The sequence below is a fragment of the Nycticebus coucang genome, chromosome 18 (assembly GCF_027406575.1).
Source record: "Nycticebus coucang isolate mNycCou1 chromosome 18, mNycCou1.pri, whole genome shotgun sequence".
NCBI classification, from domain to species: domain Eukaryota; kingdom Metazoa; phylum Chordata; class Mammalia; order Primates; family Lorisidae; genus Nycticebus; species Nycticebus coucang.
Genome location: NC_069797.1, coordinates 22,947,276 through 23,198,473, shown reverse-complemented (window position 1 = coordinate 23,198,473; position 251,198 = coordinate 22,947,276). Strand labels below are relative to the sequence as shown.

The window sequence follows — 251,198 nt, the reverse complement described above, 5'->3', positions numbered from 1 at the left end:
GGTGTGGCTTCAGAATATTCGGTAGTAAGCCATATTGCTAGCAAAAGAGGGATGCTGTTTTATGGCTCAGTCAACTGCTGTTCTGGTGTAGCTCCCTTCCAGCCAACTGTCCTCTCTCTGCTGCCGTGCCCCAGAGTCTGCACCGACCAGCTGCAGCCCAGCACTGTCTACACCCCTCGAGCAATCACCCAAGAGTCTGGACCCCTGGGGGACAGGCCTCCAGACCTTGGAGCGAGAGCAGAGGGGAGTGCCAGGAGCGCTGGGAGCCTGGGGTTGCGGGCAGAGAACACACACAGCTTTACACAGTTTTATGCCTGGCCATATTGTCCCCAAAAGACGGCTGTCGCACTGTGCCTCAGGGAACTGCCACTCCGGTGCAGTCCCCTCTCCGCAGACTGGGACTGGCCTCCAGACCTCAGTGTGAGTAAAGGGGAGTGCTGGGAGCTCAGAATTCCAGGTTTGAGACTATATACAGTTTATACAGTTTTAGGCCTGGCAAGAGGATGCTGTGGCACCCTAGTAGGGGAGATAGGTCCAGTTTTTAGAGGGTCTCTCCCGTGGAGTGTAGTAGGAGGACCTTTGAACTCTTCCCAATTGTTTGTGGGGCACTCAGAGCCATTCTCATGGGAGAGGGGACTCCCGTCTGCTTGGTGATGGATTTTGTACCTTTTGTTTGTATCCTTGTGGTTGCAGCTCACCTCAGCAGGGTTGACGTACGTTCTTCAACCTTCTCTCTTAGTGCAGCTCAAATCCACCAGGTTACTTGCTGAATTTTTGTCCTTTAATTCTCCTACTGGACGGGAGCCTCTGTGGAAAGCTGGCTTCAGTCAGCCATCTTGTCTCATCCCCCCCTATTTTTTCTTTTAAAGGTCTTTCAGCTGCTTTGGAGAGCAATTTGATAATATCTAGTAAAATTGAAATTGTGGACTCCTTAGGACACAGCAACTCCAGTCCAGGATATATACCTTAGAACAGCAGTTCTCAAACCTTTGATACCAGATCTCCATTACACTCTTAAAAATGACTGAGAGAGTATAGCATGGTGGCTCTTGCCTGTAGTCCCAGCTACTTGGAAGACTGAAGAGGGAGGATTGTTTGAGCTCAGGAGTTCAAGTCCTGCCTGAGCTACATAGTAAGATCCTGTCTCTTAAAACATAAAATTATAAGGGTGCAAGTTAAATCTACTAAGTGTAGAATATAAACATCTTAACACAATAACTAAGAAAATGCGATGAAGGTTATGTTAACCAATTTGATGGAAGTATTTCAAATTGTATCTAAAACCAGCACATTGTACCCCATAATTGCATTGATGTACACAGCTATGATTTAATAAAAAAAAATTTACTGAAAAAAACATAAAATTAATGGAGTTGAAACACATTCTTAGTAAAGTATCTCAAGAATGGGGAAAAAAACACCTCCTGGGTGAGGGGCTCTTGTACAAATGGAACTTTACCTTGGAAGTGAAAACAATGTAACCTAAATATTGTACCCTCATATTAATTTGAATAAAGTTTTAAAAAATGGAAAAAAGTATCCAATGTACTCAATACTAATATGAAGCCAATATATATACAACTACATGCCCACACAAAAGAAAAACGTAAGTATAGTCTAGGGAGGGAGCATGGAGAGTGATTAGCTGGATCTCGCCTCATGTGCACAATGTAAGGGTGTTCAGCACGCCCTTGGGTGAAGGGCTCAATTACAACTTGAACTTTACCTTAGAAATGAAAACAATGTAACCTAAACATTTGTACCATCCTATTAATCTGAAATTTTTTAATTTAAATTAAAAAATGATTGAGGACACCAAAGATATTTTATTTGTTTATGCAGGTAATCTATTGATATTTACTTTATTAGAAATTAAAACTGAGAAAGTTTTAATATATTTAATTCATTTAAAATAATAATAAACACATTACATGTTCATAAAAAGAGCACTTACTAAAATAACTATTTCTCCAAAACAAAATAACTATATTTCTCTAAAAAAAAAAAAAAAAGAAATAGTTAGAAGAGTGTCACTGTGTGTGCTACATTTTTTTCTAATCTCCTTCACATCGGGTTTAAATAGAAAACATTCAGATCCTAGTACCTACTTCTGCAATGAATCAGTTGCAATTATCATATGTTGTGTAGCCCCTGGAAAGATCCACATTCATGGGAGAGTGATCTTGAAAAAGGGCAAATGACATCTTAGTATTACTATGAAAATAGTTTTGGTCTCATGACCCAGAGCACGCACTTTGAGAACTACTACCTTAGAGAAACTCAATCACGTGTATAAAGATGTTTTTTGTTGGCTTGGCACCTCTGGCACAGTGTTTAGGGCATCAGCCACACACACACAGAGGCTGGTGTGTTCGAACCCAGCCCGGGCCAGCTAAAGAACAATGACAACTGCAACAAAAAATAGCCAGATGTTGTGGCAGTCGCCTGTAGTCCCAGCTACTTGGGAGGCTGAGGCAAGAGAATCACTTAAGTCCAAGAGTTTGCAGTTGCTGTGAGTTGTGACACCACCGCACCCTGGGGGGTGGAGGGGAGGTTGGGGACCTGAATACATTTTTGCCCATCCAAGTTGAATATCCCGTATCTGAAATGTGTGGGATCAGAAGTGGTTCAAATTTCATATTTTTTCGAATTCTAGAATATTTGTATATACCTAATGAGATATCTTGGAGATAAGACTCAAATCTAAACAAAAAAATTCACTCAGGTTTAATATACATCTTATACATACAGCCAGAAGGTAATTTGGGGGCAATATTTAAAATAGTTAAATGGGCTCAGCGCCTGTGGCTCAAGCGGCTAAGGCACCAGCCACATACACCTGAGCTGGTGGGTTTGAATCCAGCCCAGCCCGCCAAACAACAATGACGGCTGCAACCAAAAAATAGCCAGGCGTTGTGGTGGGCGCCTGTAGTCCCAGCTACTTGGGAAGCTGAGGCAAGAGAATCGCTTAAGCCCAGGAGTTTGAGGTTGCTGTGAGCTGTAACACCACAGTACTCTACCCAGGGCGACACCTTGAGGCTCTGTCTCAAAAAAAAAAAAAAAAAGCATGTAAAATAGTTAAATGATTTTGTGCATGAAACAAAGCACCGACCACAATTTGACTATGACTCATCACATGAGATCAGGTATGAAATTTTCCACCCATGGCATTGTGTCTGTGTCCACACTCAAAAGTTTTAGATTTTCAAGCATGTCGAATTTCAGATTTTTTGGAATAAGATGAGCAAGCTGTATTTTGTTTGTGAGGATTCTGTCATTCATATAGAAAATTGAGCCATTTACTTAAAGACCTTTCCAGAAATTAGATAACCAATCTAGACCTCTTCATTGTCCTTGCAATATACGTGTATATTGGAGAACTTTCTTAAAGTAAGTTAGGTAAAATTGTTCACATTTCTCAGGCCAGTGACTAAGACAAGTTAATAAAGTATCTTCTCCATGTAAAGATATCTTACTTTCTTTCTTCTTTTCTTGATTTTGCTTGGTGTTTGATTTACAAGGTGAGAGGGTTTTTGTTTTTAACTGCATGCAGAAAACAATAGTAGTTCATGGTAACTGCTCCATAAATGTTCACTGCTGAGGAGGAAAAAACATTCATAACCTTTTTTTCAATATCTGTTTTTGGTCACTTTTGTATCCTCAATACCTAGCACATCATAGGAGCTCAATACACATTTCAGGAGGAAGAGCGGGAGAGAAGGAAAGAAAGCAGAAGGGAAGAAGGAAAGTTAATTATCCTCAGAAAAAAAGGTAGAAAGCTATAATCTTTAGAGTGGCTTCTATCTCCGTGATTCTAGAACATCAGTAACTATGACAAAGAAACCAGGTGAATCAAGATTATTTCAAGTGAAGGCAAACTAAAATTACTGCACTAACAACGAAGGGATTCAAGTCTCCTTACCAAAGGGAGGCTCCTTTTATCATTATCCACACAGCCCTGCCCTGGATTACTGAAGGGGTCCTCATTTTTCAAATATTCATTCTTTAATTTACAGTTATCAGTGGCGAAGCTTGTTTCCGCAAATGACAATATCCATCCATCAGCTTTCATATATGAAATTAGTCTCCTTGCAAACATCTCTCACCATTTAATATTCATGTCTATCCCCACCAATCTAGTTAACATCATTGTCCTCCAGGAGATACAAACATCCTATAGTAAAACACAAATACCATACAATAAAAATTTATTACATAGTAAAACTGCAAATCTTCTAACAGAAGAAGGATTTCTCAAGGCAAAGGGGGAAATGCTGCATCAAAGCAAACCCATTGACAAATGAGAACATGGCAGAGATAAACTGGTCACCAATGTAAGAAAAAATTGATACAAAAATTATTCATGGTAGATGCTTCATCTTTTGGTTATCTAGGGCTACAAAACAATTGCTCCGAAATTTACTGGCTTAAAACAGAAACAATCATTTTATTATTTCTCACCATTTCTGTTATCAGGAATTCAAAAGGAGCTGGACAGACCTGAGGTCTCTCATACATTTGCAGTCAAATAGTGGCTTCCCTTCTTCAAATCCATATATTCTATCCCAGTTTAACCCCTATTAGGTGTCTGTGGCCCTTAGGATAAAGCCAAAAATTCTGTACAAGGCTTTCTAGACTCCCTGGGGTATGGAGTCAAGGGGTATGGGATATGGAGCTTTCCAAGCTCAGCTCATGCTACCTCCTTCCCTCTCACAGTCTACCTTCAGTTTCTCAAACATGCTGTCAGACCTCCTATACATATTTCCCACTGCCTACAGTGCTGTCCCTCTACAGTCCATGACAGTAGACATCCACTATTAATACTTCTGTCTGTTGTGAGACTGTGAAATATATTTTCTCTTAGTCTCTTAGTCTCATTTCCTGACACACCACTCCTAAAACCTTTGGAATCTCTGGAGTGATGAGAGTCTTTTGTATGAGACGACCGGTGGTTGCGGGCCGCTAGATGGTTTTGTAATGGGGGTGGTCACCAGAAAGACAAAGATACAGTTATTTGATTGGAACTTTCTGCCTTATCCTACAACTTCCAAATACAGGAAGAGGGGCTGAAGGTTAAGTTGATCAACAATGGTTAATGATCCATAAACCATGCCAATGTAATTGTAACAAATCACGCCAATGTAACAAAACTTATATAAAAACCCAGAAGGACTGAGTTCTGGAGCTTCTGGATAGCTGCACACAGAAGATTCCGGAAAGGTGGCATGGGAAGAGGACATGGAAGCTCCACACGTCCTACATACCTTATCCTATGCATCTCTTCCGCCTGGTTATTCATCTATGTTGTTTGTATTAATAATATTCCTTTTTTTTTCTTTTTTGCACAAAGGGTGTGGGGAAGACAGCATCTCATTCTACTACCCAGGCTAGAGTGCAGTAGCATGAGCCTAGTTTACTGCCACCTCAAACTCCTGGTCTCAAGTGATCCTTCTACCTCAGCCTCCTGAGTAGCTGGGACTACAGGTGTGTGCCACCACACCCAGCTAATTTTTCTTTTTTTTCTGTTTTATAGAAATGGAGTCCCCACCCTTGCTCAGGTGGATCTCAAACTCCTGGACTCAAGCAATCCCCCTGTCTTCACCTCCCAAAGTACTGGGATTACAAGTGTGAGTCACTACACCTAGTGTATTCTTTATAATAAATGGGTAAATTTAAGTAAAGTGTTTCCCTCGGTTTTGTGAACCATTCTACCAAATCTCAGAAGGGGATCTTGGGACCCCCAATTTATATCCAGTCAGAAGCACAGGTCAAAACCTGTGCAATTGCCATCTGAAATAGGAGGTAGTCTTGTGCGACTGTGGGATCTGACACTATCTTTGGGTAGATAGTGTTAGAATTAATTGAATTAGAGGATACTCACTGCCTTGTATTTTTTGTTTGTTTGTTTGAATTTCATTTAGATTTGCTCTGATCTTTGTTATTTCTTATCTTTTGCTAGTTTTGGGTTTAGTTTTTGTTTTTCTAGTGCCTTGAGATAGAACATTCAGTTGTTAATTTGTGATCTTTTTGATGTAGGCCTTTCTTTAGTGCTATGAACTTTTCTTGTCTCCCACAGACATTGGTAGCTTGTATCACCACTGTCATGCAATTAAAGTTTTTTTGTTAATTTCCATCCTGATTTCATCATTGACCCAAAGATCATTCAGCAGAAGATTGTTTAATTTTCACATATTTGTGTAGTTTTGAGAGTTCTCCCCGGAATTGATTTCTAGTTTTAGTCCATCATGGTCTGAGAAAATATATGGTATGATTCTGATTTTGTTTTAATTTGAGAAGACTTGATATGTGGCCTAAAATATGGTCTTCCCTGGAAAATGATCTGTCTGATGATGGAAAGGGTATATATTCTGTAGCTTTTTGTGTAGAATGTTCCGTAAATGTCTACTAGGACCATTATTCTAGAGTCCCATCTAAGTCCGATCTTTCTTTGTTGATTTTCTGCTTCAATGATTTGTCTAGTTCTGTCAGTGAAATGTTGCGGTCCCCCACTATTATTATTTATTAGGTCCAGTAGTATTTGTTTTTTGAATTTGGGAGTGCCAGTGTTAGGTATATACATATTTAGGATTGTCATATCTTCTTATTTAATTGATCCCTTTATCATTATATAATGACTATCTTTGTCTTTTTTTTACTATTATTGATTTAAAATTTGTTTTATCTGATATAAACTGCTTCTGCTTGCTTTTGGTTACCATTTGTGTGGAATACTCTTTTCCACCCCTCTTCCTTCAATATATGAGACTCTTTACAATTTAAATGGGTTTCTTGAAGACAGTAGATATTTGGGTTGTGTACTTTATTCAGCCTGTCAATCCATATCTTTTAAGTGGGGCATATACACCATTTACATTCAGTGTTAATACTGATACCAGAGGCTGAGTGCAGTGGGTCACACTTGTAATCCTAGCACTCTGGGAGGCTGAGGTGGGTGGGTTGCTTGAGCTCAGGGACAAGAGTGAGACCCCATCTCTATTAAAAATAGAAAAACTGCCAAAAGATCACTTGAGCCAAAGAGTTTGAAATTGAGCTATGATGCCACCGCATCCTGCCCAGGGTGACAGAGTGGTACTGTCTCAAAAAAGAAAAACAAACAAACAAAAAATTGATACATGAGATGCTGTTCCAGTCATCATGTTGATTATTACCTAGTTGCTTTCTATTCTCCCTGGTGTTACTGTTTTATAAGAGCTGTGAGGTTTTTATTTTCAAATGTTTTTACACTGGGAAGTACCAACTGTTCTTTTCAGCATTTTTGAGCATTTCTTATCGGGTAGGTCTTGTGGTGACAAAATCCCTCAGCATGTGCCTGTCTGGGAAAGATTTTATTCTTCCTTTATTTATGAAACTTAGTTTTGCAGATACAATATTCTTGGCTAACAGTTATTCTACTTAAGATTACTAAAGATGGGGTCCCACTTGCTTCTGCCTTGTAAGTAGATGAGAAGTCTACTGTTAGACTATGTGCCTTGGTGATGTTCTTTTTGCAATGAATCTTCCAGGAGTTTGGTGTATCTGGATGCCGAAATCTCTAGCAAGATTAGGCAAATTTTCCTTCATTATTCCTTTAAATAGGTTTTCCATGCTGTTTTCTTTTTCTTCTTCTTCTGTGATGCCTATGATTCTTATGTTTGGGTGTTTTAAATAGTCCCATATTTCTCTGAGGCTTTCTTCACGTTTCTTGATTCTTTTTCCTTTATTTTTAACTACTGGTTAATTCAAAAGCCTTATCTTCAAGTTCTGAAATTGTTTCTTCTCCTTGGTCTAGTCTGTTAAAGCTTTCCATTATATTTTGAAATTCCCTAAATGTCTCTTTTGCTTCCAGAAATTCTGTTGTTTTTTTTAAGTGTACTTTTTGTGAATTTTTATTCATGTCTTCAGTTATATTTTGGTTTCTTTGCTAGCTTTTAATTTTTTCATTGATCCCATTGAGCTTATTTGTGATCCATATCTGGAATTCTATATCTGACATTTCAAAAATTTCCTTTTGGTTGGAGTCCATTGCTATAGAGCTAGTGTCATCCTTTGGAGGTGTTCACAGGGCCAGCTTTTACTTTTTTATTTATTTATTTATTTTTTATTAAATCATAGCTGTGTACATTAATGTGATCATGGGACAGGGCCAGCTTTTTCATATTGCCAGAGTTCTTATGCTGGTTCGTTCTCATCTGAAAACTCTTCCCTCAGCTCAAAACAGACAGCCTTGCAGTTCACCTGTTCTCCTCTGCCAGTAACTCTGCTGCTTAGTGTAGAGAGGGAGAGGTATGCTGCCTTCTGGCTCATGAGATAGGTACCCACTGTGGTGTTGCTGGAAATTTGGGTTGGTTGGACCTTATGCCCATGGGAAGGTGTTCTGGTGCCAACAGTAGTGGACTAAGTTAGGTAATTCCTAGTTTCCAGGCTCTTGGATGGTATGCTTGAGTCCTAGGGAGACTAGACTGAGACCAAGCTGGCAAACTTGCTCTCAAACCTTCCTGGGTTCAATACTGGCTGAGACAGTGAGAGATGGGATTCTCTCCTACTCCAGAAGAATGCTCAGGCAAGAGAAAGGTGGATGCATACAGGTCAGCCTATGACAGGAGGGATAGGCCCCTCTTGACGAGATTAGCAAAGCTGCTATGGGACACACAAGCTATTCATACCTCCCTCTCCTGGCAATGACAAGGGTCTCTATCCTTTGGGGGTACAAAGAAGCCCAGATTCCCAGTTCTCATGCAGCCTAGCTGCAGCAGAGGTCAGCTGTATACAGGGCTACCAGACTGGCTGTGGGTTGTGGCTGAAATGCTCCAGTGGGGCAGGTGTGGTTGCATCAGGGACTTGCCTCCAGGGAGGGTAGTAACTTTTGTGTTTGGGGCACCCAAAAGTGCTTGCTGCTGCATCTTTTTAAAGGGAAAGGAATGAGTCTTAAGGAAGCCTGTTATGGAACTCTGTCAGAGGAAGACGCCACTTTCAAGTCCCCTAGCTTAATCATCCTTTGTGGGACCCTTGCTGGTCCCAAAAAATTTACAATATTAAAACAGTTTATCAAAGAGCAAAGAGAAAAAAAGATCAGTGAACAGAAACAACCAAAACACATAATGAAATACATACATAAACTTCATTTATATATATATGTAAATATATATATTTTTCGAGACAGTTTCACTATGTTGCCCTTGGTAGAATGCTGTGCATCACAGCTCACAGCAACCTCAAATTCTTGCGCTTAAGTGATTCTCTTGACCCAGTTTCCCAAGTAGCTGGGACTACAGGCACCCGCCATAATGCCTGGCTTTTTTTTTTTTTTTTTTTTGCAGTTGTGATTTTTGTTTAGCTGGCCCAGGCCAGGTTCAAGCCCACCAGCCATGGTGTATGTGGCTGGCTCCATAAATACTGTGCTACAGGCACTAAGCCAACTTTGTTTATATTAAAGGTAGAATTTAGTTTTGTCTTTATTGGGGAGGGATGGGAGGTTGTACCATTTCTAGAGATACTGCAATACCAGGTTAATGGGTGATGTGGATGGAGCAAGCGCCTATTCCATCTCCCTGCTCCCAAAATCCATTAAAGATATTGTCCTTGGATAGAGGACATATCAGATATTAAATTGATAAGAACGGATACTACACTTGATCTTAGCCAAAAGCCCAAGAGGCAATAAGGCAGCATCTTAAATCAGAGGGGAAAAGAAGGATGATTCATTAAATGGCACCCACATTTAGAAGGTTAATTGCTTTTCAACAAAAGTGCCAAATCAATTCAATAGAAAAGGAAAATCTACAAAAGATTCAGGAATAGCTGGCAATCCTTAGGGACAAAAAAAAAAAAAAACAGCTTTGACTCCTATCTCACACTACACATAAAACTTAATTTGAGATGGATGAGAGAACTATATTTAGCAGCTAAATGCTTTAGAAGAAAACAAGTGAATATCTTCAAGATCTTGGGCAGGCAAAGGACCCAAAAAAGCACTTAATAATAGAAAGAATAAAATAGTAATGAAAATTTAAAACTTCTGCTCACCGAAAGGCATTATAAGAAAATGAATAAACCTGTTATAAACATTTTCTCTCATAAAAAAAATTTTTATAAAAACCTACAAATAGAGGGCGGTGCCTGTGGCTCAAGGAGTAGGGCGCCGGTCCCATATGCCGGAGGTGGCAGGTTCAAACCCAGCCCCGGCCAAAAACCACAAAAAAAAAAAAAAATAAATAAAAAAAACCTACAAATAGAATTGAAGGGTCTAGAATAGATGTGTGTTTAACTTTATAAAGAACTACTGTACAATTTTTCAGAATGGTTTTCAAGCCATGAACTGGAAGAAAATACATCTATTTGATAAAGACTTGTATTCTGAATATATAAAGAATTTCTATTACAATACAATTTTAAAACAGACTTGAACAGACACTTCATAAAAGAAAATATAAAAATGGCCAATAAAGGGCGGCGCCTATGGCTCAGCGGGTAGGGCGCCGGCCCCATATGCCGAGGGTGGTGGGTTCAAACCCGGCCCTGGCCAAACTGCAACAACAACAAAAAAATAGCCAGGTGTTGTGGGCGCCTGTAGTCCCAGCTACTCGGAAGGCTGAGACAAGAGAATCGCCTAAGCCCAGGAGTTGGAGGTTGCTGTGAGCTGTGTGATGCCATGGCACTCTACCAAGGGTGACAAAGTGAGACTCTGTCTCTACAAAAAAAAAAAAAAAAAATGGCCAATAAATATATGAAAAAGTCCTCAATTACAACCACAATTAGATATGATTTCTCACCCCCTAAAAAGCATAAAAGTGGGGGGGGAGGGAAGTTGGCAAGAATATGGAGCAACCAGCACTCTCCTACATTACTTGTGGGAGTGTAAAGTCGTACCAATCACTCTGAAAAACTGTTCAGTAGTTCCTTGTAAAGTTAAACATACATCTACCCTAGACTCTCCACTCTTACTTCTAGGTTTTTACCAAAAAAAAGAAAAAGAAAAACTTATGAGAGAAAATGTTCATAATAGATTTATTCATAATAGAAAAGAACTGGATAAAACCCAAGGCCCATCGAGAAAGTTAAATAAATTGTGCTATATCCACACAACAAAACACAACTCCAATGAGCAATAACAAGGAATGAACTATACACGCAACAACATGGATGAATTTATTTCCTAAGGAGCCATCACAAAAGAATACAAAAGCAAACACTACATGTACTCACTATTAAGTTGGAACAAACAGACCAGCTCACATATGCATCGAAGAAAGTCAACAATCAGTGCCAATGAGGAGAAGGCGGAAGGAGAGTACCGGCAAAAACCTACCTGATGGGCGCCGTGAACACTACCCGGGGGATGGGAATACCTATAGCAAGGACTCAAGCATTACAAAACGACTCGTAACCTAAAACATTTCTACTCCCTTAATATTTTGAAATAATAATAATAATAAAAGAGGGCATAATGAATAAGACTCCAAATGTAGGCAGGGGTTAAAGAAAATAAAGAAAGAAAAGAAAAAGATTAAAAAGGCAGAGGGGGGAAATGTGGAATTATTTGAAGAGGTGGTCCACCCGGAACCTGACAGGGCCGAAGCCGGTCCCCGCCCGGGCGAGTCTGGGATCCCCGGAGGACTCAGCGTCTCCAGAGTAACCTCGGTAACGTGGCGCCGGCTCCAGCAGGTGCCCCAACCTGAGCCGGGCGCAGGACACTCCAGCACTCAGACTGACCCCGCAGAGTCCGGCTCCCCTAGATCCGACAGGTACCCCTGGCCGAGTCGGCGCAGGGGAGACACCTGGCCCCCCTGAGGTGGGAGGTGGCCTGGAACGCGCGCACGGGTTGGTCGGTACGACTGGGGTCGACCAGGGCCGGGCGGGGCTGGGGGGCCGGGAGCGGCCGCTCCTGCGCCGCCGCGGGAGTGGAGAGGGTGGCGCGGCGTCCAAGGAGCAGGGGTCGCGCGGTGGCTGCCGTGGAGGGGGCCTCGATCCAGCGGGACGCTGGGGGTGGCCTGGAGATGAGACCCCGCTGCGTTCGCAGAGTTGGGAGCCCCGGCTCCTGCGTCCCCCAAGGAAGCAGAGAAGGCAGCAGACCTTCGGAGGCAGACGCTGGACCCCTGTTGCCCCAGGGTGGAGAGAGGCTGGGCCCTCGGGAGTACGCAGGCCGGGGGTGGGGATGCCTGGGCCATCTGTGCCCTTGGCTTGCTTCTAGGTCTAGGCACGCCCGGCCCTCAACCTGCCCCCTGCGGCGTCCCCTACGCTTGTCTCAGTTTCCTTTTGTGGGTACTGCAAATTGCAAGACCCCCGGCCCAGAATCAACTGTCAGGCGTAAATCGACCTGTTTCTTGCCCAACGCTGTGCCAGACGCTTCGTACATACAACCAAGATGTGGTTTCTACGTTCCAGCAGTGACTGAGAGAGCCCCCACTGCGGTGACTAGATGAAACCATAGGAATGAACCATATGGTCCAGACACGTTGTACTAGTGGTTCTAAGATATACTTACTGTTAGAGTTCAGAGATGGAAGGGATTTAGGAAGGCTGATCTCTAGTTTGGAACGTTCTGCATATCCTTTTATACGCAGCTTCAAAAGTCATTTCTTTTGGAAAGCCTTCCCAGATTGCCACCTCCCTGCCTCCTATTAAGCTTTTCTTCTGCACTTATTTAGAGTAATAGGGGCTTATTACCTTCATATGTGTGTGAATCTTCCTCTAGACTTGGACACTATCTTCCTTTAGTGTCACCTAATGTATGCACATGAATGTGAACTAGAAATGATTAAAGCAGTTAAAAGGTACTAATTTAACTGGGCATGAAATGGTGGAAAGGATTTGTGTAAGTTGAAAAATGATGGTCCCTGGGCCAGCTTTCAGTTTTGATTGTAGACAAATTTCTTTTCTTTTCTTTTCTTTTTGATACAGAGTCTTGCTTTGTTTCCCAGGCTGGAATGCAGTGGCTTCATTATAGCTCACAGCAACCTCAAACTCTTGGGCTCACACAACCTTCCTGCCTCAGCCTCCTGAGTAGCTGAGACTAAAGATGTGGGCCACCACACCTGGCTAATTTTTCTATATTTTTGTAGAGACACAGTCTTGTTCTTGCCAGGTTGGCCTTGAACTCCTGCCCTCAAGTGATCCTTCTGCCTTGGCCTCCCAAAATGATAGGATTACAGACATGAACCACAGTACCCAGCCTATAGACATATTTTCTTGGCAGATGATTTTTTTTTTATTGGAATTAGTGGCCTACGTTTTAAAATCAAGACATTCTCTCATACATATTCACACAAAATCTAGTTTTTCAGCATCTCTTGAAAAATCAAAAGGTGTGGCCATCCAGGACTTGCATACTTGCATAGTTCATTTAGCAGGTGTAAAGCTGAGTAGAGCTGAATAGAAGCCCTCTCCTTAAGATTCTAGAATTTCCCTGCTAATCTCCATGGTCTCTGTGACACTGAAGCAAAGTGTCAGTTGTCATTTATCATCTAGTTTGCTTCACTTATTCTGATTAACTGTGATGCCTCTTGTAGCTATTTGAGTTTTCAATTCCAGATATAGGTGAAGGAGAGTTGGAAGGACATTGCAAGCAGGAGAATCATGGGCAAAAGTAAAGAATGGGAAGAAGCATAGTATTTGAAAAGGTTAGGAGGATACTAGAGTTTAGATTTGCTCTTAGGTAAACAGAAGATAAAGTAGGGCTAACATGGGTTCAATTGTGTCCCCCCTAAAAATATGTTAAGTCCCCAGTACCTCAGAATGTGATCATATTTGGAAATAGGATCTGTGATTATATCCTGCAGATATAATTAGTTAAGGTGAGGACATATTGGAGTAGAATTGTTGCAGGAAGATGAGGCCCAATGGAGAGAAAGAGCACCCAAACACTGTATTTAAGAGGAAAAAGGCTTTTATTTCAGCCGGCGGAGCTTACGGCATAGAAGAATATGAAATGGCTGTGCTTCCCGACTGGTTCAGTCTTTCCCTTTTTACCTCCAGTGAAAAAGTTCCAACCCACAGGTACCTTTCTCATTGGTCATTTTGAATCAAGCGGGAGATGCTGTTCCAGCCCCTACAGAACTACAGGATTTGACAGAAGTGGAAATTTCCAGGTCCCAGGAAGTTAAGTTTACAAATTCCTAAAAGCTGAGTCACCATGGAGAGGACCCTACAGGTGTATCCTTGTGGTCTCTTTCAGAAGACCTCTGTTCTTCTAGACCTCCCTTCCCGGGTATTCTCTCTCAGAATAGGCCCTTGATTCAATATGAGTAGTATCAGGCCAGGTGCAGTGGCTAATTTGTAGTCTTAGCATTTTGGGCAATCAAGGTGGAAAGATTGTTTGAGACCAGGTATTCAAGACCAGGCTGGCAACATGGCAAGGCCCCATCTCTACAAAAAAAAAAGTAAAATATATTAGCTGGGCATAGTGACCTGCATCTGTAGTCCCAGCTACACAGAAGGCTGAGGTGAGAGGATCACCTGAACCCAGGCATTCAAGGTTGCAATGAGCTATTATGATGCCACTGCACTCCAGCCTGGGTTACAGAACAAAACCCTGTCTCAAAAAAAAGAGAGAGAGAGAGAAAGAAAGAAAGAAAAGAAAAGAAAAACAATATGACTGGTTTCACTGTAAGAAATGGCCATGTGAAGAGACAGACACAGGGGAAATGCTATGTAAAGATACAGATTGGAGTAATGTGTCTCCAAAGCAAGGAAGGCCAAGGATTGTCAGCTGTCACCTGAAGCTAGCAGAGAGAACGGAACAGACTATTCTGCAAAGCCTGTAGAAGGAAGCAATCCAGCTTACACTATGAGAACAGTGAAAGAAAGAGTTTCTGATGTTTTAAGCTACCCGATTTGCAGTCCTTTGTTACAGCAGCCCTAGGAAACTAATATAGCTCCATAAATCAAAGAAAATCTAACATTTCCTTTGGTAGGTGATAGAAAATTTCTTGTAGACCATAGGTATCAGTGACAGCAGGATTTTAGAAAATTATTTCATTTGGTAGTGTTATCAGCATCAATTGGAGCAAAAAAAATGTTCTGGATTAAGATGGAGTTGGCCAGCGCTAAGGAGTAGTTTTCAGACTTAGGTAGTGGGTTAGACAGAGGGGATAGGGAAGAGTCAAGGATGATTACCCCAATACTTCTCAAATTTTAGCATCTGTAAAGGTTCCCTGAAGAGCTTGTTGAACACAGATTGCTGAGCCCCACCCCCAGATAAACTGACTCTGTAGGTCTGGGCTGAGAATTTGCTTTATTTATTTATTTTAATTGAGACAGAGTCTCACATGTTGCCCTAAGTGCAGTGGCATCATAGCTCACAGCAACCTCAAACTCTTGGGCTCAAGCAATCCTCTCGCCTCAGCCTCCCAAGTAGCTGGGTCTATAGGTGCCCACCCCAATGCCAGGCTATTTTTATAGAGATAGGGTCACACTGTGGCTCAGGATGGTCTCAAACTCCTGAGTTCAGGCAATCCACCTACCTTGGCCTCCCAGAGTGCTTGGATTACAGCGTGAGCCACCATGCCTGGTGGGAATTTGCATTTTTACCAAGTTGCTAGGTGATGTTGATGTTGCTGGTGTATGGATCACATTTTAAAGAGCACTAAACTACTGTCTTCTGTCTTACAAATCTCTAGCATACACTCCCCGTGAGGGCAGGGCCTAGAACAGTGCATGGACATTGTAGGTGTCTTAGTCTGTTTGGGCTGCTATAACAAAAGTACCATAAACTGGGTGGCTTAGAAACAACAGAAACTTAAATATCACAGTTGTTTAGGCTGAGAAATCCAAGATTGAGGTGCCAGCAGATTCAGTGTCTGGTAAGGGCTACCTCATTCCTAGACAGCAATCTTTTCACTGTGTCCTCACATGGCAGAAGGGGCTCTCAGGATCTCTTTCATTTGGGCACTAATCCCATTCATGAGGGGCTTTGCCCTCAGAACCCAATCACCTCTCAAAGGCTCCACCCCCTAATAACATCACATTTGAGATTAGGCTTCGGCATATGAATTTTCAAGGGATACAGTCTATGGCAGTAAGCTCATGATAAAAATTTATTAAGTGAAAACTGCTTATTTGGGTGGAAATGGATAGTAGATAGAGGAATAAGCTCAGAAGTATTCATTTTTATCCATTTGATTCATACTGTCAGTAAGACACTAGAGATAAATTGTGAATACAAAGTAAAATGTGGGTGAGGAACAGGAGTTTTAGATTTATGAGTCATTCTGTACAAACCTGATAACTAAAGCTAGAGGTGATGGTCACTGAGCTATTAAATGTAAAAAGAGAACCAGGAGCTGAGCCTTAGTAGCACTGATGTTTAATAGAAGGAGAAAGCTGAAAGGGTAACAACAGTAAGGGAAGAAGTAGAGTGGTCTCATGCATTGTAGAAGCCAAGGAAGAAAATAATTTCAGGGTTTAAGTCAAAGGAAAGAGGGGAGAGAGTTAACTACTGTTTATTTATTCAATTTTTTTAACTAAGCACTCACTATGTTCCAAGAACTGTTCCAACACTGGACAAAATGCATGGCTTTATATATATTGTCCTACTGAAAGTATACAATAACGCTTTGGAATAAGTGATATTATTTCTATTTTATGAAATGATGATGATTGAGGGTGATTAAGAAGCCAGGATTCTAACTTGGTTCTGGCTGTTTCCATACTCTTGTTCTGTTCAGGACTCCAAGATGTCTCCTCATTCATAATCTCCAATGTCGTGCTTTTGCTCCCCACATTACCTCCATGCTAATGATTCCAAAATCTATGTCTTCTTTCTAGATTTTCCTCCTGGGTTTCTGACTTGTTGATCCCTCAGTTTCCTGGACATTTCCTGCTGGATGCCCCACAGGTACCTCAAATATAACATGTCTGAATGGAATTCATCACTTCCTCTCCCTCACCCCCACTCTTCTCCAAGTACCCAACTCAGTCAGCTCAAGTAAGAGACTTGGATGCCATCCTTAATGCCTCCTTCTTTTCCTCAAGCCTCTTATCAAGGATAGCACCAGTCCTGCCTGATTTTGCTTCTTCTCTCTCTTCTTTTAAGAGACAGGGTCTTGCCCTGTCAGGTAGGCTGGAGTACAGCGGTGTGAATATAGGTCATTTCACCCACTAACTGTTGGGCTCAAATGATCCTCCTGCCTCAGCCTACTAGGTAGCAAGGACCACAGGCATGTACCACCTTGCCTAGCTAATTTTTTTATTTTTTATAGAGACAGGGTCTTTCTATGTTGCCCAGACTGGTCTTAAACTCCTGGGCTAAAGTGATCCTCCCACCACAACCTACCAAAGTGCTAGGATTACTGGCATGAACCACCATGCCTGGCCTGGTTTGCTTCTTTAATATACTGGCTCAATCTATACTGATATTTCTCTGTGTCCCCACTGGCTCATTTAGGCCTTCACTATCTCCAGCAAGATTACTGCTATACTTTCCTAACTGACACGTCAACCTTCAGCTGACCCTCCAGTCTGTTTAACAAAAAGCAGTCAGAACAGTCTTTTAAAAAGATAAATCCAATTGTGTCATTCTGCTTTAACCCTTTCGTTGGCTGCCCTTTGCATTTGTGATAAAGTCTTAACCTCTTGGCCTGGTTTACAAGGCCCTCTGTGACTTGACCATTATTGCAGCAGCTTCATCTTTTATAGTCTTGTACTCTGGGCCTCAGTCATGTAGTGCAGCCATAAATACATTAGAGGTTCTCTCACCTCCTAGCCTTTGTATATGCTACTGTCTCAATCTGAAAAGCCCTTCCTTTTTCTTTTAGCCTAGTCATTTCAATTTGCCTTTCTGGCCTCATCTTAGAAGCTACCTCCTTTAAGAAATTTCTACACCCATCCCATCCCTTCGAGGTCATGCTGTTCCTGTAAGGTTCCACAGAACCCTATGCTTACCCTTACTGAGCACTTAACCCACTTAATTGACCTTGTCTGTAATTGCCACTCCAAGCTCTTCAAGGACAAGGACTCTGTCTTCATTATTGTATTCTAACAACTTAGTATACTCCCTGGCCTTAGTAGGGCTCAATTAAAGAATAAATAAATATTAGAGAATGGGAGAAAGGAAATAAAATGAGAATGAAGAATAATTGCAAAGATAGGGTAATGTGAGGTGATTTTTATTTACCACCTGGTCTCACACATTTTTAAATTGAGAGGCAAGATTATCTACTGAGAACAAGTATATGTGAGAAGTCGTAGAGATTCGAAAAGAAAAGAGAAGCTATGAGTATCTACTATTGACTCTCTCAATAACTACCCATGTTGTATTGGGGTATGTTCTACTGGTAGTTATGAGCAGGAAGTTCTATTTCAGGAATTCAAGATGCTGAAAGACATGGCTGTGAAAGATCACAAAAGCATGCCGGGCAGCGGGCCTCTACTTAGTGGGATCTCTACCAGGAAGAGATGCTGGATAAGGAGGAAGAGCTGGTCTCCCTGGGTGAGAGCTGTCTGCTAACTTAGAACCCATATGCTCTGAGTTTGGGCTGAAAAATAAAAAACTAGAGAATTTTTTTTAAAACTTGGTTGAAGGCCAGGCATGATAGCACTCTGGGAGGCTGAGGCGGGTGGATTGCCTGAACTCAGGATTTGGAGACCAGTTTGAGTAAAAGTAAGACCTCATCTCTACTAAAAACAGAAAAATTAGCTGAGCATTGTGGCAGGTGCCTAAAGTCCCAGCTACTTGGGAGGCTGAGGCAAGAGGATCACCTGAGCCTAGGAGTTTGAGGTTGCTGTGAGCTACAGTAATATCATGGCACTTTACCCAGGGCACAGAGTGAGACTCTATCTCAAAAAAAAAAAAAAAAAGAACTTAGTTGACTTAGAGATTCCCAGTTGCTTTGACACTCAGAGACTAGATGATTTTGTTCTTTGTTGAAGGACATCTAGACCAATTTGTGGAGCTGGAAATTGACAGCTCTTTGATCCTCCCTGGCCCTGCACTGTCTTTATATTCCTATGTATCAGAAACCAAGAGATGACCCAAAAAAGCTCACCTTCAAACCTGCTCTTCCTCCTTTGTCCGTTTTCATTAATAGCACCATATCCCACCCACTGCCTAAGTCAGAAAACTGAGCCATTCTTTTTCTTTTTTTTCCCCAAAGTCTCACTCTGTTGCCCTGGCTAGAATGCTGTGGCATTATCATAACTTATAGGAACCTGAAACTCTTGGGCTCAAGAGATCCTCTTGCCTCAGCCTCCCAAGTAGCTGGCACCCACCACAACACCTGGCTAGTTTTTCTATTTTTTAGTAGAGATAAGGTCTCACTCTTGCTCAAGGTGGTCTAGAACTCCTGAGCTCAAGCAATACACCCACCTTGGCCTCCCAGCGTGCTAGAATTACAGGTATGAGCCACCTTGCCTGGCCAACTGAATCATTCTTCACTCCTTTCTTCCCCCACTTGGAGTTACCATGTTCTGTTGACTGTAGGTGCTCCCATAGCAGACAGGCCTAACCTCATTCGTAGTACTAATTACACTATCTTGTTATTAACCATTTATACATATATCTCCCCTCCATTAAACTGTAACTTCCCAGAGGTCTGGGAATCTAAAATAAATCTTATATTTTTTTTTTTTTTTTGAGACAGAGTCTCACTTTGTTGCCCTTGGTAGAGTGCCATGGCATCATAGCTCTCAACAACCTCAAACTCTTGGGCTCAAGCAATTCTCTTGCCTCAGCCTCCAGAGCAGCTGGGCCTACCGGTACAGCTACACCACAACACCCAGATATTTTCAGAGGCGTGTCTCGCTCTGGCTCAGGCTGGTCTCGAACCTGTGAGCTCAGGCAATTCACCTGCCTTGCCCTCCCAAAGTGTTAGGATTACAGACATGAGCCACCGTGCCTGGTCTCTTATATTCATTTTTGTATTCCCAATGTCTGACAGGTGCTCACTTAATATTAGGTGAACAAAATCAATGAATGACATGAAACACTTGAAGCCCTTTTCCCAGAAACTCTGGGTTCACCTGGGTTAGATTATAGAGAAGATTCACCTCTGATTAAGCCAGTGTTTCAGATGCTATACCCTTTTGCCCTGGATGTCCTCTGAGGGGAGGATTTCCATAAATTACTCCCTATTCCTTTCAACTATGGAATTAGAGGAAAAATTTGAGCAATGTGGCTTACTGTGTGTATATGGAACTAAGTTTGCCAAAATTGTGTATGTGACAAAGGTCAATCCTAATAATTTTCAGACAGACGAATCTTTCTAGCACAATTTCTCTTTTTTGTGTGTGTGTGGTTTTTGGCAGGGGCTGGGTTTGACCCACCACCTCCGGTGTAAGAGACTGGCACCCTACTCCTTGAGCCACAGGCGCCGCCCTCTAGCACAATTTCTAAACAATTTTTTATTTCCCTTTTCTAGCACATTTACTACTCTTCTTGTATCATCTTCTCTTTGTTTTAGATCTAAATTGAAATGATACTTTATATCTGCATCAGTCAGGATCTAGTCAGGAAACAAAACCTATACTAGTAATTTAAACAAGGGACATTTAATATAAATAATTTTTAACCAATAAAAGGTAGTTAACTACTAAAAGAGTTAAAGGAATAGATAGATAATGCTGAAAGCAACCTTACTTCTATGACCAAGGGAGAATAAGCAAGGAAAGAACCAAGGGCTTAAAAGAGGACTTTTCTACCCTAAAGCTGAGATTCAGGCCTTTTTGGAAAGGATGTAGCTACCAGAGAAATGGATTGTCTGCTTGTGGTGAAGAAACTTGCCAGAGGACATAGGCCAGAACTGTCTGCAGGTGTGGCCCGCTCAACAGGAGAGAAATTCACTGCAGGGTGCCGCAGGCCCGAGGTAGTCTACAGAAAAGTGATGAGTGGTGGAAAAACTCACCGGGCCAGAGCTGGACCACAGGAAGCCATCAGGCCTTCCTTATATTGATCTTGTGGCTCCACCAAGAAACCAAAGAGCTCACCAGTACCAGGAGGAGAAGCCCTGTGTTTATTAGGCCGCATAGTGTTCCTCCAGTGCCCTCTATTGACAAAGTGACAAAGCTAGAGAGAAATATTTACAGGGTCCTGTTCCATTATCCCATGTAAGGCAAAGACGCAAAGAGTACATATAATATTATATGATTCTAATTTTATATTAGAAAAAAATATTAATATATACCCAGAAATAGGACTGGAAGAATAAACATGTTTATTAATGTCTTTGGGTGGTAGATGATAAGATTATTGGTGATTATTATTTTCTCTGTGTTTTACTCTATTTTTTATTTTTCCCATAATAAGCATGTAGAATGTGATCAACAAAAGATGTTACAGAAAAATTGTTAGATACCTCCTCTAAAATTATGATGAAAAGGTTATGAAAACAGTAAGGATTTGGAGTCTTTTTAAATTACACATTCTACTTTAGTTAGTATCTGCTGATTCTATCACAAAAGATAAGTAAATTAGCTCAGTTTATACTTATTCTCACTCCCTCTTCTTATAGCCCAATTTTTGTAATATAGTTAATTTTACATTGTCATGGTTTAAAGAATTTGCTTTTTGTTCTACAACCATAACTTCCAATTGTTTAACCATAACTCTACGTTTAAATTGATTCAATGTTTACCATCTATATTGTGAACTATATAATTGATCTTTCTCCCTATCTCCTGACATACAACTCCTAAAATCCTTGAAATCTCCAAAGTGCTATCCTTTTGTATGCTAATGAGTTAACTGGTAGCTGGGCACTCCTAGGTAGCTTCAGGATGGGAGTTGGTTACCCTTCAAATCTGAGGGTTGGGACATTCAGCCCCACCTCCCAACTTCTAGAGAAGGGGAAAGGGCTGAATGTTAAATTAATCACCTATGATCAATGGTTTAATTGATAATGAAGCCTCCAGATGATGGTTTGAAGAGCTTCTAGATAGCTGAACACATGAAGGTTCCTGGAGAGTGGCATACAGAGAGAGGGCATGGAAGCTCCACACCCCTTGGCACATTCCTTGCCCTATGTATCTCTTCATCTCTTTCCTCTTCATCCAATCAGTAAATGCCTTCTGTGAGCCACTCTGGCAAATTAATTGAACCTCATAGGGGGTTCAGGGGAACCCCAATTTATAGCTGGTTCATCAGAAACACAGGCAAAGTAACGTGGAGCTTGCTATTAGCATCAGAAGTGGCGGTGGAGGGGGCAGTCTTGGGGACTGAGCCTTCATTCTCTGGAATCTGACATCATCTTCAGGTAGATAGTGTTGAAATTGAACTGGAAGACATCTAGCTGGTGTTCACTGCAGAACTGATTGTTTACTGTGTGGGAAAAAACCCACACATTTGATCACAGAAGTCTTGTGTATTGATTGGGATGTGAGGGAACTTTTTTCCTCAGACCATCCATTCTTTTACAATGTCCCCTCAATTCCTGGGTGTTCATTTTAATTCACTTCTTCATTGGCTATCATTACAGTACTTCTTTTCAAAAAGGACTCATGAGGCTGGGCACCAGCCACATGCTTCAGGACTGGTGGGTTCGAACCTGGCCCAGGCCTGCTAAACAACGTAGCCAGGCACTGTGGCAGGTGCCTGTACGCCCAGCTACTGGGGAGGCTGAGGCAAGAGAATTGCTTGAGCCCAAAAGTTTGAGGTTACTGTGAGCTATGACATCATGGCACTCTACCAAGGGTGACAAAGTGATACTCTGTCTTAAAAAAAAAGGGACTCATGAATGTCACACTCCCTGGGTTTCTACATACGGAAAACGTTTGCCAATTGATTTTAATGTGAGGAAATACTTTGCTAGGTTAAAAATAAAAATAATAATAATCAGCTCACACTTTGTTTCTCCTCGGAACTTATAGGCATTACTACATTCTGATACAGAGATTTAATTGTGGGGAAGAGTAAAGTCAACCTAAAATTCTCTCTTACACATTACTTCCTTTTCTGCCTAGATGCCCATTTATCCATTTATTACTGAAATTTAGTTACTTCACCAAGATATGTCTTAGTTTGACTGTTCTATGTCAACTTTTTATGAGCTACAGTGTACCCTTCCAATAGATTAAAAATCTTTATTTCAGGAACATTTTCTTCTGCATATAGTTTTTTTTTCTCCTGCTTGTTTCTTTCTCTCTCTCTCTCCCCACCCCCCCCACCCCTGCCTCCCTCCTGCCCAGACTAGAGTAGCACCATCATAGCTCCCTGTAACTTCAAACACTTGAGCCAAGTAATCTTCTAGCCTCAGTCTCCTCAGTGTCTAGGACTATAGGTGTGTCACCATGCCCAGCTGATTTTTCTATTTTTTGTAGAAACTGGGTCTCACTATGCTGCTCAGGTTGGTCTTGAACTCCTAACCTCAACCAATCCTCCCACCTCAGCTTCCCAAAGTGCTAGGATTACATGAGTGAGCCACCATGCCTAACTTCTTATCGCTTCTTTAGTAACACTGTACGTATTTGATTATCTTTCTATAGCTACTGGTTTTCTCTACAATCACATTTATATCCATTTCATTTTGTATGATTTGTCCAGGCCTCATAGTGACCTTGTAGTGATTATTTTTGTTATTTGTTATGTGAGTTTCAGCTATTTAATGGTTTCCATTTTCTCTTCCACTTCTTTCCTCAGCTCTGCCAAATTAATGTCTCACTTCATTTTACTGTTTTATAATCTATGATTATACCTCTTTCGTAAGCTTTTATTTAAGGAGTGATGTTGTCTATAATTTCTTAGGGATAATGGGAAACTCTCTGCTGAATGTTTCCTATTCCTATGTTTCTAATCTGTTACTCGTATTTTCTTCTTTCCTTAAAAAATTTTTTTTCAAACATACATCCCACAGATTTATCTTAATGACTACTACCTAATAATGAATGAAACAGGCCCTCTATTAAAAAGTTCTATGGGAAGAGGCAGAGGAAATTGAGCCGGGGCATTTTAAAGCCTTCATACACACTTGCTACCACAGATACTCTCTCATCAAATCTAGGGTGTATTTCCCTTCATCTTCTTGTTTCCAAGAGATACCAAAAACCCTTTGGATCACAAACTATTTGTAATAAAATTTGACAGCCTTTAGCATCTTTTAAATAATGATCTGTTTCTGAATTTTAAACAACATATATTAAACCAAAAACAAAAAAAAAAAACACTTTAAGGGAAAATTATGACAAAGATAATTTTTCCAGCACTTGATCTGAATGTTATTTAAATGAAATCCAGCCTGGATAAGGATAGTTGAGCTAGGGACACATTACTTAACGATGATTTTCTGAAGTGAGATGATTTTCCAAAGTTCAGAAGTGTGTTTTTATGCTGGCATGGTCAGGGATTGGGCTTAAAGGGCAAAGATTAATAATAGAATTAGTAATAAAAGCAGATGACCATAATTGCTAAGTCATAGAAAAAGCCCAAGTGCCCATCGATCCACGAATGGATTAATAAATTGTGGTATATGTACACCATGGAATATTATGCAGCCTTAAAAAAAGATGGAGACTTTACCTCTTTCATGTTTACATGGATGGAGCTGGAACATATTCTTCTTAGTAAAGTGTCTCAAGAATGGAAGAAAAAGTACCCAATGTACTCACCCTTATTATGAAACTAATGTAGGACCTTCACTTGAAAGCTATAACCCAGTTACAACCTAAGAATAGGGAGAAGGGGGAAAGGGAGGGGAGGGAGGGGGGAGGTAGGTGGAGGGAGGGGGATTAATGGGATTACACCTGCGGTGCATCTTACAAGGGAATATGTGAATCCCAGTAAAAGTGGAATGTAAAGGTCTTAGCAAAATAACTAAGAAAATGCCACGAAAGCTATGTTAACTAGTGTGATGAAAATGTGTCAAACGGTCTATGAACCAAGTGTATGGTGCCCCATGATCATACTAATGTACACAGCTATGATTTAATAAAAAAAAAATAAATAATTAAAAAAAGAAACAAAAAAATAAAATAAAATAAAAGCAGATGACACTTATATAATGCTTTCTATATGCTAAGCATTGTTCTAAAGCTTTTACATATATTTATGCATATTTAGTTATAACTACAGTTCTAAGAATTGTGTACTATTATTATCTTTACTTTATAGATGAAGAAACTGAGACACTGAGAACCCCACTGACTTGCATGAGGTCACACAGTCCTTAAACAGTGGAGCCAGCATTCAAATCCAGGCAGTTTACCCTGTAGTGCATGCTCTTAATCACCATGCTGTGTGGCCACCGATTCATTGTGAGAAAATTAATGACTAGAGAGTTCCTATTAGGAGGATCAAAGTGAGATGATTTTCTGAAGTTCAGAAGTGTGTTTTTATGCCGGCATGGTCAGGGATTTATAATACAGATACCTAAAAGCATTTATCTCATCTGTCTTCTAATTGCAGGAGATAATATAAAGTTACCATATAAAAAGAAGTACTTCCACTGGAATACCAGAAAGAAAAGATCTGAGAAAAGAATTGATTTCTATCAAAATGAAAACCAAACATTTTCATTCTGAGGCATAGTTGCAGACTTGCTTAACTGTCATCACACTACATATACTGGAAGGAATAGATGCCAGTCATTAATTTTATTGCCTCTCAACTCCAGATTGCTTATGTTACTGGAGCTGGACCCTATAAACATTTGTCCATTGCCAGTTGGCACAAGATTTAGATTTTGTCAATAGAGGGTACAGGAGGGACAATACATGGCCATAGGAAGACAAAAGAAAAGAATTTATCTTCCTGGTACCACTATGTTATTCTATTTTTATTTTGGGTTTTCTATTTATTGCCTGCTAACAGATCAACTTGTGGATAGCCTGGTGGCATTTACCATAATGGGCTGCTTCCTGTGAACTACTTCTGGCCCAGTTACAACATCCAGCAAGTTCTTTCCCCATCCAATAGGCCAGTTCCTGTGGATCAGCTCCAGACTGCTCACCTCCTCCACCCATCAGGCCATTCCTATACACCACCTTCAGCCTGCATCCCATCAAGATCTTCTCCACCAACAGGGTAGTGGTCACACAGGTTCCTGTGGTTGCCACAGTCTTTCTAATAAGGTATGAATCTCAGCTCCAGAGGGGAAGTGTTCTCTTCTTCTTTTTGGGGTGGGGGGCAGGGGTGGGGAAGTGTTCTCTTCTAACGTCTTTGTTCTGCCATTTTATAGTGAAGAGGTGATATCTATATTTTAGGAGTTATTGAATGATCCACTTACCATTTCAGATTCTGAGACCAGGAACAAACTGAAGATACGGAAATCAAAGATGGAAATTTCTGAAGAAAACGATTCAGTGAGAACTGCAGCAAGAAGATTCCAAAGACAGATCTCCCAGGAATGTGAGTTAGTTGAAACCAGTGATCCTGAGGACAAGTTACTAAGGCACTGGGAAGTTCCTTAGAGTGTGCAGTGAGACAGACATCTCCCTTCCAAACGGAAAGCTATCAGTGAAATTAATCTCATCACCAAGAAAGCTACTGCAGAAAAGAAAGGGCATGGATGTAATGAAGGAGAAAAAAATACTTCCTGCAGGAGAAAGATCTTGTAGATATGAGGTCTGTGGGCAAAGCTTCAAACAGAAGTCAGGATTAAATGATCATCAGAAAGTTCATAATGTAAATAAGACCTATGAATTTAAGGAATGTGGGAAAACCTTCAGTCAGAGCTCAAACTTGATCATGCATCGGATAATTCATACAGGAAAGAAACCATATGTATGTGATGAATGTGGGAAAAACTTCAATCAAAGTTCAAATCTTATTATATATCACAGAATTCATACAGGAAGGAAACCTTACATATGTCATGAATGTGGAAAAGACTTCAATCAAAGTTCCAATCTCCTTAAACATAAGAGAATTCACAGCAGTGAGAATCCCTATGAATGTAAAGAGTGTGGAAAGGCCTTTAAGGGAAGCTCAAACCTTGTGCAACACCAGAGAATCCACAGTGGAGGGAAGCCATATGTATGCAACGAATGTGGGAAGGCCTTCAATCAAAGCTCAGATCTTATTATACATTACAGAATTCACACTGGAGATAAACCCTATGAATGTTATGACTGTGGACAAACATTCAGTCAAAGTTCACACCTTGCCACACATCAGATAATTCATACTGGAGAGAAACCCTTCAAGTGTAATGAATGTAAAAAAGCCTTTAGGCAGCATTCTCGCCTTACTGAACACCAGAGACTCCACAGTGGAGAGAAACCCTATGAATGTAATGAATGTGGGAAATCCTTCAGCGGGCACACTGCTTTTCTTAAACATCAGAGACTACATACTGGAAAGAATCATGAATGTCAAAAAGGTTGCACTTCTGACTTGGACCTTGTCAAACAACAGAAAATTCACAGGGAAGAAAAACCTTATGTATGTATTGAGTGTGGAAAAACTTTCCGGGGAAGTTCAGATCTAATTCAGCATTGGATAATTCATACTGGAGAGAAACCCTATGAATGTAATCAATGTGGGAAAGCCTTCAGCCAGAGATCACACCTTGTTACAAACCAGAAAATTCATACTGGAGAGAAACCCTATCATTGCAATGAATGTGGGAAAGCCTTCAGGCAGCATTCCCTCCTTATTCAACATCAGAGAATCCATAGTGGAGAGAAGCCCTGTGAATGTAAGGAATGTGGAAAAGCTTTCATTTGGTGCACAGCTTTTCTCAAACATCAGAGACTTCATATTGGAGACAAACTTGAAGAATGTGAAAAAAACTTCAGCAAGAATGAGGAGCTTAGGGAACAGCCAAGAATTCACCAGGAAGAAAAAACTTATAAGTATAATCAGTGTGGTAGAACTTACCAAAGCAGATCAGACCTCGTCAGACATCAGGCAATTCATACAGTAGAGAAACCATATGAATGTAAAGAATGTGGGAAAACTTTCCATCAGACCTCAGACCTTATGAGACATTATAGAAATCGTAGTGGAGAAAAACCATATATGTGCAATAAATGTGGGAAATCTTTTAGGAGCAGCTCAGACCTTATTAAACACCACCGTGTTCATACTGGAGAGAAACCCTATGAATGCCCTGGCTGTGGAAAGGCCTTCAGTCAGAACTCACACCTTATTAGTCATCAGAGAATTCACACTAGAGAGAAGCCCTTTGAATGCAGCAACTGTGAGAAAAACCTTCAGTGGACGCACAGCTTTTCTTAAACACCAAAAACTTCACACTGAAAAGGAATTTGAGGAATGTAAGAAAGTCTTCAAGAAGACTTATTCTAATAGATTTCAGAAACCTAATGAATATAGTAAAAGTAGGAAAAGCCTGACTGAAACCACATTTCATTGCACTACAGAGAATTTTTATTGCTGGAAAAACCATTTGAAGGTAAGAAAACAGAAAAATCCTACTGAATTAAGAAAAAAAACATAAGTGTAATGAAGTGGAAAAGGTAGAGCTGATACTGGAGTATGGTCTCAAGGACATAATTACTTGAGAATGTTTTCAATCATTATTAAAAATATAAGAAATCACTTTGGCAGCAACCTCAAAACCAAAGTCTTCATGGAAGGAGCCATTTCAAATATTGACTTCCTGATCCAGGAAGTAATAAGTATAAATCTGCTTTAAATACTTAAGGGTTATGAAATCTTTCTCTGGGATGAATTCTTCCCCTTAAATTGATATTTTATATGTGTCCCTTTTCTTCTTTATAAAAATATGAAGGGACTTGAAGAGAAACTTCTCTGAAGAAGACAGGCGCACAGCCTACAGACATATGAAAAAATGCTCATCATCCTTAATCATCAGAGAAATGCAAATCAAAACTACTTTGCGATATCATCTAACTCCAGTAAGATTAGCCCATATCACAAAATCCCAAGACCAGAGATGTTGGCGTGGATGTGGAGAAAAGGGAACACTTCTACACTGCTGGTGGGAATGCAAATTAATACACTCCTTTTGGAAAGATGTTTGGAGAACACTTAGAGATCTAAAAATATATGCCATTCAATGCTATAATTCGTCTACTAGGTATATATCCAGAAGACCAAAAATCACATTATAACAAAGATATTTGTACCAGAATGTTTATTGCAGCCCAATTCATAATTGCTAAGTCATGGAAAAAGCCCAAGTGCCCACTGATCCACAAATGGATTAATAAATTGTGGTATAGGTACACCATGGAATATTATGCAGCCTTAAAGAAAGATGGAGACCTTACCTCTTTCATGTTTACATGGATGGAGCTGGAACATATTCTTCTTAGTAAAGTATCTCAAGAATGGAAGAAAAAGTATCCAATGTACTCAGCCCCACTATGAAACTAATTTATGCTTTCGTATGAAAGCTATAACCCAGTTATAACCTAAGAATATGGGGAAGAGGAAGGGGGCGGAGAGGGAGGGAGGAGGATGGGTGAAGGGAGGGTGATTGGTGGGATTACACCTGTGGTGCATCTTACAAGGGTACATGTAAAACTTAGTAAAAGTAGAATATAAATGTCTTAACACAATAACTAAGAAAATGCCAGGAAGGCTATGTTAACCAGTGTAATGAAAATATGTCAAATGGTCTATAAAACCAGTGTATGGTGCCCCATGATCGCATTAATGTACACAGCTATGATTTAATAATAAAAATAATTTAAAAATGCTTATGCAAATTACAGTGACCCATATTGAAAAGAAACCAAAGAAGATAATAAAAATGACTTGATTACAGGATAGCCGAAAGCAAGGATACAAGAGCCAAGTGAGGTGTTCCCCAGAGAAACAGTAGTGAGCACAAGTAGTATCAGGTAATGAAAGAGGAAGAGACAGGAGAACAGGGGGTGTTGAGGGCAAAATTAGACTGAGTGTCACAGCAAGCATTTAGGTGGCATGGGTCAGGAATTAGAAGAATTCTAATTCTAAAAGAGAATGGTTTTACCTTGAACCAGGACAGCCCAGTTGAAAATTGGAGAGTCTGAATAGAACTCTAGGGAGAGGCTAGTCAGAATTTAATCTGGTAATTGATACTGGTAAATAAGCCCTACCAAACCTATCTGTACAATCAGATATAGTACTTTGAACTAATGGCAGGTTATATATTAATTTACATGAGTAATCAGATAAGAAAGTTACCAGATGGGACAATGTAAGATAAGCAGAATTTCAACCTTATATCTTTCTTCATTGAGAGTATTTGTGAGATGCAGGACAGGTTAAGTGGTTCTCAAGCAGGTCCCCCACCCACCCAGGGGACATTTGGCAATATCTGGAAACATTTTGGTTTTCAATTGGGAGAAGACTACTGGCCCTTAATAGCCAAGCATGTTGCTAAGTATATTACCTTTCACAGCCCTCGACAACAAATAATTATCTGGCCTAGGTGTCAGTAGTGCCACAGTTGAGAAATCCTGCTGATGGATACTTAGAATGCCAATCCCCTGGCCCATGTAAGCAAACATTTCTGTGTAATGTGGACAGTGACAATACATCCCAGGGGGAATCCAGAGTATGACAGAACCTGATGACCTGCTTCAAGAGAGGCAGTCTGTTGTGGTGGAAGGAGCAAAGACTTTAGAAACAACATGAGTTTCAGTCCATGTGTATAAATGCCATATGTATTAGACCTGGAGCAAACTACCCTCTCTGATTCTTATTTTCCTCATTAATAAAATGGGGATAAAATAATTTACCTCATGGGGTAATGATGAGGTTTAAATGAGAAAACTAAAATCTACTGTTGACACATCAAAGGGCATCTGGAGCTTACTGTTTTTAAGCAAAAGATGAAGTATTTACAAGCAAAATATAAGAGTATAACATAGAGTGATGTCTTGTAGCTGCCATAAAGAATAGAACCTAGTTCAAAGCACTGGGAGCGAGGAGGGGCTCTGGCATCCTGAACAGTAGTGGGAAGTCTTAAAGTGGAAAAGCCCATTCATACTATTCCTAACAGCTGGCTGCTTGTAGGGATCTGGTAAAAGGGCTCCAGAAGCCCGCTCACCTCCATCACTTGCCTCAAAGGTTTAGCTCTTTAGTAATCTCATATACACTCACAATATTTTTAAGTGAGAAGATCTTTACATATATTTGGGGAGCAAAAGGAATGAATAATAATTATCATCAGTAATACAGTGGCTCAAAAATAAAAGACACTTAACGTTTTTTTAGTTATCTCAGATTTTAACTAATCAAAACCTTTGGCTAGCTAGAAAATTTTAGCATTCTAATTTTATAAAAGAAATTGGGGATTTATAACAAAAAGCCTATCTGTGTAAAATTCCTTTACCTGTGTTTACAGTGACAGTTGATGTTTATAAGGATAAGCAGGATACTTAAAGTAAAGGTAATTTAATGCAGTGGTTTCCAACTTTTTAAACACCAGGGCCTTCTTTATATTCCCTATGTCTTGTGTTTTTTTTTTTTAATTACATTCATCAAACTGCATTTATTAGGAAACATAATCAGCTCCTTTTATTATTATTTTTTTTTTTTTTGCTGTTCAAACGCATGTATTGGCATGACATAACCAGACTTAGGTACTAAGGCAAAGCAAATAACATTCTCATTAGTTTTCTTATCCCTTTTGTGGGAAATTAAATAATCTGCCTTGAGCTTTTTGAAATATTAACTATTACTTGAAGATGTCAGATTGAAAACTAACCATTTCATCCCTGATGGAGCTTAAATCAAATGGTGGGTATTATACTTTTGAAAGCAGAAGGAAATTTTTGTTACAGTGTGGAAATATTTTCAACTGTGAATGTTGAAATGAGAGTTAATAAATACTTTTTGACTGCTTAATATGTGCCAGGGGCCATAGTTACACAGGGCTAAAGAAAGACAATCATTGTTCTTAGAGGAATTTACAGTCCAGTGGGGGATGAAGGAAGCCCCCACTGAAACAGTTAATATTCAGATAAGCAGACAATTCATGAACTGAAAGCTTTTTTTTTTTTTGAACTGAAAGCTTTTATGGGTAGAAGTTAACATACAGTGTCCAATTTGGAAACACAAATTCTGCAGAGTTGGATCTACCTATTAGGGAATAATCTACTTTGAGACTTGAGAAAAGAGCCTAAAGGATAAAATCTGCCCTTCATGAGCCATCAGTAGCTAAGAAACAAATTCCTAGAGGGCCAAAACTGAGAGAAAATCAGTCTGATAATCTGTTTGAGGAACAGGGGTGATTGGAATCTGAGTTAGGAGAGCTTTCTTCATCTAAACATTTTATGGGAAAGAAAACTGTTACTACTAACTTTAGGGGAGAGACAGGGTGTGAGTACGGTAGAGGAGGTGAATGTCATCCAATAATCTGCCAATTTAGTCCACTTTTCTTGATTTTTTTGATGCCCATAGATGAGGCCACCATCATTCCTTGCTTGTACTATCACCACAGCCTCCTAACCTGCCTTTCTGCTTCCAGCCCTTCCCTTATGGGGCAGCTTTAATGATCATCAGAATAAATCTGACAGTACCACCCTCTCAGTAAACTTTCACAGTGATCTCCTAAGAACTTCAGCCTGAAGTCAAAAGTCCTCAATGTGACAGATGTATTCTGATCTGGCCCCGTTTATCCACCTATTCCACAAATATTTATTTAGCTTTTAATATGTGTCAGATACTGAGTGGTACAAAGTAGAGCCTGAACCCAAAGCAGCCAGTCTTAGCGCCACAGTCGTGAGTCTCCCATTTGCGCCACGTTCAGGCCTCACCTGTCAGATTGCCTTTCCTGATAGTAGCCTCGTGCTCCCACGGGCCACAGCCATCATAGTGCAGGAACTGTAACGTACTTGTCACTCGCCTCACTAGACTGACCTCTTCCTGGATGGGAATTGGTCTTCCTCGTCTTGGCCAGCTCAGCGACTCCGGAGAGGCTTAGACCGCAGCTCACACGGGCCCAAGTGTTCCCTCCGCCGGTCTAGGAAGATAGGAGGACTCGACTCGGTGGCTATTCCCGGGAAGTGGGAAGCGGCCTAGACCTGGGCAGGACATCCTCGCGCGCTCTTTCCCAAGGGCACGTCGGTGACTAGGTGGGGTAGGGACACAATGGGCGCGACAGCTGAGGTAGCCCTGAGTCAGGGGAAGACTGAGGGCAGCGGGGAGGGTAGCCCCCGCAGCCGTGCAAACCGAGGTCAGCGCTTAGGACCGCCTATCTGACCGGCCGCTAAGTGCCTAGTCCGGCCTGGCCTAGTCCCCGTGCCTTGCACCGTCCTAGCCCTGAAGCTTTGAAGGTCTGATAAGAGGAAACCTGGAAAATAGAACATAAAGGAGGAAATGTAACAGGCCATGCACAAGGGTAGAATTTCCCTGACATTTCTGTTATCCAGCACGGCCCCTTAAGATACAATTGTACAGAGGAGCGAGGCCGGGCCAGACATGGCTAAGTAACCAGCTAGCGCCAGTCCTGCCTCCACCTGCTCAAGGACTTCGATTCCCAGAGACCAGCCTGACCGAAATGCAGCCGTATCAGAGGCGCACTCGCTCGTAACAGGCTTCACGCGTCAGGCGGAGTCAGCGAGCGGAAGCCGGAGACGCGGAGGCCTCTGGGAGATGAGTCTGAAGCTACTGGTAGAAGAGGCTGAGGCTGAGGTCTGCGCAGGCGCAAGCCGGTGGGGCTGGGGCTGGAAGCTGTCGCAGTACGCTGCGGTACCCCATGGAAGCCCGCGGTCCAATGAGGTGAAACTTGCGGGCAGCTGCTCCGCGGTGCAGCTCCGAGCCTGTTCTGCTTTTGCCGGTCGCGGCAGGCAGCGGAATCCCGCGGTGAGGAACGTTGGAGGGAGCGCTGCGGGTTTGTGTGCAGAGGGGTTCGGGTCCGCGCGGTGCGTGCTCTCCACTGCCTCGTTACGTCACGTGCGTCACCTCCTGTGCAGGGCCCGCGGCCTCGGTACCCCTCAGCTGTTTTCTTGAGACACTAGCGGGAAGAATGAGGCGTGTTGGTGGGGAGTTGTAACTAGCCTGGACGACAGTCCCCTCCCCCTGGCTTTTAGTTTCAGGTGGGCACCTGCCCGGCGTCGGGGTAGGAGTTCATCAGGGGACTGGCGCCGCCGGGGCATCACCCAGAGAGACACGGGCTCTGCGTTTGTCTTGGCGCCTCCTTTGTCCTGGGCCAGCGGTCCATGTTCGCGCTCCTCTGATGGCCCCTGGGTGTGTCCCACCACCCAGTAGCCCCATAACGAGGCCCTGCTACAGATCCTGGGCGTTTGAGTAAGATCCGGCCCCTCAGAAGGAGTTTGCATTTTTCTTTTGCTGCTACAAAATCTGAAAAAGTTTGGAAGTACTATCTGAGAGGAAGCTGACACACACACACACACACACACACACAGCGCCACCTCGTTCTGAAATCTGTTCAGCTCTGGGCTTTTAATTTGGAAAGGAGTTTCATTTCCAGACTTGTTTCTTCCCCAATTGTCCTGTCTTCTTGTGGGCCCCAGAACTTTTTTCTGTAAAAGCCTGTTAGCTCCCAAAACTCCAGCGCCGCCCCCCCCCCGCCCAGATTCCAAGAAACGGCGGAAGCAGGGAAAGTCCCCAAGTTCCCAACACCCCCCCCGCCCCCCAGTTCCCGGTGAACAATAGTGAAAATTTACTCAAGCTTGTAACCCCTCCCTGAGCTAACCGCAATACTCCCCTTCTGTACTGGCTTGCTTGCCACATGGCACTAAAAAAGGTATAAAAAACAGCCTGCCCTCCACTTCGGCCGCCTGCCTTTGAAAGCAGCAGTCCCCTGCGCAGGTGTAATAAATCACCATCTAAGGTACAACATTTTCCTGCTGTTTTTTTCCTGTTATGGTATTTATCTACTTGTGTTATAGAAAACCACTTTACTGCCCTATCTTGACCAGATTACAAGTATCTCAAAAGCTGTAACTCGGTGGAACAGAGTTCTCCACTAAGAGGGAGGGGTAAAGGAGAAGGAGGGAGTAAAGGGTATAGTATGGGGTTTGACTCTATGTGGATGTTGAATTTGTTTTTTATGAATAAAAAAAAGAATGATGTCTTCTTATTTATGTTACAGGGTGCCAGTGAAAGACTACAGCTGATACTGGCCTTTTGCAGAGCTAGTCCAGACTGAAATGGCTATATCACTAACAGCAGCTAAAACTCTGGCCCTTCAGGATACACAGGAACAAAAGAAGGTTATGATAATGGAGCCAAAAAAAGAGGAGCAGTCTTGCGAGTATGAGAACAGGCAACCTGGGAACCACTCTACCAATCAAGAGATCTTTCGTCAACGCTTCAGGCAACTCTGTTATCAAGAGACTCCTGGTCCCAGGGAGGCCCTGAGCCGACTAAGGATTCTCTGTTCTGAGTGGCTGAGGCCAGAGACACATACCAAGGAGCAGATCCTGGAGTTACTGGTCCTGGAACAATTCCTGACCATACTACCTGCGGAGCTCCAGTCCTGGGTGCGGGAACATCACCCTAAGAGTGGAGAGGAGGCTGTGACAGTGCTGGAGGATTTAGAAAAAGGATTTGAACCAGAACTGCAGGTGGGAAGGGGGATTTGATCTGTTCTGGGAGCCAGATCAGTGACCCTCAGGCTGGACAGAAGGGCAGCAATAGGGGGAGTTGACGAGTTCAAACCACTCTTGGGCCAGGTAGAGCAGTTAGTATGTGTTTCTGTCTCTATCTTTTCTTCCCTCAAGCCCTGAATGAAAAAGACGCTCTAGTTCCTCTTCCTTCACCTGCGCTGACTCTGAGGAGGCTCTCTAAAGTCTCCTTGGAAGCTTTGATCCCACATAAATCGAGTGGTGCCTGATCACCTCCAGGTCCCAGGCCCTGCACATGGACCTACACAGGAAGAGCCATGGGAGAAGAAGGCATCTCTGGTAGCAGCCCAGGACACACTGAGCATCCAGCTCCAGCCTACGGAGATGCAGCTCAAGTGTGAATCTCAGGAGACCCAGCCTTTCCCAGAGAGTGGTGAGGAGCAGGATCCTGTGGGGGAGGGGGAAGAAGAAGAGGGAATATAGGAGCCACAGAACTTAGTATCTGTAAAGGGCAATTAGTAGCTGCTAAAGTGTTTTTTTAATCATCATTATGGCCTTACTATTCTTCTCTCTCGTAGGCGTCCTCAAACTTTTTAAACAGGGGGCCAGTTCACTGTCCCTCAGACCATTGGGGGGCTGGACTATAGTTTAAAAAAAAAAACTCTGAACAAATTCGTATGCACACTGCACATATCTTCTTTTGAAGTAAAAAACCAAAACGGAAACAAATACAATCACACCGCCTCATGTGGCCCGCGAGCCGCAGTTTGAGGACCCCTGGGTTAGAGGATTTGCCTGTCTTATTACCTATAAAATTAGGTATAAAATAAGATAGCTCTGATGAGGGCAGGACGCCGTGGCTCATGCCTATAATCCCAGCACTTGGGAGGCCAATGAGGGTGGATTGCCTGATCTCACGGGCTGGAGACCAGCCTGAGCAAGAATTAGACCTCATCTCTAAAACAATCCAGGTGTTGTGGCAGACACATGTAGTCCTAGCTACTTGGGAGGCTGAGGCAAGAGAATCACTTAAGCCCAAGAATTTGAAGTTGCTTTAAGCTATAACACCACAGCACTCTACCGAGGGTAACAAAGTGAGACTCTGTCTCAATTAAAAAAAAAAAAAAAAGATAGCTCTGATGATTAAACTAAAGCTTGTATATATTAAACTTATATAATACCTGTTTCATTATCTCCACTGTTCTTGACTTCTTCTGGTCCCTAATAGCTCTGTTCTCAGCTACAGGCCAGCATTGAGATCCTTTTCTATTTCCCCATGCCTCCCAAACCACTTAAAATCCATAGTCTGTCATCACCTTCATTTACCACCTACTCCCGCATCTGAACAGCCTTATTTGAAACTCTCTTATGTCTTCATTTAGCTTCTACCCTTCAGATTTACTACTTCTCTAGGCTTGGCGCCCATAGCACAATGATTAGGGTGCCAGCCACATACACCGAGGCTTGTGGGTTTGAACCCGGCCCAGGCCAGCTAAATAACAATGACAGCTGCAACAAAAAATAGCCAGGCATTGTGGTGGGCACCTGTCCCAGCTACTTGGGAGGCTGAGGCAAGAGAATCTGTTGAGCCCATGAGATGGAGGTTGCTGTGAGCTGTAACGCTAAGGCACTCTACAGAGGGCAACATAATAAGACTCAAAAAAAAAAAAAGTTCCTTTTCAGCCTGGAACGTACCCACAAAAATCCTCTTCTCTTTCCCAGTGGCAAACTCTAGACTTAACAGACAGTAGACCTAGAGCTGTAGGACTTTGAACTATCCTTGCTGACCTCTGTAACATTATGAACTATAGTGAACATAATGTATGTAAGTTTTTTTTTTTTTTTGAGACAGAGTCTCACTATGTCACCCTCGGTAGAGTACCATAGTGTCACAGCTCACAGCAACCTCAAATTCTTGGGCTTAAGTGATTCTTTTGCCTCACCCTCCCAAGTAGCTGGGACTTCAGGCACCCGCCACAACACCCAGTTATTTTTTGTTGTAATTGTCATTGTTGGTTAGCAGGCCCAGGCCAGGTTTGAACCCACCAGCCACGGTGTATGTGGCTGGCGCCCTAACCCCAGAGCTTCGTGCGCCGAGCCAGTGTACTTAAGTTTCTAATCAGGAAGAGTCTATTTAATATTTGGTTTTACACCTCAACCACACCACCACTAAACAAAAGCATGTGAAAAATAGAATTCTTTTTTTTTTGGAGACAGAGCCTCAAGCTGTCACCCTGGGTAGAGTGCTGTGGCATCATAGCTCACAGCAACCTCCAACTCCTAGGCTTAAGCAATTGTCTTGCCTGACCCAACCTGTTGCGTGAACCGAGACGCGAACGAGCAGCAGCTTTGCTGTAGGTGTAAACTCGCTCCTGTAATTATTAAGTCAAGAAACAGACTATACACCGTGGGATGGCATATAGCAAAGTTCTTTATTCCAAGGTTAAGTTTTATGCTCTTCCAGTCACGTACACACCTAATCCATTATCTATTAGCTGAATTTTAACTTGAAAGGAAATATTTATCATATCAATGTAACCACTAGTGTAGTAAATCCCTTCCTCTAAACAGTGACTAGTTTTCCAAGCAGGGCACAAAGACGAAAACAGCTATAGGGAAACAGAGTTAATAGAAGAATATCTTCAAGCATTCACTCAGTTTACTCAGTATGAAGTAATGACTGTGACCTTCCTTCAGGGCAGACCACCTGTAGACCTCTGACAATATGTTGTTAACATCTGTCAACCCTCTGGCCCGTATCTCTGAGGAAGGGTGGCATGCCCTTGGATCTCAGGCTTCACGGGGTGTACTGCTTCAGAGAAAAGGCCTGAGGAATTTTTACAATTCCAAAAAAACCTAACTCTGTGAGTAACCCAGGGGGGTCCAAGTGTCTTAAGCCTCTGGAAGAAAAGCATGTCATTTTAAACTCACACTGAATTTACTTTGTGTGCTTGATGTAGGATAAGTTTATTTCTAAATATTATCCTACACAACCCCCCAAGTAGCTGGGACTACAGGCACCTGCCACAACACCTGACTATTTTTTGGCTGTAGTTGTTGTTTGGCAGGCCTGGGCTGGATTCAAACCTGCCAGTTCTGGTGTATGTGGCTGGCACCCTAGCCGCTTGAGCTACAGGTGCCTAGCCAAAAAATAGAATTGTTGGCAGCAAAATGGAGGAAATGAGAAATGGAGAATCATCATAGAGTTTGTCCCAAAAGTATGTTTTTACTGCTGAGCTCTACTTTTCTCACCTTTTCCCCAGACTTTTTCTTGTCTCCTTTACTTCCATTTAGTAAGCCTCTATTCATTAATCAATTTGATACTTTACTTCTAAAAAGAAGCTAGCTATTATGTGATTTTTTTTTTTTTTTTTTTTTTTTTCTGTAGAGACAGAGTCTCACTGTACCGCCCTCGGGTAGAGTGCCGTGGCGTCACACGGCTCACAGCAACCTCTAACTCTTGGGCTTACGCGATTCTCCTGCCTCAGCCTCCTGAGCAGCTGGGACTACAGGCGCCCGCCACAACACCCGGCTATTTTTTTGTTGCAGTTTGGCGGGGGCTGGGTTTGAACCCGCCACGCTCAGCATATGGGGCCGGCGCCCTACTCACTGAGCCACAGGCGCCGCCCGTGATTTTTTTTTTTTTTCTGAGACAGATTCTCACTATGTCACCCTCAGTAGAGTGCTGTGGTGTCACAGCTCATAGCAATCTCAAACTCTTGGGCTTAAGCTATTCTTTTGCCTCAGCCTCCCAGGTAGCTGGGACTACAGGCTCCTGCCACAATACCTGGCTTGTTTTTTTTTTTGGTAGTTGTCATTATTGTTTGGCAGGTCCGGGCCGGGTTCGAACCCACCAGCCCAGGTGTATGTGGCCAGCACTCGAGCCGCTGAGCCACAGGCACCAAGCCAGTATTTCAGATTTCTTTAACCACACCATTTAACCTGAAAAAAAATATTTTTTAAAGATCTTGAGTTTGCTTAGAACAGTTGCTTTTTGTTCTTCTTAGCCTGTAGAGATTGATGCAGACAAATAAAACATACATGTCCTCTAGACATTTAAAAACAAAAAGGCAAAGTACTCTATTCTTTTCTTTCTTTTTTAAGGAGCAGATCAAAGGGAAGACAGAGCCCCGAGCAGATAAAAGGCTGGGAGCTGGCATGCCTCCCTTTTATAAATAGAGGAGGTAGCTGTGTGAGGCTTTTCAGTAACTATCCATTTGTGTAGTGGGGGGATGAAGGGAAAAGGTAAAGGATACAGAACCAGGAGGAACAGTCTTGCTGCCTTTGGAACATCACTTTTCCCTAACCCTAATGATTCTTCTTATTTTTCCCTTCAAGACATTGGTTGAAGGGAAAAATAAGTCCCCAAGTAAGACTTTTTCTCTTATTTTTCAAGTGTGAGTCCTAAAAATACCATTTTAAAACTACTTTTATTTTTTCAATAATTCTTATTTAGTGTTTCATTCTGGAAAAACTAGAAAAAAACATAAGCAGGGAAAAAGAAAAAAGAAGAAACTCTCTCTTCCGTACATTCCCATCACCAAGAGATACCAATTGGTAATATCTAAGTAAATATCTTCTAGTTTTTATCATGTATGGTGGATATTTTCTAAGCTTTTATTTTCATTTCAGAAATACAAATTCTAATCTAAGTGTCATTTCTCTGTATGTCCAGAACCGGAATGTTTACATTTTCCATCATTTGTTATAGAAGATGGTCCAGAGCCCAAGGGCAAGGGATCATTGCCACAACTGCCCATTACTGAGGTGAAATCACAGGTGTCCTCAGAAAAGCTCACCACCAACACATCTACATCCAAAGCTACCTCTCAAGTTGAGAGTACCTTAGACCAGCAGCAGAGGAATCTCAAAGCAGAGAGACTGAAGCAGTCCGCTGTGCAGGAGCAAAGTTTCAGGCGGATGCTTGTCACTCATAAGAAAACTCCCACGGGGAAGAAAGACCATGAATGCAGTGAATGTGGTAAAGTCTTCATTTATAACTCACACCTTGTAATTCACCAGAGAATTCATTCTGGAGAGAAACCCTATAAGTGTAGTGATTGTGGGAAAACTTTCAATCAGCGCTCAAACCTCATTAAGCATCGGAGAATTCATACAGGAGAAAAACCCTACGAATGTAATGAATGTGGGAAGGCCTTCAGGTGGGGTACTCATCTTGTTGAACATCAGAGGATTCATTCAGGAGAAAAACCTTACGAGTGTAATGAGTGTGGGAAGGCCTTCAGTCAGAGCTCATATCTAAGTCAGCATCTGAGAATTCACAGTGGAGAGAAACCTTTTATATGTAAAGGATGTGGGAAGGCTTACAGATGGAGTTCAGAGCTTATTAGACATCAGAGGGCTCATGCCATGAAAGCGCCTTCCCAGTATATTGAAGGCGAGAACGTCTCCAGACAGACTTGTATGTTTGTCTAATCTTTAGGACTCGATCCCATAAAAGTTAGCAGCACCTTAAGATTTTTCCTGCATCTTTCTTGATTTAGGAAAAAACTATTTACATACTCCCACCTGCAGATCATGTCCTTTAGCTGACTATCAATTAAGATGCCTTTGGCTGCAAATAAAAGCCAAATTGTACTGTTCTCCTTTTCAGCATGACCTTGGGTAAGATTTTGAGCTGCCCACCAATAAGATAGGTATAATGCCCTTGCCATTAGAGTTCTGAGCCTGGCATAAAGTAGGTGTTCAGTCAGTGATAGTCATATTTCTATTTGAATGGGTCTCTGGTTCTAGCCCTTTCTTGGACCCATATTGGTCTACTTTCTCTAACAGGGTCATCTCTGCAGGTGTCCAGGCAGAAGATGAAATCACACCAGTAATTTGAACAGGGTTTAATATAAAGTTTAATACAAAGAAATATTAACTAGTAAAAAGAGTTTTCTTTGGTGAAGGACATAAAGAGATCTCTGAAGAATATAGGAATACCAGAATAGGGAATAGCTACTGCCTCTGAAAAGCTAAGGGAAAATTCTCAAGGAAGAAGCAGACTGAGAAGAGGGTCCCCCAATCCCAACCAGTATTGAAGCTCAGACCTCATTGGACAGGATGTGATTGTTCCAGTGGTGTACCAGAGTCAATCTGTATGGGCTTCCAAAAGCTAGTTTTGTACATCTCTTCCCTAGTCTTCATTGAAATAAGCTGTGGTGGAAGCATTCAAATCGTGGAAGTTGGCAAATGCAACAAATCAGATTTTTCTGTTTTCAAACTAGTTATTAAATACTTCCCAGCGCAACACTGGCTGTAGCTGACAGCATAGTAAAGTTCATTATGTTGCTGCAGGCCAGGGCTGATGAACAGGAAGCCACTATTTAAGGGTGAGTGTCACTGGGCTTCCCACATATCACTGGCAGCTGCACTATCAGAATAAGACAGAAAACGCCAGAACTAGGAAGAAGCCCCTTGTCTTTGTCCTTCCAGTGCCCTTTACTAGCAAAGGGAATTGTTACAGATCCAGCTACAGTATCAAAGGAGAACAAAGAATGGTGAATTTGGAGCTAGGAGGCAGTAAATTGATAACTGATGAACGTTTTAAGTTCATTTTTACCTCTAGACCACTGTCTTGTTTTCCACCCCCTGCCTGCATGCTTTCCTCGTAGATCAGCACTGTGCTGAACTGTATTAAAGGGCTGCGGTATTAGGAAGGTTGTGAACCACTGTCCTAGATAGTTACGTAAGTTAAGTTACCGCCTTTATCTGGATCGCTACTTAATAAAGTTACCTCCTCAGAGAAGACTCTGACTTGGACATATTAGTCTATTTCTCTCTCACATAAATGTTCAGAGGTGGTCACCTATCACAGGGGCCAAATTCAGATCCAGCTCAAGGCCTGTTTTTATATGGCCCACAAGTTAAGAATAGTTTTTATATTACTAAAGCAATGTAAATATATATATTGGGCGGTGCCTGTGACTCAAAGGAGTAGGGCGCCAGCCCCATATGCCGGAGGTGGTGGGTTCAAACCCAGCCCTGGCCAAAAACTGCAAAAAAAAATTTTTTTAAATATATATATAAAAGAATATGTGACAAAAGCCCAAAATATTTATAATGTTCTTTACAGGAAAAGTTTGCCAAGCCCCTGTCTAGGAGGCAGCTCAGCTTCGTTTCACCAGGTATTTTAGGAACCTGTGTGCCTTGCATCTTACTCTTCCCTGCCCTAGGCTAGGATTTTTTTGTATGCTTGAAACTGGATTACTATATGCATGTTCTAACTCACAGGTAAATTGAAGTAAAAGTTACAAGGACAAGTGATTTCCCTTCCAGTAAGTGTCATCAGAGGAGGCCCAGTCCTTTGGTGAGACCTCAACTACATGGCCACATCTGTCTTCCAGGAAGCTAGGAAAGACCTCTAGCATTTGCCCAATTAGATTACTGTGGAGGACAGAACAAATTTGGGAAGATGGGCAGCGCCTGTCGCTCAGTGAGTAGGGCACCGACCCCATATACCGAGGGTGGTAGGTTCCAGCCCAGCCCAGCCCCAGCCAAACTGCAACAAAAAATAGCCAGGCGTTGTGGCGGGCGCCTGTGGTCCCAGCTACTCAGGAGGCTCAGGCAAGAGGATCACCTAAGCCCAAGAGCTGGAGGTTTCTGTGAGCTATGACGCCATGGCACTCTACTGAGGGTGACAAACTGAGACTCTGTCTCAAAAAAAAATAATAATTAAAAAATTAGGGAAGATGAGTCTTTCATCCCATGAATCATCTCCTCACTTCTGCAACGCAGTGTTTCTGATTGACGAGAGAAGAATAATTCTAGTCTCGGGTGGCGCCTGTGGCTCAAAGGAGTAGGGTGCCAGCCCCATATGCCGGAGGTGGTGGGTTCAAACCCAGCCCCGGCCAAAAAAAAAGAATTCTAGTCCCAGAAATGGCAAAGCAGGATTCTAGGAAACAGGATGAAGAAAAGGGGTCAAAGGTATGGATTAGAGCTCTGCCTTTGTGGCATTCACCCCAGAAATAGCCATTATTCTGCTGTGTTCTTTCAGCATTCGAAGGAGAGCTGAAATCAGAAAAATACTGTAGGCAAAATACTGCCATGTCCCTTTTTACATCCCTTTTGTCTTTGTTAGTGCAGAAGAAGCTATTCCAGCATGTTCTGTGTGCCTATTTTGATTATGTTATAGAAACTAGTTTCTTATTTTTGAAGGAGTCCTAGCAGTTAAAGGTGCTGGATTTGCATAAAAATCCATTTCTGTATGTACAAGTGTTTATTCACATGTATTTTGGAATTCACTCAGCAGGGTTTCCACAGCTCTTCACTTCAAAAGAACTTGACCTCTTAACAAAAATGTGATCTTCTATCCACAGCAGGAGGAACTGAATGTTCCTGGTCTTAGGAAGCTGAAGGACAACCTAGGGATGCCAATGTGAACACCCTAAATAGAGATTTCACAACAAATACTCTGTAGTAGATACTGGTGATCTGGTCTGGAGGAAGTGGTTACCAGGTGCGTTGAGGGCAGAGCCATTGGGGTTGTTGAGAAATACGGATCGTCTGTCCAAAAGGTACAGAGCTGCTTCTCTGTTCACCTACACTTCTGGGGGATACCCTCATCAAAGGGAAATGCAAAGTACACATGTAACTGAGGCATTTTTATACCCATGAGAAAAATACTGTTTGTGCAAATTTAAGTCAATTCCTAGATTCCTCTTCAGAGATCCTGAGCAGAGTCTTTTAATATAATGAAACCAAAGTCATGGAATAAGTGCAGTTAGAATAATTTAATTTACAAGATCTTGTAGTTTTAGGTGAACACTCTTCTTTTTTTTTTTGTAGAGATAGAGTCTCACTTTATAACTCTCGGTAGAGTGCCATGGCATCACAGTTCACAGCAACTGTCAACTCCTGGGCTTAAGTGATTCTCTTGCCTCAGCCTCCTGAGTAGCTGGGACTATAGGCACCCACCACAACACCCAGCTATTTTTGTTGTTGTTGTTGCAGTTTGGCCAGGACTGGGTTTGAACCTGCCACCAACGGTATATGGGGCTAGCGCCTTATCCATTGAACCACAGGCACTGCCCAGCATGTAGATTTTTGAGACAGCCAGAACAAACCTCAAATATAGTACTAGCAATAATGACCTTGTGTATGAGTTTGCTAGGGTTGCTGAAATAAAGTGCCACAGGTTGCTTGGCTTAAACAACAGAAATTTTTCATAATTCTGGAGGCTAAAAGTCCAAGATCAAAGTGTCAGCATAGTTGGTTTCTTCCAAGACTTCTCTCTTTGGCTTGTATGTGGTCATTTCCCTGTATCTTCATCTGGTCTTTTATCTGTGCATGTCTTAATTTGTGTTTCTTAATAAGGATACTAATCATTGAATTAGGGTCTATCCTAATAACATTGTTTTAACTTAATTACCTCTTTACAAACCCTACCTCTAAATAAAGTCACTTTCTCAGGTATTGGGGTGTTAGGACTTTAACATGCATTTTGTGGTATAAACACATTTCAACTCATAGCACTTTGGTTAAGCCATTTAATCTCTCTTGAGTTGCAGCTTTCTGCCCTGTAAAAAGGAGAAATAATAGTACCTCTCCTTAAGTAGTTACAGAGATTAAATGCAGTAACACCAGCCTCAGTGGCAGGAATAAGTCTGAACTTAATGTTAGCTTATATCATGGGATTCTGCAGCAGTGTTCCAAATGTGAATATTTCAGATTCTAAAAACCACCTAGGGGATAAAGTAGAGAAGGAAAAAAGTATTTGATAAGCACCTCCTATGTACCCAGTCCTTGATACTCCTGTTCATATGAAGGCAGATGGTCTCTTCCATCCGCCTTCATATGGAGAAGTCTGAAGTCCTAATTGTAGTGGGTGCTGCAGTGCAATGCCAGGATCAACCAGCTGCTAGGAGTGCTGCCTGCTGACACCTGTCTCTTCCCAAGAATTGCCCTAGACTTCCAGGGAGCTGCCTCTGTGTAGCTTAGGTTCCCTCCCAGGATTAGCCCACATCTAACTCATGGGAAGGAGCAGATGAATGGGCTGAAAGGCCTGATGCCATCTCTGAAAGTTCTTGTGTTGGTGGAGGCTTCTGTTGGAGCTGCAGCACTACTTAACCATCTGTGGCCTCTTTCCTTTCACAGGTGCTCCTAAGAGAATTCTCCAGTAAATTTTAATGTACACACTCCATTTCAAAATGTTTTCCCAGGGATCAACCTGGGAACCTCAACTCTACCAAGGGAGACAAAGTGAGACTCTCAAAAAAAAAAAAAAAAAACAATAGCTATAGGGAGCATCAAATAAGCAGAATAAAGAGATGTGAATTGGGGGGAAAGTGAAAATTAAGTCACTAATTCGTGAAGAAAGCTACAAATCCCTACCTGCTCTCTTGTCTGTCGTGCATCAGTGTACTCATAGATGTATATGTCTATGGCAAACTCCAAGTACCGTTATATACCAGACATTACAAATCATGATGAAAGAGACAGTACTTTGCCTGAAGAAGTTTACGGTTGAATGAGGGGTGGGAGGTGGGGGAATTACCACATACTGGGGTATATGTCCTGACAAGAGGCTGCTGTGAGAGCCTATCTGAGAAGAGGTATAGAATCTAAGCTCAATGCTTAAAGATAAGGGGATCGGCAAAGAAGAATGGATATGGAGGGGACATAGGGGGCGAGCTTCCAGGCAGAAGGTACAACACATGCAAAAGCCAGGGAAAACGAGGGCACAATTTTGTAGTGTACTGGTACACAGTGAGAGGAGGACAGAGGTGTTAGGTGAGGCTGGAGAGATGAACTGAGGTTTAGCAGATGGTGTGGCCTCGTATAAGGGGCTTAAGGGCGCTGGGGAGCCATTAATAGGGAGTGACATCAGTTACTCAGTTGTGGACCTCAGATCACTTAGCTACAGTGTGGAAAATTAAAAACATGCATATGATGAGGCTGTTGTAATAACTCACCAGTAAACTGAGGGAGTGGCCTTGAGGATGTGTTACAGGAGAGGAGACAAATTTGAAAGATATGAATGGTGGCAAGATCAGGACTTTGGGAGCAGAAATGACTTTGCCTGGCAGAAACCAGCCCACCCTCCCTCTGGACTCCAGTTCTATTTATGCTCTGAGCCAAATAGTGCAAATGGCTCATGTTTCCCTCCCATGAGCTTTAGGTTCTGTCCAGGAGCCCCATTCTGCAGGCCTTCCCCAGGCATCTGCCTCTGTGCACACCTGATGGAGAATGGAGGGACCCTCAGCAGCTGGCTGGACTCTTGCATCCTGGAAAGGGAGAGGTGTCAGAGTGGCTGCCCAATAGAGAGAGTGGCCCATAAGCCATGGGGTGAGGGAAGAGGGATACACAGCAGAGAGCACATGGAAGGGGCTGGTTTTGGCCTGTGGCAGAGGGTTGGGCTTAGGGTTAAGGGAGATCATGTGCTTTGAAGCCTTATTTTTTCATTTTTCCAGGAACCTGAAAATTACAGTGTTTCAGTCACACTAACAGCCTTAAGTAGACTTTTTGTTACAATGTTACAAATGAAGAAAGAGACCAACAGAGCCAAGCACAGTGGCTCACACCTGTAATCCCAGCACTCTGGGAGTCTAGGTGGGTGGATTGCTTGAGCTCAGGAGTTCAAGACCAGACAAAGCAAGAGGGAAACCCCATCTCTAAACAGCCGGGCGTTGTAGTGGGTCCCTGTACTCCCGGCTACTCCAGAGGCTAAGGCAAGAGAATTGCTTGAACCCGGGAGCTTGAGGTTGCTGTGAGCTATGAGGCTACAACACTCTATCTAGGGCAGTGGTTCTCAATCTTCCTAATGATGCAGCCCTTTAATACAGTTGAGAACTGCTGACCTAGGGTGAAAGTAAGACTGTCTCAAAAAAAAGAATTCTTGGAGTTCAGCCAAGTCTGTGAATAGTTTATGACCTGAAGAACCAGAGTGAGAAACCTTGTAACAAACAGGACATCGGTAGAATACTAAGAAGGGTATTGCTTCAGTAATGAGTCCAAATCTGCTCTATACTAAAGGCTGCTTTTAAAATAAAACCTCAAACCGTTTCCAAGTAACTTAACTGCATCCTAGCACAAAGCTCAAAAATATTTCAAAGGATTAAGAAGAAAACAAAACAACTAAAATTTACAGTATCTAACATCCAATCAAAAATTAAAGGGATGCAAAGAAACAATAATATGACTTTTTTTTTTTTATTGTTGGGGATTCATTGAGGGTACAATAAGCCAGGTTACATTGATTGCAATTGTTAGGCAAAGTCCCTCTTGCAATCATGTCTTACCCCCATAAAGTGTGACACACACCAAGGCCCCACCCCCCTCCCATATGACTTTTTTTTTGAGACAGGGTCTCACTTTGTCACCCTAGGTAAAGTGCCATAGTGTCACAGCCCACAGCAACCTCCAACTCTTGGGCTTAAGCAATTCTCTTGCCTCAGCCTCCCAAGTAGCTGGGACTACAGGTGCCCACCACAACTCCCAGCTATTTTTTAGAGACGAGGTCTTGCTCTGGCTCAGGCTGGTCTCAAACTCGTCAGCTCAGGCAATCTACCAGCTTTGGCCTCCCAAAGTCCTAGGATTACAGGCATGAGCCACCATGCCCTGCCAAAAATATGACTTTTAATGAGACCAAAATCAATAGAAACAGATCAAGAACTAACACAGAATTAGTAGACAAGGATATATTAAAAATAGCTATATTTAGCTAGGCATGGTGGCTCATGCCTGTAATCCTAGCATTTTGGAGGCTGAGGCAGGAGGATCACCTGAGCTCAGGAGATCAAGACCAGCCTGAGTAAGAGCAAGACCTGTCTCTAAAAATAGGCAGGCATTATAGTGGGCATCTGTTGTCCTTGTTTCTCAGGAGGCTGAGGCAGAAGGATCTCTTTGTTTTTTTTTGAGACAGAGCCTCTGTCACCCTGGGTAGAGTGCCGTGACTTCACAGCTCATGGCAACCTCCAACTCCTGGGCTCAAGCGATTCTCCTGCCTCAGCCTCCCACATAGCTGGGACTACAGGCGCCTGCTACAATGCCGGGCTATTTTTTGGTTGCAGCCGTAATTGTTGTTTGGCGGGCCCGGGCTGGATTCGAACCCGCCAGCTCAGGTATATGTGGCTGGCGTCTTAGCTGCTTGAGCCACAGGCGCCGAGTTAGAAGGATTTCTTGAACCCAAGAGTTTAAGGTTGCTGTGAGCTAGGCTGATGCCATGGTCCTTTACCTGGGCAACAGAGTGAGACTTTGTGAGAAAGCATCCTTAACTTGGAGTAAATCAGAGAAGTTTGAGGTTGCTGTGAGCTAAGATGTCATAGCACTCTACCAAGGGTGACAAAGTGAGACTCTCGAAAAAAATAAAAATTAGGCTGGGCAAGGGACTTGAAGAGAAACTTCTCTGAAGAAGACAGGCGCACAGCCTATAGACACGAAAAAATGCTCATCATCTTTATAATTATCAGAGAAATGCAAATCAAAACTACTTTGAGATATCATCTAACTCCAGTAAGATTAGCCCATATCACAAAATCCCAAAACCAGAGATATTGGTGTGGATGTGGAGAAAAGGGAACACTTCTACACTGCTGGTGGGAATGCAAACTAATAAGTTCCTTTTGGAAAGATGTTTGGAGAACACTTAGAGATCTAAAAATAGACCTGCCATTGGATCCTACAATTCCTCTACTAGGTATATATGCAGAAGACCAAAAATCACATTATAACCAAGATATTTGTACCAGATTGTTTATTGCAGCCCAATTCATAATTGCTAAATCATGGAAGAAGCCCAAGTGCCCAGTGACCCACGAATGGATTAATAAATTGTTATGTACACCATGGAATATTATGCAGCCTTAAAGAAAGATGGAGACTTTACCTCTTTCATGTTTACATGGATGGAGCTGGAACATATTCTTCTTAGCAAAGTATCTCAAGAATGGAAGAAAAAGTATCCAATGTACTCAGCCCTACTATGAAACTAATTTATAGCTTTCATATGAAAGCTATAACCCAATCATAACCTAAGAATGTGGGGAAAGGGAGGGGGGAGGATCGGTGGAGGGAGGGGATTGGTGGGACCACACCTACGGTGCATCTTTTTTATTTATTTATTTATTTATTTATTTATTAGAGACAGAGTCTCACTTTATCACCCTTGGTAGAGTGCTATGACATCACAGCTCACAGCAACCTCCAACTCCTGGGTTTAGGCGATTCTCTTGCCTCAGCCTCCCCAGTAGCTGGGACTACAGGCGCCTGCCACAACGCCCGGCTATTTTGTTATTGTTGTTGCAGTTTGGCCGGGGCTGGGTTTGAACCCACCACCATCGGTATATAAGGCCGGCGCCCTGCTCACTGAGCCACAGGCGCCGCCCGACCTACGGTGCTTCTTACAAGGGTACATGTGAAACTTACTAAAAGTAGAATATAAATTTCTTAACACAATAACTAAGAAAATGCCAGGAAGGCTATGTTAACCAGTGTGATGAAAATATTTCAAATGGTATATAAAATCAGTGTATGGTGCCCCATGATTGCATTAATGTACGCAGCTATGATTTAAGAAAAAAAAATGAAAAAATAAAATAAAATAAAAATCATGTAAATAAAAAATTAGTTATTTTACTCCATATATTCAAGAAGGTAAAGGAAAACATGAGCATCAAAGAAGAGACATAGAAGATATTAAAAAGACCCAAATTGTGTTCTAAAGAGGAAAAATGCAAATGTCTGAAATAAAATATAATGGATAGAAACTATCCAAAATAAAGCACAGAGATTTTTTAAAAACTTGAAGTATTTTTAACAACAGCATCAGTGAGTCTTGGGACAACAGCATCAGCCTAATACATGTGTAATTAAGAGTCCCAGGGGTTAAAAAGAAGGAAAGCAGAAAAAGCTTGAGGCCTGAAAATTTTCTATAAGTCCACAGATCCAAGGAGCTTGATAAACACCAAGCAGGAGAAAGATGAAGAAAAATATACCAAGGCATTAGCACAAGTAAATTACTTAAAGCTAGTAGTAAATACATAGGTGACATCATTGGCCCAGGTGTGGAATTTTATTTTAGAAACAAGGGCAAAATTTTATAAGAAGCAGAATGAAATGCTGGCTTCTCAAGAAACCTATACACTGTAAGCACTTCACAATGGAATGCCCTTTTGTAAAGAAGTCTTCTACAGTGGACTTTAAACATGGTATATTCAGGGGTGGCGCCTGTGGCTCAGTGAGTAGGGCGCCGGCCCCATATGCCGAGGGTGGCGGGTTCAAACCCAGCCCCGGCCAAACTGCAACAAAAAAATAGCCGGGCGTTGTGGCGGGTGCCTGTAGCCCCGGCTGCTCAGGAGGCTGAGGCAGGAGAATCGCGTAAGCCCAAGAGTTAGAGGTTGCTGTGAGCCGTGTGACGCCACGGCACTCTACCCGAGGGCGGTACAGTGAGACTCTGTCTCTACAAAAAAAAAAACATGGTATATTCAGAAATTTCATTAAGTCCACTGGTTAGACTTGACAAACTGTTGTATCAACTCAAAAGGGCTACTTAGCATCCTTAAGACATATGAAATAATTTACATTTAAGATAAAAGACATCAGAAAATAAAAATTAGTACAAGGCAGTGATTAAGATGTACTTTTTTAGACTGGCATGGTGGCTCATGCCTGTAATTCTTGCACTCCAGGAGGCCAAGGCAGGATGATCTCTTGAACTCAGAAGTTCCAGGCCAAGCTGACCAAGAGCAAGACCCTGTCTCTACCAAAAGTAGAAAAATCACTTGAGCATTATGGTAGGCACCGGTTGTCCCAGCTACACAGGAAGGAGGCAGGAGGATCACTTGAACCCAGGAGGTTGAGGTTGCTGTGAGCTAAGCCGATGCCATCCATGGCACTCTACCCAGGCAACAGAGTGAGACTTTGTGAGAAAGCATCCTTAACTTGGAGTAAATCAGAGAAGGAAGATGGATAAAGGAGAAAAAGAAACTGCCTCTATCAGGCTCCTAATATGTACCAGGCCCTGGACTGTCAGATACATCATTATATATTATATTCTCACAACCAAGATAGATGAGAATAACCAAGATAGATACAATCCATGTTGAATCCTTAGGGGATTTCTGGGCATGCCCAGGGTCTTTTTTTTTTTTTCCAGTTTTGGCCAGGGCTGGGCTTGAACCCACCACCTCCAGCATATGGGGCCAGTGCCCCACTCCTTTGAGCCACAGGCACTGCCCCCAGGGTCTTTTTTTTTTTTTTTGAGACAGAGTCTCATTTTTTGTTGCCCTCCATAGAGTGCCATGGCTGCATACCTCACAGCAACCCCAAACGCTTGGGCTTAAGCAATTCTCTTGCCTCGGCCTTCTGAGTAGCTGAGACTACAGGTGCCTGCCACAGTGCCCAGATATTTTTAGAGGTGGAGGGTCTCGCTTTGGTTCATGCTGGTGTCGAACCTGTGAGCTCAGGCAATCCACCCGCCTCAGCCTCCCAGAGTGCACTATGGTGCGTGAGCCACTATGCCCAGCCCCATGCCCAGGGTTTTTTAAACCAGTGGCACTGGTTTAGTCCTCTGTCCTAAAAATAAAGGACTACTTTTTCCTTAATTCACTTGCATTTCCTGCATTGCTGCTGTTTCTTTGCCTGACTGGATCTTATTTCTAACCTACACATGAGTTCACATGACATGGAAAGAAAAATGCACAAGCTTTTCAGAGATAGATGAGCAAGTACTCTGAGCAAAACTTCTGAATAAGAAAAAGAGGGAAATAGGAAAGGACTTAAAATGACTGTGCCTGTATACAAAGGACAGAATATCCAGCTATAACAGGAGTCTGGCTTCCAACATAGGTTTATCTTGCAGTAGAATTTAATCTTTTACAACAAGCCATTTCAAAACTAATTTTCAAAACTATCCTGAGCCTATTGATACATTTGAAAAAAAAATAGAAGCCTGTGATAATGAAACTTATTCATAACTCCAGTAATTACTTACATTTAAGATAGCTCATGCTGCCGGGCGCGGTGGCTCACGCCTGTAATCCCAGCACTGTGGGAGGCTGAGGAGGGAGAATCGCTTGAGCTCAGGAGTTCGAGACTCGCCTGAGCGACAGTGAGACCCCGACTCGTGAAAAAAATGGAAAAACCCAGCCGGGCGCCGCGGCAAGCGCCTGTAATCCCAGCGGCTTCCGGAGGCTGAGGCAGCGGGGTGGCCGCAGCCTGAGTCTGAGGTTGTGGTGAGCTACCACGCCCACTGCACTCTGCTCAGGGGCATAGGGTGGGACCCTGTCTCAACAACAAAAAAAAAAAGATAGCTCATGCTAAGAAAAAACTATCCAAGATGAAAATAATGTGTGAAAAACATAAATGAGATCAAAACATAAACAACACCATTATGAAATTAAGAGTTTTGAGGATGATACAAAGGTCTGATGTGTTCTTTTTCCTTTTATTCTTTTTTGGGGAGTTGAGAAGCTGAACACTGCAAGAACAAGCAGCATGTTTAAGCCAAACTGTGGTTACCCTGTTTTTGAGTAAATGGTCTATGGATCAGCTCCCTCAACTAAAGAAAAGGTTTTGATTCACCTGTTCAACAATTTACTTGCCCATGTATCACCACAGATCAGGTGGGCAACATAGACATTTAATGCCATCACCATTATTTTAGGGGATGAAGGATTTGCATAGAAAAATAAAGGACAGAAAAAGCATGATGCTACTTTCATTTAATTACATTCCAAATGTCCAGTTCATCTTTTATTGCCTCTTTTGTTCATTTATTAATTTTTGAGTGGCAACCCTGAGGTAAACACTTTTACAAGAGTTAGCCCTGTCCTCAAGGAGCAAAACAAAATTACTGACCTCAGTGAAAAAGGAAAGATCAGAGCAAAGTATCAGGTGAAAATGAAAGTGTCCTGCAGTCAGTAAACCCCCAGGTCACTGGGCACTGTGGATCCTCTGATGTTGAAGTCAGTGAGAGCTCTGATAAGGATTTTCTTCACATTGGCATCCAAAGAGTCTCTCCAGTGTGAATTTTCCAATGAGCTCCAAGATGGGAACTCTGAAATGTAAGGTCTTCCTACACTCTATATTAGTAAAGTTTCTCACCAGTGTGAACTCTGATGCAGAGGAATCTCCAGCTACCACGTGAGGCCATCTCCACCTACAGCCATGAAGATCTTCTGGGTCTTTCCCTTGTCTATATTCCTGGGATTCCCCCAATTCAGAGTCGATGGAATAGAGTGTGATTATAGTGCCTACTGTGAATCAAGTTTCCCCACCCACATTCCAGCTTAAAGAATGCCAGACATAAGGGCATAAAAGGGCATAAAAGCATTCTGCTGACCAAGGGCATAAAAGCATTCTGCTCCTTTCTTTTATTTTTATTTATTTATTTATTTTGAGACCAACTCTTATTTTGTCGCCCTCAGTAGAGTGCCATGGCGTCACAGCTCACAGCAACCTCCAGCTCTTGGGCTTAAGCGATTTTCCTGCCTCAGCCTCCCAAGTAGCTGGGACTACAGGCACCCACCACAACGCCTGGCTATTTTTTGGTTGCAGTTGGCATTGTTGTTTAGCAGGCCCAGGCCAGGCTCGAACCCTCTACCTTCAGTGTATGTGGCCGGTACCCTACTCACTGAGCTACAGGCACCAAGCCAATTCTGCTCCTTTCTTGATGATTCTCTAGATAATTGCCCAGGAGCTGTCTCAGACCTCTGCCCACTCCCAACACAAATCCACCTTCTCTTTTATCCAAGGCCTCAAAATGATCAAATCCACCTTCTCTTTTATCCAAGGCCTCAAAATGATCAACTCCTTTGCCGCTCCCCCAAATATTCATAACCTCCGCATCTTCTTAGTCTCTCCAACAGTCTCAGAGGACAGTGCTTTCTTTCTAAAGCCAACCCGCCTTTCGTACCTTGAGTCTATTCGTTCCCATTGCAAATAAGTTAAATTATAATTAGTTATTAAATAATTATTCTAACAGGCCTGGCTGGATGCTCAAAAGAGGGTGGGCCGTGGTAAGGACTCCATAAATATCCGTGGAATGGCTGAATGATTCCCATTCTGGGATGGGAAACGTCCTCACAAACTGCAGATCCCATCAGACTGGGCAAATTCCCTGAAATTGCATGCACATTTTTCTGGCCAGAAATGTACTGATCCCTAAATATGATTCTTGATTTAACAGCATAAAGAAACTGCCTTACACCAGGAGTCAGAAGAACACTTACAAAAGCTCAATCGCTGACAATCATTATCAGTAGTGGCAGCCCTGAAATCTCAGCAATAAGGTGATTAAAAAGAAAAAACTGGACCATCCAGATGATCCAGAATCTTACATTGTTAATCATGAAGAAAAATATGTATACACACATACAATAGGTATCTTGTTATTGAAAGATAAAAGGGTGGCACCTGTGGCTTAAGGAGTAGGGCACTGGTGGCGGGTTCAAACCCAGGCCTGGCCAAAAACTGCAACAACAATAACAACAAAAAAAAGATAAAGGATCTCACCAAGCAAAGCAGAAAATCAAGGACACAAAGTGGTGTATGAAAAACCAGCACAGCATATTGGGGTACTTGAGGGTGAAACAGAGTAAAGATGAAACTAGTATACAAAGTCACCTTAAAATTATGAAATATAATAGTTTGAATAAACATTAGAAAGGCATATTAGTAAAATAGTAAAGAAATGCTTTATTTACCTGAAGTCTTAGTATACCATTAAATTTAATTAGGGAAGAAAATGTACATGGGCTTCAAAAATTCTGAAGGATATTTCTGTGTATTTAGGTAGGACTTCAAGATTGTGAGGCCTGTTTTGTTTTTAAATGGGTCTAAAATTAAGATAAATTGTGTCTTTCCTTGGCAGTATCTTATTATCACAAAATTATGACTACCAGTCTCAATCATGGTCAGATAAGAAAGTGAAATATTCCTGAGATAACCGGGTGAGAGGTGGAGGGGGGCAGGGAATGAGGTTATAGGATTTGTGTAGTGTACATAAGGAGAGGCAGTTTCATTCACCAGAATTCCTCTTGGAAAAGCACTATACATGTAGGAATATTCTTCTGGGAATGAGGTGTGAGAGATCCCTCTTACTGTGTTCAGGTACCACAGGTCACTAAATGCCTTCTAATGTTCAAATGGGTGATTTTTTTTTTTTTTTGAGACAGTTTTACTATGTCACCCTCGGTAGAGTGCTGTGGCGTCTCAGCTCACAGCAACCTCCAACTCCTGGGCTTAAGCGATTCTTTTGCCTCAGCTTCCCGAGCAGCTGGGACTACAGGAGCCCGCCACAACGCCCAGCTATTTTTTGGTTGCAGTTGTCATTGTTCAGCAGGCCTGGGCTGGGCTCGAACCTGACAGCTTCGGTATATGTGGCTGGCATCCTACTCACTGAGCTATGGGGTGTTAAGCCCAAATGGGTGAATTAATTAAAGGATCTTTTCTTTTGCTGAACAGTGGCAGGGTTAAGGTAATGTAGCTGGAAACAGGAGACGGAAGGTTTTGATATCTGGCAGGAGAAAAGGAGCTGAGGTGGCTGAGCCCTTAGAGGGGAGGATAAAAACCTTCACAGACTGATCAAGGAACTTTTGAGGAAAAAAAGAAACCCTTTCCGTATCTTTTTTTTTTTTTGTGGTTTTTGGCCGGGGCTGGGTTTGAACCCGCCACCTCCAGCATATGGAACCCGCGCCCTACTCCTTGAGCCACAGGCGCTGCCCCCCTTTCTGTATCTTACATAGCATGTTCAACGAAGTCCATACTGCTCACGGATATGTTTGTATAAACAGATTCTTTGGGGGAAGCTTAAAGAGGTGCCCAGCACTCTATCAGTGCTAGCAAGAAGTAAATGTAGAAATAAAGTACACAAGCACAGGGATCAGACAAAAAGGTGACATCCAGGTTTCTCGTGAGAAGGAGATGGTCTGAGCACAATTTGATTGGAGCTTGAGCAATGAAAAAAAAAAGAAGGAATGAGGGAACACACTGTACTTGTAATTACCCTAAGGATTAGAAGAGGTAAGTCAACTTTCTCTGCTAAGAGTCTGGCTGTTAGACACAGAGATACCTGGAAAGATGTGAAAACTGTGCAATGAACTATTGAGGGTACAGAATAAACCCACTTTGTGGATTTTGACCAGGATGAGTTATGCTTCCAAGGACATTATTTAAATTCAATATATTCAAATCTATGTAGTAATAATAGAAAATGTGCAAAGGATTTCAAATAAGGCAGTAATCAATCTGCCTATCCACGGCACAGCAGCCCTTAATAGCATAAACCAGGGTTGGAGTCGTGGCTCTAGCACTTACTAGCTGTGATCATGGGTAAATTACTTATCATCTTCCCTCTACCCCTCCCTGACTTTTAAACTCAGGTAGGAATACCCACATCATTGACAGCTGTACAATTCTGTAAATTAAAAATCATTCAACCAAACACTTAAAACAGGCGAATTTGATAGGTAAGTTATATCTCAATAAAGCCTTTTTTTTGAGAGTCTCAAACTGTCACCCTGGGTAGAATGCTGTGGCATCATAGCTCACAGCAACCTCCAACTCAGGCTCAAGGGATCCCCAGTTTCTGTATTTTTAGTAAAGACAGGGTCTCGCTTTTGCTCAGGCTGGTCTCAAATTCCTGAGCTCAAGTCAATAAAGCTTTTTTAAAGAATACCCATATCACACAGATGCTGTGAATATAAAAATGTCAACTGTCCAGCACTGTGCCTGGCACATAGTAAACACTCAATAAATATTAGTAATTAGTATAACAGAGATTAAAGAATAGAATAAAAGTATGTAAATTTAATTATTGGGCTGGTTGAAACTTCAAGATCATTTAGCTGAACTCCCCTTTTACAGATGAGAATTTCAGAGATCAGCAGACGAAGTACCTCATTCAAGGTTTAGCTTTAAGACCAGACTCTAGACCTGCTGGATCCCCCTTAATGCAATTCCTGCTACCACTTAGTCTCAGAAACATGGGCATATGAAAAAAGAGTGTGTTTCCTTAAAGAAGAAATAACATATAGGAGAATGCAGGAAACCTATGTAGAAATGTTGAAGAAAGAATTTCAAGGCCAAGGAGCAAACCAAGAGGCTGTCACATCTTGGCCTATCAGCCAGGACCTACAACAGTGGGACACCAAGTCGTGACACCGTAAGTGCTTTCGCAACCCCAGGCCTTTGTCTAGTTAGGTAACCAGCTCAGCTGTCTGGCAAGTACCTGACAGAGATGAAGCCACAGAGTTCTCTCTGCTACTTCCTGACATAAGATCTGTCAGAAGTGGCAGGAACTGGGGACAAAACTGAATCCAGAATCTTGACAACAGTGAAAGCAACCCTCAAGTGGGGACAGTGACTAAAAGCTACTTCTGCCCATGCTAAGTAGTCTGGTCCCTATTGTTTATCCACTGGCATTGCCTAATTGGACCCTCTGAGTTCTAAGATCTTTGCCTACAATCCTCTTAGTTGCCTATCAGTTAGTTCCTCCTCCATGGAAACCTCTTCAGATGAATGAGGATGCCTAGCAGATGTGAAATGACCCAAGCTTCCTGATTCTTTATTAATGCTGCCATAAGAGAACTTGCTAATATGGCAGGAAGATTTGGAGGGTAATAAAAGCTTACTAAAGTATCCCAGTGCTAAACAGTAGACAGGAGATAAAGTGTATCTTCCGAGTCACAACTGTCTTAATATTTTAAGGGATAACATTCAATGAGTCAGCTCTGTTATTCTTAAGAAGTGGTGGAATCCCCTACTTTTCCTGAAGAGTAACAATTTAGGATAGATGGCTGGTACAGCCCCCTAAAGTTATATGATACACCTGGAAGGAGAAGGAAACGAAAGAAAAAGGGAGAGAATTAAGGCCTGTAACAGCTTTTATAATTTAACTCAGTACACTGAAACTTCTCAATGAATAATTCATAAAAGTGCCTCATTCTTTCCCACCAACTGTTTAAATCAAAATCAGTGCAAGGACAGAGGACGTTCTGTCCATTCATTTCATCTGAGAATTTGGAGTGTAGGTTATGAAGAAATGGATAAGTTGAACTTTAGCCTTTCCACAAAAAATGTTCTGTTTTGCAAATCATTCCATACAATGAACGCTTTGATGTCGAAGGAGGTGACAGCTACGACTAAAGGTCTTCTGACATTCCTGGCACTCATAAGGCTTCTCTCCAGTGTGAATTCTCTGATGTATGATAAGCTGGGAATGCTGGCTAAATGTTTTCTCACATTCATTACATTCATAAGGTTTCTCTCCAATATGAATTTTCTGGTGGAGAAGCAGCTCAGAATTATCCCAAAAGGTTCTTGCACACTCGTTACATTGATGGGGCTTCTCTCCAGTATGAATTCTCTGGTGGACAATAAGGTGAGAGGTCCGCCTGAAAGCCTTTCCACACTCAAAGCACTCGTAAGGTTTTTCTCCAGTGTGAATTCTCTCATGCCTAAGTAGTTCAGAGTTCCCCCTGAAGGCCTTCCCACATTCCTTACATACATAGGGCTTCTCACCAGTATGAATTCTAATATGACGAATAATCTCTGAGTTCTGCCCAAAAGTTTTTCCACATTCGTTACATTCATAGGGTTTGTCCCCTGTGTGAATTCTTTGATGCCGGATAAGCTCAGAACTCTGACCAAAGCCTTTCCCACATTCGTTACACAGATATGGTTTTTCTCCAGTATGAATTTTTTGGTGTCTAATAAGGCCCGAGCTATGCTTGAAGGCTTTACCACATTCATTGCATTCATGATATCTTTCTTCAGTATGAATTCTCTGATGCTGAATAAGCTGTGAGCTAACCCTAAAGGTCTTCCCACATTCATTACATTCATAAGGTTTCTCTCCAGTATGGATTCTCTGGTGGAGAATAAGGGCTGAATTCTGGCTGAAGGCTTTACCACATTCTTCACACTTATAGGGTCTCTCTCCAGTGTGAATTCTGTGATGGTGGATAAGATGTGAACTCTGAATGAAGGCCTTCCCACATTCACTACAAGCAAAGGGTTTCTCTCCAGCATGAATTCTAAGGTGCCTTCGAAGGCTTGAATTAGTTCCAAAAGTCTTTCCACATTCTTTGCATTCAAAAGGTTTTTCTCCACTGTGTACTCTCATATGCTGGATGAGATGTGAGTTCTGATTAAAGGCTTTTCCACATTCTTTACATGTATGAGGCTTTTCTCCCACAGAACATCTCTGTGTTTTGTTAAGTTCTAAATTCTCTATGAAGTTTTGGCCAGAGGTAGGAAATTTACTAACTCCCTCTGCTATTGTATCTCCCTGATGTGTAACCAGATTTGGGCTGGAACTGCAGCCTCTCTCACTCTCATTATTCTCCTGATCTTTCTCACTTGAAGGTGATTTCTTAAAAATAATCAACCCTGATGCAAAGTCTCTCTCCTGAGGAGACATCTGCTCTATAATCTCTTCTGTGTACTCTCTTGAATGTTCCTCTGATATATCTTCTTCATATGCCGCTCTAAACTCCTGACTTTGGTAAAACACTTTTGGCAGTTTTTCTAATATTGAATCATGTGACTCAGATTCTTCAGAAATTTCTTCCTTGGGAATCACCTCCTTGTTTTCAGACCCCATCTCACAATCTGAAATGAGAAAAGGTAAGCATGTGAAGTGACTATGTCATATTTAAATGAAGCTAACACTATAGGAGCTCGGACTTTTGACTTAGTTCTGATAGCTCAAATCAGTCTTGGTATCTGGTGAAATGACAGGAAGCTGCTGAAGAGAACAGGCTAAATATGTAGATTCCGACTGAAAAGAGTGGGGGAAATGATCAGGAGAAGAGATTTAAAGAGAGAAATAGGAAATGAATGGTAAAAAGGTTGCTGATAAAAAGTTCTATAATATTAACAGTTGGGTTAAAACCTAAAGTTAGGGCCAGGAGTGGTGGCTCACGCCTGTAGTCCCAGTGCTGTGGAAGGCCAAGGTGGGTGGACTGCCTGAGCTCAGAGGTTTGAGACCAGTATGAACAGCAGTGAGCCAGAGTAAGACCCCATCTCTACTAACATCAAAAACAGCCAGACGTTGTGGTGGGCGTCTATAATCCCAGCTACTGGGGAGGCAGTGGGAAAGAGCATCACCAGAGGAAGAAGAAAGTGAACAAAAAAGAAAGAATACTTCAAACAAAGAAGAATGAACAAGCAAGCTGAAATTAAAAAAATTTTAAAAAAACCCCTAAAGTTAGCAAAGAAAAAACAGTAGCCACTTGTGAACTGTATCTACCATTTATGGAATGATTATCTCCCCTACTGATTTAAAATGTCACCTATACTGGCTCAGTGCATGTAGCTCAGCAGCTAGGGGGCCAGCCACATACACCAGAGTTGGTGGGTTTGAATCCAGCCTGGGCCTGCCAAACAACGACAACTACAACAAAAAAACAGCCTGGCATTGTTGTGGGTGCCTGTAGTCCCAGCTACTTGGGAGGCTGAGGCAAGAGAATCGCTTAAGCCCAAGAGTTTGAGGTTGTTGTGAGCTGTGACATCACAGTACTCTACCAAGGGTGACAAAGTGAAACTGTCTCAAAAAAAAAAAATAAATAATAAAATTTATTTAGACTGTACCATGTCTGGACTGTATTCAGTTCTGCTGATCTATTTCTTCTCTAACATCAAACTGTTCAACCAGCTGTAGCCTTATTTAAATTTTCAGATGTTAGAAAAAGTTATCTCTGTCTTCTTTTACAGCTATTTCCTGTCTGTTCTCATATTTTTGCAAATAAATTTTAGTATAATTTTGTAGTCCAAACTTGAAGTTGTTTTTTATGTCCATCGTGTCTCTGTATCTCTTTTCACTTCATGAGTTGGTCTTGTATTTTATAACTAGTTATTACTTTTCTATATAGCCATGCTGTTGATTTCTATGCATTTTGTAATTGGCTGTTTTATAGAATTTTCATAATGCTTCCTTAAAACTTAAAAACTATTACAAAAATTTTTTAAAGACAGAGTCCCTCTATGTTGCCCAGGTTGGACTTGAGCTCCATCTCAGCCTCCCTAGCAGCTAAGACTACTAAAGCCCATCATCACACTTAGCTTTGTTAATACTTAGATCTTAAAGACTACACTTTTTTTAAACTTCTAAAAGGCTAGGACAAAGATTTTTCTTTTCTTAATAGAGATAAGATCTTGCTGTGTCAACCAAACTGGAGTGCAGTGGCTTGCTCATATTAATAACTTACTATAACCTTGAACGCTTAGGCTCAAGTGACCCTTCTGCCTCAGCCTCCCCAGTAACTATACAGGCAAGTATTGCCATGCCCAGCTAACTTTAATTTTCTGTAGAAACAGGGTCCCACTATGCTTCTCAGGCTTGTCTCAAACTCCTGGCCTCAAGCAATCTTCTCACCTCAGCCTCCCAAAGTGCTATGGTTACAGACATGAACATGCCAGGCCATGCCTTGGCCAAGAATTTTAGTTGCTTACTCCAGTATCTATTCTTCCTCATTTTCTCACAACAGAGTAATAAATCTACTTAATGTGGCGATGAGTCTAACTAAAGAAATACATTCTCCAGCTTTTCTTGTAGCTAGCATGGACCATGTGACAAATTCTGGCCAAAGAGATGGTGAGACATAAAGGGAAGCACATGAGACTACTGGTAATAATAGATGAGGTGATATATTTCTCCTCTCTCTTCTTCCATGCGGTTCCTAGGACAGGATTGGATAGCTGGAGTACTATCTTGGACCACGAGTATACTGGCATACCCTCGGACTGGAGCTCAGAGCCAGAAGGAACCTGGGTCCCTAAGGAATCCATAGCACTGTCATACCAGTCCTAGAAGGCCTGCCTCTCAACTTCAGTTATCTAAAAGAGAAATAAGCTTTTGACTTCCTTAAGCCATCATGGGGTTTTTTTGTTTTTTTTTTAATTACATGAGGGGAAACATATTCCCAACTAATACAACTGCCCTGGAGATTTAGGCATCCCCATCGTAGACATGGGGTACAAATGCTGAGAGGATGAGCCTAACATCTATTAGGTGATAAGCATCCTGGCACTAATTTCACAGTGGCCCTTTGCCCAGGGCAATGTACCACAGTAGATCTCAGGAAGATAACCCTCCCATCAGTGAAAGTGTTAATTGTGGGAGATGATCCTCAAGGGGGGATAGACAGATACGGAATTTCATCTTTTAGGCAACGTAGTCATGGGATGGTTTTTAAACCAAGGAGTGACATGGTCCCTGGTCAGATTAGTATTTTAGGTAGATGTACCCTAGGGGCCATTTGAACTAGAAGGCAGTGGGTCTGAACACAGGGAGATCATTTCGGAGGCTAATGGAGTCATCAAGGCCCATGGCAATGCACTCTAACTAGGGCAACAGTGGCAGTGGGGCTGCAGAGGAGATAGACTGGAGAAATACTTAAGAGGTGACATTCTGCAAGATTTGGTATATGACTGGATACAGATAGAAGAAAGAGGAAGGAGTCAAAGCTAGTGCCCAGATCTCACTTAACTTGAGAGATGGTAATAAGATGGAGGGTGGCACCACCAGGATTGGGAGTACTAGAGGAGCTAGGTTAGGAGGGAAGGTGATAAATGAGTTCTGTTTTGAACAAGTTGAGCTTCAAAATATCCACAAAGAGGTATCAAGAAAGCAATACATTGCTCTAAAGCTTAACGTAGTCAAGACTAGAGATGCAGACTTGCCAGTACTCAGCTTGAGTACAGTGTGAGAACTGTCAGGAGACTGATGACAGAAACTTAGGAGTCAAAGCTAACAGTCCCAAATACTCCAGGTATTTTCCATGTTACTCTCTAGATCTTTCCACTCTTCTCACCCTGCTCTCTGCTCCAGAAGGCTAAAGTGTATGGCACTCATCAATAGGCCCTCAGGCTCCCAGCTGTGTTTCACCAATGGGAGCTGGAGCAAAACACTGGAAGCAGGGAGAAAAGAGCAGTCAGGATATTTGTTCTCCTAGTTCAATTGTTCCTCAATTGAAGGTTATTACTCCTGTCAAGGAGTCTATCCTATTCCATCATCTCACCATCTAGGTTCCAGTAACCTCTACTTCCTGTTGTCTCTTCAGGCCCAGGGCTGATGACTATTACAGCCACAGGCTCCTCAGTACCCTGCCCACACCTTCATCATTTACAAATAACCTCTTTGTGAATAAACCTTCTTCAACTTAGCCTAATTTGAGAGAGCTGTTTCCTATTCAGACCCTGACAATAAATGAATAAATGGAGAAAGAGAAGTCTGCAAAGAAGAGAAAGAATGGTTAGTGAAGGAGAAGAACCAGAACTGTGTCATAGAAGTCACCGGAACAGGGCAGTGCCCGTGGCTCAGTGAGTAGGCTGCCAGCCCCATACACCGAGGGTGGTGGATACGAATCTGGCCCCGGCCAAACTGCAACAAAAAATAGCCAGGCGTTGTGGCGGGCGCCTGTAGTCCCAGCTACTCAGGAGGCTGAGGCAAGAGAATTGCCTAAGCCCAAGAGCTGGAGGTTGCTGTGACCTATGACACCACTGCATTCTACCAAGGGCGACAAAATGAGACTCTGTCTCTAAAAAAAAAAAAGAAGTCACCAGAACAATGGCAGAGGGAATTAAAAAATATGAAATGAAGGCGGGGCATGGTGGCTCATGCTTATAATCCTAGCACTCTGGGAGGCCAAGGCGGGTGGATTGCCTGAGCTCACAGGTTGGAGACCAGCTTGAGTAAGTGCAAAACCCCATCTCTAAAAAACAGTTGGGTGTTGTTGCAGGTGCCTATAGCCCCAGCTACTTGGGAGGCTGAGACAAAAGAATCACTTGAGCCCAAGAGTTTGAGTTTGCTGTGAGCTATGATGCCACTCTACTGGATGCAACAAAATAAGACTTTGTCTCAAAAGTATCAAATGAACTGAAGTGGGAGGATCGCTTGAGACCAAACCTAAGCAAGAACAAGAGGCTGTCTCTACACAAAACAGAAATAATCAGCCAGACATGGTAGTGCACATCTGTAGTCCCAGCTACTCGGGAAGCTGAGGCAGGAGAATTGCTTGAACCTAGGAGTTGGAGGTTGCTGTGAGCTATGATCAAGCCACTGTGCTCTAGCCAGGCAACAGAGTGAGAAGGTGTCTAAAAACAAACAAATGAACGAAAAAGTATCAAATGCAGCTGAGAGATCCTGCACAGTAATAATGGGGAAATGTCCGCGGGACAATTGGTTGATCACAGATGATCTGTGATAATATATTCCATGGAATGGCAGCAGAAGCCAGGTGGCAGTGACTGAATAATGGATGTGCCCCCTTTTTCACAAAAAAATGTAGATGAAAGGAGAAGACCAAGATGGACAGTAATAGGAGAGTACTCCATGGGATTTTCTCTGATAGGAGAGATTTAAACATGTTTTTATTTTTTTTTATTTTTTGTAGAGACAGAGTCTCACTGTCCCGCCCTCGGGTAGAGTGCCTTGGCGTCACACGGCTCACAGCAACCTCCAACTCTTGGGCCCACGCGATTCTCCTGCCTCAGCCTCCTGAGCAGCTGGGACTACAGGCGCCCGCCACAACACCCGGCTATTTTTTTATTGCAGTTTGGCCAGGGCTGGGTTTGAACCCGCCACCCTCGGCATATGGGGCCAGCGCCCTACTCATTGAGCCACAGGCGCCGCCTAAACATGTTTTTATTAGAAGGAATGGTGTCAGTAAGGGACAGGGGTAAAGAGGGAAGAAAAGATGAGATTACTGAAGAAATGAAGCAAAAGAGATTAGGGTCACATGGTGAAGAGGAAGTGACTTTGGGGGTGACTATACTGCCAGTCTCCAGTCATCCTGCAGGATGTTGGGCACTACAACATCCTACCCTGGAGCTTCTCTATGAGTGCTGCCCTGGTAATGCCCCCTTCCCTGACACCCAGAAGGAACCTCATCTCCTACTGGACCCCTGAAGTCCTGGAAGGCCTCTGTGCTAGCCCTCAAAATGATCTGGAATCTTCTTTAACATCCTCCACCTTGGCATCTTCTCTAATTTTCCCAATAAGTAAAGAGGGTACCACATGCTGGATTTCTCCTTTTTGTGAAATCTTTGAAAATTATAGATAATATATAGCTATATAATAGATATATAGGGATCCTTTGTAAAGAATTTAGCTATCTTCTTCATCTACAGTACCATTTGAGTTCGGGAGCCTGGTCTTAAATACATTTCTCTCCAATATCCAGCCAAGAACAATTTCCACAAGCTGGTTCTTCAGGCCTCATCTACTTCCAACCCTGTCTGGCCTTTGTATTCATCTTCATGTCTCCTATTGTTGCTTCTTTTCTACCATCTAGTTCTTTTCTTTATCCTTTTCTTCTTTTTTTTTTTTTTTTTTTTAGAGACAGAGTCTCATTTTGTTGCCCTCGGTAGACTGCCGTGGCATCACAGCTCACAGCAATCTCAAACTCTTGGGCTTAAGCAATTCTCTTGCCTCAGCCTCCCAAGTGGCGGGGTCTACAGGTGCCCGCCACAACGCCCGGCTATTTTTTTGCTGCAGTTGTCATTGTTGTTTTAGCCGGCCAGGGCCAGGTTCAAATCTGCTACCTTCAGTGTATGTGGCTGGCACCCTGCCAGCTGAGCTGTGGGCGCCACCATCCATCTAGTTCTTTTCAAATTCACCATTTGTAGAACCTATGCCTGTATCACACCAAATGAAAAACAATTTGCTCACACAGTAAAACAAGATACAATAGAAGTTAGCTATGTATCTATCCCCCACTTCAACACCTGGTTTAAAACTCAAATTCAGAAAGTTTTCCCCAAATGTATCTGACCATTCTTTTATTTTGCATTCTACCAATGATACAATTATTGTCATTTGTTAAATACTGCTTTATAGATATCTTCTGAAATACAAATCAAAGCCAATCTGCCAATCTCCATTTAGTTGTTTTGTTTTCATTCTTTCTTTTTCTTTTTTTTTTTTTTGAGACAGAGAGTCTCACTATATCACCCTCAGTAGAGTACGGTGGCATCATAGCTCACAGCAACCTCAAACTCTTGGACTTAAGTGATTCTCTTGCCTCAGCCTCCCAAGTAGCTGGGACACAGGTGCCTGCCACAACACCTGGCTATTTTTTTTTTTTTGTAGTTGTCATTGTTGTTTGGCAATCCTGGGCTGGGCTGGTTTCAAACCCCCCAGCCCTGGTGTATGTGGCAGGCGCCCTAGCTGCTGAGCTAAGGTGCTGAGCCTTTTTTTTTTTTTTTTTTCTTTTTTACGAGTCTCACTGTTGCCCAGGCTAGAACATTTGGGCATCAGCCTAGCTCATAGCAATCTCAAACTCTTGGGTTCAAGAAATCCTCCTACCTCAGCCTCCCAAACAGCTGGGACGACAGGTACCCACCACAATGCCCAACTAATTTTTTTCCTATTTTAGTAGAGACATGTCTCATTCTCACTTAAGCTGATCTAGAACTCCTAATCTCAAGTTATCCTCCTGCCCCAGCCTCCCAGAGTGCTAGGATTACAAGCATGAGCCACCACACACAGCCTAATTGATTTTTCCATATACACACCCATATTAGGTCTCATCCTTATATGAAAATATGCTGCAGTTGTCAAATTGCAAATTCAAATTCCAAAACACAATTTTCTATCTTCCTGTATTTCACTTCTTTATTTTTCTAAATCTGAAATTAGATGTTTCTGGAGAGAGGTGAGATGGAGGTGCTCCTGAAGGAAAGGAGGTTAACCATTCTTGGTCTTCAGTTTGGCAGATGACAGGCAGACCTCTATTTGTCTTCATAGCTCAGGAAGGATCTGCAATTCTGTAGACCTGGATTTTTTTTTTGCAATGCACCTTGGGAGAGCAGGTTAAGAAGGCCTCATTCAGGATCAGGCATGCTGGCTGACACCTGCAAATTCAGGCACTCTGGGAGGCCGAGTGGATTGCTTGAGCTCATGAGTTTGAGACCAGCCTGAGCAAAAGCGAGACTCCTGTCTCTACTAAAAGAATAGAAAATAGAAGTTAGGTATGTATCTATTCCCCACTTCCACACCTGGTTTAAAACTCAAATTCAGAAAGTCTTCCCTAAATGTAGCTGGGTGCCATGGTGCACACCTGTAATCCCAGCTACTCAGGAGACTGAGACAAGGAGATCACTTGAGCCCAAGAGTTGAGGTTGCTGTGAGCTGTGAGGACACCACAGCACTCTTCCCAAGGCAAGTGAGTGAGGCTCTGTCTCAAAAACAAAAAAAAAAGGCATCGTCCAAAATAACTTGATATGTAAACCACATGGCTGTTAATTAACAATGAGAAATGAAACTGCTAACGGACCACTGCCTAGATGGAAATCTACATGCTAAGCCAAATAAAACCCTGAAAATTCTTCAGTAAGCCTACAAGCATAGCAGGAAGATATAGTTAGATCAATGGTCTTGGAACCAGACTAGCTATATAAGAGTCAAATTAAAGAAATTTGTCAACCCCTCTTGGGGCAGGACACAATTACAAGAGGGACTTTATCTAACAAACGCAAGCAGTGTAACCTGGTTCTTTGTACCCTCAATGAATCCCCAACAAGTAAAAAAAAGAAAGAAAAAAAGAAAAAAGAGAAATCTGTTAAAATACTACTCTCTAGGTCCCACCTCAGACTTCTCAGAAGCAGAATCTCTTGGTCTCTTGGAGGAAGGGGATCTGTATTTAGGAAGTGCCCGAAGTGAATCTAACGCCCAATCTATTTGAAAACAGCTGTTACAAATTCTTTTTTTTTTGAGACAGAGCCTTAAGCTGTCGCCCTGGGTAGAGTGCTGTGGCATCACAGCTCACAGCAACCTCAAACTCCTGGACTCAAGCGATTCTCCTGCCTCCACCTCCCAAGTAGCTGGGACTACAGGCACCTGCCACAACACCCGGCTATTTTTTGGTTGCAGCCGTCATTGTTGTTTGGCGGGCCCAGGGTGGCTTCGAACCCGCCAGCTCAGATGTTTGTGGCTGGCGCCGAGCCTGTTACAAATTCTTAATGACTGGAGTGATTCCACATTAAGAGTGGAATCCACACTAAGAGTGGAATCACTCTAAGGTCTCCCATGCCAGGCAGATCAACATGGGTCAAGCAGCAGGATTACAGACATACTGGTGGTTCTTGCTCTGCCTTCTGTTTTCCCTAACCTCCATCTAGATTGCCCATCCCCTCCCCATAACTTCTGATACAATACTTTAGATACCCTTTTCTGAATTAAAATCTCTTTTGTTATGTTATTAGACTGACTAGTTACAGTGACTAGACCTGATTCTGCCCAAATTGCCTAAATCCAATTTTACAACAATTTCTTATGATACCAATATCACTTAATTCTTGGATATCATCTGCCAACAATCACATTGTGTTTGTATTAAAAAATTATCAAATAATCTATCAGCTGACTGACAGCCTGATTAGGCCTTTTGAAAATTTTGTTGAGAGTAAAGATTGGGACTTACATTAAAAAGGTTCAAGAAACTTACACTTACTTCTTTTTTTTTTTGCAGTTCTTGGCTGGGGCTGGGCTTGAACCCACCACCTCCGGCATATGGGGCCGGCGCCCTACTCCTTTGAGCCATAGGCACCACCCAAGAAATTCTCAACAAATTGTCCCCTTGTATGACACTCTAGAGGCTCCCCTTCTCACACCCGAGTGATGCACTATAGTAAAGTTAAGTAAAATAAGTAAAAATTAAGAAGGGATGGATGACAACTATGTCTTTCTTTATAAGGGAGGAAAAGAGTAATTGCGAAAGAGGAGATGAGAAAAGAGAAACTTGTAGGCCATTAGCCCATTCTCAAGCTGATCAGTCACAGGCAAGGCTACAAACTGAAGTCAAGGAGCTAGAAATTGACTTCTAATTTATAGGCCAACAAATGTTATAGAAAGCATGTGTGTACCCACTTGACATACTTCTGTTTGAAGACTACTGCACTGTGAGTAGAAATACAACGCAGGCAGACATTCCAGAGGACTCATGAGGGAATGCCCCACCCTCTGCAGCAGTCTATGGTGGTGAGGGGGGCTCAGAATGTTTGTCAGAATAGACAGAAAACTAGTTTGGGGACATCTGAGTAAAAATCAGCAGTTTAGCAGAGACTGTATATCAGCAGAGTTAGAGGGGATTAAAAATTACCCTAGGTGGCACCCATAGCTCATTGAGTGGGGTGCTAGCCACATACACGGAGGCTGGTGGGTTCAAACCAAACTTGGGCCAGCTAAAACAATGACAACTGCAACAAAAGAAAATAGCCAGGCATTGTGGTGGGCATCTGTAGTCCCAGCTACTTAGGAGGCTGAGGCAAGAGAATTGCTTGAACCCAAGATTTTGAGGTTGCTGTGAGCTGTGACGCCATAGCAGTCCACCAAGGGTGACATAGTAAGACTCTGTCTTAAAAAAAATTATCCTAGAGTGAGACAATCTAGCCTAAGACTGTAACTGTTCCTTTCCCTTCCCTAAGGCAACTTTGTTACCTACTTACCTTTCACCATCAACAAAAATTAATTCTCACTAGATAAAAAAACTTGAGGCGGTACCTGTGGCTTAGTGGGTAGGGAACTGGCCCCATATACCTAGGGTGGCAGGTTCAAACCCGGCCCTGGCCAAATTGCAACAAAAAAAATAGACGGGAGTTGTGGCAGGCACCTGTAGTCCCAGCTACTTGGGAGGCTGAGGCAAGAGAATCGCCTAAGCCCAGGAGTTTGAGGTTGCTATGAGCTGTGACGCCATGGCACTCTACCGAGGGCGACAAAATGAGACTGTCTCTACCAAAAAAAAAAAAAAAAGATTTAAACTTAAGACATGAAACTATAAAAATACTAGAAGAAAGTGCAGGGAAAACACTTGAAGAAATCGGCCTGGGAGACTATTTTATGAGGAGGACCCTCCACGTAATTGAAGCAACACCAAAAATACATTACTGGAATCTGATCAAACTAAAAAGCTTTTGCACAGCCAAGACACAGTATAGTAAAGCAAACAGACAACCTTCAGAATGGGAGAAGATTTTTGCAGGTTATGCTTCAGACAAAGGTATGATAACTAGAATCCACAGAGAGCTCAAACTAATCAATAAGAAAAGAACAAATAACCCCATTTCTCTGTGGGCAAGAGACTTGAACAGAAACTTCTCTGATGAAGACAGGCGCATGGCCTACAAACACATGAAAAAATGCTCATCATCCTTAATCATCAGAGAAACGCAAATCAAAACAACTTTGAGATATCATCTAACTCCAGTAAGATTAGCCCACATCACAAAATCCCAAAACTACAGATGTTGGCATGGATGCGGAGAGAAGAGAACACTTCTATACTGCTGGTGGGAATGCAAGCTAATACGACCTTTTTGGAAAGTAGTTTGGAGAATACTCAAGGAACTAAAAGTAGATCTACTGGCTTGGTGCCTGTAGCTCAGCAGTTAGGGACCAGCCACATACACCAGGGCCGGCAGGTTCGAACCTGGCCCAGCCCAGACCTGCCAAACAACAAAGACATCTACAACAACAACAACAACAAAAATATCTGGGGGTTGTAGCGGGCACCTGTAGTCCCAGCTACTAAGGAGGCTGAATCAAAAGACTCGCTTAAGCCCAAGAATTGGAGGTTGCTGTGAGCTGTGACGGCATGGCACTCTACCGAGGGTGACAAAGTGAGACTGTGTCAAAAAAAAAAAAAAAAAAGTAGACCTACCGTTCTATCCTGCAATTCCTCTAGGAGGTATATACCTAGTTGATCAAAAATTATTTTACAACAATGACATTTGCACCAGAATTTTTATTGCAGCCCAATTCATAATTGCCAAGACATCAAAACAGCCCAAGTGCCCATTGACCCATGAATGGATTAACAAATTGTGGTATATGTACACCAGGAAATACTATGCAGCCATAAAAAAAGAAAGAGACTTCACGTCTTTTATGTTTACCTGGATGGAGGTGGAACATATTCTTCTTAGTCAAGTATCTCAAGAATGGGGAAAAAAAGTATCCAATGTACTCAATACTACTATGAAATCAATATATAAACACCTGCACATTCATATGAATGGTGAAACATAACTATAGTCCAGAAAGTAGAAGGGAAAGGAGAGAGAGAGGCAGGGAGAGGAGGGAGGGTATTTTGGGGGACCTCACCTAATGGACATGATGCAATGGTACATTTCAAAACTATTAAGAAAAGAGTATAATTGTGATGAATGTGTTACTTAGTTCAATGTAAGCATTTCACATTGTATATCAAATCAGTACACTGAACTCCATAAATGCATCAACCTACAAAAATATGATTTAATAAACACACATGGAAAAAGACTTGTTCTATGATTTAGTGCCTCCACCTTTATCATAAAGGTCATCTAAAGTTATGATGACCTTAGATGACCTTTATCATAATCAAAAGCCCACCACAGGATTGAGCCATGAGACTATTAACTCTTTTTTATTCTGTAAACACATGCCCTAAAATCTTTAATAAAAAAAAAAGTCCTGAGATTTCGAATGGGGGCAGCACCTGTCTGCTTTGCTACAGACTGGTCTCAGCAGATTTTTTTCACAGAAACTGTGCGTGTGAATTTCTTGCACTGTTTCTCCTTTCTTCTCTGGACCAGGTGGTCAGGAAAGTCCCCACTAGGAAATTCCAAGTCTGAGGTGTTACTACTCCCTCCTGGGTTGCAACACTGCATTACAGAATTCCAGGCAGAATACAAACCAAGCAAAGCCTCAGAGGCCAGGAAGTACAGGAGGAATATGAAAAGAAACAGAACAGGCTGGGTGCGGTGGCTCACGCCTGTAATCCAAGCACTCTGGGAGGCCAAGGCAGGTGGACTGCTTGAGCTTAGGAGTTCTAGACCAGCCTGAGCAAGAGTGAGACCCTAGTATCTAAAAATAGTCCCAGCAACTCGGGAGGCTAAGGCAAGAGATCACCTGAGCCCAAGAGTTTGAGGTTGCTGTCAGCTATTACACCAGGGTACTCTATCAAGGGCAACAAAGTGAGACTGTGTCTCAAAAAAAAAAATGCAGAAACAGAACACTGTGACTTCAATTTAGCATGTGCAAGGTTGGTACAGATATGGAAGGAAAGAAGAACAAGCATGCACTGACATTTTGATGTGGAGAGTAACAATGAACATTTACTATGATGAACATTTACTACATGCTAAGCAATTAATAGACACTACCTTGTTTAGCCCTCACAACCTCCTTATGAGACAAGCATGCTGGAGACCAACAATGTGAGAAGGAGCCAATCATCACATTCTCCTGAATTTTTTTCCAGTGATGCTTTTGGCAGCCTGGGAATCCAGGGAGTTATGAATGGTGGAAAACTGAGGTAGTAAGGGACTCAGAATGTAAGTCAGGACATGGTGAAGATGACTGAGAAGGAGAAGGGAGGATTGGGATGCTAACAGATGGAGGTTACCGAGAGAGTGAAGAACATGGTGAACACCTGGCACCAACGGAAGAAATCCTGGAAATTGGGGTGAGATTTTATTTTGAAATGTCAAAAATTTTAACACATCAAAAATAACATTCTTTGAAACTATTACAATTTATGAGAAGAAATAGAAACATTTTGAATGTCAACTTAAAGCTTCCAAAATTATTTTAAGGGGTATTTAAGCAAAACATCTGTAGTGGCCTCACTCTCTTTGCCAGATATCTAACTTTATCAAGAGGACATCCCAATTGAGTTAACCTAATCAAATAACTACTATCCTCCTTGAAAGTGACTGAGAAACACCAGGGATTTAGAAATCCCTGGTTCAGAAATAGACATATACCTTCATCTGGGTCAATATGTTGAGGGAGTCTGTTAGGAGCTTCTGGGAATAGTTTCCTGCCATCCCTGAGAGAACCATAGGAAGAGATTTCTACATATGGTTGCCTGGACTTGCTGCTGCCATCTCATTACCAGCCTGTGGATGAAGGCGGGTAAAGCTATGAAAATCAACAGCAAATGGAGCCAGGGCCACTTAATTAATTCAGTCCTGAAATGGCTATACCTCTTGACTTGATTATGAAAGCATATACTTGCATTTTTTTTTTTTTTGCAGGTTTTGGCCAGGGCTGGGTTTGAACCCTCCAGCTCCAGCATCTGGGGCTGGTGCTCTACTCCTTTTAGCCACAGGTGTCACCCATACTTGCATATTTTTAAGTCAGCCTGAGTTGGATTCTTTTACTTACAGATAAAAGCATCTTTTTTATTTTTTTTTAAGATGGGGTCCTGCTATATCTAGGTTGGTCTCAAACTCCTGGCCTCTAGTGATCCTCCCTCCTCAGCCTCCATGTAGTCCCAGAGTAGCTGGGAATACAGACTCCAGCCATGGTACCACCACACCTGGCTAGATAAAAGCATCTTAACTGATGATATGATTTTCCCTACCTTCTGAAAGTCCAAATCCTACAAAATTCCCAATGTCGGATGTATAAGAACCACCCCCTCCCACTAAATCTTCACTAGCATCTGCAGGAAAGGGGGTCCTCTCTAGGGCCTCTGAACCCGCATTTCATCAGCCTTTTCTCACTCTTTCTTTGTACTATAGTTGTCATGTAACTTCCTGTTTACTGCTCCCCAGGACCCACAGAATAAAAAGGACTTCACATGGTGCCTATGTACTCATGATGAGGCCTATTTTCCTTCCCAGCTCTTTATTAACTTTTAGAAGCTGCAGTCACACTCGGTGTCCTACAATTCAAACACTTCTTATTCTTTAAAGTTTCTTTGCCTTTGAGAGCAAGTTATTCCCACTTCCTGGAATACTATTGCCCACCTGGTGCATATAACAAATACCTCCAAGACTCAGCTCAAACATGGATAGTCCCCTCCATTTTCTTCTCTGACCTCCGGGCCCTAAGACAAATTGATACCCTTTCATCTTGTAGAAGTTACCCCCACTGTGTTGTTAGTTCATTTTCATGTCTGTTTTCTTCTATAGACCACGAACAAGGATGATGTTCTATTCATCTCGGTATTCCCAATGCCTCGCACATTTTGAATACCTGGTAAAAGTTAACTGAATTTTTGTAACTGTCTTATCTACACAATGACTCTTTGGTAGTTTTGAGAGCTAAACTGAATATTTCACTCACCTTTGTATTTAAGGAGCTTTGGACAGTGTCTGACATGTAACTGGTGTCAATAACTATTTGTAAATATAAGTTCCTTCTCCCAACCTAGATAACATTTAAGGCAATTATCCACCTCTTCTCTGTCCTCCCTCCGGTACTCATAATCAAGACGGTTCTGTTAACACTGTGGCTAAAATCTGTCTTCTTTCTAACTAACCCCCACAGACTATTCTGTCTGCCAGCACACGGTATAATCTGCCACTGGGGCCATCAGCTTTTGGCACTGCCCGCCATTTCGTTTTAGCGGTTAATCTGGGGGCTGGAATGTCTGAGAAATACACAACTCCCATCGGTCCCCACGTTTGGACTATAGAGCTTGTCCCTGCTTCTCCCACAACCACGGGTGACATACACTGAACCAGAGCTGGGACGGTCCCAGGCAGTGACCAGGCCCCACACTCTGTGCGGAGGTCGGACATGCAGGCCAGGGGTGGGGAGTGGGTATAAAGTCCAAGGTCAGCGAACCCGGGTCGTGAGCGGGCCTAAACGTAGGGTTTCCGCTCGGCTCGCGGACTAGGGAGTTGGGAGACCAGCGCCCTCCTCCCCCTCGCCATGACTGAAGGACGTCTCACCGCAGGCCGCTACCGCCCCACGCTCACTCCCGTTCGGGCTCCGGCGCCCCTGGGCCGCTCACACAGAACCAGCCAGCTGTTATCTCGGCGTCACAGGCGACAGGCATCGGCCACTTCCGGTACCTGGGCCGCACTCCAGCCAATCAGCGAGCGCCGCGCGCCGCGGCAGCAACAGGTGATCGGCGCGCCAACGCCTCCCGGACTTTTCCAGCTTTCCTTTTCGCCGGTTCTCAACCTGAGCCAACTCCCACCAAGCCGCCGCCTGCCTAGGTGGCTTCCAGGAACGGCCCTAGGTACTGGGCGACGGCCACTTCGGATCACTGATGAGCCGAGTCCTCCCAATTTCCTAGAACGGCTCCGGGGAGGAACTTCCGCCCCGTGACCGGCCGCTCTGTGCGCTGGTGTCGCTTTCCAGTCATTTCTCTGGAGAAGTTGGAAGTCTGTTTCACGTTCCTACGAAGATGGCCTGCACGTCCCCTTTAACGCTTACTATCTACATATCTCTTATTCTCTAGCTCCGTGAGTCTGATAAACACTGGTTCCTAGATACTAGGAACCGGCAGGTCAGCGGCGGTGGCGAAGGGAGAAATGCTTTGAGTTCAGAGATGGCTGGGGAGGAGTGATGTTGGGCTGAAATCTGAAGGTTGAGCGGGAATTATCCAGCAGAAGAGTACAGAGAAAGGCGGTGCAGGCAATGTGAACAGCATTCTGCGTTAGCCTTATATTCCCTGAGCAACGTTGGGCCATTCTCGCCTTAGAACCTTTGTACTCCTTACTTATCTAACTTTGCACAACAAACTTCTTGTTTTTAAGTCTCAGTTCAGAGATCATTACGTTGAAGAAGTCTTCCAGCTTATCTAATGTTGCCTCAAATTACACCATCCCTCCCAAATATGCGTTACGAGGAAGGACTACCATTGTCTCTGTTTGGGGCTGGCGTTCACCCTTGCACCAATTACAGGGAAAGGAAAGGTATGATTAGCAAAGCCTGGATCACATAATCCTGTGAAAATAGGGAAAGGAGTGACGACCTCAGAAAGGGATATTGTGTTTATATCCAGTACACAATCTAGCAAAAAGTAAAACTTCCTTGAATTCATCACTGAGATTAGGCCCTACCAGGGATCTTCAAACTACGGCCCGCCGGCCACATGAGGCAGTGTGATTGCATTTGTTCTCATTTTTTTTACATCAAAATAAGATATGTGCAGTGTGCATAGGAATTTGTTCATAGTTTTTTTTTAAAACTATAGTCCCGCCCTCCAACAGTCTGAGGGACAGTGAACTGGCCCCGTTTAAAAAGTTTGAGGACCCCTGTGACTAGACTCTAAGGTCCGTCACCTTTGCCATTCACACACCAATATCCTTAACTCTGTCCTACCAACTGCATGGGAAATTTGTTAAGCCTGAATCAGTCAGAATGCCTATTTTCCTTGCCCAGGCTAACAGTGAGAGGGAAAAACCATACATTTTGGAGAAGAGCCCAGATTTTTATGGCCTCTGCTTTCCAGAGATCTTTGACTTGTGCCCAGAAATAATTTCCTGTTTTCCTAGTCAGCTTCTTTACCATTTTCCACATTGGCCATTTCAAGCTTCTGCACTCTGACAAATCTTTCTCCAAGCCATAATCCAGGAGGTGTCAATTTCCACCACAATAGTTACCAGTTACATTTATCACAAGGAAAGGTATCCAGACTACAAAAGTATGCTGTGTCAGAGCCAAGGGTGGAAGACATTTATCTACCTGTGTTAAAGGGCATCTGACTCAATAGCATAAATCAGTGATTCTGAACATTGGCTGCATATTGGAATTACCTGGGAATTTTGAAACTACTGTTATATCTGCTACTATTCACATAGATTCTGTTGAAATTGATCTTAGATATGATCTGGGCATGGGTTTGGTTTGGTTTGATTTGGTTTTTAACTTTCCAGGTAATTCTAACAGACAGTAAAGGTTAAAAACTGATTGCATAGGCTCGGCGCCTGTGGCTCAAGCGGCTAAGGTGCCAGCTACATATACCTGAGGATTTGAATCCAACCTGGGCCTGCCAAACAACAATGACAACTACAACCAAAAAATAGCCGGGCGTTGTGGCGGGTGCCTGTAGTCCCAGCTACTTGGGAGGTGGAGGCAAGAGAATCGCTTGAGCCCAGGAGTTTGAGGTTGCTGTGAGCTGTGATGCTACAACACTCTACCCAGGGCGACAGCTTAAGGCTCTGTCTCAAAAAAAAAAAAAAACAACTGATCACATAGGTAAGTGGTTCTCAAATGTGTTCTATAAATCAGCATCATTGCATCATGTGGGAACTTGTTAGAAATGAAATTTCTTGGTTCAGGGCCCATAGCTCAGTGGTTAGGGCACTGGCCACATACACCGGGGTTGGCAGGTTTGAACCCGGCCCAGGCCTGCAAAAGAACAATGATAACTACAACAACAACAACAAAAAAAATAGCCGGGCATTGTGGCAGGCAGCTGTAGTCCCAGCTACTTGAGAGGCTGAGGCAAGAGAATTGCTTAAGCCCAAGAGTTGGAGGTTGCTGTGAGCTGTGACATCACAGCACTCTATCGAGGGCAACAAAATAAGACTCTGTCTCTAAAAAAAAAAAAAAGAGAAGAAAAGAACTAGATGGTAGAAAAGAAGCAACAATAGGAGACATGAAGATGAAAAGAAAGGCCAGACAGGGTTGGAAGTAGATGGGGCCTGAAGAACCACGGCACTCTACCAAGGGCTACATAATGAGACTCTATCTAAAAAAAAAAGAAAGAAAGAAAGAAAAAATTCTTAGCCTGGCCAATGGTCCACATCTATGGTCCTAGCACTCTGGGAGGCCGAGGCAGGAAGATCTCTTGAACCTAGGAGTATGAGGTTGCTATGAGCTAAGCTCATGCTATGGCACGCTAGCCTTGGGGCAACAGAAGAGTGATACTCTGTCTCAAAAGAGAAGAGTGAAGAGAGAAAGCAAAGGAAGGAAAGAAAAGAAATAAGTGAAAATTCTTGGCTGGGTATGGTGGCTCACGCCTGTAATCCTAGCACTCTGGGAGGCTGAGGTGGATGGATTGCTTGAGCTCAGGAGTTCAAGGAGAGCCTGAAACTGTATCAACTAGAAATAGAAAAATTAGCTGTACATAGTGGTGTGTGCTTATAGTCCTAGTTACTTGGGAGGCTGAAGCAGAAGGATGGCTTGAGCCCTGGAGTCTGAGGTTGCAGTAAGCCATGATAACAGCACTGCCCTCTATCTGTGCTGAAAGAGCAAGACTCTCAAAAATTAAAAAGAAATGGGTTGGGCACAGTGGCTCACGCCTATAATCCTAGCACCTCTGGGAGTCCGAGGCAGGTGGATTGCCTGAGCTCACAGGTTCAAGACCAGCCTCAGCCAGAGAGAGACGCTCCCCCATCTGTAAAAATTGCTGGGCATTGTGGTGGGCCCCTGTAGTTTCAGCTATAGGGAGGCTGAAGCAAGATAATCACTTGAGCCCAAGTGTTTGAGGTTGCCCTGAGCTATGAGGCCATGGCACTCTACTGAGGGAGACAAAGTGAGACTCAGTCTCCAAAAATTGAAAAGAAAAGTCTCAGGCACCATTCACAGATCCCCTAAGTCAGAAACTCTGGAGTTGGAACTCAACAGTCTGTGTTTTAACAAACCCTTTAGGGCTCTGATGCACACTAAAGTTTGGGAATCATTCACCCCAGCATTGACTGTGTTTCATTTGATCATATGTTGATTATAAATGAAAAGGATAAATCATTTCCTCTTGACTACTCCCTGCCCACCATCTGCTTGATTACACTAAGCACCTTAGCTGCCATCTGGAGCAATGGGAAGCTACTGAGGGAAGGAGACCAGGTAATATGGTCCATAAATACTATACCCATTTTCTGTGTGTGCGATGATGTGTATGGACAGAGGCTCATGCTTCAAGGTCTACAGACAGACTCAAGAGTGTCCATAGAATCAAGCTTATAAAACCATGAACAGTTGTATTCCTCTTGGGGAAAAAATGATAGGTAAGAATTGTGACCACCCTCCTATATTCACACAGGGAATACATGGAAAATAAAAGGCATATTGCTCTTACTCTCATCTATCTGGGAAGATGTGAGAGGGAGGGCTACAAGCACTGGCTGCACTCCCTTCTTATACTTCAGACCACATCATCTCTCAAATTAGTTTACAACTCTGATTTTGGCCTAGTATTCAAAAACCATATTTTCAGTTATCTGTGGGGGACCATATTCCAAGTATTACTGAACTGTGTCTGCAAACTGTGTCCTCTCCAACTTTAATAAACATTTTAAGTGTAAGATACTGTTAGGATTCTGTAAGAAATAACCAGAAGATCTACACCCACCTTGCTAAAACTGAATCAAGGCTCAATTAGGCCCTCAGTGTTCTCCCTTTCACCTCCAGCCATGAAGGTGTAAGGAAATAGAGCAAAAGGGCAACTTCCCACTCTTTAGTTATCAACTATATGAATGGTCCCTGACTTATGATGGTTAGACTTGGGAGTTTGGGTTTTATGATGGTGTGAAAGTGATATGCATTCATTAGAATACATATTTTGAATTTTGATCTTTTTCTGGGCTGGTGATAGGCAGAACAATACAACTTCAAGATCCCAAGTGATCACAAGAGTAAACAATTGATACTGTACAGCAGGGGTTTCAAACCTTTTTTTTAATTTTTCTCTGCTACACATCAGAATAAGAGTTGTCTTGGGCCACACATCAAATACGCAAACATTAATGAAATTTGATTAGCAAAAAAAAGGTCCATGCATATTGCTTGTGATATCTGACACTACAGATAAGCAAAAAAAGTCCCCACAAAATCAGCATGCAGCCCACGGGCGTAAGTTGGACACCCCTGCTCTAAAATGTACTATGTTGCCAGATGATTTTGCACAACTATAGACTAATGTAAGTGTTCTGATCACGTTTAAAGTAGGCTAGTCTAAGCTATGAGGTTCAGTAGGTGAGGTGTATAAAATACACTTAGGCTTGGTGCCCGTAGTACAATGGTTACGGCACCAGCCACATATACTGAAGCTGGTGGGTTAGAACCTGGCCTGGGCCAACTAAACAACAGTGACAACTGCAACAAAAAATAGCTGGGCCTTGTGGTGGATGCCTATAGTCCCAGCTACTTGGGAGGCTGAGGCAAGAGAATCACTTAAGCCCAAGAGTTTGAGGTTGCTGTGAGCTGTGACGCCATGCACTCTACCCAAGGCAACAGCTTGAGGCTCTGTCTCAAAAAAAAAAAAAAAATACACTTCGACTTGTGATGTTTTCAATTTATCATGAGTTTATCAGATCATGGTTCCATTGTGACTAAAAGATCATCTGACCAAGGAGGCCAGAGCAACCAATTCTGAACCTGACTCAGCAAGGTCATGTTATTACTGTGCTTGAATGGTAGATCCTTCTTGGCCAATTCTTTTTTTTTTATAAGTGTGTACATTTTTTTTTTTTTTCAGATTAGCATGAGGGTACAAACGATTAGGTTACAATGCTTGCAATAGTTAGGTAAGGTCCCTGTTACAATTGTGTCCCCACACCCAGGAGGTATGCCATATACCCTTACATTGTGCCCATTAGGTGGGAGCACACCAATCCCCCTCCCTCTTCCCCTCTCCTCCCTCCTTCATTCCCCCCCATCTTGAATTAAATTGGGTTTTTCTTTTGTGTGGGCATGTATTAGTTAGTTTAGGCAAATCTTCTAAGCCTAAGAAGTGCCCATGGGATCCTGTAAGGTCCCATGTCTCTCTTAAGTGAAACTGCCTGCTTCTTTCACATGAGATAAAATGTAACAGCATCTGAAACCTTAGCACCTCACAATAACTATTTCATGGTTTGGTGACAAAGAGGAAAAGGCTGCCCTAGAAGAGGAGTCAGTGCTGGGCTTCCAGAACATGAACTGGACGTGGTGGTAGGTATGCCGTCCTAGAACTGGGCAACAGAGGAGGGTACGAAGGAACAAGTAATCAGAAGACAAAGCAGAAGAAAGCTGGCTCCTCACCAGGGGTCTGGAGTCTTCACAAGGCCAGCAAAATATTTAGCACAATTGCTAGTACTTGCAAGACACCCCTGAACCAGATGTAGTCATGCTCTTGCCCACTTCTCCAATCCCTGAATGTGTCTTACGGCCCCACCCTGCACAACAGGCAGCTGCTACTAGTTAGTGTGAATTCACACATGACATCCTGGGGCCAAGGCAGTCCTACATAAATATTTCTGAGGCTCTATTTTGAGAAAATAACTTGGGAGAAAAATGAAGTCCCATTGTCTCCCACATTCAGGGACACATAAGCTCCCAGTGTGATTAGAGAAGCTTAAGGCTGCTCAGAATGACTCATATTCTATTTTACTGTTGTTATTAAGACAAGTCTTACTTTCTCGCCCTTGATAGAGTGACATGGTGTCATAGCTCACCTCAAACTCTTAGGCACAAGCAATCCTCTTGCCTCAGCCTCCGAAGTAGCTGGGATCACAGGTGCTGGCCACAATACCTGGCTATTGTATTCTATTTTTTAAAATTTAGTTGCCAAATAAAAGTTGTATATATTTGTTGTGTGCAACATGATATTTTGAAATATATATACTTGTACATTGTGGAATGGCTCAGTTGAGCTAATCATCGTATGCATTGCCTCACATGCTTACCACTTAAAATCTACTCTCTCAGAGATTTTCAAGAATACAATACATCGGGCAGCGCCTGTGGCTCAAAGGGCTAGGGCTCTGGTCCCATATGCCAGAGGTGGTGGGTTCAAACCCAGCCCTGGCCAAAAACCACAAAAAAAAAAAAAAAGAATACAATACATTGTTAACTATAATTGCCATGTGATGCAGTAGCTCTCTTGAATTTGTTCCTCCTGTCCACTGAAATTTTGTACCCTTTGACCAACATGTCCCCAGCCTATCACCCCCCACCCCATCCCAGCCCCTGGTAAACACAATTCTACTCTCTCCTTCTGTCACTTCTATTTCTTTTAGGTTCCATATAAAGGAGAGATTACCCAGTAGTTGTCTTTCTGTGACATAATGTCACATGCCTTTCACTTAACAATGTCTTTCATGCCAGGTGCTGTGGCTCACACCTGTAATCTCAGGAAGGCCCGAGGCCAGCGGATTGCTTGAGCTCAAGAGTTTGAGACCAGCCTAAGCAAAAGCAAGAACCCCATCTCTAGAAGATAGCTGGGCATGGCTTGGAGCCTGTAGCACAAGCAGCTAAGGTGCCAGCCACATACACCAGAGCCGGTGGGTTCGAAGCTAGCCCCCCAAACAACAATGACAACTACAACCAAAAATTAGCCAGGTGTTGTGGCAAGTGCCTGTAGTCCCAGCTACTTAAGAGGCTGCAGCAAGAGAATCACTTAAGCCCAAGAGTTGGAGGTTGCTGTGACGCCACGCCATTCTACCCAGGGTGAAAGCTTAGGACAGAGTCTCAAGCTACTCGGGAGGCTGAGGCAAGAGGATTGCTCAAGCCCAGGAGTTTGAGGTTGCTGTGAGCTATGATGCTAGGGCACTCTACCAAGGGTGACAAAGTGAAACTGTCTCCAAATAAATAAATAAATAGATAAATAAATAAGTAAATGTGTGGATCTAACTTTTTTCATGGTGTTATTTTCCCAGCTCAAGACGTGACTCATCCACAAAAAAACTTCAAAAAACTTTTTTTCAGCTGGGCGTGGTAGCTCACGCCTGTAGTCCCAGCGCTGTGGGAGGCTGAGGCGGGTGGATTGCCTGAGCTCAAGTTTAAGACCCGTATGAGCATCAGTGAGCCAGAGTAAGACCCCGTCTCTACTAACAACATCAAAAACAGCCAGCACCCCAGGAGAAGGAAGAAAATCGACAAAAAAGGAGTACTTCAAACAAAGAAGAATGAACAAGCACACTGAAATTAAAAAAATAATAATAAAAAAACAAAAACAAAAAAAAACTTTTTTTTCAGTCTTCCAGCAAGATTCCTTCTCAATGATGCATCCTTTCCCCTCAGGCTAACATAATCCATTTACCATCTCCCACACTCTGTTTGCTCACTATCCATTCTGTGTTTTCCCTTATGCCACACACTTGCCCATAATGCTGCCCTTGTCCCCCTTGCCACTGCAAACCATAACTATGATGATACCTTAGGGTCTCTCTCAAACCAAAAGGTACCTTTGTTTCTTTATTTTTATTTTAGACAGAGTCTCACTTTGTCGCCTTTGGTAGAGTGGCGTGGCCTCATAGCTCACAGCAACCTTAAACTCTTGGGCTTAAGCAATTCTCTTGCCTCAGCCTCCCAAGTAGCTGGGACTACAAGTACCCGCCACAACGCCTGGCTATTTTTAGTGACAGGGTCTCAGTCTGGCTCAGGCTGGTCTTGAACCTGTGAGCTCAGGCAATGCACCCACCTTGGCCTCCCAGAGTGCTAGGATTACAGGTGTGAGCCACCTCACCCAGTGGACTCAGCATTTTTGAGTTAAGCTGACCTGTAGCTTGTGTTCTCCTGTAAAAATATTTTCCATCTCTCCACCCAGTGCTACGAATCTGCCCTGCCCTCAGAGATTGCATCTGTAGCACAGTGCAGACAAGAGAGGTTCTGCATATATTGACTGATAAACACCTATGTGGAAAGTCTTCTGAGATTACCTTGAATTTTTTTAATTTTAAAAAAAAAATTTTAGATTACCTGGAATTTTAACAGTGGCCTTCCAGAAACAGTACCTTAGCCCAAAAGTGGCAGGAATTTTAGGCATAAGGTAAAAGTAGTAAGAAGAGCAAATGTAGCCGATGACTTTCCAGAGCCCCTTATATCACATTAGATCAATAGTTAACCAGAATTTCACTTTTTCATGGGATTTGGTGGGGAACACTGGCTGACAGTAGAAACCACAATTTCTATATAACATCTGAAGGTCAGTGAAACACAAAGTAACAACCAAATGACTGGTAAATGAGATTGTTTGACCTTGATGACCAGGAATATTAGAAAACTTAAAATAGGGGTATTCAGGTCGGGGATGGTGGCTCATCCCCCGTAACCCTAGCCGTAGCTAAGATGGGAAGATTACTTGAGGTTAGGAGTTTGAGACCAGCCATATCCCATCTCTATAAAAAGTTATCCAGGCACGGTGGTGTGTGAGTATTGTCCCAACTACGCTCGAGGCTGAGGCAGGTAATTGCTTCCCAGGAGTTTGAGGTTGCTGTGGCTATGAGGATGCCAGTGAACGCTAGCCTATGCAATGTTAGCCTACTCTAAATAAACAAGGGTATTCGCAAATGGAATCAAGATGAAGTAAGTATGTGTGCAACCAGTCTAAGGACCTGAAGTTTGCAGACATTTCAAATCCATCTTAATTTCTGTTCCTCTTCTTTCTTGTCTCACCGGACACACTTTTTTATTTTTTCTTTCTGGACACACTTTTTAAACTCCATCTGCTATTTCCTTATTTTTTCATGGAGCCATCCCTGAGTAAGCAATTGTATAAAGTTATACATTACAGATGCTTAAAATTAGACTCTTTCCGCTCCTGGTTATGTATGTGATTTGACCTATTAGTGCTGGACCCAAGGGAGGACACACTGTTCTAGACAATGTCTTTGGTGCCAAAATGTTAGAAGAATCTGGGCCCATTTCCAGCACTAATGGGCAATTGTTGAAAGTCACCAGAGCCCACAAGGGGAAAAATAGCATCACTGGCAGAGATGGACAAACATCTCCAAACTGGGTAAGTAGGTCACATCTTCCATCATTCTAATAACCACTGCTTAATGTTAGGATGATGGGAAGACAGAAGCTGAGGAGACGAGGCAGTGTGGAGAGGGATATAAATGATTGTATTAGGGCTTTTCCAATTCAATGGGGCTTTCGTCTCTTGACAAATTCTAAGTACTAAATGATGCAATGCAGTGGGCATTTCAGCCTCTTCAGAGAACAAAAAAACATTCCACCCCTCTAGTCTCTACTCAGAACAACAGCACACTACATTCAGACATTGTTTCAGCTCTCAGCTTGTGTGACTAGCCCACGTCCCCTAAAATCATCTAACACATGAATTCTTTTTTGTATCTTAAGATGTATAACCTCTACCTTGTTGAGAAGACCCAAAGGGTTTTTCCCAAAGCCAATATCTGCTTCAAAGGGGAAAGTGTTCTGATTTCTCTGGATAAGATCAGCAAAAATGGTATCTAATCAAAACTCCACAACTTCATGTAACATAGATTGAAAAGGAAGGTCCTTTTCTGTTCTTTGATAGCAACATTAAACAAGATAACACAGTCTTAGGGAAAAAATCCCTAGGCTGCTTTCTAGACCAAATATTTCAGAATTTCTGGAGGCAAAACCAGGTGATTCCAATGTGCTACAAGATTGAGAACCTCTGGTTAGACTATTAAGGGCCATCTGGAGCTCACGTGTTCCAAACAAGACATGGACACCTAAGCAAAAGTGGAATTCTGATAGGAAGAAGGAAGGTGAGGCTGGCATACCCTCTAAGGGTGAAGGACCAGCTCTACTGCTTACAACAGGGACTGTTGCTGCAGAGGGGTAGAAATAGCACTGGATTAAGCATCACAAGACCTGGATCTGGTCCTGCCTCTGCCATTTACTATTTCTGGAAGCTTAATCAAGTTGCTTAACTTCTTGTTTCCCTTATCTGAAAATGGAGACGATGAGATGTGCCATATTTCCCCGTCATATGCCTGATGTGTAAACCACCAAGTACATAGCTGTCAAGAAATAAGAACTGCGTTTCCCAAGACATCACATAGTTTAAGACAATTTCCCCAGTAGGAATAAATACGAAGTGGGTGATGCCGTCGTGTGGCTCATGAACCTACAGTGTACTCATTGTGCTCTAAGGCTATGTTCAGTATCCCTATGATTTCACCGCATGCTCCCCTAAATGTGTACTACAAAGTATCACAGCAGTTGTTGAAAAATCATGGAGTTTATTACATCTTACTCCCATTGTATGGAAAGATTTTTACGTGTATTTTTCAGTGCAAATATTAGCACCATTGCTTAATAAACACAAGGATGATACTATAGAATATGAAAACATTTAAAATTATAACAATACTTTTGCCATTTTTGTAATCCTTTTATTTATTTTAAATAAAATTTTAATTTAGGACAGTTAGATTTGCATAAAAATAGCAAAGGTAATACAGAGAATCCCATATACCCCACTGCCAAATTCCCCTATTAACATCTTACATCAATATGATATATTTGTTATAATTAATGAATTGATAAATTGTTATTTACTGAAGTCCTCATTGTGATTTCCTTAGTTTTTTACCTAATATCTTTTTTCTGTTTTAAGATCTTATCCAGGATACCACATTGCATTTATTAGTCATGTCTCTCTGGATCCCTCCTGGCTGTGACATAATAGTACATTTTAAAATGACGGCATGATCCACAACATCACCACCTGAGGGGACTCAGAGCAGAGCAAAACAACTGCCACTTTCTCATGGTACTCACAATAGAGGCAGGAGTTCATCAACATTAGCATGAAAAGTGTGGATTATTTACAATTTCCTCCCCGACCTTTCAAATTGTGACTTTTGAAATTTGGGGTTGATTTGAGGGGATTGGCTTTATTTCATGTTGTGTGCATAAAGTGACTTTTATATCACATGCTCTAAAATTGCTCAATGTCACATAAAATGCATCCAGCAATATCACACAAATGTAAGGTGGGGCCCCTGATGAGTGAAATACAGATTCCAGACCCCCAGGGTCCAGCTCAGGAGACTGATTTAGAAGTCCAAGATGAGGACACAGCTCTTTGTATTAACATTTTAATATCCAGGTGATTCTGATGCATCTGGGAATCACTAAATCTAAAAGTCACTTCAACCCTGAGGAACAATCCTACAAATTTAAATTCAGTATCCAAGTAACATAGGAAGCCCTAAAGGTGAAATTCACCCTGAGGATAATAATATTTCAGTAAATATATGCCAAGACACATAAATATATGGACATCCTTAAATCCACATGCAGTATGTGCTCCCAAATTCCATTTTTACATTGGTTATTTGAAACCTAAAATATATTTGCTTGGAATGTGGTGAGGAATTGGGTAAGTTTTCTTAACAACCCACCAAAATGTGTTTCCAGCCACATGCAAGTAAAAGAGCAAGTCTTTGCAATGAGCAATGTAAAAACAATCTTCTGGTAACACTAGTCACAAAACAGAACAAAGGAGGGTGGTGCCTGTGGCTCAAAAGAGTAGGGCACTGGCTCCATATGCCGGAGGTGGTGGGTTCAAACCCGGCCCAGCCAAAAAACTGCAAAAAAAAAAAAAAAACAGAACAAAGGGGCAGTGCCCATAGCTGAGTGGGTAGGGCGACAGCCACATACACTGAGGCTGGCGGGTTCAAACCTGGCCCCATCCAGCTAAAACAACAATGACAACTGCAACAACAACAAAAAATAGCCGGGCTTTGTGGCGGGCGCCTGTAGTCCCAGGTACTTGGGAGGCTGAGGCAAAAGAACCACTTAAGCCCAAGAGTTGGAGGTTGTTGTGAGCTGTGAAGCCACGGCACTCTACCCAGGACAACATAGTGAGAGTCTGTCTCAAAAAATGAAACAGAACAAAGGGAAAATGAGTAAGAAATACTCTATTTATCTTCAGTGATGAGGTTAATACAATGACAAAAAAAAAAAATAAGAAGGCAGGTAGAGTTATTGAGGGACTTTCTGCATTTTTTCAAGAGTTCCAAAGGTTGTTAGATTGTTTTTATCCTAGGATCCAAAGCTGCCTTTTCTCTTAGGGCTATCTACTTGGCTTACCACAAAATTTAACAATGCAGCTTAGATTTACCCTGATTTTCATCCTAAGTGCACCTTAGAATTACCCGTGGAGCTTAAAAAAACCCTGATATCTATGCCTGTTAGTCTATTACGACAGCACAGAAAAGTACCGCACAGAAATACCACACAGACCAAGGGACCGAACAGAAAATTTATTTTCTCATAGTTCTAGAGGCTGGAAGTCCAAGATCAAGGTGCTGGCAGGCTCGGTTTCTCCTGAATCCTCTCTCTGGCTTGCAGACAGCCACCTCTACACTGCGTCCTCCCGTGGCCTCTTCTCTGTGCATGCACTCCTGATGCTCCTTCCTCTTCTTATAAGGACACCCGTCATAGTAGGTTGGGGACCCTATGGCTTCCTTTAACCTCAATTATCTCTTTAAAGGCCCTATCTCCAAATATAGTCCCACTGGGAGTTAACATAAATGGGGGGAAACAATTCAGTTTATAACACAGTGCCTTACCTCAGATCAATTAAATGGAGAGGGGGGCAAGCACTGGTATTTTGAAAGGAGCTTTCCAGGGTTAAGAATCACCAGTAAGGCATGAGCTTCGGAGCCCACCCTGCACTCGCCTTGGGCTTCTGCCATTTACTAGTTTGACATATGTGGGAAAGTGCCCTGATCTTGAATCACAGTTTCCTCTATTGTGAAATAGGATGATCTTAGTACACAGGCTTCTTATGAGAATTGAGACTGTGCACAAAAAGCACTTAGTACCTGCCAGGGAGTAGGAGGTACCCCTGGATACGGGCAGTTGCCACGGCAGCCTCTGTTGATGAGATTTTCTTGAGATACCAGACAAGAGTTGGAAGAAGAGGGGAGCAAGAAACAGTGTTTATGTTGAAAATATTATCTGAAGTGGAATTAAGTAAACTTAATCTTGAAAGAGAAGGAGATTTGTTAATAAGTTTAGGTGTCTTCTCCCTGCCTGAGGATAAAGAGGCAATTTTCTCCTTGGGCATCAGGTGGCGCCAGGAACCCACAAACAAGAATCCATCTGTGGCCAGGAAAGTGGATTGCGAGAAAGGAAAAGCTGAGTCTGAGGCACCTATCAACCTGACACAGCTGCCACTTTGCATAGATAGGGTGTCTTACATCAGAGGTCTACATTTCCTTTCTTTTCTTTTTTTTTTTTTTTTTTGAGATAGAGTCTCACTATGTCACCCTTGGTAGAGTACCATGGTGTCACAGCTCACAGCAACCTCAAACTCTTGGGTTTAAGTGATTCTCTTGCCTCAGCCTCCCAAGTAACTGGGACTACAGGCACCTGCCACAATGCCCAGCTATTTTTTTTTGTTGTTGCAGTTGTCATTGTTGTTTAGCTGGCCCAGGCCGGGTTCGAACCCGCCTGCCTCGGTGGGTTCGAGCCACTAAGCTACGGGCACCAAGCCAGAGCTCTGCATTTCAATATGGACTAATCTGTCGTCTCTAGATCTTTTCCTAATTATTTTTATATCAAGGTATATGTTTAAACATGCATATTGTATTGTTACAGCAGTATTTAAGTATATAGCCTATAATAAGTAAGCTCACAATTAACATACCAAACCAGACAAGTCATTTCTGCTGGTAAATATGGCAGTGAAGCATGGCCCCTGGTAAAGAGAAAAAAGACAAAGGTGTGAAGACAACTGTGGCAGAGACAGGTAATTGCCTGCCTCAATATCACTCACCCTCTTAGAATTCTGGAGATTTAGCTGGGCATATGGCTGCTTTCAGTACAGATTATAATTCCTGGGCCAAGCATGGAGGCTCACACCTGTAATCCTAGCACCCTGGGAGGCTGAAGTAGGAGGATCACTTGAGCTCAGGAGTGCAAAACCAGCCTGAGCAAGAGCAAAACCCCATCTCTATTAAAAAAAAAAAAATGAGTGTTCCCCTCCCCATCTAATTGCTCTGAGAAAAATTAGCTAGGCATGGTCCTATCATCCTAGCTATTTGGGAGGCTGAAGCAGGAAAATGGCTTGAAACCAAGAGTTTGAGGTTGCAGTGAGCTGTGATGATGTCACGGCACTCTAGCTAGGATCAAGAGCAATACTGTCTCCAAAAAAATGTTGGGGGGAGTATAATTCACCTTCCTTAGCTGGGGGTGGCCATGTGGCTAACCCTTGGCCTGTGGGACATGAATGGAAGTGGCAGCTTGTGGAGAATTTCCTGGTGAGGCAGATGGATCTTCCTCCACTCCCTGCCTGGAACACGGTTGTGATTCCTGGAGTTCCATCTTGCTCCTAAAGGCTGGGGCTGTACCCTAGGAAAGTCAGAGTTGTAAGCTAGAATCAGCCTGGGTCCCAGGTGACTATACAGGCTCCCTAGAAACCCTGAATGTCTACCTCTGGTGTTTTAAGTGAGAAAGCAATAAGTTTAAATTAAGTGTAAGCCATTGTTAGTTTGAGTCTCTGCTACTCTTTGCCAAACATACAACTGGTAATGTATACTAAGACCCTGAGTTTTGTTTTTAAAAGACTATTTTGTAGAAAAAATGTTAGATGGAAAGAGTGAAATAGAGAAGATGGTGACGTGGTGATGGGGAAACAAAGACAACTCCAAACTTTTAAGATTGAGTGACTGCCAGGTACGGCAGCTCATACCTGTCATCTCAGCACTCTGGGAGGCCAAGGCAGGAGGATCACTTATGGCCAGGAGTTTGAGACCAGCCTGAGCAAGAGTGAGACTCCATCTCTACAAGGAAATAGAAAAATTAGCTGTGCATAGTGGCATATGCCTGTAATCCCAACTACTCAGAAGGCTGAGATAGGAGGATCACTTGAACCCAGGAGACCGAGGATACAGTGAGCTATGATGACGCCACTGCACTTTACCCCGGGCAACAGACCAAGAGCAAGACCTGGTCTCAAAAAAAAAAAAAAAAAAAAAGACTGGGGAGCATCATAAGTTGAATAAGAAGGGGGAAATGTTGAGAATACAGCAAAAATAGTGTATATTTAATTCTTCTTTCAGTGTTGTCTGAAAAGGAGAAGGGGACAGTCTTTAGTGGGAGGATGAAGGTGAAGACGGGCATCCTGTGAGCTGCTGGGCATCCAGCACAAGCTGAAATCTGCCTATTCAGCTTTTTCTGGGTTTTGCTGCCTGAGTCCCTGTGTCACCAAGCAGTCACCAAGACCATCTCAGGTTCAATGCTTTACTAGAAAGACTCACCAAATCCAGAAGGCTCTTCCCCCTGGCTAGCTTCCACCCAAGATTTTCTCCCATTTCCCCTTTCCGTCCCTTTCTCTCTGCTCCACTTGTTCCAAGACCTCATTACAGTTTATTACAATTGAGGGCAGTGCCTATGGCTCCAGGAATAGGGTGCTGGCCCCATGTACCAGAGGTGGCAGGTTCAAACCCGGCCCTGGCCAAAAACTACAGTTTGTTACAATGAAAGGACACCAGTTAAATCAGCAAAGGAAAAAGGCAACATGGTGTAGAGTTCAGGAGAGACCAGATACCAGCTTCTGGTTTCCTGTCCAAATTACATCACAGACAGTGCTTAATTCTCTCAGCAATAATGTGTGACAACACTTTCAAAATGTTGTCAACCAAAGAAACTCACCCAAGCCTTGGAGTTCAGAGTTTTTATTGCAGGTTAGTCATGTAAGGGTGGAGCGCCCACCTGAATGACTTTATCTACTCAATCTCCAGACCTCCCAGAAGTCAAACTGATACAGCCTGCCCCAGAGCCCCTAATCATATAAAGACAGGTGCTCATTGCACAGAACATTACTACCATAAACTATCTTTGTCAGGTATACAAAGACACGCTTATCAGGCAGGATATTTGAAGGACTTAGGGGTTATCTCCCAGGAGCCAATCAAACACTAGTCCTGAAGACCCTTGAAATGTGCAGGGTTTGGGCAGCCCAGGCCTGGTAAGGTAACCCTTTACTGACAAGGACCTTTATAATAAAACCCCATTACCCGAGCTAGCTTCTAAAGACCACCACTCCTTGCATGAAGAGTCCAACCAAACCTATTTCTAATAGCCAACAATGTGTCTAACATCAAACGTACTCAATGAATGAGTGAATACTGACACCATTTAAGATGAGAGATCTGTGTCTTAGAGCTGCCCAGTTTTTCTAGCTAAGCCCTGTAACTGAGCCCATTCCTACAGCTCTTCCCCCTCGCTAGCTTCCTCCCAAGACTTTCTCCCATTTCCTCTTTCCGTCCCTTTCTATCTACTCCAATTGTTCCAAGACCCCTAAGACCCAGAAGCCACTTTGTCCCCACCAAGGAAGCCATCCATGTTTGATTACTTCCATCCGGGGCCAGAACTGGGAGACCCAGGAGCATGCTCTTTAAGATGGTGCTCACTCTCCGAGTCATGCCAGATCACAAGTGCCTTTCAACATTTGCAACCTAGACACTTCACTCACCTCACTCCAGTCCCCGCCCTTTGGCCCTTCCAAACCTCAAGTCATGAAAGAGGTTCTGGATGGGTGCCCACAACCTTTAGTTCTGTATGTGTTAAGAGGGAATGGGAAAGTATGAGAAGCAGCCCAGGGGTCCTAGTTCTGGGACAGAGTTGAGAATTAACTCAGGCAAGCAATGATGTGTCTTCACAACATGCACCATCCGAAAGGGTAATTCAGTTCACTTAAAGTGACAGAAAATAACTGAAACGGTCCAATGGTCAGCATCCACTTCTCTTATTTTTACCAGGGCCCTGTACCCTTCAAAGATGGGGGGAGGAGGTGTCTTTTTTTTTGTAGCATCTTAGAATTCTTTTTCCCATTTACAAGCTACATCTTGGTGCAAAGCAAAACAAAACAAAAACACACACAGAGGCCGAGGCGGGTGGATTGCTTTAGCTCATGAGTTTGAGACTATCCTGAGCAAAAGCAAGACTCCGTCCCAACTCAAAAAAAATAAATAAATAAATAGAAAAAACTGAAGCAGGGCGGCGCCTGTGGCTCAAGGAGTAGGGCGCCGGTCCCATATGCCAGAGGTGGTAGGTTCAAACCCAGCCCCGGCCAAAAACCACAAAAAAAAAAAAAGAAAAGAAAAGAAAAAACTGAAGCAAGAGGATCGCTTGAGCCCAAGAGTTGAAGGTTGCTGCGAGCTAAGATGCCACAGCACTCTACCCAGGGCGACAGCTTGAGACTCTGTCTCAAACACACACACACACACACACACACACACACACCAACCAAAAAAACTTACCAGTACCTTCTGTGGAGTTTGTGCTACCTTGTACTTCCATGATTCTGCATAGAAAATGACAATAAGAGATATCAGGATCTCACATCCTTATAGACAAAGATATTTGGGGGGTTTGGTTGTAGCTGTTTTTCAGACAGACTCTCACTTTGTCACCCCTGGTAGAGTACCCCGGTGTTATCGCTAACAGCAACCGCTAACTCCTGGGCTCAAGTGATTCTCTTGCTTCAGCCTCCCGAGTAGCTGGAACTACGGCAACGCCTGGATATTTTTAGAGATGGGGTCTCCCTCTGACTCAGGCTGGCAGACAAAGATATTTGAACTGCTTATGTTATAAAGCAAGGGAAAAGGCTTCCACTAATTTCCAATAAATAAGCCAATCACATATGGACAAATAATGTCTAATTCTTAGAATAGTCAAATGTATAGAGACAGAAAGCAGAAGGGTGGTTACCAGGGGCTAGGGTGGAGGATGGAGAGTTAGTGTTTAATGATTGGTGCAGAGTTTCAGTTTGGAGTGGTGAAAAAGTACTGGAGATAGATGGCAGTGGTCGTTGCACAGCAATGTGAATATACTGAATGCCACAGAATTACACACTAAAAAACGGTTAAGATGGTCAATTTTATAAGATGTATATTTTACCACGATAAAAAGAAACTCAAAAAAGTATGAATGTACAGGGTTCATACACAGCTCAGCTAGCAGCTTTACGTCATGAAATATATCCATAGATACATTTGAGTTCTTCATGTTGACATTATCTCTTTTTTTTGCCATTAGATTCTCAAGTAGAAGTCTGGCTGAAGGTATACTCACTTTCATTACGGTCAGAGGATTCTTCCCTGAAATGAATTCTTTGATGTTGTCATAGAGATTGACCTAGGCCAGACAGCATTTCCACATTTATTATATTCAACCAGTTTACCTCCAGCATGAATTCTCTGGGGTTGAATAAGGTGCAAACTATAATTGAAGGACTTCCAACACTTCTGACATTCACAGAGTTCCTTTCCAGAATTAGTTCTTTGATGTGGAATCAGTTTCAAGCTCTGATTAAAGGTTTTACCACATCCAACAAATCATAGGGGTTTTTTCCTGAGTGGTTTCAGGGATCTTGGTCAAATAAGATAGGCACTCTGAGGAAAAGATTTCCTGAAGTCATTATAGTCAAAGAATAGTTTCTCTTATAACATGAAGTCTCCACACTGATAAGGCTGAATTCTGTGTGTATGTTCCCCACACCACTCACATTAATAGTTTTTTCCTGAGCGGCGCCTGTGGCTCAGTGAGTAGGGCGCTGGCCCAAATATCAAGGGTGGCAGGTTTGAACCCAGCCCCGGCCAAACTGCAACAAAAAAAATAGCCAGGCATTGTGGCAGGCACCTGTAGTCCCAGCTACTCAGGAGGCTGAGGTCAGAGAATTGCCTAAGCCTAAGAGCTGTAGTTTGCTATGAGCTGTGACACCACAGCACTCTACCAAGGGTGACAAAGTGAGACTCTGTCTCTAAAAAAAAAATAGTTTTTTCCTAATGTGAATTCTCTGGTGTTCGGTAAGACCTAAGCTGGAGGTGAAGCCTCTTCTACCCTCAACGCACTCACAAGGTTTTCTCCCAAATGAATTCTCTCATATTGAACAATGGTGAGCTCCTCCAGAAAGTTTTTCCACATTCATTACATTCCTATAAGGTTTCTCCACTGTGAGTTCTCCAACGTTGAACAAAGTGAGATTGCCATTGAAACATTTTTCCCATACTTGTTATGTTTATAGCATTCCTTTCCACTAATGAACTCTAAATTTCCTCTGAAAGTACACTCACACCAAGCACAGGGGTTCATGCCTGTAATCCTAGCACTCTAGAAGGCTGAGGCAGATGGATTGCTTGAGCTCAGGAGTTTGAGATCAGGCTGAGCAAGAGCGAGACCCCATCTCTTAAAAAAAAAAAAAAAGGGCTGGGCATTGTGGCAGGTGCCTGTAGTCCCAGCCACTCAGGAGGCTGAGGCAAGAGAATCTCTTGAGCCCAAGAGTTTGAGGTTGCAGTGAACTGTGATGCTACAGCACTGTACCCAGGGTGACAAAGTGAGACTATCTCAAAAAAATAAACAAATAAAAAAAAAAGAAAACAAAGCAGGCTCACATTTATTACATTTATGTGACTCTTCTCCAATATAAATACTCTAATATAGCTTATGGTGGCTCGGCGCCTATGGCTTAAGCGGCTAAGGCGCCAGCCACATACTCCTGAGCTGGCGGGTTCGAATCCAGCCCAGACCCACCAAACAACAATGACAACTACAACAACAGCAACAAAAAAATAACCAGGTGTTGTGGCAGGTGCCTGTAGTCCCAGCTACTTGGGAGGCTGAGGCAAGAGAATCTCTTAAGCCCAAGAGTTGGAGGTTGCTGTGAGCTGTGACACTACGGCACTCTACTGAGAGCAACATAGTGAGACTTTGTCTCAAAAAAAAAAAAAAGACATAACCCCCAGTGTGGCTGTATTTGAAGTATTAATTGAAAGTAATTAAGGTTAAATGATACCATAGAATTAGTGTCCTTATATGGGGAGACACCAAAGAGCTCTCTCCCCTACCCCCTTCAGATCCCTCCCCGCCCGGGCATAGACACAGAGGAAAGGCCATGTGAGGACATGGGGAGACAGCGGCAGCTGTCTGCAAGCCAGGAATAGAGCCCTTGCCAGGAAGCAAGTCAGCTGGAACCTTCGTGTTGGACTTCTAGCCTCCAAAACTGTGAGAAAATAAATGTATGTTGTTGAAACCACCTAGTCTATGGTATTTCTTTACGGCAGCCGGAACAGACTTGCACATATGGCATAAATTTTATATCTCACAGGTGTCACATTTTCACCTAGATCACACTGGTAAGGGTAAAAAACATTGATACAACTTTGTTGCAGGGGAGATGAGCACTTGTTCATTGGTAGAGCAGTGCAAATTACAGGGAGAGCAAAACTTCCCCAATGCAAATTGTATACATCCTTTGAGCAATTCCACTTCTACAAATGTATTCCACAGACAGACTTTATTATGTGTAAATTTACACAAATGTAAATTTCCATAGGGAAGTGGTTAAATTAATCATGATACATCCATAAAATGGATTAAGAATGATTAAGGCCAGGCGTGGTGGTTCACTTCTGTAATCCTAGCACTCTGGGAGGCAGAGACAGGATAGTCTCTTGAGCTCAGGACATCAAGACTAGCCTAAGCAAGAGTGAGACCCCATCCCTACCAAAAATAAAAAAATTAGCCAGGCATTGCAGCTGGCGCCTGTAGTCCCAGCTACTGGGGAAGGTGAGGCAGGAGGATTGCTTGAGCCCAAGAGTTTGAGGTTGCTGTGAGCTAGGTTGACTCCATGGCACTCTAGCCTGTCACAATACACGATACAGTGAGACTCTGTCTCAAAAATAAATAAATAAATAAATAAATAAAGTGGAGGGGAGAAAGAAAGTGTCCAGAAGCAGTGTCCAGGAGCTCAAACACCCCAGCACACAGGGAGGCACACTACTCTGGAGCCCCAGAACGGCACCCTCCATGCATGGCCAAGGATGCTCTAGGCGTGGAAGAGGAGTCCATCTATTCTACTTGAAAGGTGCATCCTTTCTAGGCCTCCAACTCAATGGTGAACTGGAATAGTGGTGAGAAGCCTCATGTGGGTTGCATTTTCTTATGCTTTCATCAAAAGATTGTGGGCTCTGCAGGATACAACAACAGCACCCAGGGCAAGGCTATGTCACAACATGAGGTATTACCATGGCCTTAAAGTCTATATATTTTTTCAAATCAGGGGAAGAAATACAGTGAACAGTTTCAATCACAATTATCTTCTTGATGTTTATAGATCATATGAGACAAATTCCTGCCCCAGAACCTTTGAACATTCTATAATCTCTTTCTAGAATGTTCTTTCTCTAGAGGCCATTTCACTAAACCTTTGACCTCTTTTATGTTCTCCTCAAAAGTCATCAGAACATCCTAATAGTTCAACATCCTACCTCCAGCCATTCACACATTTTATTTAGTTAGTTTTGAGACAGAGTTTCACTATGTCACCCTCAGTTGAGTGCTGTGGCGTCACATCTCACAGCAACCTCAAACTCTTGGACCTAAGCGATTCTCTTGCCTCAGCCTCCCAAATAGCTGGGACTACAGGCACCTTCCACACAATGCCCAGCTATTTTTTTGTTGCAACTGTCATTGCCATTCAGCTGGCCCGGACTGGGCTCGAACCCACCACCCTTGGTGCATGTGGCTGGCTCCATAACCACTGTGCTAAGGATGCCGAGCTCATACACTTTATTTTTTAATTTAATTTAACTAATTTTTTTTTTTTTTACACTCAGTTTCACTCTGTCACCCCAAGTAGAGTACCATGGCATCATAGCTCACAGCAACCTCAAACTCTTAGGCTCAAACTATCCTTTTGCCTCAGCCGCCTGAGTAGCTGGGACTACAGTGCCCACCACAACACCCAGCTAATTTTTTTTCTATTGTTTTTGGTAGAAACGGGGCCTCACTCTTTACTCAGGCTACTCTCAAACTCCTGAGCTCAAGCAATCTAACAACCTTGACTTCCTAGAGCAGGCATCCTCAAACTTGGACGGCAAAGGAAGACTTGTTTGTGCTTTATCTAATTTAGAGATTTATTTTGATTTAAGGCTGAGAATTCCCTTTGTCACTGAAAATCACTATCTGACTTATGGGAGAGAAGAAAAAAATTAGTGATATTTAAAAAGTGATAATTGGACAACTGGGGGAAGGGACAGGAGAATAAGGGGAAAAAAAAAAAGAAAAGAAAAAGAAAGTGATCGTTAAAATTTCCTTTAGCAGGGCAGCGCCTGTGGCTCAAAGGAGTAGGGCACTGGCCCCATATGCCGGCGGTGGCGGGTTCAAACCTGACCTCAGCCAAAAAAAAACTGCAAAAAAGAGAAAAGATAAATTAAGTGAAAAAAAGCAAGGTGCAAAATAGTATGCCCCATATATATAACTATATGTGTAAAACCATGTATATGAAACCAAAAGGTGAATAATGTAAGTGCCCTGGAAAATTTCCCCTTTGCCTTCTGAAGGTTTGCTGAAAAATTAACAGAGAAAAGGCAGATGATTTGGAGAAAAGGCACACCAATTTATTGAATGTGTATACATAGTAGCCTTCAGAACAAAGACCCAAAGAAATGAGGCAAATTGTTCGTGTTTATGCTTAAATTCAACAGAGTATGGGCAACCATGTAGAAATACGTAGGGTCTAATGCCAACAGACTGAGCAGGGAAACCCTGCAAGGCCTGTCTGTCTAGATTCTTCTTGGCCTATCTTCCTAGCCTTGAGCAATTTTCCTTCCTTCTGGGTGTGTGGCAGGGCCTTCTCTGGAATGGAGGGAGTCTTATGATCTACAGTCAAACAAGGTAGGTTGGGTAATTTCTTTATGGCCAGTTTATACACAGAAATGCAGAGGAAATGCTAGAGTAATATTTTTAGGTTTTATGGTTGGCCTTGGGGGAAAGGAGTTCTGGTTTCTATGACCTGCCTTGGGCAAGAGGGATTCTAGTTTCTGTGGCTAGCCTAGAGGAAGAATGGGACTCAGAAACAGGAGGGCAGGAGAAGGCCAGAGAAAAACTTTTGCTTCTAAGGGGTTCATTTGGGGGTATTGTTTTCTGAGTTCCAACAGTAACCACACATCTATACACACACATGTGTACACATTCTGCATTTATGAAAACTGCTGGTGCTAATGGTGATTGTCTTTGGGAAATAAAACTTAGGGTCCACTGTTGGAGGGAGACTCACTTTTCAACGTGTATATACTTTCTAATCATGTTATTTTTAGGGTAATTATTTTATTCCTCTTATTTCATTTCAAATAGTTCTTTGAAGAGATAATTCTTACCTCTTTATTCTCACACCCATTTTTTATATCTACAAAAAAATCCTTGAGTATGAAAAGATGTAAAAGATAATTAACATCCTCACTAAGATGTAAATTATCTGCTACGGGCATTCTGGATTTCTCTATATTTGTTAGCCTGATTAAATGCAAAAATAGGATCTACTCTTTTCATGTGTCTCAGAAATGTGTGGTAATCCTTTTTTCAAGCGGTATTTATAAGTTTGTTTCAGCTTTTACCCTCATCCATTTTCTGTCCTTTTACTTCTTGAAGTATTTTTAGGCAGTTTGTGTACATTTTAGGGTTGTTTTTTTTTTTTGAAACAGTATAACGTTTTATTACTGACAAACTTTTTCTTAAATAAGTGTGTTTACTTAATTCCTTACTGCACCATTTCCTTGTAGGTCTGCTGAGCTGTGTTGGCCACATCAACACAGCCAGAGAGATCTTTGGCATCAACTTCTCTTAGCTTCATAAGTTGTAGAACTTCTTGTAAAAAAAAATGTAGATTTACAGAAAATATGCATATAAATCATTTGCCAAACCCCATATGTAGTAAATAATGTAGCAAATATTTTACCAAACCATTTCATACAGAAGCTGGGCAGGCCTGTTGCAGCATTGTACAATTTGGTGCTTTAAAATTAAAAAGGTGGTTCACAAAAAGACCTGTCATGTAATATCAATGACTCTAAATTATCTCACTAACATTGCTTCTTGAGTCCCCTTGAATTTATGCTTATCGCTTGCATAAAGGCAGGTTTTTTGTTTTTTTGAGACAGAGTCTCACTTTGTCACCCTTGGTAGAGTGCTGTGGCGTCTTAGTTCACAGCAACCTCATTTGGCTTAAGTGATTCTCTCGCCTCAGCCTTCCCAATAGCTGGGACTGCAGGCGCCTGCCACAACACCTGGCTATTTTCAGCAACAAGGTCTCACTCTGGCTCAGGCTGCTCTTGAACCTGTGAGCTCAGGCAATCCACCTGCCTTGGCCTCCCAAGGGCTGGGATTACAGGCGTGAGCCACTGTGCCAGGCCTAAAAGCAATTATTTGAAAGAAAGTGTTGCAGTGCAATCATGACATAAGTAGCATTCAACATTCCATGTTATCAGGAGTGCACAGAGCACTCATTTTCCCCTTATACACACTCATCTAAAACACAGACTTCATACACGTCCACGTAAAAATCCACAGTCAAACCACATTGTCTGTTCTCACTGCAGGAAGTGACACAGACATCCCCATGCAGCTCTGTCACCAGGAGAAAGCGAGATGTGCTTCCTGGATCTAGGCTGCATCAGCGTCCTCCAGGCATGACTACTCAGAGTTGCTCTTGGACAAAGTCCAGTGTGTCACTTTTTAGTGGCTTCCTTAAGAAATTTTGCAGCCATTTCTGGTGCAGCTTTTGGGAGGGCTCTGGGGTAGGCGGACAACCTTCGTCTTGCGGAAACTGCTCCTCTTGTGAATGGTACTGGCAGCCAGAGAGTAGGAGCGGCCATGCATCATCCTGGTGTTCAGGCCGCTGGCCATGGAGAAGGACTTGAGGTGGCTTCTCAAGGCCATCAGCAGCGGGAGCTTGTCCACCAGGTGCACAGGTGTGCAAGACACTACCGCATGGCAGCACAGGTCTTGCAGGCTCAGCACTTTGCTCGGCCTCCAGAGCCGGTCCATCCCATGCCATAGCAGCACAGTCCTGGCCAGCTCTGTGAAGGACTCTGTGACGTTGAAGTTGCAGAGTGGGCTGACCTCAAAGAAAGTCACACCCAGGCGCTCTGCATAGGCCTGGGCCTGCGCCGTGGGCACCTGTTGCTTGAAGGCCAGATGGAGCTGGTTCCCCACCAGGATCTTAGGGACCCCAGGAACATGCTCATCAATCTCCTTAATCCATTGATTGATGCCATTGAAAGACCAGAGGTTTGTAATGTCGTAGACAAGGATCACACCCAGAGCTGAAGCTTCACCCACCGGCCATCATGCAGGATGGTGGTGGTCTTGTAGTCAATTCCTGCTGGGTTGCTGTACGGGGACTCGGCCGTGCCGTCCTGCAGGCTCTCCAGGATCTTGCCCTTGCCCACGTCGCCGTCGCCCACGAGCAAAAACTTGAGCAAGAAGTCGTAGGCCCTCACCGGGCTGCCTAGGGTGCTCATCGTGTTGGCCTGGCATCCCCGTCCATGCCCGGCCGCGGGCCACACACAGAGACCCATTTTAGGGTTTTTTTAATTTGCTTAACTTGGCCAGGCATGGTGGCTCACACATGTAATCCCAGCATTTGAGAGGCCAAGGATTACTTGTGGCCAGGAGTTTGAGATCAGCCTGGACAACATAGCAAGACCCCATCTCTAGGAAAATAGAAGAAAATGTAGCCAGGTGTGGTGGTGAATACCTGTAGTCCCAGCTACTCAGGAGGCTGAGGTGGGAGGATGACTTGAGCTTAAGAGTTCAAGGTTATAGTAAGCTATGATTTATGCCACAGCACTCCAGCCTAGGAAAAAGAGTAAGACCTTGTTTCAAAAGAGAAAGAAAGAGAGAGAGGGAAGGAGGGAGGGAAGAAAGGAGGGAGAAAAGAAGGAAGGCAGGAAGGCAGGAAGGAAGATATGTGTAGGTTATATGCATATACTACGAATTTTATACAAAGGACTTGAGCAACTACAGAATTTGGCATCTACAGGAGTCCTGAAACCAATTCCCTCCAGATAGTCAGGGAAGACTGTACAATGAACATCTAAGTACTCCTCACTCACATTTAACAACCATCAACTCATAATCAATCTTATTTCATCTACAACCCCAACCTTCATTGGGAGTATTTTCTTCCTTAACTATATTTAGAATTAGAATTGCTCTCTTTCAGGGGGAGGAGGCTTTCTATTTAATAGCTTTTTTGAAATACAATTCACATACCATAAATTTCACCCTTTAAAGTATGCAATCCAATGGTTTTCCAGAAGTGTGAAATCATTACCATAATCTAGTTTTAGAACATTTTAAACTTTTTTTCTTTTTTGAGAAAGGGCCTTGCTCTGTCACCTTGACTAGAGTGCCGTGTCACAGTCATAGCTCCCTGCAACCTCAAACTCCTGGCGGGGCTCAAGCAGTCCTCCTGGCTTAGCCTCCTAAGTAGCTGGGACTACAAGTGTATGCCATCACGCCTGCCTATTTAAGTTAATTAATTAATTTTTCTTTCTTTTGCTCTTTCCTTCAACACGGGGTCTTGCTCTGCTTCCCTTTATACTCATTAGCAATCACTGGATTCTTCCGTCCCCTAACTCCACCCCAACCCTACACAACCACTAATCCACTTTGTGTCTCTAGAGCTTTGACTATCCTGGGTATTTCATGTAAGCAGGATCATACAATATGTTCTAATTTTTACTTTATGTCTCTTTTCAACGGGATTTAGTCCAATGTCACAAGTGCAAAAACAGCTATCTAATCTCTGAACATCCTCATGCTGTTTGTCCTTTTCATGTCTGGAGTCAGCATTCTCACACCAGAATGCTGCTCCTCAGAGTGAAACATGATCTTCATTCAGTCTCTCTGATTATTGTTCTGAACCCACTTTCAGCTGTAGGGCAGTGCTTGCCTGTGATGAGGGTAGACTGCAGCAATCTTTTAACTGAAACAACGCACAGCTCAAGGGTGCACAGTTAGGCTTTCCGAGCCTTTTTCTCCTCCTTTTCCTTCCCTGCCCCTTTGCCAAGCTGTACAGAAAGTAGGAATATGCCCACCCTCTTGAGTTCCTCTTATTGTCTAGTCCTCCATGGAAAATCTTATTATTTTTCAGAACAGAAACAAAAGAAATGCCCTTAAAAGGTGAAGAGCAACAGCACGAGGGGGAGGATGCTTCCCCAGGCAGCCTCCTCCTTTGCCTAGCCTGGCCTGCACCAGAACGGAGGATAAATCCAGTGATCAGTGCCTGGGAAGACACCCAAGGCGGGTGTCTGCAGTTTGCACCCTCTTTGAAAGAATACAGGGCTTGGGAAGTCTCCCTTTCCCGGCAGGCCTCTGTTTGGCCTCTGTTTGGCCTCTCTTTTCTGCGAAAAGAAGTATGGATACAACTCTGCGCCTTAAAATTAGGAAAGGCGTCTACAACAGAAATTATTGTAGGGTTGCCAAAACAGGCAGAAGACTAGCTGCACTCAGCTTCAGAGTTTCAGTACGATTGACTGCAGATAATCACAATCACAGTAACATGTTTCTTTTCCCTCCATTGGGCTGGGAGCCCCCTTTCACTCCACTATTTACCTTATCTCCCCTCTTCTCACCTCAGCATCTCAATCTCTTTCATCCAAAGAAAAATTCACTTCACCTTGTGAAATTATAAAACCTATAAGCCAGTTCTTCTGCCGCTCCTGGTGGTGCCTGTGTGCTCATTTGGTGCAGACCTGGTACCTCTTTTGTGAAGAGGCAGCTGAGGAGACTCGGGCGCTCCCCATGGCAGATGAAAAGCCTAAGGAAGGAGTCAAGACTGAGAACAGTCACATAAATTTAAGGGTGGCGGGACACGGCGGCACCTTTGGCTCAGTGAGTAGGGCGCCGGCCCCATATGCCGAGGGTGGCGGGTTGACACCCAGCCCCCGGCCAAAGTGCAACCAAAAAATAGCCGGGCATTGTGGCGGGCGCCTGTAGTCCCAGCTGCTCGGGAGGCTGAGGCAAGAGAATCACGTAAGCCCAAGAGTTAGAGGTTGCTGTGAGCCGTGTGACGCCACGGCACTCCACCCAAGGGTGGTACAGTGAGACTCTGTCATTACAAAAAAAAAAAAAAAACGTGGCGGGACAGGATGGTTCTGCAGTGCAGTTTAAGTGGCACCACTTAGTAAACTATTGAAAGCCTATTGTGAACGACAGGGTTTGTCAATGAGGCAGATCAGATTCCGATTTGATGGGCAGCCAATCAATGAAACAGACACGCCTGCACAGTTGGAAATGGAGGATGAAGATACAATTGATGTGTTCCAACAGCAGACAGGAGGCGTCTACTAAAGAGGGAACCTGCTACTTTACTCCAGAACTCTGTTATTATAGACCAAGATGACATTCTCAACTAGAAAATTGCAATTTGGTTCCACCACATCCCGACTACTACAGTATGGTTTTTCTATTCTTTTCATTTTCCCCTTCCCTATTCCTTTATTGTACATGAAGTAATTGGTGTATGTACACAAGCATATTGCATATTTTTAAAACTAAATGGCCAATGATATGTTTTGATTGACATCAGGTGGAGATGGGTTGGGGAAAATTATTGGTTCTGTGAAAATACCCCCTTTTCTCCAGTAGTGGCATGCTCATCTGCTCTTATCTTTATGTTCCAGTAAGTTATTTTGCTCTCACTGTTTTAACAAAACGACAACAACATGAAAAACCTTGCATACCTTGTTCAACTGGAGAATTTTAATGTTTTCATTTATCATTGTAAAACTAAGGACTATTTTGTAACTTTTTTGTACGTAGCTGTTACATGTAGGGCCATCTGTCTTTAAGTAGGGGATAAATTACTCTTAAAAAAAAAAATGAATCCCTTTAAGTCAAGCGTCTTGTTGTTTAAAAAAAAAACAAACTGTAAGCCAAATACCTTGGATGCAGACTGAAATGCTTAGAGAATGCAAAGCCCTAGGTTAGTCATTAGCCTTTGTTTTTCAGAAGGACTAGAATTAAGGTGGAGAAATATTAACAAGTGGCCATAAAGTTTAAGTTAAATCTTTACCTATTCTGTGATCTTGCCCTACTAAAAATGGGTTTCAGTTTCTTTCAATTTTCTAAAAGGGACAAAGAGCTTTTCCTTAATATTAGAAGGGTTCTTACCTTGTAACCTCGAGTGGATGAATGTTTGTTACAGGAGTTTTCATCTGTTTGGGGATTTGTTGTAGAAAACTGTCTTTGTTCACATACGTTGTAAACTGTGTTGATCCTAAAATGTTGACTTGACTCATGGACTTTTCATGACTGTGACACCTCTGTTCCAGCTTTAAGTAACTCTAACAATAGTAAAACCTTTGTGGGTTCTCTGAAAATCAGGAACCTGTAAAAGACATTCCTTCTTGTAAAAAACACACACACACAAATTAATAAGTAAATCTGCATTCTCCCTTAAAATGGAAGACACAAATCAAGTAATACACAAGAATATATAGGACAAGAAAAGCTCTCTGGGAAGATCTTACAACTTACCAATGCTTTGGTTAGAGCAGATATGGGGGGCGGGCAGTTGGAGGAAGAAGACCCTAAGTCAGGGAGAGAAAAAGTCTTATTAGCTGACAGTGTTTCAATAGGGAAGACAGAATTTCCTGCTCTGACACATTTTGAAGGAGGAAGAGACTAGGAGCTAACACTCGTAAGTACTTACGAGTGCCCACAGACTGCTCCACACAGCCTCATCAGGGAGGTACCATTATTCCCATTTACCACTGGGGAAACATTGGGACAGAAAGTTTAAGTAAGTTGCCCAAAATCACATAGTTAGTACCTTTGGCCATGACTTTGACCACTACACTACTAATAAAAAAGAGAGGCTAGGCACGGCTCACACCTGTAATCCCAGCATTTGGGAGGTCGAGGCAGGTGGATTGCCTGGGCTCACAAGTTCTAGACCATCCTGAGCTAGAGTGAGACCCCGTCTCTAAAAATAGCCGGGTGCTGTGGCATGTGCCTGTAGTCCCAGCTACTCGGGAGGCTGAGGCAAGAGAAAAGCTTAAGCCCAAGAGTTGGAGGTTGCTATAAGCTATGATGCCACAGCACTCTACTAAGGATAACAAAGTGAGACTCTGTCTCCAAAAAAAAAAAAACAGAGAGAGAGAGTCATCCTTTAAGTCAACAAATATTAGTATTTGAGCAACCACCATAAGTTAGATAATAAGGAAGCTACACAAATAAATATGGGCTTTGCTTTCAAGGAAGGGAGAAGTTTAATGGAGATAATTTAGTAAGGGAAATAAGCACATGAGTAAATAGTAAAGCAGAATAAGATTCAGATTCCAAAGAGAGGTATATATATTTTTTCTGTGGGAGTGCAGAGGAGGGAAGAGAAACCCTCAGCCCACATTCAGTGGGGAAGATGAAGAGGCTTCACCCAGGAGGTAGAATCTTAGCTGGATCTCAAGGAAAGGTGATCTATGACTAGGAGATGCTGAGGGAAGGACAGAAGACATTTTTGGCTCAGGGAAAGACATGACATGTTGGAGAGGTCCAGTTGGCCAATGGGTTCTCATTATACACTAAAGTGGATGTGAAGGCAAGAGGTGGAAGCATGAAGCCAGACCCAGGTCTCCTAGGTTCAGTCCGGGGCCGCCCCCACTACTCTTCACTGCCTTGTCAACAACAGAATTTTCCCATTTATGACATGGACTCCCAATCTTAGTCATACCCTCCCTGAGGCTCAAGACTGCGAGCTCTGAGGCTAAAGGCTGGCTTGGTTTCAAACCACTTCTCAGGCTACCTCCTGTAGCTGGAGATGGATGTCTAGGGCCAGCTGCCAAGAAGCCAAGAGTCACTTTAGGCAAGTCACTGCCTCAGTTTCCTCATGTGATTATACTATTTTGGCATTTATCACACCCATCCTGATATGTAGTATAATCATTTTATGAATTTGTGATAACTTCTCTCATCTACTAGACTGTGATCTCCATTAAGGAAAACCTGGATCTAATTCAAAGGGTGGATAAGTTGTGTGTGAAATGTGACAGTAAAAACAAAACAAAACAAAGTGAATGGAAAGGAAAGGAAAAGGAAAAATAAAAAACACTAAGGCTGAATAAGGTTCCTAACCTCCGGGAGCCCAGGGTCCAGCACAAAATTTATAATTGCATTACTATGTGGAAAATGGGATGATAGGAGATGTCTGAAAAGAAAAGGTACTTAGGTGGTGCCCATAGCTCAGTGGGTAGGATGCCAGCCATATGCACCAGGGCTGGTGGGTGCAAACCCAGCCTGGGCCTGCTAAAACAAAAAAATAGCTGAGTGTTGTGGTGGGTACCTATAGTCCCAGCTACTTGGGAGGCTGAGGCTAGAGAATTGCTTGAGCCCAAGAGTTTGAGGTTGTTGTGAGCTGTGACGCAACAGCACTCTACTGAGGGCAACAAACTGAGACTCTGTCTCAAAAAAAAAAAAGGCTCGGCGCCTATAGCTCAAGCAGCTAGGGCGCCAGCCACATACACCGGAGGTGGCAGGTTCAAATCTAGCCTGGGCCTGCCAAACAACAGTGACGACTACAACCAAAAAATAGCTGGGCGTTGTGGCAGGTGCCTGTAGTCCCATCTGCATGGGAGGCTGAGGCAAGAGAATCGCTTAAGCCCAGGAGTTTGAGGTTGCTGTTTGTGAAGCCACGGCCCTCTACCCGTGCGACAGATAGAGACTCTATCTCAAAAAAAGAAGAAAGGAAGGAAAGGAAGGAAAGGAAGGAAAGGAAGGAAAGGAAGGAAAGGAAGGAAGGAAAGAAAGGAAAGAAAGGAAAGAAAGGAAAGAAAGGAAAGAAAGGAAAGAAAGAAAGAAAGGAAAGAAAGAAAGAAAGAAAGAAAGAAAAGGTACTTAACCAGATCCAGGGAATCTGATCTGGGAACCAGATCAGTTTCCTGAGACTGTGGAAGCTAAGCTGAGATTCCCAGGTGAGTGGGAACAGCCTGTTGAAGGGGGCTGTAAGATGAGGACCTTCTAGGAAGACGAAAGGCACAATGGTAGGAAATGCTGTGATATCTTCGAAGAACCATAAGCCACTTGGTGGGAGGCAGAGAGTACCAGCAAGGAGGCAGGAGAGGAGTGACAGAGCCAGGCCCTACAGGATTTCATATATGTATTGAATATGCCTTTGTGTCATGCAGAATACATAGCACCTAAGCAGTGGGCCCTCTATAAATATTTTTCTAAATAAATACAATGAAGCTGGGCATGGTAGTTCACACCTATAAGTCCAGCAACTCAAGAGGCTGAGTTGGGAGGGTTACTTGAGGCCAGGAGTTCAAGACTGGCCTGAGCAACATAGTGAGACCCTCGTCTCTGAAAAACAAAAAACAAAAAATTATCCGGGTGTGGTGGTCCCGGCTACTCAGGAGGCTGAACCAGGAGGATAGCTTGAGCCCAAGAGTTTGGGGTTGCAGTAAGCTGTGATTGTGCCATTGCACCCCAGCCTGGGTGACAAAGTGAGACCTTTGTCTAAAAAATAAATACATATAGCTGGAGACAGTGGCTCATGCCTTTAATTCTAGCACTCTGGGAAGCCAAGGTGGGAGCATTACTTGAGCTCAGGAGTTCGAGACCAGCCTGAGCAAGAGCAAGACCCCCATCTCTGCTAGAAATAGAAAAAATTAGCTGGGTGTTGTAGTGACTGCCTGTAGTCCCAGCTACTCAGGAGTCTTGAAGGAGGAGGATCGCTTAAACCCAGGAGTATGAGGTTGCTGTGAGCTAGGCTGAGGCTATGGCACTCTAGCCTGGGCAACAGAGTTAGACTGTCACAAATACATAAATAAATAAACAAACAAATTAATTAAAAGAAATACATATATCCACTCTGATGGTTTTAAGTTGTACCAGCTAGGTTAGGTTAGGCTTCCCAGGTGACTTGTTAAATCCAGGCCTAAGACCAGAGATAGTCACACTGGAGGGGTAAGAACTGTGGCCTTTATAACCACCCACAGGGAAAGGTTTGAGATCCGGGAAAAGCCAGACTGAACCCAGAAGCAATAAGATAAGGATTCCGACTGACTGGACTTACCTCCTCCTCTGAGATCGGAGGCCAGATGTTTCTGAGATAGAGGAGCAGGTGGAGGGCTGCCAGCAGGGCAGAAGGCAAACACTGGAAGGCAGCAAACTGCATCTGGGATGACCTTCTCCTCAGACATGAGAAGTAAGAGAGAAGAGTTCAGTAAAAAGTCAGTGGGAGGAGTTTATCCCATGCACAATAATTCTTGAAGTAGGGAGCTTCAAGGTACCTACTCCAAGGCCAGCCCAGTGCCTCACAATGCTGTGAAGATTTTGCATCCACCCTCCCCTTCCAGCCCCAACATGAGAAAGTTGAAATGCTGCTACTCAGTCTTTAAAATAGTAACCCTATGGCTCAGCACCCATACCACCATGGTTACAGTGCCAGCGACATACACCGAGGGTGGGGGTTTGATCCTGGTCAGTGCCAGTTAAACAACAATGATAACTGTAACAAAAAATAGCCAGGCATTGTGGCGGGTGCCTGTAGTCCCAGCTACTTGGGAGGCTGAGGCCAGAGAATCGCTTAAGCCCAAGGGTATGAGGTTGCTGTGAGCTGTGACACTACAGCACTCTACCGAGGACAGGAGATTTGGAAACTCCTTCCCACGGCCCCTGCCATCATCTGCACTGGACACAATAAGTGAGTATGAGGAGCTATCAGTTTCTTAGCTGCTTAATGAAGACAGCCTTACAGCCTTACAGTCTTACACTCCCCAGAAATTCACCTGTTCCTTATCTGAGAAGTGCTGTTCACCCAGGGCACCCAGTTCCCTGGGGCACAATGCTAGCATTAGAGTGAGCTAAGCTGGCAAGTAATAAATAGCCTTAGGGCTCTTTAGCCACTATGGAGTACCCCAGGGAGCCTGACCACCAAGAAGCACAGGGAGCCTCCAAGTGAGAAGGACTCTGCACCTTGGTAAGTTAAATACTCAGTCTCCTTGGTTACTCCCCACCCCCAAACCCTGCTCTTTTGTGAAATTGCAGGGTGAAGCCCAAGGTCTGAGGCACTTCCCACTGAAACCCACAATGTCCCATTTACCTTAGTCCTCTCAGCCTACACAAGAACAAGTGTGGCCTCAGGACACAGCAGTGCCCAGAGATGTTCTCCATTAAGTAATGTTCTTCCAAGGTCTGCTTCAAGTATCAATCCCACAGTGGGTCCCCACACACACAAGGCACTTTTCTCCTAGCAATCACAAGCACCCCAGGCATGCTTTCTAACAATAACTATTCACAGACAGCTCCAGACTCCCTTCCAGCAGTCCACCACTCTCATTGCAGCCTTCTAGCAGTCAGCCTCTCTTCAGTCAGAACTCCATTCCTAAAGACATAGTGGGCTCTGCGCCTGTGGCTGAAGCTGCTAAGGCACCAGCCACATACACCTGAGCTGGAAGGTTCGAATCCAGCCCGGGCCTGCCGAACAACAATGATGGCTGCAACCAAAAAATAGCTGGGTATTGTGGCGGGCACCTGTGGTCCCAGCTACTTGGGAGGCGGAGGCAGGAAAATCACTTGAACCCAGGAGTTGGAGGTTGCTGTGAGCTGTGATGCCACAGCACTCTACCCAGGGCGATAGCTTGAGGCTCTGTTTCAAAAAACAAACAAACAACAACAAAAAAAACATAGTGACCCCTTTTGTCTCACACTCATTCCAAAATAGGGAATTTTGTTGATAAGTTGTCAATAACTGACTTACAAGTAAGCAGGGGCAGATGCCTCTATCCTAGAGGAAGTGATATCCCAAATTAAGGGACAGGCTCGGTATTTAGACCATCACCAAGGCTCAAATCCTGACTCTGCTTCCTTCCCATGGAAGTTTGGCAAGTGACCTAATCTTTACTGGCCTCAATTTCTTCATGTATAAATGGGTTAATAATAGTAGTAGCTGCCTGCTGTCAGAAGAAGGTGCAATAAAAAAATTAGAGTAGCCACTCTACTGGGCTAGAAAGATTACATTAGGGGCGGTGCCCGTGGCTCAGTGAGTAGGGCACAGGGGTTGTGGTGGGCGCCTGTAGGCCCAGCTACTTGAGAGGCTGAGGCAAGATAATCTCCTAAGCCCAAGAGCTGGAGGTTGCTGTAAGCTATGATGCCACACCACTCTACCGAGGGCAACAAAGTGAGACTCTGTCTCAAAAAAAAAAAAACGAAGAAGAAAAGAAAGATTACATTTGGGTTTTTTTTGTTTGTTTGTTTGTTTTTTAAGACAGTCTCAGTCGCTCTGGGTAGAGTGCTGTGGCATCATAACTCACAGGAACCTCAAACTCCTAGGCTCAAGTGATACTCTTGCCTCAGTTTTCCTATTTTTAGTGGAGACAAGGTCTTGCTCTTGCTCAGACTGGTCCCCAACTTCTGAGCTCAAGGAATCTTCCCACCTTGGCCTCCCAGAGTGCTAGGATTACAGGCATGAGACACCTTGCCTGGCAGAAAGATAACATTTGTTAATATTTTTAAATACTTAAAACAGTGCCCAACACATAATAAGCACAAAACAGTGTTGGGTAAGTAGACGGTTATCAGAGACACCATTGTTTGGTATTACTGGGGGAACCTCCACTTGACCACATTTTGGTCTGGTTTAGCCTTTCCCCTCAGCAGCAAGGCCAAGCTGTATCTTATTGCATATGGACATGACTTAAGAAGTTGGGGGGTGGTGGTGGTTAAACATATTTTAGGGCTTTATTGGTTCACTCATTCAACAACAATCTGAGCACCTGTGATCCCTGAGGATAGGACAGGCAGTAAAATAGACAAAGTACCTCCTGTCAACAAACTTACCTCCTGATGAGGTGGATAGACCAAAAAACCTTTTCTATAAATGACAGAGAGTAAACAGGCTTTGAGAGCCATACAGTCCCTGTGGAAACCGTTCAGTACTGCCCTTCTAGCAGGAAAGCCGACGGACTGATATGTAACTGACGGGAGTGGCTGTATTCCACTAGAACTTCATGGACCCTGAAATTTGAATTTCATATAATTTTCACACGTTGGGGAATATGATTCTTCCTTTGACTCTTCCCCCAACCATTTACAAACGTAAAAACTACTCTTAGCTTTCAGGCAGGAGGCCAGAGCGATCCCTGAGAAGGATAAAAAGTGCTGTGGCGGGCGCCTGTAGTCCCAGCTACTCGGGAGGCTGAGGCAGGAGGATTTCTTGAGCCCAGGAGTTTGTGAAAACGCAGTCTCTGTCCCCCTGGGTGAAGTACTGTGGTGTCATCATAGCTTACACGACACCACGGCCCTTCACCCAGGGGGACAGAGACTGTCTCAAAAAAAAAAAAAAAAAGGTCTAATAGCGTTTACCATTTTGTGCACAATTAGCATTCATTATTTTGTGATTTAAAAATCTAGTGACCGGCCTGCTGGCAGCGTCCCAAATCCTAGCCACACCCCCGCCGGGCTCGCGGCCGGAGGGCGTCGCCCTGGAGTGCAGGAGGCGGCCGCAGGACCGACTCGGAGGCGCGGGGACCCCGGGCTGCCACCTGACGCAGGCAGGATGGCAGCACCTGCCGCCCCTCCGGGCAGAGCGCGCCGCGGCCACTCCCTCCTCCAGCCGGACGTGGCTCCAGAACCCTACGTAGTGTTGGCGTGGAGACTGAGCGATGCCCTTGTCCCAGGGTCCGTTTGGGCATGAGGGCGGCGGTGCCGAGTTGTTTCAGCTGGGACCCGTGGTCCTCAGAGGGTAGGAAGATCAGGTCCTCGCCTGGGACGGGCTTCCTGCCTCTCTACTTGGCCAGAACTGCAGCTCTGCGCTCCCGGCACCCACCGGCCGGTCCCACTTGGATGGTTTAGCCCCTCCTCCTCCCCATCCCCGCCCCTTCCCCGTCCAGGTCCCTCCGGTTCGGTGTCCCGTGAGCCTGTCTGTTTGCAAGCTACCAGAGGTCTTCAGTTCCCAGAAGAGCAGAAGTGTCTCTGGACCTAGGTGAGGAAAGAGCTGACTGTAAACTTAGAGCTGTCCTGGAGGGCCCAGCCTTCGGCTGAATGGCAGCGCCCACGCTAGGCCATCTGGTGCTGACCCACGTGCTGGTGGCTCTCTTCGGCATGGGCTCGTGGGCTGCCCTCAACGGGATCTGGGTGCAGCTGCCTGTGGTGGTGAAAGACCTTCCGGAGGGTGAGTAGGAGGGAGGTGCAGGGAAGGCTCTTCCTCCTTTAGCCACAGTGCCTCTGACATGGCATCCTTCCTTCCCTGCAGGTTGGAGCCTCCCCTCATACCTCTCTGTGTGTGTGGCGCTGGGGAACCTGGGTCTGCTGGTGGTGACCCTATGGAGGCGGCTGGCACCGGACAAGGGCGAGCAGGTCCCCATCCAGGTGGTACAGGCTTTGAATGTGGTGGGCACAGCCCTGCTGGCTCTTCTGTGGCATCACGTGGCACCAGTGGCAGGGCAGCTCCACTCTGTGGCCTTCCTAACGCTGGCCTTGGTGCTGGCACTGGCCTGCTGCACTTCTAATGTCACTTTCCTGCCCTTTCTGAGCCACCTGCCACCTCCTTTCTTACGGTCTTTCTTCCTGGGTCAGGGGCTGAGTGCCCTGCTGCCCTGTCTGCTGGCCCTCGTGCAGGGTGTGGGCCATCTCCAGTGCCCGCCAGCCCCCACCAATGGCACCTCTGGGCCCCCCCTTTATTTCCCTGAGCGTTTTCCTGCCAGCACCTTCTTCTGGGCACTGACTGCCCTTCTGATCACTTCAGCTGCTGCCTTCCATGGTCTCCTGTTGCTGCTGCCATCACTACCATCTGTATCCACAGAGGGTCTGGGGCCTGGACTGCAAGTGGCAGCCCAAGAAACAGAGGAGGAAGAGGAAGAAGAGGCCTTGCCATTGCAGGAGCCACCGAGCCAGACAGCAGGCACCAACGCTGGCCCTGACCTTGAGACTCACTGGCTGCTCTCTGCCCAGGGTGCCTGCCTGCTGGGCCTCCTGGCTGTCATCAGTGCACTGACCAATGGCATCCTGCCTGCGGTGCAGAGCTTTTCCTGCTTGCCCTATGGGCGCCTGGCCTACCACCTAGCTGTGGTGCTGGGCAGTGCTGCCAACCCCCTTGCCTGTTTCCTGGCCTTGGGCGTGCTGTGCAGGTGCACAAGAGTCCCCAAGCCTGTTAGTGGGTGGGATGAAGGAGTGGGGCTGGGTCTTGTAAGCTAGCCCTGAGTCTCTGCTCACCTCCCACAGGTCCCTGGCAGGTCTGGGTGGCCTCTCTCTGCTGGCCATGTTCTTTGGGGCCTACGTGATGGCGCTGGCAATCCTGAGCCCCTGCCCACCCCTGGTGGGCACCTCTGCAGGCATGGTTCTTGTGGTGAGCACAGTGGGGACATGAAACGGGAAGGGTAGATTGCCCTGGAGCAGGGGCATGTGATGCTCAGCCTCCTGCTAATGTCCTTCTCAGGTGCTCTCATGGGTGCTGTGTCTTGGCACATTCTCATACGTGAAGGTAGCTGCCAGCTCCCTGCTGCATGTCAGGGGCCGACCTGCATTGCTGGCAGCTGGTGTGGCCATCCAGGTGGGCTCCCTGCTCGGTGCTAGCGCCATGTTCCTTTCCACCAGCATTTACCACATGTTCCACAGTGGAAAAGATTGTGTAGATCCCTGTACACCCTGAGCCTCTGCAGGTGGGGCCTTCACTCCACCCCATCTGTCTTCACCTTGAGGCTGCCACAGGCCTCCCCACATATGGGCATGCTCAGAGATTCCTGCACACTCCTCAGGACATGCTGCCACTTCAGACCAGGGTGAAGACCAAAGAGCAGGCCTGGGGCCAAGGACAGGTTGTGGCTGTGGGCTTGTCCCCTGGCCTGAGATTGTCATTGGATTTGTACAATAAAGCATTTTTATTTTGAAAATATCTAATGAAACCTTACAAGAGAAGTGGGTTAATTTTTCAGATATATTTTATAATCTGCAGAGAATAGAGGTTCAAATACAGGTGGTAGGCCAGGCATAGTATCTCACACCTGTAATCCTAACACTCTGGGAGGCTGAGATGGGCAGATTGCTTGAGTTCATGAGTTTGAGAACGCCCTGAGCAAGACCAAGACCCCATCTCTACTAAAAATAGAAAAAAAAAATTAGCTGGGCATTATGGCAGGTACCTGTAGTGAGAGAGGATACCCAAGAAGGGTGAGGTCTATAAGAACAGGTCTTCTCAAGGAGACCACAAGGATACACATGCAGGGTCCTCTCCACAGTGACTCAGCTCTTGGGAATTTGTAAACTTAACTTCCTGAAACTTGGAAATGTCCAGGTTCTGTGAAATCCTGTAGTTCTGTAGGGGCAGGAATAGCATCTCCCGCTTGATTCAAACTGGCCAATGAGAAGGGTACCTGTGGGCTGGAACTTTTTGACTGTCAATAAAAAGGGAAAGACCAAGGCAGTCAGGGAGCAAGTCCATTTGGAATTCTTCTTAAAGCCCTTCCTCTTATAAACGTGGTGTTTGGGTGCTCTTTCTCTCCGTTGGGCCTTGTTTTCCTGCAATAGTAGTCCCAGCTACTCGGGAGACTAAGGCAAAAGGATCACTTGAGCCCAGGAGTTTGAGGTTGCTCTGAGCTATGATGATGCCATGGCACTCTACCCAGGGCGACTGAGTGAGACTCTGTTTCAAAACTAACTAGCTAAATGAATAAATAAATAAAATACAGGTTGTAATGCTTTTCTTGTCATGCTTATGGCTTCTCCCTTTTTTAGGTTTTCTTGTCCATAATCTTTACTAGTAAATTGATTCTCTGTCATTGTTACGTGATTTTCCCTTAAAGACACTCTTAACATGCACTCATTTGCACAGATTTCTAAAAATCCTGTCTCCTGATCATCATTCTTTTCCCTCTGCATTCTCCTCACAACCCGAGAGTGCTAAGTATGGGTTGGCGTTCAATAAACACTTGAACATTTTAGGATCCTTTTTCAGAAGATAGCAATGGGGTGACAGAAACATGGATTACTTCAATTTTCTTCCTTCTACCTTTTTGTATTTGTTAAATTTCAAACAAAACAAACTGCAATCTAAAGCCTCCTCTAGTAAGATCAAACTTTCCCCTAAGGTTGACCCACTTCCCTTGCAAAGTCCCTACGCAGAAGTTGCTTAATGAATGCTTCTCTTTCCTTTCTTGGGATCAAGGAAGGCTAACTCTGAAAGGAATCAGGTTATCCCTTCTGGAAAATGAAGATCACAGCTAGTCCTGGAGGAAGAAAAAGTCGCCGCAGGGCCCCTGCCCACCCGGGCATCACCCTCCTCTACGCCCCCAAGTCCAGGCCCCCGAGAAAACACCACCCGCAAGGAAAAGGTGCCGCGCCACTCTCTGCCTTTGAGCGCGCGCCCTCTCGCCCCGCCCCCAGAAGCCTCACGGGCGCGCTCGGTCACGGGGCCACGCACGGCCTCGCTCTCACAGGCTCTGTGAGCGCTCAAGCGAAAGCGGCCTTCGAGGGAACCTGCGCCTTTTCTCCCCCTGGTGGGCAATAGTGGGAGAAGTTTTAATGGGTAGGGGGCGCCAGCTAGTGCAGAGGGTTTAGCTACAGAGGAACTTTGACATCTTTTTGGACCTGACTTCATTTTGCGCCACCTTCCTTCTTTGTCAAGGTTTCATTTTCAGTTCAGAGGAAGGAATAAGGGAAGGCACCAACTTTGAGCTCCGAATATGTACTAGGCTCTTTGCATATATTATAGCTCATTAAATCTTACCAACAGTTGGAGTTGTTATAGGTCCTATTATACAGAGAAAAAGGAAACTGGGCCCCAGAGAAGATGACTTACTCAGAGTAACCCAGCTAACCAGCGAGGAGGCAGGAGCCCCAGTCTGTGTGCTCCTAGAGTTCTGACTCCAGCACTAACCTGCTGGGGTGGGGGCCTGGACTTGGGGAAGGGAGAGCTTTTCCTCTACAGCTGAGAAGTCTCAACGAGAACACCCAGTTTCCCTGGTCATTTGTTAAAAAAAAAAAAAAAGCTGTAATGGGTTGTAGCTCATTTTCCCAGGTATGAAAACACATTCCTTCTCCATGTTGGCAGACAGGAACTGGAGAAGGAACTCTCTCATTTCTTAATAGTGGGAAGTTGAGGGGGGTGCCTGTGGCTCAGTGAGTAGGGCGCCAGCCCTATATACTGTGGGTGGTGTTTTCGAACCCAGCCCTGGCCAAACTGCAACAAAAAATAGCTGGGCGTTCTGGCAGGCACCTGTAGTCCCAGCTACTTGGGAGGCTGAGGCAAGAGAATCACCTAAGCCCAGGAGTTGGAAGTTGCTGTGAGCTGTGACGCCATAGCACTCTAACAACGGTGACAGAGTGAGACTCTGTCTCAAAAAAAAAAAAAAAAAAGAGGGTGAAGGTGAGTGGGTGAAGGAGCTGGAGGAATTGAAGTGGAGATCCTCATTGATGAGGCTATCAGAGACATTGCAGGTTAATGTCAGATCCTACAACTGCAGAATTGTTTAGGGATGAGAGAAGTGGCTTCTACAACTCACATCTGGTGACCAGACTTTTAGATGTAACATACTCTATCCAGATGCTGCCACAGTCTCCTCTTCCCTTTCAAGAAACTCACTGGGTTGTGTTCCCTAAAATTCTTCTGGTACAGGAAGCAGGACCTCAGTGACACCCACGGTCTCCAAGATGATGGTGCAAGCAGCATGTGATTTGTCAGGAGTGGTGGGTCTTCATAAGTAGAAACTATCCATGGTCCTGCAGAACCAAAATGGCATCAGGTCGCTACAGACACTAAATCTTTAAAAGGGAAAAGAACAATTTCAAACGAACCAAATTGGAAGCTATAAATATAGAAAGGCATAAGTGGACTGTTTGGGAAAAAAATACATTGAGATCTCCAAATTTGTTCAAGATACAAAAATTCCAGGTAACAGAACAAAATGTCCAAATGAATAACCAACAAAAGGAAAAGAAACCTCCAAAGAAAGAAATGAAGAAGCAAACTGAATTTCCAAGAAAACCAAAGGTGAATTTGTAGAAATGTCAAAATTGAGTGAGCTAGAAAATTGGCAGATTGGTTGGGGTGTGGTGGCTCACGCCTGTAATCCTAGCACTCTGGGAGACCGAGGCAGGTAGATTGCCAAGGTGGGTAGCTCACAGGTTCAAGACCAGCCTGAGCAAAAGGGAGACCTTGTCTCTAAAAATAGCCAGGCACTGTGGCAGGCGCCTGTTGTCCCAGCTACTTCAGAGGCTGAGGCAAGAGAATCGCTTGAGCCCAAGAGTTTGAAGTTGCTGTGAGCTATGACACCAAGGCACTCTACTAAGGGCGACAAAGTAAGATTCTGTCTTAAAAAAAAAAAAAGAAAAGAAAAGAAAGAAAAACTGGCAGATTGTTTAGGTGACTTTGCATGATTTGTGGGCCTCAGAAGACACCCACAAAATAGCAGCTCTCATTTCTCAGGGCAACTTGGGAGAGACCAGGTGGCTCACAAAATATTTAAGAAAACTTAATTTGAGGAGAAGGCCATTGCTTTCTAGGAGAGCTGATATCTGATGGAATCTGGACTTTAGTTAGGTTGACTAGACTGAAATCCTAACTTTGCCATTTAACTGTATGAATTTGGTCAACTCATCAATTAAACCTCAGTCTTCAGGAGATGGGCAAAGTGGCATGCACTTGTAATCCCAGCTACTCGGGAAGCTCAGGTGAGAGGCTTACTTAAGCCCAGGAGTTCGAGTCCAACCTAGGCAACATAGCAAGACCCTGTCTCTAACAAAAGATAAATAAACACTAGGGGGGAAAACTCAATGTCATCTGAGAAAAATGGAGACAGAAGACCTCCTTTACAAGGTTATTTCAAGGGCTAAATGAAATGGGTGTGGTATGCTGCCAGATGTAGCACAGATAAGAGACTAATGGGCTCTTCTCTGAATAAAATATGAACAAAATTCTTCCACATTTTTAAAGATTGACTTGGAAGACTGAAGAAGTAGATTTTAAAAATGGTAGATAGGGGCGGTGCCTGTGGCTCAGTCGGTAAGGCGCCGGCCCCATATACCGAGGGTGGCGAGTTCAAACCCGGCCCCGGCCAAACTGCAACGAAAAAATAGCCGGGCGTTGTGGTGGGCGCCTGTAGTCCCAGCTACTGGGGAGGCTGAGGCAAGAGAATCGCTTAAGCCCAGGAGTTGGAGGTTGCTGTGAGCTGTGTGAGGCTACGGCACTCTACCGAGGGCCATAAAGCGAGACTCTGTCTCTACAAAAAAAAAAAAAAAAAATGGTAGATAACTTATGCAGCCACTGTCACTGCCACACACAAAAAGGGTAGTTAATAACATATTTATATAAGGCAGGATCTTTAGGGGAAATAATCCAACTGTTTTTATTGAGACTAGGTCTTATTCCGTTGCCTGGACTGGAGTGCAGTGGTGTGATCATAGCCCAGTGCAGCCTTAAACTCCTGGACACAGTGATCCACCTGCCTCAGCCTCCTGAGTAGCTAGGACTATGGGTTTGCATCACCACACCTGGCTAACTTTTCTATTTTTCTGTAAAGACAGGGTTTCGCTATGTTGTTCAATCTGTTCTTAAACTCCTGGCCTCAAGTGATTCTCCCACCTCAGCCTCCCAAAGTGCTGTGATGACAGGTGTGAGCCACTGTGCCTGACCCCAACTGTTTTTTTTGTTTGTTTTTTTCTTTGGCCAGGGCCGGGTTTGAACCTACCACCCTTGGTATATAGAGCCGGCACCCTACTCCTTGAGCCACAGGTGCCACCTAACCCCGACTGTTTTAAACTAGCAAGCAATCTTTCCCATCTCGACTACCACAGCACTCGTATCACTCAACTTGGCTGTGACCTGCAAGGAACTTCGCAGTCTGTCATTTTCTTGCTTACATTTAGTCTACCCAACCAGATTATGAACTGCTCAGGTAACACTGTCACCAAACTGTCCATTACTTTCCAGATCTGGGTCACTGTCAACAGGTCTTCCAAGACCAGGCAGCCAAAACGTGCCAAAATACAAGCAGCCAGCATCAGGGGGTGGGAACCAAGAGTAAATTTAATCGTACACTTCCTTTCCCAGAGCCATGGTTTGGCCACAGTTGGGATATCTATGGTTTGGCTGCTTGCACCTCAAGACTGACCTCAGGAAGCTGTGAAAAAATAGCTCAAAGTTTCAAATGGGTGGAAGTGTTTTCCTGAGAACAAGATGAAAACACAGGGATTCCAGAGTTTGGCAAGCTGAAGGCAGAGCAGGGATACAATCTAATCTGCAGAAGCTTTATGAGATGGCATTGTCACGGGCTTTTTGCTCCAACCCAAAACATTTAAAAAAGCATGCAGCATCCCTCTTGAAAAGTCTTAAGACAAATAAATACTGCCCGTGGGGGAATACTGAATGCACTCTGCCAAGAGGCCAGTAACACAACTGGGATGAAAATAATCAGATAGGTACAGTGAGCTTGCCCAGTGCATTCAGATAGGTACAGTGAGCTTGCCCAGTCATTCACTAGCCCAAGTTGTGGCTTCTTGGGAGAACTTTCAAGCAAGTTAACTTTAACACAGCATCCCCCTGTAATCCTTAAATCCTTCCCTGTTGGCAACCATCAGCCAGTTGCTGGTGGTCCCTCTATCTCACTTCGCACCCCTCCCTGTCTTCTCTTTCCAGGACATGTTAGGTGTGAGGGACAGAGATGGAGACTCCGGGTAGGCTAAAGGAAAAGAATGGGTTATACATTCTGGAGAGAAGAGACATAAAGTTCAAAGTATGGGAAAACAAGATGGAATCTTCCTATATCTTGATCTGGGGGGTGACTATATGGGATCACACATATGTAAAAATTCACTGAGATGTATGCTTAAGATCTGTGCATTCTACTTATACATGTATAACCTATGCCTTTATTAAAACCCCAAAACAAATGAGCCACAAGCTACCTGTTTGCTATCCTTTATTAAAGGGCCCCACACCACTGTGGGACTCTAGCCAAACCAGTCAGGTTCCCCCAAATATAGCAGGAGGCCTGGAAGGGGAGGGGAATGACTTAAAGATCTTGCCACACCTCCCTGGAAACAGAAACCCACCACAGACAGACAGACAGGGGCCAGGGAGAAGAACTAGCCTTACTCTCTTCTCTCCTCTTTCCCCCCTCCCACTTGAAAAGAAAGTCAAACACTGGTAAGTGGCACCCCAGCCCCCCACCCCACCCATAGCAGCGTTTGTGGGCCCCTCTCTGCAAGGGGCACCCGAGGCAGCTTTCCATCCCTCTTTCTTCACTTTGGTTTGCTCCTGGCAACTCCACGCCCTCTTCCTTCCCTCAGCCTCCGGCTCAGTCTCCCTAAGTCTTCTATCACCTACGCGGACCTTCTCTCTCATCTCCTGGGCCTCCCTTCCCCAGCGCTTCTGGGGCAACGTCTTGGGCATCTTCCCTTCTCCCAATGAGGGCCCCAGCAGGCCCTCTGCCCCATGTGAGATTCACACGGCCGCCCCACTCTCCTTGAGGTCAGGGGCTGAGCGCTGCCGTCTCATTCGAGGGGGAGTTGTGTATGGGGGGTAGCGGGGCCCTGGGGGCCGCTGGGCTGGGTAAGGTTGAGGCTGCTGGGGATAATAGTTGTGCTTTTTGGGCTGGAAGTGCTGGGGTTCGGGTTGTGCAGAAGCCCCTCCCCGGGATCGGCCCCCTCCGTCCAGGGAGTTTCTGCGAGGACGGTGGGATCTGCGGGGACTCGGAGGCCTGCGGGCAGGGGCGGCTGGAACAGGAATGACCTCCTCAGGGGGTTGGGGTGCAGCTGGAGCCTCCCCACTCCCCATTCCTGGCCAGGACTCCCGATGCTGGGGGTTGCTCTTGAAGGGGAAGCGCAGCTTGCAGTCGTGAGGGGGCACAAAGCGGGCTGGGGGCCTGCGCAGCCCCCCTCCCCGGCCACCAGAGCCCTGCAGTCCCTGTAGCCGTAGCTGCTCCTGCTTGAGCCAGCGAAGGCGACCCCGACGGAAGGCAGGGTCCTCCTCCATCAGCCGTGACACCCGCTCCCAGCTTGACAGGGGTGGTGACGGGGGTCGGGCTGGGGGCGCACGGTCACTGGGGTCTGCCTCCTCTACCGCTTCTGATCCTTCCGGTGTGGCCCAAAGTACCTCTCCGGCTTCTTCACTCTCATCCTCATGATCCTGGAAGGGAGAAAGGTTGAGAGACAAGGAGAAACATAAGAGAACTGAATCCTGAGGACCTGTGGACTCAAAAGGTTAAGTTAGAAGGACCTGGAGAGAAGGAAGCTAGAAGAGTGGTGGTTCAGGAGCACAGGTGAGAGCCAGACCACGAGTCAATCCCAGGCCTGCCACTTCCTAGCTGTGGCTGGATCTTTGGCTTTTAACCTGTCTGTGCCTCTGTTTCCTCAGCTTTAAGATGATGTCATTAATAATGATGTCTGATGCATAGGGTTGTAAGAAATGAGTTATATTTCAGATGAAGAGAGCAGGGAAAAATAGGAAGGCAGCATGGGGTGGCTGCACTGGGAATAGACAGGAGAGATTTTTAAGTTGTCATTTCAGTGGCCTGCAGAAGGCTGGGGGGCCAAACTCTGTGGCTATCTGGGGGAAAAGTGTTCTTGGCAGCGGGAACAGAAGGTGCAAAGGCCCTAAGACCATAGTTTCCCCAGCAAGGATCAAGGAACAGCAAGGAAGCCAGTGAGGCTAAAGCAGACTGCACAAGGGGTGAGGTCCTGCATTCAGAGGCAAGCCTGCAGGAACCATGAGCTACAGCTGGTAAGTGACTGCCTCCTCTCCCCCAGGAGAAAGCCGGACTAAAGCAGAAACTTCATCTGTTGTTTCATTAAACCCCAGTGACTAGCACAATGCCTGGTCCATAGTAGGCACCCAAATATTTGTTGAGAGAACCATGCAAAACAGGACTAGGTGATAATACTAGCACTCACAAGGCTATATGAAGATTAAACAAGAAAACACACAGAAAACATCAGCTACCACAGAGTAAATGGTCAACTGGAGGGGAGGGGATGGTTACTTAAAGAATACAGACAAGCAGTACTTAAGAATTATATACTTGATACCAGTGGTTCTCAAACTTTATTATACTTTAAAAGTATGTGGGAAGATTATTATAAATGCAGATTTGTCCCCAAAGATGTGGATTTCAGTAGCTCTGGGATAGAACCCAGGAATCAGCATTTTTAATTAGCAGCCTGGTGTTGTGAGGCATGTAATTCATAAACTATACTGAGAAAAATCTATGCTATGCTAAACACAACTTTTTCTTTTCTTTTTTTGAGACAGAGTCTCACTTTGTCACCCTCGGTAGAGTGTCCTAGTGTCACAGCTCACAGCAACTTCAAATTCCTGGGTTCAAGTTATCCTCCAGCCTCAGCTTCCCAAGTAGCTGGGAATACAGGTACCCACCACAATGCCTGGCTATTTTGAACACTTTTTCAAAGAGGGGGAAAGAGGGTCTGAGGTTCCTAAAGGGAAGAGCTGAGAGAGGGGAGGAGGGGAGAGAGCGAGCCAGGCCAGGGGCCCCCACCTGGGCCAGGGGGATGACCCTCTCCATGCGGAGCATGCGGTCCCTCAGGGCCTGCAGCTCTCGGTCCTTGCTGCTGTTCTGCAGCTTCACCTCCTGCAGAATCCCCGTCAGCTTGTCGATGTGGGCCCTGAGGTCCTCCACCTCTGCCCCGCGGGCTCCCTCTTCACTGCCACCGCAGCCACCTCCACCTCCTTCCTCCTCGCCCACCGTGTCCCAGACATCCCGGGCCACAGCCCTCCAGGCATCTCCAGGGCCCTCTGGCTTGCCATAGGTGCGACACAGCTCCCGCATCTTGAGGGCAGCCAGGGCCTCGATCTCGGCCCGCCCATGGCGGAAATCGGCCAGGGCCACTTCGTAGCAGATCTCCTTCACTGCCTGCATCTTCAGGTCAGCCATCGTGGCCCAGTGGGGGTCTTTGCCCTGTAGCCGCCGCCGCTGGGGGATCTGATAGACCCTGCGAGGTGCCCGGCGCTTGCCACTGCTGGGCAGGCCACAGCGCTTGACGATGGTCTGCACTGTGGTGGGGGGCAGCTGCTCCCGCAAAGACGAAATCAACCGCCAGCTCTCCTCACAGGAGCGCTTGTCAGAGTCGTCCCCACTGTCAGAGTCTGCATACTGGGGCCAGAGAAAGAGGGAGAGAGGAGGAGAAGGCTAAGGACATAAGCAGCCCATGAGTCCCAGCCCAGAGTGTCCCCACGACACCAGACATGTCCCCTTCTGAGCGCCTAGGTTAAAGTCTGCTCTATCTCTGTCTGACCGCAGCCTTAGGCAGACTGCTTAACCTCTGCTTCTTAGACAATGAAGCTCAGGACAGTATCTACCCCACAGATGTGTTTTTAGGATTAAGTATTTAGAACAGTGGCTAGAACAGAGAAAGTGATCTAAAGTATTAGCTGCAGCTAATCAAATCTGAAATTCTGTACAAAATGTGAAAGTCCATTTAAAGACCAATTTTAAGTAAACAGCAACATGGGTGGTGCTTGGATGAGGTGGATACAGGATCAGTTGGAGTCTAGGAAGCCCTGGTCACCTGGGAGGAGCTTGTGTTCCCTACAGGCAGCAGTTTTCTCCCCTGGTCACGTTTCTGGCCTGGCTTTCTCCTCCCCGATGCCAGCCCTCCCCTCCCTCACTCTCGATGCCCACCTCCCTCTCTGACTCAGAGGACACACAATGAAAGCAGAGCGGGGCTCCCAGCGTGACCACACACCAGCCTATCCCTGCCACTGCCCACCCCTCACCAGTCGCTGCTGCTCCAGCAGAAGATCAGCCTCCTCCTTTTCTTTCCGATACTGATTCTCCAGATCCTGCAGCCTACAATTGGGCGGGGAGGGAAGGAAGAGCCACCTCAGTGGGGTGTCTGACAACAGGAGGAAGCTGGGGTCCAAGAGCCTAAAAGGCGGGGGGCTAGAGGGCCACAGGGTACACAGGTACCCCTCTCATACCTCTTCTCCATCTCTAGCTTGATGTCGATGCCCTGCTGCTCCAGCAGTTCCTTCTGGGCAAAGTTCCAGTCGACGGGCTCAGAGGGTGGTCCTGGGGGTGGCGGGACCCCTCGTTCCCGTTCTAGCCGCGCCTGCTCCGGGTGATTAAAGCGGAAAACGTGGTTCTTGCCCATCACAATCCTATTCCCTAGAGAAGAAAGGACAGACAAGTAGATATGCTCCCCCATAGCAGCAAACCCATCCCTACAGTGAAGGTGTACAGGCCTCACAGTCCCAGGTGCCCTGACACCCTCTCTGCTATCACCCGAGTCTAAGAGACATCATAGAGCCAACATCCCATGGCCCTAGGAACCACCCCAGCCCAGTGAGACAGAGGGAATCAGGGGAGTTTGGCATCCTCTTCATGCTTCCCTGGGGCAGCAAGAGAAACCAAGACCTAACTCCCTCCTCTCTACTCCCCAGCTCCTTTTTCACAGCCTCGTGCTCTTTCTTATTCATTCCCTGGGATGCACCCAGAAAGCCCTTCCCACGTGCAGCCATGTCCCAGAGCCCTCACTCTGAAACATGTCTTCTACCTGACTTCAGCACCAGCGGCTCCGTCACAAGCTTCCCGTTGACATATGTCTCAGCCCCTTCACAAGGCTCCAGTGTGACCACCACTGACAGGAGGGAGAGAAAAGGGAAGGATGAGATCTGGGTGAAGGCTGGTCATGCACAGATTCCCAGCTTGCATTACCCCCCAAACCACACATGCACCATCAGTCCCACCCCCAGTACCTGTAGGGGTGCCATGGCCCCTCTGGTGGAAGGCAGCACAGGAAAGGAAGAGCAGAAGGAGGGTTAGAGCCCTGACTACAATTTCAGGAGCCTCTGCAATGGCTCTCTACTCACCCACCACCATCCTCCCCAGCAGCAGCTTAGAAAAATTCTCTAGAGGATTTGTTCCTCATATTCAATTGGTTAGAGAGCCTGTCATTTTTGCCTTCCAGATGTCCATTCCTACTTTCCCATTCCTGGCGAGGCCTGGATTCCTGCAGTAGGCTCCTAGCCCACCTCTCTGTCTGATGCATCTTGCAAACTGCCACCTAACTTACCTCAAGCCACAGCATATGACAAGATAAAGTCAACCCAACCCAAAACATCTATGGAGGTGCTCCTCAGTACAAATCACTGAGCCTGCTGCTTGCTGGGGATATGAAGATGCACAAGGACACTCCCTGCCCTTAAGCAGCAGTGCCTGTGTAAATTGTCACCAAGGGACCATCATGTCCCAAAGACCCAGGCTCTGCGTCTCCTTAGCCAGGGATGCTGAATAAGTCATCTAACTCTTAATGATCTTCCACAAAATGCAATAATGAAGTCTTTCTTTCTTTCTTCTTTTTTTTTTTGAGACAAAATGTCACTTTGTTGCCCTGGGTAAAGTGTCGTGGTATCATCATAACTCACGGCAACCTCAAACTCTTGGGCTCAAGTAATCTTGCCTGAGGAAGAGTCCTGAGTAGTTGGGACTTTAGGTGCCTACCACAACACCCAGCTACGTTTTCTATTTTAGCAGAGATGGGGGTCTCATCTTACTCAAGCAATCCACTTGTCTCGGCCTCCTAGAATGCTGGGAATGCAGGTGTGGGCCACTGTGCTTGCCAATGAAGTCTTTCTTTAAAGAGTGGTTAAAAGGCTGAAATAAGTGAACCATAAAATAACAGGCAAACATAAGCTTCTATTTATGTTTTAGAGATGAAGTTTCTACTATCTCCCAGGCTGGAGTATAGCAGGGTCATCATAGCTCATTGGATCCTCAAATTCTTGGGTTTAAGTGATCTTCCCATTTCAGCCACCTGTGTAGCTGGGACTACAAGTGTATGCTACTATGTCCCACTAACTTTTAAACATTTTTTTAGAGATGGGGTCTCACTCTCTTGCCCTGGCTGGCCTTGAGATCCTGGCCTCCAATGATCCTCCCACCTCGGTTCCCAAAGAGCTGGGGTTACCAGTGTGAGCCACTGTGCCCAGCCTAATTCTTATTATTTATACTGAAAGTAATAGAGAAATAAAAAAACCAGAATGATATTGGAAAGGATTGGGAACTGCTAATGCTGTGGAAGAACAAAGAGAGCAAAGAACTCAGTTCTAGAGGACTAGAAATGAGCCAACGTGTGAAGGAAGAGGATGGGCAGAGAGCCAAGGGCATCACCGTGGCTCAAAGGAACAACAGTGGAGAAGGTGGCAGCTGAGGTGGCAGCGGGATAAGATGCGGGTGGCTATAGTGGGCACCAGTCTAGTTCTATCTTTACTTCTGCAATTCCCACTGTGCCCCCAAATTCCTCCATTGATTTTGCAAATATACTATACTCTTACTATTGGCCAGGCACTATTTTATTAGATCTTGGAAATACAGCAGAGATAAAAATCTCTGCTCTCATAGAGCTTACAGAAAATCTAAAGTCATTGGAGTCTACTTCCTTTTTTGTTTAATTCCTACTTTACCCTGCTGACAGGGTCTTGCTCTTCAGAGGCATCATCATAGCTCACAGCAACCTCAAACTCCTGGGCTCAAGTGATCTTCCTGCCTCCGACTCCTAAGTAGCTGGGACTACAGGCATGTGCCACGAGGCCCTGCTAATATTTGTATTTTCTATAGACCATGGATCTCGCTATTCCCTAAGCTGTTTCAAACTTCTGGGCTCAAGCAATCCTCCCACCTCAGCCCCCTAAAGTGCTAGGATTATTGGCACAAGCCACCGTGCTGAGTCCCTTAATTCTATTAGTTTTTAAAAAGCAGATAACCTAGGCAGGTGGATAGCTTGAGCTCAGGAGTTCGAGACCAGCCTGAGCAAGAGCAAGACTCCATCTCTACTAAAAACAGAAAAACTTGGGTGGTGCCTGTGGCTCAAAGGGGTAGGGCACCGGTCCCATATGACAGAGGTGGCGGGTTCAAACCCAGCCCTGGCCAAAAACCAAAACAAATGAAATAACATAAAAATAAAAATAAAAATAAAAATAAATAGAAAAACTAGCTGGGAGTTGTGGAGAGCACCTATAGACCCAGCTACTCGGGAGGCTGAGGCAAGAGGGTCACTTGAGCCCAAGTTTGAGACTGGTGTGAGCTATGACACCACAGTATTCCACCCAGGGTGACAGAGTAAGACTCTGTCTCAAAAAAAAAATAAAGGCAGATACCCTAAAATCCCCTCTAAGGGAAGAAATAGGTATTATGGAGAGAAAATAAGGCCAAGTGAGGAGATATGATGACTATTCCAGACTGGCCCAGGCAGCCTTCTCCTGGACCTAGAGCTTACAGCACAGCCCCCAGAGGCTACCCTACTGTGTTCAAATCCAGTTCCGTGGTTTTCTGAGGTCTTAGGCAAACTACCTAACTCCTGAGAACCTTAGTTCCCTCACCGGCGAGCTGTATGAGAAAACACATAGGTACATAGTAGATGGTCAGTAACTACTAACTATTTTTGTACACCCATACCTCAGTCTGTGCTGCCCCAACCTCTTGGCCTGTCTCTGGTCAAGTCTTTTTTTTTGAGACAGAGTCTCAGTCTGTTGCTCTGGCTAGTGTCATGGCATCATCATAGCTCAGAGCTACCTCAAATTCCTGGACTCAAGTGATCCTCCTGCCTCAGCCTCTCAAGCGGCTAGGATTATAGCACCTGCCATGATGCCTGGCTAATTTTTCTATTTTTATTTATTTATTTTGAGACAAGAGTCTCATTATGTCACCCTCAAGTAGAGTGCCGTGGTGTCACAGCTCACAACAATCTCAAACTCTTGGGTTTAAACGATTCTCTTGCCTCATCCTTCCAAGTAGCTGGGACTACAGGTGCCCGCCACAATGCCCAGCTATTTTTTTTGGTTGCAGTTGTCATTGTTGTTTAGCAGGCACCGGCCAGGCTCGAACCCACCAGCTTCGGTGTATGTGGCTGACACCCTACTCACTGAGCTATGGGCACCAACCCCATTTTTCTATTTTTAGTAGAGATGGGGTCTCACTCTTGCTCAGGCTGGTCTTGCATGCCAGAGTGCTAGATTATAGTTATGAGCCACCGCACCCCACCTCTGGTCAAGTCTTAAATCTGCCATTAAGAACAGAGGCCCAGCTGGACTTAAACCTTACAGCCCCTACCTTTTGGGCATGGAAACATCAGTTGTCTTCACTGTGACTTATTTCACAGTCTTGTGCACAACTACAAGGGAGCTCCTTGCCAAAGGACTGGCTCTGCAGGCCTTGTACAACTTTGAAATCTCCCCCAGCACATGGCCTAAAGTAACCACAAAACAGGAACTCGGCAATAATTCGCTGGGCTGAACTGATTCAACAGTTTTCAGCCTCAAATGCCAGAAACATTTCCTGCCACTGAGTACTCACACCAGACCATAACAACTGCCTTCACCTGCTGGCCCTGAACAAACTAAAACCCAACATGTATGACTTTAATCTGACTGTAAGCCACACCACAGTGTCTTTTCTAATTTATAAAAGTGCTGACCATGCACGCCCACGTCCCTGTCCCCTCCAAGGCATTAGGCCAGGCAACCTTAGTTTTCATGTGCACAAGGCTCAAGGTTTAAGCTGACAGAGCTTATATGCACCACGTCCTGCCTCCCCACTCAGCTCATGTTCACAGAGCTCAGTTTTGCTAGGGCCTATTTGAATCCAAGTCATTCCCCTTTTTAAAAGTGACCAAATCGGCTCGGTGCTTATAGCTCAAGCAGCTAGGGCACCAGCCACATACACCAGAGCTGGCGGGTTCAAATCTAACCTGGGCCCGTCAAACAATGACAACTACAACCAAAAAATAGCTGGGGGTAGTGCCTGTGGCTCAGTGGGTAGGGTGCCGGCCCTATATACTGAGGGTGGAGAGTGTGAGCCCAGCCCCGGCCAAACTGCAACAAAAAAATGGTCAGGTGTTGTGGCGGGCACCTATAGTCCCAACTACTCGGGAGGCTGAGACAAGAGAATTGCCTACGCCCAGGAGTTGGAGGTTGCTGTGAGCTGTGATGCCACAGCACTCTACCGAGGGCAACAAAATAAGACTCTGTCTCTAAAAAAATAAATAAATAAAAAATAAAAAAGATAGGTATTGTGGCAGGTGCCTGTAGTCCCAACTACTTGGGAGGCTGAGGCAAGAGAATCGCTTAAGCCCAAGAGTTTGAGGTTGCTGTGAGCTGTGACATCATTGTACTCTACCCAGGGTGACAGCTTGAGATGCTGTCTCAAAAAAAAAAAAAAAAAAAAAAAAAAAAAAAAAAACAATTGATCAGATCAGGTGACCTTAAAAAAAAATACAGGGCTCGGCGCCTGCAGCTCAGTGAGTAGAACACCAGCCACATACACCAAAGCTGGTGGGTTCAAGCCCAGCCCGGGCCTGCTAAACAACAACAGCAACAAAAAAATAGCCAGGCATTGTGGTGGGTGCCTATGGTCCCAGCTACTCTGGAGGCTAAAGCAAGAGAATTGCCTAAGACTGAAGAGCTGGAGGTTGCTGTGAGCTGTGATGCCAAAGCACTCTACCAAGGGCAACATAGTAAAACTCTATCTCAAAAAAAAAAAAAAAAAAAATATATATATATATATATATATATATAGCTTGAAGTTCTTTTGTTGGTATGTCTATAGGTTACTACCTTCACCTTTAGGGTTTGTGATTCTTCTCTTTCTCTTTTCTTTCCTTTTTTCTTTTTTGAGAAAGAGTCTCACTATTTCGCCCTCAGTAGAGTGCCATGGTGTCATAGCTCACAGCAACCTTGAACTATTGGGCTGAAGTGATTCTCTTCTTCAGCCTCCCAAGTAGCTGGGACTATAGGCACCTGCCACAACACCTGGCTATTTTTTGTTGCAGTTGTCATTGTTGTTTAGCAGGCCCAGGCTGGGTTCAAACCCGCCACCCTTGGTGCATGTGGCCAGAGCTGTAACCACTGTGCTATAGGTACCGAGCCTCTTTTTTTTTTTCTTTTGAGACAGAGTCTTACTCTGTCACCCTGGGTAGAGTGCTATTATGTTGTAGCTCACAGCAACCTTAAACTCTTGGGCTCAAGTGATTCTCTTGCCTCAGCCTACCAAGTAGCTACAACTTCAGGCACCCACCACAATGCCTGGCTAATCTTTCTATTTTTAGTAGAGATGGGGTCTTACTATTGCTCAGGCTGGTCTCAAATTCATGAGCTCAAACCATACACCCATCTCGGCCTCTCAGAGTGCTGAGATTACAGGCGTGAGCCACTGTGCCCAGCCAGGTTTGTGATTCTTAAAAGTTTTTGCTGCTATGGCCATTATGTCAGCTAAACTCTCTGAAAGTTTTAGAACCAAAGGGACACAAAGCTCATGAATTCTCAGAAGTCTTTGCTGATATAAAGGCAGGTTTTCCACAGAGAAAAGTTCAGATATACCACTGATATGAATAAGATTTTCATAAAAAATGACCAGGGTTGGGTGGTGCCTGTGGCTCAAAGGAGTGGGGCGCCAGCCCCATATGCCAGAGGTGGTGGGTTCAAACCCAGCCCAGGCCAAAAACTGCAAAAAAAAAAAAAAAAAGTAAGGTCTACTCTTTACCAAAATCACACTTCTGGCTTGCCACAGTGTTTCTGCCTCAGGACCCTTGCCAGTCCCCAGGCGCGTGTGACAGTCTACACTCTCAGGCTGGATGCAAGAGAGCTGGGCCCTTAGTGTCCTCCAACTCAGATCCATGAGCCTGAAGTCTCTCTGAGGACAAGGACACATCCCCTCTTTACCTGGCTGCATTCCCCAGTGTCTGACCCAGGCCTCTGGCTTCTGTATTCTGTATGTGGGATCACACACCTGTCTGACCACTCTACCACTCTTCCCTGCTCCACCATTACCTTCTCCGTCCGGCTGAGGGATGCTCCGGAACAGACAATGCTGCTCCCGAATGAACTGTCCAGTCAGCTTGATATCCACATCTACCTGGCCGACCCTGGGGAAACAATGGCCAACAGTCTGAGCATATGCCAGACACTTGCCAAGCCACCCCTGCGCCCATCCAACTCACTGAACCAAACAAAATTATTCTGATTTCACAGATGAGGAAGCTGAGGCTCAGGAAGGTAAAGTAACTTGCCCAAGGTCATGCAGCCCCACAATGATGAAGCTGGAATTTCAGCCCAGATCTGGCTGACTCCAAAGCCATGCTCTTAGTCATCATGTTACAGAACAAAGAGGGAAAGTGAACACCCTCAGCCTTGGGCCTCCCACCCATCCTCAGCGCTAATCATCTGAGGGCTCACTCCACACCCAAAGCAAGACAGCCACAAATGACTATGGTAAGAGAAGAAGGGTACCCTCAGCCTTTTACAGAGATACCAAGCCCTGGGCTTCATTTGCACCTGCCATGAAACTACCTGCCTCAGCCACACACTGCTCCTCAACAACAGGGTGTTGGGCCCTCCTCCCTCCCCAGGGAGGGTCCCCCAGGGGATACCACAGCATTAAGGGCCAAGAATGCAGAGGTCTGTTTCCCAACTCTCCGCCTGGGTAAATCAGGAGCCCTCTCTCTCCCCAACAAAATTGCCAGGTAGAGGCAGGATGGACACTGAGCAGGCGGACTTAGCAAGTCATCTCCAGAAGTTGGGGGAGTGAGCAGGGCAACGGAGTCAGCTGTCCAGAGATCTGAGTTATTTCCAGTGACCACCAGGAAAGGGAATCACCAATGTGGCCATCCCTCTGTGGCCACCCCTCAGGCTGCTGGGCACACACTACCTGGTGACACCATCTTTGATGTGGTAGAGCAGACACTCAGACATCAGGGGGTCTTCGTTTAGGTTCACCAGGTGGGGAGTCTAAGGTGGAAGGAAGGTGGTCAGGGGAAGGCTCTTAAGAGCTAGCCAGGGGATAGAAGGAGAGTAAGGGAGGGGAAGCATGCACAGATGCCCTTTCCTCCCTTGCTCTTGGGGAGCTCCTCTCCCCTCACCCCTTCATCATCCCTCTACCCTGAAGACCTGCCTTGGATTTTTGGTTTCCACCCCTCAAACCAATAGCTTTCAGAGCAACTGATCCACGCTCTCCTATACAGGGTCCTACAAAAATTGCGCCCATCCCCTCTCCCAGATCAGCAACCCTCCCCAGGTCCCTGGCTCTTCAGAAATGCCTCAACCCACCAGGTTCCTGACCAGAAGCTTGGGACTGAACCTGAACCCTCTTCTTCCCTGTGTCCCCTCTGTCCCATCATGTCTTCCCTCAAAATACATTTTGAAACTTCTGTTGCATAAAGGAGGGGACTAGAGGAGGGGACTGGCCCACCTTTCATTACACTTCTAATTTCTGACAAGCACAGGTTACTTTATAGTTTAAAGATAAAAAGTGTTTGACCAGGTGCAGTGGGTCACTCTGGAAGGCCAAGGCAGGTTGATTACTTGAACTTAAGAGTTCAAGACCAGCCTGAGGAAGAGCAAGACCCCGTCTCTAATAAAACTTGAAAAACTAATTGGGTGTTGTGGTGAGACCCTGTCCCTAATAAAACTTGAAAAACTAGCTGGGTGGCTGTAGTCCCAGCTACTCAGGAGGCTGAGGCAAGAGGATCTCTTAAGCCCAAAAGTTTGAAGTTGCTATGAGCTATGATGCCACAGCACTCTACCCAGGGAGACAGAGTGAGATTCTGTCTGAGAGAAAGAAAGAAGGGAAGAAAGGAAGGGAAGGAAGGGGAATAAAGGAAGGAAGGGAGGTAGGGAGGGAGGGAGAGAGAGAAAAAAAGAAGAAAGACAAGCAAGCAGGAGAGCGATAAAGAAAATGAAGCAGACCCACCAACTCTTCTCTGGTTGTCACTACCCTAGGCCTGTTTTACCTAGGCCAAGGTCGCTCCAGCAGCTGCCTGGAATTGTCCATGACCAAGACCCCCCTACCAAATCCATCCTGAATACCTGGATAATGACCGTGCCACTCTGTGCTGGAAACCCAGTCCATTCCCCAAAGCACCTTTTCCCAACTTTTTTTCTTTTTTTTTGCAGTTTTTTGAACCCACCACCTCCAGTATATGGGGCCAGTGCCCTACTCCTTGAGCCACAGGCGCCACCCTTTTCCCAGCCTCTATTTCTGTACTCTGGGCAACACACAGGTCTTGTTCCTGCCATCCCCCCTTATGCCACTGACTGCCAGGCCCCCGCTAGGAACTGCTGCCTCCACCTGCACCTGCCCACCCCTCTGCACTATCCTACCTCAGGGCCACCTGACTTCCTACCATCTGCAGGTCTTCCAGTTCCACATACACACTCCCATGTGTGTCATGTCCTCGCCTCTCCAGCTGGCACCCCAGGCTGCCTGACTTGGGGGTGCTTTCTACCCAGGCACCCGGGGCCACGCCACATCAAGGCTCCACCCCACCTGTCCAGGCCCCTTTCTCAGACCTCTCTCCCTGCCTCTGTGTTCCCGTCCCCTGGACCATTGGGCACTCACTCACTCCAAACAGGTCTTGCCTAGAACACCCTCCTTCTCCACTCCTCCCCCACCATCACCTGTCAAAATCATTCACGTCCTCAGGCACATCTGTCTCAAATGTCACTTCCTCCATGAAGCCTCCTACGCCCTCCAACCCAACACAAGATCTCTTGCTTCCACTCTACAAGGATATTCTGTGGGCTTTCTACCTTATCCAGTGAAGTACTGGGCAGGATACAGAGACCGGTCAAACTCTGACACTGCTGTCCGGTCAGGAAGGAAATCAGAGTCAACTTGGGGAGGTGAGACTCAGCATGGAAACACAGTTACAAGCAGGAAACAGATGCCTCCTAGAAGTGTTTCTGATCACCTCATGCCCTCAATTCATGCATTCATTCATTCATTTGTTCCCAGGAAGCTAATTATCAACATATTCCGGGAGGGACTCACATGCAAAAAAAAAAAAACAAATGAAGGGAGTTTGGGGGGTGATAAGAAGGACTTCATAGGAGAGTCTATATGGGCACAAACCTTTGAGAATAAGGAGGGCATGGACATGCACAAGGAAGAACATTCCAGGTGAAAGGAGTCTGAACTGAAGCACGGAGGCAGAAAAGCAAAGGGTGCAGAAGGAAAACACCCAGTAACTGAGGTCCAAGGCTGTGTCCATGGTGGGTGTGATGTGTGGCACCCAACAATTGCTGATGCAACACCTCCTCCCTAGGATTGGAGGGACCTCCTCTCCTGTCCCCCTGTACTGTAGTGTCAAGCCTGCTCTGGGTTTTGCAAACACTGATGGGCTCTGGGGGCAGAAAGTGATCTATCCCTCGGGAGAGGGCATACAATTTGGGGCAGTGCTTTTCAACTTTTGTTCAGCCCTAAAACTCTTTGTTCAAGTAAAACCTTATCTAAGACCCTAGACGTCAAGCAGATAAGCAGGGAACTGCTCAGACCCAGACTAGGGGTGGGGAGCCCAGAATGTAGTTCTGTCCTCTGACCTCAGCCCCTAAGAAGGAAGCTTGGAGCGAGGTTTGAAGATCACTGATCTTAGGTGGCCAGGTGCAGTGGCTCACGCCTGGAATCCTAAGCACTCTAGAAGGCTGAGGCAAGTGGATTGCCTGATCTCAGGAGTTTGAGACCAGACTGAGCAAAAGCAAGACCATATCTCTATTAAAAATAGAAAAATTAGGGCGGCGCCTGTGGCTCAGTGAGCGGGGCGCTGGCCCCATATACTGAGGGTGGCGGGTTCAAACCCAGCCCCGGCCAAACTGCAACCAAAAAAAAAAAAAATAGCCGGGCATTGTGGCGGGTGCCTATAGTCCCAGCTGCTCGGGAGGCTGAGGCAAGAGAATCGCGTAAGCCCAAGAGTTAGAGGTTGCTGTGAGCCGTGTGACGCCACAGCACTCTACCCGAGGGCGGTACAAGTGAGACTCTGTCTCTGCAAAAAAAAAAAAAAAATAGAAAAATTAGCCAGGTGATAGTCCCAGCTACTCAGGAGGCTGAACCAGGAGGATTGCTCAAACCGAAGAGTTTGAGGTTGCTGTGAGCTATGATGCCACAGCACTCTATCCAGAGCAACAGAGACACTGTCTTAAAAAAAAAAAAAGTCCTGGGCGGCACCTGTGGCTCAGTCGGTAAGGCGCCGGCCCCATATACCGAGGGTGGCGGGTTCAAACCCAGCCCCGGCCAAACTGCAACCAAAAAATAGCCGGGCATTGTGGCGGGCGCCTGTAGTCCCAGCTGCTCCGGAGGCTGAGGCAAGAGAATCGCTTAAGCCCAGGAGTTGGAGGTTGCTGTGAGCTGGGTGAGGCCACGGCACTCTACCAAGGGCCATAAAGTGAGACTCTGTCTCTACAAAAAAAAAAAAAAAATCCATAAGTCTAGTAGTGGTGGGGATCCTAGCAAGAGGGCCCTCTCTCCAAGATATACTGTAGTTTTTCCTCTAGGACCCAACCATTCCTGGTGGCCACCTCCACCAAACCCACTTCCCTCATGAGTCTAATAGCTCTTCCATCTGAAATACACATGCCTTTTAAACATAAGAGAATAGGTTAGTACTCACCACCTAGAGAAAAATGCAAACACAAACTACCACAGGACACCTTTTTTCACCAATCATACTGGCAAATACCAAAAACTCTGATTAACCCAGGATGTTGAAAGGGTAAGGGAAAATAGGCCCTCTTGTATGCTGCCCTTGGGAGTATAAATTGGCATGGCTATAATCTTCAGAAGGGGTTGGGCATAATGACTCACGTTCGTAATCCTAGCACTTTGGGAGGCTGAAGCTGGAGTAACACTTGAGCCCAGGAGTTCAAGGCCAGCCTGGGAAATTAGCAAGATCCAATCTCTACAAAAAATTTTCAAAATGAGCCAGGTACCCCCCGGGCAATTGAAGCAACATCAAAAATATACTACTGGGATCTGATCAAACTAAAAAGCTTCTGCACAGTCAAGAACACAGTAAGTAAAGCAAGCAGACAGCCCTCAGAATGGGAGAAGATATTTGCAGGTTATGTCTCCGACAAAGGTTTAATAACCAGAATCCACAGAGAACTCAAACATATTAGCAAGAAAAGAACAAGTGATCCCAACTCAGGCTGGGCAAGGGACTTGAAGAGAAACTTCTCTGAAGAAGATAGGTGCACGGCCTACAGACATATGAAAAAATGCTCATCATTCTTAATCATCAGAGAAATGCAAATCAAAACTACTTTGAGATATCATCTAACTCCAGTAAGATTAGCCCATATCACAAAATCCCAAAACCAGAGATGTTGGCGTAGATGTGGAGAAAAGGGAACACTTCTACACTGCTGGTGGGAATGCAAACTAATACATTCCTTTTAGAAAGATGTTTGGAGAACACTTAGAGATCTAAAAATAGATCTGCCATTCAATCCTGTAATTCCTCTACTAGGTATATACCCAGAAGACCAAAAATCACATTATAACAAAGGTATTTGTACCAGAATGTTTATTGCAGCCCAATTCATAATTGCTAAGCCAAGGAAAAAGCCCAAGTGCCCATCGATCCACGAATGGATTAATAAATTGTGGTATATGTACACCATGGAATATTATGCAGCCTTAAAGAAAGATGGAGACGGGGCGGCGCCTGTGGCTCAGTCAGTAAAGGCGCCGGCCCCATATACCAAGGGTGGCGGGTTCAAACCCGGCCTCGGCTGAACTGCAACCAAAAAATAGCTGGGCGTTGTGGCGGGTGCCTGTAGTCCCAGCTACTCGGGAGGCTAAGGCAAGAGAATCGCTGAAGCCCAGGAGTTGGAGGTTGCTGTGAGCTGTGTGATGCCACGGCACTCTACCGAGGGCTATAAAGTGAGACTCTGTCTCTACAAAAAAAAAAAAAGAAAGATGGAGACTTCACCTCTTTCATAATGTTTACATGGATGGAGCTGGAATATATTCTTCTTAGCAAAGAATGGAAGAAAAAGTATCCAATGTACTCAGCCCTACTATGAAACTAATTCATAGCTTTCATATGAAAGCTATAACCCAATTATAGCCTAAGAACATGGGGAAAGGGGAAAGAGAGGGGACTGGAGGGGCGTGGATGGGTGGAGGGAGGGTAATTGGTGGGACCACACCTATGGTGCATCTTACAAGGGTACATGTGAAACTTACTAAATGTAGAATGTTTTAACACAATAACTTAGAAAATGCCAGATGGCTATGTTAACTAGTGTGATGAAAATATTTCAAATTGTATATAAAACCAGTGCATGGTACCCCATGATTACATTAATATACACCGCTATGATTTAATAAAAATAAATAAATAAATAAAAGCTCTATTCCAAAAAAATTAAAAAATGAGCCAGGCATGGTGATATGTACCTGTAGTCCCAGCTACTCAGGAGGTTCAAGCATGATTGCTTGAACCCAGGAATCGGAGGCTGCAGTGAGCTATGACTATGCTACCACACTCTAGCCTGGGTGTCAGACAAAATTCTACCTCAAACAAACAAACAAACAAAATCTTCAGAGGGTACTTTGGCAGTACAGACCAAAATTGTATTTAATTAATTAATTAATTAATTTTTTGAGACAGAGCCTCAATCTGTCACCCTGGGTAGAGTGCCATGGCATCACAAGTTGCCGTTAGCAACTTCTAACTCCTGGGCTCAAGCGCTTCTCCTGCCTCAGACTCCCAAGTAGCTGGGACTATAAGCACTGGCCAGAACACCTGGCTATTTTTTGGTTGCAGCCATTGTTGTTTGGCAGGCCCGGGCTGGATTCAAACCTGCTAGCTCAGGTGTATGTGGCTGGTGCCTTAGCCACTTGAGCCACAGGCGCCGAGCCTATTTTATTTTTTATTTTTTGGGACAGAGTCTCACACACTCTGTTGTTGCCTGGGCTAAAGTGCCATGGCCTTAGCCTAGCTCACAGTAACCTCAAACTACAGGGCTCCTCAGCCTCCTGAGTAGCTGGGACTATAGCTACCTGCCACAACCCCCAGCTAATTTTTCTGTTTTAGTAAAAACAAGGTCTCACTCTTGCTCAGGCTCATCTCGAATTCCTGAGCTCAGGAGATCCTCCTGCCTCAACCTCCCAGATTGCTAGGATTACAGGTGAGAGCCACTGTACCTAGCCTAGATCAAAATTGTAAATGTCTATCATTTGACCAAAAATCCAAAATCTTCACTTCTAAGGGATCTGTTCTATAGACAACACTATTCATTGTCATGGACTACTATTCAGCCATAAAAAGATGGAGTGTTTTTTTTTTCTTTGAGACAGAATCTCACTTTATCATCCTTGGTAGAGTGCTGTGGCATCCCAGCTCACAGCAACCTCCAACTCCTGGGCTTAAGTGATTCTCTTGCCTCAGCCTCCCAAGTAGCTGGAACTACAGGCACCCATCACAATGCCCGGCTATTTTTTTGTTGCAGTTTGGCCAGGGCCGGGTTTGGAACCCACCACCCTCAGTATATGGGGCCGACGCCCTACCCACTGAGCCACAGGCACCACCCAAAAGATGGAGTTTTTTATGTTTTGTAACAACACGGAAGGATTTGGAGAACATTCTCCTAAGCATCACAAGAATGGAAAAAACAAGCATCAAATGTACTCAATACTGAGTTGAAACTAGTAGATTAACAACTGCAGCCCCAAAAGAAAGAAAAACTCAACTAAATTCAAGAAGAGGGGAGGGCTGGCAGGGGGTTCAGCAAGTTAGACCCAATGGGTACAATGCACATGTGTATGGCACGCTTCCTGGGTGCAGGATACAACTATAACTTGGACTTTACCTTACAAATTCAACAATACAGCCTAATTATATGTATCCTCATATTAATTTGGAATTTTAAAAAAGAGAAAAAAAGACTACCCACTGTCGTATTATTTGTTGTACAATTTAGTACCATCTAAATGTCCATCAGTAGGAAGCTAGTTAAATTATCCTACCTTTACAAAATGGAATATTCTGACACTATTAAAAAAAAGTACAGTAGGGTGGCACCTGTGGCTCAGTGGGTAGGATGCTGGCCCCATACACTGAGGGTGGCAGGTTCAAACCTGGCCCCAGCCAAACTGCAACAAAAACATAGCTGGGTGTGGTGGCGGATGCCTGTAGTCCCGGCTACTCGGGAGGCTGAGGCAAGAGAATCGCTTAAGCAATCTGAAGATTGCTGTGAGTTGTTACGCCACGGCACTGTATCGAGGGTGACAAAGTGAGACTCTGTTTCTAAAAAAAAAAAAAGTACAGTAACCTTTGAAATAAGGTACACAACTACTACTATTAAACAGTGCAAACATGTATAATTATATACAATACAGGCCTGTACATGCAGAGACTTGAACACATTAAGACCTGATAATGGAGGTTGCCTCTTGGCAGGAATGTATAAGGTGTCTGGGCTATATTAATGGCCATACCCATTTAATACTACTTGAATGTTCTCTCTGGTATATATTATGCCTTTATGAGGACAATTAAAAACAAAACAAGAACGCTTTAGTCTAGGGCTTTAGAGGGCAGCATCCCCGTGCACTGTCAAGCCCCCCCCACCCCCCAGGGAAAAAGCATCACAACACCCACCCCATCGGCTTCCCACTTGTTTTTGCCTTTCCTCCATCCCTGCAACTGTGGTGGAAGTGTCCCACGTACAGGCACACAAAGGCAACTGAGCCATATGACAGCCTTCTGTAGCTCCTCTCCCTTCCCAGATGTGGCTGGGTCCCAGAAGGGTCTGGATCCCTCAAGAAGGACCCAAATCCCTGGGTACCCAGCCTAGACCAGGCCCCTCAGCCTGGGCTGCCACCCATAATCATTCACCACAGCTCTCTCACCCTCTGGCTGTGGATTGGGCAAGGCAAGGCAAACCTCTCTCCTCTTTCAGAACAGGGTTCAATGATCCCTGCCTGCTCAGTCTCCCAGATGGCAATGAACTTACAAAATAGAGAGGAGCTTCTTCCTGTAACCCACCACCTCTTCCAGGCAGCCCCTGGGACCCTGTCTGGCCCAGTGCACGGTGTCCCTAACTTAGGGCCTGACCCCCTGCTGTTTCACACCACGGACCAGACAGGCTGGGCTGGTTCCCTGGTGGGACTGGAAGTTCCAGCTCTGCTCAAACTGGCCTCTGCATCATCCCTCATTGCTATGTGCCAGTACAGCTGTGCTGGCTGTCTAACACAACTTCCTTTCTGATTGGTCAATGCCTATGTCGGCTGCTTAAGTATTTTGAATCCCTGCCTCCGCCTGAACCTGAAGCACGTCTGCCCTACTTCCTTCCTCTCAGCAGATTCACTGAGCACCTGCTACTTGGCAGACCTGGGTCAGACACTGACATATCCCACTCAGCAAAACACATGTACGCTCAGAATACTCAGCTACATGTCCCTACTCTTCTATCCCTCCCAAGTCCCATCCATCTTTCAGGCTCCACTTTCCCAACCACCTTCTCTAGGAAACCAGTTGCTATTTATCTCTAGGTCACACTCGCACTTCCAGTGATAAACAACCCCTGTTGCACTTACAATCACTTACGCCTCCTCTTCTCCGTTTACAGTCGTCTTCCCAAGTCAACCCTCTAAGAAGCATATTTCCGTATTTTTTTGACTAAGTAGCATGTGCACAGGGTACAAAACCCAAACAATACAAGAACGTATACAATGCCTAAGTCTCTACCCCAACCAATCTCTATTTTAATTTCCTAGGTCTTCTCCATCTCTCCTGCAGTAATCACTATGATCATCTTTCTAATGAATCCTAACTTATATTCCATGTATAAACTCCATACAAACACGTGCAAATGTATGTCTGCACAGATCTTGATTCTAAGCAGCTCTTGCAATCCCCCTAAGGAGAGGGACCCTGTCATTCTTCTGTGGTCCCCAGAGTCCTTGGCCACAGGCACTTAATAAACCCTGTATTATAACTATTAGAAGGATTGAGGGAGAAGGCAGGGATGGCTGGACAACACAGACAGGAGGTGGTAGAGAAAGGAACAGAGATGACAAAGGGACAAGCCAAAGACCTCAGAGGGTGAGACTAGGGTTAGAACTCATTATCCTGCCACCCCCTGCCTCTCCTCCAAGCATCCAGAGCGCTCCCTAGGCCTCCTCACCAGACCCCTCACTCACCTTCTTTGGAGAGAAGACGCCCACAGTTCCCCCATCCTCCCGGACAGCGACCCCCATCTCAGCCAGCAATGCTTCTCTGTGGGCAAAAACGAGGCAAACATCAAGTGTTAATCACTCTCCACGACCTCCTTTCCTGCAGGGTCCACCCTTCCTCCCCACACTCCCCCTACTTCTTCCAAGGCTCCAGCTGCCCTCCAAGCCCCAGCCCTTTGTACCTTTCCATCCTCAGGGCTTCTGTCTTGCGTAGCTTTTCCTCCCACGTCTCATTCAGCTCAGCTATAATCTTCTCTGTCTCCTAAGGGCACAGGATGGCAAGGATTGGGACAATCTGAGAAATCTGAGACAGGCACCTACTTTGGGAGACCACTCTACTTCTAAAATTCCTTCTATCTCCTCAACCCTGACTATGAAGTAAAGTCCCAGCAGCCCCTGACATCACCCCCGGACCCTAGCAGCTCCAGCTCCCCACCTGCAGCCTCTCCATGGCCTCCTCAGGCCCAATCTGGGGCTCAGCATTAGGGGAAAATGATGGCTCCAACTCCCCGTTATGCGCTACAGGGGACAACGGTGAAGCTGGAGCAGGGGGAGACAATACAGCAGGCAGAGCACCTCCGACACTCCCCTCTTCCACCTTCAGGCCTGAAGGAAAGGGAGAAAAGCACAAGAAGGAAGCTAAGGAAAGATGGAAGTGAGTGGAGACATACAGAAGGCAAGACTTCACAGAGGACCAGTCTGTGAGGACTTCAGAAGACAACTGGTCAACCTCCCACCAAGTCCTCCTACTGCAGCCTTGACAAATGGGCACCCGGTCCCTGCGTGTATCACAGGGATGGACAACTCATTATAAACAAGACAGGCACTTCTTTCCACTGTTAGATGACTTACGCTGGCCAAAAAGGTCTTAGCTGTGTTGAGTTGAAATTGGCCCCGCATCCTGCCCACTGTTCTGTCCTCTGGGATAAGAAATTATACTGCTTTTTCTTCTGTGAGACAACCCTTCAAACGTCAGAAGGCAAATGTCCTACCTACCTTATCCTTCTCTTCCGAAGAATGCCCTCATCCCCCTACCTGCCTCTCAGCACCCTGACTATCCCCAGTGGGATCACCCCAGGGCCCATGCTCAACCCAGTCAACATGGATTATGTGGCCTCTCCCGCAGCCCACTTCAATCAGTGAGACTGAGCTTTACATTTTTTTTTTTTTTTTTTTTTTTTATTAAATCATAAGTGTATACAATGATATGATTATGGGGCATCATACACTCACTTCATAAACCATTTGACACATTTTTATCCCAGTGGTTAACATAGCCTTTCCGGCGTTATCTCAGTTACTGTGCCAAAACATTTATATTCTACATTTACCAAGTTTCGCAAATACCCCTGTAATATGCACCACAGGTGTGATCCCTGAGCTTTACATTTTAAATACCATTCCACTGTCGACTGTCAGGTTTATGGTTCATGGGAACCCTGATGTTTTACAAAAATGTCTGTTAAAGCAGATGCCCCAGCAGCCTCTCCTTGATGATTTATTGTTTGTCCCATAAATGTGGGACATGCTGTTTATTCCTGCACCTGTCATTTGATTAATTCCAAGGAGCTGTCAAGGCCCCTCTGAATCCTGACCCTCCCTGGAGAATTAGTCCCCCTTAGCTCTGTAACATGTGAAGACATAAGTCCCCTCTCCTATCTGTGTCCACATCACTGAGCACATGAAGGGCCCCAGGACTGGGCAAAGGCAAGTGAGGAGGGATGGAGTGGGCCAAGGGGCACCCCTGAGCTACCCCTCCCCTGGAGCCCCACCTCCCAGAGCAGAGGCTGAGAGCCCCTGTGCCATCAGCAGTTCCCGCAGCCGGGCCACCTCCTCCTGCAGCTCTCTGATCAGCCGGGCATTAGGGTCCTCGTTGATGACAGCATTGCAGCGGATCTGCTTGGTGCGGTCGGCATACCTGGGTGGGAAGGGAGGAGCAAGACCGGTGAGGCCCAGGCACAGGGACCATTGGTCTGCTGCCTGTTTCCTTCCCTCCCTCTCAGGTTACAAGATATCATAGCAGGGCTGGGGGTCTTCCCTGTCTCATTTGCAAGGTCCTAAGTAACTACTAGCCTCTGAACTCTGGGCACTTCCCATGCCGCTCTACCCCTGCCATGGCCAGAAGCCCCACCTGAGGGTGCTCAGAGTCTCCTCGTAATTGATGTCAGCAGGGCTCAAGGCTGCAATCATTGCTGTGCGTGAGTTCCCACCTATGAACAGAGAGGAGAGAAAAGCCCTTAGCTGAGCTGGGTCCTAAGAAAAGTCAAAGTGGGTCACAGGGTCAGGGGGCCTCAGGGCCCAGGCAGAGGTCTGAGAAGGTCACATTTGAGGTAGAGTGAAGCTAAGAGTTGTGGAGCTAACCATGAAATCTGGTTGGAGGGAGATGAGGTCAGAGAGACATCAGATATCAGCAGGACAGTCACAGCAGGACAGTCACAGAACAGTGAGGGAGATGAAATGCCTGTGGGTGTGACATCAGGGAGGGGCTGTGGGTAGCCAGGTCAGTGAGGCCCTTGTCTTGGCAGGGAGGGTGTAGCCCTGATCTCAACATCAGGAAATCTTCAAATGATGTTCCCTGGGTCTGAGGGAGAATCAGTAGGACAGTAGAAATTTGGGATTCTAGGGGCGGCAAAGGGATTCATTAGATATATCAGAGGGGAATTCAGTGGGATAACAGAGTCAGCAAAGAGAGAATGAAGGAGACCCTCACCCAAATTCTCCTTGAGCAGCCAGGTGAGCACAGAGTCCCTGTAAGGGATAAAATCCGACTTCCGCTTCTTTGATTGCTGGGGGATGGAAGAGGGTAGGGAGTCAAGGTGGGCCACTTCCCTTCACCCCACTTCCCGAGGCCCTTCTCTTCCCAGCCCCTGGGTCTTACCATATCCGCAAGTGCCGAGATCACCTTCCCTAGGGTAGTCAGGGACTTATTGATGTTAGCGCCTTCCTGAAAGGGATTGGCAATATGGGGGTGGGATCCTCCTCTCCCAACGTAATGTGTTTCCCCTTCCTCCCCTCCCCTCCCTAGTGGGAGTCCCAGGTTACAGTTGATAACCTCCACACACAGCCCCCAGTCCTGCCCCACCCACCCCACACCTCCGAAGCCCCCTCACCTTTAGGCGCATGCCCCGGGCCCCTGAGGAGTCAGCCCGCTCGCTCCCTGCAAGGTCCACCAAACTGATCTTACTGACCTGGGGCCCAAGGAGAGAGGCAGGAGGTTACTGGGATGAGTGGTGGCTGGGGCAGACTAATGAGGGGAGCACCCAGCAGGAACTTGGGAGTTGCCAAGGGCTGGAAAAAGCCAGGAGGGGGCAAGAGGACAGGAGGAAAAAGAATACACAACAGTGAAGAGTTGGTGGCTCATTCATTTGTTCATTTATTCATTTACAAACACTTACAGGTCTCCTTCATGCAAGGACAAGGGACACAGTGGGATATAAGCCCCGCCCTGAGAAATCCAGCAGGAAGGACAAAAAAGCAAAGGAAGGATTGTAACACCCAGATCTAATGGGCAAGCAGAGGGGCTAATGGAAGCCTCAAAGAGACATTCAACCTAGTATGAGGAGGGAAAGAGGCCCAAGACCCTTCACCACATCCCTGTCCCTGTTACCAAGGGAGGGTGGTGGTGGCGATGGAGGGGCATCCCACCTTCTCTGAGTCTAGCCCAGTGAGCTGGTCATGGCAGCGCTGCGTGAAGACAATGGTAAAGACAGCATGGGAACGGCTACTGGTCTCATTCATATTGGTTGCAGCCACAGTCCTGGGGGCAGGGCAAAGGGAGCAGTCACTGGATTCTGCCTCCCACCTTCCTAGCTCTCCTCCTTTCCCCTCCACTCACTCCTTCAGCCAGCCTCACCGAGCCTTATTTCCACAGTCCATAAGGTCAGCAATGTCTGCATAGGAGGTCACAGCCAATTTAGACAGGTCTTGCACATAGGGGCCCAGGATGGGATGTTCCCGGACCCGCAGAGAGCCCCGACTCTTAGGGTTTAAGAGGTCTCGTACCCGCTCACAATAAATCTCCATATAGCTCACCTGAGTGGGAGAAGCAAATAAGGAATAAAGCTAGCAATAACACCAACTATGATAACTCCACTGGACACAATATGGGCAATCACAGCTAATGTATACCTGGCACAGCTAAGGGCTTGCATAGGCTAGCTCAGTGAGTGACCCTCCCAACAGCTCTAGGAGGTGTGTCATTAGCATTTCACAGATTTACATACTCAGGAGCTGAAGGATGGAATCACAGCCCAAAGTTACAGATAGTATCTGGCAAAGCCAGGATTAGATTCTAGGCTGTCTGGCTGGAGAGATTGCCGTCAGCCTTAAAGGCTCTGCTCTCCTGCCTCCCTTGGCTTAGTGACACTGGACTCCTGTCCCAGCTTCCCACCAGACCTGGGCTTACCTCCACAGAATAGGATAGCTGTGCGCTCTGGTTCTCACTAACACGAGAGAAAAGGTCCTCACAAAGCTGGAGGGGGACACAGAGAAGTTCCTGTTCAGGGAATGTTTATAGCACCTAGTTCCAGGTCTATCTCACATGGCCCCATTTAGCCCTTACCACAGCCCTGAGAATAGGGCCATTACCATTTTACAGATGGGAAAACAACCCCAAAGAGATTCCCACTTGCCTAGAATTGTAGGCTAATATTCAGGAAGCCAGCATGCAAACCCAGGTATTGTAACTCCCAAGGAGACTATGGTGCACTACCAGAGAGTTATGGTTAATTCTGTTATCCACAACCAGCCTTTTCTGGTGTTAATACCTTGCCTATAGTACCCAAGCCTATAAGATAACTACACTCCCAAATAATTTATGGAAAAAAAGTAAAACAGTAACATAGTGGTAAAACTGGTCCTCAAACCCAAGGCTCACTGATGCCAAGGCCTTGCCTCTCTCACTGAACCTCACTGTCTCTGGTAGGGCAAAAACCCTCTCCCCAAAGGACTGTGGTTGTCCAGGCTACAGTCAACCCCTATCTCCTCTCACATTCCCTGTCACTAATGGTGTCAGAGAACCAGGTCTCTGACCCATAACCCTTAGAACCCTGTCTTTCCTCCCTTACAGGCAGCTAAAGTTGTCCCTGCCATGGCTGCCTGGCCAGGTCTCAAGCACATACCTGGGGCACAATGCCCTGCTGCCCTGGCTCCTGCCGCCCCATCATAGTGTAGGATTTCCCAGCCCCCGTCTGCCCATAGGCGAAGATGCACACGTTGTAGCCTTCAAAGGCATGGAGCAGCATCTCCTCTCCAATGTCCCGATACACTTGTTGTTGAGACGCAAACTGAGGGTCCTCGACCTAAATCAAAGGGCAGCAGAGAAAAAGAGTAGGAACCCTGGGTTACTCTGTCCTTAGTGTCTACATCCCAGGAGTCTTGCCCATTACTAATGACTGCCTGAAATAACTGTGTGCCCCCTCTCTTGCTGCCCTTCACTGTTAGTCATCCTTGTCGATCCTCTCCAGTCCCCAATGTGTCCCAATCACCCAGGGGCTATAATCCTTCCAATCTAGTCCCAGTCAATCCCTTGGCAGTCCTATTTCACAGCAATGCTCCCTCCCCAGTACCTAAATGCCCTGTCCCTCATTCCCTAGCTCCTTCCCCAGCCAAACAATCTCACCGAAGTGTGTGACCAGTAGGAATAGTCAAAGGTGAAGCTTTTGGGTGCATCTTTGCTCTGCTTGGGATTGATGATGGCTGAGGGGGCAGGAGAGGGCAAAGGAGGGAAAATCAAGGTCAGAACTCCCAGCCTCTTACCACACCCCCCACCAGCCCCTAGAACCAGGCATCCCACTCTCCACCTCTGTCCTAGCTCATCTCTCCCCTTTAATACTCTCCACCCCCTCCAGCCACCAAAGCTAATTTTGGCTTCCTAGGACCCGCCCCCAGTGAGCTGCCTCCCTGGATTGGGCAATGGAGGGCTCTAGGCCAACATTCCCCCTCCCAGGGAGTAGGAACATGGAAAGGGCAGCCTGCCCCTGCCCCAGCCCCCACCCATACAACTAGCACCTGCTCTGTGCCCAGTACAGCCCTCCTCCAGATCGGCCCAGCAGGACTGGCCTGCGTGGTAGGCCTGGCCTTCCCCGCCTGTGCCAGCCAGGCCCTAGAGACTCACTCACAGGTGGTGTTGCCCTGCATGCTGACCACACACTTGGCATCCTGGCTGGTCTCACGGGCATTGAAGGGCCGAACCCTCACTGCCACTTTCACTGAAGCACCAGCCATGGCTCCAGATACTCCTACCCTCCTCAGCTGAAGGACAGAGAAAGAAGGGGTGGTCAGAGCCACTGGGGGGACCCAGACATTGCCTCCCAGCTTCTCCTTGGAACCAGTCTCTCCACCCTTCCCCAGCAGCTACACACTACCTCAAGGACCCCGTTGTTGTTCCTCTGGCCTTCCTCCCAAATATCCCTGTCTTCAGGGACTCCCAAAGTATTCCTGCCTCTCTCCTGTGCCATTATCCCAGCTTGCAGGGCCTGGGCCATCACCCCAGAGTTACCTGGTGTCCTGACCCCAGACCAGGGGGGCTGTATCAGTTCTGGCTGCCACCGGCCCTCGTAGGGAGAGCCCCATCCTACACTTGGGGCCTGGCCACACCAGCTGGGGCTGTGGGGGAAACCCTGGTTGTAGGGGAAGAGTGGTTAAGAGGCACCTGTGGCTCTAGAGATCTTTTTGGGGTTCTGAGGTTAGAGGGCAAAGGGTGAGGGGGAAATGTTAGGAAAGGAGAGCTACCCCTCTGAAGTAGCTGAATGCAAGGGGAATCCAAGGGCAGGAGTAGTGATATTTTTATTCCTCGTCACTCACAAGTGTACTGGCCGTTCAGACAGGAGAGAGAGTGAGGCTGGACAGAGGGCAATTCAAAGAGAGGAACACATGGGCAGAGAGACTGAAGGTGGTGGGAAGGGAGAAAGGAGGATCAGAAAGTCCCAGACACCAAGAAAATGAGAAAAATGAAACAAACGGCAAGATTGAGGTCATGCAATGAAGGAAAGAATGGGAGGAGAGAAGGTAGAAGAGACAGACGACATCAAACACAGGGATAGTAAACAGGCAGGGAGGGGAGCTCTGGGGCCAAAGCACAAACTGAGAGCCCAGAAGACAGATGAGACAAAAGAAAACCCCAAACACAAAACCTGCCCGAAAAGCCCCCCACACGGTCAGCATGGCAGAAGTAGAACCCAGTTCCCACCTAGGGCCCATGCTCTCCACACAGGAAGCAGGAACTACTGATGGGCAAAGTCCAGGGACTAGAGATGCAGCCTAGGACTGGGATCCACAAGACCTGCTTTGTGGGCCCAAACCCCTTGCCCAGCCCCCAGCACTTCCTCTCCAGGATCCAGGACAATGAGCAGGGGAGGGTGGGGTCATCCTGTCTCCATTATACCAACCCCCAGGGCTCCATGGTTGAAAGACCCAGAATACCTGTGTTTTGGAGAGTAGGAAGAGAGAGGGTCTCCTTAAAAGAGAGGAGGAGGAAAAGGAAGCAGGCAGGTCCTAGCCCCAGCCTGGGGCTAGTGCTATGGCGTCCACTGCCCTGGGGAAGGTGCCAGGCTGGAGTCTTGGAATGTGGGTGATCGGGTGCCCACACCCTAGGAGGAGAGGCTGAGCAGCCCACGCCCACAGACAGCAGGGTGGAGGACAATGGAGGATAGGGGATGCTGGGTCCCCCAGTGTGACCCCAAAGGACCCCAAACGTCTATCACGTTGGGCCTCACCTCACCAGCCTTTCTGGGCAGAGTATGGGAGAGGTGAGGGGGCTGGTCTGTCCCAGGGCACGGAGTAGCTGTAATCACAGCAGCTGGCCCAGGAAAAACAACCCTGACCCCGCTCCAGACCCTGACCAAGGGAGGAAGGACACTGGTGGGGACACGCGATGGTGACGGTGTGGCCGCTAATGGGACAGGGAATAGGGTGGCGTGGCTGGGGAACAGCGTAGTAAAGGAACGCAGATGGTGGGGGAGGTACAGAATCCGGCCCATGCAGCAGCAAAGGAGCAGTGAGGTACAGGCTGGGGCGAAGCCAGACGACCGACCCGAAAGGGGGGGTCTTGGGCCACCTGCACCTTTCCGAACGAGTTATCAAAAAGGCCTCCGCCTCTCTGGACGGCCATGCGGACCCCATCCTCCTGTCCAGCGGACCGACGGCCGCCCGGGGCCTGGCACCTCTCGGCTCCTCAGCGGGACAAATAGCACATGATCCTGGCTCTCAAGCCTACACTGCCCCGCCGGGGCAAGCAAACCGGACCCCTGTCCCCGCCCCCCAACCCGGCACATTCCTCCGCGGGCGTCCCCTCCCTCCCCCCTTCACCCAGTTCTTACCTCGTCGCGGCTGGGTCCCCGGGGCAGCTCCGCGGAGTGCAAAGGGACAAACTTTCCGGGAAGCGTTGAGACACTGGTGTGGGGGAGATCGGGGCCAGTTACGGGGCTGCCCCCGCCCCTCGCCGGGTCCCCGGGCGGCGGGCGACCAACTTGCGCCCGGGGGCGGCAGCAGTAGCGGCGCCAGCGGCCGGCGCCCGCCCGGGCAGCGCGAGCTGGGCGGGAACGAGGGGCGGAGGACGGGCGGGCGCGCGCGCGCGGACAGGCGGGCGCGCGCCGGCCAGAGAGGGGCCGGAGCGACCCAGGCTACTCTTGTTAAAGGGGCAATGCTCCCGGATTGTGGGGCCCACCGAGTGGGACGCGGGAACCGAGATAGGGACGCCAAAGGCAGAAGCACGCCGCGAGATGGCAGGGCTGCACGAGCCTGAGGAGCAGAGAAAGGTGAGGGCACACCTTGGAGGGTACCCAAGCCCCGGACCCGCGCACGTCGCCGCCGTCGGAGGCGCGCCCAGAGGGCGGAGCCTCCCGCCGGGCCCCGCCCAGGAGGCGGCTCCGTTCAGGCCCCTCCTCCAGGCGCGACGCCGGCCGGCTAGTCCCGAGGCTCCAGGGGCAGCTTCCTTTCTCCGCGCCAGGCCCATAGGTCTAGAATTCGACGCGCAGCCGCCTCAGGTGCTGGGACCAAGTTCGGTCGACCGTGGCGCAGCCAATGGGACGCTCCGTGCCCGCCTGTCCCTCAAGTTCAGCAGTCTCGGCAGCCTCAGGCCCAAACGACCTCCTCAGGCCCGGGTGTCCTCTCAGGCCCAGGCCACCACTCCCGACTCAGCCTGGCCCCAGACTGCCCCTTCGGGCTCGGGCCAGCAGCTAGAGGGACTCCTCAGGCCTCCAGTTATGCAGGCCACAACCTAGTCCACCTACCCAGGGTCCCTTAGCTCTTTCAGGCCCAAGCCACAGCCTTGGGCCTGGGCTTCCCTCTGGCTGGGCCAGACCACCATCGCCACCACTCCAGGTGCCTCCTCAGCCCCACCTGCCCTCAGCGTGGGCTGCCCCATGGCTTCCCCTAGCTCAGCTGTGGAGGAGCCTGTCTGACTTCCTTAAGCTCCATCCTAGACCTTAGGTCTAGGTCACCCAGTTAGGTCCAACTGCCCGTGGTGTCAATGTCCCTCAGTCCACAACTGCCCCCTGAGCTCTTCTTGAGCCTCTTCTGGCCCCAGGACTTCCACTAACAACCCAATCCTCCCTCTCTGCCACCTCGACCTAATTACTCCTCTCTGCTCACCTAACTGCTTTCTCAGCCCATCTTACAACTAGTTCACATCTAACCGTTTCCAGTTTGCTTTCTCTGTTTTTTTTTTTTTTTTTTTGTAGAGACAGAGTTTCACTTTATCGCCCTCGGTAGAGGGCCGTGGCGTCACACAGCTCACAGCAACCTCTAACTCTTGGGCTTACGTGATTCTCCTGCCTCAGCCTCCCGAGTAGCTGGGACTACAGGCGCCCGCCACAACGCCCGGCTATTTTTTGTTGCAGTTTGGCCGGGGCTGGGTTTGAACCCGCCACCCTCGGTATATGGGGCCAGCGCCCTGCTCACTAAGCCACAGGCGCCGCCCTGCTTTCTCTGTCTTTTGTACAACCTACAAGCACTTTCCTAACTCATCTGGTATTCTTTTTCTGAAAGAGTCTCACTCTGTCGTTTGTGGCGTCACAGCTCACAGAAACCTCAAATTCTTGGGCTCAAGCGATTCTCCTGCCTCAGCCTCCCAAGTAGCTGGGACTACAGGGGCCCGCCATCATGCCCCGCTATTTTTTTTACCCCAGTGGTAAGATAGGATTTTCTTAGTCACAAGGAATGTAAAGGAGTAAAAAGCACCAGAGCTTCTGGCAAAAGGGAAGACCCACGTTGGAAGTCCCTCCTGCCCGGCTATTTTTAGAGATGGAGTCTAGCTCTGGCTCAGGGTGGTCTCTGACCTGAGCTCGAGCAATCTACCCACCTCCGCCTCCCCGGCGTGAGCCACCACACCTAACCATCTGGTATTCTTTTTTTTTTTTTTTGTAGAGACAGAGTCTCACTTTATGGCCCTTGGTCTATAGAGTGCCGTGGCGTCACACAGCTCACAGCAACCTCCAACTCCTGGGCTTAAGCGATTCTCTTGCCTCAGCCTCCCGAGTAGCTGGGACTACAGGCGCCCGCCACAACGCCCGGCTATTTTTTTTTTTTTTTTTTTTGGTTGCAGTTTTGGCCGGGGCCAGGTTTGAACCCGCCACCCTCGGTATATGGGGTCGGCGCCTTACCGACTGAGCCACAGGCGCCACCCTCATCTGTTTTTTTTTTTTTTTTTTTTTTTCTCTCTCTCTCTCTCTCTCTCTCTGCCGCCCTCATCTGGTATTCTTAATTGCCTTTTCCACCCTACCTAGCTGCCTCTCAGGTCATCTTTGGCTGTCCCCAATTCTGGTTTTGTGTAGCTGAACTGCTCACCTTTAGTTTTAGTTTGGGTTATTGTTTTTTTCTTTTTCTTTTCATTTTTTAGTATTTTTTTTTCTTTAGAGACAGGGTCTCATCTCACTCTGTCACCCAGGCTGGAATGCAGTGGTACCATCATAGCTCACAGCAACCTCAAACCCTTGAGGTCAAGCAATCCCTCTGCCTCAGTCTTCTGAGAGCTGGGACTACAGGCGCCCAGCATGTCCAGCACCTTCTTATCTTGTAAACATTCCCAACTGTGCCTTCCTTTCTTTTTGTGTTACCAATTAACCAACCACTCTTCCCACACTCAACTTTCACTAACCACTCATACCTGATTCATTTACCAATGCTCAATTCTGCCACTTCTCTAATTTTCCCCACCTACTCCCCCCTCCAAAGGCCTCTGGTCCCTCCAGTCTCCACCTGTCATCCTTTTTCATTTTATCATACCATAGTGACAATTAAGTTGCTTAACTGCCATCTGTAAATTTCACTTACTCTATACATTTGACTTCAGAAAATTCACTTTCCTGTTTACTTTTTACCACATTCACCTTTTCTGTGCTCACCATCTTCAACCTGGATGTTCACATAACAGTCCAGCACTAGACATAAATTTTAAGCTCTCTTTGCTTTTTCAAGATCCGCACATTCTCTTTCCAGTCTATAAAACTGCTGCTCATCTCATTCCTATAGCCATTGCATGAATGAATGATTCATTTTCCTTTATTCTCCCAGCACCAAAGAGGAGACAGTCTAGCTACCCAGCTCAGTCAAGTCATGCAGGTACAAGAAGATGAAGATAACCTCATACCCTTTGCCAAGTGAGTCTTTCCCACTGGGTGAGGAGAATGGAGAGAAGATTACATACCTGGATCCTTCCCTAAAAGGATTAGGAAATAAGGAATAGGAAGCTCAATGCTTCATCTCAGGGGATTGATGATTCATTAATTTATTCAACAAATAGTTTTTGACTGGGTGTGGTGGCTCACACCTGTAATACTAACACTCTGGGAGGCAAAGGCAGGTGGATTGCTTGAGCTCAGAAGTTCAAGACCAGCCTCAGCAAGAACGAGACCCTATCTCTACTAAAATTAGAAAAAACTGCCTGGGTGCAGTAGCTCACGCCAGTAATCTTAGCATTCTGGGAAGCCAAGGTGGGTGGATGGTTGGGCTCACAAGTTTGAGACCCCCGTCTCTACTAAAAAGTAGAAAGACTGAGGCAAGAGGATCACAGGAGCCCAAGTTGGAGGTTGCTGTGAGCTACGATGCTACCCAGGGCAACAACTTGAGACTGAAAAAAATAAAGTAGAAAAAAACTAGTCCAGCTGAGCAGCACCTGTGGCTCAGTGAGTAGGGAGCAAGTAGGGCACCGGCCCCATATACGGAGGGTGGTGTGTTCAAACCCGGCCCCGGCCAAACTGCAACAAAAAATAGCCGGGCATTGTGGCAGGCGCCTGTAGTCCCAGCTACTGGAAGACTGAGGCAAGAGAGTCGCCTAAGCCCAAGAGCTGGAGGTTGCTGTTAGCTGTGACGGCACAGTACTCTACAGAGGGCGACAGAGTGAAATTCTGTCTCGAAAAAAAGAAAAAAAAAAAAACCTCGCCCAGCATTGTGGTGGGCACTTGTAGTCCCAGCTACGCAGGAGGCTGAAACAAGATCTCTTGAGCCCAAGAGTTTGAGGTTTATGTGAGCTATGACTCCACAGGTGACAGAATGTCTCAAAATAAATAAAATAAAATTTAAGAGAATAGTTTTTGAACACTGTTCCAGGCACTGTATTAGACACTGGTGATTCAATAATTAGTAAGACAAGGATCCTGCTTCTGTTTTTTTTTTTTTAATTTTAATTTTTAATTGTATTTTTTGAGACAGAGTCTTATTTTGTTACTCTCGGTAGAGTGCCATGGCATCATAGCTCACAGCAACCTGGAATAATCAGGCTCACGAGATCCTTTTGCCTCATCCTCCCTAGTAACTGGCTGGACCACAGGCGCCTGCCACAATGCCTGGCTATTTTTAGAGATTAGGTTTGGCTCTAGCTCAGCCTGGTCTCAAACTCCTGAGCTCAGGCAATCCACCTGCCTCGGCCTCCCAGAGTGCTAGGATTACAGGCGTGAGCCACTGTGCCCAGCTTTCATAGGACTTACATCCTGAGTGGGGAGAGGATGCATAATATATAAATAAATAAATATAATTTCAGCTAGAGATGAGCATCATTAAAAAATAAGGAGTATAAAATAATGGAAAAATAAACGTCTCGAGGAACACAAGGTTAAATATTGTGATTGTGGAAGACTATTCTGGGGAGACTGAAAAATAAGGAGAACCTGGGGAGAAGGAATGGTAGGTGAAAAAAGAAAAAAAATCCCCAAGAAGGAAATAAGCTTGGTATGTACTGGGAAGAACAGGAAGCAGGCCAGTGTAACTGAAACTTAGTGTTCAGGGAAAGCAGAGATTAAAGTCAGGGTTAGGTGGAGGCCAGATCATGCAGGACCTCAAGTACCATCAAGAAGATTTTGGATTTTATTCTAAATATAGTAGAAATTAGTGGAATGTTTTAAGCAAATGAATGACATGAGCAGCCTTTTTCTTCAACTTTTTTATTAGGGGGATTTTTTTTTTTTTTTTGAGACAGAGTCTCACTTTGTCACCCTCAGTAGAGTGTCATGGCATCATAGCTCATAGCAACTTCAAATTCCTGGGCTTAAGTGATTCTCTTGCCTCAGCCTCCCTAGTAGCTGGGCTACAGGTGCCTGCCACAACGCCCAGCAATTTTTTTTTTTTTTGTTTAGCAGGCCGGGACCGGGTTCAAACCCACCAGCCTTGGAGCATGTGGCCGGTGCCCTAACCACTGAGCTACAGGCTCCCAGCCTATTATGGGATTTTCAAACAAATAAAGTAGAGAAAATAGTATCATAAACCCAATGTACCAATTTCAGTCAACTTCAAGAATTATCATTATATGTATAATCTTCTCAGCTCTACATCCATCCCATCCACCCCCTACTTCCCAAATCATTTTGAAGTATATCTCAGATCTTATATCTATTTCACATGATCATGTTTTAAAAGATTACTCATACTGCTCTGTGCAGAACAGATTGTTGGGGGGTGATGATGGAAGCAGGGAGAGGAGACCAGTGCAATAGTTTGGGAAGGGGAAAATGAAAGCAATTTGGTGTGTGTGGGGGGTGGAAATGGTGAGGAGTGGTCAAATTCGGACATGCAGTTTTTAAAATGTAGAACAGACAGGATTTGCTGTGTGTTAGATGTGGGAGGTGATGGAAAGTGATACACACCATGTTTTTGGACCTAGCAAGTAGACATTTGGGATGCCTTTCAAAAAGGGAAGAAGGCTGAGGAAATGCTGAGTGGTGCCCATGAGAAACCAAAGTTAGAAATACCGATTTGGGTGTTATCAGCACATTGACAGTATTTAAAGTCATGGGTCTGGGTGAGATCACCTGTGGAGAGGTAGAGAAGATAAAAGGCCCCAGGCCTAAACCCTAGGACACCTTACTTCTTAAGAGATGGGGACAGTAGTCATCCAGTCTGTAGGCTTTGGGAGTGAGGAGCACTATTCTCAAACAGTTCTGCACACTTCTCCCTATTTACAAATATATTATTCTTTCTGAGATAGGCGACAAAACATAGGGGTAAACAGAGGTTTTCTCTCCTGGATCCTTGCATTGACCTAAAGGAACCCTGTCTGTTATATTATGTAAGTAGCCAGGGCCTTCCTTTTCAACAGTTCTGCTTGCTAAATATTACATTCTCTGGTTATAAGGTATAGAAACTTGAGATTGAGCGAGACCTGAGGTTTGAACAATAGCCAGTCTCCACCAATGTCCTTTCAAATCAAAGACCTCACCACTCTCCTTAGCTAAACTGGTTAAGAGAGGACATGGCCTGAGGGAACCTGGGTAGCCGTGTGGTCTCATGGAAAAATGGGAACCTGAATCCTTGGGGTGAGTAGATGCCATAAGAAAAGAGCCAGACCCCAGCATACTTTGTCCTCACCTCAGGTGTTCCAGGGTGGTCAGCCGATCTCTATACCCAGCCTTGCCTTCCCAGAGCCCCAGACCAATGGCCCAGCGTTATGGATCTGTCTTCTGGGAGAGCCTTAGTCAAAGGCCCTGGTAAGTAGTAAAGGAGAAAATGGAAACTAACTGGGAAACTAACTTATTATGCAGCAACACATAACTAATACATAAATAAATAAACACTGCCACTTCTAATTAAGTTTAATGCAATTAACAAATAAATCAAGGGCGGCGCCTGTGGCTCAACGGGTAGGGCGCCGGTCCCATATGCCGGAGGTGGCGGGTTCAAGCCCAGCCCCGGCCAAAAATAAAAAAAAAATAAATAAATAAATAAATAAATCAAGATGGGGCGGCGCCTGTGGCTCAGTGAGTAGGGCGCCAGCCCCATATACCGAGGGTGGTGGGTTCAGGCCCGGCCCCAGCCAAACTGCAACAAAAAAATAGCTGGGTGTTGTGGTGGGTGCCTGTAGTCCCAGCTGCTCAGGAGGCTGAGGCAAGAGAATCGCCTAAGCCCAAGAGCTAGAGGTTGCTGTGAGCCGTGTGACATCATGGCACTCTACTGAGGGCAATAAAGTGAGACTCTGTCTCTACAAAAAAAAAATAAATAAATCAAGATGATGTGGAAGCAAGTGGTGGAGACAGGGGTGATAAAGGGGTGGGAAAATGAGGGTGTACAATTTTTAACTCCCATAAATCTTTATACCAGTAAGCCCTAATCTAGGGATAATTTCCCACTGGCTGTAGGACACTGTAGTTCCAGATGCCACAGGTTGGGAGAAGTCATTAGAGAAAGAATATGGATGGGGATATCCCCTCTGTACTTAGCTCCTGTTTTTGTGCTTCACAGCCCTACATGGAAAGAGGAAAAGTCCATTCCATCCATGCTGGTATGACAGTCTCTCTACCCTTCCATACTTCTCTGTTAAAATTGCATCCTCTGCCATCCTGTCTCCAGCTCTCCTTACTACCTGTTCCCTCTGGTGTTCCCCAACCAGTGCACTGACCAGGCTCTCCTTTCTATGAATCAGTCATTATGTTTTTCTGATCACAGCTGGGTTTCTTTTTTGAGGCAGAGTCTCACTTTATTGCCCCGGGTAGAGTGCCATGGCATCACAGCTCACAGCAACCTCAAACTCTTGGGCTTCTTAAGTGATTCTCTTGCCTCAGCCTCCCAAGTAGCTGGGACCATAGGCACCTGCCACAACGGCTGGTCTCCAAACCTGTGAGCTCAGGCAAGCCACCGGCCTCAGTCTCCCAGAGTACTAGGATTACAGGTGTGAGCCACCGCCCAGCCTTACAGCTATGCTAGGTTTCTTAAGATCCCTGACTTCCCTAGTTCATCCAGGTTCCCCTAAGAGACCCAGTTCTTCTTGCTCCTTTCTCCCATTCTCTGGCACAGAGAATCACTGGTTTCTCCCTGCCTGGCCTACACTCTCCTGAGGGTCTTCCACCACCTGAGATGCTTTGCCGAAGAAAGAGAAAGAGGCCACATTCAGAGGGAATGCAGCAAGGAGCTGGGGGCATCCCTGCCCGGGTGAGGGCTGTCACTTATCACCTAGAAGACTTAAGGAGGCGCCAGAGAACCATCGATGAGTAAGCAGGGACCACATCTGGGTTCTGGAAGTCAAGCGGGGTTTGGGGGCAGGATGGTTTGAATTTGGGGTCCACCCAAATTCTCAGGAAGGGGCTGGGAGCTTTGAGGGAATTGGAGGTTGTTTGGGAAGGAGTGTGGGCAGGGTGTGATTGAAAGAGAATTTCTGTAATATGGAAAGGAGGAAGGAAATGAGGGATGGAGGGTGAGCCACATGAGCTGGAAGAAGTGGAAAGTGAGTCACTGAAGACAGGAAAGCACACCATAGAACTAGAGGACACTGGGGAGCTAGGGATCATCTCTGAGTCCCTGGAATGAAAATACTTCAATCTGGGCAGCGCCTGTGGCTCAGTCGGTAAGGCGCCGGCCCCATATACCGAGGGTGGCGGGTTCAAACCCAGCCCCAGCTGAACTGCAACCAAAAAATAGCCGGGTGTTGTGGCAGGCACCTGTAGTCCCAGCTACTCAGGAGGCTGAGGCAAGAGAATCGCTTAAGCCCAGGAGTTGGAGGTTGCTGTGAGCTGTGTGATGCCATGGCACTCTACCGAGGGCCATAAAGTGAGACTCTGTCTCCACAAAAAAAAAAAAAAAAAGAAAGAAAGAAAATACTTCAATCTGAGAAGAGCAGAAAAATTGGGAGTATAGAGTTGGAGGTCAAATGACAACATCTTTGGGTCTTACCAGGAAGTATTTCAAAACCAAAGAATGGAGAGACAGGAAGCCTGAGCTCCAGACACCTCTCTCTCCTAAGCCTATCTCCCTCCACAGACTTAAGAAGGCCCAGTGGGGCGGCTCTGCGGCTGCATTTGAGCCTCTGGTGCTTGCTGAAGAGGGCTGTGGATTCTCCAGCACCACTGAATACCATGATCTGGAAGGAGAGAGGGCAACCTATCCACAGGAAGAGGGCCATTTGCTCACTCCTGGGAGGGCCCAGGTATGATTGGAGAGGAATGTGGTGGAACAGTGGAGGGCGATATGGATCCCTGGTCTTGCATGGAGACAGTGGTAGCTGAGAGCCAAGTTGGATAGCTGGATTTGGGAGGAGCAAAAAGAAAGTAGGTGATGGCTTGGCACCTGTAGCTCAGTGTTCACAGCACCAGGGCTGGTGGGTCCGACCCTGGTCCCAGTCTGCTAAACAATGAAAACTACCATAAAAAAAAAAAAAAAAAAGGGCGGTGCCTGTGGCTCAGTCGGTAGGGCACCGGCCCCATATACCGAGGGTGACGGGTTCAAACCCGGCCCCGGCCAAACTGCAACCAAAAAATAGCCGGGCGTTGTGGCGGGCGCCTGTAGTCCCAGCTACTTGGGAGGCTGAGGCAAGAGAATTGCTGAAGCCCAGGAGTTGGAGGTTGCTGTGAGCTGTGTGGGGCCACAGCACTCTACCAAGGGCCATGAAGTAAGACTCTGTCTCTACAAAAAAAAAAAAAAAAAAAAATAGCCGAGCCTTGTGGCAGGCACCTGTAGTCCCAGCTACTTAGGAGGCTGAGACAAGAGAATTGCCTAAGCCCAAGAGTTTGACGTTGCTGTGAGCTGTGATGTCACAGCACTCTACCAAGAGCGATATAGTAAGACTGTCTCAATAACTAAGTAAATACATACATACATACATATATACATACATACACACACACACACACACAGTAGGTGAGAACCAAAGACTAGGGCTTTGGAACTAGGAAATCTGGAGAAAGACCTACTGTTGCATTCTTTTTTCCGTTTCTTTTATCTTTCCAGCTGCTTTGGTCTCCCTGGAGTCCCCTGGGCCAGAAGGCTTGCCCCTCCAGAGGGCTGCACTCGCTGGCCTCCTTCAGCACTGTCACAGCCAGTAGGAACCCCCTTTACAATCCCTGGGGGACAGAGCTGGCGTCTGAGGAGTAAGGAGAGAACAGCTGCGCCCAGATGTTGGTTGTCCCTTAGACACCAAAAACTAGTCCCATCAGTAGAATACCCCCCATTGCTGACTTGAAGGCACTTTCTCCTCCTCAGCTCCTGCAACTACCTTTCTCATCCTCCAAACTAGGCACTAACAGCCCCTCCCTGGGCCCCCATCTCAACCACTCCTTTCCCAGGAGCTCACCAAGTTCTGTTTTCTTTAGGCCCGATGCTAACCTTGTGTTTTTCTTTATGTTGTGTAATTAAAAAGCAAGCAAGTAGAGCCTGGAGTTGCCTTTCTAACTGTGAAGCAGGGGTGGAGAGGCTAATGGGGAAAGAGGGCTCTTTTTCACCTGCTGGAGGATCCAGCTACTATGATGCCGGGCTGGGTCCCCCCAAATTCAAGGAGGCTTGTCCGAGACGAAGAGGAGTCCTACTCTCACCCTCTCCCAGTACAGATTTCCCGGCCCATTCTCCCGAACCAGGAGTCAAGTGAATCCGCCAATCTTCCGCCTCCGAGACCCGGAATCTTGCCTCTCGGCGCAGTTGCCCCTTGGGGACTTCCTAGCAGTCTGTCCCTCGGTCTGGTTCGGGGGCCTGGAAGCCGAGTCCCTCCGCCCAGCGCCCCACCCAGAATCCCACGTGCGCTGTCCACAGGTTCGCTTCGCGACCCCCATCCCCTTAATTGGGAGGCCCCGCCCCGTGCGCAGTGACGTCGGACGCTGCTGTCAGCCGGCGGTGGGGGGGGGGGTCGGTGTGGGGTAGAATGGCCGCTGCCGCCGTCACCCGCGGGACCCCGGGAGGTAAGAGCCAGGGCCTTTTGCCCTCCTCTCCGCCCCCGCGCCAGGGGGCGCAGCTCCAGCAAGTCCGGACTTGGAGCGCTGCGCCGCCGGCCGCCGACCCCCGTCCCTCCTCCCTGTTCCCTCCCAGCTCCCGCTTCGGTCCTCCTCCCCCGCGCCAGGGGGCGCCGCTCCGCACAGGGACCCCCGCACCCCGCACCCGCACTTTTCCTCGCCCGCCGCGCGCCCGCGGACTTTGCTCCGCGGCTTTCCATAACATCCCTCTGTGTAGACGGGATCTTCCCACCTCTGAGGTTCTCCGGGGACCACCACCCCTCCGTGAGGGGGTACCCCGAGCTCCAGGCGTCCGAGTCCTGCGCCACCCCCGGGCCTGCAGCCCAGGACCCGCTCCTGCTCCGCACCCTGGCTGGCTGCCTGGCCGGGACTGCGCACCTGAGCCCTGGGGCGGAGTCCTTACCTCAACCCCAGCTTTACTGCACACAGCCGAGCCCGGACGGGCTTCCTCCCCCTCTCCATCTCGGACACCTGGTGGAGCCCGGGCTGAGAGCCTCCTCCAGCTCCCATCTGTTCCCCGCAGGAGGGCGGGGCTCAAGCTGGAGCCAGAGCGGTAGATGGGGTAGGATAGGCCTGGAGGCCAGGGGAGGCAGAGGCGACTGGAGATAGAGGGTTGTCAGCCTCAGGGTGGAGGACGGGTTGTCCTGAAGGTGTGAACCTAGGTCCTGGGTGTCTACCCCAGATTCTACCAGGCCCTCTATCTAAACTGGAAGAGGGAATAGGTTAGGATCAGCTATCAGATATGCCCTTCCCTTTGGAAAAATCAAATAGAGAAGAAACTCAGGGTGTGTCTTCTAAGGCCTAGCTTTCCACCCGGTCTTAGAATCTCCTGCCCTCCCTCCAGCAGCGAGGCTGTCTTGCCAAACAATCCTCCAGGGACGGGATGCCCTGAGTCCCAGCCTCCAGAACCTGACCCAACCATAGCCCCAGCCACAGCAAGAGCCCAAGCTTTAGGGCCTCTGAGGCTCTAGCCCCGTAGCTTTTCCCCTCCCCCACCCCAGCCTGTTTCTTCCTGGTTACTATGTTCTGTCTCCCCACTCCTGTTGGCTCCTGCTGCTGTGTATGGGTTCTTCCTCACTTCTGTTCTCTGGTTCTACTGTCAGGTCATGGTCAAGCCCCTTCCTCTCTTTCCTCATCTTTTCCAGTTATCACAACCCAGGTTTTTACTCCTCCCCTGCCTCATATCTCTTATCCTGAATTAATGTGGGAGCTTCTGCCATAACCTTGTTCTCTCCCTTCCCAGCACAGACTCCCCCTCCCCCCGGCCCCTCAGGCCGGGGGTGAACTTGCCCCCTGGATCCCTCACCATGAATAGCAAGGATACCACCGAGGTTGCTGGTGAGTTCACAAACCAGGTCACCAATTTGGGCATGGCCTTTTGTTCTGCCCTGTGGCCCTCTAAGTTTTGGATTGCCTGCTCTCCTTATCATGGCATTGGTTTTCCCCAGTGCTCTGGATTCCCTTCAGCCCTTTCCTCCCTAGGCTATCTATCACTTGGATGCCAGGAGTAGGGTAGGTAACACATTAAGCCCTTTCTTCTAATTCCCTCTAGAGAACAACCACCACCTGAAGATCTTTCTCCCCAAGAAGCTGCTGGAGTGTCTTCCTCGCTGCCCACTGCTGCCTCCAGAGCGGCTACGGTGGAATACAAATGAGGTTTTCTAGGGATCTGGGGGATTAGGGCCCAGCAAGGCCTCATGGGTTGGAGGTGGTTGGGTGGGGGTCTTTCTGTGTCTCTTAATACTCTTAAGCACAGAGCACTATTCTAGGCTCTTTGGAGATGACAGATGAAGTATAAAATCATAGATCCTGCAGGAGCCTGCTTCTCCTTAGCATACCCTCCTGGGTAAAAACAATGGCTACTATCTATAAAGAATGTCTTATATATTAGGCACTATACTAAGCACTTGCTGTGCCATATCTTATTTAATCCTCTAAGGACACTATAGAACAGATCTTGTTATTGCCCCCATGTTATTGAGGAGGAAACCAATTTACCTCATGCAAACTATTATCTACCTCACTCCAGAGCCCGTGCCTTTAACCACCACTGATACTGGCTCCTTCTAGGGGGCACAGTCCTGGTTTTGGGGGGGGGTTGTTTTTTGTTTTGTTTTAGAGACAGTCTTACTTTGTCGCCCTCAGTAGAGTGCTGTGGTGTCATAGCTCAGAGCAACCTCAAACTCTTGGGCTCAAGTGATCCTCTTATCTCAGCATCCCCAGTAGCTGGGACTATAGGCGCCACCACAATGTCCAGCTATTTTTAGAAACAAGGTGTCACTCTTGCTCAGGCTGGTCTTCAACCTATGAGCTTAGGCAATCCACCTGCCTCAGCCTCCCAGCACGGATTACATGTGTGAACCATTGTGCCCAGCCCAGGACACAGTCCTTGTGTTACTCACCTTCTGTATTCTGCACAATCCGTGCCTTGTATGTAGTTGGTGGTTGATAAGTACTGATTTGATGTTAGAAGAGAACTGTCGCTAAAATGTATGTGTGTATGTTGTTATAAGTGCTTTAGAGCCTTTAGGAAGGACTAGGGTGCCCAACAGAATTTCATGGAGCATCTGGAAAGGGAGTCAGTGTATAGGATAGTGAGGATTTCTAGACATGGAGAGGAGGGCACATAGCACTTCAGGCTTGTAGGTCATTAACATGCAGGAGCTGGGATGGTGCCTGTGGCTCAGTGAGTAGAGCACCGGCCCCATATACCGAGGGTGGTGGGTTCAAACCCAGCCCCGGCCAAACTGCAACAACAACAACAAAAAAAACATGCAGGAGCTTGGGTGGTGTCTGTGGCTCAGTCGGTAGGGCGCCGGCCCCATGTACCGAGGGTGGCAGGTTCAAGCCCGGCCCCGGCCGAACTGCAACCAAAAAATAGCTGGGCATTGTGGTGGGCGCCTGTAGTCCCAGCTACTCGGGAGGCTGAGGCAAGAGAATCGCTTAAGCCCAGAAGTTGGAGGTTGCTGTGAGCTGTGTGAGGCCACGGCACTCTACCAGGGGCCATAAAGTGAGACTCTGTCTCTACAAAAAAAAAAAAACATGCAGGAGCTGACTGCTCAGGGCATGTTTGGGGAGGAATCAGTGGACCCATCTGGTGATAATGGTAGGTACAATATGGGTAAGTAGTGAGAACATGGTTTGATCCCTTGTTGGGGAGAACCTTGGAATCAGGCTAAATAATCTGAAATTCTGCTGGGTGCAGTGGCTCACGCCTGTAATCCTAGCACTCTGGAAGGCCAAGGCGGGTGGATTGCTTGACCTCACAAGTTCAAGACCAGTGTGAGCAAAAGCAAGACCCCTTCTCTACTAAAAATAGAAAAACTGAGGTAAGAGGATCACTTGAGTCAGGAAGGGACACAAAAAGGGATTTGGGAAGAGTGAAATAATGCTCAGTGTGAAGAATGGGTGATGAAAAACATGGACCTGGCCCCAAGATAAAGTCCCAGGTGGGAGAGCAAGAAGAAGAGATGGTTAGACTTTGAAATGCATTCTGGGGTTCTTTTTCTTTTCTTTTTTTTTTTTTTTTTTGAGACAGAATCTCACTGTGTCACCCTTGGTAGAGTGCTGTGGCATCACAGCTCACAGCAACCACCAATTCTTGGGCTTAAGTGATTCTCTTGCCTCAACCTCCCAAGTAGCTGGAACTACAGGTGCCAAGCCCCATTTTGGGGTTATTTTTTTTTTTAGAGACAGAGTCTCACTTTATCACCATTGGTATAATGCCGTGGCATTACAGCTCACAGCAACCTCCAGGTCCTGGGCTTAGGTGATCCTCTTGCCTCAGACTCCCAAGTAGCAGGGACTACAGGCGCCCGCCACAACACCTGGCTATCTCTTTGTTGCAATTTGGCCAGGGCCGGGTTTGAACCCACCACCCTCAGTATATGGGCCCAGCGCCCTACTCACTGAGCCACAGGCACTGCCCCATTCTGGGGTTCTTAAGAGGGCAGTGGGCCTTGCTGGGTCCCACTACCTAGAAGTGTCCTCCACTAGCTGTCATAGCTCAGTGGAGAGCAAGAAACCAAGGGGATGACCAAGAGGACAGGCTAAGACTCTATGAAGAGGACACCTACCTGAGTGCCTTCTCTCCTATAGGAGATTGCATCCTACTTGATCACCTTTGAGAAGCATGATGAGTGGCTATCCTGTGCCCCAAAGACAAGGTAAGAAAGCTCAAGAAGGTGGGGAGTGGCAGGGGTCCCAGGTTCTGGTTACAGAACTTGAGGCCAATCCTTCCCTTTCCAGGCCTCAGAATGGCTCCATCATCCTCTATAACCGCAAGAAAGTGAAATACCGAAAGGATGGTTATCTCTGGAAGAAGCGGAAGGATGGGAAGACTACCCGAGAGGACCACATGAAGCTGAAGGTCCAGGGCATGGAGGTAAGACCGACATTCAGCTCATCTGCCCTAACCTGCCCTCCTCCACCCTTAGCTGGAATCCATCCCTGCCAGGGCTTGGTGACTTTGTCTACCTCAGCCCCCTCCCAGTCACTCTTCCCTTCTCATTCACCATGGATCACTTAATTGATTGGTTAGGCCACTCTCTGCTTCCCATTTCCCTCCATGACCCAACTCTCCAGGCTTGAGGCCCTGCCTGCCCTCCAGGAAACTGATGCCCAGTCCCCTAACTACTCTTGCATTTCCCTAGAGGATCTAAGCAGTATACTCTAAGTACAAGTTTCTTTTCCCAAATCGTTGTTCCTCATCTCAGCTATATACTTGCTCTGCCCTCTGATTTCTAGATAGTCACATGTCTCAAATCTGGTCCTCATTTTAAGGCTCCAGCCCCACTGTTCCCTTCTCTCGTCCCTCATCTCTGGCCGGGATTTGAAGGGGATGGGGAGTAGATGGGGGTGCGTGAAGGGTTGAAGAGGAACTGGTGGAAAGATTGGGATTCCTGCAAAGGGACTGAACAGAGGAAGAGTTGGGGAGCAGACTAGCCCTCCCCCCACCCCAGCCTGTCTCCTGGCAGTGTCTCTATGGCTGCTACGTTCACTCTTCCATCGTCCCCACATTCCATCGGCGCTGCTACTGGCTGCTCCAGGTAAGAACATTAGAGCTCAGGGAGCCAGACTCTTCCTGGCTCTTTGAGGGACATGGGTCTGAAAGGATGCCTAGGTCTGTGGGGAAAGGAGCCTGGGAAGAAGAGAAAGGGGGTAGGGGATGGAAAGAACCAAAAATTGGGGATGAGTTTTGGAGAGTGCCCAGGAAGAAAGTGAAGACTAGGAAGCTGAGCCCCTGGACCTCAGGACCCCATGGCTCTCCGTGTATACCCTTGTGCTTGCAGAACCCTGACATCGTCCTTGTGCACTACCTGAACGTCCCAGCCCTGGAGGATTGTGGAAAGGGCTGCAGCCCCATCTTTTGTTCCATCAGCAGCGACCGTCGAGAGTGGCTGAAGTGGTCCCGGGATGAGCTATTGGGACAGCTGAAGCCCATGTGTAAGGCAGCAGGGCAGATAGAGCTTCAAGAGTAGAGTGGAAACAGGGGCCTCCCAAAGGGACCAGGGTTCTGTACCCAAAACCTGTGTGGTGACCATTTTCCTCCAAGCTGGGAGGGTGCTAGGATTCCTGGTGCATTCTTAGGGGTTAGAATACAGAGAAGGTACTAAAAGCTAGATGTCCAAGCATTCTTGAGGCTGGTGGCCTCTGTTCACTTGGCCAGAACTCCTGAAGATTTCAGGTGCTTGGAAGAACCATTAAGGTACTTTGGGGCCTGTTTTGTGGGGATCCCACAGCACTTTCCCCCAATCTCCTCTAGTTCATGGCATCAAGTGGAGCTGTGGGAATGGGACAGAGGAATTCTCTGTAGAACAGCTGGTGCAGCAAATCTTGGACACTCACCCAACCAAACCTGCACCTCGAACCCATGCCTGTCTCTGCAGTGGGGGCCTTGGTGAGTACCACCTGACCCTAAGGTGCTCTACCCACCTAACACTGCTCTTACACAAGTCAGGGGTACAGCTGTCTTTATGGGATTTGCATGCTGATTTGCAAGTCTTTTGCATGTCCCCAGAAAGATGGGCCAGATGAACAGAGGCCTTCTCATTTGGATGTCTTTTTTGTTTTTTGTTAGTAGAGACAGAGTCTCACTTTATGGCCCTCGGTAGAGTGCCATGGCATCACACAGCTCACAGCAACCTCCAACTCCTGGGCTTAAGCAATTCTCTTGCCTCAGCCTCCTGAGTAGCTGGGACTACAGGCGCCCACCACAATGCCCGGCTATTTTTTTTTTTTTTTTTTTGTAGAGACAGAGTCTCACTATACTGCCCTCGGGTAGAGTGCCGTGGCGTCACACGGCTCACAGCAACCTCTTACTCTTGGGCTTACGGGATTCTCTTGCCTCAGCCTCCCAAGCAGCTGGGACTACAGGCACCCGCCACAACGCCCGGCTATTTTTTTTGTTGCAGTTTGGCCGGGGCTGGGTTTGAACCCGCCACCCTCGGCATATGGGGCCGGTGCCCTACCGACTGAGCCACAGGCGCCGCCCATGCCCGGCTATTTTTTGGTTGCAGTTCAGCTGGGGCTGGGTTTGAACCTGCCACCCTCGGTATATGGGGCCGGCGCCTTACCGACTGAGCCACAGGCGCCGCCCCTGGATGTCTTGTTATTCAGTGGTCCTGGTAGCCTGTGTCCTTTTCTGCCTTCTATCTTTAGTAATTTCCATCCCCCAGCACCACCAGATACACCCACCCTTCGCTTTATTCCTTGTTCACAACTCCCAAGGTTCTGTTATTTTGTCCTTTTTTTATGCCTTTACCTTTTGTTTCAGCTGCTCCCCCAAGCCTCCGTTTTCCCTTATGTTGTTCCTCCTCTAGTCCTTTTCTTTCTGAGGGGAAAGGTGCTGGAGAGTGGCATTGGGAAAGAGAGCATGGATGTTTCTGAGGCCTCCCAGTGGCCATAATCAGTATTACACCTTTGATCTATAGGGAAGTCCCAAGAAATAACTTTATTGTGGCTTTCTGGAATGCAAGGCTGGAGAAGGATGTGTCTTATGCCTTCTCTCCTCCCCATCCCTCCCCACTCCAGGTTCTGGGAGCCTTACGCACAAATGCAGCAGCACGAAACACCGCATCATCTCTCCCAAAGTGGAGCCCCGAGCTTTAACCCTGACCTCTGTCCCCCACACTCATCCCCCTGAGCCTCCTCCACTCATAGCTCCACTTCCTCCAGAGCTCCCCAAGGCACATACCTCTCCATCCTCTTCTTCCTCTTCGTCCTCCTCATCAGGTTTTGCAGAACCCCTAGAAATCAGACCTAGCCCTCCCACCTCTCGAGGGGGTTCATCAAGAGGAGGCACTGCTATCCTCCTCCTCACAGGACTGGAGCAGGCTGCTGGAGGATTGACGCCCACCAGACACTTGGCTCCCCAGGCTGATCCGAGACCTAACATGAGCTTGGCTGTAGTTGTAGGCTCTGAGCCCTCTGCCCCACCTGCTCCTCCCAGTCCTGCCTTTGACCCTGATCGTTTTCTCAACAGCCCCCAGAGGGGCCAAACCTACGGAGGAGGGCAGGGAGTAAGCCCAGACTTCCCTGAGGCAGAGGCTGCCCATACCCCCTGTCCTGCCCTCGAGCCTGCTGCTGCCCTAGAGCCCCAGGCAGCTGCTCGGGGTCCTCCTCCACAATCAGGAGCAGGTGGGCGAAGAGGAAACTGCTTTTTCATCCAAGATGATGACAGTGGGGAGGAACTCAAGGGCCAGGGAACTGCCCCACCCATACCTTCACCCCCTTCCTCACCCCCACCCTCACCTGCCCCTTTGGAGCCATCAGGCAGGGTAGGAAGAGGGGAGGCCTTGTTTGGAGGACCTGGTGGGGCCAGCGAACTGGAGCCCTTCAGTCTTTCATCATTCCCAGACCTTATGGGAGAACTCATCAGTGATGAAGCTCCAAGCATCGTGGCCCCAACCCCCCAGCTCTCTCCTGCTCTTAGCACCATCACAGATTTCTCCCCAGAGTGGTCCTACCCAGAGGTGAGTCTCAGGCTTACCTGCTCCCTTCTCCCTCCCATTTGTTTTCTGATTCCCTAAAAGATTTGTATTAACTCTTATCCATTTCCCTCAATTTTCATGGCTTCTTAGTTCTCTACTTTTATGTAGAGTACAGCTTCTTTCCTGTTTCCATAGTCCTCACTTACTTTCCCTTCAATCTGTTAACAGGGTTAATTGGAGTCCTCTGGGGACCTCATTCCCTTCCTGACTGTTTACAGGGGGAGGAAACTGGGAATTTTCAGCCTGGAAAAGAAAAAATACAGTGGGCATGTGATTGCACACTTTGAGTAGCTGAAAGACTGTCTTAGCAGTGGAGAAGTTCTCCCCCAGAAAGGGAAAGGAGGAACTGCAATGGGGTGAATTAACATCAGAACAGAACTTCCCCGATGACAGCTACGTGTTAGCCTTTAGGGAGGCCCTGAATTATCTATTTCTGGTAGATTCACAAAGAGATGAAGTAACGCCTTGGCAGGAATGTTGAGGTAGAGAGAGAGACCGCCCACTGGTCCTGTGAATTCCTGTACCCCCAGACTCTACCATACCTGCCAGATAATAGATGCTCTTTAGGGATCTGAATAAATAAATGAATGAGTACGTAAATGAACACCCTTCTAATCACATCCTCTCTGACATCTGTCTGCAGGGTGGGGTCAAGGTGCTCATCACTGGTCCTTGGACAGAGGCTGCTGAGCATTACTCCTGTGTCTTTGATCACATCGCAGTACCAGCCTCACTTGTCCAGCCTGGTGTCTTACGCTGCTACTGTCCTGGTATGGGGAATGGGAATGGTAGGGGAAGGGACTGACAAATATACTGTTAGGACAGATCAGGACCTCCAGGCTTCCAGGAAGCACTGGGAGCAAATGGGTTATTCTGAGAGCATAAGGACCTCATTCAGTCCTGAGGTTGAGTGCCAAGCTTCCCCAGCAGGCAGAAGAGCCTGTGTTTAGATGCTGTAAAAATCTAAGTTTTGGTCCAAGAAATCTCACTAGCTAACCAGTGATCTGAGATAAGTCTGATCCTTTCTGGGGTCTTTAGCTTCCCCTTCTGTAAGGTCAGGCATTGACTAAAGGGATCACTAATGTCTCTCTAGGCTCTCTGGCTTAGTTAGAATCAGAGTCTCCAACTCCAATCCAGGGAGTTGGAGATTCTGACCAGTCTTGAGACTGAAGGACACTGGCTTCTAGACCTGTGCTATCCAGTGTACCTATTTAATTAAAATTGATATTGAAAATTCAGTTTCCCAGTCATACTGACAACATTGCAAGTGCTTAGTAGCCACATGTGCAGATGTAGAACATTTCTGTCACTGCAGAAAATTCTATTGGACAGCACTGGTCTAGACTTCATTGCCAAGGCTCATCTCTGCCCTTTTGCCACCAATCCTGCCCTGACCTTGCACTCCACAGTCATCCTTACCAGGGATCCCTGGGGTGGCAGGTTGACAGCTTTGCTATCTATGAGAGTGTTCTCCCTTAGTCTTAACAGCCCCATTCAGCCACATACTGGGATACAGGAGGAAAGGGGATAAGACCAGAGAAGCTGGGGACTGGGAGAAACAGTCTCAGTCCATGATCTGAGATCAGGCCCTGATGGTCTCATCCAGAGCCCTCAGAGCCACAGACATTGAGACACTGGGATACACCTCTCACTGGACACTGTTCATGAGCACATAACTCCCCTTTCACCTACTTAGTAATAGGGTCATGAGTCTGGACTGTGACCTGGAGATCGAGGGGTTTATCCATCATCAAACTGTTTATAAATACAAGTGTCTCTTAACCCTCAGCTTTCAAACTTTGTTGCTGAATAACAAACATCCTTAACTATGAAGCCTAGAATCCAAGACATCTCTGATCTATAATAGATACTCAGTTCTTGAATGAACAGACTCCCTTTCCAGTTAGTTTGAAGGCTACTGAAGCATGGACCTCTTGGCCTACAGCAAAGGAGTGAGGGAGATAGAAATGGCATGATCTTCCATGGCTCTGACACAGGTGGCCAGAGAAGGAGCCAGGGAAAGAAAGCCTTTCTCACTGATCTTGCCCTCCCCAGCCCATGAGGTAGGGCTGGTGTCTTTGCAGGTGGCAGGGCGGGAGGGGCCCCTTTCTGCTTCTGTGCTCTTTGAGTATCGAGCCCGCCGATTCCTGTCTCTGCCTAGTACTCAGCTTGACTGGTTGTCACTGGACGGTGAGTACCTAGCCCTCTGACCCCAAATGTTGGGCCCCACAACCTTTGAGCATGACATGTTCCTACACCCCTCAGGATTCAGGTAGCTACCACTTATCCCCCACTTACCACTCTTTTTTCTGTTCTATTTCTTTGGTCATTTCTGAATGCAGCAGCAAGCTTCCTTTGACTCCTCTTCCCCATAAGTCTTGGCACCATCTTTTTTTTTTTAAAGATGAGGTCTCACTGTGTTGCCTACTCTAGTCTTAAACTTCTGGGCTGAAGTGATCCTCCTGTCTCAGCCTCCTAAGCAGCTGGGATTACAGGCCTGCACCACCATACCCAGCTTCTTGGCTCTGTCATAATCCCAGCCAGTTCTTATCCTGCCCTTTCCATCCCAAAGGTTGGGATGTAGACAAGGAAGGCTAAGAGGCTGAGGCAGGGATAGGATCTAGAGCAATATAGGTGCTATGCATAAATATATATATATATGTAGATACTTATATGTATATTAAAATTTTTTTCTCCTTTTGGCTTTATGTATTCATTATAGGAAATTGGGAAATTACAGAAAGGCACAAAGTATAAAATTAAAGTTTCCTATAATACCACTAATTAGTAATATCTATTGCTAATATTGTGATGTACTTTCTTACACAGACACAGTCACACATACGCTCATATATGTGTGTAGATGTATTTATTTATTTTAAATATCCTTTTTTATTTTTTATTGATTTTTTTGTTGCAGTTGTCATCATTATTGTTTTAATTGGCCCAGGCGGGGTTCAAACCCACCAGCCTTGGTGTACGTGGCCAGCATCCTATCCACTGAGCTACAGGTGCTGCCCAATCTCAAAATTCTTGGGCTTAAGCTATTCTCTAGCCTCAGCCTCCCATGTAGCTGGGACTAAGGCACCCCCCACAACGCCCAGCTATTTTTTTGTTTGTTTTTAGCAGGCCAGGCTGGGTTTGAACACACCATCCCTGGTGCATGTGGCCAGCACCCTGCTGACTGAGCTACAGGCACCCCCCAATATATTTATTTATTTAAATCCGGGATTGTTTTTGTTCCTTTTATTATCTCTCTTGTGGCTTTGAGAACTGTTTCTATCTACACCTGCTGCTTCCTCAAGGTTTACTTTTCTCTCTCTCCTTGGTATCTATTGTCGCCTGTTGGTTTCTCTCAGTTATGCTGTTGTCCCTGTTGAGTTTGTCTCTGTCTCCCTCCATCCCTACTTCTCTCTTTCAGAGGCTCTGGTCCCTATTTTTGTCTCACGTTTAGAGCCAGCCCCCTTCACAAAGTCCGAGCGTGCATGTTAGGTTCTCTGCTTCTCAACTTGAGTCTGCCTACCTTCGGAAGTCGCCAGCTTAGTCCTGTTCTGCCTTTGTTCTGTTCTGTGACTATTCATCACCAGTTTTTCTGTCCCTGCCTAATCTTTGTTTTACCATCTCTTCTGTGGATCTCTTCCATCTGTCTTCTTTCAATTTCTTCTTGAACCAATGTCTTAACTTCCCTCTCTTCCTTCTTATTGCTTGTTTGGTATTTCCTCCTACCCAACCCTCCTTTTTCCTTCCTTTCCTCTCCTTCACCTTTATCTTTTATGCTTTCTCCTCCCTTTGTTTTACCTGGGTTTCTGTTCATCATTCTGTACCCCTTCCCTGCTGTCACCTTTATACCTTCATCCCCTTTTATCCTGGTATCTCAAGAACATCCCCAGCTTTCACCCTGTTTCTTTGTGCCTGTTTTCCTATGGCTCTAACCCCCTCCTACCTACCCTCTTTGTCCTTGTTTGATTTCGGGAGGGGACAGATATAGCTTGGGGGGGATGTGTGTTTGTGCATATGCGTGTGTATATTTGTATGTGGGGTGGGAGGGGGAAGAGGAAGACATGGCTATCTCTGTCACCTTCCCTCCCCCACCATCCTCTTTGTGGACAGCTGCGGGGGGCTGGGAGGAGGGGGCGGTGCTTTTCAAATCACAATCCCTGAGCTCTTTTGGGCAGCGAGGGACCCTGAAGTCCTTTAGCCCCAGCATGGTTGACAAAGGTAGTGTCTGGGGTAAGAACAATTCACCTAGGAAGAGGCTGGGGGGAGAGTGGGTACATGTGTGATTTGAGGCAGCTGGGGGCTGGATGGCTGTTTGGGAATTCCTACCATCTCTGTCTTGAAGGAAACAGTCTTGGTTCTGGATCCTGTTTCTAGGTCTATGGGTAGTATTCACAGCCCTTGTTTAAGGACTGAATATTGGTGGGCTTCATTTGGAAGGTAAGTGGGTTAAAGGGCTAATGTTTAGGGAAGAGAAAGGAATGCGATTCTCTGTCTTCACGCCCATATCTTGGGAAAGGTCCAGTTTTGGTGTTCAGGGCATTGCCTGGACCCTGCACACTTAGCCTCCCATACCCATTCCCCCTCAGACAACCAGTTCCGGATGTCCATACTGGAGCGACTGGAGCAGATGGAGAAGAGGATGGCAGAAATTGCAGCAGCTGGTCGGGCACCTCACCAGGGTCCTGATGCTCCTCCAATTCAGGTACTTCCATGAGAAGGGAGGTGGTCTACAGTGGGAAGCAAGAGGAAGGTCCGCCTAAAAAAAATGACTCTAGTGTATGACTCTCCTTGCTCTCCTGTCCCCAGCCTCTCAGCCAACTCTCCTTCCCCCTGACATCACCCTGCGCCCATCCCCACCCCGTGGCAAGAGTGGCTATTCTGGGCACCCTCTTGGCATGACAGACTTCAGACTATTTCTGGTCTAAAGGAGGGTGGAGGTGAAGGAGAGGGTGGGGGAGGGGTCAGGAGAATTGTTCTTCAGAGATCTATGGGTGCCAAGTCTCTGAAGGAAAGGGGCTGGGGAAAGTCTCAGCCTCAGGCTTGTGAGAGGAGAAGCCCTCTGTGGATATGGCACTGATTTGAGCTGATGGTGAAGGCAAAACATGGGTTAGGATGTGTGAAGTCTGACTGCCAGATGGGCTGAAGGAAGTGGCTGTGGGTGTAGGAGACACTGAGGCTGAACAGTGTCAACGTGGAGAATTAATGGGCCATCAAGGTCCAGGTAGTGGGAACTAGAGCAGAAAGCATGGGGAAGGAAATTTAGAAGGTGAGAGGACAGACAAGGGGTGAGCAATGCCATCCCAAGCCAGGGGACCGATGCTCAGGTCTCTTCATCCTCATCACCACAGGATGAAGGCCAGGGCCCCGGGTTCGAGGCACGGGTGGTGGTCTTGGTAGAGAGCATGATCCCACGTTCCACCTGGAGGGGTCCTGAGCGCCTGGCCCACGGAAGCCCCTTTCGAGGCATGAGCCTCCTGCACCTGGCTGCTGCTCAGGGCTATGCCCGCCTCATCGAGACCCTGAGCCAGTGGCGGTAAGCAGGGGCAGCAGGGAGTGGGCTGGACAGCCATAGGACAGAAGTGCCAGAGAACTGAAGAGAAACCAGAGGACCTGGGGAGCTAAGAGAGAGTTGGAGTCATTATAGAAAGGGATGGTGGGGCGGCATCTGTGGCTCAGTGGGTAGGGAGGCAGCCCCATATACCGAGGGTGGAGGGTTCATACCTGGCCCCGGCCAAACAGCAACAATGACAAAAAAATAGCTGGGCATTGTGGCAGGTGCCTGTAATCCCAACTACTCGGGAGCCTGAGGCAACAGAATCACCTAAGCCCAGGAGTTGGAGGTTGCTGTGAGCTGTGTGACGCCACAGCACTCTGCCACAGCATTCTGCCAAGGATGATAAAATGAGACTTTGTCTCTTTAAAAAAAAAAAAAAAAGAGGCTCTGCGCCTGGGGCTCAAATGGCTAAGGCGCCAGCTACATACACCCGAGCAGGCGGGTTGAAATCTAGCCTGGGCCCACCAAACAACAATGATGGCTGCAATCAAAAACTAGCCGGGTGTTGTGGTGGGCGCCTGTAGTCCCAGCTACTTGGGAGGTGGAGGCAGGAGAATCGCTTGAGCCCAGGAGTTGGAGGTTGCTGTGAACTGTAATGCCACGGCACTCTACCCCAGGGTGACAGCTTGAGGCTCTGTCTCAAAAAAAAAAAAAAAGAAAAAGGGATGGTGGCTTGGCACCCGTAGCTTAGTGAGTAGAGTGCCAGCCACGTACACTGAAGCTGGTGGGTTTGAGCCTGGCCCAGGCCTCCTAAACAATGACAACTGCAACCAAAAAATAGCTGGGCATTGTAGCGAGTGCCAGTAGTCCTAGCTACTTGGGAGGCTGAGGCAAGAGAATGGCTTAAGCCCAAGAGTCTGAGGTTGCTATGAGCTATGACACCACGGCACTCTACCTAGGGTGACATAGTGAGGCTGTCTCAAAAAAAAAAAAAAAAAAAGGCTCAGTGCCTGTAGCTCACATACACCAGAGCTGGCTGGTTTGAATCCAACTACAACCAAAAAATAGTAGAGCATTGTGGCAGACGCCTGTAGTCCCAGCTATTTGGGAGGCTGAGGCAGGAGAATCGCTTAAACCCAGTAGTTGGAGGTTGCTGTGAGCTGTGATGCCACAACACTACCCAGGGTGACAGCTTGAGGCTCTGTCTCAAAAAAGGGGGGGGGATGGGAGCTAGGAGGAGTTAACATCATGATTTGTGACACTTCGACCTTTTGACCTTCTTCAGCTAGTCTCTGCCTCATCTCACTGGCCCTCATGCTTCCAGAGCATTCACTTCTCAGTCCTTTCACTTATTACTTTGCCTGCTTTTTCCTTGACTGGGCTTCCTTGTCCCTCTCCCAAATTCTCCAGGAGTGTGGGGACTGGAAGCTTGGACTTAGAACAAGAGGTTGACCCACTCAACGTGGATCACTTCTCTTGCACCCCTCTGGTGAGAATGCTGGAATCTTGAGTGCATGTGGGGCAATGGGCAACAGAAATGGTGCTTTAAAGGGAAGATCATTTGGATGCTGGGAGTAGGGTGGGCTAGGTGTGAAGACCTGGCCACCTGGGCCTCACCCATACCCTCCTCCCCCATCCTTACCCTCCCCTCAGATGTGGGCTTGCGCCCTGGGACACCTGGAAGCTGCTGTGCTCCTTTTCCGCTGGAACCGACAGGCACTAAGTATTCCAGATTCTCTGGGCCGGCTACCCCTGTCTGTGGCTCATTCCCGGGGTCATGTGCGCCTTGCCCGCTGCCTTGAGGAACTACAGAGACAGGAAGCTTCACTTGAGCCCCCACTTGCCGCCCTATCACCACCCTCCTCCAGCCCAGACACTGGTGAGAGCTGGCCTCACAGAGAGGGATGGGGTTGATGGATAGGCCAGGGCAATGCCAAGAGTGGAGACAGAAAGAGGCAGCAAACTGAGGAATAGATAAGGATGGGGGATGGGGGGTAACAGGAGTAAAAACAGACAGGGAAGCTGAGAACAAGTATGGGAGAGGCAGGACACCACAGGGGTCGCTGCTGGCTCCTGCTTCTCTGACCCTCTTTTCTCACCACACAGGTCTGAGCAGCGTCTCCTCACCCTCAGAGCTGTCGGATGGCACTTTCTCTATCACATCAGCCTATTCTAGTGCCCCGGATGGCAGTCCTCCCCCTGCTCCTCTACCCGCCTCTGAGATTACTATGGAGATGGTCCCAGGCCAGCTCTCCTCTGGTGCCCCAGAGACCCCTCTCCTCTTCATGGACTATGAGGCTACCAATCCCAGTGGGCCCCCAGCCTCCCCTCCTGCCCTCCCACCAGCCCCAGACAATGAGGCTGCTCCGGAGGATGCTGACAGCTCACAGGCTGTGGATGTGATCTCGGTACTGCTCATGTTGAGGGAATTAGAGCTGAGTGCAGAGGTAGGGCAAGGTAGACTATTCCATGAAACGCAGTAAGAGTCTGGCTTCAACTGGGAAGAAGGGGCCATTTACCTTCATCTGGGGACAGACAGGGTAATCCTTTGCTTAGCTCCTTTCAGATTTTGTGACTCAGAAGTCATCAATCAGCAGAGGTTAAATCTGGGGACTGGCTTGGCACTATAGCTCAGTAGTTAGGACACTGGCTACATGCACCGGGGCTGGTAGGTTTGAGCCTGGCTGGGACCTGCTAAACAATGACAATACCAAAAAAATAGTCGGGTTGTGGCCGGTGCCTGCAGTCCCAGCTACTTGGAAGGCTGAGGCAAGAGAATCACTTAAGCCCAAGAGTTGGAGATTGCTGTGAGCTGCGATGCCACAGCACTTTACCAAGGGCAAATAGTGAAACTCTGTCTTAAAAAAAAAAAAAGAAAAAAAAAAAACCTGGGCTTGGCACCCATAGCACAGTGGTTACGGCACCAGCAGCCACATGCACTGAGGCTGGCAGGTTCAAACCCAGCACAGGCCAGCTGAACGACAACTGCAACAATAAATAGCCGGGTGTTGTGGTGATTGCCTGTAGTCTCAGCTATTCAGGGAGCTGAGGCAAGAGAATTGCTTAAGCCCAATAGTTTGAGGTTGCTGTGAGCTGTGATGCCATGGCACACTACCAAGAACGACATAGTGAGACTCTTTCACAAAAAAAACACAAAAACTGGGGAATGGGAGGGGGGTGCCTGTGGCTCAGTGAGTAGGGTGGTGGGTTCAAACCCGGCCCTGGCCAAACTGCAACAAAAAAATAGGGGCAGCGCCTGTGGCTCAGTGGGTAGGGTACGGGCCCCATATACCAAGGGTAGCGGGTTCAAAACTCGGCCCTGGCCAAACTGCAACAAAAAATAAGCGGGCATTGTGGCAGGCACCTGTAGTCCCAGCTACTAGGGAGGCTGAGGCAAGAGACTCACCTAAGCCCAGGAACTGGAGGTTGCTGTGAGCTGTGATGCCACACACTCTACCGAGGGTGACAAAATGAGACTCTGTCTCTAAAAAAAAAAAAAAAAAAAAAAAACAACAAAAACTGGGTAATACCTTAAGTTTCCTGTTGATCTATGAAGGGAAAGAGTTCTTAGGGAACCAGGGTGATGGAGGGCAGCTGGGAGGTATGTGAAACAAGTTGGCAAGATGATAGGGATCTGGCAGTGGGAAGTTTTGCATATGGTAAAAGCAAAGGTCTTGTAGAATGAAAGAGTAAGAGTGAATCTTCAAATGTAGCTTCATAAGTCTGTGCTAGAATCCTGGAACATATCTGCTTTAGAGGCTAATGGAGTAATTGGGTAGCACTAAAAGTACCAAAAACCTACAGAACCCCATAAGGTAGACAGCACTGTGGCCTGTGGGAAGTGCTACACAGGCTTCAGGATGGACTAAAGGCCAGGTTGGAGCCATTCAATAGGGTATCATGTGGTTGGCAAACACTAAGCTGGTTCTTGGAAAGCTGAAGGTGGTGATGGCATGGATGGCAGCCATGAGGTAGACCCAGGTAGGATGGTGGATAGTCAGTCTGAAAGGACGTCAAGTCCTCCATTTACTCAGCTTCTGAATCCCCATTTGGAGTATGTCCTTACATTCTCCACATCTTAGCACAAGAGTATTATGTGCAAGTGGGAGCTCAATAATTATAAATGAGTCTGCAACAGCAACCAAAAAAGAATTAGCAGGGAAAGCAAATCTTGAAGCCTCAGATTCCGGCAGTGAGAGAAGGACCTAGGTAGGAGTGGACTGAGTTACAGCTTTAGCAAGGCAGAAACATCTGGCTGTTGGGGCTTCTACAGCCTCACTCAGCTTCTCCCATCATCCAGGTGGACATGATCTCACTGGCCAAACAGATCATTGAAGCCACACCAGAGCGGATTAAACGAGAGGACTTCGTGGGGCTGCCTGAGGCCAGAGCCTCAATGCAGGAGCGGACCGGGACCGTGGGGCTCAGCGAGACCATGTCCTGGCTGGCCAGCTACTTGGAGAATGTGGACCATTTCCCCAGCTCAGCCCCTCCCAGGTGACCAGCTCAGAACAAAATCTCCAGATGGTTCTTCAAAGACAGGAAGGGAGAAAAGCTGGCTTTCCCACAGCCAAAGCTCCATTCTGGCTGAAGCCAGAGAGCCTTTGAGAAGGGAATTGAATTGGCTGATGAACTCCAAAGCCACTCATTCCAGACTCAGTTGCCGGGTATCTTCCATTACCTAGGGTAATTCCTAGGTGGGAGAAGAGGGAAATCATATGCCCCATGACATCCCTTCTCCCTGTCCCCACAGTGAACTGCCTTTTGAGCGAAGTCGTCTGGCCGTTCCCCCAGCACCTTCCTGGGCAGAGTTTCTCTCTGCATCTACCAGTGGCAAGATGGAAAGTGATTTTGCTCTGCTGACACTATCGGATCATGAGCAGCGGGAACTGTACGAGGCAGCCCGAGTCATCCAGACAGCCTTCCGGAAGTACAAGGTCAGGGGACCAGGGGTCACAGGATGAATAACACAATCTTGGGTCAGGGAAGACTGGTTGCCCAGGTCTTTTAGAGGAAGAGCAGTCATCCAGACAAGTCTTAAATGAGGTAAAGGGTCAGGGAACCCCAGGAAAATTGGAGGGACAGGTCAGTTGTCCACCAGATAGGCCATTGAGACCTCTTTCTCTCCACAGGGCCGGAGGCTGAAGGAGCAACAGGAAGTAGCAGCAGCTGTAATCCAGCGCTGTTACCGGAAGTACAAGCAGGTAAGATCCTACTTCAAAAGCCTACCAGCCAGTCCACACCCACACACACCCATTCTAGCCTAGCACATCTAGAATATTACCAGAGCCCTAACTCCCCTTCTTTTTCCACAAGCTGACCTGGATTGCACTTAAGGTATTAGGCATGAGATCTGGGTGTGATGTTGTCTGTGGTGATTCAGCTTTTCCATGAGTGTGTGGGTTAAGAGAAAGATCTGCATCAGCCTAACTTGTGGTGACCCTTAGGGGTTAGGGTCTCTGTCCCTCCATTTCAGCCTCGGTCTTTCCTCCCCACTTGTGCAGTTTGCACTCTATAAGAAGATGACCCAGGCAGCCATCCTGATTCAGAGCAAGTTCCGAAGCTACTATGAGCAGAAGCGATTTCAGCAGAGCCGCAGAGCAGCTGTGCTTATTCAGCAGCACTACCGCTCCTACCGCCGCAGGCCAGGGCCTCCTCACCGGCCCTCGGGCACTCTGCCTGTCCGCAACAAGTATGCCCCAGCCCACTGTGTCTGTGCCCATTAACCCCCAACCTTTCTCTGAGGGGCTAAGGGCATGGGGTGCCTGAGTATATTGTGAAATCTATCTTATCTTTCTTCCACCAGAGGTTCATTTCTCACCAAGAAGCAGGACCAGGCAGCTCGGAAGATCATGAGATTCCTGCGGCGCTGCCGACACAGGTACTCGTGGCTTCTCTCCCCAAGTCTTCGCCCTGCCACCACCTCTGATCCACCAGTCCCCTCTGACTCCTTTGTCTTTCTGCAGGATGAGAGAATTGAAGCAGAACCAGGAGCTAGAAGGGCTTCCCCAGCCAGGACTGGCCACCTGACCGCTCCACTGCCTTTCTCACCCCCCTGGGGCGCTTCTTGCAGTCTTAACAGGGAAAAGGCTTTCTGGGGTAGGGGGAGCCCTGTTTGGCAGCTTTCCTTTTCACCTTTGTTGGAGCCCTCATAGGCCCCCACTTTCTTCCCCACCCCTGCTCCCACATTTTGCCCCTCTTTCCTCCTGGTCGTTCCCCTCCCCTTTTGGTCCCTGGCTCCAGAGACCCACGTCCCCCACACCTGCATCTTCGGCAATGATCTACAGAGCCCTGCCTGCCCCTTCTCAGCTCCCTCCTGCCTGCACCCGACTCGGGCCCCTTCCTGACTTGCCTTATTTATTTGTTCGACGCGTCTCTGAATGTATCTGCCTCGGTCCCCATCTCTGCCTTCGCTGCGCCGCCCCTCGTGTTTCAGGGCTGACCGTGCCCCTACCCCGACTCCGCATGTTTGCGTCCGTTTCCTCCCTTTCTGGCCCTGTCTTCCCCCAACACCCTGACTCTGGCCACCAAACCCTGGGGCCAAAGGGGAGGGGTTGTACATAGGAACGCGTTGCGGAGTCCCGCCCCTGTCTCCCGAGAGGAGGGGGCCTGTACATACTGTAACATACAGAGTATAGTGAAGAATCTATTTAAGGCGCCGCGGGGAGGGCTGCGCGGCCGGGCTTGCGGTTCCCTGGCGCGACGGGGACCTCCTGCCGGCTCCACGAGCACTTTCTACTTGTGCATGGGCTTGATTTATACGAATTGCCATTAAACATCACTGCACCAGCCAGCCTCGGCCTATGTCTAAGGGGGGCGGGGCGGGGCCCCGGCCAGCGGGAGGTGCCCACGCGCGGCGGACCTCGGATCCACGCCCGGGCCGGGCGGGCGCGTGGTTTTCCGCCTCCGACGTGTTTCCGGCCTTAAAGGCATTTTGCCCTTCCCTTTAAAACGCACCGCCCCCCTCTCAGTCACTCCCAAGATGGCGGACCTACTGGGCTCCATCCTGAGCTCCATGGAGAAGCCACCCAGCCTCGGTGACCAGGAGACTCGGCGCAAGGCCCGAGGTGAGGATCCCAAATTCACAACTGCCTTTCTTCGCCTGGTTTTTAGGACCGCATTCTTCCCACTTTTGACGATGCTGCCTCTTCCACCCTGAGAGACCCCTCACACGCCCCTTAAGAGACCCTCAAGAGTCCCTAAAAGGTCTATCGACCCGCCCGCTGTTCCTAGCGGACGATGATTGGCTACCTGAAGCCAAACTCCAGCCCCCGCCTCTTCTCACTACCTCGCCTTCCGCAGTCCTTGTTTCCAATTAGCCGGCTGACCCGCCTGTTCTCTGCTGGCCTGCTCTGATTGGTCGGATGACTCCCTGGTATATCCCAGTCACGCCCACCTCTTTATTTTGATTGGCCTCAGAGTACGCCAATCCACAGCCTCCTCACCTCTATTTGCTAGTTCAACTTAAAGGTTTACCTCCTTGGGCTGGTTCGACCTTCCCCTGACCCGCCTCACCTTCCCCTACCTCCCATTGGCTACTAGATTCTCTCCGTGTTCCTGCGCCCCACCCGCTTGATTTAACCCGGTGCCTTCTGCTTTCCTCCAACTACGCTTTTCCCATCTGTAGCCTTAAATTCCAGAGCTGCCCGGACCGGTCTTGTTGATTGGAGGGATAAGAATGCCCGTTGGGTCCTATTGGCCATATCCTCCGCTGCCTGTAACCCCTGCCGAGCTCCCGCTTAGGGCGTGGCCTTGTAGGACTTTGGGCCTCCGCAGGATTGTTGGCACTGATCCCTGTGAATGAGACTGGCAGAGCATCTGACTTTGGAGGGGACCCCAGATCCAACCCTTCAGCCCTTGATCTTATGCGAGCTCTCCAACTGCCCGAGGCGGCCCAGGGCAGGCAGGGTATCTTCAAAGTGCTCAAGGACTGCTGAATGTCTAAACCTCATCCCTTATTTACAGAACTGCTAGGGGCCAGGGTTATCCCTCAAATAGCCCACAGTCCGGGCCTGAGACTTGCTGATGAAATGATCACACAGAAGTTTGATGACCAACATGATAAATACTCTGAAAGAAAAATAATTATGCGAGCGTCTACTTGGGTGTCCTAACCTAGTCTGCAGCGAGCCGAGACGTGAAAAATAGATAATTCAACAAATGACAGAGGAAAGCGAAGTATTACAGGCAGAGGAGACATTCTAATCAAAAGCTCTAAGGAAAGAGGGAGCATAATGGGAATGGGGAAATGGAATTATTTAATGCTCAGATGACTGGGCAGGGGATCACCAGTGGCAGTTGACAGTAGGAAGCCGAAGTTCAGAGTTTAGTCACTTGCCTGAGGTCATACATATAGTTAGTAAATGGCAGAATTTCAAATTCAGGTATGCCTTTTAAACCTGTATTCTTAACCATAATCTTATGCCAAGATGCAAAGAAGGGCTTGGCGCCTGTAGCTCAGTGGCTAGGGCGCTAGCCACATACAATAGAGCTGGCTGGTTCAAATCCAGCCCGGGCCTCTACACTCTACTAAGGGCCACAAAGTGACACCCTGTCTCTTAAAAAAAAAAAAGTTGCATTATGTTAGTTCTCAGTTTATGCTGTAGTGGATGTCTGAACCCAGAGGAAGACACGAGTTAACTTTACTCGCAGCAGATCTCAATGTGAGCAAAGGAGCAAAAGCATTCCAGGCAGAAGGAACAACGTGTGCCTAACACAGAGTGATTAAAAAAAAATACGAAGAACTTCAGTGTAACTGGAGGGGATTCAGATCCTGTTGAAGAAGTGGGCCTTGAAGATGTAACGGATTTGGAATGGCAGAAGAGAGAAGAAGCATTTCAGGCTGAGCAGGAGTAGGAAGAGGCATGTGTCCAAATCTCATAGAGGCAGTAAAATCACAAAGTGAGGGAAGACAGATAAGAGTAGAAGACTCCAGGTTAGAAATGCACCCCCTGGGCAGCGCCTGTGGCTCAATGGGGTAGGGCGCTGGCCCCATATGCTGGAGGTGGTGGGTTCAAACCCAGCCCCAGCCAAAAAAAAAGAAATGCACCCCTGCTCCAGAGGCAGAGGAGACCTGGTACAGAGGAGGTAACTGACGAGAAGACCCAAGCATACAGAGTTCCTTTCCAGCTAAACTTGGACACCTATACTCCCAAAGAAGAAGGGTGTCAGATTAGCCATTACAGCTTCATCCTGTCTGTAGAAGTGGGAAGTGAGGGGTGTTACAAAATATAGGAAGTTAAATAATTTCCCCTTTCCTATGTAGACAATGAGATGGTAAACTCTTTGAGGCCAGGGGCTTAGACGGTTCTCATCTTCCCAGATGCCGTATAGTTCCTTGTATGTTGTGGGCATTAAATAAGTGTTAATTGGTTTCTCTAATGGAGTTAGGAAAGAGGGTTAAGGATGACCCTTAACCCTTGTCACTCACTAAACTTTGAACTCTTGAGAAGCCACACCATGTTTTAATCATCTTAGTATTCCAGGATCTAGCACAGTGTCTGGAACACTGGTCTCTCCTTATATAAGGTTTTGCTTTCTGAGGTTTTAGTTACCTGCATTCTGAAAATATTACATTCAATAAGACATTTGAGAGAGAGATCACATTCACATAACTTTTATTACAGTATATTGTTATGATTGTCTAATTTTACTATTGTTGTTAATCTCTTACTGTGCCCAATTTATAAATTAAACTTTATCATAGATGTGTATGTATAGGAAAATACTATCTGAGTTTTTGGTCATCTACTATCAGTCTTAGAACATGTCCCCTGATGATAAGGGGGAACCACTGTATATAATAAACATCAATAAATACTTGGTCAATAAACAGTAATCCTGCCTTCTCAGCCTAACACTTCCCAGTGGACTAAACTTCTTTGCTTGAAGCCTTAAAAACCATCCCTGCCCCCCATACTTCCAGCCCTGGCCTCATGCTGCCATTTCTCACCCCCAGAGCAGGCTGCCCGCCTGAAGAAACTACAGGAGCAAGAGAAACAACAGAAAGTGGAGTTTCGTAAAAGGGTGAGAACAACTGGAGAAATCAAAGGCAGCTTCAGGAAGGACTTCCAATAAGTTAGAATTGGAAGGTTGAGGACTCAGTTTTGCTGGAAATGTCTTGAGAGAGGTGAAGTCTTAAAAGCCAGTGGCATAAAGGCTGGGGAGGGTGTTGGGGAGAGGGACATTTGGTGGAGCCATTGCTCATATATTCCTCCCCCCCACCTAAGATGGAGAAGGAGGTGTCAGATTTCATCCAAGACAGCGGGCAGATCAAGAAAAAATTTCAGCCAATGAACAAGATAGAGAGGAGCATACTGTGAGTGTGTCTGGGCTGGGGGAGGCAGGAAATGGGTGGCTAGGGGGGCATGAAGGGGCAAGTCTGGGGCTCTCAAGAGGTGGGCACTAGGCCCCCTCATGGCTTAACTCAAAATATTCTTTTCCCATCTGCTGCACCTTCCCAGACACGATGTGGTGGAAGTGGCTGGCCTGACATCCTTCTCCTTTGGGGAAGATGATGAATGTCGCTATGTCATGATCTTCAAAAAGGTGAAAGGCCTGAGTTCCTTGCTCTTTTTTTTTTTTTTTTTTGGCCGGGGCTGGGTTTGAACCCACCACCTCCGGCATATGGGACCGGCGCCCTACTCCTTGAGCCACAGGAGCCGCCCAAGTTCCTCGCTCTTCTCCTATCCCCTTTTCAGCCTATCTCCCTACCCCGTGAAGGAGAAAGGAATGAGATTAAACATTTATATGGACCCCGACCCCATCATTCCCTTCTTTTCCAGGAGTTTGCACCCTCAGATGAAGAGCTAGACTCTTACCGTCGAGGAGAGGAATGGGACCCCCAGAAAGCTGAGGAGAAACGGAAACTGAAGGAATTGGCTCAGCGGCAGGAGGAGGAGGTGGCCCAAAAGGGACCTGTGGTGGTGAGCCCTGCCAGTGACTACAAGGACAAGTATAGCCACCTCATTGGCAAGGGGGCAGCCAAGGATGCAGCCCACATGCTTCAGGCCAACAAAACCTATGGCTGTGGTGAGTCTACAATGTGGGCTTGGGAGTAGCTAAGGAGAAGATCATAGGGTGGGGAGAGGGGAAGAGAGACCAAGGCACAAGGCTCCTAAGCCCACCCCACTCTCTCCTCTGTCCCCAGTACCTGTGGCGAACAAGAGGGACACACGCTCCATTGAAGAGGCCATGAATGAGATCCGAGCCAAGAAGCGTCTGCGGCAGAGTGGAGAAGAGTTGCCACCTACCTCCTAGGCACCTCACTCAGCTCCCTTTGACCCCTGGGGCAGGGCAGGGGGCAGGCAGGGACAAGGCTGCTGCTATTAGAACCCATCATGGAGCCCCATCTCTGAACCACTTCTGACCAGCTGCTGCTCAGGCTGGGGGAAGCTGGTGTTTATCACTGTTGGAGCTTAGATATGTATGTGCTGTGTGTGTTGTGCGAGAGTGAGTATGAATGCACAGGTACCGGGTATTTAATCTGTATTATTCTCCATTCTCCTTAGAAATTTCCTTCCCCATGGGGCTGGGGTTACTTTACTTTACATTCAATAAATACTGTTTGACCCAATGCCTTGACTTTTTAATTTTTTTTTCTTTGAGACAGAGTCTCACTCTGTTGCCCAAGCTAGAGTTCTGTGGTGTGTCAGCCTAGCTCACAGCAACTTCAAATTCCTGGGTTCAAGCAATCCTCTTGCCTCAGCCTCCCAAGTAGCTGAGACTACAGGTGCCCACCACAGCACCTGGCTAATTTTTCTATTTTTAGTAGACAGGGTCTCACTTTTGCTCAGGCTGGTCTAGATCTTCTGAGCTCAAGTAGTCTTCCCACCTTGGCCTCCCAAAGTGCTAGAATGTCCATAATGGTTTGGCCTGTCCTGATTTTTTTTTTTTTTTTGAGACAGAGTCTCACTATGTCACCCTCAGTAGAGTGCTGTGGCGTTACAACTCACAGCAACTTCAAATTCTTGAACTTAAGCGATTCTCTTGCCTCAGCCTTCCAAGTAGCTGGGTCTACAGACACCTACCACAATGTCCAGCTTTCTTTTGTTGTAGTTGTCATTGTTGTTTGGCAGGCCCAGGTGGCAGTGACTAAGGTCTTTGGGAAGGAAAGGAAACCTACCAGCTCTGGTTTATGTGGCTGGTGTCCTAGCTGCTGAGCTACAGGTGCCAAGCCCTGTCCTGATTTTTTTATACACAGAAAAGTGGGTCCTGGAACCACTGGCTGAGACAAAAAAGAATGACTTTAGGTTGAACAGTAAAATTTCTATTTGTGTAGGTCAAATATGGCCAATTATTGACACTGCCATAGAGATTTATAAGATATAGTATGTTAGGAGCACAGTCACTGGGCTCGGTGCCCATAGCAGTGGTTGTAGTGCCAGACAAATGCACTGAGGCTGGCGGGTTCGAGCCCCACCCGAGCCAGCTAAACAACAATGACAACTGCAACAACAACAAAAAAATAGCTGGGCATTGTGGTGGGCACCTGTAGTCCCAGCTACTTGGGAGGCTGAGGCAAGAGAATCACTTAAGCCCAAGAGTTTGAAGTTGCTGTGAGCTGTGATGCCAAACACTCTACAGAGGGTGACACAGTGAGACTGTCTCAAAAAAAAAAACAAGCACAGTCACTGGAGCCAAGGGTCCTGGCTTCCTGGCTGTGGATCCTGGCTTGCCAGTTGCTAACGCTGTTACCTTGGAAAAGGTATAGAGCCTTTTGTGCCTCTGTTTCTTCACCGGTAATATGGGGATAATAATGGTAACTATTTGATAGGACTGCTTCAGATTGCACAGGTTAATATATGTCAAATATTTTAGAACAGTTCCAGATCCTTGTAACCTTCCTAGAAGTGGCAGTTGCTCTCATTAACACTCTAATACTCACAACGCACCACCTGGGATCGCAGCCTTCAGTTCAAGGTGTGCTCTGCAGACCATTTACTTCAACCTTGCAGCTGGCTCCCCCCTTATGGTAGTGGCAAGACCCTCGATGCCACACCCTGCTCCTCTTCTGGACTTGGTTCCTTGTTCCCTCAGTTCCTCTTTTTTTTTTCCAATTTTTTTTGTAGAGACAAAGTCTCCCTTTATCGACCTGGGTAGAGTGCCATGGCGTCATACAGCTCACAGCAACCTCCAACTCCTGGGCTTAGGCAATTCTCTTGCCTCAGCCTCCCAAATAGCTTAGACTACAGGCACCCGCCACAAAGCCACCCTTGGTATATGGGGCCAGCGCCCTACCCACTGAGCCACAGGTGCTGCCCTCCATCAGCTCCTCTTTAGCTTCATTTCACATATAGCATCTCTTTCCCCCCTTTCCAAAATGTGAACTTCTCTGTTCCAGATCCACTCAGCTTCCTCTTTGTCCCAGCAGTTCACACGTTTGTTTGCCTCTCCTTCCTATCCCATTTCTCCACCTCCTGTCTTTCCCAGCCCAGAGACCAGTATACCTTCCCTCCCTCCCAGAAAGCACACCACTGTCTTCATTGGCACCAGTGTTTATTTCAGGCAGAAAGGCTCAAAGGCCTGGGTCTGCCCAGTAGGGTCCTGGGGCCTCCAGCTTCTTACTTGGCCTTTGGGTTACGGAACTTGCGTCCAGCAAAGACAGCCTTGTCCCCAAGAGCTTCCTCAATCCTAGAAAGTAAAGTCAGAGTTGCTGCCTTCCAACCCAGTAGTCCCCTGCTCCCCAGTGCCCAGGTCCTCTGTACCCACTGTACCTCATGAGTTGATTGTATTTGGCCAAACGCTCTGAGCGGCATGGGGCGCCAGTCTTGATCTGAGGAGGAAAGAGGGATTTGGAGGATTGGATATGGCTGGAAAGGAGGGGTTGAGCCTGGATTCAAGGGAGCAGCCTATGGTGGCAATCAACTCAGGAGCAACAGGCTGGAGACTCTAGTAAAATGGGCAGACAGTAGAGGAAAGCTATAAGTACCTGTCCTGTGCAGAGCCCCACCACGAGGTCAGCAATGAATGTGTCCTCAGTCTCTCCAGAGCGGTGGCTCACCATCACCCCCCAGCCATTAGACTGAGCCAGTTTGCAGCTGGGTAGAGAGGACATTTGATGAGGCCTTATGGGTCTTTCTCAGTGGGAAAGCCAGGAGCTGGATAGGGCTTCTCCCTTCTGTTTTGGGTAGTGGGCACTTGGCTGGGAAGGCAATGACTAAGGTCTTTGAGAAGGAAGAGAAAAGAGACTTCTGATCTTGAGTTTGGGCTCCTGAGATGCAGCAACATCTGGGAAAGAGCTGGGGGTCGGGGCATGGCAGGACCACAGTGGCAAAGCTCTTGGGATCAGGCCAAGGGTTAATCACTGCCTGGAGGTCAAGAAGGTGTGGGTTGGTCAGGTGCCAAGGGAAAGGTAGACCTGGAGTTGTTTGGCAAGTCTGTAGCTGGACTGGGCAGAGGTGGGACAGAGGGAGGCCTGGTGAGTCCCAGGGTCAGGAAGCACTCACGCCTGGATGGATTCAGTCACTGAGCCAATCTGGTTGACTTTCAGCAGCAGGCAGTTGCAGGCCTTCTTCTCAACAGCCTGAGCAATCCTCTTGGGGTTAGTGACTGTGAGGTCATCCCCCACGATCTGGATGTCCACCCCCGAGAGGAATGAAGTCCAAGTGGCCCAGTCATCCTGGTCAAAGGGGTCCTCAATAGAGACCACTGGTGGGGTTGGGAACAGATACGGGGTGAGAAGTCAGAGGAGCTTCAAGGAGTGACAAGTCAGAAGAGTTGGGGGCAGGGATTATGATGGGGGTAAGGATTGAAGGATCCAAGTTAGTGGCAAAGCATGTCACTGAAACCAGTGTGTTAAAGAACACTGGGACACCTGGAGCCTTACCAGGATAGTTTTTGATGAAGCTCTTGTACAGCTCCCCCAGCTTCTCCCCAGTGATGTGCCGTGCGGGATCATCAGGTGACTTGAAGTCAAGATCATATTTCCCATTGCGATAGAACTCAGATGCTGCCACATCCATGCCAATCACCACCTTGTCTGGGTAGCCAGCGGCCTGGATGGCTGTCTTCAGCAGCTCCAGGGCTGAGAGAGAATCAAGAGAGGACCTGAGACTCCAGTGCCCACTGTCTGCAGCCTCCCTTTCCTGTGGGGAGTGCTTGTAGTCCCAGCTACCTGGGGCTTGCCCCCCAGGGTGCTCAGCACTGACCCTCATTGTTCTCCAGGATGTTGGGTGCAAAACCACCCTCGTCACCCACGTTGGTGGCATCCTTTCCATACTTGGACTTGATGACTCCCTTAAGGTGGTGGTAGACTTCGGCACCAATGCGCATGGCTTCCTTGAAGGAGCTGGCTCCCACAGGCAGAATCATGAACTCCTGCATGGCCAGCTTGTTACCAGCATGGGAGCCCCCATTGATCACATTGAAGGCCTGTGATGGGAGAAGGTGCTCAGACCTGGGCTGGGGCCTGACTGGATGAGGTAGAATCTAGCTTCCCTTTTCTAGCTGAGTAGTCTAGGGCAAGTATATTTTTTCTTTTATTTTATTTTCTTTCTTTCTTTCTTTTTTTTTTTTTGAGACAGTGTCTCACTCAGTAGCCCTGGGTAGAGTGTTATGGCATCATCAGAGCTCACAGCAACCTCAACTCCTGGGCTCAAGCAATCCTGCCTCAGCCTCCCAGGTAGCTGGGACTACAAGCACCAGCCGCAATGCCTACCTAGTTTTTCTACATTTTTTTTTTTTTTTTGAGACAAAGTCTCACTTTGTCTCTCCGGTAGAGTGCTGTGGCATCACAGCTCACAGCAACCTCAAACTCTTGGGCTTAAGCGATTCTCTTGCCTCAGCCTCCTAAGTAGCTGGGACTACAGATGCCCACCAGAATGCCTAGCTATTTTTTGTTGCAGTTAGCTGGCCTGGGCCAGGCTCAAACCCACCAGCCTCAGGGTATGTGGCTGACGCCATAACCACTGTGCTACAGGCAGCAAGCCTTTTTTTTTTTTGAGACAGAGTCTCACTTTCGCCGTGGTGTCATAGCTTAGAGCAACCTCCAACTCTAGGGCTCAAGCTATTCTCTTGCCTCAGCATCTCAAGTAGCTAGGACTACAGGCACCCGCCATAATGCCCGGCTATTTTTAGAGATGGGATCTCGCTCTTGCTCAGGCTGGTCTTGAACCTGTGAGCTCAGACAATCCACCCACCTTAGCCTCCCAAATAACTAGGATTATAGGCATGAGCCACTGCACCCGGCCCTGTTTGTTTGTTTTGAGACACAGTCTCACTTTGTCACCCTGGGTAGAGTGCCTTGGTGTCATAACTCACAGCAATCTCAAACTCTTGGGCTTAAGGGATCCTCTTGCTTCACCCTCCAGAGTAGTTGGGACTACAGGCACCCACCACAATGCCCAGCTATTTTTAGAGATGGGGTCTCTCACTTTTACTCCAGCTGGTCTTGAACTCGTGAGCTCAGGCAGTCCACCCCACTTGGCCTCCCAGAGTGCTAGGATTACAGGCGTGAGCCACCGCACCTGGTCTAGGGAGAGTATTTTTGATCCTCAGAGACTCTTTCCTCATTTCTATAGAATGAGAACAATATTTACTTCACTGTAGCATCTTTTGCTATAGATTAGAGAAATTGGATGTAAAGTTCTTAGTGTGTGCTTGGTGTAGCCAAGCGCCTTTGTTTCTCAAAACAACTCTACTAACTAGGTACTATTATCCGCACCCCCATATTACAGCTGGGGAAATGGAAGCTAAGAGAGGTTAAATAACTTTCCTAAAATCACACAACTAGTAAACAGGCAGAACCAGGATTTGAACCCAGCAGTCTGTCTCTAGGAGTCCATGCTCTTATACAATCTTCCTAGTAAGTAACAACTAATAGTAACATTATTATTGAGACTAAATTCAAAGAGTTTCCATTAAGAGAATACTGGTTTAATAGGGACTTAAGAAGATACAAGGAAATGCCAAGATCCTTGCCATGAAGACGTTCTGGATCTGATTTAGGGGGTGGGGTGCAGTGGCAGAATGAGATTGGAGTTATTGAGTCTAGGATTGGAATGTGAAGGAACCGAGTTAAGTAGCAAGGGAAGGAAGCATAGAGAAGCTTAAGGAAAGGTTTGGATTGTGGGAAAGAGGGAGGGGCTAGACCACAGCAAAAGATATTGGATTTCAGGAAACTGCCTCTTTAGAGCAGGGTCTGAAAGGTGAATTTCCAAGAGACTGCTTAAGCACTCCACGGCTGGGCAAGGCAGCCAGGTAGGGGTGAGATCTGGCAGGGGCAACTGCACTCACAGGCACTGGGAGAATGAGGTCAGGGTTCCCTGCGAGATCTGCGATGTGTCGGTAGAGCGGGACCCCCTTCTCAGCTGCTCCTGCCTTACACACCACCAAGGACACTCCCAGGATGGCATTGGCCCCGAACTTGGCTGGAAGTAGGCAATTAGGAAGAAAGGGTGAGAGCTTCTGCCGCATGATTTGTAGTTACATCTCCTTGAGCATTCCCTCTGGTCACCCTATGAAGAATTCAGAGCTGACAGCCACTGGGCATTAAGATTTTGTTAACAGGGCGGCGCCTGTGGCTCAGTCGGGAAGGCGCCGGCCCCATATACCGAGGGTGGCGGGTTCAAACCCGGCCCCGGCCAAACTGCAACCAAAAAATAGCCGGGCGTTGTGGCGGGTGCCTGTAGTCCCAGCTACTCGGGAGGCTGAGGCAAGAGAATCTCTTAAGCCCAGGAGTTGGAGGTTGCTGTGGCTGTGTGAGGCCACGGCACTCTACAGAGGGCCATAAAGTGAGACTCTGTCTCTACAGAGGGCCATAAAGTGAGACTCTGTCTCTACAAAAAAAAAAAAAAAAAGATTTTGTTAACAGATCTTGACCCAGCCGTCTGAGGAGCACTCCCACCCCAGTGGAATGTGTTAGCTGCCAGCTGTATCCAGAGCCAGGCCCAGGGCTGGCAGACAGCAGACATAGGAAATGCCTGTGGAATGAATAAAATCCAGCTACAGTGTGCCCCAAAATGTGGACACAGAAATAAACCAGCCACCCCTCAGCCCCCATGGTCTCTCTCCACCCCTCCCACACTTTATCACTTCCCCATCTCTAGCCCTTAACTCACACTTATTCTCAGTTCCATCCAGCTCAATCATAAATTTGTCAACTTTTTCTTGATCCACAACACTTAGTTTCTGGAAGGACAGGTTTGAAGAAGACAGAGCAGAGGTCAGATATCTCAGGAATCAGGGCATGTGTTGCAGGAAAGGTAAATGAAAATATTTTGGGGGATTCTCTGGGGTATGGGGAAGAGATAGGGGAGCAGGCTCCTCCACTTGCCTTTTCCAGCAGAGCAGGGCCTAGAGTCTTGTTGATGTGTTCCACAGCCTTTAGGACTCCTAGAGAGGCCATAATCAATAATTAGGACTCTTCCAGTGGATCCCAGCTCCTCAAGAAGCTTTGGATAGCAATCCTCTCCCACTCTGTGCTCATAACTCAAAATGACCAGTTCAGCTTCCTTCTCTGTTGGCCTCTCCTCACCTTTCCCCAGGTAGCGAGATTTGTCTCCATCTCTCAGTTCCAGAGCTTCATAGATACCTGTGGAAGCCCCACTGGGCACAGCTGCTCGGAATCGGCCTGGGTTGGGAATAATGGAAAGATCACAGAGTCCCTCCACACCCCAAATGGCTGAGGTGCCCTTTCTGAGCACAGAGAGACTCCTGCTTTTCCCAGCTCCCAGTTCTGAGCCACATTGGCCTGGGAAGAAGTCTGGGGAAGGGGACCCCAGAGAAAGGAGAGGATGTGGGACAGAATTGGTGGGGAGGACAGATGGGGTTGGGGTCTTCTGAGGCAAACTAATTCAACAGGCCTGCGTTACCCTTAGCTGTGTACAGATCCACCTCCACAGTGGGGTTGCCTCTGGAGTCCAGAATTTCCCGGGCAAGGATTTTCTGCATGGCCATGGCTGTAGGACAAGAGGTGTAAGTGAGTGTGGACAGTTGATCCCTTAAGGAACCAGAAATCCCTTGCCCTTTAAGAGTCTTCCCCACTCCAAGAAGGCAGGTGCTAGAGCTAAAAATACCCCCACAAAAAGGTCACAGACCAAAGAGGCAGACACAGCCTCCTTCCCCCACTCAGAACAGCTCCTATTCCACCCTCCTATCCTAAGAATCCAGGGGCCTCTCCTTTATAACTCCCTGAGCCCCCACCTCCCCAAAGCTGCACTTGTGCTTTCTCCTTCTACTCTTCTGGTCAGGCAGTCTGTTCTCCATGACCTCCTAGCCCTCAAATCCTTTCAAGTTCTCATTTTTTCTGCTCCCAAATCCTCATGGGCCCCCAGTTTGCTACCTGCCCTTCTCTATCCATGCCTGCTGCCTCCCCTCACAGCCTCCTTTCCCAAGATCCTTGGATGCTCCCACACCTTGCCCCATCCTTCTTGCTCCAGCCCACCCAGTTTTCTTCAAGCGCTGCCAGAGCCAGGAGGAAAAAAGTTGAAATCTTCCCTTCCTTCTCCAAGCCAACACCCTGCACCCCCTTTACCACCTCCACCCCAGAGGCCTAGAAGATTCACCAGACCTGAGATGTTTTCTGCTGAGGGCTTGGATGGAGCTCTGAGTCTAGACGGCAGCTGGGACAGTGTCAGCTCACCCCTTCTCAAGCTGGGCATTTATCTCCTAGCCACCCTGTCCCCAGCGAGCCCCGCCTCTCTCTCTCTATCCAACCCCCTCCACACCAGGCTGGCAGCCAAGTGCCCACTACAGCCTAAAGCAGAAGTCTCTGGACCCAGGCACCTGCCCCCTCACCAAAGGTCAATGACTAGCCCCACCCCCCTTTCTTTCTGTCCTCCATAAAGGTCTCCACTTTTAATTCTACCCCTGGGGAGGAGTTTCAGATTGGGGTCTCTTCCTCCTCCCCAGGATTATATTTCCCATTCACAAAGGTTGAAGAGGAAGGAGTGTCCTTTAGGAAAGGCCAGGGGTAACCTGAGCCCTGCAAGGCTGAGGAGGGGACCTGGAAGAGGGGCTGCAGGAGTGACATCCACATGTGCTCAGCTTACAGGGAAGGCTTCTGCCTTTAGAGTGGGGAGAGATGGGAATACTGGCAAGCTCTGAGGTCTAAACTTGAACACACACACACCCCCCACACAGACCCAGAAAGGGTCTCACCTCTCAGGATCCTCATAACGGCCACCCCATCCACCCCATCCAGCCACCAAGGGAGGGGGGTGAGTGAGGGGGCCGGGAGACGAATTTAGACTGGCCCTCTGAGCTGGCGCGGCGCCCGACTGATAGCGCTGGGACAGCACTTGTCTCTCCGCGTGGAGACAGTTGGTCAGGAGCCCCTTTTCCCACTGACTGGACGCTGTGGAGCGCGGCCACAGCCCATCAATGAATGGTGTTGAAACAAGAGTGAAAAAAATGAATGGACAGGAGGAGGGGCGGCCCTTTATAAGCTTCTGAGCGCCAGGGCCCAGTCGGGAGGTCTATCCATTTGCAGAGTTACAGAGAAGAGGGTCTCTACACTCCGCAATTCTCTCCTTCTGGGGGGGAGTGCGGGGTCTGTTCCGAGTCCTGCTGCAGCCCCGGTGGGCTGACCTGATGCGGGGGTCACAGGGAGCCTCGGCTTCTAGCCTGGGACTCAGAGGCCCCTCCCGCCGACGCCGGAGCGGCCCGCACCCGGTGACTCACACCGATGGCTCTGTCCCCAGCTCGCCTCCCCGCCCTACCCGCCCCGTGCGATGTCTCCCAGCCCCCACCCCAGGAGCCCTACTTGGTCCCTACCCCTGTCTTCCATCGCGCTCTTCCCCCTATCTCTGGCCGCTCACTCCCGGGATTTTTCCACCCTGGGGTGGGGAGTGCAGCAGGCCAGAGGTCAGGAGATGGCGCGCGGGGAGCGCCGCCACGTGCCTGAGTGCGGCCCCGCCCGAGTCTGCTAGTGACTCAGCCGCGAGGCTGTCGAGGAACACTGGCTCGGGGGGCGTCGGGGACCACGGGGTTCGGAGAGGACGCCAAGCATCCGCGCCTTGCTCCTAAGGAAGGGACAGAAACGAAGCCCCTTCTCGCCTGGGAGGCGCTGCAAGACCCAGGCGCCCTTGGCTGGAGGGACCGGAAGCAGCCAAGCCCCTCGGCGGTTAGGGATTAGCACCGGGGACTGGTCTTCTGGTCACCTAAACCAGGGGCACGGACCTGCCCCACCCCTTCCCGATGGACCCTGAGCGAACTAATCGCACACAAGTACTTATGCACAATTTTTACTGGAAAAAAAGAAAAAACCCAAAGAGCTCAAAGTAGAAGGGACATTCTCTTTTTGAAAAAGTTGTCAATCTTGGAACTTCAGTATTCTTCCGCCTTGAGAGATAGCCCCGCCCACTTCGCCCCGAGGAAGTCCGCGCTCAGTGACCTCCGCAGAGACCAGCCAAGGGGGCACCGCCGGTGACCCAAACTGCTGGCCTGGGGACAGGCGGGACTGGGACGTGGAGGGACGCCCTGGGCTGGAGCAGATCCAGAATAAACACAATCTCCTGGAGTGGGGATGGGCCTGAAGGAACCCAAGCTGTGCAACGCTGGGCACAGAAGAGCCCTGGTGGGTTCCTTCAGCTCTGAGAAAGACTGCGGTATAATTGTCAGATTTCCCCCTGGCTTTCTTATTTCTTGAATAAGTAAAATTAAAGGTGGGGAGACGGCAGGCGCACTCCCTCGCCCTCCCCTTCTGTCACGCGGGAGACGCGTCTTAGGGTTCGTCTTCCTTTCCAGGGGGGTCCGAGAGGATCAGGCCGGACACGCGCCCGCGCAGCCTACCGCCGGCCCCAACCGCCCCACGCGCTCTCCCTCCCGGCCCCGGCGCACGCGCTGGCGCACGCGCCGCCACGGCTCGCCGGTCCTTCACTCCGGCAGAGGTGGGGGGAAGGAGGAGTCGTTCCGTTTAACTCTGGGTTCCCCAAACTCTCTTTAATATGCAGCTTGCTAATTCTTCCCCTTTCTCTTCCTTCCTCTGGCTCACTCCCTTCCCCTATACCAAAGTCTGGTTTATAGTCAATGGGAACGGGAGCCAGCCCTAACCTTAGCCTCTCTACCGCCACCCCCGCCCCATCATTTACATGGTTTTCCATCGAACTCTGCAAATTTTGCTATAGAGGGAAGAATTTTTTTTTTTTTTTTTTTTTAGGGGGAGGGATTTTTAAAATTGCATTTGCGAAGTTCGGTGTCTGGGCAGGCGGTGGGGAGGGAGGGAATGGGGAGCAGGCCCCGCCCCTACCGCCCTTTGCAAATAAAAATCTGGGGGGGGGGGGAGGAGCAGGAAGTGGCGGTGCGAGGGCTGCTGCACAGCTAGCAGAACCGCGGTCCGGACGGCAGCGCGTGCCCCGAGCTCTCTGCCTCCCCCCGCCCGCCAGTCCGAGGCAGCCTGAGCCCAGCCCACGGCCCCAGCAGCAGCGCCGAGAGCAGCCCCAGTAGCAGCGCCATGGCCGGGTGGAACGCCTACATCGACAACCTCATGGCGGACGGGACCTGTCAGGACGCAGCCATCGTGGGCTACAAGGACTCGCCCTCCGTCTGGGCCGCCGTCCCCGGAAAAACCTTCGTCAACATCACGGTACTGCGAGGCCTGCGCGGTCCGAGGCACTGGTCGGGCTTGGACCCTTTGGGAGGGACTTGGGTGGGGGCGGGCGCGGTCTAGGGAAGGCGGCGAAAGGCCCTGACCAGGTCCTTGCCCTGGAAGCGGCGCGAATGGTGGCTGCACGTGAGCAGGTCCCTTCGTTGCCCCCGAAGTCCTACGCTCCAGGCGGCGGCGCCCGCCGCCCCGCTTCCCGCGATGGGGCGTTACATCCGGGGCACAGGGCGGGGAGGGGCGCGTCGCCCGGTGCGGCGGCCCACTTCCGCCTCCCCCAGGGCGGGGCGGGCACGCGCTGCAGTTTTAAGCATGGATTGTGATTGAGAAGGGTCTTGGGAACCCTCGGGCCACTAGCTCTCTTTCAGGACGTCCGCTCGCGCCCCCTCCAGTATTGTTCCCCCTTATGCGAGAGGGAGCCCCTGGCGCGTGGCTTTGGTCCCCTGCCCGTCCTCTGTGGGCTCCCTGCCCCTCCCAGCTCCGTTAGAGCGGGCGAGGCCGCCACACACACACACCCCACACACACACACACACACGCGGCACGTTGGACTCAACATTCCTGTGAGGCCAATCCGGAAGTCCCCTCACCCTCTCTTCCCGCCATCCGGCGAGGCCTGAAGCAGGGGAACTTTGTGAGAAGTTCTAAGATAGTATAAGTGAAGGAATAAGGGATGACTACCGCTGTTCCCACCACCACCTCCCCTGTCCACACTGCCCGGAAGTGGGGAGGAGGAGCGGAAGTTCAAAAGGGGGAAAAGGGGGTTTCCGGGCGGGAGGGACCGGATGTGGGGGTTTGGGGTGTAAGGGGGAGGGGGAGAAATGTTCCCTGAGGTATCTAGACCCGAGAGCTGGCTTGCAGGGTCTAGTTCCTGTCCCCCTTCAAAAGTTTTCCAACTTTCCCGGAAAGCTTCCAGGGGTCTGCTTCCTCATCTCCGGGTGTAGACACCTGGACTTAAACTCTAGGTTACTTGGAGACCCAGGCGTCCGGGCCCCTAACAACTCCTGCAGAACCTTTGACCAAATAAGGGCAAAGTTGCTTCTCCAGCTTTGCCCGCCCCCTCCCTTCCCCTCTCCGCTTCTGCTTTTCCTGAAGGAGAGTTTTGAGCATCCAAAGACTCCTCACTTTGCTCACTGTCTTTTGGCCCCTTTTATTTTCTGGGTTTACTTTACCTATTAAACTCTTGAGATCTAAGTCTGTAGGGGAATATTTCATCCCTTCCACCTTGGTCCCATTTTCTAGGCTTGAGAATCTTTTCTGCTCTAACTTCCAAAGTTTCTCAAATTTAATTGACGTGTACACAGTATGTAGCATACATCTCTCCCCACCGGGGTTTCTAGCTCCCAGAGTGGAAGGCAAGTGTGTCCTTAGGGAGAACAAGGTGGGGATTTGTACTTAACTTAGGTGCTTGGTTCTTCTTTCAGCCAGCTGAGGTTGGTGTTCTGGTTGGCAAAGACCGGTCAAGTTTTTTTGTGAATGGGCTGACACTTGGGGGCCAGAAATGTTCTGTGATCCGAGACTCGCTGCTGCAGGATGGGGAATTTACCATGGATCTTCGTACCAAGAGCACCGGTGGAGCCCCCACTTTCAACGTCACTGTCACCATGACTGCCAAGAGTGAGTTTCTCTGAGTCTTACCCTTTCTCTAGCTCTGAAAGCCCTAATGTGCATCCTTTTGTTATTTGGGTTCTTTTTCTGTGTGGTTCCCCAGTGTGAAGGCAGTTAGACCAGCATTGTACTCCTAGTTCACTGGGTGCTGGGACATTGGATAGTCCCTCCTGTTCTCAGTTCCTTATGTTGTGATATGAAGTATTGAACTGCATCACTTCTTAAGTTCCTTCCTACCTTGAGCCTTTCCAGATTAGAAACTATTCTTGGAGTTGGTATTGTTAGGGTACTGAGTCAGCATTTAGCTCTCATCTTTTGAGCTTTGTTAACTTGGAGGTGGCCAGCTTATCCACAGCCATTTCTAGCCTGAACACATGAGTCAGCAGTCTATGAGCCTTTGACCCCTAAATTTTAGTCTGTTCCTCTCCAGCCTTAAGCTTGATTTTCCCCTTTTGAAAAGCCTTATTGTTTCAGGGTGACTGACAGCCTGCCTGTGTATGTATGTGTGTGTGGGGGGGGTTGGGAGGGATGAGGTTGGGTTACAGCTCCTAGGGCTGGACAGCTGCTGAACAGCTGGTAGGGGGCGAAATTGTGACACCTGGGTCCTAGCCTCCTTTCTCTTTCCTCCAGCGCTAGTCCTGCTGATGGGCAAAGAAGGTGTCCATGGTGGTTTGATCAACAAGAAATGTTATGAAATGGCCTCCCACCTGCGGCGTTCCCAGTACTGACCTCATCTGTCCCTTTTCCCCACCATTCCCCACCGCTTTTGCACCCCTCTCCTTCCCATACACACATACACCATTTTTATTTTTGGGGCCATTACCCCACACCCCTTATTGCTGCCAAAACCACATGGGCTGGGGGCCAGGACTGGATGCACAGACACCTCCCCCTACCCATACCCCTCCTGCGTGTGGTTGGAAAACTTTTTTGTTTTTTGGGGTTTTTTTTCTGAATAAAAAAGATTCTACTAATAAGGTGCTGTGTGGTTTGAGCTTGGGTGTCAGACTGGGAGACAGGCACTTACAACTTGTCTCCTTTATCCTGGCTTGGGGTTGGGAGCAGGAGGGCTGAGGCACTACAAATACAAAGTACAGGAATCTGAGCTTCTTACTTCAATGTCCAGGATTAAGCACCTGCCTCAGACCTCTGTAGCCAGGTGGCCTAGGTCCTCAAATGTGTTAGTCCAATTGGGATGATGGAATAGAGCCATCCAGACCATAGTTCCAGGCCTGTGGGCAAGGCAGGGCCAATTGAGTCATCATGTGGGTGGGGCTCCCCCTTTCAGTCATAGGAAAGACCTGGCCTGCTAGGGCTGTCCCTTGGCTACAGGTTAGTCCCTCCTGGCACTCCTTGCCCTTTATGGCAAAACGGGTGATTCCCCAAACCATAGGTTTACCTGTGTGAGAATGATCTCACCCACCCTTAGTCCACAAAACCAATTTTATTAATCCGTGAAGTAAAGACCAGTACCTTTGCTCCCTTCAAGCCCCCTGAAAATACTAGGGCTGGGTAAGGGAGAAAGCTGGGATGAAAATGTCCCCTATCCCTCAATTTAGAAGACTGGAGGAAGAGGGTCTGTGCAAAAAGGTCACCAGAAGTGTGTGTATGAGGGAGGTATTAGACTAGGATAGCAGGGGAAAGAGAGGAGGAAGAGGAAGAAGGGGAGGGTGGGGGATCTGTTGAGGGCCCAGGAAAAACAAGGGGGGCTGGGGCTAAGGAACCAAAAGAGGTGGGAAGAGCAGGGCTGGAGCCTAGGAGTGGGGTCCGTTCTGAGGCAGGGTGGTCCCTTGGCTCCCCTTCCTCGTCACCCTCTTCTTGCCCTTGGTTTTCTTCCTCCTGTTCCTCATCCCCAGGACCCCGATGAACAGGTTGCTTGCAGATAGGGCAGGTCTTCCGGGTCTGAGTGAGCCAGGGGTCCACACAGCGGCTGTGATAGGCTACAGAGAGGAATGCGATGAATGAAGCACGTACCTACCTGCCAGTGGCATAGGAGCCTGGACCCAGGCAGTGAGGGCCTCACCATGAGCACAGGGTAGTACCCGCAGCTTGTCCCCATCTTCATACTCATCCAGGCAAATGGCACAGACATCATACTGGTCTCCTGAGGGAGAAAGAAGGTAAATCTAGTTAGTCCATCACTGAGCCACACTGAACCACTGCCCACAAGAACTCAAGTCTGGCAAGCCTGTGGTGGAGCAAAGTCCTATAAAAATTCTTTTCCCAAGTCTACAAAACCCACAGAAGAACTAAGACAGGGAGGCATAATGAGGCCAGGGCAGCCCCTCTTTGGGACTAGGGAGGACAAGCAAAGAGAAGCAGAGGTAAGAAGGGAAGTGGGTTTTTGGGGAGGTGTTGAGGGTGGTGAGATAGGGAGCTGGAGGAGCGGAAGTGGGAGGCAGGGCTTCTGCTACAACCTTATATGGACACTGTAGGCTCCAGGGACAAAAGACCCAACCCCTCTTTACCTGTTCCTTTTTCTGACTAAACTCTCTCCTTCCATTTTTCTACTCTCTCCACCTCCTGTTCCTCCATTTCCCCCAGCTATTTCACTTAATCATCTTTGTTTCTGCCCCCCTGCTATGTTCTACCTCTTCTGTCCTCATATTTGTGGGTACACAGAAATGATGGCATTTTAGGTAGATAACCTTCTCCCTGCCAGCTTTCTTTACCCCTTATCTCCTGGGCTCAAATCCTTCAGAACCTGGCCTTTCCCCAAACCCCTCACCCTTCTGATAGTCATGTGTAGGAATCTGTTTCAGTTGTTCTTTGGTAAGTCGATTCCGCTGGAGCCGTTTCCGGTGCTGGATACAACGAACTATCTGGGGAAAAGGGGAGTGGACAGACCAAGCTTAGGGAGCAAAACTGAACAATCTAGGACAAACCACCCCCATTTCCCAATTACAGATCCAGCCTGGCCTTGTAGGCCCCAGGTCTTCCTGAGCTACTATCCCTTCCCTGAGCTACTCACCATCACTGCTCCCATGGCCAAAACCAGCAGTCCCACTATCCCTGTGAAAGGGATGAGGTAATAGCCCAATGGGAAGCTATTGTCTGGAACCAGAAGCACCTGAGCCCTGGGGAAAAGAAGACTAATCTCAGAGGGGCAAGAATGGCAAAGGCACAAAAAGGATCAAAGTAACTGGCTCTGGGGTGGTACCGGCCCCTTATATCGATGGTGGGGGGTTCAAACCCGGCCCTGGGTGGTGCCTGTGGCTCAGGTGGCTAAGGTGCCAGCCACATGCACCTGAGCTGGCTGGTCTGAATCCAGCCTGGGCCGCCAACAACAGCTGCAACCCAAAAATAGCTGGGCGTCATGGCAGGTGCCTGTAGTCCCAGCTACTTGGGAGGCAGAGGCAAGAGAATTGCTTGAGCCCAGGAGTTTAGAGGTTACTGTGAGCTGTGATGCCACAGGACTCTACCCAGGGCAACAGCTTGAGGCTCTGTGTAAAAAAAAAAAAAAAAAAAACCCAGGTCCCGGCCAAACTGCAACCAAAAAATAGCCGGGCATTGTGGCAGGCGCCTGTGGTCCCAGCTACTTGGGAGGTGGAGGCAGGAGAATAGCTTGAGCCCAGGAGTTGGAGGTTGCTGTGATCTGTGTGACGCCACAGCACTCTACTGAAGTCAATAAAGTGAGACTCTGTCCTTACAGAAAAAAAAAAAAGAAAGAAAGAAAGAAAAAAACTGGCTCTAGACAAGGCCCATGGGGTAGGGAAGGGAGTGGAAAAAAAGTCAACAGTCAGGGAAGGAAGGACTTTAGGCTGAACAGTTGGGGCAGTGAGGCTTGAGCTCCAGGTTGGCATGGAACTGCTGAAGGATCAATGAGGAAGGAGGGACATGTCCTACCCTTTCTCATAGACGAAGAGGGCACGCAGGTACTCAGAGCTCCTCTCCCCAATAAACACAGACGGGATCCAGATCTGCTGCTGGATTTCCTCTGCAGGGATCAGGGTATTATTCCCAAGACTCAACATTCCTCTCCTCAAATGCTTGGGAACCCAGACATTTAGCACTTTTGCCCCATCCCACCCAAAAGATTGGCTTCTTCTCCCTAAGGATTTATCTTTCCCACCATCTCTCCCAGGGGTCCTCAAACTTTTTAAACAGGGGGCCAGTTCACTGTCCCTCACACCGTTGGAGGGCTGGGCTATAGTTTAAAAAAAAAAACTATGAACAAATTCCTATGCACACTGCACATATCTTATTTTGAAGTACAAAAACAAAACGGGAACAAATACAATCACACCGCCTCATGTGGCCCGCAGGCCACAGTTTGAGGACCCCTGGCTAAGCTCTACTGAAAACACAGCTGTTAAGATCCTCCACCCTTACCACTATTCCACACCATGTTCAGAAGTTCATTGGAATTCACATTGTGTACTATAGCTGCACCGTACCCAGCCTTCTGGGCGTTTAGGACCTAGGGAGACAAGGTAGAGAATAAGGAGCTATCAGGAGCTTTGCCTCTTTTCATTCCTGTGGCACCTTTTTTTCACCCTCAGCTTCCCAGCTCCCAACCCTACATTCAGCAACCTTGAGGTCAAAGTTGCAGTCGAATCTTCGAAGCAGTGCAATAAAGACTGACCCATTGACCGGGGCTGGGGGTGGTGGGGCAATGGGGCTGCAGGCATTGTCTGGGTGAGCCTCCACAAGGAACCCCTGGGGAAGAGAAGCACACTGTTAAGATTTCTCTTCCCTAGGCTCTGGTCTTCACAAGGCCCACCAAGCACACTGGCCCCTACATGTTGCACATTTTCTATCCTCATTTCCTTCTCATTTCTAGGGTCTGAGCATTCCACCCAAGTTAAGAAGTCCACATCTCTCAGCCTTCTGAAAATGCAACTACATCAAATATCCCTTTCTCCAAAGCAAGAATCCAATGTAATTCTTCAATTCTAATATGAAGCCAGTACACCATCTAACACACACCTACATGAGAGAAAATCTCAAATTAACTCAAGGTCAAGGTGGGGTCTTGAGGAATGAGGGAGAGGGAAAGAAGGAGGGGCTAAGTGTGCTCCCACTTAATGGGCACAATGTTAGAGTGTATGGTATACCTCTCGGGGGCAGGACACAATTCTAAGAGGGACTTAATAAATGCAAACATTGTAACCTAATTCTCTGTACCCTCAATTAACCTGAAACAATAAAAAGCAAAAAAAAAAAAAATAATAATAAATATCCCTTCTCCAGACTCTCCCATCAACCTCCTCTCTGTCCCAGATGGGCTAACATGTACCCTAAACTTCAAGCTAATTCAATTCTGCCTTCCAGTTCTCACTGACTGTAATTCAATTCTCTACCCATCTTTGTCCCTTTCTCTTAAGTTGTTTCGCCCTCCTCTCTCCAGTACACACTCATACACAGCACACTCCTTTCACTTCAATTTTCCAATTACCCATCTCACAAACAATTCTGCTATAATCCAACTCAGTTCTTGCTAAATGGCAGTCATTGTGATGAAGGACTACAAAGTTGCTCATATAATTTAATCCTTACAATAACCCTAAGATAACTTCTATTATCCCATTTTACAGAAAAACAAATTAAGGCTCAGAGAAAATTAACTTGCTCAAGGTCATATTACCAATAACTGACTCCAGAGACTCTACTGATAAGCAATACTTGGTTCTGCTTTTTATCTTAGTGCACTTTCAGTCTCCTTGATATGCCTGGAGTTCTAGGGGTAAACACACTTTGACTTCTCCCTCCAGATGCTGCATTCCACACTAAACATGCTCGTGAACTTGGTTCCTAACTGGACTCTTTCTACTTCCACCTTCATCCAAGACAAGGCTCCCCAACCCCTGTCCCGGACGGAGGATTCTGCGAAACAAAAAAAAAGGGGAAGGGGAGGAATCACCTGGAGTCCCTCCTGGCTCAGGGTAGCCCCAAATAGAGCTGGGAGGTCCGCAAAGTCCATGCTGGCATTGTGGTCCGAGGTCTGGGGATAAGAAAACACTTTTCCCTTCAGCCTGCAGCTCCTCCCTTCAGCGCCCTCCCCATCCGCCCCTCAGACTCACCGCTCGAATGAGCCCCCGAATGGGGGCCGCTCCCCACAGGACAGTGGCCACAACCACAGGAAGCGGGAAGGCCGCAGGGTGCATGGCAGCGGGAGAGGACAGACTGAGGAGGCCGCGGAGTTCTGCACCCTCCCTATCTTCTTTAGGATCCCAGGGGTCCAACCACCCCCAGGTCCCTCTTCCCAGCTACATGGAGGCGCCAGCGAAGGAATCCCAACTCGGCGAATGAGATATCTAACCCGCTTAGTGGAGCTGGGAGGGAGGCACTAAATGTATCCTTTTCTGGCACAGGGATAAAACAGGGGAAGGGACGGAGACAAACACAGGTGACAGAAAAACTTCTGGAAGGGTGGGAGAGCTCAAGGAGGTGGGACTTCCGGGCAGGTGGGCCGTCTTCCCAACCCCGGGAAAAGGGGTTCCCGTAAAGAAAGGCCGCTTCCAGGAGTGAACGCTCAAAACGGACTTCTGGTCCTAAAAGCTGGTTAAAAGAAAGGTTAGAAATGGAGGGAGTGCCTATGGATTTGGAGGGAGCATCGATGCTCCAGAAGATGACTTAATCATCCCCCCTTAAGTGCCCAGGATCTTGGAGCTGCCCTGTTTACAAACCTCTCCCTCTGCCGCCGCCGTACCTCCAAGTCTCGCGAGAGTGCTCGCCCCCTCCGCCCCAACCCCCGGCAGCTGAAAGCTTGCTGTAGCTATCGCGAGAGATCTAACTCTGGCCAGTCTAAATTATTCGACCTCGCGAGACCTTCAAACCCTCTCTTCTCTCTTTTCCTGCGATTGCAATTAGGTATAAAGTGTGCCAGTAGTCTGGTTTCCTAAATCAGGCACACCTCTTCCCGTAGGCAACCTACAAGCTCCTCCTTTAGCTCCACCTTATTCCCGATCGTCTTTGCGCTGTGCGCCTGCGTCCACAGTAGCTTCCCCTAGTGCCAGCCCTGAGAGCCGGGGGGCGTGCGCGCGCGCCCTCGTCCTGTTGCGCGCGCGGTGTCACCTTGGGGGCGAGCGAGGCCGCGCGCGCACGGGACCCAGAGTTAAGGGCCTTTGAGTGGCGATGGCGGCGACGGCGAGTCCCGGGGCCGGCGGGGTAGACGGGAAACCCCGGACCTCCCCTAAGTCCGTCAAGTTCCTGTTCGGGGGCCTGGCCGGGTAAGCTCAGGCCCCAGGGATGGGAAAAGAGAAGGAAGGGACGGGAGCAAGGAACCGGGCCCGGTTTATCTCTGGATCTGTTGCAGTGACCTGAGCTACTATGGGGTCAGTGTGATCCCCAGTGTATTGTGAGGTCCTTGGTGGGCTGCCAGGAGCTCACTGTAGGGCCAGCCCTACGGGACTGCATGCAGGGTCCGTTGCACAACCCCTGCCAGGCCACCTGAGTTTCCCAGTCCATTGCTTAGCTGTGCTTGGCTGCTTGGGGTTCTAGGCCATTGAAGGGCTCCTGCAGGACTACTTGGAGTCACAGGTCACCTCTGACTGCCGTGGAGCTGCTTGGAGCACTTTCATTGCATGGCCCCTACTGAACTTTTCAGATCCATTGCTCTTGGTACACATACAGATTCTTAAACACATGTTCACCAGCCTCTTGAATCCTCAGTCACGTGACCTTTGTAACTCTTTGCTGGCAGTCTTCAGTGGGTATTGGTAGATCTGGGATACCTTGGCCCTTGACTCCACCCCATCTGCCCCCAGGATGGGAGCTACAGTTTTTGTGCAGCCCCTAGACCTGGTGAAGAACCGGATGCAGCTGAGCGGGGAAGGAGCCAAGACTCGAGAGTACAAAACCAGCTTCCACGCCCTCACCAGCATCCTGAGGGCAGAAGGCCTGAGGGGCATTTACACGGGGTACTGGGGCCTCAGAATGGGAAGTAGGGTGTGGGTTCGAAGCTCCAGACATTGGCTTGACATACTGACCCCTTTGCTTCCCAGGCTATCAGCTGGCCTGCTGCGCCAGGCTACCTACACCACCACTCGCCTTGGCATTTATACCGTGCTGTTTGAGCGCCTAACTGGGGCTGATGGTACACCTCCAGGCTTTCTACTGAAGGCTCTGATTGGTATGACTGCAGGTGCAACGGGTGCTTTTGTGGGAACACCAGCTGAGGTGGCTCTTATCCGCATGACTGCCGATGGCCGGTGAGTTCCAAGTCTGAGCCTAACCCTAGCCCCATCCCCTAGAATCTAAAACAAAGAGACCAGGTTTTTATTCCAGATCTAGAACAGATCATTTGCTTGTTCTGGTTTCCCTCTCTTTGCTCCTGGCTTGGTGGGCTCCCCTGATCTTAGTCTTTCTCCCATCAGGCTTCCAGTAGACCAGCGCCGTGGCTACAGAAATGTGTTTAATGCCCTGATTCGAATCGCCCAGGAAGAGGGGGTCCTCACACTGTGGCGAGTGAGTGAAGTGGCTGGAAACTTGGGGGATGTGGGGTCAGGTCTCAGGAATTTCTGATTCTTCTCTCACTCCCCTGCCTCCAGGGCTGCATCCCTACCATGGCTCGGGCTGTCGTCGTCAATGCTGCCCAGCTGGCCTCCTACTCCCAGTCCAAGCAGTTCTTGCTAGACTCAGGTGAGACCCAGAATTGGGCTCTCAGCTCCTAGCCTGGCTTGAGCCTCTTCTGAGTTGACTCCACCCCTACTTTTCCCCTCCCTCAGGCTATTTCTCTGACAACATCTTGTGCCACTTCTGTGCCAGCATGATCAGCGGCCTGGTCACCACTGCTGCCTCCATGCCTGTGGACATTGTTAAGACTCGGTAAGTGTGCAGTCCTGGGCCTGGAGGGGAAGGGAGTGGGAGGATGCCCTTCTCTCTCACATCCCTACCTCCTCTCCTTTAGGATTCAGAACATGCGAATGATTGATGGGAAGCCAGAATACAAGAATGGGCTGGTGAGGAAGCAAGGCTGGGGACTTGGGGGCAGGAGTGTTAGAGATCCTGGGGAAAGCTGTGAAGGTTGCTGGTTGAGGGAGGACACAGCCCTCCAGGCCAGGTCCTAGCCCCAGCGCCCTGCCTGCCTGTCTGTCTAGGATGTGCTATTGAAGGTTGTCCGCTACGAGGGCTTCTTCAGCCTGTGGAAGGGCTTCACACCCTACTATGCCCGCCTGGGTCCCCACACTGTCCTCACCTTCATCTTCTTGGAGCAGATGAACAAGGTCTACAAGCGTCTCTTCCTCAGCGGCTGAAGTGGCCTGGAGTCAGTGTGCCAGGGCTCCTACTTGCCCACTGCTCCTACAGTCACTGCACCCTGCGGGCCTGGACTCAGCTGCCCTGGGGCCCTCTATTTATTTCTCCTCCACAGTGTGGTTTCCTCCTTTGTGGTAAAGGACTTTGGTCTGTTCTATCCCCTGTTCCAACTTGCCCTGCTTGTCCTGATCCTATGGCCACTCTGTCCCTGGCTGTTCCTCTTGAGGAGCTGGGAACTCCCTGAGAATTTCTGGCCTCCTCTTGGGTGTTAGTTTCAGGACATACAGGACAATAGAAGATCCTCCTTCTCTGTGGGGAAACCAAGGCCGAGCTGAGGGGACAGTAGAGAGAACAGAAGATAACAAGATGGGCAAAAGGTCTAAAGTGGGAAGATGTGGCCCTTCCTCCCCACCACTGAGGGCTTAATAAATTGGATTGATGATACCACCCCCAATGTGGAGAGTTGTGGAGGTTAGGAGGGGAGGAGACTGGACAGAGAAGCTGGTGTCCCTGAAGAACAGGAACTGGAGTTTTTAAAAAAAAATTATTAAAGAAAAAGCACCCACTGATTTTGTGCAAATACTGTGAAAATCCCTCCTGCCACGGCAGGTGGCAGGGCCAGGAAACCCCAAACTCTAGCTCTGTGTGTTGCCTCCTAGTCACTTGCCCAATAATGTGGCAAATGCACAAAGCATTTCATTTAATCCCCAGGAAAAGCCCCTGGGGTCTGGTGACTGCTTTTGCAGCCTAAAGGTAGGTTGGGTGGGGGTGGGGCATAAAGAAATGCTTGAGGGCAGCTCCTGTGGCTCAAAGGGGTAGGGCGCTGTCCCCATATGCCAAAGGTGGCTGGTTCAAACCCAGCCCCGGCCAAAAACTGAAAAAAAGAAAGAAATTCTTGAGAGGGGAAGTCAGAACATTGTGGCTGGAGCCAGGTTCCCAAAGTCTGGAGGCTTCCGGAAAAGGAAGGTGTTGGCCAGAAACCAGATCTGGGTGCCAGTTTGGGGAGAGTGCCTTATCTCTTTCTCTAGATGGGGAGATGTTTGGCTCCCAGGCCTAGCCCTCAGGAAGCCTCAAATCTTTTTTTTTTAATCTTTTTTGGGAGCCTCAAATCTTAAGGCATAGAAGGGTATGGAAGGTCAAACTGAGAGGAGTGCTGGGCACTCAATCTGCAGTCTGAGGGCATTGTGCCAGGCCAGGGGACAGGCAGATGGCAGGTGGGAGCTGGCCCCTTGGGAGATCCGTCTCCATAGAAGAGGTGGAGCTCAGCATCCTGGCACCCTTGTTGCTACCTCTCTTCTTAGACCCGTGCGTACACCGTGTCCTGGACTTTGTCCTTAAGGAGTTCCCAGTCTAAAGGGGAAGATGAGACAGGAGTAATTGGGAAATGGAGTATAATAATAGACCACTCTGAGTACCTGGCCCAACCTAGAGGATACCTACACAGTAATTAGAATGGCTGGGGACATGCAAGGAGATGCAGTTTGGCTAAGGTGAGGGCAAAGCTTGGAGGAGAATTTTAGTGGGGAACAGGCCATCTATGAGATTGTGAAGTGTGTGCCATGAGTGATCTTTTTGTTCATGTGGGTTTTTTGAGAGAGTCTTACTCTGGTGCCCAGGCTAGAGTGCCCTGGCATCAGCCTAGCTAGCTCACAGCAACCTCAAATTCCTGGGTCCAAGTGATCCTCCTGCCTCAGCCTCCCAAGTATCTGGGACTACAGGGGCCTACCATAACATCCGGATTTCTATTTTTAGTAGAGATGGGGTCTTAACTCTTGCTGGTCTAGAATTCCCGAGCCCAAGGGATCCTCCTACCTTAGCCTCCCAGAGTGCTAGGATTACAGGCGTGAGCCACCACACCCAGCCTGTGGTAAGAGGTGGAGCTGAACTGGTAGATGGGTGCCAGTGCACAGAAATCTTCAACTGTTAAACTTGTGAGTTTGTCCTCTCCCTGGGAGGAGTTCACAGTAGGGAGAGATGCAGTTAGATTTTCAGGTTAGGAAGATCCTTCGATGCCACCTGGAGGAGAGGAGTCTCCATGGAGCCCGACCAGCCTAGCTTTGTCTTCTGTTCCCTGGGCCCCTAGCCCTGCCTAGATTGGGCTGGAGATCCAGCAGGAGAGGAAGCCTCACCGGTATGGTTAGGGAATGGCAGACCCAGTGGAACCAGGAGAAGAGTGGGTTCCATTTGCCTGCATCCTAACCTGAGATGATTCAGTTAAACTCTCCAAGGTGGCACAAGGATGATAACACACTGCTGGGCTCACACCCTTCCTTCCCTAGGCAGTGAGGAGAGTGGCACCTCTGAGGCTCCAGGTGCAAGCAGGCACCCACCTTCACTGTTAATGTCACCAAAATTCCAGGGAGACTTAAGGTTTTTTTTTTTTTGCCGGGGCTAGGTTTGAACCTGCCACCTCCGGCATATGGGATGGGTGCCCTACTCCTTGAGCCACAGGCGCCACCCAAGACTTAAGGTTTTGAACTGGCCCTGATGCTTGGGGTGGCCAGGTGGGTGGCCAACCTTAGAGGAGAGAAGTCATCCCAGGCTGGGGAGATTGATTGGGTGAGTAGTAGTGACCAGGGTGGGGTCTTTTTTTTTTTTTTTGGCCGGGGCTGGGTTTGAACCCGCCACCTCTGGCATATGGGACCGACGCCCTACCTGCTGAGCCACAGGCGCCGCCCTCCAGGGTGGGGTCATCTGGAGCCTTGAGAATTCTCATGGCAGATGCCCCAGCAACTCTTTCCCTCTCCAAAGAAAATAAATTTTCCTGTCCAATTTATTTTTTATTATACAAACAATATACAATAATGATGGAAAACTACAAAATGCTGAACAGAGAAAAAGAAAAGAAAACTGCACATATTTATGACACCCAGAGACGATCCAGTGCTCACAACCTGATAAATCACTTTCCAAATTGTCTTCTATGCTCAGATGTACATGGGAGCCGCACTATTCTGCTTATTTGTTTTTCCTAAGAAAAATTATCACCCAAAAGTGATGGTAATAACCATGTGATCTGGCCCTGCCCTGTGCAGCAGAGGGGCTTTTTTCTGTGATTGACCGTCCACCCCCAACTCCTCCATCTCACTATCCTTACCCGTTTGCTGGGTCTGAGGTTGTGTCTTCAGTGTGAGTGGGCCGGGGGTGTCTGATAAAGGAAAAGGAATGAAGACCTCCCTATGGTCCTGTGCTACTTACCTCCCACCCCCACACCCCCAGATAGATCCCTATAGGAAACCCCATCAGAACCTCTTGAGGTGTCCATATCTCCCGTCCTCAGAGGCTGTGGCCAGAGTACCTAATGCCCACCATGCCCAGCAGATCCTGACCACGACCCTGACTCAGAGCTGAGGGCCGCCGTCCTGCTACCAGGGGCCCCACATGACCATTAGAGCGTATCCACAGGAAGAGGCTGGAGCGAAAAGTGGGCAGTGAACCTTGAAGGAAGAGCAGCCAGGCCCGGGGCACCATCACTTGCCTTCCCCTCTGCAACTCCAGATGTGTGGTTTGTGTGGCTGTGGCCAAAGCAGCATCTTGCCCATAGTCCAGGGGCTGTAGTTTCACATGCTGGACCCAGGTCAGCAGCAGGATGAGGACCACAGAGGCAAATAGGAGCCAGAGGAGACCCAAGACATAGAAGCCCAGGGGGAGAAGGCAGCAAAAATCAGGGTTGAGAAAAGGGCTATTTCTGGTGCTATCGAAATTCCCTTGAGCCACCCTATGGTTGACAAGTGCAGGAATGATTTTTATGATGGATTCTAAGGCCGTTGAGAGCGAGGTGGGTTTTGTGGTAGTTAATATGATGGGGCGTTGGGTGGATGGAGTTGTGGTGGGTTCTGGGATAGTCAGGACTGTGATAGGCTCTGAGGTGATCGGAGCTGTGGTGAGCTCTGAGGTTGGCTCTGGGGTAGTCTGGGCTGTGGTGGGCTTGGTGGTGATAGGGGCTATGGTGAGCTCTGGGGTGGTTGGGGCTGTGATGGGCTTGGTGGTGATAGGGGCTATGGTGGGCTCTGGGGTAGTCATGGCTGTGGTGGGCTTGGTGGTGATAGGGGCTATGGTGGGCTCTGGGGTAGTCGGGGCTGTGGTGGGCTTGGTGGTGATAGGGGCTTTGGTGAGCTCTGGGGTGGTTGGGGCTGTGATGGGCTTGGTGGTGATAGGGGCTATGGTGGGCTCTGGGGTAGTCGGGGCTGTGGTGGGCTTGGTGGTGATAGGGGCTATGGTGGGCTCTGGGGTAGTCGGGGCTATGGTGGGCTTGGTGGTGATAGAGGCTATGGTGGGCTCTGGGGTGGTTGGGGCTGTGGTGGGCTCTGATGTGGTTAGGTCTACACTGGGTTCAGTAGTGGGTTTGGGAGTTTGGGAGAATGTGATGGAGTCTGTGGTAGTTGGGAATATGGTGGCATCTGGAATCCATCCGGTTGGGAATGTACTCGGGTGCTCAGAGGATTTTTGTACTGGATGCAAGGAGAACATCTGGCTGTCTATAGAGGCAGTAGACTGTGAGTAGAGCAGGCCCCAGTGAGTTGTAAGGGCTGTGGTGACCGCAGTGCTTGTGGCACGTACCTGATCACCCTCCGTGGCCTCTCCTGCATAGTCATCATAGTCATCCACGGCAGCACCCCCATCACCATGGATTGGGCAATCCTTCGCTGGGAATTTATAGACGGGTACTTTGTTTAAATTGGCACATTGCACGCTGGTCACATTGGAGATCGTGGTGTCCTTATCTTCACCTTCCTTCTGTAAGTAGACTCTGTCGGAATTGTGCCGCAACCAGTGACGAAAATACAGGATCTCACAGCTACAGAACCAAGGGTTGCTGTGGAGAAAACTAAAAGGTAGGAAGAGGTTCCCAAAGAAGCCCTCTGGTATCGTTTGCAGTGAGTTATGTTGGAGGTAGAGGCTCTCCAGGCTATTCAACCCATCCAGGAGCCCAGAGGGCAGGTCAGTAATTTTGTTTTCAGCTAGACTGAGCCTCTTCAGCTGGGGTGTGGGTGTCAGGAGCCCTGGGGGCACAGTCTTTAGCTTATTGCCCCGCAGATAGAGCTGTTCCAGTTGGGTCAGGCCTTTCAGGGCATCTGGAGACAAGGAGGTCAGCTGGTTGAAGGAGATGTCCAGGATACTGAGAGCAGGCAGTGCCTGCCCTAGCGGGGGCAGGCTTTTCAACTCATTGTGGGATATATCCAGGGTCTCCAGCAGTGGCAGCTTCACATCCGTGTGGAGCTTGGTCAGCTCACATCGACTAAGGTACAGTTCAGTGAGACGAAGGAAAGGCACCAGGGATGCCAGGGAGAAGGTGCGCAAGGGGTTCTCACTCAGGCGGAGGATGCTGGTCTCTTTTTGCAGGTCTGGAGGCAGTGCTGTCAGCTGCTGCTTATCACAGTTTACGTCTAGCTGGCTGCCCACTTGGGTGACCTCACATGGGTGTGGGTGTGAGGTGCTTGGCAGCAGGAGCAGCAAGAAGAGGAGAGGCATGGGGACCTGTGGAGAAGGGGGCCTTGAGTGGACACCCCACCAGTCCCCGGTGGCATTCCCTAAACCCCAGCCTCCCTCCGCTTCTGCCACAGCTCGATGCCCCCTGGTCCCCTCTCCCACCCTTGCTGCCAGAGCCCAGACTGCTCCAGGTCCTCAGCTATCATCTCTCCCCCAACCCCACTCCTCCCCCAGCCCCAGCCCCGGCTTACGGACAGGCAGAAAGAGCTCCAGGAGCACAGAGCTGCTTACAGGGTATGACCCTTTCTTCTGTCTTCCAACCCCAGTGAGGGCTTGGCAGGAAGGGGTTGGGGGTGGGAAGGAAATGCTAGCCTGATAGGGACTCCTGTGAGTTGGGGAACAGTCTCCCCCTGGGATACAGGCCCTTATCACCTCCCTCCGCACCTTCCTCTGGGTACTCCACTTTACTCTCGTCTCTACGCTTTCCTTCCACAGCCTCCACCAGCCACCACCCCTTCTATCTTTCAAGAACCTCTCCAGATGCTACCTCTCTTCCTCTTCCAGTTGCATTCTTTCTTTTTGTAGAGAAAGAGTCTCACTTTGTCACCCTTGGTAGGGTGCCGTGTGGTGTCACAGTTCACAGCAGTCTCCCGAGTAGCTGGGACTACAGGTGCCCACCACAACGCCAGGCTATTTTTTGTTGCAGTTTGGCCGGGATGGGGTTGGAACTTGCTACCCTTGGTATGTGGGGCCGTGCCCTACACACTGAGCCACAGGCGCCGCCCTTCCGGTTGCATTCTTAGAGCTGCCTTATTTTAATTTTCTCCCACCACACTTCCCTCTGCCTTCTCCCTTCACGATGGGCTGACTTTGCCTGACTGCTCCGTTACACAGCTCTTGCCACGGTTGCTAGCACCCTCTGTTCCTTTGCATCCACTGGAACTTATCCATGGTGACCCCACTGGATTCCTGCAGCTTGTGTACCCACAGCTGCTCCCCTCTTGGGATTCTCCTCTTGGCCCCAGGTGATATGTGACACTAATTTTCTTGGTCTCCTGTTACATGTCTGGTTGGTGTTTCTCAGTCTCCTTCATGGAGTCCTCTTCGTTTGCCTTTCCTTAGCAATTAATCTGCCCCAGAGTGTGTTCCTCAGCCCTCTTCTTTTCTTATGCTACACAACCACCCAAGTTTGTCTTCATTCACCCCCTTGCTATACCCTTATACCTTCTACCACCTATGCCCCAATGACTATGGCACCTACATCTCTAATCCAGACCTGTCTCCTGAGACTCAAACTCATGTCCAACTGCCTTTTGGACTTCCCTACTGGATGTCCCATAGGCATTAAAACAACATGTTCAAAATTGACCTCACTATCTCTCTCCAAATAGCCCCTCTCCCCATGTTTGTTCAGCCTGGTGAGCGGTACCATCATCTACTCATTGACCGAACCATGCAGTCAATACAAACATAATCTCTGACAGTCACCCCTAACTCTTCCCTGCCTTGATCCCCACATACAGCTCGTCACCAAATTCTGTGCATTTTTCTCTCTATTATCTCTCCAATCTACTGTCCATCCCCATAGCCACTGCTGCTGGTCAAGAGCACCATCTTCTCCCTATTGCTTCCCTGAAATAGCCTCCTTACTGGTGTCCCAACTTTCTGATTTCCATTCTTCTCTCCATTCTTCACTAGTGTGGTCTTTCAGAGCTGCAAATTTGCTCACAGAAATTCTCTGGTGGCTCTTTACAGATCTCAAGAGGAAGTCTGAAGTCCCTAGTATGGGCCTAGTAAGCAGGGCCCTGAAAGATCTGGCCTTTGCCTTCCTGTCCATCATCTTCCCTTCCCTCTTCCCTTCCCTTCCCTTTCCTTCCTTTCCCTTCCCTCTTTCCTTTCCTTTTTTATTTTTTGAGACAGAATCACACTATGTTGGCCTTGGTAGAGTACCATAATGTCACATCTCACAGCAACCTCAAACTCTTGGGCTTAAGCCATTCTCTTGCCTGAGCCTCCCAAGTAGCTGGGACTATAGGTGCCCACCACAATGCCAAGCTATTTTTTTGTTGTAGTTTTCATTGTGGTTTGGCAGGCCTGGGCCGGGTTCAAGCCTGCCAGCCCCAGTGTATGTGGCCAGTGCCCTAGCTGCTGAGCTACAAGCACGAAGCCTTTCCTTCTTTCTTTTTGAGACAGAGTTTTACTTTGTTGCCCTTGGTAGAGTGCTGTGGTGTCATAGCTCACAGCAACCTCCAACTCTTGGGTTCAAGTGATCCTCTTGCCTCAGTTTTTCTATTTGTAGTAGAGACAGGATCTTGCGTTTGCTCAGACTGGTCTCGAACTTGTGAGCTCAGCCAATCCACCTGCCTCGGCCTCCCAGAGTACTGGGATTATAGGCTTTAGCCACCTCGCCCTGCCTCTAGCCTCTTTCTTGATCATTCTCCTTCCTGTGTCTGAATGGTCTCTTCACCCCTTATCCCCTTCTGGCAAGTTCCAGCTCAGAATTTCTTCCCCTGAAAAATCTTTTCTGACTTCCCAAGTCTAGGTATGGTGTCTATTTCAGAAAGTCAGCCACTGTGTCTGTTGGTCCAGTGTCCCTGCTAATAATGAAAATGCATCCTTTATTGTTTCCCAGAAGGGGCATGATGGACCCACCTGAGCCTGGTCCTATTTGCATACAACTGGTGACATTTGAGGAGATGTAGTTAATTCACAGACTTGCCATTTATGTAATTTTTCAGCTGCAATAATAACAATAAAAAAATGAAAAATAATTTTCCAGCTGCAAAATGTATTGGAAAAAGTAGAATAAATAAGGCAGTTAGTATGAGGAAGTAAGGTGGAAGATTACCTAAAGAGAAGACTTGATGGTGAAGACCCCAAGGTTGTTGATTTTTACTGCCTTGGTTATCAATTAGAATTTTTGGTTGTAAGCAACAGAAAGTGTTCTGTCTAATTTAGGTTGTAAAAGAATTCATTAAAATGAATTCTGACATCACAGACTTCTCAGAACCAGACATAGAGCTATGCAGACAGGAGCAGTGCCCAGAGCCAGGCTGCAGAACCTGTCTGGTGAGCAAAACTCTGCTCCTGCTGCAGAACCAGGGCACTGAAGCTTCCACTGCTCCTGCTAGTGAGCTACGAAGCTCAGTGTTACCACAACCTCCTCTGCTGGAGAGGAGGAATTGTGTACCATCCCTGTTCCTTTGTGATACTAACTCCTCATTCAAAGTCTAGGTGAGCCTGATTGGTCATGTGCCTATGACCCAGCTGCAAGGGAGTTGGGAAAAGCAAGTGGCCAGCATTGTCAGCTTCTATAATAGGAAGCATGTTTTGCTTCTCCAATTATTCCTAACTTGAAGGATTTTCCAAACATAGCTTTGGCACTTACTGAAGAGATCCTGTGTTTTACTATTTTCAGTCAATGTCCTGAATTATGTTAATACATATTCAATTTTTGTACTATTGAAGGTTTGGAATTAAACCTACTTGGTCATTATTAATTATTCTTTAAAAAAAAATTTTTTTTTTTTTTTGAGATGGAGTCTCATTTTGTCACCCTCAGTAGAGTGTGTTGCTCACAGCAACCTCAAACTCTTGGGCTCAAGTGATTCTCTTGTCTCAGCCTCCCAAGTAGCTAGGACTACAGGTGCCTGCCACAACACCTGGTTATTTTTAGAGACAGGGATCTCGATTTTGTTCAGGCTGGTCTCAAACTCGTGAGCTCAGGCAGTTCTACCTGCCTCAGCCTCCCGGAGTGCTAGGATTATGGGCGTGAGTCACTGTGCCCGGCCTCTTAATTATTCTTTTAATCTGATTCTGGGTTGATTTGCTCACATTTTATCTATCTATCTATCTATCTATTTATTTGAGACAGAGTCTCACTTTGTCACCCTAGGTAGAGTGCTATGGCCTCATAGCTCACAGAAACCTCAAACTTCTGGACTCAGGTGATCTTCTTGCCTCACCATCTGGAGTAGCTGAGACTACAGGTGCCTGCCAAAATGCCCTGCTATTTTTAGAGACAGGGTCTCACTCTTGCTCAGGCTGGTCTCAAACTCTTGAGCTCAGGGGATCCACCTGTCTCAGTCTCCTGGAGTGCTAGGATTACAGGTGTGAGCTACTGCACCCAGCTGATATGGTCACATTTTATTTAGAGTGTCTGTGTCTAAGTTAGAAAATAGGAGTGGCCTATAGATTTCTTTTGAGGGGCCTTGTAAAATAAGTTGTAGAACTTTATATTCTCTGGAGCAGTTATAGATCACAGGGCTTTTCCATTCTATGCAGTTGGTAGAATTCACCTATAAACCTATCTAGATTTGATGCCATTTGGGAGATAGCTTTCTGAATATCTTTCTAATTCCTAATTATTGATCTGTGGGAATTCCTATTTTTTTAGTCAATTTTGGTAATTTACTATTTCTTTATTTATTTTTAGACAGTCTCACTTTGTCGCCCTCAGTAGAGTACCGTGGCATCATAGCTCAAAGCAACTTCAAACTCTCAGGCTTGGCCAGGCACAGTGGCTCATGCCTATAATCCCAGCACCCTGGGAGGCTGAGGTGGTTAGATTGCCCTGAGCTCACAGGTTCGAGACCAGCCTGAGCAAGAGAGAGACCCATCTCTAAAAACAGCCAGGCATTGTAGTGGGAGCCTGTAGTCCCAGCTACTTGGGAGGCTGAGGCAAGAAAATCACTTGAGCCCAAGAGTTGGAGGTTGCTGTGAGCTATGATGCCATAGTACTCTACTGGGGGTGACAAAGTGAGACTCTGTCTCAAAAAAAAAAAAAAGAAAAAAAATCTTGGGGCTTAAGCAATTCTCTTGTCTCAGCCTCCCAAGTAGCTGGGACAAGGGCACCCACCACAACGGCCCACTATTTTTGAGAGACGGGGTCTCATACTTGCTCAGGCTGGTCTCGAACCTGTGAGCTCAGGTAATCCACCTGCCTTGGCCTCTCAGTGCTAGGATTAAAGGCATGAGACACTGCACGTGGCCTCATTATTTCTTTTTCTTTCTTTTTTTGGTGGGAGGATTTTTTTTTTTTTTAGACAGAGTCTCACTATGTCACCCTAGGTAGAGGGCCATGGTGTTAGAGCTCATAGCAACCTCAAACTCTTGGGCTTAAGCGAGTCTCTTGCCTCAGCTTCCCAAGTAGATGAGACTACAGGCACCCACCACAATGCCCGGCTATTTTTTGGTTGTAGTTGTCATTGTTGTTTGGCAGGCCCGGGCTGGATTCAAACCCACTTGAAGCTCTGGTGTATGTGGCTGTCCTAGCTGCTGAGCTATAGGCACTGACCCTTATTTTATTTATTTATTTTTTGAGATAGAATCTTACTCTGTTGTCTAGGCTAGAGTGCTGCAGCATAATCATAGCTCACTGCAGCATAATCATAGCTCACTGCCACCCCTCCTACTGGGCTTAAGTGATCCTCCTGCTCCAGCGTCCTGAATAGCTGGGAATGTAGGCATGTGCCACTAAGCCCTGCCACTTTTTAAGTTTTTGTAAAGATGGGGTTTCCCTATATTGTTCAGGCTGGTCTTCAAACTCCTGGCCTCAAGAAATCCTCCTGCCTTGGCCTCCCAAAGTCCTGGGATTATAGGCATGAGCTACATGTCTGGCCTCTTTTTCTTTTTAAAGTGTTAAAATTATTTTCACCTATTACACTAGCCAAACTCCAAAAGTTTCATGGGGAGGAGACAAGATGGCTGACTGAAGCCAGCTTTCCACAGAGGCTCCCATCCAATAGGAGAGTTAAAGGACAAAAATTCAGCAAGTAACCTGGTGGATTTGAGCTGCACTAAGAGAGAAGGTTGAAGAACGCACGTCAACCCCGCTGAGGCGAGCTGCGACCACAAGGATACAAACAAAAGCTGAGACTTCAATCCAGAGTATCTGTTTCAGTAGGGTGGAACAGAAACCAGCTGAAAACAAGACAGAACCACTTAGCCCCACCACACCAGACAGGGCCCCAGTTTCTCAGGCCACAACACTGTACAGGCCCTCGACAAAGCCCCAGGGGAAAAAATCAAAGGGAGTAAAACAACCATGGGGCAGAATCAGCGGAAAAACTCTGGTAACATGAATAACCAGAATAGATCAACCCCCCCAAGGAAAGATATGGCAGATGTAAGTGAAGATCCTATTCATAAACAACTGGCTGAGATGTCAGAAATTGAATTCAGAATTTGGATTGCAGACAAGATTAACAAAGTGGAATTAGGAATTCGAGGAGAAATTCAAAAGTTGTCTCAAGAATTTAACGAATTTAAAGACAAAACCACTAAAGACTTAGACACACTGAAGCAAGAATTTGCAGCCCTCAAAGATATGAAAAATACAGTAGAATCCCTCAGCAACAGAATGGAGCAAGCAGAAGAAAGGATTTCTGACATTGAAGATAAAGCCTTTGAACGCTCCTAAACTCTCAAAGAGGAAGAGAAATGGAGAGCAAAAATGGATCATTCTCTCCAAGAGCTCTGGGATAATTCGAAGAAGGTGAATATCCGAATCACTGGAGCTCCAGAAACAGATGAAGTGGCCTCGCTGGGCACAGAGGCCCTTCTGCATGAAATTATGAAAGAGAATTTTCCAGACATGCCTAGAGATTATGAAATTCAGATAGCGGACAGCTTCAGAATCCCAGCACGACTCAACCCCAATAAGACATACCCCAGGCATATCATAATTAACTTCACTAAAGTTAAGATGAAGGAGAAAATCCTCAAAGCTGCCAGGAGAAAGAAAACTATTACCTTCAAAGGGAAGAATATTAGAATGACTGCAGATCTCTCTAATGAAACTTTTCAAGCCAGAAGAGGGTGGTCACCGACTTTTAATCTCCTAGAGCAAAATAACTTTCAACCCCAGATCTTGTATCCAGCTAAAATGAGTTTCATTTATGATGGAGAAATTAAATACTTTAATGACATTCATATGTTGAAGAAATTTGCCATAACCAAACCAGCTCTTCAGGATATTCTCAGACCTATCCTCCATAATGACCAACCCAATCCTATACCACAAAAGTAAACTCATTCATAAACTTCAGATCAAACTCCAATTTCCACGCTGGCAAAAGGATTAAAAATGCCCACTGGACTTTTGAAAAACTCGATACCCAAAACTTCACCAGACTTATCAATATTCTCCATTAATGTGAACGGCTTAAACTGTCCTCCATAGGTTAGCTGACTGGATACAAAAACTCAGGCCAGATATTTGTTGCATACAAGAGTCACATCTTTTTTTTTTTTTTTTTTTTGTAGAGACAGAGTTTCACTGTACCGCCCTCGGGTAGAGTGCCCTGGCCTCACACGGCTCACAGCAACCTCTAACTCTTGGGCTTACGCGATTCTCTTGCCTCAGCCTCCCGAGCAGCTGGGACTACAGGCGCCCGCCACAATGCCCGGCTATTTTTTTGTTGCCGTTTGGCCGGGGCTGGGTTTGAACCCACCACCCTCGGCATATGGGGCCGGCGCCCTACTCACTGAGCTACAGGCGCCGCCCCAAGAGTCACATCTTAACTTAAAAGACAAATACAGACTCAGGGTGAAAGGGTGGTCGTCCATATTTCAGGCAAATGGTAATCAGAAAAAAGCAGGTGTTGCAATTTTATTTGCACATACAATAGGCTTTAAACCAACAAAAGTAAGGAAGGACAAGAATGGTCACTTCATATTTGTTAAGGGTAATAATCAATATGATGAGATCTCAATTATTAATATCTATGCACCCAACCAGAATGCACCTCAATGTATAAGAGAAACTCTAACAGACATGAGCAACTTGATTTCCTCCAGCTCCATAATCGTCGTAGATTTCAACACTCCTTTGGCAGTGTTGGATCGATCCTCCAACAAGAAGCTGAGCAAAGAAATCTTAGATTTAAACCTAACCATCCAACATTTGGATTTAGCAGACATCTACAGAACATTTCATCCCGACAAAACTGGACACACATGCTTCTCATCAGCCCATGGGACTTACTCCAAAATTGATCACATCTTAGGTCACAAGTCTAACCTCAGTAAATTTAAAGGAATAGAAATTATTCCATGCATCTTCTCGGACCACCATGGAATAAAACTTGAGCTGAGTAACAACAGGAATCTGCATACTCATACAAAAACATGGAAGTTAGGGGCGGCGCCTGTGGCTCAAGGGGTAGGGCGCCGGTCCCATATGCCGGAGGTGGCGGGTTCAAACGCAGCCCCGGCCAAAAACCAAAAAAAAAAAACATGGAAGTTAAATAACCTTATGCTGAATGATAGCTGGGTCAGAGATGAGATTAAGAAAGAAATCACCAATTTTTTGGAACAAAACAACAATGAAGACATGAACTATCAGAACCTCTGGGACACCGCAAAGGCAATTCTAAGAGGGAAATTTATAGCACTGCAAGCCTTCCTCAAGAGAACGGAAAGAGAGGAAGTTAACAACTTAATGGGACATCTCAAGCAACTGGAAAAGGAAGAATATTTCAACCCCAAACCCAGTAGAAGAAAAGAAATAACCAAAATTAGAGCAGAATTAAATGAAATTGAAAACAAAAGAATAATACAACAGATCAATAAATCAAAAAGCTGGTTTTTCAAAAAGGTCAATAAAATAGATAAACCTTTGGCCAACCTAATCAGGAAAAAAAAGAGTAAAATCTCTAATCTCATCAATCAGAAAGAACAAAGACGAAATAACAACAGACTCCTCAGAAATCCAAAAAATCCCTAATGAATATTACAAGAAATTGTATTCTCAGAAATATGAAAATCTGAAGGAAATTGAACAATACTTGGAAGCACGTCACCTTCCAAGACTTAGCCAGAATCAAGTGGAAATTTGAACAGGCCCATATCAAGTTTGGAAATAGCATCAACCATACAAAACCTCCCTAAAAAGAAAAGCCCGGGACCAGATGGTTTCACGTCAGAATTCTACCAAACTTTTAAAGAGGAATTAGTACCTATATTACTCAACCTGTTCCAAAAGGTAGAAAAAGAAGGAAGACTACCTAACACGTTCTATGAAGCAAACATCACCCTGATCCCCAAACCAGGAAAAGACCCAACAAGAAAAGAAAATTATAGACCGATATCACTAATGAATATAGATGCAAAAATATTCAACAAGATCCTAACAAACAGAATCCAGCAACACATCAAACAAATTATACATCATGACCAAGTTGGTTTTATCCCAGGGTCTCAAGGCTGGTTCAATATACGTAAATCTATAAATGTAATCCAGCACATAAACAAATTAAAGAACAAAGACCATATGATTCTGTCAATCGATGCAGAAAAAGCTTTTGATAATATCCAGCATCCCTTCATGATCAGAACACTTATAGAAGGGACATTTCTTTTTTTTCTTGTAGAGACAGAGTCTCACTGTACTGCCCTCGGGTAGAGTGCCGTGGCGTCACACAGCTCACAGCAATCTCTAACTCTTGGGCTTACATGATTCTCCTGCCTCAGCCTCCCGAGCAGCTGGGACTACAGGCGCCCGCCACAATGCCTGGCTATTTTTTTGTTGCAGTTTGGCCGGGGCTGGGTTTGAACCCGCCACCCTCAGCATATGGGGCCAGCGCCCTAGTCACTGAGCCACAGGCGCCGCCCAGAAGGGACATTTCTTAAACTGATAGAGACCATCTACAGCAAACCCACAGCCAATATCATATTGAATGGAGTTAAATTGGAATCATTTCCACTCAGATCAGGAACCAGACAAGGCTGCCCATTGTCTCCATTGCTTTTAAACGTTGTAATGGAAGTTTTAGCCACCACAATTAGGGAAGAAAAGGCGATCAAGGGTATCCACATAGGGTCAGAAGAGATCAAACTTTCGCTCTTCGCAGATGATATGATAGTATATCTGGAAAACACTAGGGACTCTACTACATAACTCTTAGAAGTGATCAAGGAATACAGCAGTGTCTCAGGTTACAAAATCAACATTCATAAATTGGTAGCCTTTATATATACCAACAATAGTCAAGTTGAAAAAACAGTTAAGGACTCTATCCCATTCACAGTAGTGCCAAAGAAGATGAAATATTTGGGAATTTATGTAACAAAGGACGTGAAAGTTCTCTATAAAGAGAACTATGAAACTCCAGGAAAAGAAATAGCTGAAAATATTAACAAATGGAAAAACATACCATGCTCATGGCTGGGAAGAATCAACATTGTTTTTTTTTTATTTTTATTTATTTATTTATTTTTGGCCGGGGCTAGGTTTGAACCCGCCACCTCTGGCATATGGGACCAGCGCCCTACTCCTTGAGCCACAGGCACTGCCCAACATTGTTAAAATGTCCATACTACCCAAAGCAATATATAATTTCAATGCAATCCCTATTAAAGCTCCACTGTCATACTTTAAAGATCTTGAAAAAACAATACTTCGTTTTATATGGAATCAGAAAAAATCTTGAATAGCCAAGACATTACTCAGAAATAAAAACAAAGCAGGAGGAATTATGCTACCAGACCTCAGACTATAGTACAAATCGATAGTGATCAAAACAGCATGGTATTGGCACAAAAACAGAGAAGTAGATGTCTGGAACAGAATAGAGAACCAAGAGATGAATCCAGCTACTTACTGTTATTTAATCTTTGACAAGCTAACGAAAAACATTCAGTGGGGAAAAGATTCCCTATTTAACAAATGGTGCTGGGTGAACTGGCTGGTAACCTGCAGAAGACTGAAACTGGACCCACACCTTTCACCATTAACTAAGATAGACTCTCACTGGATCAAAGATTTAAACTTAAGACATGAAACTATAAAAATAGTAGAGGAGAGTGCAGGGAAAACCCTTGAAGAAATCGGTCTGGGCCAGTATTTTATGAGGAGGACCCCCCCAGGCAATTGAAGCAGCTTCAAAAATACACTACTGGGACTTGATCAAACTAAAAAGCTTCTGCACAGCCAAGAACACAGTAAGTAAAGCAAGCAAACAGCCCTCAGAATAGGAGAAGATATTTGCAGGTTATGTCTCCGACAAAGGTTTAATAACCAGAATCCACAGAGAACTCAAACGCATTAGCAAGAATAGAACAAGGGATCCCATCGCAGGCTGGGCAAGGGATTTGAAGAGAAACTTCTCTGAAGAAGACAGGCACGCGGCCTTCAGATATATGAAAATAAGGCCTTCAGACATATGAAAAAAATGAGCATTTTTTTCATCTTTAATCATCAGAGAAATGTAAATCAAAACTATTTTGAGATACCATCTAACTCCAGTGAGACTAGCCTATATCACAAAATCCCAAGACCAGAGATGTTGGCGCGGATGTGGAGAAAAGGGAACACTTTTGCACTGATGGTGGGAATGCAAATTAATACATTCCTTTTGGAAAGAGATATGGAGAACACTTAGAGATCTAAAAATACATCTGCCATTCAATCCTGTAATCCCTCTACTGGGCATATACCCAGAAGACCAAAAATCACATCATAACAAAGATATTTGTACCAGAACGTTTATTGCAGCCCAATTCATAATTGCTAAGTCATGGAAGAAGCCCAAGTGCCCATCGATCCACGAATAGATTAATAAATTGTGGAACATGTACACCATGGAATATTATGCAGCCTTAAAGAAAGATGTAGACTTTACCTCTTTCATGTTTACATGGATGGAGCTGGAACATATTCTTCTTAGTAAAGTATCTCAAGAATGGAAGAAAAAGTACCCAATGTACTCAGCCCTACTATGAAACTAATTTAGGGCTTTCACATGAAAGCTATAACCCAGTTACAACCTAAGAATAGGGGGAAGGGGAAAGGAGGGGAGGGAAGGGGATTGGTGGGATTACACCAGCAGTGCATCTTACAAAGGTATATGTGAAACTTGGTAAACGGTCTGTGAAGCTAGTGAATGATGCCCCATGATTATATCAATGTACACAGCTATGATTTAATAAAAAAAAAAGTTTCATAACACTATATGATGAGGTAGAGAAACAGATACAGTTAGGTACTTACATATGTGCAAAATTACATATGTACAAGGGTATTCATTGCAGATTTTAAAAAAATAAAGTGTTAAAATTTTACTTTATTTATTTATAGATGGGGTCTTAATCTGTCACCCAGGCTGAAGTGTAGTGGCACAATTATAGCTCAATGCAACCTCAAACTCCTGGCCTTAAGCAATTCTTCTGCCTCGACCTCCCAAAGTGTTGGGGTTACTGGAGGGTGCCATGCCTGGCTAATATTTTTTATTGATAGAAACAGTGTACACATTTTTGGAGCACAGTAATGTTCTGATGCCTGTTACAATATGTAATGGCCACATCCGGGTAATTAGAATATCCATCAAGTCAAACCTTTATTGTTTCTTTTTGTTGGAAACATTATAATTCTTTTTTTTTTTTTTTTTTTTCTTGAGACAGAGTTTCACTCAGTGACCCTGGGTAGAGTGCGGTGTAGTCATACCTCACAGCAACCTCAAACTCCTGAGCTAAAGTGATCCTCTTGCCTCAGCCTCCCAGGTAGCTGGGACTACAGGTGTGCACTACCATGCCTGACTAATTTTTCTGTTGTTTTTTTTTTTTTCCGCAGAGACAGGGTCTCACTCTTGCTCAGGCTGGTCTTAACTCCTGAGCTGAAGCATTCCTTTCGCCTGGCCCTCCCAGAGTGCTAGGATTACAGGTGTGAGCCACCATGCCCAGCCTATAATTCTTCTCTTTAAACTATTTTGAAATATACATAAATTATTAACAATAATCTTTCTACTATAGTATTGAACACTAGAACTCATTCCTCCTATCTATCTGTACTTTTGTACCCATAGTAATTTATATTTTTTTCTCTTTCTTCTTCTTCTTTTTTCTTTTTCTTTCTTTCTTTCTTTTTATGAGACTCACTGTTGCCCAGAAGAGTGTTGTGTGGCATCAGCTTAGCTCACAGTAACCTCAAACTCCTAGGTTCAAGTGATCTTCCTAAGTAGTTAGGACTACAGGTGCCTGTCACAAAATCCAGCTGATTTTCCTATTATTACTAGAGATAGGGTCTCACTCTGGCTCAGGCAATCCACCTGCATTGGCCTCCCAGAGAGCTAGGATTACAGGCTTGAGCCACCACGCCCAGTGGTATTTTGTATTTTTTAATAAAATCAACTATTTAAAGTGGATGCTCAAATTTGTCCTTATAAGGTTAAACATTTATACTTTTTTTTTTTTAAGACAGTCTCACTATGTCACCCTCAGTAGAGTGCTGTGACATCATAGCTCACAGCAACCTCAAACTCTTGGGCTTAAGCAATTCTCTTGCCTCAGCCTCCCAAGTAGCTGGGACTACAGGCGCCTGACACAACGCCCGGCTATTTTCTGTTGCAGTTGTCATTGTTGGTTAACTGGCCCAGGCCAGTTCGGGGCCAGGTTTGAACCTGACAACTTCTGTATATGTGGCTGGCACCGTAACCACTGTGCTACAGGCACTGAGCCTAAACATTTATACTTTTATCACTTATTAAAGTCTCCATATCTATAGTTATGACCTCCAATGCTGTTTATTTGCGATCTCTGTCTCCCTCCTTCCCCCCCCCCCTTTTCTCTTGCTGCTCTTGTGTCTTCATCAAACTTGCCAAACATTGGTCTATTTTACTGGACTATTCAAATTGCCAGTTTCTAATTTTTTTTTTTTTTTTGTAGAGACCGAGTCTCACTTTATGGCCCTTGGTAGAGTGCCGTGGCCTCACACAGCTCACAGCAACCTCCAACTCCTGGGCTTAAGCGATTCTCTTGCCTCAGCCTCCCGAGTAGCTGGGACTACAGGCACCCGCCACAACGCCCGGCTATTTTTTTGTTGTTGCAGTTTGGCCTTTGCCGGGTTTGAACCCGCCACCCTCGGTATATGGGGCCGGTGCCTTACTGACTGAGCCACAGGCGCCGCCCTGCCAGTTTCTAATTTTATTAGTCAATTGCTCTGTGGATTTTTTTTTTCTATTTGATGAACAAATACTTTTTTTTTTTTGAGACAGAGTCTCCCTTTGTCACCCTCAGTATAGTGCCATGGCATCATAGCTCACAGCAAACTCAAACTCTTGGGCTCAAGTGATTCTCTTGCCTAGCCTCCAGAGTAGCTGGGACTATAAGTGCTTGCCACAACACCCAGCTGTTTTTAGAGATGGAATCTCACTTTTACTCGGGCTGGTCTTGAACTCTTGCGCTCAGGCAATCTACCCGCCTTGGTGTCCCAGAGTGCTAGGATCACAGGAGTGAGCCACCATGCCTGGCTATGAACAAATACTTTTATCTTTAATAATTCCTTCTACTTTGAGCCATTTTTATGATTTTTTCTACATTCTTTAGTTGTAACTTAGTTCACTTGTTTTCAACTGTTCTTTCTTCTTAAGTAAATCCATTTGAATTATGCTTTTTGTTTGAGTACTGCTTTGTAGCATCCGCATGTTTTATGCTGTGGGATCCAAGGTGAATATTTGCACATTTTTCATACAGCATTCATTACTCCAGAATAAGAGGACTCTAATTTCCATGCCTCTCAAATTACTGCAAACTTTATGTACATTATAAAAGTAAGCACCCTGTCCTCTCACTAAGAGAGTTGAAATGTATTTGAAAGTTCCTTTCACTTGGGCGATGCCTGTGGCTCAGTGGGTAGGGTGGTGGGTTTAAACCTGGCCCTGGCCAAACTGCAACAAAAAAATAGCCAGGCATTGTGGCGGGCACCTGTAGTCCCAGCTACATGGGAGGCTGAGGCAAGAGAATCACCTAAACCCAGGAGTTGGAGGTTGCTGTGAGCTGTGATGCCAAGACACTCTACCAAGGGCAACAAACTGAGACTCTGTCTCTACAAAAAAAAAGAAAGTTCCTTTCACTAGATTCTTCCTGTCATTACCTGAGTTCATTCGGGCCAGGAGTGTGACTTAATCACAGACAACTGTAATAGTGAATGAGGTGACGAGAGGAGGATGTAGAGCTGGACTTCCTTCATTTGAGCAAAGTGCTCAGGAAAAGCTGTAGAGCAGTTCCTGCCACTGAGACCCCCAGAGCTATCTGATTCCTGAGTAGCCCTGTATTGCCAGTGTTCTCTTATATCCAGTTAACTCCTACGTCTCCTCCCAAGAAGTACCTGGGTTTGTTTTTTTTTCTTTGAGACAGAGTCTCACTTTGTTACCCTGGGTAGAGTGCTGTGGCATCATAGCTCACAGCAACCTCAAACTCTTGAGTTCAAATGATCCTATTGCCTCAGCCTCCTGAGTAGTTGGGTCTACAGTAGTTGGGTCTAGTTTCAGAGATGGGGGTCTCACTCTTGCTCAGGCTGGTCCCAAACTCATGAGCTCAACTGGTCCACCTGCCTCGGCCTCCCACAGTGATAGGATTATAGGCATGAGCCACTACTACTGGCTCTGAACTCATTTTTTTTATTCTAAGAGTTTTGTATATTCCTCGGGATTTTTTTGTAGGTAATTATTAATTTGCAAATATGAACAGTTGTATTAATTTCTTCCCATCTAGATACCTTTATTTGTTTTCTTGTTTATTGCACTGGCTGGAATTTTCGGTACTTTGTTGAGTATGTGAGAATGGTGACGGCACACATTCTGGCCTAATTTCTGATCTTATGGGGAGAGTGTTCAGTCTTGCATCATCAATTATAATGTTAGCTGTAGGAGTTTTGTAGATACTCTTTATTAAGTTGAATGAGTTCCACTCTATTCTTGTTCTTCTGTGGGTGCTTGAAAAGATTGGGTATTGGTGGGGTTTGGTGCCTTACATCTGTAATCCTAGCACTCTGGGAGGCCAAGGCAGGAGGATCACTTGAACTCAGAAGTTCCAGACCAGCTTGAGCAAAAGTGAGACCCTGTCTCTACTAAAAATAGAAAAATTAGCTGGTGTCATGGCAGGTGCCTGTAGTTCCAGTTACTTAGGAGGCCGAAGTAGGAGGATCGCTTTGGCTTAGGAGCTTGAGGTTGCTGTGAGCTGGGTTGACACCTCTGCACTCTAGTCTGGGCAATAGAGTGAGACTCCATCAAGGAGAGGAGAAGAGAGAGGAGAGGAAAGGAGAGGGTAGGTATTCTGCTGTTGTAGGGTAGAGTGTTTATAAAGTCAATTATAGCCCATTGGTTGATGGTGTTGTGGAATTCTTACATATTCTGTTTAGTTGTTCTACCAATTGTGAGGGTGGTGAAGTCTCCAACTATAATTATGCATTTCAGCTCTGTGAGTTTTATTTATTTATTTATTTATTTATTTATTTATTTATTTGAGACAGAGTCTCACTATGTTGCCCTCCGTAGAAGGCTGAAGTGTCACAGCTCACAGCAACCTCAACCTCTTGGGCTTAAGCGATTCTCTTGCCTCAGCCTCCCAGGTAGCTGGGACTACAGGCGCCCGCCACAACGCCTGGCTATTTTTTGGTTGTAGTTGTCATTGTTGTTTGGCAGGCCTGGGCTGGGTTTGAACCTGCCAGCTCCAGTGTATGTGGCTGGTGCCCTAGCCACTGAGCTACAGGCGCCAAGCTAGCTCTGTGAGTTTTAGCTTTACATAATTTGTTATTTATTTATTTATTTATTTATTTATTTTTTGAGATAGAGTCTCAAGCTGTCACTCTGGGTAGAGTGCTGTGGTGTCACAGCTCACAGCAACCTCAAACTTTTGGGCTTAAGCAATTCTCTTGCCTCAGACTTCCAAGTAGCTGGGACTATAGGCACCTGCCACAATGCCTGGCTATTTTGTTGTTATAGTTGTCATTATCTTTTGGCAGGCCTGGGCTGGATTTGAACCTGCCAGCTCCAGTGTACGTGGCTGACGCCCTAGCCACTGAGCTGTAAGCGCCAAGCCTTTACATAATTTATATCTCTGTTGTTTGGTATGTACACAATTAGGGTTGCTATCTCTTCTTGGTGGATTGACCCTTGTATTATATAATGTCCTCTGTCACTGGTAATTTTCTTTGCTTTGAAGTCTGTTTAATCTGATATTAATATAGCTATTTCTGCTTTTCTTTAATTAATATTTGCCTGATATATTTTTTAAGAAGTTTTTAACTTTCAACAACCCTATATTATATTTGAATTGAGTTTCTTATAAACATCATATGTTGGGTTGTGCTTTTTAATCCACTCTGTCAATATATCAATTTTAGTTGATATATTAGAACTTTACATTTAATATAATTATTGATAGGTTAGCATTTAAGCCTAGTATTTTATTTATTTTGAGACAGAGTCTCATTGTGTCGTCCTTGGTGGAGTGCTGTGGCATCACAGCTCACAGCAACCTCAAACTCTTGTGCTCAAGCAGCTGGACTACAATGACACAATGCCCAGCTATTTTTTTTTTTTTTTTTTTTTTGGTTGTAGTTGTCATTATTGTTTGGCAGACCTGGGCTGGGTTCAAACCCACCAGCTCTGGGGTATGTGGCTGGTGCCTTAGCCACTGAACTATAGGCACCAAACCAGCTTAGTGAGTTTTAGCTTAATTTATTTATTTATTTATTGAGACAGAGTCTCAAGCTGTTGCCCTGGGTAGAGTGCCGTGGCGTCACAGCTCACAGCAACCCCAAACTCTTGGGCTTAAGCGATTCTCTTGCCTCAGCCTCCCAAGGTGGGACTACAGGTACCTGCCAAAACACCTGGCTATTTTTTGGTTCTAGTTGTCATTGTTTAGCAGGTATGAGCCAGGTTCAAACCTGCCAGACCTGGTGCATGTGGCTGGTGCCCTAACTACTGGGCTGTAGGCGCTGAGCCAAACTTTTAGTTTTTAAAAATATAATTATGACATGTCTTGGCATGGAATTTTTTTGTTTTTCCTCTCTGAGATTTACTCAGCTTCTTGTATGTATAGATTTTCAGCCACTACTTCTTTGAGTACTTTTTTAGCTCCACTCTTACTCCTGTTCTGAGACTCTGATGACACAAATTGAATACTGGGTTCTAAGGTTGCCAAACATATGGAAAATGAGAAATTGTAGCTAAATGTACCTTTATTTACAAAATAAATATTCATTATGAAATTTTTCAGAGGTGGCCAACATGTAAAGAATATTTTGCAAATATTTTGTAATGAATATTTTATAAAAAGGTTGCATTTACCTATAATTTCTCTTTTTCCCTATGTATGGTGATACTACATGGTCTCCATGCAGTGTAGTAGGACTCCTTACCAGCTGGTGGGAATGAAAGTCCTCTCTCCCTTCTTGGCCTGCTGGAAACCATCACAGCAGGGATATCGGGTTATCTCATTACACCCACTTTACTTTTGTTGGTGTGAGTATAGGTGGAACCACAGTTTTTCTGTGGCATTTGGTTGGGATTGTGAGGTTTTTTTCTAAGTTTTTTGTCTTGCTAGGGTCTTTCTTTCCTGGTCCTTTGGCTAGAGATGGTAGGCTTTTGCTGGTGGTTTATTTTTGGTGCTTATTGGTGCCTATTGGTGCTTTTGGGTTGATGACGTCTCACTACCTTGTTGTTCCTTGGGTCCTAGGGTCCCTATTCTTTCTGCCTTCTTCTTTCCACCTTTTTTTTTAGAGACAGAGTCTCACTTTGTTGCCCTCGGTACAGTGCTGTGGTGTCACAGCTCACAGCAACCTCCAGCTCCTGGGCTTAGGCGATTCTCCTGCCTCAGCCTCCCGAGTAGCTGGGACCACAGGCGCCCTCCACAACACCTGGCTATGTTTTTGTTGCAATTTGGCTGGGGCTGGGTTTGAACCCGCCACCCTCGATATATGGGGCCGGCGCCCTACCCACTGAGCCACAGGTGCCGCCCTCCACCTTTTATCTTATGTTTGTTTTATATATAATGTCCAGAGTTTTAGCTGTATTTAGCTGAAATAGGGGACTGTATTTCTATTTCATCTTCTCAGTAGTAAAAATCCCTTAGATGAATTTTGGTACTTTTTAATTTCAAACTTCTAAATTTGGTGTAGTTGATAATAAATATCCTTTATGGAGTGATGATTAATTTTATATGCCAAACTGGGTAGGCTAAAAATGGTACCCAGTCATTTGGTCAAATATCAGTCCAGGTGTTGCTTTGAAAGCATTTTTCTTTTTCTTTCTTTTGTTTTCATTTTTCTGAGGCAGGGTCTCACTCTGTTGCCCAGGCTAGAGTTTCCTGTGGCATCACAGCTCACAGCAACCTCAAACTCCTGGGCTCAAGCCATCCTCTTACCTCAGCCTCCCAAGTAGCTGAGAGCACAGGCTGAGACTACAGACTACGAGAGGGGTTCTTGCTATGTTGCCCAGGTTGCATTGCAAGGGGCATAATCACAGCTCCCTGCAGTTTCAAACTCTTGGCCTCAAGGCAATCCTCCCTCCTCAGCTTCCCGGAATGCCAGGAGTACAGGTTGAACCACCACACTTGGCCCTATTTACAGTCTTCTAATGATGATTCTTAAACTTTTAAAAACTTTTTATTGAATTATAATACACAGACGCAAAAAAGTACACATCACAAACTGAACACACCCGTGTAACCAGCACCCAGATTAAGAAATAGAACATTAGCAGTAACCAAAAACTACCCATGTGTACCTAACCAGTCGCTACCCCCAAAATCTATCATTGCATTTTAATACCATATTCATTCATTCATTTATTTTAAACATAAAATTTAAATGTAATTTTCTATAAAAAATTAGAGGGCAGCACCTCTGGCTCAAGGAGTAGGGTGCTGGCCCCATATACCAGAGGTGGTGGGTTCAAACCCAGCCCCAGCCAAAAAAAAATGCAACAACAATAGCAAAAAAATTAGAACTAATCATGGTTTGCCCTCTAAAACAAGGTAAGATTCTTAGAATCTATTTGGTTTTCTACCACCTACCACTTCACCTCCAGTGAGACGTCACAAGGAATTTATATTCAAGGCTACTAATTCCATTTTCTTTCTTCCTTTTTTCTTTTCTTTTCTTTCTTTCTTTTTTCTTAATCAGGCCCAGGTGAGGTTCAAACTCACTGCCCCTGGTCTGCAGTACTGGCACTCCAAGCACTTAGCTACAGTGCCCAGCTTCTTTCTTTCTTTCTTTTTTATTTTAATTTCCATTTTTTTTTTTTGAGACAGAGTCTCAAGCTGTAGAGTGCTGTAGCGTAATAGCTCACAGCAACCTGCAACTCTTGGGCTTAAGCAATTCTCTTGCCTCAGCCTCCCAAGTAGCTGGGACTACAGGTGCCCGCCACAATGCCCAGCTATTATTTTGTTGCAGTTTGGCCGGGCCAGGTTCACACCCGCCACCCTCAGTATATGGGGCCAGTGCCCTACTCACTGAGCCACAGGCGCTACCCCTGGCTATTTTTTTTTGTTGCAGTTGTCATTGCTGTTTTAGCTGGCATGGCTCAGGAACCTGCCTGCCTAGTGTATGTGGCTGGCACTCTACCCACTGAGCTACGGACACCGCCATATTTCAAAATATTAATTAAAGGAGTACAAGTGTTTTGGTTACACAGATATCTTGTATAATGCTTAAGTCAGGACTTTTGGTGTGCCCATCACCAGAATGTGTTCATTTTACCCAATAGGTAAGTTTTTATCCCATATCCACCCTCCCATGTTCCCCCCTTCTTGGTTTTTCATTTTCTTCCTTTTTTTTTTTTGACCGGGGCTGGGTTTGAATCTGCCACCTCCGGCATATTGGGCCAGCGCCCTACCACTTTGAGCCACAGGTGCCGCCCTTTCTTCCTTTTTTTTTTTTTTAATAAAAAAATTGCATTTACTTAGAAGCATTCGGAATGTCAACAAAACAGCTGCAACTTTTTTTTTGCAATTACAGAGTGGTGTTCAGTTAACAGAACAACAGTTATTTCGTATAAGCTGCATCAGAGACAACTGAAAATAAAAAACTACTATCCCCATATATAACAAATTTGTGCTGTGCACCAACAAGAACCTGCTGTAAATTTCCATGCCAATTTACAACCCCCAGACTGTACCAGGCAAGGTTAGTGGCTATTGAAAATACCACCAGGACAGGGCTATCTAAAGACACATTTAGTAGTGTGTTAAGTACACACAAAAAAGACACTGTACAGTTTAAAAACAAATCTTACACAGCCTGATGTTTCAATTTTTTTCTTTAAAAGGAGTGAGTTGTGTACAGGGGGGTTAAATGCTTTATAGACAAGAAAAAAAAAACTGCGCTAGAACCAACTTATTCATCATCATCTTCTTCATCTTCTTCCTCTTCATTCCCCTCATCTTCCTCCTCTTCCTCCTCCTCATCTTCCTCCTCTTCCTTCTTTTTCTTGCTTTTTTCAGCCTTGACGACTCCCTTTTTCACTGCATCAGGCTTTCCTCGAGCTTGGTCTGCAGCAATATCCTTTTCGTATTTTTCCCTCAGCTTTGCAGCCTTCTTTTCATCAGGCTGCTTGTCATCCACAGCAGTGTTATTCCACATCTCCCCCGGCTTCTTTGCAACATCACCAATGGACAGGCCGGGATGTTCTCCTTTGATCTTGGGGCGATACTCAGAACAGAACAAGAAAAAGGCCGAAGGAGGCCTCTTGGGTGCATTGGGATCTGAACTTCTTTTTTGTTTCCCCTTTAGGAGGGATCTAGGTTTTCATTTCTCTTTCATAATGGGCCTTGTCTGCCTCTGCCGTATCTTCACATTTTCCTTTCTCTTTAGCAGACATGGTCTTCCGCCTCTCTGAGCACTTCTTAGAAAACTCTGAGAAGTTGACTGAAGCCTCTGGGTGCTTCTTCTTGGGCTCCTCCCGACAAGTTTGCACAAAGAATGCATATGATGCCATTTTGCCTCTCGGCTTCTTAGGATCTCCTTTGCCCATGTTTAGTTATTTTTCCTCAGCGAGGCACAGAGTCGCCCAGGGCCCGTCGGCTCTCACTTGCCCCGGCGCTGTCTCTATGGAGCTCAGTGTACTGCCATCGGTTTTTCATTTTCTTTATATTGTTTTGTGCCTGTGTGTGCCTACCTATTAGTTCCCACTTATTAGCGAGAATATGTGATATTTGGTTTTCTGTTCTTGGGATATTTCACTTAGGATAATAGTTTCCAGTTCCATACAAATTGTTATAAATGACATTATTTCATTCCTTTTTATAGCTAAGTAATACACGATAGTATAGTCCGTCTGTACTATCCAGTACTACTTAGCTATAAAAGGAATGAAATAATCGAGTACATATTCTACTTTTTTTGTAGAGACAGAGTCTCACTTTATGGCCCTCGGTAGAGTGCCGTGGCCTCACACAGCTCACAGCAACCTCCAACTCCTGGGCTTAGGCGATTCTCCTGCCTCAGCCTCCCGAGTAGCTGGGACTATAGGCGCCCACCACAATGCCCAGCTATTTTTTGTTGTTGTTGCAGTTTGGCCGGGGCTGGGTTTGAACCCACCACCCTTGGTATATGGGGCCGGTGCCCTACTTACTGAGCCACAGGTGCCGCCCAATATTCCTTTTTTTTGTTGTTGCAGTTTGGCCAGGGCTGGGTTTGAACCTGCCACCCTTGGCATATGGGGCTGGCGCCCTACTCACTGAGCCATAGGCGCCGCCCTCCATTTTTTTTTTAAGACAGAGTCTCACTATGTCACCCTGGGTAGAGTGCCATGGTGTCATAGCTCACAGCAACCTGAAACTCTTGGGCTCAGGAGATCCTCTTGCTTCAGCCTCCAGAGTAGCTGGGACTACAGGAGCCCACCATGATGCCTGGCTAGTTTTTCTATTTTTACTAGAGATGGGGGGTCTCACTCTTGCTCAGGCTGGTCTCGAACTCCTGAGCTCAAGTAATCCACTTGCCTCAGCCTTCTGGAGTGCTAGGATTATAGGCATGAGCCACCACACCTGGCTTACATTTTCTTTTCTTTTTTCTTTTTTTTTTTTTTTTTTTTACATTTTTTTGCCGGGGCTGAGTTTGAACCCACCACCTCCGGCATATGGGTCTGACGGGCACCTAGTCCTTTGAGCCACGGGCACCAGCCTGGCTTACATTTTATTTATCCGTTCATGAATTGAAGGGCATTTAGGTTGATTCCATCACTTCACAATTGTGAATTGTGCTGTGACTATTTTCATTTTCATTTGTTTTTCTTCTATATTATAATTTCATACCTGTAATGCCAGACTATTTCCATTTAAAAAAAATTTTTTTAATTGTTGGGGATTCATCGAGGGTACAAGAAACCAGGTTACACTGATTGCATGTTAGGTAAAGTCCTCTTATAACTGTGTCTTGCCCCCAAAAGGTGTGTCACATACTGAGACCTCGCCCCGTCCCTCCTTCCCCCTCTCTCTGCTCTTCCTTCCCACACCTCCTACCTCCTTCCTTCTCTCTGCTCTCCCCTTCCGCCACCCCACACCATGTACTAGGTCATTAATTGTCCTCATATCAGAATTGAGTACACAGGATTCATGCTTCTCCATTCTTGTGATGCTTTACTAAGAATAATGTGTTCTGGGTGGCGCCTGTGGCTCAAGGAGTAGGGCACCGGTCCCATATGCCAGAGGTGGCAGGTTCAAACCCAGCCCCAGCCAAAAACCACAAAAAAAAAAAAGAATAATGTCTTCCACTTCCATCCAGGTTAATACAAAGGCTGTAAAGTCTCCATTTTTTTAATGGCTGAATAGTATTCCATGGTATACGTATACCACAGCTTGTTAATCCATTCCTGGGTTGGGGGGCATTTAAGCTGTTTCCATATTTTGGGGATTGTAAATTGAGCTGCTATAAACAGCTAGTGCAAGTGACTATTTCCATTTTAAAACATCAGTTAAAACCTTCTTAAGTTGGTGCAGTGGCTTATGTCTGTAATCCTAGCACACTCTGGGAGGCCAAGGTAGGAGGATTGCTTGAGCTGAGGTGTTCAAGACCAGCCTGAGCAAGAGCGAGATCCCATCTCTACTAAAAATAGAAAAACTAGTCGGTTGTAATGGTGTGTGCCTATAGTTTAAGCTACATGGTGGTGTGTGCCTGTAGTTCCAGCTATTCAGAGGCTGAGGCAAGTGGGTTGCTTGAGTTCAAGAGTTTGAGGTTGCTGTGAGTGAGCTATACGGTGCTACAGCACTCTACCCAGGGCAACGGAGTGATTCACCATTTATTTATTTTTTATTTTTTTTTTTGAGACAGACCCTCAAGTTGTTGCCCTTGAGGGTCTGTCTCAAAAATTAGAGAGTTGGATAGAGTGCTGTACCATCCCAGCTCACAGCGACCTCCAACTCCGGGGCTTAAATGATTCTCTTACCTCAGCCTCCTGAGCAGCTGGGACTACAGGCGCCTGCAACAACGCCTGGCTATTTTTTGGTTGTAGTTGTCATTGTTTGGCAGGCCCTGCTAGCTCTGGTGTATGTGGCTGGTGCCTTAGCTGCTTGAGCTACAGGCGCCAAGCCAAGATTCACCATTTATTAACATTTTGTCTCATTTGCTTTATCATTCTTTCTCTTAAATGTTTTTTATTTAACCATTTGTGTGAGATTTGGAGATAGTATGTCTTTTTAGCACCAAATACTATATTTCAATGTGTGTTTCCTAAAACAAGGACATCTGCTTATAGCTTTTTAGAGACAAGATCTTGCTCTGGGTCAGGCTGGTCTCAAACCTGTGAGCTCAGGCAATACACCCGCATCAGCCTCTCAGAATGTTAGGATTACAGGTGTGAGCCACCGCACCTGGCCTTAATTTCAGGAAATTTAATATTGATAGTGCTATTACCCAATCCACAGTTTATAATCCCATTTCTCCAATTGTCCCCAAAGGTCCTTTATGGCTGTTTTTTCCCCTGTCTGGGATCTGATCCAAAACTATACCCCCTTTTTTTTTTTTGGTCTCACTTTACTGCCCTCGGTAGAGTGCCATGACATCACACGGCTCACAGCAACCTCCAACTCCTGGGCTTAAGCAATTCTCTTGCCTCAGCCTCCTGAGCAGCTGGGACTACAGGCCCCGACCACAATGCTTGGCTATTTTTTTGTTGCAGTTTGGCCGGGGCCGGGTTTGAACCCGCTACCCTCGGAGTATGGGGCTGGCGCCCTACTCACTGAGTCACAGGTGCCACCCAAGACTATACCTTTTTAATTTTCTTTTGTTCCTCAATCTATCTGTATTTTTAAATGACTTTGACATTTTTGAAAAGTATAATCTAGTAATTATGTAGAATGTCTCCCAATTGTGTAGAATGTCTCTCAATTTGTCTGATGTTTCCACAAGATTGGATTTGGGTTGTTTTTCTAGCAAAAATATTACATGAGATGTGTCTTTTTTGGTGTATCATATCAGGAGACACATTGTATCAATTTGACCTGTTACTAGTGATGTTAACTTTGATCTCTTGGGTAAGGCAGAATCTACCATGTTTCTCCACTGTCAAGATTCTGTTTTTCCTTTTGTAACTAACAGGCACTTTTGGCTGGGCATGGTGGCTCACCATGGGTATCTCTAGTCCCAGCTACTTGTGAGGCTGAGGCAAGAGGATCGCTTGAGCCCAAAAGTTTGAGGTTGCTGTGAGCTATGATGCCACAGCCCTCTACTGAGGGCAACAAATGAGACTCTGTCTCAGGAAAAAAGAAGAAGTGTGGTTTCCGGCAGGCATAATGATGCTCATTTGTAATCCCAGCTATTAGGAAGGTAGAGTTTGAGGTCAGCCTGGGCAACATCGTGAGACCCCATCTTTTTAAAAAAGTGGAGTTTCATGGAATTAATTGAGAATCAGGATAAGGAGCCTTAGCAGGTAGAATGGAGTGTTTCAATCCAGTGTTTGGCAAAGCTACTAATTAAGCTGACACCTTTGGTCTCTTGAACTCTAAACATGGGTACTCTGTCAGTGGGGCTTTGGTGAATTGCTGGCTCTAGATCAACTCTAGGAGGGAAATTGTACTTTGAGCTCTCTAGACTGGATTAGTTACTGTATTATAAATTCCTACAGTACCTTGCCAAAGCTATTGTGATACTTTGTATTAATGTCTATCTGTTCCTCTCATGGCAAACTTTGGGATAGCAGGCACTCAGAAATATAACACATGCTCTACTGGGTGGAAGCTGCTCCATGGCTTAAGAGAGGATTGAAAACATGAAATAAGATACCTCCTTGGGCTCTTTCTATGTGTCTCACATCTCACTTTATGAGCTTTCTTCTAGTGTCATTTTATTATAGTCTTAACAATGATCCTGCCAAAATACTACCTTTACATTTACTGAGAAGATGCCATTTTTAGAGCATGAGCTACCCCTGCTACCTTGCTCAACAGTGCCAGTCCAGGATGCTTCTACAGGGGTCATGCTCACTGTTGGCTGCCTTGTTCACTGGTAGCTCCAGTGCCTGAGATGGGGTCTATAAATACTTCTGGAATGAATGAATGAATATAAGCAGAGTAGACAGACAACAGTAGAAAGGAGTCTGTGGTTGAGTAAAAATTCTTTATTGTAATATACTCAAATCCAATAGCTGGATGTTGTGGCGGGCGCCTGTAGTCCCAGCTACTTGGGAGGCTGAGGCAAGAGAATCGCCTAAGCCCAAGACTTTGAGGTTGCTGTGAGCTGTGATACCATGGCACTCTACTGAGGGCAATAAAGTAAGACTCTGTCTCTAAAAAAAATGTATATATATATATATGTATATATAATCCATTAATGTTTCCTTTCATGGTTTGTGATTTTGAAAGCTTAATAAAATTCCAGCTGACAAGCTCAGTGCTTGTGGCTCAAGCAGCTAAGGCACCAGCCACATAAACCTGAGCTGGTGGGTTTGAATCCAGCCTTGGCCCGCCAAACAACAATGATGGCTGCAACCAAAAAATAGCTGGGCATTGTGGCAGGCGCCTGTAGTCCCAGCTACTTGGGAGGCGGAGACAGGAGAATCTCTTGAGCCCAGGAGTTAGAGGTTGCTGTGAGCTGTGACGCCATGGCACTCTACCCAGGGTGACAGCTTGAGGCTCTGTCTCAAGAAAAAAAAAAAGAAAAGAAAAGAAAAGAAAGTTATATATATATCCCAGCTGACAGAAAAGTAGCCCCCCACATTTTCTTTCTTTCTTTTTTTTTTTTTCTGAGACAGAGTCTCAAGCTGTTGCCCTGGGTAGAGGGCTGTGACATCACAGCTCACAGCAACCTCCAACTCTTGGACTTAGGCGATTCTCTTGCCTCAGCCTCCCAGGTAGCTGGGACTACAGGCGCCCGCCACAACGCCTGGCTATTTTTTGGTTGTAGTTGTCATTGTTGTTTGGCAGGCTGGATTCGAAACTGCCAGCTCCGGTGTATGTGGCAGGCCCCCTAGCCACTGAGCTACAGGCACCGAGCCTCTCCCACATTTTCTTCTGTTAGCTTTATGTGTTTGCCTTGTGTTTTAAAGTCTTTAATTCATGTGGACTTTAATTCTGTATATGGGGTGAGGTAGAGATACAGCTTTACTTCTTTCTTCTCCACTCTCCTTGCTAATTGAACCTTTTCCCACTGATGTCATACTACCTTTACCCTGTATCAAGCTTCCACAGGCATGTGGACTGTGTCTGCACTTGCTCGTCAGTTTCAATGTTTATTTGTCGGTTACTGAACAGTACCACATTGTGTTTGTTGTTGTTTGTTTGCTATGGCTCTTTCTTTTTTCTATTTATTTATTTATTTATTTTTTATTGTTGGGGATTCATTGAGGGTACAATAAGCCAGGTTACACTGATTGCATTTGTTAGGTAAAGTCCCTCTTGCAGTCATGTCTTGCCCCCAGAAGGTGTGGCACACACAAGGCCCCACCCCTCTCCCTACTTCCCTCTCTCTGCTTTTCCTTATCCCCCCATTACCTTAATTGTCATTAATTGTCCTCATATCAAAATGGAGTACATAGGATTCATGATGCTTTACTAAGAATAATGTCTTCCACTTCCATCCAGGTTAATATGAAGGATGTAAAGTCTCCATTTTTTTTAATGGCTGAATAGTATTCCATGGCATACATATACCACAGCTTGTTAATCCATTCCTGGGTTGGTGGGCATTTAGGCTACTTCCACATTTTGGCGATTGTAAATTGAGCTGCAATGAACAGTCTAGTACAAGTGTCCTTATGATAAAAGGATTTTTTTCCTTCTGGGTAGATGCCCAGTAATGGGATTGCAGGATCAAATGGGAGGTCTAGCTTGAGTGCTTTGAGGTTTCTCCATACTTCCTTCCAGAAAGGTTGTACTGGTTTGCAGTCCCACCAGCAGTGTAAAAGTGTTCCCTTCTCTCCACATCCACACCAGCATCTGCAGTTTTGAGATTTTGTGATGTGGGCCATTCTCACTGGGTTTAGATGGTATCTCAGGGTGGTTTTGATTTGCATTTCTCTAATATACAGGGATGATGAACATTTTTCATATGTTTGTTAGCCATCTGTCTTCTTTAGAGAAGGTTCTATTCATGTCTCTTGCCCATTGATATATGGGATTGTTGACTTTTTTTCATGTGGATTAATTTGAGTTCTCTATAGATCCTAGTTATCAAGCTTTTGTCTGATTCAAAAATATGCAAATATCCTTTCCGATTCTGTAGGTTGTCTCTTTGCTTTGGTTGTTGTCTCCTTGGCTGTAGGCTCTTTTTTTTTGAGACAGAGTCTCACTATGTTGCCCTTGGTAGAGTGCTGTGGCGTCACAGCTCACAGCAACCTCAAACTCTTGGGCTCAAGTAATCCTCTTGCCTCAGCCTCCCAAGTAGCTGGAACTACAGGCTCTGGCCACGATGCCTGGCTATTTTTAGAGACAGGGTCTCATTCTTGCTCAGGCTGCCCTTGAACTACTGAGCTCAAGCAATACACCCGCCTTGGACCCCCAGAGTGCTAGGATTACAGGTGTGAGCCACTTCACTCAGCCAAAAGAAGGATTTATTGGAAAGATGCTGAAGTACCTTATTCAATCAAAGGATGTGTTGGACAACCAGTCCATACAAGGAATTGAGTCCATTTTTGTGGTATGTTTTAAGATCTGGTCTGGTGATTCCTTACTCTTTTCTCTTCTTTTTCAAAACTGACATGGCTATTGATGGACTCATATTGGCATATACATTTTAGAATAATTTCGTTAAGTCCTTAAAAATATAATTTATTACTTTAGATGGAATTGACATCTTTATAATATTCAGTTGACTCATCCAAAAGAATCTATCGATACTTAATTTTTATGTCCTTTAACAATTTCAAAGTTTTCTCCATAAAGATGTAGAACATCCTTTATTAACTTAGTATCTATTTAATTATTGGCCCCCTACAAGAAGAGATCTTTGATTACCATTTCACCTCTAGCTAGTCTTTGTAAGTGCTTTTTCTGCTTTGCTTTGTTGAAACTTCCTCCTTTTTTATACATGTAAAGTACCACTTGTTTTTAATAAACAAATGAATAAAAAACCTAGCTTTGGTATAAAACAGCAGTTCTCAACCTGTGGGTTGTGACCCCTTTGTAACAATGAAAATACATTGCACCATTAGGAAGGTTGAGAAGCACTGGTTTAACACAAAGAGAATTTTCTTTTTCAAATTCTTGCTCAATAAAGCCTTTCATCATCTTTAGATGATGAGAATAAGGAAATCATAATCAAATATGCGTTCTCGACATTGAGATCATATGGGGAAAATTAATGTAACTTTGATCACATATTCCTTTTAAAAATTGGTTTTACATATTCATCAATAGAAAGAATCAAACGAATAGGAAAATAATTAACTATCTTCTTTATGAATTAGTCACATTTGATCAAAATGTAACATGCTGTATAATTTAAATAATACAGACTGCTTTCCAAAGGCTAAAGGTGTGTATGTAGTTGTCCACTGTGTTGGTTTTATTCAAAAGAATAGAACAGAATCATTAATAGATAACTAAGTACCAAAAAACCTAATTTTTGATATCATTAACTTAGAATATATTACTGCGGCTCGGCACCTGTGGCTCAAGCGGCTAAGGTGCCAGCCACATACACGTGAGCTGGCGGGTTCAAATCCAACCCGGGCCCGCCAAACAACGATGACTGCAACCAAAAAATAGCTGGGCGTTGTGGCGGGCTCCTGTAGTCCCAGCTACTTGGGAGGTGGAGACAGGAGAATCTCTTGAGCCCAGGAGTTAGAGGTTGCTATGAGCTGTGACGCCATGGCACTCTACCCAGGGTGACAGCTTGAGGCTCTATCTCAAAAAAAGAGAGAATATATTACTGGCAGGAGAAATATTCACGATAAATAGTTCTACTTTGTAGGTGAGGACCTTGGCTCCTGTTTGTAGTCCCAGATGCTCAGGAGGCTGAACCAGGAGGATAGCTTTAGGCCAGGAATTTGAGACCAGGCTGGGCTACATAGCAAGACTCGCATATCAAAAAAATTAATTAGTTAATTAAAAACCAGTTCTACTTTGACAAGGAATATTTAATGAAGAGAGTTTTCAGGAACCCACTGTAGTATTCAGTGAACTTTTTATAAAGAAAATATGGAAGGGCAATACAAAGATAAAATCTCCTACAAACTACAAATTTTACAAAACATAACCTGTGTTAAAAGTATGTCCCCCACAATTGTATTAGAAAGAGTATAAATATTGGATATTGGAATTGCAATTATTTTGTAAAATGGTTATACTTTACACAAATGTGTATAGTTGTAACTATTTTTTTTTTTTTGAGACCGAGTTTCATTATGTCGCTCTCAGTAGAGTGCTGTGGCGTCACATCTCACAGCAACCTCCAACTTAAGCTATTCTTTTGCTTCAGTCTCCCAAGTAGCTGGGACTACAGGTGCCCAATACAATGCCCGGCTATTTTTTGTTGCAATTGTCAGTGGTGTTTTAGCTGGCCTGGGCTGGGTTCGAACCCACCAGCCTCAGTGTATGTGGCTGCTGCTGTAACCACTGTGCTACAGGCGCCGAGCCATATATTTGTAACCATTAAAGAGAAACTTCTTTAAAGAAGACAGATGCACAATCTACAAACACATGAAAAAAAGCTCATCATCCTTATTCATCAGAGAAATGCAAATCAAAACTACTTGTATACCATGGAATATTATGCAGCCTTAAAGAAAATATAACCCATAGCATCTGAGAGCAAACACTCATTGTAATTATTTAAAATGTCCTTAACAATTATAATACAAAGGTCTATGCCCTTTAAGACATCCATTGTGCAATTAAAAAGTATGTCTTACTTTTTTTTATTTTTATTGTTAAATCATAGCTGTGTACATTAGTGCAATCAAGGGGTACAACGTGCTGGTTTCATATACAATCTGAAATATTCTCATCAAACTGTTCAACGTAGCCTTCATGGCATTTTCTTAGTTACTGTATATAGGCATTTGTATTCTGCATTTAGTAAGTTTTGCCTGTACCCCTTCTAAGATGCACTGTAGGTGTGGCCCCACCCATTACCCTCCTTCCACCATAACCTCCCCCCTCCCTTCCCCTTCCTTGGCCCTTTCCCCGTAGTCTTGTGCTATAATTGGGCTATAGCCTTCATGTGAAAGCTTAATTTAGCTTCGTAGTAGAGCTGAGTACATTGGATACTTTTTCTTCCATTCCTGAGATACTTTGCTAAGAAGAATATGTTCCAGCTCCATCCATGTAAACATGAAAGAGGTAAAGTCTCCATCTTTCTTTAAGGCTGCATAATATTCCATAGTATACAAGTAGTTTTGATTTGCATTTCTCTGATGAATAAGGATGATGAGCTTTTTTTCATGTGTTTGTAGATTGTGCATTTGTCTTCTTTAGAGAAGTTTCTCTTCAAGTCCCTTGCCCACCCTGAGATGGGATCACTTGTTCTTTCCTTGCTAATACGTTTGAGTTCTCTGTGTATTGTTTATTAAACCTTTGTCGGAGACATAACCTGCAAATATCTTCTCCCATTCTGAGGGCTGTCTGCTTGTTTTACTTACAATGTTCTTGGCTGTGCAGAAGCTTTTTAGTTTGATTAGGTCCCAGTAATGTATTTTTGATACTGCTTCAATTGCCTGGGGAGTCCTCCTCATAAAATATTCACCCAGGCTGATTCCTTCAAGAGTTTTCCCTGCACTTTCTTCAAGTATTTTTATAGTTTCATGTCTTAAGTTTAGTTCTTTTTTTTTTGGTTTTTGGCCGGGGCTAGGTTTGAACCTGCCACCTCCAGCATATGGGACCGGCGCCCTACTCCTTGAGCCACAGGCACCGCCCTCATGTCTTAAGTTTAAATCTTTTATCCAGTGAGAGTCTATCTTAGTTAATGGTGAAAGGTGTGGGTCCAGTTTAGTCTTCTATAGGTTGCCAGCCAGTTTACCCAGCACCATTTGTTAAATAGGGAATCTTTTCCTCACTGAATGTTTTTAATTGGCTTGTCAAAGATCAAATAACGGTAAGTTGCTGGATTTATCTCTTGGTTCTCTATTCTGTTCCAGACATCTACTTCTCTGTTTTGTGCCAGTACCATGCTGTTTTTATTTATTTATTTATTTTTGTGGTTTTTGGCCAGGGCTGGGTTTGAACCTGCCACCTCCGGCATATGGGACTGGTGCCCTACTCCTTGAGCCACAGGCGCCACACAGAAATGAAACTTGTTTGATTTTTTTTTTTTTTTTTTTGGTTTTTGGCCAGGATAGGTTTGAACCTGCCACCTCTGGCATACGGGACCAGCACCCTACTCCTTGAGCCACAGGTGCCGCCCAGTACCATGCTGTTTTGATCAGTATCAATTTATAGTACAGTCTCAGGTCTGGTAGTGTGATTCCTCCAGCTTTGTTTTTATTGCTGAGTAATGTTTTGGCTATTCGAGGTTTTTTCTGATTCCATATAAAACGAAGTATTATTTTTTCAAGATCTTTAAAATATGACAATGGAGCTTTAATAGGAATTGCATTAAAATTATATGTTGCTTTGGGTAGTATAGACATTTTAACAATGTTGATTCTTCCCAGCCATGAGCATGGTATGTTTTTCCATTTGTTAACATCTTCAGCTATTTCTTTTCTTAAAGTTTCATAGTTCTCTTTATAGAGATCTTTCTCATCCTTTGTTAGGTATACTCCCACATATTTCATCTTCTTTGGCACTACTGTGAAAGGACTAGAGTCCTTGACTGTTTTTTTAGCTTGGTTATTGTTGGTATATATAAAGGTTACATATTTATGGGTGTTGATTTTGTAACCTGAGACATTGCTGTATTCCTTGATCACTTCTAAAAGTTTTGTAGTAAAATCCCTAGTGTTTTCCAGATATACGATCATATCATCCACGAAGAGTGAAAGTTTGATCTCTTCTGACCCTATGTGGATACCCTTGATCGCCTTTTCTTCCCTAATTGCAATGGCTAAAACTTCCATTACAATGTTAAAGAGCAATGGAGACAATGGGCAACCTTGCCTGGTTCCTGATCTAAGTGGAAATGATTTCAATTTAACTCCATCCAGTACAATATTGGCTGTGGGTTTGTTGTAGATGGCCTCTATCAGTTTAAGAAATGTCCCTTCTATACCAATTTTCTTTCTTTCTTTTTTTTTTTTGTAGAGACAGAGTCTCACTGTACCGCCCTCAGGTAGAAGTGCTATGACGTCACATGGCTCACAGCAACCTCTAACTCTTGGGCTTTCGCAATTCTTTTGCCTCAGCCTCCCAAGCAGCTGGGACTACAGGTGCCCACCACAACGCCCGGCTATTTTCTTTGTTGCAGTTTGGCCAGGGCTGGGTTTGAACCCACTACCCTCGGCATATGGGGCTGGCGCCCTACTCACTGAGCCACAGGCGCCACCCTATACCAATTTTCTTAAGTGTTCTGATCATGAAGGGATGCTGGATATTATCAAAAGCTTTTTCTGCATCAAATGAAAGAATCATATGGTCCTTATTTTTTAGTTTGTTTATGTGCTGAATTACATTTATAGATTTACATATATTGAACCAGCCTTGAGACCCTGGGATAAATCCCACTTGGTTGTGGTGTATAATTTTTTTGATGTGTTGTTGGATTCTGTTTGTTAGGATCTTATTGAGTATTTTAGCATCAATATTCATTAGTGATATTGGTCTATAATTTTCTTTTCTTGTTGGGTCTTTCCCTGGTTTGGGGATCAAGGTGATGTTTGCTTCATAGAATGTGTTGGATAATCTTCCTTCTTTTTCTATATTTTGGAAGAGGTTTAGTAGTATAGGTACTAGTTCTTCTTTAAAGGTTTGGTAGAATTCTGATGTAAAGCCATCTGGTCCTGGGCTTTTCTTTTTAGGGAGATTTCGTATGGTTGATGCTCTTTCAGAACTTGATTTAGGCCTGTTCAACATTTCCACTTCGTTCTGGCTAAGTCTTGGTAGGTGGCGTACTTCCTGGTATTGGTCGATTTCTTTCAGATTTTCATATTTCTGAGAGTAGAGTTTCTTGTAGTATTCATTAAGGATTTTTTGAATTTCTGAGGGGTCTGTTGTTATTTCATCATTACCATTTCTGATTGATGAAATTAGAGATTTTACTCTTTTTTTTTCCTGGTTTGGTTTTATTGATCTTTTCAAAAAACCAACTTTTGGATTTACTGATCTGTTGTATAATTCTTTTGTTTTCAATTTCATTTAGTTCTGCTTTGATTTTGGTTATTTCTTTTCTTCTGCTGGGTTTGGGGTTGGAATGTTCTTCCTTCTCCAGTTGCTTGAGATGTCCCATTAAGTTCTTAACTTCCTCTCTTTCTGTTTTCTTGAGGAAGGCTTGCAGTGCTATAAATTTCCCTCTTAAGACTGCCTTTGCAGTATCCCAGAGGTTCTGGTAATTCGTGTCTTGATTGTTGTTTTGTACAAAAAAATTTGGTGATTTCCTTCTTAATCTCGTCTATAACCCATCTATCATTCAGCATGAGGTTATTTAGCTTCCATGTTTTTGTATGGGTATGCAGGTTCCTTTTGTTATTGAGTTCAACTTTTATTCCATGATGGTCTGAGAAGATGAAAGGAATAATTTCTAATTTTTTGAATTTGCTGAGGTTAGATTTGTGGGATGATGAGAAGAATGTGTGTTCAGTTTTGTTGGGATGAAATGTTCTGTAGATGTCTGTTAAGTCCAGATGTTGAATGGTTGAGTTTAAATCTAAAATTTCTTTGCTTAGCTTCTTTTTGGAGGATCTATCCAGCACTGCTAAAGGGGTGTTAAAATCTCCAACTACTATGGAACTGGAGGAAATCGAGTTGCTCACATCTGTTAGAGTTTCTTTTACAAATTGAGGTGCATTCTGGTTGGGTGCATAAATATTAATAATTGAGATCTCATCATATTGAGTATTACCTTTAACAAATATGAAGTGTCCATCCTTATCCTTCCTTATTTTGGTTGGTTTAAAGCCTACTGCATCTGTGAACAGGATTGCAACACCTGCTTTTTTCTGCTTTCCATTTGCCTGGAATATAGATGACCATCCCTTCACTTTGAGTCTATATTTGTCTTTTAACGTAAGATGCGATTCTTGTATGCAGCAGATATCTGGCTTGAGTTTTTGTATCCAGTCAGCCAACCTGTGCCTCTTTAGAGGACAGTTTAAACCATTCACATTAATTGAGAATATCGATAAGCCTTTTGAGAGTCCGGTGGACATTTTTAATCCTTTTGTGACTGTGGAAGTTGGAATTTGATCAAAATTTTCTGGGTGGGTTTACTTTTGTGGTGGAGGATTATGCTGGTCTTTATGGAGGATAGGTCTGAGACTGGAGAGCTGGTTTAGTTATGGCAAATTTCTTCAACATGTGAATGTCATTGAAGTATTTAATTTCTCCATCATAAGTGAAACTCAGTTTTTCTGGGTACAGGATCCTGGGTTGAAAGTTATTTTGTTTTAGGAGATTAAAAGTCGATGACCATCCTCTTCTAGCTTGAAAGGTTTCAGCAGAGAGATCTGCAGTTATTCTAATATTCTTCCCCTTGTGGTAATGGTTTTCTTTCATCTGGCAGCTTTCAGAATTTTCTCCTTCATATTAACTTTTTTTTTTGTAGAGATAGAGTTTCACTTTATGGCCCTTGGTAGAGTGCCATGGCATCATACAGCTCACAGCAACCTCCAACTCCTGGGCTTAAGCGATTCTCCTGCCTCAGCCTCCCGAGTAGCTGGGACTACAGGCGCCCACCACAATGCCCAGCTATTTTTTTTTTTTTTTGGTTGCAGTTCAGCTGGGTCTGGGTTTGAACCCGCCACCCTCAGTATATGGAGCCGGCGCCTTACCGACTGAGCCACAGGCGCTGCCCTCCTTCATATTAACTTTAGTGAAATTGATTATGATGTGTCTGAGGGATGTCTTATTTGGGTTGAGTCGTGCTGGAGTTCTGAACCTGTCTGCTATCTGAATTTCAGAATCTCTTTGCATGTCTGGAAAGATCTCCTTCATAATCTCATGGAGAAAAGACTGTGCCTTGTGAAGCCACTTCGTCGCTTTCAGGGATCCCTATAAGACGAATATTGGTTTTCTTCGAATTATCCTAGAGCTCTCTGAGAGTGATCTGTTTTTGACCTCCATTTCTCTTCCTCTTTGAGAGTTTGGGAGTGTTTGAAAGCTTTGTCTTCAATGTCAGAAATCCTTTCTTCTGCTTGCTCCATTCTGTTCCTGAGGGATTCTACTGTGTTTCTCAGATCTTTGAGGGCTGCAACTTCTTGTCTCAATGTGTCAAAATCTTTGGTCATTTGGTCTTTGAATTCGTTGAATTCTTGAGATATTGGGTTACTGCTTGGAATTCTAATTCTATCTTATTTGCTATCCAGATTCTGAATTCGATTTCTGACATCTCAGCTATTTGTTTGTGCATGGGATCTTGTTCTGTGTCTGTCCCATTGATCCTTGGGGGAGTTGATCTACTCTGCTTATTCATATTGCCAGAGTTTTTCTGTTGATTTTGCTTCATGATTGTTTTTCACGGTTGCCTCTGGCTGTCCTCAGAGTTGGGGAGGTGTCTCTCCAAGGTTAGGCCCCAGCGAGATCACTCTATTGTTGCTGGATCTTTGTAGGGGCTGACCCAGCTAGGGAGTTCTGGTTGTGGAAGCAGCTCCAGCGTGTGACACACGTGGATCCCGCAACAGGGTGAGAGGCGATGCACACAGTTCTGGGAGTACCTGGTACTCAGTGACTTTGGCACAGATTGCCCAAGGCTCCAGCAGTCTCTGGCCAGGAGAAGGGCTCTGCACAGAGGCAGGGAGGGCTCCAAAGGGCACGTGGCTACCAGTATCCCTGGCCAGACAAGTGGGCCAGTGTGGAGGCAGGGAGGACGCGGGGTTGCACGGCTCCCACAGTTTTTGGTCAGGGCATGCGGAAGCCCGGCAGGCATGGGTTGCAGGTCGGGGTTCGCAGCACAGCTCTTATGGAGGTCTGGCGGCCCCAAGCCCAGAAGTTTGAGGTTGCTATGAGCTGTGACACCACAGCACTCTACCCAGGGCAACAGCCCAAGGCTCCAGTGTGCCAAAACCAGTCTCACTCTGCCCCTAAGGTTTAAGACTGTAAGGCAGCTCAGTCCCCGCCTTTGGGCTGCTCAATTACTAGGTTACTAGCTCCCGCCAGATCCTTGCTCTGGGATCCTGAGGGCGGAGCTTGCCGGGGCAGTTCTCTCACAATGGCTCCCTGCGGCCCAGTTCAGTGGCTCAGTCTGGGGCCCTAGACAATGCCCAAAGCACTCCTGCTCAAGCTCTCCCCAAGGTAGTTCAACTGAGTGCCAAGTCCAAAAACACCAAAACGGTTCACAGGTAAGGCCTTTTCAGTTTGCAGTCTCACTGCTGCTTGTACTTATGGTTGCCGACGGGATTAGGTTGATTGAACACACGCAACTACTTGCCAGTTTTCCACTGTTTTTGTCCTCTTCTTGGGGTCCAGAAGCCCCTTGTTGACTCCCTGTATCCTCAAAGGGATGATTATAGGCAGATCCCACCAGCCAGAGATGCCTGGAGTCTTATCTCCCCAGACTCACCATGCCCAGTTGCAGGGAAGCTGTTACTCGGCCGCCGTCTTGCTCCACCCTCCCTGTCTTACTTTTTAAAATAAAAACTTTTGGTCCACATAGTGGCTCATGCCTGTAATCTTAGCACTTTGGGAGTTTGAGGCAGGTGGATTGCTTGAAGTCAGGAGTTCAAAACCAGCCTGAGCAAGAGTGAGACCTCCCCATCTCTACAAAATATAGAAAAATTAGCCAGGCACAGTAGTGCATCCCTGCAGTCCTAGCTACTCCAGAGGTTGAGGCAGGAGGATCCCTTGAGCCCAGGAGTTTGAAGCTGCAGTGAGCTCTGATAATGCCACTGCACTCTAGCCAGGGCAACAGAGCAGGACTCTGTCTCTAAAAAACAAACAAAAAAACTTTATTCCAATGAAAGCTGCTTTACTCAAGAGCGTACATACTGTAAGATTCCAGTAGTTTATGAGAAGTTCTAAAACAGGCAAAACTAATCTCTGATAAAAGAAGTCAAATAAACCATTGCTTGGTTGGCAGGATTGACTGGGACAGGGTTCTGGGGTAGGGGTGGTAGTTGCAGGGGTGGTT

At 46.2% G+C, this 251,198-nt stretch overlaps 13 protein-coding genes, 2 long non-coding RNA genes, 1 other non-coding gene and 2 pseudogenes across 46 annotated transcripts; 8 read left to right on the top strand and 10 right to left on the bottom strand.

Annotated features, from left to right (window-relative positions):
* Nucleotides 1-9,468: 9,468 nt before the first annotated feature.
* Nucleotides 9,469-9,659, bottom strand: LOC128571522 (U2 spliceosomal RNA). Its single transcript, XR_008375921.1, has one exon. It is a non-coding gene; the product is annotated as a U2 spliceosomal RNA (small nuclear RNA).
* Nucleotides 9,660-32,901: 23,242 nt separating this feature from the next.
* ZNF232 (zinc finger protein 232) lies at nucleotides 32,902-40,846 on the top strand. Of its 4 annotated transcripts, none has more exons than XM_053569025.1 (4): nucleotides 32,902-33,643; nucleotides 34,896-35,370; nucleotides 35,650-35,803; nucleotides 40,085-40,846. In XM_053569025.1, exons 2-4 carry the CDS (start codon nucleotides 34,954-34,956, stop codon nucleotides 40,804-40,806), a joined length of 1,293 nt encoding a protein of 430 aa, XP_053425000.1. In that variant the 5' UTR covers nucleotides 32,902-33,643; nucleotides 34,896-34,953; the 3' UTR covers nucleotides 40,807-40,846. The 4 variants fall into 4 exon arrangements, with proteins under 4 accessions (XP_053425000.1, XP_053424998.1, XP_053424996.1 ...); XM_053569023.1 differs by having other exon boundaries at nucleotides 40,082-40,846; XM_053569021.1 differs by having other exon boundaries at nucleotides 40,046-40,846.
* Nucleotides 40,847-58,178: 17,332 nt separating this feature from the next.
* Nucleotides 58,179-75,929, bottom strand: ZFP3 (ZFP3 zinc finger protein). Of its 5 annotated transcripts, XM_053569017.1 has the most exons (4): nucleotides 74,983-75,929; nucleotides 73,063-73,197; nucleotides 66,832-67,261; nucleotides 58,179-59,925 (listed from the first exon to the last, which is right to left on the bottom strand). In XM_053569017.1, the coding sequence occupies exons 3-4, from the start codon at nucleotides 66,845-66,847 to the stop codon at nucleotides 58,406-58,408; spliced, it is 1,536 nt and encodes a 511-aa protein (XP_053424992.1). In that variant the 5' UTR covers nucleotides 66,848-67,261; nucleotides 73,063-73,197; nucleotides 74,983-75,929; the 3' UTR covers nucleotides 58,179-58,405. The 5 variants fall into 5 exon arrangements, with proteins under 5 accessions (XP_053424992.1, XP_053424991.1, XP_053424995.1 ...); XM_053569016.1 differs by lacking the exon at nucleotides 73,063-73,197; XM_053569020.1 differs by lacking the exon at nucleotides 66,832-67,261 and having other exon boundaries at nucleotides 74,983-75,928.
* Nucleotides 75,930-98,370: 22,441 nt separating this feature from the next.
* LOC128570962 (ras-related protein Rab-40B-like) lies at nucleotides 98,371-102,608 on the bottom strand (annotated as a pseudogene).
* A 582-nt stretch (nucleotides 102,609-103,190) lies between these two features.
* On the bottom strand, nucleotides 103,191-108,664 carry LOC128570964 (uncharacterized). The gene is made up of 4 exons (XR_008375675.1): nucleotides 108,558-108,664; nucleotides 105,026-105,078; nucleotides 104,660-104,876; nucleotides 103,191-103,304 (listed from the first exon to the last, which is right to left on the bottom strand). It is a non-coding gene; the product is annotated as an uncharacterized LOC128570964 (long non-coding RNA).
* On the top strand, nucleotides 103,280-104,238 carry LOC128570963 (small ubiquitin-related modifier 2-like). 2 transcript variants are annotated; one of them, XM_053570615.1, is made up of 4 exons: nucleotides 103,280-103,364; nucleotides 103,593-103,622; nucleotides 103,659-103,703; nucleotides 103,761-104,238. In XM_053570615.1, the coding sequence occupies exons 1-4, from the start codon at nucleotides 103,289-103,291 to the stop codon at nucleotides 103,835-103,837; spliced, it is 228 nt and encodes a 75-aa protein (XP_053426590.1). In that variant the 5' UTR covers nucleotides 103,280-103,288; the 3' UTR covers nucleotides 103,838-104,238. The 2 variants fall into 2 exon arrangements, with proteins under 2 accessions (XP_053426590.1, XP_053426589.1); XM_053570614.1 differs by having other exon boundaries at nucleotides 103,659-104,238.
* Nucleotides 108,665-111,976: 3,312 nt separating the features above from the next.
* Nucleotides 111,977-115,144, top strand: SLC52A1 (solute carrier family 52 member 1). The gene is made up of 5 exons (XM_053568210.1): nucleotides 111,977-112,226; nucleotides 112,375-112,655; nucleotides 112,737-113,610; nucleotides 113,705-113,828; nucleotides 113,919-115,144. Exons 2-5 carry the CDS (start codon nucleotides 112,526-112,528, stop codon nucleotides 114,129-114,131), a joined length of 1,341 nt encoding a protein of 446 aa, XP_053424185.1. The 5' UTR covers nucleotides 111,977-112,226; nucleotides 112,375-112,525; the 3' UTR covers nucleotides 114,132-115,144.
* Nucleotides 115,145-120,378: 5,234 nt separating this feature from the next.
* Nucleotides 120,379-149,994, bottom strand: KIF1C (kinesin family member 1C). 9 transcript variants are annotated; one of them, XM_053568199.1, is made up of 24 exons: nucleotides 149,757-149,994; nucleotides 149,501-149,610; nucleotides 147,938-148,058; nucleotides 147,558-147,690; nucleotides 147,059-147,135; nucleotides 146,559-146,738; nucleotides 145,844-145,909; nucleotides 145,292-145,470; nucleotides 145,084-145,195; nucleotides 144,549-144,626; nucleotides 144,317-144,382; nucleotides 144,149-144,224; nucleotides 143,570-143,648; nucleotides 143,211-143,356; nucleotides 141,875-142,044; nucleotides 141,621-141,700; nucleotides 141,406-141,481; nucleotides 132,130-132,209; nucleotides 131,253-131,347; nucleotides 124,985-125,068; nucleotides 124,410-124,596; nucleotides 124,206-124,278; nucleotides 122,968-123,582; nucleotides 120,379-121,601 (listed from the first exon to the last, which is right to left on the bottom strand). In XM_053568199.1, exons 4-24 carry the CDS (start codon nucleotides 147,661-147,663, stop codon nucleotides 120,918-120,920), a joined length of 3,309 nt encoding a protein of 1,102 aa, XP_053424174.1. In that variant the 5' UTR covers nucleotides 147,664-147,690; nucleotides 147,938-148,058; nucleotides 149,501-149,610; nucleotides 149,757-149,994; the 3' UTR covers nucleotides 120,379-120,917. The 9 variants fall into 9 exon arrangements, with proteins under 9 accessions (XP_053424174.1, XP_053424177.1, XP_053424175.1 ...); XM_053568202.1 differs by having other exon boundaries at nucleotides 147,938-148,044; XM_053568200.1 differs by having other exon boundaries at nucleotides 149,501-149,607.
* Nucleotides 148,867-159,928, top strand: INCA1 (inhibitor of CDK, cyclin A1 interacting protein 1). Its single transcript, XM_053568208.1, has 8 exons — nucleotides 148,867-149,314; nucleotides 150,075-150,194; nucleotides 152,950-153,035; nucleotides 156,240-156,353; nucleotides 157,105-157,144; nucleotides 157,657-157,850; nucleotides 158,617-158,782; nucleotides 159,583-159,928. The coding sequence occupies exons 1-8, from the start codon at nucleotides 149,312-149,314 to the stop codon at nucleotides 159,724-159,726; spliced, it is 867 nt and encodes a 288-aa protein (XP_053424183.1). The 5' UTR covers nucleotides 148,867-149,311; the 3' UTR covers nucleotides 159,727-159,928.
* On the bottom strand, nucleotides 154,877-161,084 carry LOC128569765 (uncharacterized; annotated as a pseudogene).
* On the top strand, nucleotides 160,415-180,848 carry CAMTA2 (calmodulin binding transcription activator 2). Of its 14 annotated transcripts, none has more exons than XM_053568196.1 (23): nucleotides 160,490-160,523; nucleotides 161,818-161,912; nucleotides 162,127-162,230; nucleotides 164,673-164,740; nucleotides 164,823-164,958; nucleotides 165,551-165,622; nucleotides 165,866-166,019; nucleotides 166,339-166,473; nucleotides 167,607-168,547; nucleotides 169,209-169,335; nucleotides 170,621-170,755; nucleotides 173,152-173,267; nucleotides 173,914-174,098; nucleotides 175,470-175,548; nucleotides 175,713-175,938; nucleotides 176,166-176,467; nucleotides 178,360-178,556; nucleotides 178,813-178,996; nucleotides 179,192-179,263; nucleotides 179,376-179,396; nucleotides 179,564-179,751; nucleotides 179,866-179,940; nucleotides 180,026-180,848. In XM_053568196.1, exons 2-23 carry the CDS (start codon nucleotides 161,882-161,884, stop codon nucleotides 180,087-180,089), a joined length of 3,612 nt encoding a protein of 1,203 aa, XP_053424171.1. In that variant the 5' UTR covers nucleotides 160,490-160,523; nucleotides 161,818-161,881; the 3' UTR covers nucleotides 180,090-180,848. The 14 variants fall into 14 exon arrangements, with proteins under 14 accessions (XP_053424161.1, XP_053424160.1, XP_053424171.1 ...); XM_053568189.1 differs by lacking the exon at nucleotides 160,490-160,523 and adding an exon at nucleotides 160,630-161,136 and having other exon boundaries at nucleotides 165,536-165,622; nucleotides 167,607-168,212; nucleotides 168,432-168,547; nucleotides 179,866-180,848; XM_053568191.1 differs by lacking the exon at nucleotides 160,490-160,523 and adding an exon at nucleotides 160,632-161,136.
* On the bottom strand, nucleotides 173,155-181,187 carry LOC128569766 (uncharacterized). The gene is made up of 3 exons (XR_008375452.1): nucleotides 181,051-181,187; nucleotides 179,881-180,019; nucleotides 173,155-173,292 (listed from the first exon to the last, which is right to left on the bottom strand). It is a non-coding gene; the product is annotated as an uncharacterized LOC128569766 (long non-coding RNA).
* Nucleotides 180,247-185,634, top strand: SPAG7 (sperm associated antigen 7). Its single transcript, XM_053568209.1, has 6 exons — nucleotides 180,247-181,126; nucleotides 184,018-184,085; nucleotides 184,289-184,377; nucleotides 184,523-184,607; nucleotides 184,844-185,090; nucleotides 185,209-185,634. The coding sequence occupies exons 1-6, from the start codon at nucleotides 181,042-181,044 to the stop codon at nucleotides 185,316-185,318; spliced, it is 684 nt and encodes a 227-aa protein (XP_053424184.1). The 5' UTR covers nucleotides 180,247-181,041; the 3' UTR covers nucleotides 185,319-185,634.
* Nucleotides 185,635-187,539: 1,905 nt separating this feature from the next.
* ENO3 (enolase 3) lies at nucleotides 187,540-193,685 on the bottom strand. The gene is made up of 12 exons (XM_053568176.1): nucleotides 193,570-193,685; nucleotides 192,872-192,958; nucleotides 192,535-192,630; nucleotides 192,334-192,392; nucleotides 192,119-192,188; nucleotides 191,295-191,428; nucleotides 189,209-189,431; nucleotides 188,887-189,084; nucleotides 188,507-188,708; nucleotides 187,990-188,098; nucleotides 187,775-187,833; nucleotides 187,540-187,691 (listed from the first exon to the last, which is right to left on the bottom strand). The coding sequence occupies exons 1-12, from the start codon at nucleotides 193,658-193,660 to the stop codon at nucleotides 187,622-187,624; spliced, it is 1,398 nt and encodes a 465-aa protein (XP_053424151.1). The 5' UTR covers nucleotides 193,661-193,685; the 3' UTR covers nucleotides 187,540-187,621.
* A 2,475-nt stretch (nucleotides 193,686-196,160) lies between these two features.
* PFN1 (profilin 1) lies at nucleotides 196,161-199,179 on the top strand. Its single transcript, XM_053568181.1, has 3 exons — nucleotides 196,161-196,584; nucleotides 198,022-198,214; nucleotides 198,836-199,179. The coding sequence occupies exons 1-3, from the start codon at nucleotides 196,453-196,455 to the stop codon at nucleotides 198,931-198,933; spliced, it is 423 nt and encodes a 140-aa protein (XP_053424156.1). The 5' UTR covers nucleotides 196,161-196,452; the 3' UTR covers nucleotides 198,934-199,179.
* A 450-nt stretch (nucleotides 199,180-199,629) lies between these two features.
* On the bottom strand, nucleotides 199,630-205,172 carry RNF167 (ring finger protein 167). 2 transcript variants are annotated; one of them, XM_053568178.1, is made up of 10 exons: nucleotides 205,062-205,172; nucleotides 204,229-204,706; nucleotides 204,069-204,149; nucleotides 202,739-202,864; nucleotides 202,538-202,625; nucleotides 202,052-202,142; nucleotides 201,177-201,282; nucleotides 200,934-201,027; nucleotides 200,229-200,309; nucleotides 199,630-200,145 (listed from the first exon to the last, which is right to left on the bottom strand). In XM_053568178.1, the coding sequence occupies exons 2-10, from the start codon at nucleotides 204,310-204,312 to the stop codon at nucleotides 199,826-199,828; spliced, it is 1,071 nt and encodes a 356-aa protein (XP_053424153.1). In that variant the 5' UTR covers nucleotides 204,313-204,706; nucleotides 205,062-205,172; the 3' UTR covers nucleotides 199,630-199,825. The 2 variants fall into 2 exon arrangements, with proteins under 2 accessions (XP_053424153.1, XP_053424152.1); XM_053568177.1 differs by lacking the exon at nucleotides 205,062-205,172 and adding an exon at nucleotides 204,835-204,974.
* A 66-nt stretch (nucleotides 205,173-205,238) lies between these two features.
* Nucleotides 205,239-207,850, top strand: SLC25A11 (solute carrier family 25 member 11). The gene is made up of 8 exons (XM_053568179.1): nucleotides 205,239-205,377; nucleotides 205,915-206,067; nucleotides 206,152-206,358; nucleotides 206,524-206,614; nucleotides 206,698-206,788; nucleotides 206,875-206,974; nucleotides 207,057-207,108; nucleotides 207,247-207,850. The coding sequence occupies exons 1-8, from the start codon at nucleotides 205,283-205,285 to the stop codon at nucleotides 207,400-207,402; spliced, it is 945 nt and encodes a 314-aa protein (XP_053424154.1). The 5' UTR covers nucleotides 205,239-205,282; the 3' UTR covers nucleotides 207,403-207,850.
* Nucleotides 207,851-210,448: 2,598 nt separating this feature from the next.
* GP1BA (glycoprotein Ib platelet subunit alpha) lies at nucleotides 210,449-212,875 on the bottom strand. Its single transcript, XM_053568175.1, has 2 exons — nucleotides 211,407-212,875; nucleotides 210,449-211,205 (listed from the first exon to the last, which is right to left on the bottom strand). The coding sequence occupies exons 1-2, from the start codon at nucleotides 212,873-212,875 to the stop codon at nucleotides 210,680-210,682; spliced, it is 1,995 nt and encodes a 664-aa protein (XP_053424150.1). The 3' UTR covers nucleotides 210,449-210,679.
* Between the last annotated feature and the right edge of the window lie 38,323 nt (nucleotides 212,876-251,198).

What these genes read in the sequence shown, in the direction of transcription:
- SPAG7 (XM_053568209.1), top strand. Translation starts at nt 181,042, where the DNA reads ATGGCGGACCTACTGGGCTCCATCCTGAGCTCCATGGAGAAGCCACCC. An exon ending in AAGTGGAGTTTCGTAAAAGG is followed by an intron (nt 184,086 to 184,288) that starts GTGAGAACAACT and finishes CCCCCACCTAAG; the next exon opens with ATGGAGAAGGAGGTGTCAGA. An exon ending in ATGTCATGATCTTCAAAAAG is followed by an intron (nt 184,608 to 184,843) that starts GTGAAAGGCCTG and finishes CTTCTTTTCCAG; the next exon opens with GAGTTTGCACCCTCAGATGA.
- CAMTA2 (XM_053568182.1), top strand. An exon ending in TGACTGGTTGTCACTGGACG is followed by an intron (nt 170,756 to 173,151) that starts GTGAGTACCTAG and finishes ATTCCCCCTCAG; the next exon opens with ACAACCAGTTCCGGATGTCC. An exon ending in ACTCTGCCTGTCCGCAACAA is followed by an intron (nt 179,752 to 179,865) that starts GTATGCCCCAGC and finishes TTCTTCCACCAG; the next exon opens with AGGTTCATTTCTCACCAAGA.
- ENO3 (XM_053568176.1), bottom strand. Translation starts at nt 193,660, where the DNA reads ATGCCCAGCTTGAGAAGGGGTGAGCTGACACTGTCCCAGCTGCCGTCT. An exon ending in GGATCTGTACACAGCTAAGG is followed by an intron (nt 192,631 to 192,871) that starts GTAACGCAGGCC and finishes TTCCCAACCCAG; the next exon opens with GCCGATTCCGAGCAGCTGTG. An exon ending in TGGGGCTCTGCACAGGACAG is followed by an intron (nt 187,834 to 187,989) that starts GTACTTATAGCT and finishes TTTCCTCCTCAG; the next exon opens with ATCAAGACTGGCGCCCCATG.
- KIF1C (XM_053568199.1), bottom strand. Translation starts at nt 147,663, where the DNA reads ATGGCTGGTGCTTCAGTGAAAGTGGCAGTGAGGGTTCGGCCCTTCAAT. An exon ending in TCTCGGCACTTGCGGATATG is followed by an intron (nt 144,225 to 144,316) that starts GTAAGACCCAGG and finishes TCCATCCCCCAG; the next exon opens with CAATCAAAGAAGCGGAAGTC. An exon ending in TGCTGGAGCAGCAGCGACTG is followed by an intron (nt 123,583 to 124,205) that starts GTGAGGGGTGGG and finishes CTCTGGCCCCAG; the next exon opens with TATGCAGACTCTGACAGTGG.
- SLC25A11 (XM_053568179.1), top strand. Translation starts at nt 205,283, where the DNA reads ATGGCGGCGACGGCGAGTCCCGGGGCCGGCGGGGTAGACGGGAAACCC. An exon ending in CTGTTCGGGGGCCTGGCCGG is followed by an intron (nt 205,378 to 205,914) that starts GTAAGCTCAGGC and finishes ATCTGCCCCCAG; the next exon opens with GATGGGAGCTACAGTTTTTG. An exon ending in GGGTCCTCACACTGTGGCGA is followed by an intron (nt 206,615 to 206,697) that starts GTGAGTGAAGTG and finishes CCCTGCCTCCAG; the next exon opens with GGCTGCATCCCTACCATGGC.
- SLC52A1 (XM_053568210.1), top strand. Translation starts at nt 112,526, where the DNA reads ATGGCAGCGCCCACGCTAGGCCATCTGGTGCTGACCCACGTGCTGGTG. An exon ending in GGTGAAAGACCTTCCGGAGG is followed by an intron (nt 112,656 to 112,736) that starts GTGAGTAGGAGG and finishes CCTTCCCTGCAG; the next exon opens with GTTGGAGCCTCCCCTCATAC. An exon ending in CTGCAGGCATGGTTCTTGTG is followed by an intron (nt 113,829 to 113,918) that starts GTGAGCACAGTG and finishes TGTCCTTCTCAG; the next exon opens with GTGCTCTCATGGGTGCTGTG.
- LOC128570963 (XM_053570614.1), top strand. Translation starts at nt 103,289, where the DNA reads ATGGCAGATGAAAAGCCTAAGGAAGGAGTCAAGACTGAGAACAGTCAC. An exon ending in AAGGGTGGCGGGACACGGCG is followed by an intron (nt 103,365 to 103,592) that starts GCACCTTTGGCT and finishes TGGTACAGTGAG; the next exon opens with ACTCTGTCATTACAAAAAAA. An exon ending in TACAAAAAAAAAAAAAAAAC is followed by an intron (nt 103,623 to 103,658) that starts GTGGCGGGACAG and finishes GTGCAGTTTAAG; the next exon opens with TGGCACCACTTAGTAAACTA.
- INCA1 (XM_053568208.1), top strand. An exon ending in AGCCTGAGGAGCAGAGAAAG is followed by an intron (nt 150,195 to 152,949) that starts GTGAGGGCACAC and finishes TTATTCTCCCAG; the next exon opens with CACCAAAGAGGAGACAGTCT. An exon ending in AGTCCATTCCATCCATGCTG is followed by an intron (nt 157,145 to 157,656) that starts GTATGACAGTCT and finishes TCTCTGGCACAG; the next exon opens with AGAATCACTGGTTTCTCCCT.
- PFN1 (XM_053568181.1), top strand. Translation starts at nt 196,453, where the DNA reads ATGGCCGGGTGGAACGCCTACATCGACAACCTCATGGCGGACGGGACC. An exon ending in AAACCTTCGTCAACATCACG is followed by an intron (nt 196,585 to 198,021) that starts GTACTGCGAGGC and finishes TTCTTCTTTCAG; the next exon opens with CCAGCTGAGGTTGGTGTTCT. An exon ending in TGTCACCATGACTGCCAAGA is followed by an intron (nt 198,215 to 198,835) that starts GTGAGTTTCTCT and finishes TCTTTCCTCCAG; the next exon opens with CGCTAGTCCTGCTGATGGGC.
- RNF167 (XM_053568178.1), bottom strand. Translation starts at nt 204,312, where the DNA reads ATGCACCCTGCGGCCTTCCCGCTTCCTGTGGTTGTGGCCACTGTCCTG. An exon ending in CTCTTCGTCTATGAGAAAGG is followed by an intron (nt 201,283 to 202,051) that starts GTAGGACATGTC and finishes TCTTTTCCCCAG; the next exon opens with GGCTCAGGTGCTTCTGGTTC. An exon ending in GGTACTACCCTGTGCTCATG is followed by an intron (nt 200,146 to 200,228) that starts GTGAGGCCCTCA and finishes TCCTCTCTGTAG; the next exon opens with CCTATCACAGCCGCTGTGTG.
- GP1BA (XM_053568175.1), bottom strand. Translation starts at nt 212,875, where the DNA reads ATGCCTCTCCTCTTCTTGCTGCTCCTGCTGCCAAGCACCTCACACCCA. An exon ending in ATGACTACCCCAGAGCCCAC is followed by an intron (nt 211,206 to 211,406) that starts CATAGCCCCTAT and finishes CCAACGCCCCAT; the next exon opens with CATATTAACTACCACAAAAC.
- ZNF232 (XM_053569021.1), top strand. Translation starts at nt 34,954, where the DNA reads ATGGCTATATCACTAACAGCAGCTAAAACTCTGGCCCTTCAGGATACA. An exon ending in GATTTGAACCAGAACTGCAG is followed by an intron (nt 35,371 to 35,649) that starts GTGGGAAGGGGG and finishes GATCACCTCCAG; the next exon opens with GTCCCAGGCCCTGCACATGG. An exon ending in CCAGCCTTTCCCAGAGAGTG is followed by an intron (nt 35,804 to 40,045) that starts GTGAGGAGCAGG and finishes CTGTATGTCCAG; the next exon opens with AACCGGAATGTTTACATTTT.